General features: G+C 43.9%; 7 protein-coding genes, 1 long non-coding RNA gene and 1 pseudogene across 13 annotated transcripts; 7 read left to right on the forward strand and 2 right to left on the reverse strand.

Moving 5' to 3' along the window:
* Window positions 1-12,267: 12,267 nt before the first annotated feature.
* On the reverse strand, window positions 12,268-21,139 carry LOC115192565 (vesicle-trafficking protein SEC22b-B). 2 transcript variants are annotated; one of them, XM_029751212.1, is made up of 6 exons: window positions 20,869-21,139; window positions 15,503-15,514; window positions 15,200-15,309; window positions 14,843-15,003; window positions 14,125-14,271; window positions 12,268-13,201 (listed from the first exon to the last, which is right to left on the reverse strand). In XM_029751212.1, the coding sequence occupies exons 1-6, from the start codon at window positions 20,941-20,943 to the stop codon at window positions 13,047-13,049; spliced, it is 660 nt and encodes a 219-aa protein (XP_029607072.1). In that variant the 5' UTR covers window positions 20,944-21,139; the 3' UTR covers window positions 12,268-13,046. The 2 variants fall into 2 exon arrangements, with proteins under 2 accessions (XP_029607072.1, XP_029607073.1); XM_029751213.1 differs by lacking the exon at window positions 15,503-15,514.
* Window positions 21,140-43,970: 22,831 nt separating this feature from the next.
* LOC115192566 (ER degradation-enhancing alpha-mannosidase-like protein 3) lies at window positions 43,971-68,625 on the forward strand. 4 transcript variants are annotated; one of them, XM_029751217.1, is made up of 21 exons: window positions 43,971-44,156; window positions 47,666-47,711; window positions 57,491-57,591; window positions 57,743-57,782; window positions 57,887-57,999; window positions 59,268-59,421; window positions 59,684-59,818; window positions 59,963-60,068; window positions 60,281-60,378; window positions 60,522-60,647; window positions 60,770-60,853; window positions 60,939-61,022; window positions 62,834-62,958; window positions 63,159-63,381; window positions 63,494-63,639; window positions 65,310-65,454; window positions 65,622-65,813; window positions 65,966-66,131; window positions 66,588-66,773; window positions 67,140-67,187; window positions 67,574-68,625. In XM_029751217.1, the coding sequence occupies exons 2-21, from the start codon at window positions 47,682-47,684 to the stop codon at window positions 67,861-67,863; spliced, it is 2,592 nt and encodes an 863-aa protein (XP_029607077.1). In that variant the 5' UTR covers window positions 43,971-44,156; window positions 47,666-47,681; the 3' UTR covers window positions 67,864-68,625. The 4 variants fall into 4 exon arrangements, with proteins under 4 accessions (XP_029607077.1, XP_029607074.1, XP_029607076.1 ...); XM_029751214.1 differs by lacking the exon at window positions 43,971-44,156 and adding an exon at window positions 46,727-47,561; XM_029751216.1 differs by lacking the exon at window positions 43,971-44,156 and adding an exon at window positions 46,727-47,561 and having other exon boundaries at window positions 63,159-63,330.
* Window positions 68,626-73,573: 4,948 nt separating this feature from the next.
* On the forward strand, window positions 73,574-89,571 carry zgc:92140 (DUF4612 domain-containing protein). The gene is made up of 6 exons (XM_029751218.1): window positions 73,574-73,684; window positions 80,362-80,491; window positions 85,439-85,524; window positions 87,035-87,105; window positions 87,654-87,714; window positions 87,991-89,571. Exons 2-6 carry the CDS (start codon window positions 80,401-80,403, stop codon window positions 88,036-88,038), a joined length of 357 nt encoding a protein of 118 aa, XP_029607078.1. The 5' UTR covers window positions 73,574-73,684; window positions 80,362-80,400; the 3' UTR covers window positions 88,039-89,571.
* A 5,125-nt stretch (window positions 89,572-94,696) lies between these two features.
* Window positions 94,697-123,496, forward strand: LOC115192568 (procollagen galactosyltransferase 2). The gene is made up of 12 exons (XM_029751220.1): window positions 94,697-94,991; window positions 107,796-107,906; window positions 108,186-108,303; window positions 108,495-108,629; window positions 109,060-109,264; window positions 114,055-114,174; window positions 114,632-114,705; window positions 114,928-115,034; window positions 115,192-115,324; window positions 116,810-116,937; window positions 117,065-117,271; window positions 122,242-123,496. The coding sequence occupies exons 1-12, from the start codon at window positions 94,741-94,743 to the stop codon at window positions 122,519-122,521; spliced, it is 1,869 nt and encodes a 622-aa protein (XP_029607080.1). The 5' UTR covers window positions 94,697-94,740; the 3' UTR covers window positions 122,522-123,496.
* A 6,474-nt stretch (window positions 123,497-129,970) lies between these two features.
* Window positions 129,971-138,926, forward strand: LOC115192570 (Krueppel-like factor 9). The gene is made up of 2 exons (XM_029751223.1): window positions 129,971-130,340; window positions 136,901-138,926. Exons 1-2 carry the CDS (start codon window positions 129,998-130,000, stop codon window positions 137,122-137,124), a joined length of 567 nt encoding a protein of 188 aa, XP_029607083.1. The 5' UTR covers window positions 129,971-129,997; the 3' UTR covers window positions 137,125-138,926.
* A 1,687-nt stretch (window positions 138,927-140,613) lies between these two features.
* Window positions 140,614-171,686, reverse strand: LOC115192569 (ral guanine nucleotide dissociation stimulator-like 1). Of its 2 annotated transcripts, XM_029751221.1 has the most exons (17): window positions 171,448-171,686; window positions 165,974-166,084; window positions 160,889-161,097; window positions 160,321-160,395; window positions 159,952-160,145; window positions 158,495-158,628; window positions 158,048-158,367; window positions 154,678-154,762; window positions 154,479-154,568; window positions 154,238-154,324; window positions 149,642-149,674; window positions 149,402-149,523; window positions 147,111-147,200; window positions 146,705-146,888; window positions 146,229-146,477; window positions 145,998-146,112; window positions 140,614-145,919 (listed from the first exon to the last, which is right to left on the reverse strand). In XM_029751221.1, exons 1-17 carry the CDS (start codon window positions 171,472-171,474, stop codon window positions 145,732-145,734), a joined length of 2,313 nt encoding a protein of 770 aa, XP_029607081.1. In that variant the 5' UTR covers window positions 171,475-171,686; the 3' UTR covers window positions 140,614-145,731. The 2 variants fall into 2 exon arrangements, with proteins under 2 accessions (XP_029607081.1, XP_029607082.1); XM_029751222.1 differs by lacking the exon at window positions 165,974-166,084.
* Window positions 171,687-211,765: 40,079 nt separating this feature from the next.
* On the forward strand, window positions 211,766-221,593 carry LOC115193045 (ral guanine nucleotide dissociation stimulator-like 1; annotated as a pseudogene).
* On the forward strand, window positions 220,862-223,668 carry LOC115192571 (ral guanine nucleotide dissociation stimulator-like 1). Its single transcript, XM_029751224.1, has 6 exons — window positions 220,862-220,904; window positions 221,345-221,419; window positions 221,594-221,787; window positions 221,941-222,074; window positions 223,023-223,527; window positions 223,658-223,668. Exons 3-5 carry the CDS (start codon window positions 221,598-221,600, stop codon window positions 223,359-223,361), a joined length of 663 nt encoding a protein of 220 aa, XP_029607084.1. The 5' UTR covers window positions 220,862-220,904; window positions 221,345-221,419; window positions 221,594-221,597; the 3' UTR covers window positions 223,362-223,527; window positions 223,658-223,668.
* Window positions 223,669-225,423: 1,755 nt separating this feature from the next.
* LOC115192572 (uncharacterized) lies at window positions 225,424-226,724 on the forward strand. Its single transcript, XR_003877957.1, has 3 exons — window positions 225,424-225,967; window positions 226,122-226,154; window positions 226,468-226,724. It is a non-coding gene; the product is annotated as an uncharacterized LOC115192572 (long non-coding RNA).
* The last annotated feature ends 29,654 nt before the right edge of the window (window positions 226,725-256,378 follow it).

Here is a 256,378-nt window from a genome sequence, read left to right on the forward strand (position 1 = left end):
ACCAGATGCGCTGCGCAGGCATCCTCCTACCAGGCTGGATGCCCGCTCTAGCACGGCACCTGCGAGGGGCTGGAATAATGCGCACCGGACTGTGCGTGCGTATGGGTGAGATAGTGCGCTCTTCAGCGAAACCTGGCGCCCTCCACCTCATACGCTCCTCCATATAACCACGGGTAGTTGGCTTCTGGCTCTTCCTTGGCCTAGCCAAACTACCCGTGTGCCCCCCCCAAAAAAAATTATTGGGGGTGCCTCTCGTGCTTCAACGTCAGTCGTGTTCCTCGGAAACGTTCCCGGTCCATACCAGCCTTTCGCCTTCCCTCCCTCTCTCTTACCACCTGTCCCCATGGAAGGCGATCCTTTCCTGCTTGGATCTCCTCCCAAGTGTAGGAGCCTTCTCCCCCCAAGATCTCCTCCCAAGTCCATCTCTCACCATAGTCCAACTCAAATTCCCTCTGCTCCTTCCTCTGCTGCTTGGTCCTGGTTTGGTGGGAGATTCTGTCACGCTTGTCGTAGTGATGAGACCAAAACGCAGCAGGTATGTGTATACTCATCTTCTTTATTATATGGAAAGAAGGCAAACCCAAAATAAACACGTATACAAAAAGAAACACACCGACAATAAACAGTCCTGTAAGGCTTGACGCAATACACGGAACAATCTCCCCCAAATCACAAACACACCCTAATATATGGGACTCTCAATCAAAGGCAAATAGACAACACCTGCCTTCAACTGAGAGTCCCAACCCCAATTAACCAAACATAGAAACAGGCACACTAGACTAAACATAGAATACATGAAAATCAAACAGTGCCCAAACACCCCGGAATACTTAAATCAAATGCCCCTTCCACAAACACACCACCACGAACCACATAAAACGAATACCTTCTGCCAAGTCCTGGCCAAACTACAATAACAATTAACCCTTATACTGGCCAGGACGTGACAGACTATGTATTTATTCCTCGTGTTATTATTTTTAATATATTATTTTATATTTTTTTCTCTCTGCAATGTTGGGAAGGGCCCGTAAGTAAGCATTTCACTGTTGATCTACAACTGTTGTTTATGAAGCATGTGATAAAAAAATATATATTTTAATCTTTCAATACCACAAGGATGACGCAAGTGAAGTTTGGTCTAGTGCTATAGGTTGGTTATATTTGAATGCAGCAGGTAATCATTCTTAAACTCATTACAGTGCATTCGGAAAGTATTCAGACCCCTTGACTTTTTCCTACATTTTGTTACGTTACAGCCTTATTGTAAAATTGATTCAATCGTTTTTTTTTTTTACTTATCAATCTAAACACAATACTACATAATGACAAAGTAAAAACAGGTTTTTAGAAATTTTTGCAAATTTATAAAAAATCTAAAAGGAAATATCAAATGTACATAAGTTTTCAGATCCAGATACTTTGTTGAAGCACCTTTGGCAGCGATTACAGCCTCAAGTCTTCTTGGGTATGACCCGACAAGCTTGGCACACCTGTATTTGGGGAGTTTCTCCCATTGTTCCTTGCAGATCCTCTCAAGCTCTGTCAGGTTGGATGGGGAGCATCGCTGCACAGCTATTTTCAGGTCTCTCCAGAAATGTTCGGAGAGTGGCTGGGCAACTCAAGGACATTCAGAGACTTGTCCCAAAGCCACTCCTGCATTGTCTTGGCTGTGTGCTTAGGGTCGTTGTCCTGTTGGAAGGGGAACCTTCGCCCCAGTCTGAGGTCCTGAGCGCTCTGGAGCAGATTTTCATCAAAGATCTCTCTGTACTTTGCTCCGTTCATCTTTCCCTGATCTTGACTAGTCTCCCAGTCCCTGCCGCTGAAAAACATCTCCACAGCATGATGCTGCCACCACCATGCTTCACCCTAGGGATCATGCCTGGTTTCATCCAGATGTGACACTTGGCGTTCAGGCCAGAGTTCAATCTTGTTTCTCATGGTCTGAGAGTCCTTTAGATGCCTTTTGGCAAACTCCAAGCGGGCTATCATGTGCCTTTTACTGAGGAGTGGCTTCTGTCTGGCCACTCTACCATTAAGGCCTGATTGGTGGAGTGCTGCAGAGATGGTTGTCCTTCTGGAAGGTTCTCCCATCTCCACAGAGGAACTCTGGAGCTCTGTCAGAGTGACCATCGGGTTCTTGGTCACCTCCCTGACCAAGGCCCTTCTCCCCCAATTGCTCAGCTTGGCCAGACGGCTAGCTCTAGGAAGTATTGGTGGTTCCAAAATTCTTCCATTTAAGAATGATGGAGGCCACTGTGTTCTTCGGGATGACTGCTTATAACAGTGCGACGTATAGGCCAATACATGTAGTTATTTTTGACCAAGTTACTCAAGGCCTCCTAGTTTCTGTGTGCCAAATTAGAAAAAAAGTTACCAATCTATGCTTGAGTTATTTGACCATGCCAAGGTTGAAAAAAATCCAAGAATAACAGTGTCTACAATGGAGCAAGTGGACCACGCCTGAGCTGGTTTCACTGGCTTAATCAAAGGGAATGTGGAACCACGCCGCAAACAGGTAGACCTAGGCCTACTGAACGTAAAGAGGCACTGCTTTACTGATCTTAATTGCTACAGATAGGCTATAGAAGGCCCACTGCTGTGATATTTACAGATGTTTATCATTTAAATCCCATCTTAAAACATGTTTATATGGTGGTCAAATGGCTCCACCATTTGAGAGTTGTTATGCTACACTTCTCCAGGCGCACCCCTCAGCTTTAAGTCTATAACCAAGTGGCGGGGCTACCGTTTAAATGTATTTTTAATTCAAGAGTTGACCTATAAAATGTGATCAACTAGGTAAGCCTTACATGGAGTGGATTGGCTATTTGATGGGAGCCATGCAGTGCTGTGCGTGTCACTTTTTGCACGTGGAGATGACGAGAATGAGGTTGATGCATAAGAGCAGGAGGAGAGTGCCTGATATTAACAAGCACAAAACTGGACATGTTCAAATTTAGTAGGATCAGGCTCTCAAAATCAAAGACTTGTGTTCTGATGACATTGACAATGCGTCTAGACATATTTTAATTGTGACGTCGTGTGTAGTTATGTTAAGGATAATGACAGCTCAGTTCATTGAGTCTGGGGACAGTTCACGGACGTGTTTTTAACAGAGCTATTAGTACTACCACAATTAGCAGGTGGGTAAATTGCCTTATGCCGTCCAGTGCTATCAAGTCAGTGCAAGTGAAGGAAATAAGGCGAAGAGAGAAAGTTAAGATTTCAACACCGGTGTTGCTTCGAGGACCGGAGGTCTATCATTGAGCAGCTGGAGAAGGAGGCTCAGAGGACTATAATGCCTTCTCTTAATATAGAGAAAGGCTGTGCTCCAGTCCTCCTCAACTTCCTGAGAAGTCTACCTGATGACTACATCCCCTGTCTTTCACTCTGCTTGCTCATTCATCTTCTGCACATCTATCACTCCAGTGTTTAATTGCTAAATTGTAATTATTTCGCCACTACGGCCTATTTATTGCCATAACTCCCTAATCTTACCTCATTTGCACACACTGTATATATACTTCCTCTATTGTATTATTAACTGTATGTTTGTTTATTCCATGTGTAACTCTGTGTTGTTGTTTGTGTCGCACTGCTTTGCTTTATCTTGGCCAGGTCGCAGTTGTAAATGAGAACTTGTTCTTAACTGGCCTACCTGGTTGAATAAAGATGAAATAAAAAAATATATATAAAAAAAACTCACATAAAACAACAACAGTCACTACACACAACCTTAACCCTCACTTTAACTGTACCCCTAACTCTAACCATAAGCCAACAACAAATGCATCATCTGCCACAAAAAAGGACTTAGGAAAATTGCAATTGGCTTGAACAGGGCAGCACGGCTGGCCATTGGATGTACACAGAGAGCTAATATTAATAATATGCATGTCAATCTCTCCTGGCTGAAAGTGGAGTAGAGATTGTCTTCATCACTACTTTTATTTATGAGAGGTATTGACATGTTGAATGCACCGAGCTGTCTGTCTAAACTACTGGCACACAGCTCAGACACCCATGTATACCCCACAAGACATGCCACAAGAGGTCTCTTCACAGTCCCCAAGTTCAGAACAGACTATGGGAGGCACACAGTACTACATAGAGCCATGACTACATAGAGCTCTATTCCACATCAAGTAACTGACGCAAGCAGTAAAATTAGATTTAAAAAACTGATAAAAAAACACCTTATGGAACAGCGAGGACTGTGAAGCAAACATTGGCACACACACACACACACACACACACACACACACACACACACACACACACACACACACACACACACACACACACACGATAACATACGCACTATACATACACATGGATTTAGTACTGTAGATATGTGGTAGTGGTGGAGTAGGGGCCTGAGGGCACACAGTGTGTTGTGAAATCTGTGAATGTATTGTAATGTTTTAAAATTGTATAAACTGCCTTAATTTTGCTGGATCCCAGGAAGAGTAGCCAAAGCAGCAGCCTTTGTTCTACCTAATGGCTATCTGGTGACTCCGTAACTTCTTTAACAGCAGTGAACACAAACTAAAATATGTTTATTTTCTTATCCAGCCAATGAAGAGTGATCCAGCATGTCATGAATAATAATATGTCTCTTCATTTAGGGTTCTGGTCAAAAGTAGTGCATTATATGGGGAAAAGGGTTTAATCAGAGAGACTAGACTTATTTGAGCTATTGACAAAACACTATAATGTTTGTTGGCGACAGCTCTCCATAATGTGCCTGAAGATAATTAAGATTGTGACTCAGACGGTCCTCAAGATTCTGCTGCCAGCACTGGCTTGTATCCTTGGGCTGAACCTGAGGAGTGAGGTGACCTCCCCAGAGTCCCACCTCACCTAATAGGTATGTTCACAGTAATGTTTATACATCACATCACCTTATTTTTCGAGCCTAGCATCCATTACCCATAGACCTACTTCATCAATCCAATGCACTCTGTAATTTCAATTTCTGCTGACAAACGCTGCCCCTGAGGTTGTGGGTCTTGGTGAAATCTTTAACTGGGTAATCCACAAACATAGAAAACATATACACTACCATTCAAAAGTTTGAGTTCACTTAGAAATGTCCCTGTTTTGAAAGAAAAGCACATTTTTTGTCCATTAAAATAACATAACACATCACATCAGAAATACAGTGTAGACATTGCTAATGTTGTAAATGACAATTGTTGCTGGGAACGGCTGATTTTTAATGGAATATCTATCTACATAGGCGTACAGTGGCCCATTATCAGCAACCATCACTCCTGTGTTCCAATGGCACGTTGTGTTAGCTAATCCAAGTTTATCCTTTTAAAAGGCTAATTGATCATTAGAAAACCATTTTGCACTTATGTTAGCACAGCTGAAAACTGTTGTGCTTATTAAAGAAGCAATAAAACTGTCCTTCTTTAGACTAGTTGTGTCACACCCTGATGTGTTTCACCTGTCCTTGTGATTGTCTCCAGCCCCCTCGAAGTGTCGCCCATCTTCCCCATTATCCCCTGTGTATTTATACCTGTGTTCTCTGTTTGTCTGTTGCCAGTTCATCTTGTTTGTTCAAGTCAACTAGCGTTTTGTGTATCAGCTCCTGCTTTTTCCAGTCTCTCTTTTCTCGCCCTCCTGGTTTTGACCCTTGCCTGTCCTGATTCCGAGCCTGCCTGACCACTCTGCCTACCCCTGACCTTGAGCTTTCCTGCCGACCTGTACCTTTGCTCCCCTCTGGATTACCGACCTCTGCCTTACCCTGACCCTGAGCCTGCCTGCCACCCGATACCTTTGCCCCACCTCTGGTTTACTGACCCCTGCCTGCCTTGACCTGTCTATTGCCTGCCCCTGTTGGAATATTAAACTGTTGTTTATTTGACGTGGTCTGCATCTGGGTCTTACCTTCATACCTGATAGTACGAACTGGTCATGACTGACCCAGCAGACCCGGACCAGCTGAGCAACACCATCTCCTCCCAAGGAGCCTCCATTGGTAGGCACGATGAATTGCTTTGTGTGTTGATGGAGGGGGTCCAATTGTTGGCTGAGCGCCATGACCAGGCGTTGGACATGCTGCTGGAGCAATTCCGCAAGTCATCTGGGAGGCAGCCTGCCACGGTGGTAACCCCACTGCCCCTCAGCAACTCGGCGGTTAGCAGCGCCGCCCAACCGGCCATTCCACCTTCCCGGGAGCCCTGGTTACCTCCTCCGGAACACTTTAATGGAGAGCCGAGCACCTGTCGGGCGTTTTTTAGCTCAGTGTGCCCTCATTTTTGAGCTTCAGCCCTCCTCCTTTCCCTCGGATCACTCTAAAATAGCCTACCTCATCACGCTGATGTCTGGAAGGGCTTTGACCTGGGCTACTGCCGTATGGGAACAGCAGCTGGCCATATGCGCGAGCCTGGAGGGGTTCGTGGGAGAGGTGAGGAAGGTCTTTGATGCCCCGATCTCCGGGAGAGAAGATGCCCGCACTGTGGCTGACTATGCGGTGGATTTCCGTACGTTGGCAGTGGAGAGTGTGTGACTCGCCTCCGAGTCATTCCGGAAGTCCCCAATGGTCCCATGGCCGAGAGCACCCGAGATTTCCCAACCTTCCTCAAGAGTCACCGAGGAGGGCCAAGACACTGTTTCCCGAGCCCATGCAACTAGGCAGGGCTGGGCTGTTGCCAGCAGAACGGCAACACTGGATCAGCACAAGGAGCTGTCTCTATTGCGGGACTTTCGTTCATTTTGTGTCCTCGTGGCCGGTAAAAGCTTCCCTTACTCGCATCCCTTTTCATGTCATTCTGTTTTGGGGAAACCAGTCCAAATCTCTCTGGGTCCTCATTGACTCTGGGGCCGAATAGAGCTTTTTGGACGCCACACTGGCTTCCAAGCTGAACATCCCCATTCCCGTGGATGTTAGAGGGTTGGACGGGCGCTCTATAGGTTGTGTTACCCATAACACCACTCCCATCAACCTACAGGTGTCAGGGAATCACAGTGAGACCGTTCAGTTCCTGCTCATCAAGTCCCCCCAGATCCCCTTGGTTTTGGGAGTCTACTGGTTCCGGTGACACAACCCACTCAACAACTGGTCTACAGGTGCCATCATGGACTGGAGTCTGTCCTGCTACGCCCATTGTCTGAAGTCGGTGCAACCTGCCCCGGGACATCTTCCTGGATCCTCGGAGGTGGTTCTCTCTCCGCCATTCCCGCGGAATACCAGGATCTCTGGGAGGTGTTCAGCAAGTCCCGGGCCACTTCCCTTCCGCCGCACTGTCCCTATGACTGTGGGATTGACCTTCTCTCTAGCACCACGCCGCCCCAGGGGCGTCTGTACTAGCTGTCGGGAGCTGAAACCATGGCTATGGAGGACTACATTTGGGACTCCCTAGCTACTGGATTTATCCGTCCCTCTTACTCTCCCGCTGGCGCAGGGTCCTTCTTCGTGGAAAAGAAGGACAAGACCCTGCGCCTGTGCATTGACTACCGGGGACTCAATGGTATCACTGTTAAGAACCGTTATCCACTACCACTCATTTCCTCGGCCATCGAGCCGCTCCAGGGGGCAACTGTGTTCTCCAAGCTGAATCTACGTAACGCCTACCACTTGGTGCGGATACGAGAGGGGGACGAGTGGAAGACCGCCTTCAACACAGCCAGCGGCCACTATGAATATCTGGTCATGCCCTTTGGCTTCACCAACGCCCCTGTTGTGTTCCGGGCTCTGGTAAATGACGTTCTCCGCGACATGCTGAACCGGTTCGTCTTCATCTACATTGATGATATCCTTGTCTTCTCCCAGTCCGAAGACCTTCCTGAAGACTAGTATGGCTATCCTGCATAATAAGGAAATTACTCGATGTCATAAGCACTTTACTAATAGCCTCTTTTGCCTGGAATTTCTTGCTAGAGGAATTTGATTGCTCTGACACAGACTAGCCGATGACTGTGTGAATATTACACTCTCTCCTGAGCTCAGCTCAGAAAATTGAAGACTCAAGTCCTGAAAGGTTGAGGGGGACTGGGAAACAGTGACAACACCATCCACAAACCAACCAAGGGAACTTGCTACTGCTGAAGATTTGCTCTCCACTTTTGAGACCTCTGTCTTAAAGATGTTCACAAGGCTGCTGTGCACCTCTTGATGTCTGTTGTCTAGATCAGGAAGACAGATAGCTGGTAAAGGTTGGCTCTCACTGGGAACTCTACTGAGTTGGGTGGTGGGTAATTGTTCCTCACCAGTGGAAACGTCCTTTTGCAGAGTGTCTGAAAACTCCTGAAGAGGAGCATCTTTAGCCATGCCTTGGTCTGGAGCAAAAAGTGTAAGGAAGTCCATACGGCCATAGACTCTGTGGGCTGCAGAGAAGACACTCCTCTGTGAAAACTCTGTCTCTTGGTTATTGAGAGAAGCTGGCTCATCACATGCTTCACATGACTGTGCTATGGCCTCCACGTCTCCCATAAATGTATTAATAATCCCTTTGGTTGTGGAGGTTACAGGCATTAGAACTATGGGAGCAACACAAGAATGCCTTCAGGAAATAAGCACACCAGAAGAGCTGCTGACCTTCCTCATAAGTATGGTGCTCACCGCTGCAAGGGCGTTAGACTGGAAGTCAGGGCTAGAGAGATTCTGAAGATTCTGGACACCGCACTGGTATAGGATCCAGAGTCTTTGAGAGAGTGCGTGGGCTCTTCTTTTCCAGGTGAAACATCAAGTTCAGGTTGAAGTTTAGATAGAAAATGAGACCCCAAGATTTTAATCTTCTTGGTTAAATCCAAAAGAACATTGAAGTTCTCTGCCATTATGTCCATACTCTCCACAATGACATTAAGGAACTCATTGGTCAAAGGGTCCATTAGAGGCTTAATCATGTTCACACACTACCTTGGCTCAGCCTTTCCATCAAAGCTGTGCATTAGTGTCTGTAGCTGGACCGAGACCACATGTACCATCTCCCTGCCTGCTGCTAATCCACCAGCATCATCACCATCTAACATTATGGGGGAGAATCTACCCGAGCTGGCCTGCATTGCCACTGAGAGGCCAGCCTTGAGCTGGTTGACCAACTCCCCAACCATAGCACAGGTGAGCTGGAATGAGTTAGTGTAGGCAGGGTTTAAGTGAGCCTCACCTAGGAACAGTAGGAATCTCACCTCCGTTATACCAAAGAGATCCTTCAGTAGTCACACTCTGCATAAACGTCTGGGATCTTGAACATACAATAAATGCACAAACTTGAGATTGGAGACCAAAATTAGCACACTGATGGTTTACTTATGTCAGTGTAGTTCACCAAACGACCTCCACTACATACGTGGGCACTATTCTTCTTCTAGAATCCCTAAACCAAATAACATGGTTTTGGGGCTGAGTTTGATGTCCATACGACATCACAATTAGATTTGTTTTACTCAGAATGTCACAGTAGCTTCATTCAGCGATCTACAAACACATAGCCTATTAGCTATATGATTAGCTGCTACACATTAACTCACCCCCGGGATTAAAAACTATCATTTAAAACATACATAGGGATCTGTTAGCAGAATAAGTATTTTATTAACAAAAGGTCCGTTTTAAAGCTAATTTCCCTTCACATTTTGCCATGACTCATGCCATGTTAATATGATATATGAGTAAGAGTGAGGTCAGGGCCCCTGGGCACCAGGGCTGGAGCCAATTAGAATTGAAGGCAGTCAATCAGGAAGTGATTCTAATTTTTTTTTTAATTAAAAAAATGTTTTAAATAAATAGCTTCTACTCCTCAGTTTATTGAGAAGCCATTGAAAATAAAAGCAGTTTTTGCAAATTTTGAATTGTTATTTAAGTTTATTTCCTGAATTTGAGCACATGCCCTCCGTGCACTGTCGGTAATTCAGCCATGATTACTACAAGTTTAGATAGCTGGCTAGACTAACTAGAATAATTTACCAATCAACATTTTTTTTACTGACATGGGCTAATTGAGTGACTATCAGTAAGTCACATACAGTACCGTGAAAAAGTATTTGCCCCCTTTCTGATTTTCTCTATTTTTGCATATTTTTGATAGTGAATGTTATCAGATCTTCAACCAAAACCTAATATCAGATAAAGGGAACCTGTGTTTACAAATAACAAACAAAACGTATACTTATTTTATTTACTTAATTAACAAAGTCATGCAACACCCAATTCCCGTGTGAAAAAGTAATTGCCCCCTTACACTCAATAACTGTGCCACTTTAAGTTGCAATGACTGCAGCCAAATGCTTCCTGTAGTTGTTAGTCAGACTCTCACATCGCTGTGGAGGAATCTTGACCCAGTCTTGCATGCAGAACTGCTTTAACTCAGCGACATTTGTGGGTTTCAAGTCCTGCCACAACATCTCAATTGGGATTAGGTCTGGACTTTGACTCGGCCATTCCAAAACTTCAAATTTGTTGCTTTTTAGCCATTTTCATGTAGACTTGATTGTGTGTTTTGGATCATTGTCTTACTACATGACCCAGCTGCACTTCAGCTTCAGCTCACAGACAGATGGCCTGACATTCTCTTGTAGAATTCTCTGATAGAGCAGAGTTCATGGTTCCTTCTATTAAGGCAAGTCGTCCAGGTCTTGAGGCAGCAAAGCATCCCCAAACCATCACACTACCACCACCATGCTTGACCGATGGTATGAGATTCTTACTGTGAAAGTGGACTTTTTTTTGGATGACATGGGACCCATTATGCCTGGGTCGAAAACCAAACAATGCATTAATTTACTCTCTCAAGTGCTCATATGAAGCATATGGGCTGATCCCAGCAATGTAACACAGACTAGAATAATGATTACTATAGTGATGACTGCAGGCTGTGTGTTATCAATTTGAGTCCATTAAGTAACATCAGCATCATTTGGCTCCCGTGTGGCGCAGTGGTCTAAGGCACTGCAACTCAGTGCTAGAGGCGTCACTACAGACCCTGGTTCGATTTGAGGCTGTATCACAACTGGCCGTGATTGGGAGTCCCATAGAGCGGTGCACAATTGGCCCAGCATCGACCAGGTTAGGGTTTGGCTGGGGTAGGCCGTCATTGTAAATAATTTGTTCTTAAATCACTCGCCTAGTTAAATAAATAAAAATATCTGACATGTCCTTCCTGTGAAGACTCTTGGATATGATAAGAGCTAGTTTGTCACTACAAGGTTAGTCACACACACTTCCCTTGAAGATGTGTATCCCTTGAAGATGAGAGGTGAAAAGGTTAGGCTGTGCCCTGTGGTTAGCTCTGCACGCTATTGATGCCAGAGACGGAGAAGAAAGCGAGGCATCACACTCACTCCTTTATTCTGGTTCATATACAGTCAATGAACTAAGCAGACCAGACCCAGCTGCTAATGCATTGGTGCCTATGGGAGAGCCACCCTTTAAGCAGACCGGAACTGTGAGCATTTTTGTCAGTGGTAAACGGCTTGAGTGGGACATCTTAATTTATCCAAAACCATCTTAGTTGACGCTACCCTCTGCTGCTTCTCATTTCTGCTATGCCCACTTCCTGTTCAAACTATGTCAGCAGAAACAGGCTGCAGTACTTTCTAAATGTATGTAGTGCATTTAGTGTTTTTTTTGTTCTACCCCAGAAGCAGCAGTATATATTTTCCAGCCATTACTACCCTTTGATTTTTTGCAGCAAACGTCTTTGCCGCAACAGTGTTTCAAGCTGCAAGAGTTTGCCATTTTCAGTTGCAAGATTATCATAAGCAAAGGACACCAGCTGCTGGCTGGGATAGGCATAGCTTGAAGAGCTGATGTATGAACCAGGAGGCCTTCCAGTAGTTGGTCCTTTTAAACAAACATAACGATTTGAATGCATCACCTCACTATAGGTCCCTTATTTAGAAAACTGAGCTGTTGACACATCTTCCTCTTATGCATTTAGAGGTCTGACTTTGACCTGGTGGTAAGTAAGGACCACTACTGGCTATGTGTCCAAAGTTCATGAACAAGTACAGCACCGGGCAGGAACACAACAGTTTCTATTAGTACTGTATAATATGTACATCAGTGGAGGCTGCTGAGGGGAGGACAGCAATATAATGTCTGGAATGGAGTGGTATCAACCACATGGAAACCATGTCTTTGATGTGTATGATACCATTCCATTTTTATTTATTTAACTAGGCAAGTAATTTAAGAACAAATTGACTCCATTCCAGCCATTATTATGAGCCGTCCTCCCCTCAGCAGCCTCCACTGATCTTTATTGATCCTGATTTGGGAGCAACTTTGTATTCTCTAGTAGAAATCAAATACTTTTGTGCAAATCACTTTATTCATAGCAAATGAAACAGTTAAGTTGAAATTCATTAACCCTGCCACAATTAGCATAAGCCAGCTACATAGCATGTGCTAGCTTACGTTCTCATCTAGATAAAACATGTTTTTACATGGAGCCTTCAACTTGTGTAAACTTTTTCCAAAATAAAATAAATTAACCCTTTAGACATCAACCGATGAATATGTCTGGTGTTAAACTGTTCCACTCAGTGTGGAGATGAAGGTGAATGAGAAATATTATTTCTGCAGCCAATACCACAGGTAATGTGATTGATCACCCCAGTAAAGCTGGTTAACATTTAAGAAATCTCCACCAAACCAACATCATAACAGTAGTGTTATTAACGCCAAAGCCCTTATGATGTCCTCTGGGTAAATAGAATGATGTAGATTGTTTCTGTACTGCTACACAGTATACACGATTAAATCGATAAGAGAAGAATTGTTATCATACAGGTTTTGGTAACACCCACACAGGAAAATAAAATGTCCTCTGTCACAAACTCACACGCAATACAAGCACTCAACTCCAACGCATAACCACTACAGGATGACTGTGTAATTGTTAATAAAACATAACATTTGTAATTACATGATAGATCTATGGACAGACAGTTGGAAAAATAACGTGCAGTGTCTGTCTTTACTTCAACAGTCTTGTGTTAAAAGGAGGGATCCCATATTGGATGGAATGTAAGACCACAGCTAAACTCCTATCAGCTCTTCTCCAACTCCTCCTGTCTCCTCTCCTCTCTCAGAGCCACCAGAAGCGGACGTAGATGATGAGCATGATGAAGAAGACCCCTCCGGCAGCCAGCTTAGCATAGGTGGAGCGAGTGTTCAGGTACTTGGCATCACTTCTGTACTTCTTCGACAGGCTGGACAGATTACTGGCCTTGGAGTCCAGAGCTGGATGTGATGCGAGTGGATCCAGGTGAGCAAAGAGAGGGAACAGAAACCAGAACAAATCCTCATTTAACACAAGTGAGAATGGCATCTGCTTCCTCTTGTGACTTAAACACTATTCTTTGTCACAACTTGACAAACAGTATGTAGCTGTGAATTCTACCCAACATCATTTACATTTTAACAATGTGTTTTGCTGCAATGATGTGCATTCATGATAATGGAATAAGCCCTGCCCAAGTTAGACATCAGAGAATCATAGATAAAGGTTTGTGTAATAGAGGTGTTTCAGTTATACATCGAGGACCTACATCAGCCATGCTCAACTGGCGGACCGTGGTCCGGATCCGGACACAGAAAGGTGGTCAAAACAGACCTTGGGCCCCCTCCCCCAAGGTGCAATTTGAAATTTGATAGTGTATGGGCAGTTTTCCTCTTGTTATGTCATTCACTGACAGACCTTAGATAGTAGGGTTGGGCAGTATTCAGATGTTCATACCTTCATTCCATTCCTGTACCAGACTGCGGTATATGGTATTACCAGCAGTGCACACAAGGGGTGCTATTTCTTTCCACATAAAAATGTAACTTAATAATAATAATTGACAAACAAAACACATTTAGGCAACAGGGAACTTGATCCAGGGGTAGACTGATTGTCTCTGCTGTAACCAAGAAGCTTGATCTTGGAAGTTAGCAAACTTCAGTTGTCTTCGCCAACAAGAGGGGTGTGAACATTTTGAACAGTTTTGAGTCGGATGGGTTGCGCGGTGGGGATTGTTCCTATGCCGATAAATGACCATATCCATCCGGACCTTTGCCACTGAGGACATTTGTGTGACCAGACCTTCTCAAATAGTAGTTCAGTACCCCTGACCTAGATTATTGCTGTAAATCTATAAGAAGGACAAGTAAACAGACATTACCAGACAAGGCCTCCCCTCGTTGCAACACTTCCTCAATGTTGGCCACCATGATCCTCTGGACATCCTGCAGCTCTGTGTTGATGCTGCCCAGGTTCCTGCGGGCTCGGCTGTCTATGTACGACTTCTTGGTCTTCTGAATGTAGGTGTCTGTCGACAGAGAGGAAAGCGTTGCAGGAATTTATGGCATATTTTTTCATAATTCATGCTAGGGTTTCCTTTAAAGGTTCATCGCAGTCAAAAATATGATTTTCCTATGTTTTATATATCTCCACACTACGAGGTTGGAATACTACTGTACAATTCAGAAAATTAATTTAATGCCATTTTAGTGTAAGAGCTGTTTGAAAAGACTGCGTTTAATGTTAGCCTGTTGTGGTGGGATGGAGTTTTGGCCTGCCTGGTGACGTCACCAGGCGGTAAATTAGTTAATAGACCAATAAGAAAGAGAGTTCCAAACCTGTCTGCCAATAACAGCTAGTTTAGATTTTTTCCCTCCCCACTCAGACCACCTCCAGACAGTGGTAGCAAAATTCTTGCTTGGGAAATTGCTATTTGCTAAGAAGCTATTTTTGACAATTTTAATTGAAAACAGAGTAAGGTCGTTAATTGTTACCCAGAAATAATTTAATATTGAGATAAGAATGGCTGCATTGGACCTTTAATCAACGTTGGGTTGTTAGTAGGGATTCTAATGATGATATATTTAATTGAATCTCACCAAACTCAATGAAGGAGTACGGTCGGGACACAGTGGGGACTTTCTTCCCGTGCTGTTCATGGAACTCTGCCTGCAGGTCTTCCAGGTAAGCAAAGGCAAGTTTTTTGTGAAAGCTTGCTTCAGACAGCACTAGGTAGACTACTCCTTTTTCTATGACGTAGCTGTTGGGAAAAGCATAAAGGGAAGCATGAGAGTGGAGTGTCTGAGAAGCATAAAAGTCAGTGGATACCTGCTTATTACTGCATGGTATAAGTATGTTAATGGTATGTTAATGGTATGTTAATTGTAATGAGTGTTTTGCCAAGAGAGAGTGTGTGAGTGTCTGTGGCGTCTTTCCTCTAACTGGTTTGAACTCACTGGAAGGACATGGAGCCAGCCTCTAATGTGCAACGTGTGGGACTCTGGTCGTTGAGTTTCCTAAACAGCTGTTTAGCCTGGCTCTGGTACTGTTGCAGGTCCCGACCCAACTAAACCCAGAGGACAGAGCAAGATTATGCAACCAAGCATATTTAAGAGGACACTGAACCAATGATTGGGATCAATATAAATGTTAAATCGACAAAGAAGCGGGTGGTATGGGTATGGTAAACACAGAAACACATCACAGGAACAATATGTATGATGTCCAAACATTGGTTACAGTGCAGAGAAAAGACCAACCTTCTCACTTCCCTTTGGGAGAGCAGATAGGAAAGCAAGGGAAACGTGTTAAAGTTCTTCAAGCAGGTGGCAAGACTCATATGTAGCCTACTGCAACTCAGAAATACTACACGTCCTAGAAATACATGGCTGCCTGATTTGCTACAACTACAAGAAAGTAACAAGGATGAATGAAGTAGACCATCACAAATGGCAAATTAACTAAAGGGAGCAGAATTTACTCAATGGACTTAGCGATTTGATTAACCAGAGGAGATACACTATCACAACATCATTCAGCAGAGTATACAAAATGCTGTTCTGCATTGAGCATTGATCTTTGACTCACTACCTACACGATCACAAGTATGTGGACACCTGCTCGTTGAACATCTCATTCCAAAATCATGGGCATTAATATAGTGTTGGTCCCCCCTTTGCCGCTATAACAGCCTCCACTTTTCTGGGAAGGCTTCCACTAGCTGTTGGAACATTGCTGCGGGGACTTGCTTCCATTCTGCCACAAGAGCATTCATTAGTGAGGTTGGGCGATTAGGCTGGGCACGCAGTTGGCATTCCAATTCAACCCAAAGGTGTTCGTGGGGTTGAGGTCAGGGCTATGTGCAGGCCAGTCAAGTTCTTCCACACAGATCACAACAAACCATTTCTGTATGGACCTCGCTTTGTGAACGGGGGCATTGTAATGCTGAAACAGGAAATGGCCTTCCCCAAACTGTTGCCTCAAATTTGGAAGCACAGAATCATCTAGAATGTAATTGTATGCTGCAGCGTTAAGAAGTCCCTTCACTGGAATTAAGGAGCCTAACCATGAAAAACAGACCCAGACCATTATTCCTCCTCCACCAAACTTTAAAGTTGGCACTATGCATTGGGGCAGGTAGCATTCTCCACAGGCATCCGCCAAACCCATATTCGTCCGCCGGACTGCCAGATGGTGAACTGTGATTCATCACTCCAGAGAATGTACTTCCATTGCTCCAGAGTCCAATGGTGGCAAGCTTTACACCACTCCAGCCGACGCTTGGCATTGCGGATGGTGATCTTAGGCTTGTGTGCGGCTGCTCAGCCATGGAAACCCATTTCATGAAGCTCCTGACAAACAGTTATTGTGCCGACGTTGCTTCCAGAGGCAGTTTGGAACTCGGTACTAAGTGTTGCAATCGAGGACAGACGATTTTTACGCACTTCAACACTTGACAGTCCCGTTCTGTGGTCTTGTGTGGCCTACCATTTTGCGGCTGAGCCGTTGTTGTTCCTAGACGTTTCCACTTTACAATAACAGTGCTTACAGTTGACCGGGGCAGCTCTAGCAGGGCAGAAATTTTACTAACTGATTTGTTGTAAAGGTGACATCCTATGAAGGTGCCACGTTGAAAGTCACTGACCTCTTCGGTAATGCCATTTTACTGCCAATGTTTGTCTATGGAGATTGCATGTCTGTGTGCTCGATTTTATGCACCTGTCAGCAATGGGTGGCTGAAATTCACTAATTTGAAGGAGTGTCCACATACTTTGTGTGTGTGTGTATATATATATATATATACACAGTTGAAGTCAGAAGTTAACATACACCTTAGCCAAATACATTTAAATTCAGTTTTTCACAATTCCTGACATTTAATCCTCGTAAAAATTCCCTGTCTTAGGTCAGTTAGGATCACCACTTTATTTTAATGTGAAATGTCAGAATAATGGTAGAGAGAATGATTTATTTCAGCTTTCATTTTTTTCATCACATTCCCAGTGGGTCAGAAGTTTACATATGTAACCGATGTGAAATGGCTAGTTAGTTAGCGGTGGTGCGCGCTAATAGCGTTTCAAATCGGTGACGTCACTCGCTCTGAGACCTGAAGTGGTTGTTCTCCTTGCGTTGCAAGGGCCGCGGCTTTTGTGGCGCGATGGGTAACGATGCTTCGTGGGGTGTCAGTTGTTGATGCGTGCAAGGGTCCCTGGTTCGAGCCCGGGTTGGGGCGAAGAGAGGGACGGAACCTACACTGTTACACGTGTGTCCGTCATCGCGCACATGTTGATTTTGTCCAACCACACCAGACGCGATCAGGTTGAAATACCAAAACAAACTCTGAACCAACTATATTAATTTGGGTCACGTCGAAATGCATGAAATATTCAGGGCCGTTTAGATATCTAGATTGCTGTTGCTAGCTAATTAGTTTTTTTATTTTACCTGAAATGCACAAGGTCCTCTACTCTAATAATGAATCCACAGATAAAAGGGTCAACCTAGTTAGTTTCTAGTGATCTCTCCCCCTTCAGTCATCTTCTGACTTTTTATATGGCGGTTGGCAACCAGCTTTAAGGTGTATTACCACCACTAACTGGACTGGAGTGTGGACCGCAGTACAGCTTTCTATCACCCATGTGGGTATATGTTCCTAAAAACCAATGAAGAGATGGGAGTGTGGACATGCAGCACATCAAGTGTAAACATTTTTTACAATTTATTTTAGCACCAGGGTATGCAGCCGCGCGTGAGCAGTTTGGGTGAAATGCTTGAATAACATGTACACTACCGGTCAAAAGTTCTAGAACACCTACTCATTCAAGGGTTTTTCTTCATTTTTACTATTTTGTACATTCTAGAATAATAGTGAGGACATCAAAACTATGAAATAAAACATGGAATCATGTAGTAACCAAAAACGTGTTAAACAAATCAAAATGTATTTTATATTTCAGATTCTTTAAATAGCCACCCATTGCCTTGATGACAGCTTTGCACACTCTTGGCATTCTCTAAACCAGCTTCACCTGGAATGCTTTTCTAACAGTCTTGAAGGAGTTCCCACATATGCTGAGCACTTGTTGGCTGCTTTTCCTTCACTCTGCGGTTCGACTCATCCCAAACCATCTCAATTTGGTTGAGGTCGGGGGATTGTGGAGGCCAGGTCATCTGATGCAGCACTCCATCACTCTTCTTCTTTGTCAAATAGCCCTTACACTGCCTGGAGGTGTGTTGGGTAATTGTCCTGTTGAAAAACTAATTATAGTCTCACGCCATCCCATCTGGTTTGGGCTGAGTATCGCTGCAGAATGCTGTGGTAGCCATGCTGGTTAAGTGTGCCTTGAATTCTAAATAAATCACAGACCGTATCACCAGCAAAGCACCCCCACACCATCACACCTCCTCCTCCATGCTTTACGGTGGGAAACCACATGCAGAGTTCCTCCGTTCACCCACACCGCGTCTCACAAAGACCTGAAGTGGTTGTGAGACCTGAAGTGGATGTTCCCATTGCGTTGCAAGGGCCGCGGCTTTTGTGGCGCGATGGGTAACGATGCTTCGTGGGTATCAGTTGTTGATGTGTGCAAGGGTCCCTGGTTCGAGCCCTGGTTCGAGCCCAGGTTGGGGCGAAGAAAGGGACGGAACCTAGACTGTTACACATACACACAATTATTATTTGGTACCATTGCCTTTAAATTGTTTAACTTGGGTCAAGCGTGTCGGGTAGCCTTCCACAAGCTTCCCACAATAAGATGGGTGAATTTTGGCCCATTCCTCCTGACAGGGCTGGTGTAACCGAGTCAGGTTTTATAGGCCTCCTTGCTCACACACGCTTTTTCAGTTCTGCCCACAAATTTTCTGTAAGATTCAGGTCAGGGCTTTGTGATGGCCACTTCAATAGCTTGATTTTGTTGTCCTTAAGCCATTTTGCCACAACTTTGGAAGTATGCTTGGGGTCATTGTCCATTTAGAAGACCCATTTGCGACCAAGCTTTAACTTCCTGACTGATGTCTTGAGATGTTGCTTCAATATATCCACATCATTTTCCAGCCTCATAATGCCATCTATTTTGTGAAGTGCACCAGTCCATCCTGCAGCAAAGCACCCCTACAACATGATGATGCCACCCCCGTGCTTCACGGTTGGGATGGAGGTCTTCGGCTTGCAAGCCTCCCCATTTTTCCTCCAAACATAACGATGGTCATTATGGCTAAACAGTTCTATTTTTGTTTCATCAGACCAGAGGACATTTCTCCAAAAAGTATGATCTTTGTCCCCATGTGCAGTTGCACACCATAGTATGGCATTTTTATGGAGGTTTTGGAGCAGTGGCTTCTTCCTTGCTGAGCGGCCTTTCAGGTTATATCGATATAGGACTCATTTTACTGTGGATATAGATACTTTTGTAACTGTTTCCTACAGCATCTTCACAAGGTCTTTTGCTGTTGTTCTGGGATTGATTTGCACTTTTCACACCAAAGTACGTTCATCTCTAGGAGACAGAATGCATCTCCTTCCTGAGCGGTATGACGGCTGTGTGGTCCCATGGTGTTTATACTTGCGTACTATTGTTTGTACAGATGAACGTGGTACCTTCAGGCGTTTGGAAATTGCTCCCAAGGATGAACCAGACTTGTGGAGGTCTACAATTTTTTCTCTGAGGTCTTGGCTGATTTCTTTAGATTTTCTGATGATGTCAAGCGAAGAGGCACTGAGTTTGAAGGTAGTCCTTGAAATACATCCACAGGTACACCTCCAATTTACTCAAATGATGTCAATTAGCCTATCAGATGCTTCTAAAGTCATGACATCATTTTCTGGAATTTTCCAAGCTGTTTAAAGGCAACTTAGTGTATGTAAACTTCTGACCCACTGGAATTGGGATACCCTGAATTATAAGTGAAATAATCTGTCTGTAAACAACTGTTGGAAAAATTACTTGTGTCATGCACTATGTAGATGTCCTAACCAACTTGCCAAAACTATAGTTTGTTAACAAGAAATTTGTGGAGTGGTTGAAAAATGATTTTTAATGACTCCAACATAAGTGTATGTACATTTCCGACTTCAACTGTATATATCCTTTATTTAACTAGGCAAGTCAGTTAAGAACAAATTCTTATTTACAATGACAGCCTACACCAGGCCAATTGTGCGCCGCCCTATGGGACTCCCAATCACGGCCGGTTGTGATACAGGCTAGATTCGAACCAGGGTGTCTGTAGTGACGCCTCAAACTCTGCCTTAGACCACTGTGCAGTGCCTTAGATCACTGCGCCACTCGGAAGCCCAAATATAGTTAATCTCTTCCTCTAACTACATCACATAAACTGACTAAATCTGTCCATTATGTTTGGCTGCTTGTTACTCTGACAGCTGGAATAAATCCATCTGGACACAATCAAACAACTAGCTAATAATATGGTTTTATTATGAAGTAGGCCTGCATAGATAGACACCGAATAGATTATAAAATACATATTGCACACGTAGCTAGCTAGCAAGCTATCTGACAAGCTATTTTCCAATAGTTCGATAGCTACATTGAATTGCTAGTGTTAGCTAACTAGCTAAAATAGCTTATGTTATCTGACATTGACAGGGAAAACCATCAATAATAACCTGTTCGTCCTCTTGCATTGATGCGGCCAGCGGCAGTCCATCCGCCAACCGAGCGATCATTGTCAGCAGCACCATTTTGGGATTGAAATGTTTTATTCTCAACCAGGGTTGTTAGCCACAGTGTGAAAGCTATTATAATGACAGACAGCAGCTAGGGGTGTGTTCGTAAATTCAATCTGGAGAGCCAGAGTGCGCTCTTGGCGTTAGTAAATTCAGAGCGTTGTCAGATTGCCTGTTCGTAAATTCAGTGTTTCGCTCTCGGAGCGTTCAGACCGCACACTGGACGTGGAGTAGGGTTGATCCGAGCGTTCTGACCTCACAACTGCCAAACTAACTAAAGTTAGCTAGCTAGCTACTTTTGGACAAAAAATGAGAGAACACCTCACTCTCACCATATTACTCGCACTAGCAGAACTGGTTAGTCTGTTTTCATGTTATCTAGAGCGTTGGTGACTAACTGTGCTGCTGGCAACAATTTTAATACGCTTTTTTTGTACTGACACCGGCCATATTCAACGCGTATTGAGCGTTCGTCAATTATTCTGCGCTCTGGCATGCTGAAACGAGAGCGCTCTGAAGTCGGAGTAGATAGCCACAGAGAGTTTACGAAGGCACCCTAGATTGACAAAGGTCTGTTTTCCGGGATCTTTATAACGTCCCTACAATGAAGATTACGTTTAAAATGGTTATGGTTAGGTAGGGTTTGAGATTAGGTTTAGGGTATGGACGTCCCAAGGGTTCCTTATTGCACTAACAGATTGACAACCCAACATTACGGACGGGTTGTCACTAGTTACCACATGAAAACAAAAATGAGCTTTTTGGTCTTAAAGTTAAGGGTTAGGCATGAAGTTAGCAGTGTGGTTATGTTTAAAATCAGATTTTAAGAAGATCAATTGTAGAAATAGGCGGAGTTTAGCCATATTTATAATTTTGTGGCTGTGGTAACTAGTGACAACCCCCCGGACGCGTTGAACTGGCCGGAAATGTTCTTTGGGTATGTCACTCAAATCTCTGACCGTCCATCCCAGACAGCAGTGTCTCAAAAGTTCCGCGTTACTCGAAGCGAGAGGGAGAATGGGGACAAAAATCTGTCTTCTCCGCCAGGTGGCAGCGTTTGATTTCTTTCGCTCACCAACCGGAGTTTTTGTATGTGTCGAATTTGGTCAACAAAAATGTAATATATTTTTCCCTACGTAAGGCTTATTTGATTGAATAAAAGTTCGTAGTGCTTACTGTTATGAGTTTACTGTGATAAGGACACGTGACATCCCGGCAACTTTGAGAAAAAATACTTTCTATCGGAGTTATCTCGAGATGGCTACGCATATTCATGACATGAGGCTAGCAGCGTAGTGTAGTAGAGTGATGTTGTTCCCCTAGATTATGCACCAAGTTGCACACAAAGACAGTTTAAATAGGCCAGGTCAAGAGGGGATGTTAATAAATTAATAACAATAATAATAATTCAATGTGTTTTCTTTATTTAATTACAGCTGCATAGTTAATGTTATTTTTTGGTGTACAAACATTTTTTTGATATCTATATTGTAAATACACCTAATTGTAAAAGTTTTGTATATTTTGGTTTGGTCCATCGCGGGTTATCTGTACTTACATACCCTCTTATTGTTCTCTTTTGCCTGACCTTCAACTAGCAAGGTGCCCGAGAGCTGTGACTGCACCAAGGGCTAACATATTGTGTGTTGTCTCTTCGTGAGCAGGTCGAATAAAAATGATTCAACCATCAGAATTCCAGTTGTGGCAGTGTCCTAAATAAAAGTACACAACGCAGAACGAACCACGCTACAGTAGCATATCTCTTAATTGAATACAGGCGGATGATGTCAATACTAATCGAATATTCAAAACTATATTAAAATAACGAGACGTATCCACCAATCCAAAGCGTATTGAAGTCAAACGTCCAGGCTGCTTTGCAGATACTATGGAGGCTCTAGTACTCAGCATTTTTAAACTGTCGAAATGGTTAAATTAGTGAGAAATATAGCATTTTTGTAATCGTTTTTTAGTGGGCAACAAACTATCATGTTAAATTATTTTTACATATTCATTATTTTATATTGCACTAATTTCCCAGTTTGTTACTGCCTTACACAAGCTTGCATTTTCACCCCATAAAATTTAGTGCAATTACACATCCTTTGTACCCCAGATTGGTTATGTTAGTATAAAAGTTTATAGTCAACACGATGACAAGATCAATTGCCTAAAACAGATCAATATCTTTGGTTTTGTACAGTTGATTTTGTCACGCGCTGTGGTTGTGCAGGAACGCCGAGTTCCTGCACAATTGTCTCATGATCTTATGATCACAACATAACAGAAGTTGTTTTGTCGAGATGAAGAGATAATCAAAAGTACCACTCATCATCAGTGGTGGAACTAGAGTTTTATACATGGGGTGGCCAAAGCTACTTCAGGGGGTCCATAGATCATGACAGAAAATGTGTGTGTAACCCTAACCTGGCATCTAAGGAGCATGAATGAATCCTATGATTGCTGATTAGAAGTGATAATTCACTTAACCCGGAGTTCTATAATGTGGCAGATAGTGTTGTCCAAAAGGGTTACTTCACTAGAATTCTTTAACATACTATGAATAGTCATACTATGAATTCCTCGGAACTGCAGCTCACTTTCTTTTTCTCTCTCTAACTCTCTCGCACGCATGCACACACACACACACACACACACTGTACTGTACTCACATACTGGAGAGACTTGGGTCACTCTGTTTTCATGAATATATAATCTGGGTCTATGTGTTGAACATCCAAAGTGTTAAACATCCAAAATGTTGAACATCCAAAATATTTTCAGAAAATACATCTCAAGCACCAAGGAGATAAGATAGCATGTGTGATACATAAATTGCATAGTTTATTTACAAAAAAAGTAAATGTACAAAAAAAACACACTGCAATTTGACATACCAGGTAGCAAGCAGAAATTGACTTTAAAAAAATTATATATTTTGGTGCCTATCAATATTACAAACTTACAGTAATTATTTGTATTATTTTTTATTTATTTCACCTTTATTTAACCAGGTAGGCTAGTTGAGAACAAGTTCTCATTTGCAACTGCGACCTGGCCAAGATAAAGCAAAGCAGTTCGACAAACAACAACAGAGTTACACATGGAATAAACAAGCATACAGTCAATAATATAGTAGAAAAAGTCTATATACAGCATGTGCAAATGAGGTAGGATAAGGGAGGTAAGGCAATAAATAGGCCATGGTGGCGAAGTAATTACAATATAGCAATTAAACACTGGAATGGTAGATGTGCAGAACATGAATGTGCAAGTAGAGATACTGGGGTGCAAAGGAGCAAGATAAATAAATAAATACAGTATGGGGATGAGGTAGTTGGATGGGCTATTTACAGTTGGGCTATATACAGGTGCAGTGATCTGTGAGCTGCTCTGACAGCTGGTGCTTAAAGCTAGTGAGGGAGATATGAGTCTCCAGGTTCAGTGATTTTTGCAGTTCGTTCCAGTCATTAGCAGCAGAGAACTGGAAGGAGAGGTGACCAAAGGAGGAATTGGCTTTGGGGGTGACCAGTGAGATATACCTGCTGGAGCGTGCTACGGGTGGGTGCTGCTATGGTGACCAGTGAGCTGAGATAAGGCGGGGCTTTACCTAGCAGAGACGTGTAGATGAGCTGGAACCAGTGGGTTTGGCGACAAGTATGAAGCGAGGGCCAGCCTACGAGAGCGTACAGGTCGCAGTGGTGGGTAGTATATGGGGCTTTGGTGACAAAACGGATGGCACTGTGATAGACTGTATCCAATTTGTTGAGTAGAGTGTTGGAGGCTATTTTGTAAATTACATCGCTGAAGCCAAGGATCGGAAGGATGGTCAGTTTTACGAGGGTATGTTTGGCAGCATGAGTGAAGGATGCCTTGTTGCGAAATAGGAAGCCGATTCTAGATTTAATTTTGAATTGGAGATGCTTAATGTGAGTCTGGAAGGAGAGTTTACAGTCTAACCAGACACCTAGGTATTTGTAGTTGTCCACATATTCTAAGTCAGAGCCGTCCAGAGTAGTGATGCCGGATGGGCGGGCAGGTGCGGGCAGCGATCAGCTGAAGAGCATGCATTTGGTTTTACTTGCATTTAAGAGCAGTTGGAGGCCACGGAAGGAGAGTTGTAGGCATTGAACCTCGCCTGGAGGGTAGTTAACACAGTGTCCAAAGAAGGTCCAGAAGTATACAGAATGGTGTCGTCTGCGTAGAGGTGGATCAGAGATTCACCAGCAGCAAGAGCGACATCATTGATGTATTTAGAGAAAAGAGTCGGCCCAATAATTGAACCCTAAGGCACCCCCATAGAGACTGCCAGAGGTCTGGACAACAGGCCCTCCGATTTGACGCACTGAACTCTATCAGAGAAGTAGTTGGTGCACCAGGCGAGGCAATCGTTTGAGAAACCAAGGCTGCTGAGTCTGCCGATAAGAATGTGGTGATTGACAGAGTCGAAAGCCTTGGCCAGGTCTATGAATGCGGCTGCACAGTAATGTCTCTTATCGATGGCGGTTATGATATCGACTAGGACCTTGAGCGTGGCTGAGGTGCACCCATGACCAGCTCTGAAACCAGATTGCATAGCGGAGAAGGTACGGTGGGATGCGAAATGGTCGGTAATCTGTTTGTTAACTTGGCTTTCGAAGACCTTAGAAAGGCAGGGTAGGATAGATATAGGTCTGTAGCAGTTAGGGTCTAGAGCAGTGGTTCTTAACCTTGTTGGAGGTACTGACCCCCACCAGTTTCATATGCGCATTCACCGAACCCTTCTTAATTGGAAAAATAAAATTCAAAACATAGGTATATATTTTACTGGTGCACAAAATGAACCGTGCATCAACATCAGTGTTCAAAGAACAAAACCATTAAAACATGATTTTCACACAAAAACAAAAACATAATAATGAATATTTACTGCAAATCAGTGTGACTTCTGCTGTTGCCTTTCAGAGACCAGTTCAGAAATGCGCGGCTTCACCTTGGCAAGTGCCACTCTCATGTCATTTTCGCAACAAAGTCTGTTCCTTTTCTTCGTTTTTATGTCCAGCATCCTCGAAAAGGATTGCTCGCAAAGATATGTTGTAACAAACGGTATGAAAATCTCCAGAGCTTTCTTAGCAATAACAGGGTACGTTACCATTTGTTGACACCAAAACGTTGAGAGCGTTGTTGTTCTGAAGAGTTGCTGTTGAACCTGGCTCTGCTGAATTTCAATGATTTCATCGAGGTATTCATCATTGACATCTGTTGTCTCAACACTAAACGTGAACGGCTGTCTCACCCATGCTGGATATGACTCTCTTGTAGGGAAGTATCCGTCGAGAGACTTTGCAAGCTCATCTAAGTGCGTGGCAATTGCTTGCTTCAGTTCCGCGGGTACAGAAATGTCTCCGATTCCAGATACATCTTCGATCTTACTTACACAGTCGTCCAGCAGGGGAAAGTTTGCGAAGTTATTGTTCTCTGTTCGTCGTTTCCATAACGGTAGCTTTTTTTGAAAAGCCTTCAGGTTTTCTTCCGCTTCGATGATGTTGACTCCACCGCCCTGCATCTGTTGATTGAGATGATTGAGAGCTGCGAAGATATCAGCCATGTACGCTAAAATGAGAATGAACTCAGAATTTTTTAAGCAATCTGCATGACGATGTTGGTGCTCTTGCAAAAACAGGGCTAATTCCACACGCACGGCAAAAACACGATTCAGCACCTGTCCCCAGGATAACCACCGAACGTTAGAATGGTACAGAAGTACCTCGAATTCAGAGCCCATTTCTTTACACAGCTCACTGAAGATGCGGTGCCTCAGAGCACTATTTCGCACATAGTTCACGCATTCCACTACAATTTTTAATACTTCTGCCAGTTTTGGAGGCAAGGTTTTTGTTGCCAACGCATGCCTGTGCAGAATACAATGCGTAACAATGATGTGTGGTGCATCGGCTTTCACTAGCACACCAAAACCAGACTTTCTTCCCAGCATGACTGGAGCTCCGTCCGAACAAACTGCAGAAACCATATCCCACGAAAGATTGTTGTCTTTGAAGAAGTCATCCACAAGTTTCTTCACATCGGCTGCCTTAGTTGTTGTCGTAAGAGGCTTACAAAATAAAAAATCTTCCTTTATCACGTCGTTTTTCACATAGCGCACAAATACAGCAAGCTGGCTTAGATTGGAAACGTCTGTGGTCTCGTCGAGTTGAAGGCTGAATTTTGCCGGGCTTGAAATCAGATCTGCAACTACTTGAGCCAAGATGTCTTTGCTCATGTCCTCTATTCTGTCGCTAATGGTGTCATTTGAAAGAGGAATTTGGAATAACTTAACTTCAGCCGCTTTTCCCAGCATGATATTCGCCATCTTCAACACAGCTGGTTTTATGAGTGTTTCACCAATGGTGTGTGGTTTGCCCTGCTTTGCGATCAGGTAAGCAACTTCATACGATGCTGTGAGGATCGGTTTGTTGATGGGTACAAAGCCGAGAACAGGCAGAGTAGCCTTTTCATCGAATCTGGCTCTCTTCACCTTGAATTCAGCGAGCGTTGTGTTCTTGTATTGTCCATCTCCATGCAGCTTAAAAGGAAGTGTTCTCTTAGTTTTGCCAGTGCTAGACTAGAATTGCTCAACTTGGCATTGCAAATCATGCAGTTAGGACGCTGACTCTCATCACGTTCCGTTATACATGTGAATCCATATTGTACATATTCGTCCGACCACTTTCTTTTTTTGCTCGACATAGTTAGTATGAAGGGATTAAAATATTAAGAAAGAAATCACACGACGTACCATCACGACAGTCACAATTCGACTACTGAGCGCGCCAAATTCCCTGCAGCACAGATAGGCCAAGCGATGTTGCGTGATCACCTGCAGCCAATGATGGCCAAGCGGGGCGTGTCATCACGAATCATATGAGTCGGGTGTGTGTCTTGACCTCCGCCGAACCCCTGAGACTGACTCACCGAACCCCTGGGGTTCGATCGAACCCAGGTTAAGAACCACTGGTCTAGAGTGTCTCCCCCTTTAAAGAGGGGGATGGTGCAGAACGCCACAGGATGTTTTTGTGCTGATCAAGGGCAGTCAGGTCTGGGGAGAACCAAGGGCTATATCTGTTCCTGGTTCTACATTTTTTGAATGGGGCATGCTTATTTAAGATGGTGAGGAAGGCACTTTTAAAGAATAACCAGGCATCCTCTATTGACGGGATGAGGTCAAAATCCTTCCAGGATACCCGGGCCAGGTCGATTAGAAAGGCCTGCTCGCTGAAGTGTTTTAGGGAGCGTTTGACAGTGATGATGGGTGGTCATTTGACCGCAGACCCATTACGGATGCAGGCAATGAGGCAGTGATCGCTGAGATCTTGGTTGAAAACAGCAGAGGTGTATTTGGAAGGCAAGTTGGTTAGGATGATATCTATGAGGGTGCCCGTGTTTACGGATTTGGGAAGGTACCTGGTGGGTTCATTGATAATTTGTGTGAGATTGAGGGCATCAAGCTTAGATTGTAGGATGGTCGGGGTGTTAAGCATGTCCCAGTTTAGGTCACCTAGCAGCACGAGCTCTGAAGATAGATGGGGGCAATCAATTCACATATGGTGTCCAGGGCACAGCTGGGGACAGAGGGTGGTCTATAGCAAGCGGCAATGGTGAGAGACTTGTTTCTGGAAAGGTGGATTTTTAAAAGTAGAAGCTTGAATTGTTTGGGTACAGACCTGGATAGTAAGACAGAACTCTGCAGGCTATCTCTGCAGTAGATTGCAACACCGCCCCCTTTGGCAGTTCTATTTTTTCGGAAAATTGTATATTTAGGGATGGAAATTTCAGGGATTTTGGTGGTCTTCCTAAGCCAGGATTCAGACATGGCTAGGACATCCAGGTTGGCAGAGTGTGCTAGAGCAGTGAATAAAAAAAACTTAGAGAGGAGGCTTCTAATGTTAACATGTGTGAAACCAAGGTTTTTATGTTTACAGAAGTCAACAAATGAGAAAATCTGGGGAGTAGAAGTGGAGCTAGGCACTGCAGGGCCTGGATTAACCTCTACATCACCAGAGGAACAGAGGAGGATACGGCTAAAGGCTATCAGAACCGGTCGCCTAGTGCGTTCGGAACAGAGAGTAAAAGGAGCAGGTTTCTGGACGCGATAGAATAGATTCAAGGCGTAATGTACAGACAGAGGTATGGTAGGATGTGAGTACATTGGAGGTAAACCTAGGCATTGAGTAATGATGAGAGAGATCATAGAGACGTTTAAACCAGGTGATGTCACCGCATATGTGGGAGGTGGAACTAAATAGTTGGTTAAGGCATATTGAGCAGGGCTAGAGGCTCTACAGTGAAATAAAACAATAATCACTAACCAGGACAGTAATGGACAAGGCATATTGATATTCGGGAGAGCCATGCTTAGCCGGGTGATCATAGGGGTCCAGCGAGTGGATGGGCTGGCTGGAGACACGGCGATTCAGACAGCTAGCAGGCTGGGGCTAGCAAGCTAGCAGAAGGGCCTTAGAGGGACGTCTCGATGGAGGAAAGTCTGTTTTAGCCTCCGCGTGGTATTAGATCTGCTTTCACACTTTTGGGAAAGGGCTTGTGAAGAAAAATCTTATTGCAAGAACTGGGAGCTCGTTAAATTTGAGGCGTCCAAATACCTTAGAAAATGTGGTAGTAATCTTGCTAAGACCAGAAGAGCTGAGGAGGAAAAGGTGATCATTAGCCAGCTTCTCGGGGGAGGGGAAGATGGAACTGATTGAGTTACAAAATAAACTGGATAATATATATAGATTAAAAGCAGAAGGAGCCTTTATTAGATCTAGGAAAAAATGAATTGAGGAGGGAGAACAGAATTCATCCTATTTCTTTAGACTTGAGAAATTTCACTCTACAAATAACACTATCCATAAGTTAAACATTGATGGTGTTATTACAGGTGACCAAAAATTCATCACTAAATACTGTAGCAATTTTTACAGAAAATTGTATAGCTCTACGTACTGTCAGGAATCCACAGATATGTTTTTTGACTCACTGAATAATGTTCACTCTATCAGTGATATAGAATCTAAACAGTGTAATGAACACATCAAAGTTGAAGAGATTATAGAGCCTATCAAACATCTAAAGAACAATAAATCACCAGGTCTTGATGGAATTACATCAGAATTTTACAAATTATTTTCTGAACAAGTAGCTCCCTTCCTATTTGAAGTCTTTTTTAGAGAGTATAAAAAACAATGTTCTCCCTCCTACAATGAGTCAGCGGTTAATAACACTGATACCTAAGCCTAAAAAAGAAGTGCTGCTCATCGATAACTGGCGTCCAACTTGTCTTCTTAATAATGACTATAAGATATTAGCCTTACTACTTGCAAAAATAATTAAAGAAGTCCTGGATGCAATCACTGATGAAACACAGTCTGGCTTTATAAGGAACAGACATATTTCTAACAATATCAGACTAGTATTAGACATACTTGACTACTCAGACCTAATAACCGAGGATAGCTTCATATTATTTTTATCAAGCTTTTGACTCAGTAGAGCATCAGTTCCTCTTCCACTCCCTTGAGAGACTTGGCTTTAGGGATTTTTTCTGTGAGGCTATTAAGACTCTCTATACAAATGGTAACAGCTCTATCAAATTGAAATATGGCACCTCACCTAGATTTGAGTTAAAGAAAGGAATTAGGCAAGGTTGTCCTATCTCTCCGTACCGGTTTTTATTAATCACCCAACTTCTTACAAATTCTTTAAATAATAGTCCTGTACAAGGTATTTCCATAGCTAGTAAAGAAATTATTATAAGCCAGCTGGCTGACGATACTACACTTTTTCTGAAAGATGCTAACCAAATTCCCATATCGATCAGTGTGATACAATCCTTTTCCAAAGCGTCTGGTCTATATCTTAACATTAATAAATGTGAACTCATGCCTGTCAAAGATTGTGTGACACTTTCATATTAAGGTATTCCAGTAAAAGAAGAACTTACATATTTAGGCATAACCATTACAAAGGATCAGAAGTCTAGAGGCTTACTAAATTTTAACCCTCTTATTAAAAACACCCAGAACAAGCCAAATCAATGGCTACAGAAGGACGTTTCTTTAAAAGGAAGAGTCCTAATAACCAAGGCTGAAGGTCTCTCTAGACTAACATGGCGCTCTATCTTTATATCTTGACAGTAAAATCAGCAAGGAGATAGACCAGATGCTTTTCAACTTTCTGTGGAGAAACCGTACCCATTACATTAGGAAAACGGTTGTAATGAACACTTATGAGAATGGTGGGCTGAATTTTCTGGACTTTACTACCTTAAATAATACTTTTAAGATCAATTGGATAAAACAATTCCTAAGAAGACCCACTTCTATGTGGAATTTTATTCCTCATCATGTCTTCTCTACTTTTGGTGGCCTTCATGTTCGTTTGCAATTATAATATTGACAAAGTTCCAGTGTAACTTTCTGCTTTTCATCGGCAGGTTTTCATGTCATGGTCCTTAATTTATAAGCATAATTTTTCTCCACACAGATATTATATATGGAATAATCGGGATATATTGTATAAAAATACTTCTTGGTTTTTAGAATATTGGTTCCAAAATAATATCCCATTGGTGAGCCAACTGGTAAATGCAGAGGGTCTTTTACTCAGTTATAAGGTTCCTTTAACACCTAAATATTTTGCAATTGTCTTAGATGCCATTCCCTCAGGTGTTGCTTTATTATTCAGGAATGTATCAAGACCTGACCCTCAGTGTCACGTCCTGACCATAGAGTGCTCTTATTTTCTATGATAGAGTAGGTCAGGGCGTGACTGGGGGGTTTTATCTAGTTTATTTTTTCTATGTTGTGTTCTAGTTTCTTTTTTCTATGTCAGGGTTTTTGTATGATTCCCAATTAGAGGCAGCTGGTCATCTTTGTCTCTAATTGGGGATCATATTTAAGTAGTTGTTTTTCCCACTTGGTTTTGTGTAAGATTATTTTGAGTTAGTGCATGTTGCACCTCTTTCGTCATGGTTTGTGTTTTGTTTGTAGTTTATTGTTTGTTTTGCAAAGTTTCACATTCAAATAAATGATGTGGAACGATACCCACGCTGCACTTTGGTCTCCTTCCAACGACGAACGTGACACTCAGAGCCTACCTTCCGTTGACCCTGTTGACACATCAATAGGAAAGATTTGTTTCTCTTTTGGTCCATGCAACAACAGAGCGATACAAACCTTGTTTCAGCAGGATGTTGTATCTATACCTTATGTCATGCCTTATTGGAATGGATATATTGATAATATCTGTTGGAAAAAAGTTTGGATGTTGCCACACACATGCCTACTTGTTAACAAAATTAAGGAAGTTTAAAATTATACATAAATATTATGCTGCCAACCACTATATGAAGAAGATTAAGGAAAACATCAACTCAAATTGCTCATTTTGTAATGACCACCCAGAAACAGTGTTGCATCTTTTTTGGCATTGTATTCATGTAAGAAAACTGTGGTAAGACATCAGTAGATTTATAATTGAACACATTTATGAAGATCTTACACTATTTTCGAGAGATGTTGGAGAGAGATTTTGGAGAGACTGCTTGGATTCTTTACCTAATATAGAAATAAGCTGAAACATTTTTATGTAATTCATTTCATTATTCTTTTGGCCAAATTTCATATTCACAAATGTTTATTTACAAACAAAACACCACATTTTCTTACCTTACAAAAAGAAATTGAACTGTATTTTAAGACAATTAAATACTCTACTAACAAAAAATCTGTTACAATAATAAGTTTATGTACGTGCTTGTTGCACCCTCGACAACTACTATGATTATTATTATTTGACCATGCTGGTCATTTATGAACATTTTAACATCTTGACCATGTTCTGTTACAATATCCACCCGGCACAGCCAGAAGAGGACTGGCCACCCCTCATAGCCTGGTTCCTCTCTAGGTTTCTTCCTAGGTTTTTGCCTTTCTAGGGAGTTTTTCCTAGGGAGTTTTTCCTAGCCACCGTGCTTCTTTCACATGCATTGCTTGCTGTTTGAGGTTTTAGGCTGGGTTTCTGTACAGCACTTTGAGATTTCAGCTGATGTACGAAGGGCTATATAAATAAATTTGATTTGATTTTGATTTGATGTATGTCCCTTAAGGTCCTTGTGTAATGTGATATTGTACCCCCTAGCCCCGCCCCCAGCCACGCCCCTAGCCCAATTGTCCTTTGTATATTATTTATATATACTTGTGTTCCCACATGTACTTCCCGTATTGATTTGTTGTTAATAAAAAAATATAAAAAAATAAAAGGTGACATGAGTCAGCATCAAACTGCCAGTAGCAAATTACATTTTGGGGTGGCACCCGGGGTGGCCAATCAGATATCAGGGGTGTCCAGTGTCACCCCGGACACCCCTCTGGCTCCACCCCTGCTCATCATCCATTAATTTGTTTGTTTAGGTGCAAGATAACCACCTCATCAAGGAGCCCTGTGTCTGCGCACTCGTGGGGAATTTAAGCCCTGAACGATGCCTGTCTCCCAGGCTGTCAGCAGCCCCCAAGACCACAGCCAATTGCATGCAAGGAACAACACAGCTAACTTGGTTAGACTTGTGAGCTGGCAACTTAGCTTGTTATCAATGCTGGTTGTCAGCTTGCATAACTGATATGTGTATAATTACAAGGGACACTTCATGTTTTATGGATAACATTTACATTTATAGGGGCTGAGCTCCATTCCTGACAGACTAATCAGATTCAATAGCAGCCTCAGAGGCTCATAAATTAGGATGCTGCCTTGTAGGATGTTTTATAGGTAAGGCTCCTTGCAAGCATATTAGCTTTCCAATTTTTTTATAGGCAGATGCATATCTGATCCAGGGGGTGAGCTCTATTACTAGCAGACGGATCAGATTCAATTTCAGTCTCAGACGCTGATATCAGGATGTTGCCTTGTAGGCTGTTTCATAGGTAAAGCTCCTTGCAGGCAGATTAGCAATCAGCGCTTTATAGTCTGATGTAGGGCGTGGCGATATGGCCTAAAAATCTATCATATTTTTTGCAATAATCACTGATCTGGCTTTCAAGTCTGTCTATGAAAATGCCCTTTTTTGTTACAAATGTAGCTAGATCCATGCGTAATGCACACTCATTAATAATGACTAACTTCTTGTAGCAGTCTTTAGGCTAATATCTCAAGCCTACATGCTAGAGATTAGAGCTAATCTTTATATTTCAAATTCAACCAACTTCAATCCATTTGCTAGCTAACAAGGTTGAACAGTTTAATTGTTATGAACACACCCATCTGTTTGTCTCCAACTGTTTAAAAAGCATGTTAGCCTGTCCACTTTGTTCAGATGTTGAAATCAAGTGGCCTACCTTATTTCTCAGAATGAGAACGAGTTGCCAATTCCTTTACAATTGTGTTTTATGCTTATTGCACATTTATAAAGCACAGACTAGACAGCTAGTATAAGTCATTGGCTAAAATGCTGCTAGTGGTATGTGACACCCCAATGCCGTGTGCGAAAAACTGAGCATACATTTTGTAGAATCAATGTTCATTGATACTCTCGTTTTAGTAGTGTCTGCTCTGCATGCAATTTGAGTAGTTGAGACATAAAAAGGGTATCGGTAGAAAAGTTAACTTCTCCTCTGTTACAGTAAAATAATGTCACAGTGTGTTTTGGTGTTGAAATGACTGATTCTGTTGGACCAAACCTCAAATAGCGAGTTGAAACTGCTTGTCAGAGGAAGATGTTGGCGTGACAGGCAGTGGAAGGGGCTTGGTGTGTGTGTAAACCATAGAGATGTCACGCCTGCTCCCGCTCCCTCTCCCGGGCACTCAAAGGCACCAGGCTCCCCAGCATTGCGCACTCCTGCCACCATCATTACGTGCTTCAGCGAATTATTGGACTCACCTGGACTCAATAACCTGTTTTCTTACCTCCCGTATATTTGTCAGTTCTCCAGCTCTGTTCCCCGCTGCTGCATTAATGTTTGTATGTCGTTATGTTACCCGGTGCTGACGCTGTTCCTGTCCTATTTAATGTCCGTGCTATAATAAATGTTCAACTCCCCGTACCTGCTTCTCAGCTCCAGCATCGGTCCTTACAAGAGGAAGAGGCGAAGTGAGAAGTTTCACTTTTGCTAAAATCTGTTCAAAATAAGCCCAATGAGTTTCATGGGCTTATTTTGGACTTAAGCTTCTCGCCTGCCTTCCCGCCTTTGGAACAACGATTGTTAGGGCGGAGACGTGCATCTCATCATTATATACAGATCTCTGGTGTAAATTGGGAGGTGCACACAGCACAGAAGGAGCAAAAGAGATGAGACCAAAAATACAACATGAGAACAAGCGGACATAAACGCTCATAAAAATGAACAATTACAAAACCTAGAATCTTGTGATACAGGCATTTGGAATATCGCACAAAAACATAAATCAGGATGCTGCCTTGTATTCTATTTCATATGTAAGACTCCTTACAGACAGCATACAAGGCAGCATCCTGATTTATCAGCCTCTGAGGCTACTATTGAATCTGATCAAGCTCTGAGGCTCAAATACTTATTTCCCTCATTAAAATGCAAATCAATGTATAATATTTTTGACATGCGTTTTCCTGGATTTTTTTGTTGTTAGTCTGTCTCTCACTGTTCAAATAAACCTACCATTAAAATTATAGACTGATAATTTCTTTGTCAGTGGGCAAACGTACAAAATCAGCAGGGGATCAAATACTTTTTTCCCTCACTGTATTTATAGAGTTTATATTGTGATTTTGACAGAACTACTTTTGTCATGTCCTAATCATGAGATAACAGAGGAAATGTTGTTATTAATATGTTCTCTCTGGACTTCTGTACCCCCCCCCCCCCCCCCTCACGCAATTGATTTCAATGTAATAATTGAAATGAGTGATTAACAAAACAGTGTTGCATTCCTCTTTCTGTTTTGGTGACCCCCATATCAAAATGCAACATTACAAAATGTGTATGTGTTCTGCAGGTTTTCCTCTAACCCAGGATTTCCCAAACTCGGTCCTGGGGCCCCCCCATGGATGCACGTTTTGGTTTTTGCCCTAGAACTACACAGCTGATTCAAATAACGAACTCATCATCAAGCTTGGATTATCTGAATCAGCTGTGTAGTGCTAGGGCAAAAACCAAAACGTGCAGGACCGAGTTTGGGAAACCCTGTTCTAACCAGTGATTTAAAATATCTCCAGTGTTTTAGTTGTGGTAGGTTCAACGGTGCATAACCCCCCCAATTCATACAAAACGTTTCTTTGGTGGGTGTGCAGTTTATAAAGTGCTTGTTTAAAAAAAATACAAGTAATATAATTAGTATTGCACATTTATGTGTATAGTACATTTTATGTTGTTTTCAATATATCACGACCAGTTTCTCCATATTGGTTATTGATTTGGACACTTTAAAACTGTTTTGAGACATTGGGTTATTTATCAAAATGTCTTGTCAACAGGAAGCAGCAACAGCATCTGTTTTAGGAATATAAATGTAACTTTCCACATTAATTTCCAATTGTATTGTAACTAATCATGTATTGTAACTAGACATAGATTTCTCCAAATCTCTGTTATATCCAAATCTCTGTTATAATCGAATAACGTAACTGGAATGAAATAAGTGTACCAATACACAATAGTCCTGTGTAGCTCAGTTGGCAGGGTTATGGGTTTCATTCCCACGGGGAGTACAAAAAAAACATGAACATTTTTTATCTCACCACTGTAAGACACTCTAGATAAGAGCTTCTAGTAAAATATAAGTCACGAATCATGTCTAAGAAATTAAACAGAAACGATGAACTGGGATCAGTTGTTTCCTTTATTGTGAAAATATGCACTGAAATACAGGATATCGAGTTATCTACTACTGGCTGGCACAGTAGTCCTCCCAAACCATTAACAACTATGTATTGGAATTTGGTTCAATGGTTTTAGATACATTTAGGCTACGTTGCTCAAAAAAAGCAATTGCTGACATGGTTCCAGAAATAAAAACTAGTCTTAGTGTGTGAGTTAAAATGCATATACAATTGCCCATGGAGTCCATCCGCTATTAACCAGTGGAGTCCAGCTTTGTGTCAGGTCCTGGCACTTCCCTTTTCTCTGTCCACCCCTTCTCTTTTCTTTCTCTCCCTTTGCTGCCTAAGCAGTGCCTAACCCTGCACACACTGGTACCGGTGGCAACAAGTCCCTGGACTACCATCCCTGCTGTCCACATCGTGGACTTGCTGGCCAGGAGGACACGTCTGGGTGCCAAGGGGGCATTTCTCAAAGTTGCATGTGCAGATAGCTGGCACCAGAGGGCAGCATTGGTCAGGAGGAATGTAGGGCTCAGTCGGGAAGAAATAAGCAGGACATGAAGGAACTGGGACCTCAGAACAGTTCACATTGCTGCAGCATGCTCTCTCAGACAGACACATGGAGAGAAAAGAGATTAATGTACAGACATTCATGTTTAGTTTTTGAATACCTTTGTAAAATGTAGTTCCACTCTACTGTGTTTCAACAGTTGGTTATGATCTTTTGTGGTGAAACTCACATAAAATATTTTCACAGGTGTCTTCAGAGAGTTCCCCTTCATCTCACTCCAGAGCTCATCCCTGGAAAAAAAAGACAGCCAAGTTTCAATCACATTCCTAAAACCCCAAAGGCACATACAGCTAGCTGGTGCTTATTCTACAAAGCATTGAAAAGCTACAGTACTTCCTAACTATATCAGTGTGTTTCTGTGTGTGCATGCATCATGCGTGTGTGTATGTGGGTGCCCCGTATACATGTGTGCCAAAGTCTATACAACTCACCTCTCATTGTTTTGAGACATTGGTCCAGACTGTGGTAAGAGAAGGCAGTGTGGCAAGTCTTAGGGAGTAGCAGTCACAGGCCCCAGCCCTGAAGTTGCAATCCCACAACCAGGGGCACAATGGCTGTGTCCGGTAAACAGGGAGGTCTCTGTCACAGTAACCTTTCTCCCAGTGGAATGTGTAGTATAGTCAATAGAGGATATGGGTGGGGGCAGGCGAGTAGTGAGGGATGGAGCAGATAAGAACACAGAGGTCACAGACACCACAGCCAAGAGGAACTGACAGGGACAAAGCACTTCTCCGTCTAACTGAGAGGTGTGTGTGCACATACACACACAGTCAAAAGGACCAAACCTCTGATGAGATCATTCTGCCATTTGATATACAAATACGTGAGTTCTGAAACTGAAGTCACACCCTGGGGAGCCTCTTTCTATTAACAGAGAAAGATATATTAAACTTGGGAGAATAACTGGAGAACATCTTTATTGGATAAAATTATATAACAAGTAATTTATATTTTTATTCATAAACATTTGCAATGTCTTTAAGAGTGTTTACAAAAATTATTCAAGTTGCATATATTTATTTCCCTTTCACTCCCATTCAAGTTCAGTAAAACATTTTAAATCAATGGCTAGTTTAAAAATAATATCAAGGCCACAATGCTGGAAAGAGTGCAGTTCACACTTGAGATTACAGGCAATTCAATTTACAGTTATTGTCACTTGCTGACCATAGAAAGCTTTTATTTTCTATGGTAGAGTAGGTCAGGGCGTGACTGGGGGGTTGTTCTAGTTTATATTTTCTATGTGGGGTTCTAGGTTTATTTTCTATGTTTGTGATTTGTGTGATTCCCAATTAGAGGCAGCTGGTTATCGTTGTTTCTAATTGGGGATCATACTTAAGTAGCATTTTTTCCACCTGTGGGTTATGGGATATTGTTTGTTTTGAGTTAGTGCACGTAGCATCTCTGTAGTCATGGTTTGTTTATTCATTTATTGTTTGTTTTGTATTTTGCTAAGTTTCACTTTCTAATAAAAGATGTGGAACGCTACTCACACTGCACATTGGTTCGACCATCATTATTCCAACGAACGTGACAGAATACCCCATCAAACCAGGACCAAGCAGCGGGTTCACCAGATGAAGGATTTATGGACATGGGAAGGAGATAATGGAGGACAGCGACGACGACAGGGTTCGCGGCTACAGAAAGCCCAAGCACAATGGAGCTGGTGACTGAGCAGAGGAAGGAGCCAGAGACTGTCAGGGAGGCAATGGCGAAGTTGGGAGAGAGTGAGATGAGAGAGATGTTGTGCAAGTGTGTTCTGCTCAACATCCGACCAGAGGATCCGGTTAGCAGTCTGGTGCAACCTGTGCCGGTTCCACGTTTCTGGCCTCAAGGGCGCCTCTCCAGTCCGATACGTCATGTGCCTGCTCCTCGCACTCTCCCTCAAGTGCGCCTATCCAGTCCGGTGCGTCCTGTGCCTGCTCCTCGCACTCTCCCTCAAGTGCGCCTATCCAGTCCGGTGCGTCCTGTGCCTGCTCCTCGCACTCTCCCTCAAGTGCGCCTTCCCAGTCTGGTGCGTCCTGTGCCTGTTCCTCGCACTCTCCCTCAAGTGCGCCTTCCCAGTCTGGTGCGTCCTGTGCCTGTTCCTCGCACTTTCCCTCAAGTGCGCCTCCACAGCCCAGTACGTCCTGTGCCTGCTCCTCTCACTCTCCCTCATGTGCGCCTTCCCAGTCAGGTACGTCCTGTGCCTGCTCCTCGCACTCTCCCTGAAGTGCGTGTTCCCAGTCAGGTACGTCCTGTACCTGCTCCCCGCACTCGCCCTGAAGTGCGTGTCACCAGTCTGGCGCCACCTGTGCCGGCTATACGCACCAGGTCTCCAGTGCGCCTTCACAGCCCAGTACGTCCTGTGCTAGCTCCCCGCACTTGCCGTGCAAAGGTGGTCCTCTGTCCAGGACACGTTGTACCAGCTCTACGCACCAGGTCGCCAGTGCGCCTTCACAGCCCAGTGCGTCCTGTTCCAGCTCCACGCACCAGGCCTCCAGTGCACCTTTACAGTCCAGAGCTTCTGGCGACGGTTCCCGATCCGGAGCTTCCGGCGACGGTTCCCGGTCCGGAACCTCCGGAGACGGCCCACGGTCTGGAACCTCCAGCTTCAAGTCCAGAGTCTTCTTCTGTGTTGGTGCACAGTCACAGCATCCAGTCCCACTCCATGGCCGGAGCCTTCCCCTGCACCAATGCCCAGTCTAAGCATGGCGTCCAGTCCAGCTCCAAGGCCAGAGTCTTCTTCTGCGTTGGTGCCCAGTTCAGGCACAGTGTTCAGCCTGGGTCCATGGCTGGACCCGCAGGATGAGCAGGTTTTTCGGCCCGCATCAGAGCCGCCACCAAAGCTGGCGGATCCGTGGGATGAGCGGGTTTTTCGTCCCTCACCAGAGCCGCCACCGATGCTGGCGGATCCGCGGGATGAGAGGGTTCTTCGTCCTGCACCAGAGCCACCACCAACACTGGACACCCCCCCTAACCCTCCCTTTTTGTTTCAGGTTTTGCGGTTGGAGTCCGCACCTTTGGGGGGGTACTGTCACATCCTGACCATAGAAAGCTTTTATTTTCTATGGTAGAGTAGGTCAGGGCGTGACTGGGGGGTTGTTCTAGTTTATATTTTCTATGTGGGGTTCTAGGTTTAGTTTCTATGTTGGTGATTTGTATGATTCCCAATTAGAGGCAGCTGGTTATCGTTGTCTCTAATTGGGGATCATACTTAAGTAGAATTTACGTGATGCACCTCTGGCATGAGTAATGGGGTCTTTTGGGCTGCTGGCAATAGAATGTTTATTTTCATTTGAATACGTGTGCAGGCAATAGTCAGTTAAATTAAACGTTACCCTTATGGAAAAACTACATGAAATGTTCCCAAAACACATGTTTTCATGTGATCTCATGATCTTGAAGTTAATGTGACAACATGTAAAGCAACATATGATCACATATGAAGTGTTCCAAAAACACTTTTTCCACATGTGAAATCATGTGGTTTTTCCTGTAAGAGTTGGCATTGAGGAGTACACCACATCAGTCACTGGCTTTATCAATAAGGACGTCGTCCCCACAGTGACTGTACGTACATACCAGAAGCCATGGATTACAGGCAACATTCGCACTGAGCTAAAGGGTAGAGCTGCCGCTTTCAAGGTGCGGGACTCTAACCCGGAAGCTTACAAGAAATCCTGCTATGCCCTGCGACGAACTATCAAACAGGCAAAGCGTCAATACAGGGCTAAGACGCTCGTCTTATGTGGCAGGGCTTGCAAACTATTACAGACTACAAAGGGAAGCACAGCCGCGAGCTGCCCAGTGACACGAGCCTACCAGACGAGCTAAATCACTTCTATGCTCGCTTCGAGGCAAGCAACACTGAGGCATGTATGAGAGCATCAGCTGTTCCAGGCGACTGTTCGATCACGCTCTCCGTAGTCGACGTGAGTAAGACCTTTAAACAGGTCAACATACACAAGGCTGCGGGGCCAGACGGATTACCAGGACGTGTGCTCTGGGCATGAGCTGACCAACTGGCAGGTGTCTTCACTGACATTTTCAACATGTTCCTGATTAAGTCTGTAATACCAACATGTTTCAAGCAGACCACCATAGTCCCTGTGCCCAAGAACATAAAGGCAACCTGCCTAAATGACTACAGACCCGTAGCGCTCACGTCTCTAGCATGAAGTGCTTTGAAAGGTTGGTAATGGCTCACATCAACACCATTATCCCAGAAACCCTAGACCCACTCCAATTTGCATACCGCCCAAACAGATCCACAGATGATGCATTCTCTATTGCACTCCACACTGCCCTTTCCCACCTGGACAAAAGGAACACTTACGTGAGAATGCTATTCATTGACTACTGCTCAGCGTTCAACACCATAGTAGCCTCAAAGCTCATCACTAAGCTAAGGATCCTGGGACTAAACACCTCCCTCTGCAACTGGATCCTGGACTTCCTGATGGGCTGCCCCAAGGTGGTGAGGGTAGGTAGCAACACATCTGCCACGCTGATCCTCAACACTGGAGCTCCCCAGGGGTGTATTCTCAGTCCCCTCCTGTACTCCCTGTTCACCCACAACTGCATGGCCAGGCACGACTCCAACACCATCATTAAGTTTGCAGACAACACAACAGTGGTAGGCCTGATCACCGACAACAACGAGACAGCCTATAGGGAGGAAGTCAGAGACCTGGCCTGGTGGTGCCAGAACAATAACCCATCCCTCAACGTAACCAAGACTAAGGAGATTATTGTGGACTACAGGAAAAGGAGGGCCGAGCATGCCCCCATTTTCATCGACAGGGCTGTAGTGGAGCTGGTTGAGAGCTTCAAGTTCCTTGGTGTCCACATCACCAACAAACTGTCATGGTCCAAACACACCAAGACAGTCGTGAAGAGGGCATGACAACGCCTATTCCCCCTTAGGAGACTGAAAAGATTTGTCATAGGCCCCCAGATCCTCAGAATTCTACAGCTGCACCATCGAGAGCATCCTGACTGGTTGTATCACCTCCTGGTATGGCAACTGCTCGGCCTCCGACCAGAAGGCACTACAGAGGGTAGTGCGTACGGCCCAGTACATCACTGGGGCCAAGCTTCCTGCCATCCAGGAACTCTCTATCAGGCCGTGTCAGAGGAAGACCCTAAAAATTGCTAAATACTGCAGCCACTCTAATCATAGACTGTTCTCTCTGCTACCGAACGTCAAGCAGTACCAGAGCGCCAAGTCTAAGTCTAGGCTTCTTATCAGCTTCTACCCCCAAGCCATAAGACTCCTGAACAGCTAACCAAATGGTTACCCAGACTATTTGCATTGACCCCCCCCCCCCCATTTTTATACTGGTGCTACTCTCTGTTTATTATCTTTTTATAGTCACTTTACCTCTACCTACATGTACATATTACCTCAATTACCTCGACTAACTTGTGCCCCCACACATTGACTCTGTACCGGTACAGCCTCGTTACTGTTATTTTATTGTTGCTCTTTAATTATTTGTTTTTCTTCTGTTTTCTTATTTTTTTCATTTTTATTTATTGTTTACTTCAGTTTATTTAGTAAATACTTTCTTAACACTTATTTTTTCTTAACTGCATTGTTGGTTAAGGGCTTGTAAGCAAGCATCTCACTGTAATTGTTGTATTTGGCGCATGTGACAAATACAACTTGATTTGTTAAAAATTCTAATTTGTTGTCTAATGTTAGCTAAGTGGCTAGGTGGCTAACATTAGCTAGCTATAGGGTTCAGGTTAGGGTTAGTTAAAAGGGTTAGGGGAAGCTAACACGCTAAGTAGTTGCAAAGTAGCTAACATGTAGTAGCTAAGTAGTTCATAATTAGCTAAAGTGCTAAAGTTTTCCTTGATGAGATTAGAACATGCAGCCTTTGGGTTGCTAGACCAACCAGCCTCCTTTTGTTTTTTGCCTTACGCCTCGATCACATCAATAGTGCCATTGCATTTTGGTACCCCAGAAGCAGTGGCGACCCATCATTCAGGGCAGGTGGGGCTGTTTTGAGCACCACACTTTTAGGTAAAAAATATTTTTTGGGGGGGCTTGGAAGTTTTGCTTCTTATTTTGGCATTAATACGTGTCACATATCAGTTTGCAAACAATGTAAAAAAAAAAAGTATTTTATTTAATCAAGCCGCATACAAACATGATATCTTTTTTGCTTTTTTGAGTAAGGCAGCTCCAAAATGCAGGTGTTTCAGCCTAGCTCAGTGCTTTCTGTGGTGGTGGGGCTAGCCAGCAGAAATATAGAGTGTTGTGCCTGATTGGCTCAGTTTTCTGTCATGATTGGCTCAGTTTTCTGTCTCTCATCAACCCCAATTCTAAGGTTAGAGCTCGAAAATGTTAGCCCCTTGGGTTCTGCCATAGAGTTATATTAGAAGTGTCCATCCAAGAAGGCTCAAGGTCATTGGCCACAGATAGAATGACATCAAATCACGTTATATCTACAATAGCTTTGATTGGACTGATCATGTCAATATCTTACTTTCAAAGTCTTAGCTAGCAGTCTCATCAAATCGACAATCTACTGGCAAATCCTTTTTAATCCTTGTCAATGAAGATAAATAATTAAGAGAAATTATAGATAAAACATATCGGTGCTCATCGGCCATTGTACTTAAAGATTACACAACAAGTTGGAAATCGCAAATTCGACAATGAGCCGTTTGGAAGGAATCAGTGGCTAACTGCAAGCGTTGCAAAGAAACCACTAACGTTGGCCTGCTGTTCAATGGAGTGGCTGTTTTTTTTTCCAGAGTTCCCACCATAAATACAGAGAATGCCAGACTTTGATAACACAATTTGCTAGCAAAGGACCACTGCGCCACCTTCACAAGGTGGGTCCAAAAATGTATTGTATGCTGCTGCATAAATGTTGTAACGTAAACTCACCCCATTCCGTACAAAACTGAGTGAGTTTACGTTAATATGCAAGGGAGAAATGTATACTGTAGCCAATAAAATAATACTTAGTGTATGTTGTGTAGTAAGCTGTTAGTAGCCCATGTGCCTCACCCTAATAATTTGGTATATTTTCACCAACGCGCTATTATAAACACATCGTTCGTGGTCCAGTGTGTGCTTGTTTGGATACTTTTTTTGTACAGCTTTGACAGTGCTACTGATAGTAGTTATGGTGCTTGGCTTGCACATGCAAATTCAGCACACACAACATTCTATAATATAATTGTGTTATTTAACTGTCAAATTAAAGCTAATTTAACGCGTCAAATAGTGTTATATGACGTGTATATTTTTTGACATGCAAAGACCCACATGGCATTCAACGTGCTGAACAAATAATTATATTGACTACGTCCGTTGTCGCTTGCTCATTAATGTATTCATCGAAATTACGGATTGCGTCTTTCCGCTTGTCGTCCCCTTATGCCATAGTTTGTACATCTCAATTGTCAGTAGAAACCACATTTGTTTAAGCGAGTCAGCCATTTCAGCTATGTTTTTATGTGTAGTGGCTTTGCTGGCATGCACCCCACTTTTTTGTTTTGTGTGCCCCACCAAGATTTACGTGCTAAAATCGCCACTGTCCAAAGTACATTCATTTCCAATGGAACGCTGGGTTTGCCTTGCAGCATTGCGTTGCAGAGGCAGTTGCAGTGTGGTCTGTATGGTGCATATGTTGGATTTTTCTAATTTATGCATCAAACTGTATGAGTAGAGAGCTTGACAGAAATGGTAGCATTAGGTGAATGTTGAACTTTTGTTGCACTCATATCCAGATGATGCTGCATACCATTTTGCGCAATGTTGCTGTCAGTGTGATTGAACCATTAAGTTGCTCCCAAGTGGCGCAGCGGTCTAAGGCACTGCATCTCAGTGCTTGTGGCGTCACTACAGACACCCTGGTTCGAATCCAGCCTATATCACAACTGGCCGTGATTGGGAGTCTGGTAGGGCGGCAGCATCGTCTGGGTTTGGCAGGTGTAATTTGTTCTTCTCTGCCAAACGTAACATATTATACGAATTGTATTTCTCGGACTCACGTTTACTATGTTACGTCTAGTCTATGAGACCAGTCTGGTTCGCTAGGCTAGATGGGAAATTTAGTGAATATCAAAAATGGTGGAAGATTCACTCGGATGTCTGCCAAATATTCAAGGAACTAACAAATGTCAACCGTTATGTATATTGCCATCTAATTTTATAAAGAATATTCTCCCCAAATGTATAACGACTGAAGTAATGTAGGTACAATAATACTGCATAACAAAACTACATTTAGGTGTTGGGCGGGGTAGAGGGGTGGATACCAAAACCTAACCGGATGCGGATGTTGACATTTATCTTCTAAACAGCACTACTCGCTTTTCTTTGACGGCCAGCTGGCGGCTAAAGGTCCATCATTAAAGCAACATAAAACTCAAAATATTTTCCTGCATAACAAGAAGAACAAAATACACTAACTCAACGGCCGAAAGCGACCCGGCGCCTTTCCTTCTTCGCTTGTTTTCGGACTGTCCTTTACCGGCCAAGCTGGCTAGCTAGCTACTGTAGCTGGCTATGCGCCCCAACAACTGGCTAACGAAAGAAGAGAGCTGTCAAGGGAGGGGGATTTAACAACAGTCTATATTGCTTCATGGATATAATCCTAATTGTTCCAGGAAAAGACCGATAGCTAGCGCCATTAGCTAGCTAGCTCTTCTCTGCGGGGCTACTGTTTGTCGATAGCAACTGTAACGTTAAAGGTTATAGCCAGTTAACGTTACTGTTGTGATAATATATAGGAATTAACTAAATATATATAATGATTTAGCTAAGTATTTGTTAGTCTAATCAGAAAACCTTTCCTGGCAGTAGGCTTTTATGGTGTCTGCTTACTCAAAAAGTCACGGGTGTCAAGAAACGTTAATAAGGAAGGACCGTTTGTTTTGATTGGCTTGAGGAATAACGTTATTCTGTCAGTATTGAGTAATGTGATTGCCGGTTAGTTAGGAAACGTTAGACAGCGGGGATTAGCTGTATGTGAATGATGTTTTGTGTTGACTGAAGCTTTGCCAACGTGTTACACGCTGCTGTAGGTCCCGGTGCCGTGTGTGTCAGAGGGTGTGACCAGCAGGTGAACATGGTTCTAAGGAACTGGACACTCAGTCAAGGAAGGCACATGTGTTAACGGCTTGGCAGAACTTTGCTGTCGTGGAAAAAGTACCCAATTGTCATACTTGAGTAAAGTAAGGATACCTTCATAGAAAATGACTCAGTAAAAGTTAGTCACCCAGCAAAATACTACTTCAGTAAAAGTCTCAATTTGGTTTTAAATATACTTAAGAGTCAAAAGTTAAAATATAAATCATTTCACATTCCTTATAATAAACAAACCAGACAGCACGATTTTATAGTTTTAATTTACGGATAGCCAGGGGCACACTAAAACACTCCGACATAATTTACAAACAGAATTTGTGTTTAGTGAGTCTGCCAGATCAGAGGCAGTAGGGATGGCCAGGGATGTTCTCTTGATAAGTGTGTGAATTGGACAATTTTCCAGTCCTTTTGTGTGTCAGTGAAAATCTATGGAGTAAAAAGTACATTATTGTCTTTAGGAATGTAGTGAAGTAAAATTTGTAAGAAGTATTAATAGTAAAGTACAGATACCCTCAAAAAAGACTTAAGTACTTTACACCACTGGAACATTGTCTTCGATTATGAGATGTATCCTATGACAGATCACTATCAGTTTACATAATAGCTACAGCATTCCTGCAAACGGTCAAATATATAGATTGCTTGTCACGTTAGCCTGACTTTGGATTTTAGATACAGTTGTTTGTCCAACCCCTTGTCACACATCTACCATAACCTGGATTTGTACTGTATGACTTTGGAGAGGACGAGTGAGTCATAGATGGTGTCTAAATTGGCATCAACAAGCTGATTAGTAACAGTATTGTAGGCATTACAAACAGCACTGCCTCAATGTGGTATTGGGATGCATTCATTAACCATTGGACCAGACAGTAACTGGGCCTCAAGTGTCCCCTGGTTCTGAATATGTGCACATGAGATCTGAGTGTGTTTGTGTTTATCAGAGACTGTTGGTGTCTAGGCCTATATTCGTGTGATGATAGGTTACAGTTGTACTTGACAGAGAGCTAGATTGTAGCAATGTGGACGGTGCTGTGGTTTCGCCCTGCAACAATGTCAACCCTATTGTTGCTGCTATTGCTGAGCAATTTATGCAGGCTGGGACAGTCTATGTCACGAGAGGAGAAGCTCAAGCTGAGGTGAGTGAGAAAGATGTCTGGTCCTGGGCTAGATGTGTGGCAAGTTCAGGCTGATAAAATAGATTGAGCTAAACTGACTTGTTCTTTCTTTGTTTCCCCTCAAGGAACCAAGTGGTCGAGATGTTTGACCATGCTTATTCCAATTATATGGTAAGTCTCGTCACCACCTGCCCCCTTCACATAACTGAGAGAGTGGTTTAGCAGCAATCTAATAATGCAAAACATTTTAGATGTTCTGTTGAGATGTACTGGTACTCATTTAAAAAAAATTTATTTCACCTTTATTTAACCAGGTAGGCTAGTTGAGAACAAGTTCTCATTTGCAACTGCGATCTGGCCAAGATAAAGCATAGCAGTTCGACATATAGAACAACACAGAGTTACACATGGAATAAACAAACATACAGGAAAAAAAGTCTATATACAGTGAGTGTAAATGAGGTAAGATAAGGGACTTAAGGCAATAAATAGGCCATGGTGGCGAAGTAATTACAATATAGCAATTAAACACTGGAATGGCAGATGTGCAGAAGATGAATGTGCAAGTAGAGATACTGGGGTGCAAAGGAGCAAGAAAAATAAATACAGTATGGGGATGAGGTAGTTGGATGGGCTGTTTACACATTGGCTATGTACAGGTGCAGTGATCTGTGAGCTGCTCTGACAGCTGGTGCTTAAAGCTAGTGAGGGAGATATGAGTCTCCAGCTTCAGTGATTTTTGCAGTTCGTTCCAGTCATTAGCAGCAGAGAACTGGCAGGAAAGTCAGACAAAGGATGAATTGGCTTTGGGGTGACCAGTGAGATATACCTGCTGGGGCGTGTGCTACGAGTGGGTGCTGCTATGGTGACCAGTGAGCTGAGGTAAGGCGGGGCTTTACCTAGCAGAGACTTGTAGATGACCTGGAGCCAGTGGGTTTGGCGGCGAGAGTGAAGCGAGGGCCAGCCAACGAGAGCGTACAGGTCGCAGTGGTGGGTAGTATATGGGGCTTTGGTGACAAAACGGATGGCACTGTGATAGACTGCATCCAATTTGTTGAGTAGAATGTTGGAGGCTATTTTGTAAATGACGTCGAGGAGCGGTAGGATGGTCAGTTTTACGAGGGTATGTTTGGCAGCATGAGTGAAGGATGCTTTGTTGCGAAATAGGAAGCCGATTCTAGATTTAATTTTGGATTGGAGATGCTTAATGTGACTCTGGAAGGAGAGTTTACAGTCTAACCAGACACCTCGGCATTTGTAGTTGTCCACATATTCTAAGTCAGAGCTGTCCAGAGGCGTGATGCCGGATGGGCGGGCAGTGATCGGTTGAAGAGCATGCATTTAGTTTTGCTTGCATTTAAGAGCAGTTGGAGGCCACGAAGGAGAGTTGTATGGCATTGGAGCTCGTCTGGAGGTTAGTTAACACAGTGTCCAACGAAGGGCCAGAAGTATACAGAATGGTGTCGTCTGCGTAGAGGTGGATCAAGAGAATCATCAGCAGCAAGAGCGACATCATTGATGTGTACAGAGAAGAGAGTCGGCCCGAGAATTGAACCCTGTGGCACCCCCATAGAGACTGCCAGAGGTCCGGACACACTGAACTCTATCAGAGAAGTAGTTGGTAAACCAGGCGAGGTAATCATTTGAGAAACCAAGGCTGTTGAGTCTGCCAATAAGAATGTGGTGATTGACAGAGTCGAAAGCTTTGGCCAGGTCTATGAATACGGCTGCACAGTAATGTCTCTTATCGATGGTGGTTATGATATCATTTAGGACCTTGAGCGTGGCTGAGGTGCACCAATGACCAGCTTTGAAACCAGATTGCGTAGCGGAGAAGGTACGGTGGGATTCGAAATGGTCGGTAATCTGTTTGTTAACTTGGCTTTCGAAGACCTTAGAAAGGTAAGGTAGGATAGATATAGGTCTGTAGCAGTTTGGGTCTGGAGTGTCTCCCCCTTTGAAGAGGGGGATGACCGCGGCAGCTTTCCAATCTTTAGGAATCTCAGACGATACGAAAGAGAGGTTGAACAGGCTAGTGATAGGGGTTGCAACAATTTTGGCCGATCATTTTAGAAAGCGAGGGTATTGTCTAGCCCGGCTGATTTGTAGGGGTCCAGATTTTGCAGCTCTTTCAGAACATCAGCTATCTGGATTTGGGTGAAGGAGAAATCGGGGAGGCTTGGGCGAGTTGCTGTGGGGTGTGCAGGGCTGTTGATCGTGGTAGGGGTAGCCAGGTGGAAAACATGGCCAGCTGTAGAAAAATGCTTATTGAAATTCTCAATTATAGTGGCTTTATCGGTGGTGACAGTGTTTCCTAGCCTCAGTGCAGTGGGCAGCTGGGAAGAGGTGCTCTTATTCTCCATGGACTTTACAGTGTCCCAGAACTTTTTTGAGTTTGTGCTACAGGATGCAAATTTCTGCTTGAAAAAGCTAGCATTAGCTTTCCTAACTGCCTGTGTATATTGGTTCCTAACTTCCCTGAAAAGTTGCATATCACGGGGGATATTCGATGCTAATGCAGAACGCCACAGGATGTTTTTGTGCTTGTCAAGGGCAGTCAGGTCTGGAGAGAACCAAGGGCTATATCTGTTTCTGGTTCTACAGTTTTTGAAAGGGGCATGCTTATTTAAGATGGTGAGGAAGGCACTTTTAAAGAATGACCAGGCATCCTCTACTGACGGGATGAGGTCAATATCCTTCCAGGATGCCAGGTCGATTAGAAAGGCCTGCTCGCTGATGTTTTAGGGAGCGTTTCACAGTGATGAGGGGTGGTCGTTTGACCGCGGAACCATTACGGATGCAGGCAATGAGGCAGTGAACGCTGAGATCTTAGTTGAAAACAGCAGAGGTGTATTTGGAGGGCAAGTTGGTTAGGATGATATCTATGAGGGTGCCCGTGTTTATAGATTTGGGGTTGTACCTGGTAGGTTCATTGATAATTTGTGTGAGATTGAGGGCATTAAACTTAGATTGTAGGATGGCCGGGGTGTTAAGCATGTCCCAGTTTAGGTCACCTAGCAGCACAAGCTCTGAAGATAGATGGGGGGCAATCAGTTTTCATATGGTGTCCAGGGCACAGCTGGGTTTGTTGTAATAGGCTAAATGCACTGCTTTGCTCCCACTCTTTTTATTCGCTTCAGATACAATAAACATCTAGGTCTCTTTAGGCCTAATTTGAGGACAGTGGGTCTAGTTTGGTAGCTAGACTTATGCCTGTTTGCTTCTTTCCCCTCTCTGTTTTCCTGTTACCGTGGACTTATGTGGCTTTGAGCTGGGTTACTGATATATTGACACTAGCTGTTCATCAAAACACTGACACTTGGCCTAGTGCTTTTTTGTTCCTAAATCAAATGATTAGGCCTGGCCTAGAAGTATTTTTTTACCTCAGCCATTAGTCAAACAAGCACACAGACCCAAGGTTCATGTCCTCATATCATAAATGTCCTCATTTGCCTTCTGGTTGGACTGTTTTGTACAGGGTCAAGTGCTGTCACAGGCCCCAGGATGACTAACGCTGTAGCTTCTGTTCAGGTTGCTGTTGTGGGATTATTGTAATCAAAAGGAGAGAGACTTTTAGATTTATTCAAAAACAATTGCACTTTATTAATTAATGCAGTAATGGAGCTTGTCAACGAACCCCCCCCTCCGGTGATTTGTTGAGAGCCCAACGACAACAGATACCATGGCCTTTTTATAGCAAAGATAGTCAAAAATTTGTTTTATTTAACCAGGAAAAACCCATTGAGACCCAGTGTCTTTTTCAAGGGAGACATGACCAAGAAGGCAGCAACAATCAATATATTACAGTATTAAAACAAACAACAATACAATACAACAGGATCCAGCCTAAAAAAATAACATTTACACTTCTCCGTAACAGAGTCTCCCATCAATATTTTAAATTCCTTCAGTGGCACTAACATATTTAGATGAAGCATGGATTATAGACTATTCCATGCCTCTGGTGCACAAGAAGAGAAGGCAGTCTTGCCTAATACTGTGAATGTTCTGGGGACTTTAAGTAGCAACCACCTAGCAGACTGAGTATGGTAACTGCTGGTGGTGAAGGAGACAAGACTACAGAGATAAAGAAGGAGTTTACCCAAAATGGTTTTGTACATGAACACATACTTTAAATGCACAGAAAGATGCATTTGTGAGGTCCAACCCACCATTTGGTACAAGGTGCAATGGTGGGTGAGTGACTTGGCATTTGTAATAAAGCGCATTATTAACAGAGTCCAGTCTCTGTAAAATGAAGGTTGCATGCATAAACAACAAGTCACCATAATCGATTACTGAGAGAAAAGCTTCTTTCTAGCCATAAGCAGGAAGCAAGCCTTACTACGAAAATTAAAACCCAATTTCAATTGAAGCTTTGTCACAAGATTATCCACATGAACTTTAAAGGACAACTTGTCATCCAATCAAATACCTAGGTACTTTTTCAATGGATAAGCCACCAGATGTGAAAATGCTAACCTTCTCTGGCAGAGTTCTAGCTCTGGTAAAGGTCATGAATTTAGTTTTTTGTACATTCAAGACCAGTTTGAGACCATAAAGGGAGGCCTGCAGTGACTGAAAAGCAGTCTGGAGCTCTTCAACAGCCTGTACCAGAGAAGGAACACATTAATATATGACTGTATCATCTGCATATAGATGTAACTTTGCTGGTTGCATCCCATTTCCCAAATCATTAATAAAAATTGAGAACAACACAGGAGCTAAAATGGAACCCTGGGGCACACCTCTATTAATCTCAGGAAAGCTAGACTTGTGATTGTCAGTGTATATACACATTGTGTTCTGTCAAAGATGGTTCCTAAACCAATTTACTGCCCCTTCACTGAGACCAATGTTTCTGAGTCTAGCTATCAACTATTCATGGTCAACTGAATCAAAGGCCTTTGATAAATCCACAACAAATGTTGCTTTTTGTTAAGTGCATTAATGATGTCATTTGCCACTGCCATAGCTGCAGTTGTGGTGCTGTGCCTCGATCTAAAGCCAGACTGAACCCCGCTCAGTATGTTATTTTCAATTAAGAAGTTTTTTAACAGAGTTCACTAGGGATTCATAGACTTTGGTCAGGATAGGGAGTTTAGAGAGAGGATGATAGTTATTAGCATCTGAGGGATCTCCACCATTTAGCAGTGAGAGGACATAAGCTGATTTCCAAATGTTGGGTATGGAATTGGTCAAGAGACTCAAGTAAAAAATGTGACACAGGTTCAGTAATAATACCAGCTGCTATCTTTAAGAGGTAGGGGTCCAGGTTGTCTGGACCTACAGACTTTTTGTCTGTTGCCTTTAGTGCTTTATAAACCTCAGTATAAGAAACAGGCTCAAAGTTTAAATGGTTCACATGAGGGCCTATATCATAGTTGACTGTAACAGCGCAACCTTGACTTTGCTGTCCTTAAGCAATTTTGCCACAACCTTGGAAGTATGCTTGGGGGTCATTGTCCATTTGAAGACCCATTTGCGACGAAGCATTAATTTCCTGACTGATGTCTTGAGATGTTGCTTCAATATATCCACATAATTTTCCTGCCTCATGATGCCATCTATTTTGTGAAGTGCACCAGTCCTTCCTGCAGCAAAGCACCATGCATAACTGCTGGAAGTTTAAGAATAATCCTGACTAATTTGTTCTGAGATGTCTTCAATTTTTTTTTTAATATATATCTTGGGGACACTATTGTACCAGGAAGAGCATGCACAGTCAAAGTGGCACTGAACCAGAGCCCCTGCCAATGTCCCCATTGCATTCTTATCCAGATATTTGGAGGTTCTAGCCAGGAACCAAATTTTATGGTTCACTTTGGCAATAACATTTTGTGCCATGCCATGCCCCTGTCAGATGGTTATCTAGCACACATCCACGATACTTAGCAGAGTCTTTTGCTGCAACTACTGTCACCTACTACCATCTTAAAATCTGGGGATAATGAACATGACCCAAGACAAGCATCATGTTTCCACTATTTATAAGGCAATGCCTATAGATCAAAAGGATTAGGAGCAGAGTTCACCCTCTCCATTCACCAGGGCATGCTGAGAATAGTGTCAACATCTTTAGTTTACAACAGCAATCAAAACAATCAATCCATAATGGGGCGGCGGACAATGTATTTTTGTAAGTAACAGCTGGTGCACGATATCTAAGGAAGTCTTGAGCTATTGCTCGCCTGAGGTAGTGTGGTCTACAGCTTATCATAAGATACTTTATCTACCTAGAGAGTTTCTGTTTTTTCGTGGCTGTTTACATACCACCACAGTCAGAGGCTGGCACTAAGACAACATTGAATGAGCTGTATTCCGCCATAAGCAAACAAGAAAACGCTCACCCAGAGGCGGCGCTCCTAGTAGCCGGGGACTTTAATGCAGGGAAACTTAAATCCGTTTTACCAAATTTCTATCAGCATGTTAAATGTGAAACCAGAGGGGGAAAAAACCTATGGAGCACCTTTACGCCACACACAGAGACGCATACAAAGCTCTCCCTCGCCCACCATTTGGCAAATCTGACCATAATTCTATCCTGATTCCTGCTTACAAGCAAAAAAAGCAGGAAGCACCAGTGACTCTGTCAATAAAGAAGTGGTCAGATGAAGCCAATGCTAAGCTACAGGACTGTTTTGCTAGCACAGACTGGAATATGTTCCGGGATTCCTCCGATGGCATTGAGGAGTACACCAGAACAGTCATTGGCTTCATCTATAACTGCATTGATGACTTCCTCCCCACAGTGACTGTAAGTACATACCCCAACCAGAAGCAATGGATTACAGGTAACGTCCGCTCTGAGCTAAAGTCTAGAGCTGCCACTTTCAAGGAGCGGGACTCAAACCCGGAAGCTTATAAGAAATCCCGCTATGCCCTCTGACGAACCATCAAACAGGCAAAGCATCAATACAGGACTAAGATCGAATCATACTACACCGGCTTTGAAGCTCGTCGGATGTGGCAGGGCTTTCAAACCATTACAGGTTACAAAGGGAAGCACAGCTGAGAGCTGTCCAGTGACACGAGCCTACCAGACAAGCTAAACATCTTCTATGCTCGCTTCGAGGCAAATAACACAGAACTATCATGAGAGCACCAACTGTCCCGGAAGACTGTGTGATCACCCTCTCCGCAGCCGATGTGAGTAAGACCTTTAAACAGGTCAACATTCACAAGGACGCAGGGCCAGACGGATGACCAAGACTTGTACTCCGAGCATGTGCTGACCAACTGGCAAGTGTCTTCACTGACCTTTTCAACCTCTCCCTGTCCGAGTCTGTAATACCAACATGTTTTAAGCAGACCACCATAGTGCCTGTGCCCAAGACCACTAAGGTAACCTGCCTCAATGACTACCATTTACATTTACATTTAAGTCATTTAGCAGACGCTCTTATCCAGAGCGACTTACAAATTGGTGCATTCACTACCGACCCGTAGCACTCACGTCTGTAGCCATGAAGTGCTTTGAAAGGCTGGTCATGGCTCACATCAACACCATTATCCCAGAAACCCTAGACTCACTCCAGTTTGCATACTGCCCCAACAGATCCACATATGATGCAGTCTCTATTGCACTCCACACTGCCCTTTCCCACCTGGACAAAAGGAACACCTATGTGAGAATGCTGTTCATTGACTACAGCTCAGTGTTCAACACCATAGTACCCTTAAAGCTCATCACTGAGCTAACACCTCCCTCTGCAACTGGATCCTGGACTTCCTGACGGGCCGCCCCCAGGTAGTAAGGGTAGGTAACAACACATTCGCCACGCTGATCCTCAACACGGGGGCCCCTCAGGGGTGCGTGCTCAGCCCCCTCCTGTACTCCCTGCTCACTCGGGACTGCACGGCCAGGCGAGACTCCAACACCATCATTAAGTTTGCCGATGACAACAGTGGTAGGGCTGATCACCAACGAGACAGCCTATAGGAAGGAGGTCAGACACCTGGCCTTGTGGTGCCAGGACAGCAACCTCTCCCTCAGCGTGATCAAGACAAAGGAGATTGTGGACGACAGGAAAAAGAGGACCGAGCACGCCCCCATTCTCATCGACAGGGCTGTAGTGGAGCAGGTTGAGAGGTTCAAGATCCTTGGTGTCCACATCACCAACAAACTAACATGGTCCAAGCACACCAAGACAGTCTTGAAGACGGCACGACAACGCCTATTCCCCCTTAGGAGACTGAAAAGATTTGTCATAGGTCCTCAGATCCTCAAAAGGTTCTACAGCTGCACCATCAAGAGCATCCTGACTAGAGGTCGACCGATTGTGATTTTTCAACGCCGATACCGATTTATTGGAGGACCAAAAAAAGCCAATACCGATTTTAAAAAATATATTTATTTATTTATTTTAAATTTATTTATTTATATTAAAGGACAATTACAACAATACTGAATGAACACTTATTTTAACTTAATATTATACATAAATAAAATCAATGTAGTCTCAAATAAATAATGAAACATGTTCAATTTGGTTTATATAATGCAAAAACACAGTGTTGGAGAATAAGGTAAAAGTGCAATATGTGCCATGTAAAAAAGCTCAAGTTTAAGTTCCTTGCTCAGAACTTGAGAACATGAAAGCTGGTGGTTCCTTTAAACATTAGTCTTCAATATTCCCAGTTAAGAAGTTTTAGGTTGTAGTTATTATAGGACTATTTCTCTTTATACCATTTGTATTTCATATACCTTTGACTATGGATGTTCTTATAGGCACTATAGTATTGCCAGCCTAATCTCGGGAGTTGATAGACTTGAAGTCATAAACAGTGCTGTGCATCAAGCATTGCGAAAAGCTGTTGGCAAACGGAGGAAAGTGTGGTTTGAATGAATGCATACGAGCGTGCTGCTGCCTACCACTGCTCAGTCAGACTGCTTTATCAAATCATAGACTTAATTATAACATAATAAACACACAGAAATATGAGCCTTGGGTCATTAATATGGTCAAATCCAGAAACTATCATTTCGAAAACAAAACGTTTATTCTTTCAGTGAAATACAGAACCGTTATGTGTTTTATCTAACGGGTAGCATCCCTAAATCTAAATATTGCTGTTACATTGCACAACCTTCAATGTTATGTCATAATTACGTAAAATTCTGGCAAATTAATTACGGTCTTTATTAGGAAGAAAGGGTCTTCACACAGTTCGCAACGAGCCAGGCGGCCCAAACTGCTGCATGTACCCCGACTCTGCTTGCACAGAAAGCATGAGAAGTGACACAATTTCCCTAGTTAATATTGCCCGCTAACATAAATTTCTTTTAACTAAATATGCAGGTTTAAAAAAGATATACTTGTGTATTGATTTTAAAGGCATTGATGTTTATGGTTAGGTACATTGGTGCAACGACAGTGCTTTTTTTTGCTAATGCGCTTGTTAAATCATCACCCTTTTGGCGAAGTAGGCTGTGATTCGATGATAAATTAACAGGCACCGCATTGATTATTTGCAACGCAGGACAAGTTGTTAAACTAGTAATATCATCAACCATGTGTAGTTAACTAGTGATTTATGTTAAGATTGATTGTTTTTTATAAGTTTAATGCTAGCTAGCAACTTACCTTGGTTCCTTGCTGTACTCGCGTAACATGTGGTCAGCCTGCCACGCATTCTCCTCGTGGAGTGCAATGTAATCAGTGTCCAAAAATGCAAATTACCGGTTGTTATGAAAACTTGAAATCTACCCTAATTAAATCGGCCATGCCGATTTAATCGGTCGACCTCTAGTAGTGTGTAAACATGTCATATAGAATTTCACATCTTATTGACTTACAGTAGGTCTAAATAAGGTTCAACTATCAACAACAAAAAACACAGGCAGTAAAAAGTAGGCAGTAAAATAAGAAATTGTTCTTAACTGACTTGCCTAGTTAAATAAAGGTTCAATATTTAAAAATGTATATATTATTGGTTGCGTTCTCCAGGACCATGCGTACCCAGCAGATGAGCTGATGCCTCTGACGTGTCGGGGGAGGGTGCGTGGGCTGGAGCCCAGTCGGGGAGACGTGGACGACGCACTGGGGAAGTGAGTGCTTGTCTGCCTGCAGGCCTGAGTCGGATGTGGGAACAGGAGACACAGTCCTGCTGTCATTTGAATACTCTAACTCTCTGTTGATATCTTCTAGCCATAAGGGACTATAACTGATGCTGATTGATTTGTCTTTGTGTGTTTTAAGGTTCTCTCTCACCCTCATCGACACCTTGGACACTCTAGTGGTAGGTTTCATCTTTAGTTTGTTTTACCAACCTCCTTAGTTGGATTTGTTGAACCTCTGGGTAGACAATGATTTTCATATCTATAATTCTGTATTTACGTACAGCTCTTAAACAAGACGACAGAGTTTGAAGAAGCAGTGAGGAGAGTGTTGACAGATGTGCGACTGGACAATGACATCGTGGTGTCTGTCTTTGAGACCAACATCCGTGTGCTGGGGTAAGGAAAAACATAAAGCCAGTTATTGAGGGGATGGTAATGTTTTAATTTTTTATTTAACCAGGTAAGTCAATGGAGAAGAACATTCTTATTTACAATAGCCTGGCAAGAAGCTTCCTGTGGGGATGGGGACTGGGATAAAAAATAAAACGATGTAAGACAAAACAGATCTCACAGACAGAAGACACTGGCTACAGCACAAATATAACAGCAAACAAACTGTGTATGTGTGATGGAACATTGCTGCAGGTACTTGCTTTCATTCAGCCACGAGCATTCGTGAGGACGGGCACTGATGTTGGGCGATTAGGCCTGGCTCGCAGTCGGCGTTCCAATTCACCCCAAAGGTGTTCAATGGGGTTGCGGTCAGGGCTCTGTGCAGGCCAGTCAAGTTCTTCCACACTGATCTCGTCAAACCATTTCTGTATGGACCTCGCTTTGTGCACAGGGGTAATGTCATGCTGAAACAGGAAGGGGCCTTCCCCAAACTGTTGCCACTAAAGTTGGAAGCACAGAATTATCTACAATGTAATTGTATGCTGTAGCGTTAAATCTTAACTTCACTTGAACTAAGGGGCCTAGACCGAACCATGAAAAACAGCCCCAGACCATTATTCCTCCTCCACCAAACGTTACAGTTGGCACTATGCAATCGGGCAGGTAGCGTGCTCCTGGCATCCGCCAAAACCAGATTCGTCCGTCAGACTGTCAGTTGATAAAGGTTGATTCATCACTCCAGAGAACGCGTTTCCACTGCTCCAGAGTCCAATGACTGCAAGCTTTACACCACTCCAGCCGACCCTTGGCATTGCACATGGTGATCTTAGCCCTGTGTGCGGCTGCTCGGCCATGGAAGCCCATTTCATGAAGCTCCTGATGAACAGTTCTTGTGCTGAAGTTGCTTCCAGAGGCAGTTTGGAACTCGGTAGTGAGTGTTGCAACCGAGGACAGGCGATTTCGCAGCTGGGCCGTTGTTGCTCCTAGACATTTCCACTTCAGAATAGCAGCACTTACAGTTGACTAGGGCAGCTCTAGTAGGGCAGAAATTTGTTGGAAAGGTGACATCCTATGACAGTGCCACGTTGAAAGTCAGTGAGCTCTTCAGTAAGGACATTCTACTGCCAATGTTTGTCACTGGAAATTGCATGGCTGTGTGCTCTTTTATACACTTGTCAGCAACGGGTGTGGTTGAAATAGGCGAATCCACTAATTTGAAGGGTTGTCCACATACTATTGTGTGACCGTTGTGACTTTCCTCATGTTTCCAGAGGGCTGCTAGGGGGCCACTCCATGGCGGTGATGCTGAAGGATGCAGGGCATCACATGCAGTGGTACCAGGATGAGCTGCTCCACATGGCCAAAGACGTGGGTCTCAGACTCCTGCCTGCCTTCAACACCAGCAGTGGCCTGCCTTACCCCAGGGTGAGCCCTCAAACTATACATAAGGCCACGGCTGTTGGGATATGTCCTGACCATACACACGTATGTGTACACACACACACAGTCCTCTCCGATTATGACTGCATAATTGTATTATCTGCTTCAGTGCTCTGCATACAGCTGCTACAGTTTTCCGCAGCCTGGTTTTCTATGGCTGTATAGTTCACCTGAACAATGTCTTCGGACACAGCCGTGGAGTTGAGTCTATGACCAATATATTGAGCCTTTTTATTCCACTCAACAGGTAAACTTGAAGCATGGCATCAGGGGTCCTGAGAGTCGGACGGGCACAGAGACGGACACCTGCACAGCTTGTGCTGGCACAATTATCCTGGAGTTCGCTGCCTTGAGTCGCTTTACTGGGGACCCTGTGTTTGAGGTAAAAATAGACAATCATCTCTCTTTCTTTAAACCTTGTTCAGATCAGGACTAATACTAGTAGATGGCACTACCAGACCTTCATTGTTGATTATCATAGATGCCAGTGTGTCTTAATGATATTGATTCATTGTATTCTACACAGGTCCATGCACGGAGAGCCCTCGACTTCCTGTGGGAGAAGAGGCAGAGGAATAGCAACCTGGTGGGAACAACCATCAACATCCACTCAGGAGAGTGGGTCCGCAGGGGTGAGAGAGGGAACCAGTCCCAGGCCATAACTGGTATCTACTGTATTATAAAGGAGGATTTCCTTCGATTTATCCAGAGACGGACAATGTATTGGGTGTGGTAGAAGTTAGCGGGCAAGGCGGTAGGCACTGATGTTCTGTACTTGTAGAAATAAGACATGAGTGTGTTTCTGCGGTATGAAACGGTACACTGTTGTGTTGTATTGTTCCAGACAGCGGAGTGGGAGCAGGGATTGACTCGTATTATGAGTACCTGCTGAAGGCCTATATTCTCCTGGGAGATGACCTGTTTCTGCAGCGCTTCAACATTGTGAGTGACCTCACACACTGTAACCTTACTCTGGCTTGGATAATGGAATGCTTTTATGCCCTTATTGTTCAATCCACACAAAGTGTGCTGTTAAAGATTCTCATCCTTAGCTTGTCAAATGTTCTCATTATTTGTGTTTCCAGCACTATGCGTCTATAATGAAGTACATCAGCCAGCCTCCTCTCCTGCTGGACGTTCACATCCACAAGCCTCTGCTGCCTGCTCGCACCTGGATGGACTCCCTCCTGGCCTTCTTCCCTGGGCTGCAGGTGACTGGCGTCACTAACAGACCAGCTGCCTAATCAGGGGTTTTGGTACATAGACCTGGTGCTGAGATTAGGGAGACAAATTAAGACTTTTACTCTCCTAACATTGTTAATGAATCCCCCAGGTGTTGAAGGGAGATATCCGGCCGGCCATTGAGACCCATGAGATGCTGTATCAAGTCACCAAGAAACACAACTTCCTCCCAGAGGTAAGCTCTCTTTTATGCTCCCTCTCCACCTCTTTCTTTGTTCTCACTCAGGCTGTAACCTTTAACACCCCTCTGTCTTCCTCAGGCATTCACCACTGATTTCAGGGTACATTGGGCTCAGCATCCACTAAGACCTGAGTTTGCAGAGAGCACCTATTTCCTGTACAAGGTAAGGACTGTGGAGACATGCAGTCTAGAAGTTGACTTAACGATACATACTTCACTTTTTCCACATTTTGGTACGTTACAACCTTATTCTAAAAATGATTAAATTAAATGTTTTCTTCATCAATTTACACACAATACCCCATAATGACAATGCGAAAACAGGTTGTTTGAAATTGTTGATAATTTATAAAAAACAGATACCTTATTTACTATTTGCTATGAGACTCAAAATTGTCCTGTTTCCATTGATCATCCTTGAGATGTTTCTACAACTTGATTGGAGTCCACCTGTGGTAAATTCAATTGATTGGACGTGATTTGGAAAGGCACACACATGTCTATATAAGGTCCCACAGTTGGCAGTACATTTCAGATCAAAAACCAAGCCATGAGGTCGAAGGAATTGGCCGTAGAGCTCTGAGACAGGAATGTGTCGAGGCAGATCTGGGGAAGGGTACCAAAAATGTCTGCAGCATTGAAGGTTCCCAAGAACACAGTGGCCTACACCATTCTTAAATGGAAGAAGTTTTAGAACCACCAAGACTCTTCCTAGAGCTGGCTGCCTGCCCAAACTGAGCAATCGGGGGAGAAAGGTCTTGGTCAAGGAGGTGCCCAAGAACCCGAATGGTCACTCTGAAAGAGCTCCAGAGTTACTCTGTGGAGATGGAACCTTCCAGAAGGACAACCAACTCTGCATCACTCCACCAATCAGGCCTTTATGGTAGCGTGGCCAGATGGAAACCACTCCTCAGTAAAAGGCACATAAAGACTCTCAGACGATGAGAAACAAGATTTTCTGGTCTGATGAAACCAAACTTGAAATCATTGGCCTGAATGCCAAGCGTCACGTCTGGAGGAAACCTGGCACCATCCCTACGGTGAAGCATGGTAGATGTATCATGCTGTGGGGATGTTTTTCAGGGACCTGGAGACTAGTCGGGATCGAGGGAAAGATGAACGGATCAAAGTACAGAGAGGACCATGATGGAAACCTGTTCCAGAGCACTCAGAACATCAGACTGGGGTGAAGGTTCACCTTCCAACAGGACAACGACCCTAAGCACACAGCCAAGACAACGCAGGAGTGGCTTCGGGACAAGTCTCTGAATGTCCTTGAGTGGCCTTGAACCCGATTGAGCATCTCTGGAGAGACCTGAAAATAGCTGTGTAGTGACGCTCCCCATCCAACCTAACAGAGCTTGAGAGAATCTGCAGAGAAGAATGGGAGAAACTCCCCAAATACAGTTGTGCCAGGCTTGTAGTGTCATACCCGGGGCTCCCGAGTGGCGCAGTGGTCTAAGGCACTGCATCTCAGTGCTTGAGGCGTCACTACAGACACTCTAGTTCAAATCCAGGCTGTATCACAACCAGCCGTGATTGGGAGTCCCATAGGGAGGCGCACAATTGGCCCAGCCGTAGGCCGTCATTGTAAATAAGAATTTGTTCTTTACTGACTTGCCTAGTTAAATAAATAAAATGTTTTTTTTATTATTTTTTAAATACCCAAGACTCGAGGCTATATTCGCTGCCAAAGGTGCTTCAACAAACTACTGAGTAAAGGGTCTGAATACTTCTGTAAATGTGGTATTTCCAGTTTTTAGAAAACTGTTTTTTTACTTTGTCAACAGGGTATTGTGTGTAGACTGAGGGGGGAGAAACAATTTAATCCATTTTAGAATAAGGCTGTAACCTAACAAAATGTGGAAAAAGTTGAGGGGTCTGAATACTTTCCGAATGCACTGTACATTTGATCTTAGTGGGCTTCCTTATTGCCTAATTCAGTAGTAGTGTCTAACCCTGGTCCCCCTCTAGGCTACCAAAGACCCCTACTACTTGGAGGTAGGCCGCACGGTGCTGGACAACCTGAACCGATTTGCCCGGGTCCCCTGTGGCTTTGCTGCCATGAAGGACGTTCGCACCGGGAGCCACGAGGACCGGTGAGGGCCCAGACCCAGGGGAATACACCGGGGACGGGGAGGGATTTAATGATGGGCGGTTAAGAGGTGGATGGTTTTAGTGGCTGAGGAACAGTGTGCCAGTCATGTAGTTCAATCAAAATAGTTTATGTGGTGTCTGCTCTGTTGGCCTGCTGCCCCAAATATCACTCATCCTCTCTTCCGCTCTCCTCCCCTCTCAGAATGGACTCCTTCTTCTTGGCAGAGATGTTCAAGTACCTGTTCCTGCTGTTTGCGGAAGAGGAAGATCTGACGTTTAATGTTGAGGACTATATCTTCACCACCGAGGCACACCTTCTGCCCCTGTCCCTGTCCACTGCCCCTCACACCCCCTCTCCTCCGGCCAACACCACGGTACAGGCTCCATCTCTGCCTCATCTCTCCGCCTATGTCAAATCTCTTTGGGTGGGTGTAGTAAGATCACCTGCTGTGATCAGCTAGAATTCTAATGATAGTACGTCTAATAATATTCAGATGATATAGTTAGTCATGTTTGTTCTCTCCCCCTCTGTCTTAGTCAGAGGAGGAGTTGGATGACTCTAACTTTGATTGGACCTGCCCCAACACACGCCTCCTTTTCCCCGACCCCGCCTTCCCACGGAACCTCCGAGATCCAATCAGGAGTGCTGTGGACAAGAGTTGTCCCCGTCCTGCCATTCACCGGTAAGGGACATTAATACATACACCCCCCTATGTATTTATTTGGACAGTGAAGCTAAAACTACAATTAAGCTCTATACTACAGCATTTTGGATTTGAGATCAAATGTTTTATGAGGCGGCAGTACTGAATGTAATGTTTTATTCGTTTTTGTTCTTCTTACATATCTGTTTTACTGTTTAGAAATGAATGCACTTTATGTACACTATATATACAAAAGTATGTAGAAACCCCTTTCAACTTAGTGGATTCGGCTATTTCAACCACACCCGTTGTTGACGTGTATAAAATTGATCACATAGCCATGCAATTTCCATAGACAAACATTGACAGTAGAATGACCTTACTGAAGAGCTCAGTGACTTTCAACTGTCATAGGATGCCACCTTTCCAACAAGTCAGTTCATCAAATTTCTGCCCTGCTCGAGCTGCCCCGGTCAACTGTAAGTGCTGTTATTGTGAAGTGGAAACTTCTAGGAGCAACAACGGCTCAGCCGCGAAGTGCTAGGCCACACAAGCTCACAGAACGGGGAGCGCCGAGTGCTGAAGCGCGTAGCCTCTGGAAGCAACGTCAGCACAAGAACGGTTCATCGGGAGCTTCATAAAATGGGTTTCCATGGCCGAGCAGCCGCACACAAGCCTAAAATCACCATGCACAATGCCAAGCTGGAGTCGTGTGAATCTTGCCGTCATTGGACTCTGGAGCAGTGGAAACATGTTCTCTTTGGGCTTGGCCCCTTAGTTCCAGTGAAGGGAAATCTTAACGCTATAGCATACAATGACATTCTAGACGATTATGTGCTTCCAACTTTGTGGCAACAGTTTGGGGAAGGCCCTTTCCTGTTTCAGCATGACAATGCCCTTGTGCACAAAGCAAGGTCCGTACAGAAATCGGTGTGGAAGAACTGGCTGCACAGAGCCCTGACCTCAACCCCATTGAACACCTTTGGGCTGAATTGGAACACCGACTGCGAGCCAGGCCTAATCGCCCAACATCAGTGCCCAACCTCACTAATGCTCTGATGGCTGAATGAAAGCAAGTCCCTGCAGCAATGTTCCAACATCTAGTGGAAAGCCTTCCCAGAAGAGTAGAGGCTGTTATAGCAGCAAATGGGGGACCAACTCCATATTAATGCACATGATTTTGGAATGAGATGTTTGACGAGCAGGTGTCCAAATACCTTTGGTCATGTAGTGTGTCTAGTCTCCCCATTTTGAAGGTGTCATAAGAATTTGGACAAATTCACTTATAGTGTATTACATTTAGTCAAAAGTGTAGTATTTGGTCCCATATTCTTAGCATGCAGTGACTATATCAAGCGTGTGACTCTACAAACTTGTTGGATGCATTTGCTGTGTTTTCATTTTGGAGTCACTAGCATTTTTGGGGGATTTGATATTTATGCCTCTAACTTTCTCACTTATCATTATTCACGATTCATTCATGGTTATCCGGAATCATGGTACTACCCACATGAATGTAGAAGTGTTCAGAAACATATTCTATTAGAATAAATGCTGGAGTATAGAGCCAAATTACATTTTAGCTTCACTGTCCAAATATATACATAGGGGAGTATGTGTCTAATGTGAGGAATCATGTTAAACAGAATATTGTTCCTGTCACAACCATACTGAATGTGAACTTTGATGCCCTCCACCCTCTCATCCAGTGAGCCGGGGATGGGTCGTCCCCCTCTGAGGGCTCAGGACTTCATGGCCAACAACCCCGATCACCTGGAGCTGCTGAGGAGGATGGGAGTCAGCCTTATACACCTTAAAGACGGCAGAGTGCAGCTGGTCCAACACGCTACACAGGTAAATGATTAATTCACAGTACAAGCCGGGAGAGTTTGAATGATATCATAAGACCACTGCTAACCCTCCATATGAGTTACTCAGTCTCTTGCCCTACTCTATCTACTGCCCTCTCTTCTCTTTCTCCATCTCCTTTCCTCTCTCCCCTTCCCTCGATCTCTCTCTAGGCGGTCAGTGCTGTGGCAGCAGAGGACGGCATGCGCTTCATGCAGGAGATGATGGAGCTGTCAAGCCAGCAGCAGAAGGAGCAGCTCCCTCCGAGGGCTGTGCAGATCGTCTCCCACCCCTTCTTCGGTAGAGTGGTGCTGACCTCTGGCCCAGCTCAGTTTGGCACGGACCTTTCCAAGAGCATCACAGGGGTGAGTGTTTCTTCAGTGTGCCAATTTCCAATGCATGGACACCTTTGCTTGTTGGTTTTTCCTGTCTTGTCCCTAGGTGCCAGACGTTCTCTATTTTCGGCGTTCTGAGTGATGTTTGAACATGCCCCCCCCTTCTCTCCGTCTGTCTGTAGGTTCGTGGGTTTGTGACAGTGGCTGAACCCTACAGTGGCTGTGCGGAACTGAGCAACGCTGCCTTTGTACAGGGCCGCATTGCTCTGCTGCAGCGGGGCCAGTGTATGTTTGCTGAGAAGGCCAGACACATCATGAAGGCTGGGGCCATCGGAGGCATCGTCATCGGTGAGGAGGACCAACTGACACAAGATCTCAATTTGAATGAATCTACTTCAAGAAGCCTGCACTAACTATAATCATACTTCTAACCTTTATAAATGTTCATAACACTTTCATAATGTTTTATATAACCTTTAATAAACTGATGCATTACTATTTATAAACTGGGTGGTTCGAGCCCTGAATGCTGATTGACTGACAGCCGTGGTATATCAGACCTTATACCACGGGAATGACAAAACATTTATTTTTACAACTCTAATTACACTGGTAACCAGTTTATAATAGCAATAAGGCACCTTGGAGGTTTGTGGTATATGGCCAATATACCATGGCTAAGGGCGTGCCTAAGAACAGCCCTTAACCGTGGTATATTGGCCATATACCACAAACCTCCAAGGTGCCTCATTGCTTAATTATAGTATCCTCTTGAACCTTGCTAATTATCCCCCTCCTCCACAGATGACAACGAGGGTAGCAGCAGTGACACTGCTCCCCTCTTCCAGATGGCCGGCGACGGCCGCAACACAGATGACGTCACTTTGCCCCTCCTCTTCCTCTTCTACAAGGAAGGCAACATCCTGTTGGAGGCTCTCAAGGAGTACAGAGAGGTGGAGGTGCTGCTGAGCGACAAGGCCAGAGACCGAGGTTAGATCCACTGGAGATGGCAGTTGGACATTAGTGACTAGACAAAGACAGGACAGTATCTTTCCAGCATATGGATAGTTTTGTGGGATTTCAGCCGATTTTAGGGACTATACTTGATTCTGTAAAGATATCAAAATGGCCAGTATTTCAGGGTTCAGTGGTGAACCAAAATAGTGGGCCTGTGGCCACTACAGTACTAGCCTTAGTGGAGGTAGGGGATGGTAAGCACCCAGTTTGATGTGTGATACAGGAAACGGCTCCCTTCTTTCCATTTTCCTCCCTCCTCTTCTCCTTCCCTGTGGTGGACTGTAACAGTGTAACTTTCCTCTTCTCTCTTTCTTTTCCCTTCACCCTTTGGTTTAGCAGCCTCTATATTCAAAGGTAAACCTCTCCCTGGCATCCTGCTGGAAAGCAGTAAGTATCGCCCTCATCTCTCGTCCATTATTCTGTGTGTGGTAGAGCAGCTCAGTGCAGGTTAGTCTTGTGTATATAGCTGGCCATGTCAGAACCCCTCAGAAGAATATTACTGTTGGTCTGTTCTGCACATGACTCATCAGTACCATTCTGTTTGTTGTTCGCTGCCTCTTGTAAACCGCAACACTACCTTGTTTCTGTCTGGGAATGACTGATAGGTGCTTGTGTTAGATGTACATACATGGTGAGTAGGAAACGGTGTATGGCTGTGTATGTGTTGTCGGATACTAGGAAATTATATGGATGACTGTGCAGGACACGGCTCATATATTGTGGTGGAAAGTGGTCTGAAAATGGACTGAGCTCACCCCTCTGTCCTTCCTCAGGGAGGGATGTTCAGGAGGAGGAGGAAGACTGTTCAACAGACCAAACTTCACCTGTCCCTGCCGCAACTCTCGACCAGTCACAGGTGAGGACTGTGAAGCAGGACGAATCAGCTCCCCACAATGAGGACGTGACTCCTGAGGATGATGTGGGACCTGCCATTAAGAGGAACCCTGAGCCAGAGGAGGAGCCTGAGGTTGACATGGACTCTAGCAGAAAATCAGTGGAAGCCATGATGGCTGATTGGCGAGAGGACTTAGAAGCGTTTCAGCAGATGGAGGATGAGCTTTGACAACTTCAACAGTTCCCCCTCCTTCGGTCTGTCCCAGCCACCGTACAGGCCTGGGGTCAGTGGACTGTGCCTCATAAAGGATACAGTTTTAGTGGGGAGATGTTTTGATAAGGAACGGTTACCAGGGTGGAATACAGTGACTTCTACAGCCCAGATATCTACTGTCTGGCAGTATGGTCCTCTGATTAACTCTCACTATTTTCTGGTCTTGTCTTATTTTCATATATTGTCTTCCTCCAAATGCATTTCTAGGTCACTGAGATGTGGGAGCAGTTTCCAAATGCTGGTTGAATTATAATCCACTGGTTGATTGGTTTATTTAACTGTAATGATTAACTGATAGGTTTTTGGAACATTTACTATTTTATTTTGTGGGCCTAATTTGTGGGGTCAATATTAAACTACCTGACTGTGAGGGACTGCAGTGGCAAGCAGTCTATAAAAGGCTGGTGCTGAGAATCACTTAGCACTGGCACTCTCCAGGAAGAGACAATGTTATATGTTACTGTAAATATTTATTTGTCAGTTATTTCCACGATGGTTTGAAATAGTGCTGCTTTGCTCAGGTTCTGGTCGGTATGAGAGATACTGGGTACTTGGGTACTGGCTACCCAAGAGGGCAGACAGTACCACCAGCTGGCCAGCAGAGGGGATCCTTGTTTGAGATGTCTGACTGGAACTTGATGACATACTGGAGGACCAAGGAAACAAAAAAGCCAACAACATAATGAACTTTAATTAAATTGATAAGGAAATTGAAAAGTGTGTTGTCATCTGTCTCAAAAACATCATGTGTTTGTTTTATAGGCGGTAGGATAATTAGACTAGAGGTTTCTCTTGGTTTTAGACTATTAGGCTACATGGCTGGACATTAGTGGAACCATACAGTCCACTCTCTTTTTGTTGATATTCAGAGCAGTATTACCATAGTCTGGTAATAACCTCTCCTTCAGTTGTCTGGTAAATAACCTTAAATAACCTCTCCTTCAGTTGTCTGGTAATAACCTTAAATAACCTATCCTTCAGTTGTCTGGTAATAACCTTAAATAACCTCTCCTTCAGTTGTCTGGTAATAACCTTAAATAACCTCTCCTTCAGTTGTCTGGTAAATAACCTTAAATAACCTCTCCTTCAGTTGTCTGGTAATAACCTTAAATAACCTATCCTTCAGTTGTCTGGTAATAACCTTAAATAACCTCTCCTTCAGTTGTCTGGTAATAACCTTAAATAACCTATCCTTCAGTTGTCTGGTAATAACCTTAAATAACTTCTCCTTCAGTTGTCTGGTAAATAACCTTAAATAACCTCTCCTTCAGTTGTCTGGTAAATAACCTTAAATAACCTCTCCTTCAGTTGTCTGGTAATAACCTTAAATAACCTCTCCTTCAGTTGTCTGGTAATAACCTTAAATAACCTCTCCTTCAGTTGTCTGGTAAAAACCTTAAATAACCTCTCCTTCAGTTGTCTGGTAAAAACCTTAAATAACCTCTCCTTCAGTTGTCTGGTAAAAACCTTAAATAACCTCTCCTTCAGTTGTCTGGTAATAACCTTAAATAACCTCTCCTTCAGTTGTCTGGTAAAAACCTTAAATAACCTCTCCTTCAGTTGTCTGGTAAAAACCTTAAATAACCTCTCCTTCAGTTGTCTGGTAAAAACCTTAAATAACCTCTCCTTCAGTTGTCTGGTAAATAACCTTAAATAAATAACCTCTCCTTCAGTTGTCTGGTAAATAACCTTAAATAACCTCTCCTTCAGTTGTCTGGTAAATAACCTTAAATAACCTCTCCTTCAGTTGTCTGGTAAATAACCTTAAATAACCTCTCCTTCAGGTTGAGATTTAAAAGGGAATAGAGACATTAAATCAAATTTTATTTCACATGCGCTGAATACAACTGGTGTAGACTTTACAGTGAAATGCTTGCTTACAAACCTTTCCCAACGATGCAGAGTTTAAAAAAATGTAATGGTAACTAACACGAGGAATAAAATACACAAGATTGGAGATATGTACAGGGAGTACCAGTACCAGATCAATGTGGAGCTATATACAGGGAGTACCAGTACCAGATCAATGTGGAGCTATATACAGGGAGTACCTGTACCAGATCAATGTGGAGCTATATACAGGGAGTACCTGTACCAGATCAATGTGGAGCTATATACAGGGAGTACCTGTACCAGATCAATGTGGAGCTATATACAGGGAGTACCTGTACCAGATCAATGTGGAGCTATATACAGGGAGTACCAGTACCAGATCAATGTGGAGCTATATACAGGGAGTACCAGTACCAGATCAATGTGGAGCTATATACAGGGAGTACCAGATCAATGTGGAGCTATATACAGGTAGTACCTGTACCAGATCAATGTGGAGCTATATACAGGGAGTACCAGTACCAGATCAATGTGGAGCTATATACAGGGAGTACCAGTACCAGATCAATGTGGAGCTATATACAGGGAGTACCAGTACCAGATCAATGTGGAGCTATATACAGGGAGTACCAGATCAATGTGGAGCTATATATTGGGAATACCAGATCAATGTGCAGAGAGGTACTTGAGGTAGGTACTGTATGTTCATGAAGGCAGGGTAAAGTGACTAGGCATCCAGATTGATGATGATAATAATAATAGGAGTAAAATAAAGAACAGAGTAGCGGTAGCAAATGAGTGTAAAAGTGTGTGTCGTGTCGGTATGCATGTTTGTGTGTGTGCATATGTATTGTTTGAATTTGTGTGGGAGTGTCAATGTAGTGTGTGTGAGTGAGCATGTACATGGTGTGTGTGTGTATATAAAGTCTAGTGAGTGTGTGTGTGTAGGGTCAGTGCAGGTAGTTTGAGTACCATTGATTGACTATTTAGCAGTCTGGCTATTTCAGAGTCTTATGGCTTTGGGGTAGAAGCTGTCTCGGAGCCTGTTGGTCCAAGAGTCAATGCTCCGGTACCGTTTTCCGGACGGTAGCAGAGTGAACAGTCTGTGGCTGGAATCTGGCAATTTTTCAGGCCTTCCTCTGACACCACCTGATATAGAGGTCATGGATGGCAGGGAGCTCGGCCCCAGTGATGTATTGGGCTGTCCGCACCACCCTTTGTAGCTCTCCCACCTTTGTGGCTCTTGGCGGTCAAGATGCCCTTGATGATGCAGCTGTATAACTTTTTGAGGATCTGCGGGCTCATGCCAAATCTTTTCAGCATCCTGAAGGGAAAGGGCGCTGCCGTGCCCTCTTCAACTGTGCAGGTGTGTGTGGACCATGTTAAGTCCTTGGTGATGTGGACGCCAAGGAACTTAGCTCTCAACCCAATCCACAACAGCCCTATCGATTGTAGATGGGGGTGTGCTTCCCCCTCTTTCTCCTGTAGTCCACTATCAGCTCCTTGGTCTTACTGACATTGAGGGAGAGGTTGTTGTCCTGGTACCACACTGCTAAGTCTGACCATCTCACCGTCGCATTGTCAGCAAACTTAATGATGGTGTTGGAGTCATGCGCGGCCATGCGGTCGTGGGTGAACAGGGAGTACAGTAGTGGACTAAAGCACACACACCTGAGGGGCCCCTGTGTTGAGGGTCGACGTGGCTGAGGTGTTGTTGCCTAGCCTCAACACCTGGGGCCGACCCGTCAGCAAGTCCAGGATCCAGTTGCAGAGGGAGGGGTTCCGTCCCAGGGTCCCTAGCTTGGACAACTGTGATGTTGAATGCTGAGCTGTAGTCTATGAACAGCATTCTCACAGTTATTTTTCCTCTTGTCCAGGTGGGATAGGGCAGTGTAAAGTGAAATTGAGATTGTGTCATCTGTGGATCCTGACAGAGCTGGTGTAACTGAGTCAGGTTTGTAGGCCTTGTTCGCACATGCATTTTCAGTTCTGCACACACATTTTCTATGGGATTGAGGTCAGAGCTTTGTGATTACCACTCCAATAACTTGATTTTGTTGTCTTAAAGCCATTTAGCCACAACTTTGAAAGTATGCTTGGGGTCATTGTCCATTTGGAAGACCCATTTGCGACCAAGCTTTAACTTCCTGACTGATGTCTTGAGATGTTGCTTCAATATATCCACATAATTATCCAGCCTCATGATGCCATCTATTTTGTGAAGTGCACCAGTCCTTCCTGCACCAAAGCAGCACTACAACATGATGCTGCCACCCATGTGCTTCACGGTTGGGATGGTGTTCTTTGGCTTGCAAGCGGTAGCAAACATAACAATGGTCATTATGGCCAAACAGTTCTATTTTTGTTTCATCAGACCAGAGGACATTTCTCCAAAAAGTACGATGTTTGTCCCCATGTGTAGTTGCAAACCGTAGTCTGGATTTTTTATGGCGGGTTTGGAGCAGTGGCTTCTTCCTTGCTGAGCGGCCTTTCAAGTTATGTCGATATAGGACTTGTTTTACTGTGGCTATAGATACTTTTGTACCTGTTTCCTCCAGCATCTTCACAAGGTCCTTTGCTGTTGTTCTGGGATTGATTTGCACTTTTCGCACCAATGTACGTTCATCTCTAAAAGACAGAATGCGTCTCCTTCCTGAGCGGTATGACGGCTGCGTGGTCCCATGGTGTTTATACTTGCGTACTATTGTTTGTACAGATGAACGTGGTACCTTCAGGCGTTTAGAAATTGCTCCCAAGGATGAATCAGACTTGTGGAGGTCTCCAATTTTATTTCTGAGGTCTTTCTTTTGATTTTCCCATGATGTCAAGCAAAGAGGCACTGAGTTTGAAGGTAGGCCTTGGAATACATCCACAGGTACACCTCTAATTGACTCAGGCTAATTGACATCATTTATCAGAAGCTTCTAAAGCCATTACATAATTTTCTGGAATTTTCCAAGCTGTTGAAAGGCACAGTCAACTTAGAGTATGTAAACTTCTGACACACTGGAATTGTGATACAGTGAATTAAAAGTGAAATAATCTGTAAACAATTGTTGGAAAAATTACTTGTCATGCAGAAAGTAGATGTCCTACCCGACTTGCCAAAACTATAGTTTGTTAACAATAAATTTGTGGAGTGGTTGAAAAACGTGTTTTAAACACTCCAACCTAAGTGTATGTAAACTTCTGACTTCAATTGTATGTTATGTTTTTAATATTATACAATATTTATGAATCATTTCTGAGGCTCAATCTGCATGGATCATGCTGTGTAACCCTATTATCACATTTAATAGAATGTCTCTGTCTTTCTGCCAGTGAGGGGGGATAACATTTCTTAGGGCTGCCACTGTATTGAAATGGGGCCCCTATGGGTCTATTGATTTTATACTGTGCTAGAATCAATGGCTTACATTTTCTCAGAGCTTCCACTTTTCTCTCTAGAGAACAACTACTGAGCTTGTATGGTTGAGCTATAACTCTCCATCCATGATCTTGGTCAATTTTGAGAAACAAATGTCATGCATTTTTTTAAGCACTTTTAATTTGGACACAGTACTACATAAAAACATTTACATGTCAATCTGTCATTTCCTAGAAAAGTAGCCCCTCTCACATGCCACTGATTGCTTCTGTTGTAAAAGTAATGTTTTTTTGTTGTTGCCACGAATAAATATTATTTTGAGTTCCAAAAAATATCTGCTGTATTTTTATTGCCAACAAGTAACCCGGATATTTACATTACAGTAAAGTCCTCAGCAAGATGGCTGCATTACTGCGCGAAATAGTGGCATCCTGGTAAAATGACGCAAGCCAGAGTTTACGTTCAGTGTGGTGGTCATACAGTTCCCAGCCACACTCAACAGCGTCAGCTCCCGCCAGACTGTCCGCGTGAAGCTCGGCGAATCTAAAGTGGACCGAGCGGAACCGGTTCAGTAAAGTAAGTATCTAGCTACATTAAAAAAAATACTCGCTATTAGTTTTAACACGTTATTAGCTGCGTATAATTTACATATTATGTATTTCTGTCGTAGTCTTCTCTTTTGTTGTTGTTTCCTGAGTCGGGCTGTGATTGCCCGGCGCTTTCCTTCCTGTGTCTTGGGCTCGGCTCTCGGACATGTCTGTGTTTACTACATGCGTCAGGAGTGGACTCAAGGAGAAAAGAGTGAACATGGAGTAGTAGCCGTGTTTTGGTTACGGTTAAGCATGCCGTTCGATCTCAATGCTTCTACCAAAATGTCATGTTTTTAATCCTCGAGGCGCTGCCCCTCTTGCCCCGTCGCTTTCTCTTTCTCTCCTCCCTCTCGTTTGTTAGGCCGTCTGTTTCTGGACTAAAAGCAACAAAAACAGAACACCTGGGCTGGCATAAAGACCGACACGTTTGTGTAGAAACTATTCTAGTATGTGTATTTGTGTGGACACACGTAGAGCCGCTACTCTCCCTTTCTCTGCGGGAAACAATGCGCCCAGTGTCTCTCTGCAGCGCAGCTGGACACAGCTGTGTTCAGAATAGCAGCAACTATGCTTCGGACAGGCTAGACCTCGGTCGCCCGCTCTGCTGTCATTTGGTTCGTTCTTAATTCACACACATTAACACACACGACTTGTATCGAGATCTTACGGTTCTTCTGAGAGACTGAAAGTTGACTAAATAAGGTGAATTGGGGGTTATTGTTCATGTCCACTTCTGTCTGTGGCTACATGACAGTGGCTATCATATCTCGTCCTCGAGCTACAGCTCAATATTATCTGGCCACTGATTTGCTTGTATTGGGCAACGTAGGATACCTTTCAGTGTTTACGTTACATCAACATCTCCATAAGAATATAGTCTTCTGTTTAACAATAACATAACAGTAGTCTGTGCACCTGTTATACTGATTTGCTGGTCAATCGCCAGATTCAATCTCCTGCTGCTTGTCCACTGCAATAGCTGGATCAATGCACATGCATAAATATGGGTGTATTTGAGTGATTGCTTAGCCACTATATCTGGCTAGTAGAACTCTTATACATTGGGTAATATACTCCTTGAACTCTGTTGTGGTTGGATGATCAGCCTGCCCTCTTCCCTCCTCCATTCTACATTTCTGTCTGGCTTTATCTTTCTGTCTGGCTTTCTCTCCTCCTCCTCTATTCTACATTTCTGTCTGGCTTTATCTGCCTGCCTCTCACCCCATCTCCCTCTATCCTCCATAAATGCGATGTGTATTATTTGCAGCTCGCTTATGGCTTTAGATCCGGTGGTGAATTAAGACAGAGCACAGCTTGCTCTGAAGTTAGCGTCTCCCAGGCAGCGTGTGAAAGAGGGATCAATCTATTATTAGCCGTCCAGTCCTTGCTCATCTGCCCATCTCTCTGCCTCTCAATCTCTCCATTTGTGCTCTCTCACTCCATGTTCTCACTGTCTCTGGCTCTCAGGTTGTGATTTTGGCCTGTATTTGGCAGAGGGGGAGTGCAACCCTAATTAAGATTGATATGATGCAATGTCAACGTGACATCACTCTGAGGAGGAGGCTGGGTTTCCATAGTTACTGCGAGGCCTGTGTGTGTGTGTGTGTGTGTGTGTGTGTGTGTGTGTGTGTGTGTGTGTGTGATGGTGGGGGGGACTGTGTTATTATTGGGGTTGTGTGTGTGTGATGGTGGGGGGACTGTGTTATTATTGGGGTTGTGTGTGTGTGTGTGTCCTGACTGGGTGTGTGTTAGTACCTTTGCACATGCTGAGTGTGGTGGTCGGTCCCTGCACATTGGCATTGCTGAGTGGCATTAGGTGTCAGGTGCAGTGTATAAAGCACAAGGCCAGCACAACCTGATCCCTCTAGGTACTGACTCACAAAGCTCACACATTGCAGGCTGTGTGATTCACATTGCTGTGTGTGTGTTTCTCTCCCCAACTCTGAGTCAGTGTGTACATAGTGTGTACTGTATACGGAGTCCAGTGGTACATATGGACAGACCAGGGTATGTTACTTTGTTTTGGACAGAGGGACTTGGCACATGTTGCTGAAGCAGGAGACTAGCAGTGCATAGAGTGGTGCTAGAGGCGATGCATTGGGTTCCCAGAACAGCAGATGGGTGTTGCTCTGTTGAAGGCCAGATAACCTGGACCACACTCAAAGATATGGATCTCAGAGTACAACCAGATAAGAGAACACAGAACACAGCACTGTACAGTGAGAGGTGGAAAAAGTCTGTACTCGTTTGCAGTGCAAGGCAGTGAAAAGATTTTCTTGCCGAATGAATTATGACCTGGAATTTGCTTGTTTGCACTCATGTTCCAACTCTGTTCCATTATTCAGGGTTTTTACTCTGCAAATTAGGTCCAATACAATACAAACCAACCCTGGTCAGTCACACACAGGAAAGTGCATCACCAATTATCCTACTGCAGAGACGCAATTAGATTCTGATTTTAAATATATCTGGTGCAGTGGTAATGATTGCTAATGAATATTCATGGCAATACTATATTTGTCCGCTAAGCAGAGAGAGAGAAGGGGGAACAACAGGCATGGTTGACCTGAGCTCTGCTGTTTGTTGAGCTGGGAGGGCATGTCTGAGAGGGAGCAGGGAGTAGGTCTAGAGAAGGTGATAACATGGTGAATGAGTAAAGACACACAGAGATACTACTGATACAGTCTGACACACAGGCCAGGCCACTGTGAGTGTTACCCTGACCATGTGACATGAGGAGGGGAAAAACCCTGGGTCCCTACTATAAAACTCCTGGCCATAATCCTAAACACTGCCCTGTGTGAACATCTGTAGAATAGTTGAGGCTGAAGCAACTACCAATGCTGTATGGTTTTCTCTGTCATTGTGGTTGTCCTAGTTTTCCCTTTTATGAACCTCTGTCTTAGGAAAATGTCCAAAGTCCTATTTCGTATGGCTCCCTGGGGCTGTGGCTGAACAATAGGTTAAATTAATCTACACTTTAAAGGGATACTTGGGGATTTTGGCAATGAGGCCCTTTATCTACTTCCCCAGAGTCTGTTGAAATCATGGATACCATTTTTATGTCTCTTGAGTCCAGTATGAAGGAAGTCAGAGGTAGTTTTGCGAGCCAATGCTAACTAGAGTTAGCGCAATGACTGGAAGTCTATTGGTATCTGCTAACCATGTTATCCACGAGTTCATCTGACTCTGGGCAGATAAAGGGCATCATTGCAAAAAAATTCCGAAGTATCCATTTAACTCAACATTCGGGTTCAATTACTCTTCTGATTATTTAAAGTAACAGTGACCCTCTCTACCCATTCACACTTCCCTCTCTGGCTCTTTCTTTCCTTCTTTCTCTCATTCCTTCTCTCTCCCTCTCTGTCTTGCCCTAAGCCACAGAGGAGAGACAGAACAGGAAATCTAGTGAGCCATGCAGACATCTAATTTCCAACTCAGTTGGCTTAATTGGCCTGACAAAAAACATAGTCCTGTCTTGGTGCCAATGTAACAACATGTCTTGAATCTTCTCTCTCGTCTCACTCCCTCCCTGCCTGTCTGTATCTGCCTCACTCTGACTCACTCTGACTATCTCTATGCCTCAGTGTCTCTCTCTGCCCATCTCATTGTCACATGACAGAGTTCTCCCAAACAGAGGAGCTGTTATTTGTACATCCTCCTCCTTCCCCCCAGCCACTCGTGCCCACTACAACGGAGGGAGAGTAGAAAGAGGTACTCACAGCAGAACACAAGAGAGTGGAGACATGCACAAGGAACAGTAACACCACACTCAGAACAGGTCTTCCTTGTCGGAGTTTACAAGGCTACAAGCGCACGCGTGTGTGTGTGTGTTGGCACGGCTTGCCGGCTTGTCAGGCTGATGTAGTGTTTAAACTGGGACAAGGAAGAGCGAAGAGGTACAGGGGTTGCTGCTGGCTAGTGTAAATATTATGGTGCTTTGGCTGAGTGTCCTGTTATGTCAGAGAGAGACACAATGCAGGGTCTATCAGTCTCAGCCCTTGTCCAATTCCTGGCTCTGTCACTGTCATGGCTGACGATGGGTCTCAGAGACCTGGCCTTTGAACCCGACTCTGAGTCCCTGGAAGGCTCGGCTAGCCCTTCCTCTTTTTCTTCTTTCTGCTTCGCTCCCTCCTTCTCTCCTTCCCTTTCCAGGATAGGCGGGCCCACAGCCAGTTTTTCAGGCTCTGCGGTGGCTCAGATAGCTTCTGGCACAGCAGTGTTTGAGAAGGTTCACACTACTGAGCCTGTGTGTGTCTTAGAACGTAGTGGACACACTACGGAGCTTGTTTACGCATGTGTTTACGCAAGCACACTTGTGCATGTACACATATCCCCTCAGTGTTATCTGAGTTCAACTACTCAGACCTGCAGGTAGTGTGTGTGTGGTAAACTGTTGAAACGTGGCTTACAGCCTTTTGCTGATCCTTGAGTAAATAAGTATCTATGATGTAAGCAATCTAATAGTATTTTCTTACTGTACAGTAGCTGTAGACTTTTGTGCTAACGGCAGAATATTTAGAGTGGGTTTGCAACTTGCATGTTTGTTTGTTTGTTAGTTAGGCATATCTCTGCCCATGCACCTTGGCATAGATTCTACAAGTGTCTGGAACTCTATTGGAGGGATGCAACACAATTCTTCCACGAGAAATACCATCATTTGGTGTATTGTTGATGGAAAACGCTGTCTCAGGCACCACTACAGTGTTAAGTGTTCAATTGGGTTGAGACCTGGTGACTCAGACACACACCCTTTAAATCCCCTATGCTCCTTTGAGACCCCTCTTTCAAAGTCCCTGAGATTTCTTCTAGCCATGCTAGCCAAAATACTTTTTGTACATGACCCTAAGCATGATGGGATGTTCATTGTTTAATTAACTCATTAACCACACCTGTGTGGAAGCACCTGCTTTCAATACACTTAGTATCCCTCAATTACTCAAGTGTTTCCTTTATTTTGGCAGTTACCTGTATCTGTGTATTGATATCATCGGATGAGAGTGTGTGTGAGTGCTGGATCCGGCTGGTGTCAGGGTCTTAACTGGTAGCGTAAGCTTGTCCCATTGACACACTTCCACATCTGTTCCTAGCTGACAGGCCTGCATTGTACACATGCCATCTGTGCTAACTCAACGCTCTCCGTTTTTACACACAGCCCAAACACCATTAACACTGACCTGGCTAGGATTCGACACAGAAGACAGAGAGATTCCTAACTCGACATCCATTCATGCAACTGGAATTTTCACATAATTATCCCGTATGATTCAGTCAGGAGGAGAGCTAGAGGTTCTCTCACTCACTCGAGGATCAGCAAGGCTGCAAGCCACGTTTCAGCATTTTTCCCCTCACACACACACCGTCTGCACTCTAAGAGATGTGTCCAGACAGACTCCATGGTCTGAGCCATAAGTGAGTTGCTCCAGCGCTGACACGAACAGGCAGTCCACAGTGCCTAAGCAGCCTGGGCTGCAGGGGAAGGCCTCACCGTCAGGCCACAGATAACTCTGTCGGACACCGACCCATCCTCTGTAGTCAGGCAGAATTGGGCTGTTCTGGCCTGATCTGTCTGAGCTCCTGCCAATGAGATAGCCGTGTGTCTGTGTGTGCGCATAGCCAGCCCCCCCAGAAGCCAGCCCCCCTTCACACTCGCTGTACCTTTAAGAAAGACCCGTGTAAGCTCACATCAGGAGATTCATGTTATTTAGCCAAGAAAGCTGTGAAAGACACACACACACATCAAAACTACACACACACATTTCACAAACCGCTTATACACACGCAAACAGAACAGACACCACAGTGCACACACGCTCCCACTCAAAATTCAGGTTACACACAGACACGCACTCCTCTCTGCACACCTGTTGCTTTGTGCAGTGGAAAGGCAGCTCATAGGGAGGCTGGGTCTGAAGTGGACACTGACCTCCTGTCAACTTCAAACGAGGGGAGGAAAATAGAGGAGGGAGGAGGAGTGTCGGCAGCCTGTTGATGCTCTGGAACATTTCTCTCTACTCATCTATTCTCTGCCCTCTCATTGTTCTCTCTCTCTCTCTTTTACTCTACCTCTCCTTCAACCTGTTTCTCTCTGTTTCTTCCTCTCTCTGTCTCAACGACAGGGCTCAGGGCCTCTATTATTGGACTGCCAGTGGCTTGTTCTGAGGTGTGGGTGGTGTCTGATGCTGCCTTGTTCTGAGGTGTGGGTGGTGTCTGATGCTGCCTTGTTCTGAGGTGTGGGTGGTGTCTGATGCTGCCTTGTTCTGAGGTGTGGGTGGTGTCTGATGCTGCCTTGTTCTGAAGTGTCGGTGGTGTCTGATGCTGCCTTGCTGTGTCTGTTATAGTCTATTGCGGGTGTAACGCTGACAGTCTGCCAATCTGCCTGTGACAGTGTTTTCCTTTGTGCCTGTGACAACAATACTGTGTGTGACTGACAGTCTGTGCTTGTGACAGTGTATTGCCTGTGACACTGTGTGCGTGACTGACAGTCCTGCTCCACAGTGACAGGCTCAGAGGCTGCGATATTGTTGCTTTGTCCCAGTCCTCACTAAAATTCAATGCCTGTGTTAACCAATGTAGTTATCTCTCAATAGCTGCTATGGACTTTAACCATATCTCTCTCTCTCTCTCTCACCTCCCTCTCTCTACCTCTCTTTTTATCTCCAGGTGAGAGTGCCATGAGGAGAGGAGCCAGAGAGTGAGGCGATGGGCTGCACCTCGGCTAAGCAGGTGTCGGCCGTGCCCAGCGATGAGGAAGGCCGCGGCAAGGCCTACAGCAACGGAGACCTCTTCTCCGGTCAGTACGCACTATACACACACCTATATTCTCGCTCTCTTCTAACCCTGGCTGCTTTCAACTGTAAAACATCCTCCCAACCTGAAGGCTATTCTATGGAAATATAGTGACATGCTATAGGATATCCTTCCTGTCTACTCCACACACACTGGCCCGCTGGCTATATTACCTGTTATACCTCTCCTCTAGTCTCACTCTATACCCAGTCTCTAGTCTACAAGTACATTATAATTAGCTGTACATTTTATTAATCAATGCCAAGTTGCCAACCCGGGCTGAGGAGATTTTAGGGAATATTTGTATCATGTTTCCCATTCTATTCCTCCTACCCTGTGTGAATACTACTTAGTGCAGTAGCCTCTAGGATAGCGGAGTGGTTTTGGTGTTGTGTGTCCTCTTAGTACTTCATGTTTTAGAGCTTGGACATGGAGAGGGTTGAGAAAGTGTATCTAGTTAACAGCATCAATTATAGCAGCCTGCTGGACAGGCTGGGAGAGAGAGAGGATGAGGGATTAGCGACAGATTTAAGAATTAGGAGCAGCACGCTGGAATAACCACACAGGAAATGGCAGATGACGAGCCACAGGAGGCCTCGTTCTGTTCTCCCTCTGCTGCCTCTCACTCTTCCTCCCTCCGTGTCTCTCTCTCTTTAACCCTCTCTCACCGGCTTTCAGACCCATGCCGTCATGAGTCTGGCCTTATTTGTGCGACTCCCTCTGTCTGTCCCTCTGTCTGTCTCGCCTTCTGACCCTCCCACTCTCCCTCCCTCTCACTCCTTCCCTCCCTCCCTCTATCACTCCCTCCCTGGCGGGGAGAGGGAATGTCCCTTGAGAGAGGAGGATGACATGGGTTGAAGATTCAAGCTTTCCCCCCTCCTTTTTTCATCTCCTCCTCCCTTTCCCTTCCAAGGCCTCACTTTCTTGCCTGCCTTTCTCTCTCTCCGTATTAGACCATCTCTCCTTCCTTTCCACATCCTTCCCAGCCACTTCGATGTCTCTCTCCCTTCCACTCCCCATCCCTTTTCCCCTCCCTCTCATCACAGCATTCGGTCACGGCCTTGTCCTCCACCCCCACCTTCCTCCATCGCTCTTTCTCAGTGTGTTATGTGAATGGTTGGTGACAGATCATCTGCTAGACTGCAGCCTGCCTCCCACTAGAAGATGGTGGTAGATGTTAAATGGGGCTGTGCTCTCTCTGCAGCACTAGTGGGCAGGGCATGGAGGGCGCTGGACTGATGATTCTATCAACTGTCTGTTTGACATTGATGGTCACAGAGAGGGAGGAAGAGATCTGTTGACCTGGATACTGTCTGTGGATTACAGCCGCCCGCCCGGCCACAGCATGTTGATTCTCTCCGCCGCTCGTTTCTTTTTCTCTCCCACGTCCTTCTGCTCAGCATCCCTTCTTCCCAGTTCAGCTCATTGGGCTCCTATTGATAGAACAGGAGGCTTTGTGTGTCTGGTAAAATGAGCAGCACTCCTATCAATCACTGATCTGATCCAACAGATTGTGTGCCAGTCAAAATGTGTGTGTGTGTGTGTGTGTGTGTGTGTGTGTGTCGCAGTTAGGAGTGTTGAGGTGACGGCAGTCTCCTGCTTATGCTCCTTTACTCCCTCGCACAATAACAGGAAAGGCTGAGCTGCCTTACCCAAACACCAGGGGAGAAGACAGAAAATAGCAACACTTTCTGATTGCAGCCTGTTTGAAGTTGGTTTATAATCAGAGTAGTAGTGGATTGTGTTACCTTGTTTGTTGTAGCACGTCAGTTGTTGTCTTGTTGCAGTTTTGCGATTTGATTTGTAGTTGGCCAGACTGTTGTGAGTGGGTGTATTGGTTGTATTGTAGTGTAAATATAGTTGCTATGTTGCTATTGTTGTATCGACATTCAGAACTCCAACGGAAATATGAGGCCTCACTACACTATGTATTTCAGAACTTATCTAACTGATTTTAGATTACATGTGAATAAAAAACAATCTTTAGACTTGAGCTGTAATGTAATATGAGTCTAATAATCTTTCCTGCTATGAGATTAAATGAAGCCCCTTTACTTTCTAAACTGCTACGAAAGTAGTGGCATAGTCCTAATGAGTCGGTGGACCAGGCCAGGCAGGCTGAGGGCAGGCCAGAGATAATGACTTCTGGTCTGACATTAGTATATTGTTATTTCACCAACCCAGGCAGGCTGAGGGCAGGGCAGAGCAGGGCAGTGATAATGACTTCTGGTCTGACATTAGTATATTGTTATTTCACCAACCCAGGCAGGGCAGGGCAGAGATAATGACTTCTGGTCTGACATTAGTATATTGTTATTTCACCAACCCAGGCAGGGCAGGGCAGAGATAATGACTTCTGGTCTGACATTAGTATATTGTTATTTCACCAACCCAGGCAGGCTGAGGGCAGAGCAGAGCAGGGCAGTGATAATGACTTCTGGTCTGACATTAGTATATTGTTATTTCACCAACCCAGGCAGGCTGAGGACAGGGCAGAGATAATGACTTCTGGTCTGACATTAGTATATTGTTATTTCACCAACCCAGGCAGGGCAGGGCAGAGATAATGACTTCTGGTCTGACATTAGTATATTGTTATTTCACCAACCCAGGCAGGCTGAGAGCAGAGCAGGGCAGGGCAGAGCAGAGCAGGGCAGGGCAGGGCAGTGGCAATGTAAATGTCATATCTGCTGAGGCCTTTGGAGACAGTCAGGGCTGGAAGGGAGCCAGGCAGGAGGCTCTGACTGACAGACTGCAGGAAGGGGAGAATGGCACAGACTGCCCTGGCCACTCCACTCAGCCTGACTGTGCATGGAGTGCACTCAAATGGACACACACTCATGCTCAAATTGACTCAGACACACACAATACTTTCAACTGACAGAGAGCGAGGATTTTCACAGAGATCTCCTAAAGGTCGACACAGGGTCCCGGCTCCTAATGATAAAGATGTCCACATCAGAGAGACTTTTTTTCTCAAAAGAATCTCTCTAAAATGTCCCTTGCCCCAAAATCATCATGATGAAGCAAGCAGCCCTGTCGCCACAGTGGAAATGAGTATCTCTTTTTCACCCCATCATCTGTCAGTCAGTGCCAATGGAGACACACACTTATCTTCTCCAGTATGGCCAAATGTATCCTGGTCCCAGATCTGTATGTGCTTTAGCCAGCTGACTGTCATTATTGTCATGCCATACAAGCACATACCTGTACAGATCTGGCACCAGGCTATCACAGATAGATCCATTTTTGTATCCATGAAATATTGTCATTTTTCTTTTTCCTTTTATAGGCTCATCTTCAGTGTGTTTACGTGCCTTTGATGTCTGCTCAGTGTTAGTCGTTTTTTCTCCTCTGTTACCTGTCTCTGTTACTAAGCCACAGTGACTGATGGTTTGCTTAATTCAATGTGTGTTGCTCTAGGTGTGTGTGTGTCGGCGTGTGCAGACAGGCTGCTTTGCTCTGACATGTTTGCATTCCCCAGGCAGGCATCTGTAGAGAACATCCCTCTCTCTCTATCTCTCCTCCCCCTCTCTGTGGCAGGCCTTGCAAACTATCACAGATTACAAAGCGAAACCCAGCCGCGATCTGCCCAGTGACGCGAGCCTACCAGATGAGCTAAATGCATTCTATGCTCGCCTCGAGGCAAGCAACACTGAACCATGCATGAGAGCACCAGCTGTTCCGGACAACTGTCTGGTCACGCTCTCCGTAACCGATGTGAGTAAGACCTTTAAACAGGTTAACATTGTGGTAGGCCTGATCACCGACAACGATGAGACGGCCTATTGGGAGTAGGTCAGAGACCTGGCAGTGTGGTGCCAGGACAACAGCCTCTCCCTCAGTGTTAGCAAGACAAAGGAGCTGATTGTGGACGACAGGAAATGGAGGGCCGAGCACGCCCCCATTGACGGTGCTGAAGTGGAGCGGGTCGAGTGCTTCAAGTTCCTCGGTGTTCACATCAATAAGGATTTCTCATGGTCCAAACACACGAACACAGTCGTGAAGAAGGCACGACAACAACTCTTCCCCCTCAGGAGGCTAAAATGATTCACTATGGGATCTCAGATCCTTGAAAGTTTCTACAGCTGCTCTATTGAGAGCATCCTGACTGGCTGCATCACCGCTTGGTATGGCAACTGCTTGGTATGTGACTGCAAGGCGCTAAACAGGGTAAGGCGTACGACCCAGTACATCACTGAGGCCGAGCTCTCTGCCATGCAGGACCTCTATACCAGGCGGTGTCAGAGAAAGGCCCTAAAAATTGTCAGACTCCAGCCACCCAAGTCATAGACTGTTCTCTCTGCTACCGCACGGCAAGTGGTACCGATGCACCAAGTCTGGAACCAACAGGACCCTGATAATCTTCTACCCCCAAGACTACTAAATAGTTAGTCCGGTTAGTCCATTGACCCTTTTTGCACTAACTTTTTTTGGGTGCAAAAAAGGAGGAATGGAGTGAGTAGGACAGTGAGAGGAAGAGGAGTGAGTGGGACAGTGAGAGGAAGAGGAGTGAGTGGGACAGTGAGAGGAAGAGGAGTGAGTGGGACAGTGAGAGGAAGAGGAGTGAGTGGGACAGTGAGAGGAAGAGTAGAACAGTATACCGGTTGCAGATGATACATTTCAGATAGACTGATTGCACATGGCAGGTGCCTTCCCTCCCTCCTACTGTTTCACTCTCAGTCTATGAGTATTTCAGAGAAAGGGTGAAATACACAGAATGGAGCAGATAAGTACAGTGTGTGTTTTATTAGCGGTGTGTGTCAGTGTTGGTGGGTGTGTGCTGCTTTGTCAGAAAAACCTAGGCAGCTACTCAGAAAATAAAGTTACCTGTTATGTTCTGTCCACTGTTGGGTGGGGTTCTCTCTCTGTGTGTCTTTTCAGTGCCACTGATATGCAGGAGTAGTTCTTTATTTGTCTAACTGTACTCTGTTATTCTCTCTCCGTACAGACGAGTACAAGATGAAGGGAGTGGAGGAGGTGAAGTACATGCGTGGAGAGGAGGACCGGGTGAACGCACGTAACCAGGAGAACCTGGTGAGAGAGGAGCCACGCACACACACACGCACACACACACACGTACATCTCTCAGACTGTCCATCAACATGCAACAAACAGTTCTCTTTGACAGTCCATCAACACATACAAACAGACAGTGTTTGTGCTCAATGCACACCTCCACATAAGCCCCCACCCCACACACACACACAGATGCACACGCTACACAAATGCAAACACACACACAGCCGTGGTGCCTCCCGAGCAGGTAGAGACAGCGTGTTGGCGTGTATGGAATGTGGGAGTTTCATAAGGTTGTTTTGACCCCTTCCTTCATGGTCCAATATCTAGGATTTAGTCTTTCCTACAAATACTGTAAAATAACCTGAAAAGTGCACACCCTTTTGGATGAGGTAACAATTGAAGTACATTTTACATTTACATTTTAGTCATTTAGCAGACACTCTTATCCAGAGCGACTTACAGTAGTGAATACATACATTTCATTTCATGCATTTTTTTGTACTGGCCCCCCGTGGGAATCGAACCCACAACCCTGGCGTTGCACACACCATGCTGGCGTTGCAAACACCATGCTCTACCAACTGAGCTACAGGGAAGGCCTTCCCTGTAGCTCAGTTGGTAGAGCATGGTGTTTGCAACACCAGGGTTGTGGGTTCGATTCCCACGGGGGGCCACCACAGAAAAATAATGTATGAAATGTATGCATTCACTACTGTAAGTCGCTCTGGATAAGAGCGTCTGCTAAATGACTAAAATGTAAATGTAAAATGTAAAAGAAAGGAATCAAAACTCCAAAGAGAAATGAAAGTCTTACCCTACTATTGATGGTCATTGCATTGTCTCTTTATTCCACCATTGTTGTGACTGTGCTGCCGTCGTCATAGTGGCATTAGTTTCGACATATGCCACAGTTGGCTTAAAACATGCAGCAGAATAAATAACCTCATTTTCAGAGGTGACCTTTAAAACATTTTGACAGATTAACAAAAAGTACTCACAGGGAACCGTTTCTCACAGACACACATTTAATCCTGCAGAGTCAAAGTGCGCACACACACACGCACACACACACACAGATTTACGTGTGATGCTGCATATCCATGAAATGCCTGTAGTTAGCATGCACAGTAGCAGAGAGATCTAAAGGCTGAGAGGACAGCTCATAGTTTAAAACGTTCTAAGCCCTTGGCATGTCCTGTTCCTCCAGAGCACAGCCAGCACCTCTGATCCAGCCCAGTGAGGTCAGTCCCCCTGGCCAACCAGTCTCCTAGCTTCCCTACCAGCATGTACAGGGCCTAACTCTACATGACTCAGTCACAGGCAGCGTCTATCTTCCCAGCTCCAAGTCACCAGCAGCAGGGGTAGGCAGCCTCTCTATCCCCAGCCTTAGGGCCACAGCTGGGCCAGGCTATTCTTCCTTAGGGCCCAGGCTGGCAGGGGGCAGGTAGCTATATTCTCTCCCGAGGCTCTCTCTGTGTATCTCAGGGGGGTAGGAACTGTGAGCTGATGTGTGTTTTTTTCTTAGGAGAAAAGCTCTGTACAGTACAGGGGCAAACAGCAGAAAGAAGGCTCTGGAGCCAACGCCAACAGGACAAAGTGAGTCATAATGTGTGTGTGGCAGATTGTGTGTGTGATAACGCTGTATGCGTGCACACATTATCACATAGTCATCGTGTTACTTAACAATCACTGCAGTGGTTTTATACAGCATGTATTCATAAATGCTATCAAGCAGTGTGATTTATTATCATTGTAGTGTTGCTGGTAGCTGAGTGGTTAGTGTCTCTTGTTTCCAGATGTGTAATGGGGCTCTCTCTCCTGTTTGGTGACATTGTGTGTGGACATATTGGGTGCTGTATCAGTATTTAGTTTGTCTTTGGATTATAGACTCCTGGGTGAGCACTCAATATACTGATTATTCAAATTCCTCCACAACCACAAAGGCTCTCGCCGAAGCAGGGGTTTAGAACTGTGTGTGTGTGTTTGTGTGTGTGTGTCTCCAGTGTGGGGGGTGTTATGGAAAATTCTAGTGTTGTGTTTGTTGCCTCCTGTTTCCTCCCCCTCTAACTTCCTCTTTCTTTCTCTCGCTCTTTCTCGTTCTCACTCTCTCGCGCTCGTTCTCACTCTCCCCCTTTCCTTCACAGCATCCACACGTCAGAGAGCCAGCAGGAGTTCTTCAGGATGCTGGATGAGAAGATTGAGAAGGTGGGGGGAAGGGGAGGGACTGGGCAGCAGGGCCTGAACATTTAAAGAGACAGTCTCCTGTGGGATTGGGGGCTGCTATAGGCTGGATCTGACTAGCAGGAAATACTTCAACTTGAGCTACATCCAGATTGCGCCTTTAAAAGACACTACATTATTCCTATCCACTTCACCCCTGTCTTATCTCTCCTCTCCATCTCTTCTACGGTGATGCTATCTGTCCTCCCTCTATCATCTCTCTTCTCTTGGTCTCATCTCTCATCTGTGGTGTGTCCACAGGGACAGGACTACTGTTCGGAGGAGGAAGAGGCGGAGGACGGGACATAGCACACAGGCCCCCGACTCAACCCTCTACAGAGAGCCTCCCAGAGTGTGTATGGGTGCATGTGAGAGAATCCGTGTGTGTGTGTGTTTGACTGCCTTGTGATTCTGTATGTGTTGATGTGAGCTTGTGTTTTTTGCGTGCGTGCGTGTGTGTGTGTGTGTGAGAGAGAGAGAATGCTATCCTCAAAGACTGTTGCCTCCCTCTTGGCCCTCGTCACATTGGGTCCCTTAGTGGATTGCTGGAGGGAGAGACGAAATGTGGACTCACTACAGCCAGGCCAGTGTTCCTGCTCCCCTGCAGGACTATGGGGAGATACTACCCCACCCCTCTACCCCAACTACCACCCCAGTGAACTGTACTGTGGTCCCTGGTCCAACTCTGTGTATACCACCCCCCCATGACTCGTCGCCGGCATCGCGGTCTCGGGAGACCATAGATTTCTTGTGCCTGATGGTTAGGTCATAGCGCAGTGTCTGCTGTGGCTGTGAAGTCCAATCCGTCTGGGAGACACCCTCCTGGTTTCCACCCTCCATGGCTCTGGCTGTTGTGCTTCGCCTGCGAGGAGCAGAGATGTGGATGGAGATGGGGGGAGGGGGGCCACACTTCCATAACCCCCACCAGCCCTCGTCACAGAACTGAGGCTCGCTGCTGGAGTGAGTCAGACGGAGGATGGGAGGATGGGAGGGAGGGAAAAGAGAGAAACCCTGATATTTTAATAAGAGAAAGAAGAGTGAGTGGGTTCTTTTGGAGCTCTGAACTTCTGCCCTTTGAAGGACCTTTTTTTTTATTCTGTTCATCCGGTTAAGTTTTTTTAATTTAATTTTAATGTTGTTTTTTTATATGCTTTCTATCATAATGCATCACCTCCTGCAGGCTACAGCTCTATAGGCCAGAGCTCCTGGGTCTCTACACAACCTGTCCTCTTAAATATACCCTCAACACTACTACACCAGACCCTGGCTTTGTGAGACTAAACACATACTGCACACATCTCCACACACACTCAACCTCATATTCATAGATGCACTCATATATTCACACACACACACATAAGTACAGACCAAAGCAGCTCGACACAAACACACAGAGATGCCATTGTATTCCTGTCATTTTGTTAGCCCAGTGTTATGTAAGTATGTTAATAGGCTGTGTTGTTGATGGGTTTGGGTGAATGTAGGAACCAGCAGCCGTGGATTGTTTGGTTCCTGCTGCTGGACTTATTCATGTGCACCTGCAGTGTTCATTACTCTTTCCTCCGCATTGGGAGCTCAGTCGCCGCTTCTCTTCAACTCAGTAGTATTGAAGCTTACTGGCAGAGTGGAGTCACCCTCTGTTGACACACACACACACACACACACACACACACACAGCCTTTCATGGACTGAGAAGTGGGTTGAAAGGAAAATAGCTATGGTTGCCTGGGAGACACAGCCCTGATCATGCTTATGTCATCATCATTAATGGATCCTTTCTTTTTCATTTGATTTTTCAATACTTTTTGTTTTTCTATTAAAATTAGAAACACAGGACCTGTTCATCTTCTGTGTGTGTCTCTCTGTGTGTCTCTCTGTGTGACTCAGAGGTGGTGTGTTGTTAAGTTTCAGTAAGGAAAGTCCTGTCATGCTTACATCACCGTTGGATTGAAAAGTGGTAATGGTCCCAATGCCATGTTTCAGTTTCTACAAATGGTGACGGACCACTTCAGGTCAAGACTGATGCTTTGCGCAGTCTGGTGGGAGAATATCAGAACTGCACCTGAGGCGTCATGAATTACAAACAGCCAGATGGACATAGTGGATATATGTTAAAGGACATACAGGAGAAAGTTTCACATTATGAAATGCATTCTCACAACTATTGAAAGCTAATATGTTAAACATCTGAGATCTCTGTTTGCTTTGAGTCATTGGTGTGGTCACAGGGATGGATGTGGACTTCTATTTAGAAACCAGTACATAGTGTTGGTTTATAGTGCTACTGTACCTCACAAGGGGCTGGAGCGGAACACACATACACACACACATAGTCTCTCTGTCTCACAGGGACACATGAGGTTATAATCAGCAGCCACTGTACAGCAGCACAGGGAGAGAGGAAAAAGTCCCAGTGGGCCTACTTCTCACAGCTAGCCAATCTCTCCCACTGAGAGAGAGAGAGAGAGAGAGAGATGGATGTTGCCCGTTAACCTCAGACAGGAATATGGGCAAGACAATGTTCTTTCCACTATGATGTAAGGGCCCAATAAACCCCTCCCTCCCCTTGTGAGTGCACTCATTATGGTACAGCATGTTCTAGCAGTCTGGCTCAGAGAGGTTTAAGGCCCACTTTGCAGTGTGTTGCACACCTCACACATACACACACACAGTTCCTGGAGGTTTATCACCTGGAACTGTGTGTATGACCAGTGTGTGTGAACATGGGGCTACTGCCTGTGTGTGTGTCACAGTGAGATCCCAGTGGAAGTGAGTGATAGAGCAGTGCCTGGAGAGGGGAGGTGATCAGTGATGATTGACAGGCTCTAGCTCTGCCCTTATTGGCTGGTGGTCTTTCTGGGAGACTCTAGCTCTCTGCCAGCATGATTTCACTTAGCTATTAATGTTAACTCAATCCAGCAACTTCTAGCTCTCTGCCTCTCCATCTCTCTCCTATTACCCAGCTAATACACCCGCCAGGCAGCTCTTAGTACCTGGCTTTAGCTCCACTGCAGTAGCTGCCTCTCCAACTGTCTCCCTATTTCTATATACAGCCCTGAGATGCTGATCCATATGCACTGGATTACTCAGGCAGACAACCTTCAGATCAGAGGAGCCACAGTTATTGATACACTAATGGATTGAAATGCATTCATGGAGCGCCTCCAAGTGCTTTACATGGGAATTCAGAGAACTCCAGGATGTATCCATAGAATTCTACTGGGAATAGTGCCTGTCACATACTGCATCTACTTCACATGATAAGGGAGGGAGCAGTAACATCCGGTTGGGTATAGTACATGTAGGCCCAACTGTATGTATCACAGGTTGGTAGCACCTTAATTGGGGAGAACGGGCTCGTGGTAATGAGTGGAATGGTATCAAATACATCAAACACATGGTTTCCATGTGTTCCAAGACACTCTCCTCTACCCTTTGACCCCATGGAGTGTTTTGTTCCCCCATCTGTGGCTGAGAGCCCTGGAAGAATTAAAGGATGGGACTTCAGACCCACCCCATCCACCCTGACTTCCTCCCTCCCTCGCTGAGTGTGTTGGCCACAGTGAGGGCTCCTTCTGCTGGGCAGCCTGCTCCAGAAATGTTTCATAAAACACACCTTTGGAAGCAGCAAACCGAGAGAAGACATTGTTTCTGTAGCCATATTTTTCCATCAAGCTTGTGAGCGAATGTTGGGTGCTCTACAGGGTTCCACAGCAGTGTTTCCCAACTCCAGTCCAGTTCCCCCAACAGCACACGTTTTTGTTGTAGCCCGGAACATACATACCTCATTCAACTCATTTAGGGCTTGATGATTTGTTGGCAATTTGGGACCAATACATTTTCAAACTACGAGGATCTACCCTACTATTTTGAGTGGCTCTGAAATTGTGGTTCCTTGCAGTTAGGGAATGTGTTGGATGACAGTTTAGAACAGCATAAGCTTGGCAGTAGTCATCATAAAGCATGTAGTACTGGTGATTTAGAAATTGTTTCCCTTCCAGACAAAATGGAACCGTGCATTTAACCCTAACAGAAGTGGAATATCAGCCGTTCATTGAGTTCTGCATTACACAAAGGTTGAAAAGGACAAAGGACTGCATGTGAAGTACAGTACCAATCAATAGTTTGGACACACCTACTCATTCAAGGGTTTTTCTTTATTTGAAGACATCAAAACTATGAAATAACACATGTGGAATCATGGAGTAACCAAAAAAGTGTTAAACAAATCAAAATATATTTTAGATTCTTCAAAGTAGCCAACTTTGTCTTCATGACAGCTTTGCACACTCTTGGCATTCTCTCAACCAGCTTCACATGGAATGCTTTTCCAACCATCTTGAAGGAGTTCCCACATATGCTGAGGACTTGTTGTCAGCTTTTCCTTCACTCTGTGATCCAACTCATCCCAAAACATCTCTATTGGGTTGATGTCGGGTGATTGTGGAGGCCAGGTCATCTGATGCAGCACTCCATCACTCTTCTTCTTTGTCAAATAGCCCTTACACAGCCTAGAGGTGTGTTGGGTCATTGTTCTGTTGAAAAACAAATGATAGTCCCACTAAGCGCAACCCAGAAGGGATGGCGTATCATTGTAGAATGCTGCTGGTAGCCATGCTGGTTAAGTGTGCCTTGAATTCTAAATAAATCACTGACAGTGTCACCAGAAAAGCACCCCCACACCTTCACCTCCATGCTTAACGGTGGGAACCACACATGCGGAGATCATCCGCTCACCTACTCTGCGTCTCACAAAGACACAGGATTTGAACCAAAATTCTCATATTTGGACTCATCATACCAAAGGACAGATTTCCACCGGTCTAGTGTCAATTGCTCGTGTTTCTTGGCCCAAGCAAGTCTCTTCTTCTTATTGGTGTCCTTTAGTAGTGTTTTTTTGTTGTTGCAGCAATTTGACAATGAAGGCCTGATTCACACAGTCTCCTATGAACAGTTGTTGTTGAGATGTCTGTTTCTTGAACTCTGTGAAGCATTTATTTGGGCTGCAAATTCTGAGGCTGGTAACTCTAATGAACGTATCCTCTGCAGCAGATGTAACTCTGGGTTTTCCTTTCCTGTGGTGGTCCTTATGAGAGCCAGTTTCATCATAGCGCTTGATGGATTTTGCGACTGCACTTGAAGAAATTTTCAAAGTTCTTGACATTTTCCTCATTGACTGACCTTCATGTCTTAAAGCAATGATGGACTGTCATTTCTCTTTCCTTATTTGAGCTGTTCTTGCCATGATATGGACTTGGTATTTTACCAAATAGGGCTATCCTCTGTATACCACACCTACCTTGTCACAACACAACTGATTGGCTCAAACGTTTTTTAGAAGGAAAGAAATTCCACATATTAACTTTTAACAAAGCCCACCGGTTAATTGAAATGCATTCCAGGTGACTACCTCATGAAGCTGGTTGAGAGAATGCCAAGAGTGTGCAAAGTTGTCATCAAGGCATAGGGTGGCTACTTTAAATAATCTCAAATATAACATATTTTGATTTGTTTAACACTTTTATGGTTACTACATGATTCCATATGTGCTATGTCATAGTTTTGATGTCTTCACTATTACTCTACAATGTAGAAAATAGTAAAAATAAATAAAAACCCTTGAATGAGTAGATATGTCCAAACTTTTGACTGGTACTGTATGTAGCGACAATTGTAAAGCAAAGGCTTTGGGATAAAACGGAGGACATATGGTAAAACATTTCAGAGTAGGAGGTGTATAGACATTACAAGGAAAAACTCTGCATTATATGCAAGTGCATAGATACAATTGTATCAAAATGTAACTAAGGGCATATCACAAACAACATACTGTAAGTCTGGTTCTGGAAATCTGAATTCAGGAACATTGACTACTATTGACTAATGTTGTCTTTCGGATTATTACTTTATAAAGCTTCATAATCATTACTGTTTAAAGGAACGTTGATGGATCCCAACTGCCGCTACTGTATTGGGGCACTAGGGGGAGCTAATTGGATCGCTTGGACCCTGCTTCAACACAATGGACAGATAGACATGTCTACTTAGTACTCCTGCCCAGACATCTCTCATCAGGAACATCCATCCAACTACAGGGTTAATGGTAATGAACACTCATTAGACCATTTCAATCAAGAATGGAAACATCAACAGGTGGCTTCACTATTGGGTAAATAAACAGTGTTTGTCAGTCTGTCTGGGTCTGTCCTTCTGCCTGTCTGTCTGCAGCTGGGACTGATGTCACTCATGGTACTCTGAGAACCCTGCTGCTGCAACTGCACCACCCAAGAAACAGTCAGTCAGAGAGGAGGGAAGGAAAAAGAAAGGGGAAATACAGAGGGATGGAGAGAATAAGGAAGTGGGGAAAGGAGGCATGCAGACAGGGGATTGTGAAGAGGAATTATGTACTTACCATACATGTAAGGAAAGGAGGAGAGTTATAGAAACAGCAGAGGGAGGGAGGACAATGTAGCCATGCCCAAGCAGTCAAACCACATGCTGTTAAAAATAATCAGACTTTACAACCACAAACAACCTATGTTAGTCACACATTTATACACATATTCCCTCTAGAATAGCATACAGTTTATACAATGCACATGCATAGACTTGAACTGACAAATACAGCAATTGTGTCTAGGCTATCAGTTCTACAGCGCAGTAAAGTGCTGGATTTGAGTCAGAATTGTTATGTGTTACTTAGTGAAATGAAGTTATTCTTGGACATGTGCACATTTGTCACAGATTCCCTACTCTGTAATCAGCCCCTGTAATGTCCATGTATTCTCCCATAGAGAGAGCGAGAGAGAAGGGGAATTGGGAAAGCTGTAGGAACGCTATAGGAAAGTTTGGGGGAGGAGATAGACTCTAGAGGTAACCCCTCTCCCTCCGTCATACACTCCACTCCACCCCCTCCCCCTTCCGACCTTATTTGCTCACTCCTACCATCGCTAACGCTCACTCTCATATTCAGTCGCGGCGGAGCTCAGGTCGGAATAACGGTGGGGGCGAATGATGCTGGGAATGATGCCTGCGGTTGGAGCCGTGGGAGTCGGGCTGTTCTTCGCTCTACTTGTCTTCCTCATGCCCGGTGGCATGTCAGACATAGCGACTCTGGTGCAGGACCCGGTCCGACCCGAATCGTCCCTGCTGAAGCCAAAAGTCATGATCGCCATTCTGGCTCGCAACGCGGCGCACAGCCTGCCGCACTACCTGGGCTGCATCGACAGGCTAGACTACCCGAAGGAGCGGATCGCTATATGGTGAGAAACGCAACTAACTTTCTAATAACTTTCTTTTGGCCAAATTGTCTTCAATACAGCACCACGTGACGTATAGATCCGCGCACCCGCTACTATTCCGGATTTGCACTTTATTAGGCTACAAAGAAGTACACACATAGAAGTAGCCCAACATAAAGCTGTTATTGTTTTCGGGTAGTATAATAAGAACCTCATGTCCACGTAAATAACAGAGATGCTGCTGTCAGCGTGAACGAGACCTGTTGCCGCGTTTTACAACGCGCTCTCCTCGCGTGTCTCCCGGGATCCTAATTGCATGTTAGGATAAGATGAAAGGGTAGAGCATGTTAATGATGGTGCTATTTTTCTTTACGCACACACTGCGGAAATCAGGGGTCCTAAAACAGCTTCCGGGGACGGGGGGCCCTACATTTTCCATAGGCAGTTAAAGTTTAAGGATCATGATTGCAGTAATAAGGCCTGGCCAACAGGCAGCCTGCCTGGAGATGCGAGAGAGTACGTAGACACCAGACACTGAGCGCCTCTGACAGCGGCACAGAAGGTGGGAGCTCAGCTAACACACTAAGGAAGTCATGCGTAAAGTGCAGTGGAGAGAATCACAGGAGAAATGGAGCGATCTGGATGACTAGTCTACAGGGATGAAACAAGTCAGTACAGAAGCATGTGGAGACTGCCCAGATACATCTTCTGTTTCACATGTCATCGATACTTTTCGAGAGACTTGATATTTTATTAATGCATTTTCTCTGTTTCTCCCAGAATTGCTGTCATGCCCTGTGGGATGCTTTTGTATTTTGTGTTCCGCTAATCCTTTCAAACGGTTGCTTTTGTTTGCAGCTTTATGTCTTTCTGCTTCTCAATGAGACCATGCACCACCCAACACACACACACACACACACACACACACACACACACACACACACACACACACACACACTAGGTCTAGACCCACTAGGACCCTTCCGCAAGAGTAAACGGCCAAATCACTGAGCCAACATGTTTACGTGGAGCCCTTTAACTAACAAAGAAGGGGCCTAGACCCATCAATCCCACTTGTGGCATCCAGCACACAGTCACACACTGGATAGAGACAGTAGAATCAGACACTATGGAGTCTGTGGTTCTGTTTGGAGCAGGGCTCTGCTCAGTTGAGCCTGAAATGTTGTCTTATGCATCTGCCCCAGATTTAATCCTATAGAGGCATTTTGATTTTCCACAGGAAAGTAAAAGTTCGGATTCAGTACTTTTTACTGATAGTGTACTGTACCTGACTTATAAACATCCACAGTGTAGTTCATCCGACTTTACATCTACCATGACCTCATAAAGCAGATTCTCTCATATTACCACTGTACACCCTCTTTTCTACCTCTCTCTTTATCTCTCTTCTCCCCTCCGTAGCCTTCCTGAGAGTCAAAACAGTTTGAGTTTGACTCAGCACTAAGCAAAGTAATTTAGGGAGGGATGAAAAGTCCCAGCGTAGCCTGAGGGTGGAACCAGCTGTGGAACATCATGTCCACATAGCACAGCCAGATGTATAGAAGCAGCAGACCATATACCAGGGTTCCCCAACTGGCGGCTCGCGGGCTGAATTTGGCCAGAGGGTGGTTTGATTTGGTCCCCCAAGTCTTCTGAGCAAAAATGTTCATTGTTGGACACAAAAGACTGTAAAAACACCAGGAAATCAGCTCCAAGTGATTTTAATTTTGGAAATCTGTTCCCAAGAATTCTAACGCATAGTAGAGAGACACGTGATCATATACAAATGTAAGCAAGGTTTGAAATGATTATGTTTTAGTCAAATATCATATCTGTTTGGGCTTCTTGCAGTCAATTTGCAGTCTAGCGGCTGAATGTAGTTGATGATCCCTGCTGTATAGGACCGGTCTGCTGCTGCACTCTACTGTCTGTCTGGAAGCTTCCTCTGAGTCAGAACCGATAAGGTCTCAGTACAGCTCTGCAAGCTCTCAATACTGACTGCCAATGAGAAGTGTTTGGCATAGAGACATTTATTGGGTGGCTGAGCAGCCTACAGTAGAAGTTCAGTGTTGATAATGACTATACCATAAAGAAGAGTTTTGTAAGTATGACAATCTGCCAGCGCTAGACTAGAAAATGAGTCATAATGTTTCTCCCAAGCTTGCCTCAAATCTCACTGTTTCTAGGTGGTGTATTTCACTTGGTTCTTATATAAGAGAGGAAAATCCATGCTCACTGTTGCTGTGATCATTGAATTGTTTTGTAATGAGCCAACAGCCTCCTCCCATCCTTCTATGACAGTATTGGAAACGTCATACAACACACAACAAATGTCAAATGTTGTCATTCCGTTTTACAAACTAGTGGAACCAGGTCCCCATGAGAATGTGTTTTCAAATGTTGAAATACATATGCATTGTATAAACAGCTGTAGTTATACAACTTCTATAAAGAGAGAGGTAGTGAAAAGCAACAGATGTGGTAGAATTACGGTTTGTGGCCAGCAGATTAAATTCTGCTGGCCACAGACCTGGTGCCAGTGGCTGATTAATGTGTGTGCGTGCTGGCATGTGTGTGTGTGTTTGTTCTGGGGCTGAAGGGTAGAGCTTGGACACTGCTCATCTTTCAATTCCCCCTGCTCTCCCCTGGGACAAGGAGGCTGTCACTGTTCAAGTGAAGAAAAAAAGTGTGTGTGCGTTTGTGTGTGTATTTAGGGGCATATGCAAGTTTCTTCTCTGTGATGGCTGGAGGAAGAGCAGTCTGCGTGTATGATAGAGAAAGAGTGGTTGGGATAACACTCTCCCCATAGAAGGCTTCAGTAGTCTGAAAATCAAATGGAGGTATCTGAGTCTGACAGAGAAGACTAAGAGAGAGGTGAGAGAGTCTCTCACTGTGCTGTGAAAGAATGCAGGGAATTAGGGGGCAAAGGGAGACGGGACGGAGGCAGGCTGGTCGGTAGGCTTGTGTTGAGAATTACCCTGTGGCACTGAGCAGGTTAGTGAGTGAAGCCACATTCCAGCCATGCTCAAACAGTGTACCCTCCTCTCTCTCCCCCCACCTCCTTCCCCTGCCCTCAGGACAACACTAAGCTGGCCGCAGGCTAACGATTGGACATGGGCCAGAACCCAGGCTCGTGATTGGTTGATAGAATGTGACTCAGCCCTGTGATTGGTCTCCAGAGGTCACGACCCTGTGTTGTGACTGGAGTAGAAGGTTGAGCTCATCATTGGGGCAGTGTTCAGGAGTAACTCCGTAGCCTGGAGCTGAGTCTGTGGGCTGTTTATGGGAAGTGCTTTTCCAGGTGGTGAAAGTGAACTGAAGAGAGATGATTTGTTGCTGTGTTTCGACTGTGACAACAGAATCTGTTCTCTGAACTTTGTGTGAAATAGCCTAATAAATAGATTCCATTGTCGTTTCTATACTCTCCATATTACATCTTTGATGATGATAATGTGATGCACAAACCACGAAATCTGAACCACAACAGAAAATTCTGAACCACAACCATAATTTTTCAATGATACTGTATATGACTGAGAACACCATCTAAACCATGTGTGCCTCAGCTATTATTACAAGCATCGTCAAGGACTCCAGTCACCCGAGCCACAGACTGTTCACTCTGTTACCATCTGGTCCTGGACCAAAAGGCTCTGAGAGAGCTTCTACCACCAGGCCATCAGACTGCTGATAAGCTAAACCTAGCTGTCTCCCTGCACTTTAGAGACTATTTACACCAGATAACCAATACATTATTACCGTAGAAATTATTTGTACTGACTACCCACACATCCAACCCTTACACACACACACACACACACACACACACACTCTAAGAGCTCACATACACTCACACACAAAGTCAACTCTGCTGTTCTAATATATACTATTGATTCCACTGCCCACATTATATTTGTAAATCCAGTCCATTATTACTATGCTCACTACCTCTTCTATTACTTCTAATACTTGCTATTATTGATTTTTGATGAATGTGCTGCATTGTTGTGCTAGCTAGCACATACGCATTTCACGGGACCTTTTATACCTGCTGTAAACTGTGTGACAAATATGTTTGATTAGATGTATATAATGTCGCCATCACAGAGAAATTCCAGTGGTTGCCAACAACATTCTAAACTTTAAAGGAAATGATGAGAGATGTGTCTGTATCTTATAGCTCTCACTGTCAGTGTTGATGGTGTGTTACTGCTGCAGATCTGCTCTTTACGAGGCTGGGATCTCCAGCTCTATTCCATATGTCCCAGTCCCATCCTTTGGTGGGGAGATAGGTAGCAGATCCACCTGTTACCAGGTGGATGTTCTTCAGAAGTTGAATGTTTTCAAAGAGTATAATGCCATTATAGTAAAAGATAAACCAGGAGCGTTTTTGAAGTGCTGCCTGCTCCAACATGACCCTTGCTTCCAAAAATCTCCCTTTCTACCGGATAACAATATTGGATCCAGCATTCCAACCACCAACTATTTCCCAATGGATGTCTTTTTAATCATGTCAGGAGGGGAGCCTTTGACATTTTTGGTGGTATTTGTTTCAAAGAAAGGACAAGAGAAGATTTTGTGGGATTTGAAGCAGCCAATTTGGGCCCAGATTTCTCTCTCTCTTTCTCGTTTTCCTTCTCTTGGTCTCTCTCTTTCTCTTCGTGGATTAGATCATATCGCTGGCACATGGCTGGTATGTGAGTGTGTGTTTGATTATCCTTAGTGCTCTGGCCCAGTTTCAGTCTGTTGGGGTCTGCATGTGGTGGTGGTGCGGTGTGTATCTGTGTATTTCTACTAGCCTTGGGCCAGACTTGTGCTTAGTGAAGGCAGTAACTCAGTGACACAGGAACTCCATCACTCATACAACAGAGACAGTACCACCTCCTAACTCACACAACAGAACACACACTTGATTCATTCAACACGTACCATTTTCACATGAGGAGTGTTAATACTCAGCCAGTGGTTTCTTCATAAAACCTGATCAGAGATGAGACTATGCCCAGACCTGTGTCTGCCAGCAGAGAGAACAGCTCCATGTCCCCTGCCAGGAGTTGTGGCTATACTCAGAACAGCCCTGGCCATGTGTCAGTGTCATCGAATCCCCAGAGGAGAACTGAAACATATTACACCTAGATCCTCACATAGATCCTCACATAGATCCTCACATAGATCCTCACATAGATAGGCCTGTTGGCATGAAAGTGATTGTCTCTTGACCAGTAGTTCCAAAGGTGGAGTTGGATAAAATTGTGAATTCTTCTCCCTGCTGCCCATCTATTCCAGCACATACTAGCCGGCCAACAATGGATCTGGCTAATGCTGAAACAGACTGGCATCCAGACAGGCAAAGCATTCCATTTCTCTTCAGAAAGACAGGAAAAGACTGAGAGAGAAAGAGAGGTGGGGAGGTGTGTTTTAGTTTAAGTGTTTTAAGGGGTGTTTTGTGTGTGTGTGTGTGTGTGTGTGTGAGAGAGGGAGGGAGAGGGAGGTGGGGAAGCTGTGTGTAAACTGTTTTGAGGGATGTTACAAATTATTTATTCAGCAGCGGCCGGAAGGACTTCATGTTGTCACAGAGGAACTATAATTTTAGCCAAGTCAGTCTGTCTGTGTGTGTCATCACCCTGGCTTAACCACAGAGACACACTGTGCTACCTCTGTTCACGTTCTCTTACTCTCTTTCCCTCCCTTTCTCATTTTCCCTTACAAACTAAATTATTGCGATTGTATGTTTTTCTATTACTTTGCATTTATCTAGACATCACCGAGTAGGAAATATTTGTTTTGCTGTCTGTGTATTTCATGTGAGTGAAAATGACGTGTGAATTTGAACGGGATTTGCAGGTAGCATAGTGGTTAAGAGCATTGCTGGTTAGAATCCCTGAGCCGACTAGTTGAAAAATCTGTCAATGTGCTCTTGAGCAAGGCACTTAACCCTAGTTCCTCCTGTAAGACACTGTATAAGAGCTTCTGCTAAATGACTAACATTTATATTTTTGTTAAGGACGTATGTGGGGTAGGACAGAGGGCAAGAACACAGAGATTTTCTGACTGATTATATTTGGAAGTTGTGTGGCCTGATTGAGAGTGTGTATGGATAAGTCATGGTAGGTCATGGTGTGGGAGGATGAGGTAAGATGGGGTGTTATATAGGCTCTTTTCTCAATCACCCCCTCACCCTCCCTCCCTGACAGGCCAGCATGTATTGCTGCAGCCACGTCAGCCTGGGGGAAGGGGAGTTACTGCAGAATGCACACACACACATACAGTTGAAGTCGGAAGTTTACATACACCTTAGCCAAATACATTTAAATTCAGTTTTTCACAATTCCTGACATTTAATCCTAGTAAAAATGTCCTGTCTTAGGTCAGTTAGGATCACCACTTTATTTTAAGAATGTGAAATGTCAGAATAATAGTAGAGAGAATGATTTATTTCATCTTTTCTTTCTTTCATCACATTCCCAGTGGGTCAGAAGTTTACATACACTCAATTCATCTTTGGTAGCATTGTCTTTAAATTGTTTAACTTGGGTCAAACGTTTCGGGTAGCCTTCCACAAGCTTCCCACAATAAGTTGGTTGAATTTTGGGCCATTCCTCCTGACAGAGCTGGCGTAACTGAGTCAGGTTTGTAGGGCTCCTTGCTCGCACACGCTTTTTCAGTTCTGCCCACACATTTTCTATGGGATTGAGGTCAGGGCTTTGTGATGGCCACTCCAATATCTTGACTTTGTTGTCCATAAGCCATTTTGCCACAACTTTGGAAGTATGCTTGGGGTCATTGTCCATTTGGAAGACCCATTTGCGACCAAGCTTTAACTTCCTGACTGATGTCTTGAGATGTTGCTTCAATATGCTTCAATATATCCACATCATTTTCTTTCCTCATGATGCCATCTATTTTGTGAAGTGCACCACCACAACATGATGCTGCCACCCCTGTGCTTCACGGCTGGGATGGTGTTCTTTGGCTTGCAAGCCTCCCCCTTTTCCCTCCAAACATAACGATGGTCATAATGGCCAAACAGTTCTATTTTTGTTTCATCAGACCAGAGGACATTTCTCCAAGAATTATGATCTTTGTCCCCATGTGCAAACCGTAGTCTGGCTTTTTTATGGTGATTTTGGAGCAGTGGCTTCTCCCTTGCTGAGCAGCCTTTCAGTTTTTTTTTTTTTTCTTAATTTAACTAGGCAAGTCAGTTAAGAACAAATTCTTATTTTCAATGACGGCCTAGGAACAGTGGGTTAACTGCCTTGTTCAGGGGCAGAACGACAGATTTTTACCTTGTCAGCTCGGGGATTCGATCTTGCAACCTTTCGGTTACTAGTCCAACACTCTTACCACAACACTCTAACCTGCCGCCCCAGGTCATGTTGATATAAGACTTGTTTTACTGTGGATATAGATACTTTTGTACCTGTTTCCTCCAGCATCTTCACAAGATCCTTTGCTGTTGTTCTGGGATTGATTTGCACTTTTCGCACCAAAGTACGTTCATCTCTAGGAGACAGAACGCGTCTCCTTCCTGAGCGGTATAACGGCTGCGTGGTCCCATGGTGTTTATACTTGCGTACTATTGCTTGTACATATGAACGTGTTACCTTCAGGCATTTTGGAAATTGCTCCCAAGGATGAACCAGACTTGTATAGTTTTCTTTCTGAGGTCTTGGCTGATTTCTTTTGATTTTCCGATGATGTCAAGCAAAGAGGCACTGAGTTTGAAGGTAGGCCTTGAAATACATCCACAGGTACACCTCCAATTGACTCAAATTATGTCAATTAGCCTATCAGAAGCTTCTCAAGCCATGACATAATTTTCTGGAATTTTCCAAGCTGTTTAAAGGCACAGTCAACTTAGTGTATGTAAACATCTGACCCACTGGAATTGTGATACAGTGAATTATAAGTGAAATAATCTGTCTGTAAACAATTGTTGGAAAAATTACTTGTGTCATGCACAAGGTAGATGTCCTAACCGACTTGCCAAAACTATCGTTTGTTAACAAGAAATTTGTGGAGTGGTTGAAAAACGAATTTTAATGACTCCAACCTAAGTGTATGTAAACTTCCGACTTCAACTGTAGGTAAAGTGATTTAAGTCTGTTAACACTAGCTACGGGAAAAGGGCATATCCAATGCAGATACGATGGAAGGATTTTAGGCCTCGTAACTTTCACTTGAGTGTTTGTTCAGTGTTTTTGGGCCAGGTGTAACCCTTCCGTCCCCTGCACCCTTCCATTGATCTTTCTCAATGTCAGCTCATCACACCCCCTCCTCGCTGATGAAAGGCACAGCCAGGCCAGGTGGGACTGATAGATCGAGGAGAGAGGGATAGAGAGAGAAAGAGATGGTAAGAGTGTGTAGGTGAAACCTAATAGCATGTGGTGTCCAGATGAGGATCATAAAGAGAGAAAGTAGAGCTGTAGCGCTCCAGGGCTGAAAATAATAAGCCAGAGAGTTACTGTAAACCTCAAAGAGGGCAGAGCGGAGGAACAAAGTGACGGATGAGTGAAAAGAGGGAGGGAGGAAGACTGGATGAGTGTCCAGTCCAACCCCCCAGAGCCTGGATTGTCAAACACCTTCAAAATGAGCTGAAATTCTAACACGCGCTCTCACACATACAGAACACAAACACACATGAACAGAAGTGCTAAAACACACGTTATGATGCTATGTGCACTTATGAGTGTACAAAAAAAAAAAAGATATACAGTATCCCACAAGCACATTTTTCCGTTCACACATCATTGGCATTGAATTTCAGGCTTGGCTGCAGTGAGTGTGAGTGTGGTTAGGGGGATGTGGGGATGACCAGGGACTCAAGCTGCTGCTCTGTACCCTCCTTGGCTGATTCAGCCCTGGGGAGAGGAAATTGAGAAGCCTGGAAAGGATAGATCCTGCCGGAAACAGGACATGCATGTGTGGAATAGGAGATGGAATGATGAAGATTCACCTAAATAAATGAAAGAAGAGACACAAAGGTGAAAGATAGAAAACCCAGCCTGTGTGCCTGCCTGTCCTCTGCCTGTACAGGCCCATAGAATCCACACACTGTGTGCCTGCCTGTCCTCTGCCTGTACAGGCCCATAGAATCCACACACACGCACACACACCATACATCACACACACACACACCAACTGTTATCTTACATAAGGCAAAATGAGATGCCGCTTCCGTAATAGAAAATATCATAGTGTACCTCTAATACAGAGCTGTGTGTTATGGCTGAAAGGGGCTGATCTAGTGAAGAATGACGTACAGTCAGAAACCTTCAACTGCTAAATGCTTGAATAGGCTCCTTCTGGAATTGTGGGCAGATTAGGAAAAGGTTAGCATTTTAGTGGGGAATGTGGAAACCTAACCATATTGTCATCTGTTTGTTTTGTCTGTGTTCTAATGAGCATGGTGAGACATTTACTAAATAGGTTTTCGTTAGTATGAGATACAATCCATCTAACATATTTGTCTCTGTGACCTCACTGACTTGTATAAGGATGGCAAGGGCACAAAGGAATGAGATGCTAACGCATGCTCCTGCACACACACACGCACACACACACGTATCTTCATACAGAACGTATGGAGATTCTTCTGTTTCTGAGCTTCTCACAGATCCACCCCATTCAAATCCTAGCCCAGAGCTCATTTGAAAATGACAGGTACCAACACATTTATTTCCCCCAGCAATATGGAATTTCATGGTTGAAAAAGACATGTCAAAGAGTGTGCACATCCATTCATTACCTCCACTAAAGGTGGTTTTACCCAGTGACAAAGACAGAGACCAGCTGTCAGAAGCGGGACTCATCCTTTACCGCACGTGCCAAGCTCATTCCACAGAGAGCCAAGTGTCTGCGGGTTTTCACTCCTCTTGTACTTGATTGATGAATTAAGGTCACTGATTAGCAAATAACTCCCCTCACTTGGTTGTCTAGGTCTTAAAGTTTGACACCCCTGCTTTACAGTTTATGTCCACATACCCAATCATGTGCAAACACACACACTCACTGTTTTAAAATGCCTGACTTTACCATAAAACATGTATGTATTCTCCCTCACACAGGCTCAAACATGAACGAACTCACACACACACACACACACACACACACACACACACACACACACACACACACACACACACACACACACACACACCACTTATTAACCCCAGGGTTACCCCTGTGGTCCGTCAGGCAGGTAGGCCTACATTCTCTCTCCAGCTAGACTGACTATGTCTGTCTGGAGATCTGTTAGTGTCTGGGTGTTAACACCAAGTCAACTGTCTGTCTGGAGATCTGTTGGTGTCTGGGTGTTAACACCAAGCAGGGGCGAAAATCTGATATCAACTTTGGGGGGGACAATTACATGAAATTTTCTCAAGAGCAATTCCTGAGGGGGACACCAAAAGTAGTGCTGTAACACATAGCCTACATTGTAATATGGTAAATGTATATTGAGGAACCAAAGAAATAAGGTGTTTGCCGTACTCCTAACTACCGGTACCCAAAACTACACAACTAATCACAACAGCAATACCATTGCCTTTAACAAATCTTAGTTCAGTCACCAGTTTAAGTTGAGAGTGGGGGTGTCCATGGCATTTTCCAATTATGTTCCTATTTTACAAGTTAAAAAAAATGAGAACCTTTCATAATGTTGCCAAACAAAGACTCAACAAACTTACCTGAGACTCCGTCTCTGCCAGTCTGTCCCTGCATATCTGTCCCCAACTCTGCTGTCTGTGTGTCATCTGTTGCCTGCTCTGCCTAATGACATCATTGTGAAACATTTCCATTAGAATTTCATTTCTTTCTTATGAACATTTTATCAACTAGTCTTTGAGATATTAGGCTACTAGGGTTCTTACTTTGCGTTTTGGTGTACTGAAAAATACTCTGATGTCCGTCTTTTATTTTTCTGCCATTTTTCTACCTGGCTGGCTGGCTACACACACACACAGTGTGTAGGTTATTTACAGTAGGAGATGGGCTTCTATCATCTTATCTTTTATCATTCTATTTGGGCTTCGATCTAAAAGGTAGCTAGCAAATGTGAAACGGATTAAAATGACAAGAGTTGACAGCTGTATGAGTTCACCATTTACACAACATATGCTGCAACCTTTTGTAATTTTAATAGTTTGTTTCATATTGGCTGGCTTCCAACAATAGCTGAATTTGCAAAGCAAGCGAGCACCAATTCAGTTTCAGTGGTGTTTGCTATAATCTTTGCTACCCGGGTTAAATAAAATAAATAAATAAAAGTTCCCTTGCGACAATTTAGCTTTTGCAACGAGACCATTAAATATATTTAAGACAATGGTAGAAGAAGAGTGTAGTTCAGTTTGGACTTCAGTTTATCGCTAACCTTATCACAGGGACTTTGAAGCACTAACTTACATCATCTGCATGCTGATCTCGGAATAAATTGACGATAGCAAAGATTCCATCTTTGACGAGGCCACATAAATGGAATAGGTACTAGCTAGCTTAATAGTTAATATTTGCGCGCTAGCTCTGCATATTCAGCTAGTGTGTGTGTGCGATTGACTGGATTAACTTTACGTCAGTTACGTTCATTGAGTGCCTTTCAGACAGTAGACATGACCCCTCTGTTACCTTGCCAGTGGATCAAACCACTGTGAGGAAAAGCGTGGGGGGTCGCAATCTTTTGAAACTTAAAAACGCGCTATTAAGTGTCTATAATCAGCACAATTGCTTTCATTGCGTATTATTAATATTATTTAAATTACATAGTTATGATTCAGTGATATATTGGGGGGGACAAATCATATTTTTCCCAGGATGGGGGGGTCGTGTCCCCCCCGTCCCCCCCGGGATTTCCGCCCCTGACACCAAGTCAACTGTCTGTCTGGAGATCTGTTAGTGTCTGGGTGTTAACACCAAGTCAACTGTCTGTCTGGAGATCTGTTAGTGTCTGGGTGTTAACACCAAGTCAACTGTCTGTGCTGAAAGATCTCTCTCTGGACAGGGTTTCTGTGTGTCTTACAGGTGTCAATATTGTTATCTCTGAGCTCAGTGTGTGTGATGAATTGTGTCTACAGTGTTATCTCATGGTGAACAGTGTTAGCAGTGGTTTTGTAAAATGGGTGTTTATACACTGCTATCTCTGGTTTGTCTGCACTCTGACGTAGGGTGAGAGTTTGTCTGGAGAGGTTACAGCCAGGAATATTACAGCAAGCAGTGGAAAACTCCAGTTTGTGTGTGTGTGTGTGTGTGTTTGCCATCAGTGACACAGCATCCTCTCTACAGACACTGGCCTCTCTCTCTCTATTGACCTTTTCCTCCATTAAGCACATATTAGATGCAGAGAGAGAGAGAGAGTACTGTAGTTATCATCTCAAGGCCTTAGGCTATTACTGTCAGGCTACGACTCTGTAGAAGTGAGAGCGTGATAGCATGGGGTGAGAAAGGAAGGGTGAGTGTGTGACAGAGTTAGGGTAGGTGTGTGTGTGTGTGTGTGTGTGTGAGGACAGGGAACACGGTGTGCAGACAGTGGCAGCAGTGTGTGTGAGGACAGGATAGAGTTGTCCCAGCTGCGGTGCTGTACTGTATGCTCTGGCCTGTTTGTTTGTTGCTGTTTTTACTCTCCTGGCTCACATAGGACACTGCGTGTCTGTGTGTGTTCATGTTTTGAACCTACACACACAGGATCAGCTGCAGCTATGTTTCCGTGTTGCTGTTGCCGTCTCGACACATTATCGTGATACGTTGTGTAGAAAGTTAGTGCTTAAATGTCTTGTTCCTGCATTGCCATGTGCGTTGTGTTGATATAGTGTCCCATGTTATATTGTGTCTCAGGGCAGCGACAGACCACAGTGTGGACAACAGCACAGCCATGCTGAGGGAGTGGCTGAAGCAGGCCCAGGACCAGTACCACTATGTGGAGTGGAGACCCATGGAGGAGCCCAAGTAAGTCTGACCACGCCCCCCAGTGTCTGACTCCCCCCTGCCTCTGACCACGCCCCCCAGTGTCTGACTCCCCCTGCCTCTGACCACGCCCCCCAGTGTCTGACTCCCCCTGCCTCTGACCACGCCCCCCAGTGTCTGACCCTCAGCCTCAGGGAATCTCACCCCGCCCCATCCGTTCAGGTTCACATTCCTTAATTCTTGGAATCTCTGAAGTTCACTGCTCATTAAGGTATGGTGAATATGAGGTACTGATCGTAAAGCTTTTTGTCCTGTCCTCAGGTCCTATACTGATGAGTGGGGGCCCAAGCACTGGCCTCCGTCCCGCTTCAACCATGTGATGAAGCTGAGGCAGGCTGCTCTGAAGGCAGCACGGGAACGCTGGGCAGATTATATACTGGTGAGACAGAGATATTATACCTGTGAGATTACGTGTGACTTTAGTTCGTGGTATAATTGTATGTGAATGATGATACCTGCTTTCTCTCTGTGTCCGGTTGTCTTAGATTGTATACCTGCAAGGCTACAAGTTTGTTAAATTACGTTCTGTGAGATTATACATTATTCTGTTGTCTTTCTCTGTGTGTCTAGTTTGCAGACAGTGATAACCTGCTGACCAACCCCAGGATCCTGAACCTACTCATGGCTGAGAACCTGACTCTGGTGGCTCCCTTGCTGGAGTCTCGCTCTCTCTACTCCAACTTCTGGTGTGGCATCACTCCCCAGGTAAATAACCTGCATTAGCCATGTAGCCCCACATAGACTTCACTCCTCTATGTGCCCTCTCTCTCCGTCAGCAAGCAAGTGAATGTTATGACCATTTGGTCTCTGTTCTTCACAAAGCTTCCACACCTCTTAAAGTGATGCTCTAGCAATGTGTATAATTTCAGCCAGTTGTTTTGAAAGTGCTGCTCACGAGCCAAAACAGGTCCCCATTTTTTTGTGCACTATGTCATCCAATTGTGTACTACGTCATTCATATCGTGGGATATTTTTTTGCAATTCGTATGTTACGAATCTAATTCGTACAATATTTTACGAATTTGTGCTTAAGATCCCGGACTGCATCTTTAAGACCAATTCTCTATCTATATTTCCCGTCCCCCTCTCCCACCCTTTCTTCTTTCAACCCTGTCTCTCCATCTCTGTCTTCCAGGGTTACTATAAGCGTACTCCAGACTACCAGCCAATCAGGGAGTGGAAGCGTCTAGGTTGCTTCGCCGTACCCATGGTGCACTCTACCTTCCTGTTAGACCTGAGGCGTGACGCCAGTCGGGACCTGGCCTTCTACCCCCCTCACCCTGACTACAGCTGGGCCTTCGATGACATCATGGTATTCTCCTTCTCCGCCCGACAGGCAGGTCAGAGTTTAACTCCCTCCCACCCCCCGCCATGATCCTGTCCAGACACAACACCCTAGTTCATGATGGATGTGTTGTAAAAACATAGCCCTGAGTACAAGACACCAAGCTACCCCACCCACATACCAACTGTGTATACAGTCATACAGCCTGGTTCAGAAACAACCCCTAGTCCCAACCACCAACACAGTGAAAGCAAAGTCCTTATGGCTCCACCCAGCCTTCCATTCAGGCCCAGGGGGTCATTTATTTGATTTAACTAGGCAAGTCAGTTAAGAACAAATTCTTATTTACAATGACAGCCTACCAGGGAACATTGGGTTACAGTTTTTTTCCAACTGCTTACACATACACGTTTTCAAAACTCTACACACAATTCCCAAAACTGCACACACAAAATGCAAAATGCCTCACATCTCCTTCAAAATGTAACCCTGCATTCAAAATGCCATAAACACATGTCAGAATGAAGCATTTGCATCAAATGGCAAACACTGCTTTCATAATAGTACATTTTTGGATATACCATGTAAACACCGTTCTAAAGCTCTTTCATAGGCTTATATCTACATTTCAATACAATGTTCTACAGTGAAGGTAATCTGCTGAGAGGGGTAACAAGTACACTGTAAACACCAATGCAATGTACAAACAGAAAATATTTATTAGGCCAAACATTACTGTTGTATACAGTAGCATACAACAAAACCATAAACATATGTAAACCAAAAGTATATTCTTTAGAATACAGTAAAGAACACAATTATGTGTGTGTGGGGTCCCGGGGGGGGGGCAGTCCAGGAATTGGTAGGGGGGGCAGTCACCAGTGCTAAGCTACACTTCATCTCTTCTCCGGGCTGGGTCTGGCCACAATACTTCGTCCACATCACAAGATACGTTTCCTCTTGCCAAACATCGAGGGAAGTATCTCCTAGCATGGCGTATCCAACCTTGGACAGAGGCAACCGCAATGTCCCCACATGCGTCCTCCATTGCCTGGAGAAGCGGCATGCGGGCATAGGGTTGGCGATCATACACTTTCCAGCGCGAGGCTGAGAAGAATTCCTCTATGAGATTTAGAAAAGGTGAATATAGGGGTAGGTACAAAACTACAAATTGTGGATGGGTGGCAAACCAGTTTTGGACCAGAACAGCCCGGTGAAAACTAACATTGTCCCATAAAACCACCAAACTAGCAGGCTCCTGATCAGGGACAAGCATTGTGTAAATTGCATCCAGAAAAGTGAGCATATGGCCGGTGTTGTACGGACCCAGTGTGGCATTGTGATGGAGGACCCCGTTTTGAGTGATGGCAGCACACATAGTTATATTACCCCCACGCTGTCCAGGGACATTGGTAATTGCCCTCTGTCCTATTACATTTCTTCCGCGGCACCTGGTTTTGGTGAGGTTGAAGCCAACCTCATCCACATAAATAAATTCATGGAGAATTACATGGGCATCCAGCTCCAATACTCTCTGTAAAGACAAAAGGATATACAGATGAGTAAATATGGTATGTCTGAAGTACTGGAAGTCATGTTGCATATTCTTGACTCTGTCAGAGTTTCTCTGAAATGGCACCTTGTAAAGTTGTTTCATCGTCACTTGGTGCCGTTGGAGGATGCGTTGTATGGTCGACAGGCTTACAGCATTGATGTTGTTAAATATGGTGTCATTATTCAAGATATGCTCTCTTATCTCTCGAATCCTAATTGCATATGTTGGCCAAAATCATATTTATAATTCCAGTCTCTTGTACATCTGTAAACAAGCGTCCTCCATGATGTCTTTGCCTTTCCACTCTGTACAGAATTCAAACACAGTATGTGTTCAGCATAGGAACTGTAAACAATGTACAAAAAAAGGTAGTACAGCATGATAACCAACCTCATTCATTCAATGCAGTGCAGTAAATAGATGGCTTAGAGTTACAAATGTTTATGCAATACTATGCAGTCATACGTATTTTACAGTACATTACTGTAATGCTAAAATAGTCATTAGATAGTTGCATACCTGTTCTCATTTCTGAAGGTTTGAATTATGGACGCCACTGTAAATCGACTCAAGTTGGGCTGGACTCTCAGTCCAGCCTCTCTCATGGTCAAACCGTGGTTGATCACATGATCAACAAGTGTTGCCCTAATCTCATCAGAGATGGCTCTCCTTCCTTCTCTTCTTTGCCCTCTTCTTCCTCTTCCTCCAACTCTTCGTCTTTGAATTTGTCCTCGTTGTTGTCCCCTGCCTCTCCCTCCTACTCCTCTTGCTCTCTGTCCATTGTTGGCATCCATTGTTCAAAACAGGTAATCTGACCTTTGACCTATTTATAGGCCTATACTACAGTAAAGCAGTGATTGGTTAGTGATCAGTTAAGCAATTAGTGTTTGCACATGTGAGGAGTGTGTGTGACCTGGTGAATAAGTGTAGCATTTTGATTGGTTGTGTTTGGAAAAGGAAAGTAAGTCACTTCCTGTTAGATTTTTGTGTTTTAGGTAGAGAATTGTGTGTAGTGTTTTGAAAAAAGTGTTTTATGTAATTGACAACTGAGTCAAAGGCTGAGAAATAGCTTCTGGTTTTGGATATTTGGTGTGTAGTTTTGCACTTTGAGTGAGAGGTTTCAAAAATCGTGTGACATGAAAAGATTTTGTGTGTAAGCAGTTGGAAAAAACTGTAACTGCCTTGTTCAGGGGCAGAACAACAGATGTTTACATTGTCAGCTCAGGGATTTGACCCAGCAACCTTTCGGTTACTGGACCAACACTCTAACCACTAGGCTACCTGCCGTCCCAAATGTAAGAAGCTTATGCCATATTATTTTACACCTATCCGATTGCTTCAGATCTGCAAATACTAAAGGGAAAGGGGCTAAGGGGAGAGCAAGGGTAGTTCTCTGTGTTTTAATAGTTCTGAGGGTACTTCTGTGTCTTGTGTTGAAGAGATGTTTTACAATAGAACCCATCATGTGTTTAATGGAGGGATACAAGGCAGGCTGGGTAATTGACACCAGATTTGTGACTTTCGGACTACCCTGATTGTGTGGGATTATTGGATGTGGCTTGTGATCGGTAGGGTACAAACAGAACTAGTAAACACATAACTATTAAATACATAACACGAATGCACAAACACTTACATACACACAATAATACACACAGCCATTTTCCTCAGCGATCTACACACAATACCACATAATGACAAAACGAAAACAGGGTTTTAGAATTGTTTTTGCAATGTTATTAAAAATAAAAAAACAAAAATACCTTATTTACATAAGTATTCAGACCCTTTGCTATGAGACTCAAAATTGAGCTCAGGTGCATCCTGTTTCCATTGATAATCCTTGAGTTGTTTCTACAACTTGATTGGAGTCCACCTGTGGTAAATTCAATTGATTGGACATGATTTGGAAAGGCACACACCTATCTATACAAGGTCCCACAATTGACAGTGCATGTCATAGCAAAAACCAAGCCAGGAGGTTGAAGGAATTGTCCGTAGAGCTCTGAGACAGGATTGTATAGAGGCACAGATCTGGGGAAGGGTACCAAAAAATGTCTGCTGCATTAAAGGTCCCCAAGAACACATTAGCCTCCATCATTCTTAAATGGAAGGAGTTTGGAACCACCAAGACTCTTCCTAGAGCTGACCATCTGGCCAAACTGAGCAATCGGTGGAGAAGGTCTTTGGTCAGGGAGGTGACCAAGAACCCGATGGTCACTCTGACAGAGCTCTAGAGTTCCTCTGTGGAGAAGGGAGAACCTTCCAAAAGGACAACCATCTCTGCAGCACTCCACCAATCAGGCCTTTATGGTAGAGTGGCAAGACGGAAGCCAGTCCTCAGTAAAAGGCACATGACAGCCTGCTTGGAGTTTGCCAAAAGGCGCCTAAAGACTCTCAGACCATGAGAAACAAGATTTTCTGGTCTGATGAAACCAAGATTGAACTATTTGACCTGAATGCCAAGCGTCACGACTGGAGGAAACCTGTCACCATCCCTACGGTGAAGCATGGTGGTGGCAGCATCTTGCTGTGGGGATGTTTTTCAGCGGCAGGGACTGGGAGACTAGTCAGGATCGAGGCAAAGATGAACGGAGCAAAGTACAGAGAGATCCTTGATGAAAACCTGCTCCAGAGTGCTCAGGACCTCAGACTGGGGTGAAGGTTCACGTTCCAACAGGACAATGACCCTAAGCACACAGCCAAGACAACGCAGGAGTGGCTTCGGAACAAGTTTCTCAATGTCCTTGAGTGGCTCAGCCAGATCCCAGACTTGAACCAGATCAAACATCTCTGGAGAGACCTGAAAATAGCTGTGCAGCGACACTAGCCATCCAACCTGACAGAGCTTGAGAGGATTTGCAGAGAAGAATGGGAGAAACTCCCCAAATACAGGTGTGCGAAGCTTGTAGCATCACACCAAAGAAGACTCGAGGCTGTAATCGCTGCCAAAGGTGCTTCAACAAAGTACTGTCTCAAGGGTTTGAATCCTTATGTAAATGTAATTTTTCAGTTTTTTCAGTTTAATAAATTAGCAAAAATGTCTAAACCTGTTTTCGCTTTGTCATTATGGAGTATTGTGTGTAGATTAATGAGGGGAAAAAAGGATTTCATATATTTTAGAATAAAGCTGTTATGTAACAAAATGTGGAAAATGTCAAGGGTTCTGAATACTTTCCGAAGGCACTGTACAATCATGTTAGTGTTTTTGGGTGTAGTAGTGTTTCTTTGCAGATATCCAAATGTGTCAGTGTGTTTTTGATTTACTCCGTGTGACTGTGTGTTGACAGATGTGCAGATGTATGTGTGTAACAGAGAACACTATGGCTTCCTGCCGGTTCCTCTGAAGGCCTCACAGAATGTTGACGAGGAGAAGGAGAGCTTCACACACACTATCGCTGAGGCCATGAGTAAGCACACACACACACACACACACGCATACACTACTTTCTAAATCAAAATAAACGCCTCTTTTACTTTGTCAGATTTCTACCTCTCCTTCAAAAGGATCCTTCATCTCTGTTATCTCCCATTTTAATTTAGCCTCTTATCTGACAACACACAAAACCTATCCTTAACCCTGAACTTATCCCTTACCCTAAGGCCTGCTGCAGTGCCTTACTAATTCTCTATGTCTCTGTCTTTTTCCTTCCTCCTCCTCATGGGAAATGGGAAATAAACCGGTGTGGCCCTAGAGGAAATACTCTCTCTGATTCCATGCTGCTGTATTAACTCTGACTCCTCTGTCTGTATTAACTCTGTATTAACTCTAGCTCTGACACCCTCTGTCTGTATTAACTGTGTATTAACTCTAACTCTGACACCCTCTGTCTGTATTAACTCTGACTCCTTTTTATGTGTTAACAGTTGACCACAACATAGCGCCCTCAGAGTACCTGTACAATCCCCAGATGCCGCAGGACAAGATGGGCTTTGATGAGGTACAGTAAGACACTGGCCCAGACTGTTTAGAGGAATTGGTTTATATTGAGAGTTCATCCGTCTTTCTTTGATGTGACATTCATTTCTTCCCTTTCCTGCTCTTCCTTACATCTGTTTCCTTCCTCCACTACTCCCATGTCTCTCCCCCTACTTCCTACTCTGCCTTCCTACTGATTGCTCCCTTCCTCTCTCTGCCCCCTCCCTCCCTCCCTTCGTCTCAGATCTTCCTGATCAATCTGAAACGTCGTCTGGACAGGAGACAGAGAATGTTGAGCACCATGACCTCTCTGGGTCTGCAGGCCACCCTTACTGACGCAGTGGATGGCAAGTAGGTCTCACCCATACACATACACAGGACTGCACAGCTGCATGGGACACTATGGTTTATATTAGTTCTCTGTTCATCAATCCCAATCCCTCTCTTCCTCTCTCTCTCTCTCTCTCTCTCTCTCTCTCTCTTTTTTCCTTCCCTCTCTCTCTCTCAGGGCTCTGAACACTTCTCAGCTGCAGGCGTTGGGTATAGAAATGATTCCAGGTTATAAGGACCCGTACTCTGGCCGTGTTCTAACCAGAGGAGAGATAGGCTGCTTCCTCAGCCACCACTCCACCTGGGTACAGGTGCGCTCAACTAACCTCACTTAATCAAATCAAATATTATTACTCATATACACAGTTTATAGCAGGTATAAAAGGTGTGCCAGCTCCCTCAACATTGTAGTACAATAATCAATATCCATAATAGACATATAAAAAATATCAAATAGTAGTAGCCTGATATGTACACAAGAGGATCTGCAGTGTAGATAATGAATGTGTCAAGTATGACTGTATTTACAAGTAGAAAGTGGGTAGTGTGTTGGTCGCACAGTTGAACAAATTATATATAATAGAACAGCTGCATTGATTGTGTGTGTGTGGGAGTCTGTGTTCTTGTGTGTTTGTTTATGGGTGGTTGTGTGTGTGCTTGTGTATAAGGGTTGGATGTGTGGAGAATCAGAGAAAATAGTCTCTAAGGTGCAGGCCTGTGCAGGGAGACAGCTACACTACCGTTCAAAAGTTTTGGGTCACTTAGAAACTTCCTTGTTTCTAAGTGACCACATGTAATAGCCTTCATTTCTTAGAACAAGAATACACTGACAAGTTTCAGAAGAAAGGTCTTTGTTTCTTGACATTTTGAACCTGTAATTGAACCCACAAATGCTGATGCTTCAGATACTCAACTAGTCTAAACAAGGCCAGTTTTATTGCTTCTTTAATCAGGACAACAGTTTTCAGCTGTGCTATCATAATTGCAAAAGGGTTTTCTAATGATCATTAGCCTTTTAAAATGATGGACTTGGATTAACTAACACAACGTGCCATTGGAACACAGGAGTGATGGTTGCTGATAATGGGCCTCTGTATGCCTATGTAGATATTCCATAAAAAATCTGCCGTTTCCAGCTAGAATAGTCATTTACAACATAAAAAATGTCTACACTGTATTTCTGATCAGCTTGATGTTATTTTAATGGACAAAAAATGTGCTTTTCTTTCAAAAACAAGGACATTTCTGAGTGACCCCAAACTTTTGAACAGTAGTATAGATTTAGCTGTTCAGCAGTCTGATGGCCTGGTGGTAGAAGCTGTCTCGGAGTCTTTAGGACCGAGACCCAATGCTCCGATACCGCTTGCCAGATGGTAACAGAGTGAACAGTCCATGGCTCGGGACTGGAGTCCTTGGCGATCTTACGAGCCTTCCTCAAACGCTGCCTGGTGTAGATGTCCTGGAGGGCTGGGAGCTCGCCCCCAGTGATGTATTGGCCCGTCCGCACCACCCTCTGTAGAGCCTTGCGGTTGAGGGCAGAGCAGTTATCAAACCAGGCAGCGATGCAGCCGGTGAAGATGCTCTCGATGGTGCAGCTGTAGAACTTGAGAATTGAGGGCCCATGAGGCGCAGTTGCGTCTTCTTCACCACAGTGTCGATGTGATTGGTCTGTCAGGTCTTCTGTGAAGAGGAACTTGAAGCTTTTGACCCTATCCATTGCAGCCTGTCGATGCCAATAGTGGTTGTGTGCTGTTACATATTTGTGACTCCAGGCCTGTTCTCTGTGCTGTTGTCAGTTGGCGGAGCGTGGTCTTTCCAAGGTGCTGGTGTTGGAGGATGACGTGAGGTTTGAGCCCAGATTTAAGAGGCGAATGATGACCATCATGGAGGAAGTAGAGAAGGCCCAGCTGGACTGGGATCTCATGTAAGAATGATGTCTACAAGTAGCATTGTTATGATGTGTAATTATTAATTGGGAGCTTATGTATAATGAATTGAATCACTCTTCCCTCCCTTTCTATCTCTCTCTCCCTCCCTCTGTTCTCATACAGCTATGTGGGGCGTAAGCGTATGCAGGTGCATCAGCCGGAGCGTTCAGTGGAAGGGGTTAATAACCTGGTGGAGGCGGACTACTCTTATTGGACGCTGGGCTATGCTCTGTCAGCGCAGGGTGCCAGGAAGCTCCTGGCTGCTCAGGCCTTCAGCAAGATGCTACCTGTTGATGAGTTCCTCCCCGTCATGTTCAACAAACACCCCAAGTAAGGGACTGGCTGGCTGCACTGAGGCTGACACAGACAGGGGGAGGAGAGAAAAATGTGCAGTTTTATTTTGCCTTAGGGTGGAGGCAAATGTTTGCAGTTTTTAATATGATCAATGGGCCACACCCCGGTCGGTAAATCAAACACACTTTCTGCAAGTTTCGATAGTCTAGCAGCCAGCTAACTGACCAATCTTTTCTTTTCTTTTTGCTGACATGGGCTAATTAAGTGGCTGCTGACACACAACCAAATTTAGAAATTGCACCATGTGTATTCTATTATTATTATTATTATTCTAACTCTCAACAGTAAGTTGAGACCTCGATTGAGTTTTTAATTTATATGTTTTTATTTTTGGTCCGCGGGTCCATCCCTGATATAGGCTCTGTGGTATGGTGAGTGGTGTTCCTTATTCGTGATTTAGAGTTACTTTTTTAATATATTTTTTTTATTCCACTGTTATTCCACCAGGTAGGCCAGTTGAGAACAAGTTCTCATTTACAATTGCGACCTGGCCAAGATAAAGCAAAGCAGTGCGACAAAAACAACAACACCGAGTTACACATAAACAAATGTACAGTCAATAACACAATAGAAAAATCTATGTACAGTGTGTGCATAGAAGATTAGGGAGGTAAGGCAATAAATAGGCCATAGAGGTGAAATAATTACAATTTAGCATTAACACTGGAGTGATAGATGTGCAAATGATGATGTGCAAGTAGAGATATTGGGGTGCAAAAGAGCAAGAAGATAAATAACAATATGGGGATGAGGTAGTTGGGTGTGCTATTTACAGATTGGCTGTGTACAGGTACATTGATCGGTAAGCTGCTCTAACAACTGATGATTAAAGTTAGCGAGGGAGATGTAGGTCTCCATCTTCAGTGATTTTTGCAGTTCGTTCCAGTCATTGGCAGCAGAGAACTGGAAGGAAAGGTGGCCAAAGGAAGTGTTGGGTTTGGGGATGACCAGTGAAATATCCCTGCTGGAGCGCGTGCTACGGGTGGGTGTTGCTATGGTGACCAGTGAGCTGAGATAAGGCGGGGCTTTACCTAGCAAAGACTTATAAATGACCTGAAGCCAGTGGGTCTGGCGACGAATATGTAGCAAGGGCCAGCCAACAAGAGCATATAGGTCGCAGTGGTGGGTAGTATATGGGGCTTTGGTGACAAAACAGATGGCACTGTGATAGACTACATCCAGTTTGCTGAGTAGAGTGTTGGAGGCTATTTTGTAAATGACATCGCCGAAGTCAAGGATTGGTAAGATAGTCAGTTTTACAAGGGTATGTTTGGCAGCATGAGTGAAGGAGGCTTTGTTGCAAAATAGGAAGCCGATTCTAGATTTAATTTTGTATTGGAGGTGCTTAATGTGAGTCTGGAAGGAGAGTTTACAGTCTAACCAGACACCTAAGTATTTGTAGTTGTCCACATATTCTAAGTCAGAACCATCCAAAGTAGTGTTGCTAGTCGGGCGGGTGGGCGGGTGCGGGCAGCAATCGGTTGAAGAGCATGCATTTAGTTTTACGAGCATTTAAAAGCAGTTGGAGGCCACGGGAAGGATTGTTGCATGACAGTGAAGCTCGTCTGGAGGTTTGTTAACACAGTGTCCAAAGAAGGGCCAGATGTATACAGAATGGTGTCATCTGTGTAGAGGTGGATCAGAGAATCACCAGCAGCAAGAGCGACATCATTGATATATACAGAGAAAAGAGTCGGCCCGAAAATTGAACCCTGTGGCACCCCCATAGAGACTACCAGAGGTCCGGACAACAGGCCCTCCGATTTGACACACTGAACTCTATCTGAGAAGTAGTTGGTGAACCAGGCGAGGCAGTCATTTGAGAAACCAAGGCTATTGAGTCTGTCGATAAGAATGCGGTGATTGACAGAGTCGAAAGCCTTGGCCAGGTCAATGAATACAGCTGCACAGTATTGGCTTTTGTTGATGGCGGTTATAATATTGTTTAAGACCTTGAGCGTGGCTGAGGTGCACCCATGACCAGCTCTGAAACCAGATTGCATAGTGGAGAAGGTACGGTGGGATTCGAATGGTTGGTGATCTGTTTGTTAACTTGGCTTTCAAAGATTTTATAAAGGCAGGGCAGGATTGATATAGGTCTATAACAGTTTGGGTCTAGAGTGTCTTCCCCTTTGAAGAGGGGGATGACCGCAGCAGCTTTCCAACCTTTGCGGATCTCAGACGAAAAGAGAGGATGAACAAGCTGGGTAATAGGGGTTGCAACAATTTGGCGGATAATTTTAGAGAGGGTCCAGATTGTCTAGCCCAGCTGATTTGTAGTGATCCAGATTTTGCAACTCTTTCAGAACATCAGCTGTCTGGATTTGGGTGAAGGAGAAGCGGATGGCTTGGGCAAGTTGCTGCAGGCGGTGCAGAGCTGTTGGCCGGAGTAGGGGAAACCAGGTGGAAAGCATGGCCAGCCGTAGAAAAATGCTTTTTGAAATGATCGATTATCGTAGATTTATCGGTGGTGACAGTGTTCCCTAGTATCAGTGCAGTGGGCAGCTGGGAGGAGGTGCTCTTATTCTCCCAGGACATTAGTGTCCCAAAACTTTTTGGAATTAGTGCTACAGGATGCAAATTTCTGTTTGAAAAAGCTAGTCTTAGCTTTCCTAACTGACTGTGTATATTGGTTCCTGACTTCCCTGAAAAGTTGCGTATCGCGGTGGCTCTTCGATGCTAATGCAGAACGCCACAGGATGTTTTTGTGCTGGTCAAGGGCAGTCAAGTCTGGGGTGAACCAAGGGCTAAATCTATTCTTAGTTCTACATTTTTGAATGGGGCATGCTTATTTAAGATGGTGAGGGAAGCACTTTTATTTATTTATAGATATATTTTTACCCCTTTTTTCTCCCCAATTTCGTGGTATCCAATTGGTAGTAGTTACAGTCTTGTCTCATCGCTGCAACTCCCGGACGGACTCGGGAGAGGCGAAGGTCGAGAGCCATGCGTCCTCCGAAACACAACCCAACCTAGCCGCACTGCTTCTTGGCACAATGCACATCCTACCCGGAAGCCAGCCGCACCCATGTGTCGGAGGAAACACCATACACCTGGCGACCTGGTCAGCGTGCACTGCGCCCGGCCCGCCACAGGAGTTGCTAGTGCGCGATGAGACAAGGATATCCCTGCCAGCCTAACCCGGACGACGCTGGGCCAATTGTGCGTCGCCCCATGGGCCTGCTGGTCGCGGCCGGCTGCGACAGAGCCTGGGCTCGAACCCAGAATCTCTGGTGGCACGGGTAGACCACTGCGCCACCCGGGAGGCCGAGGGAAGCACTTTTTAAAGAGCAACCAGGCATCCTCTACTGACGGGATGAGGTCAATATCCTTCCAGGATACCCGGGCCAGGTCGATTGGAAAGGCCTGCTCGCTGAAGTGTTTTATGGAGCGTTTGACAGTGATGAGGGGTGGTCGTTTGACCGCAGACTCAAATCTGTCGTTCTGCCCCTGAACAAGGCAGTTAACCCACTGTTCCTAGGCCGTCATTGAAAATAAGAATTTGTTCTTAACTGACTTGCCTAGTTAAATAAAAAATAAAATAAATAAATGGATGCAGGCAATGAGGCAGTGATCGCTGAGATCCTGGTTGAAGACAGCAGAGGTGTATTTAGAGGGAAAGTTGGTCAGGAAGATATCTAAGAGGGTGCCCATGGTTACGGATTTAGGGTTGTACCTGGTGGGTTCCTTGATAATTTACACCTCCCTACTCCCTTTCTTCCTCTTCTTTCTCCCTCACGCATTCTCTTCAACCCATTTCCCTCACTCCATCTCACTCTCTGGCACTCTTCTTTTCTCTCTCTCTCTCTCTCTCTCTCTCTCTCTCTCTCTCTCTTTTTCTCTTCACCTCTGTCTCCCCCCTCTCTCTCCTGTACAGAGTGAGTCCCTGATACACAGGCCAGGGATTGTTCCCAGGGATAAATGGGTACTCTCTGTCTCTGCACCCTGCCCCCTGCCTCTCCCTGCTCCCCTGCCCATTTTCTCTCCCTCCCTCCCTTGCTTTCTCTCTCTCTCATCTCTCTTCCCTACCCCACTCTGCCCCCCCTCTCTCTCCCTCACTCTCCCCTACCCCTCTTTGCCCTTTCCTCTCTGTCCTCCCCTCTCTTCCCTCTCTCTCTCTCACTCCCATTCCCTCGCTCTGCCTCTCGGAGGAATGTGGGTCCGGAATGTCTTTTCCTGCTGCTGGTGAGAGGGACAGGATTCCCATTGATCCAGAGCTCAGTATGAGGGTGGGGTGTGTGTGTGTGTGTGTGTGTGTGTGTGTGTGTGTGTGTGTGAGAGAGAGAGAAGACTAGAGAGAGAGAGAGAAGACTAGAGAGAGAAGACTAGAGAGAGAGAGGGGGAAAGTAGGTTAGGGATGCCCTGCAGTCTCTCCTCTGCCAACTCTGAGAGGATCAAACCCTCAGACTAAGTCCAGCCTCTCAGGGTTCAATTCTCTGGGAAGTAATAAAGGCATCAGGTTACTCTCTTTGCGCTGGCACTGTCTAAACGACTGCAGGGGGGCTGACCTTTACCGGCTGACCTCTGGCTGACAGGGCCTGACTGATTGAAGCTGATGTGTCTCGCTCCTCTCCCCTCTCTGCACCGCTCTACAACTCTCTGGCTCCCTTTGATGGCATGTTAAAGTGTCATGATCAGCGCTCCTTTCTGACAGATGCTGGAGGTCTCTGCCCTGCCACTATGGCAGGGCAGAGTGCTCTCTGAATATGTGTTTCTGACCTCTCTGTGATGCAATCTCTCTCCATGCTTAACTTTGACCAAGTGGTGCTGATTCTGCAGGGCTGAATTACCTTATATGACCCCCCTTTCTGTACACCTCTATCATTTTGAATGGTGCACAAAATGCACTTTGATGACAGTTTACTATGTCCCCCTCTCTCTCTCCCTTAGTGTGTGATTCTCTTTGAGGACGTGTCATGTAACCCTCTTCCCCCTCTCTCCATCAGTTCTGACTTCATGTCTCACTTTGAGCCTCGGGACCTGAAGGCCTTCTCCGTGGAACCCCTCCTCCTCTACCCCACCCACTACACGGGCGAGCCAGGCTACGTCAGCGACACAGAGACCTCCACCATCTGGGACGACGAGGCCACCGCCACCGACTGGGACCGCCAGCACCAGCACGCCAGGAAGACAGAACAGCAAGGCCGCATCCACACCGTGGCCCAGAACAGTGTGACGGGAGACTCACCTCCACCCGCTGCCCGCTCCACACGAGACGAACTCTGAGGAAGAAAAGAGAGACTTGTTTACACACAGACATACACATAGATATACACACACACCTGGACGGACACACACTGCACAGGCATGTGCACTGCACACACACACTCACTCACAGACCCAACCAACTGGATACACACTAAACGGCTCCGCTCGGTGCTCTTTCTCATTGGCTATCTGCTGGCTAATAGCATAACAGCAGGCTGAGATGCGAATCCCATTGGCTGCCTGGTGAGGGGCGGAGTGGTCTGTGCACTGAGGAATAGAAAGTGGGCTTCAGGCCCAGGACTCCAGCTTAATTTATTCCCCATGTACTCTACATGACACACACACACACCTTGGAGAGATGCAGAGAGGGACTGGGGGGGGCTGAAAAGCCACACCATGCTGGGACTATATGAGAGAGACTGGGACAAACCGGGACTCTACAACATGTGGAGTACAGATATTGCTGTTGGCAGTGCAGAGATACAATTCACAAATAAATCATTTTTTATTGTTAAAAAGGATGATTATTGTAATTTATAAATAACAGATGTGGTTTATGGGCAGGAATAAAGTTATTTTGCAGCTGTCTGAAAACGTGTTATGTGTGTGTATGCGTGTGCTTGTGTGCATGCAGGCTGGAGACTGACATACTGTACCCAGGAGTACTGTCAATTTCAATGATGTCACTGTCACTCAAGACACACCACATGCATGTGTATGGATATGTCTGCAGAATGTGTATGTGGTGCAAGGCATGCAAACACACACACACACACACAGTCATAATCATTTGCCATCAGATTCTTTCCAAGAAACAGGACAGGCATGATGGAGGACAGTGTTCCTCTGTGGCCTTGTAGTAGTAGTTAGCAGGCTGGCCCTGTTACACACGGATCAGACTACACTCGTCTGGCTTTACACTTTGCTGAGCCTTTCATCTAACTGGAGAGGTGGTGGGGGAAAGTTTTCAGCCAATAAAACGTCTTGACCAAATGTGTGTTTTTTTTCACTCTGCAGTTTGTTTGTGAGTAGGCCACAAACACCTCAGTTATGGCTACAGTGTTTGAATAGACTATATAGACTAGCCTGTGTATTGCTGTTATTTTAATTGTATCACTAATCTAAGCTTCTACACTATTCCCACGACCTTGGGATGTCAACCTCCCTCTGTGTAGCACAGACACATCTCCGGTCAATGTTAACATTTCAGTCTATAACACAGTTTATGTACTGTGTGTCACATTTAGTGTCACCTGGTCAGAAAGAAATCCTTGTCATAGCCAAGTAAGGTACTGTATGTATGAACAGGTAGACAAGATACTGAGGCATTGAGCTCACTATTCAGCACAGTACATCATCCCAGGGTGTTCACCATGCTCTGGTTGTAGGAGCGTATAGGAAATTCCTCTCTGGGTTTTACTGTTCCTGTCTGAAGAGCTATCAGTCAAGAAGGCTCAGGACTGCAGGGGAAACAGAGAGGAACAGAGAGAGAGAGATAGAAGACAAGAAACTGTCCAGAACAGAGGATTATACAAGACACATGATTTTCATAAAGAGACAGGCAGGGCGGATGTGGAGATATGCTTCTGAGCCCTGAAGACCTATGTTGCTGGACAGGAGGAGGAGGACGAGGCCACAGTAGCCTACAGTACAGGACAGCATTACTGCCCAGTCTGACCATTCACAAACAGCAGCTAGCTATTATGAGGGCCCAATGTGGTGTTTGTTTGCCTTAATGCCTTAACTAACTGCAAAAATACCCGTGAACATGTTTTTATTCTGTCTGTGTTGACAGTGTCTGTGTCTCGTTCAGGAGAAGCAGAAAGAGAGGTCATGTCACCACCTTCTGGTCATGAACAGTGGTTGAATTGGGAACTCAGAGGTGGAGGAGCCCTATTGGGGGGAGGGTTAGGATTAGGGTTGAGCCATGCTCACTGTCATCTGCCATGTCTCTCCACACTTTCTTCATTTCCTATGTCCACACCCTGGCTCAACCCTAACACTGGCCATAACCAGAACACTTAACCTAGCTTCATGTCCACACCCTGGCTCAACCCTAACACTGGCCAGAACCAGAACACTTGACCTAGCTTCATGTCCACACCCTGGCTCAACCCTAACACTGGCCATAACCAGAACACTTAACCTAGCTTCATGTCCACACCTTGGCTCAACCCTAACACTGGCCACAACCAGAACACTTAACCTAGCTTCATGTTCACACCCTGGCTCAACCCTAACACTGGCCACAACCAGAACACTTAACCTAGCTTCATGTCCACACCCTGGCTCAACCCTAACACTGGCCACAACCAGAACACTTAACCTAGCTTCATGTCCACACCCTGGCTCAACTCTAACTCTGGCCATAACTTTAACGCTGGTTTATTGTACCCTTTTCCTACTTTTTATGCCAATGTGCAGGGGCCTGGCTCCAGGTAGCTCTGGCTCAATTTAACCGCTGGTCATGAGTAATACTGCAAGTTATCATTGATTAGAGTTATTGCCTGAATGAGAAGGACAACCAGCCAGGGGATACTGACGGTACTGAAAGTCTGACTAAGGCATAAATTCCATCAGATCAAGCATTAACCGGCGATAGCCGACACCCACATAGCTGATGTTTTGGCAGTGTTGGAGGTGGAACTGCATGGAGCTGTCAAATCAGTGAGCAGCTGCTCTTCAGATTATTGTCACGAAGCCACACCCATCCCACTCGCATTAGAAGTTCAGAACGAGAGAGTGTTGGCTATATTGAAATAATGATGCTCAAATAAAAAATCATTAAACTGCATAATAAGGATTTCTAATGGCCTAATCAAGGTGTAGATTACATCTCACATTCCCGTGTGAAATTTTGTAAACAAGGCTGCATGGGATTTTTCTCACAGCCATATTCACTTTAGGTATAGGGGAGAATGGGGTAAGTTGAGCCAAAGGGGTAAGCTGAGCCCACCTTGTTTCTAGGAAACCATACACAAAATGTATCATTTGACCAAATATTTAGGAAGAGTCACCATTTCCTGAAGTCTGTGAAGGAAGAAACCACATGGAATAAGTGTTAAGTACCAAAAATAGATTTCAACCAAGTCAAATTAATGTATTTTGTAAGAGGTTTCATGATGCTTGTATCTAAACCAAAGTAGATTATTTTAAGATTGTTCTATTCCTCAGTCGGTCTCTATAAGCTTCAATATGAGGTCCTAAACCTAGCATGAAAGTGCATTATTGTAGCTGTGTGGGATAATATAGTCAAAATGATTGCCTTGGGGTAATAAGTTGAGCCAATGGCAATGGGTTAAGTTAAGCTAATTGAAGCGTTTTCGTACCCATTTGCAGGCCTACAGAGCCGTGCACAGAGCTTTGGGGGGGATATTTATTTTCTTTAACAACACAATCACTGATCACATTGTAAGAAAGCTAGTGTCAGTGACTTCTAGGCCTACTAACTAGAGATGATTAAAATCTGGGGGAAGTGTGGCTATCAGCTGATCATAGCGAATGATGATGTAAATCTTCTAGCTAGCTAGATATCTATGCTATCGAAACAAACTCGTTTTTACTGCTCCTGGCATCTAGTTTTACAAAGCCAGCTGATCCCACGAGCTTGATAGCACAGCGTGAATCAGTCTGGTATTTACGTCGCTGACTAAACTCTACTCCATGGTGAAGGAAGTTTCTGGTGAACTGGAGCAGAGACAAAGAGGTGAATATAATGACGCCCTAACAACTAGATTCGTTGTCCACTCCTCCCTATTCCTCTCTCTTTAGATTGGTGGATACATCTCGTTATTTTTATACTTTTTTGAATATTCGATGAGGGGTGTTGACATCAACTACCTGTATTCAATGGAGATGCTATGCAACTAGCCTCATGCCATAAATATGCATAGCCATCTTGAGAAAACTTTCTCAAAGTTTGCCGGGATGCCAAGTGTCCTACTTATATCAGTACACTCTTAACAACCTAAGTAAGTATTACAGAACTTCTATTCCATCAAATAAACCTCATGTAGCAAATAAGCCATAAACATTTTTTTTGACCAAATTCAACACTCTCTCATTGACCTCCATACAAAAACTCCTAGCTTGGTGAGCTCTCATTGACCTCCATACAAAAACTCCTCACTTGATGAGCTCTCATTGACCTTCATACAAAAACCCCTCGTTTAGTGAGCTCTCATTGACCTCCATACAAAAACTCCTTGCTTGGTGAGCTCTCATTGACCTTAATACAAAAACTCATTGCTTGGTGAGCTCTCATTGACCTTCATACAAAAACCCCTCGTTTAGTGAGCTCTCATTGACCTCCATACAAAAACTCCTTGCTTGGTGAGCTCTCATTGACCTTAATACAAAAACTCCTTGCTTGGTGAGCTCTCATTGACCTTAATACAAAAACTCCTTGCTTGATGAGCTCTAATTGACCTCCATACAAAAACCCCTCGTTTGGTGAGCTCTCATTGACCTCCATACAAAAACCCCTCGCTTGATGAGCTCTAATTGACCTCCATACAAAAACCCCTCGTTTGGTGAGCTCTCATTGACCTCCATACAAAAACCCCTCGTTTGGTGAGCTCTCATTGACCTCCATACAAAAACCCCTCGTTTGGTGAGCTCTCATTGACCTCCATACAAAAACCCCTCGTTTGGTGAGCTCTAATTGACCTCCATACAAAAACCCCTCGTTTGGTGAGCTCTAATTGACCTCCATACAAAAACCCCTCGTTTGATGAGCTCTAATTGACCTCCATACAAAAACCCCTCGCTTGATGAGCTCTAATTGACCTTAATACAAAAACCCCTCGTTTGGTGAGCGAAAGAAACGAAGCAATGCCACCTGCTGGAGAAGACAGATTTTTGGCCCAGTTATCCCTCCCACTTAGCCTCTTCCTCTCAAGCATAGACCAGGCTTTGTTGAATTCAGCTCAGACATCGATTCGGCCAAGATCAATACAAGAAAATGATAATGATGCAACGCTTACCTTGTACCTACATTTGTCCTCTAGTTGAGTGCCTTTCTTTGTTTGCTGAAATCCATACTTTTTCCAAAAACATTAATCAAATACAACTACCTTCCTTGTTGAGATTCAAATGGCACACACGTATTTGCTCTGAGTTGCCATCTAAGAGCAACAGCAAGCAGGGGCGGACTGGGACAAAAAATGTTCTCTGGCATTTTAGCCACACCAGCCCACCTCACCACGCACGTGACACATAACATAGGCAGTACACTGTACCAGTGACCAATGAAAAACATAGCCCTCCACCTTTTTTAACCAGCTCATGTAAAAACACAGATACAACTCACCACTATAACTGTGCCTCTGTTACCTCCTTGTTGTGCAGTCTGACTCTGATCTTCTCTGCTGTCACTCGGTCTGTCACTCCTAAGTGTAAATTGCTGTTACATATAAAGCCAACATATTAAGGAACTGGCAGTATATCCGCGTCTCTATGTTTTCTTCCTACCTTCACTCACCACTGAGCTGTCTCTGCTAAGTCTAGCATCCTCTCCCACAGCACAGGTACCAGAAGACCATGACACCCCCCCCCCCCATCCGAAAGGGTTAACTACTATTACATATATAGAGCCAAAATATTAAAACTGTCAAATATTAAAACTCTCGCTCTGTTCTCCCGACCTCCACTGCACTTGACTACTGCAGCAGCAGCAGCTGAGCTGTCTGTGGTGCTAAGCCTAGCATCACTGGGACCAGAAGACCAGGGGGCCACACTGTCTGTGCTGGGCCCAGCTATCTCCAAGAGTAACACTTTATTTAAGGATCCATAATAAACAGGCATTTATAAGGCATTTACAAACCGTTTGCTCATTATTTATTATCATTACTCCCACATTTGTAAATGTTAGTAAGCTGGTTATTCACACATGTATATATATTTACTTAAGCACTCTGGTTTGTGTGCTTATTATTTACCAGTTACTGAAGGAATGTCTACGAATGGCATGTCCATCTTTTTGTGCGAAATTTCACTGGTCACTCAAAACATTTATAAAGTATTTATAACATGTAAATAGCACTCACTTTAGGGAATGCAAAAATACTTTACTAATGATTAGTAAATTGCTTGTTAATGTGTGGGTAATGATTAATAAATGGTGAACACACAATTTATAAATGCCTTATAAATGGTTTATTACGGATCCTTAAAATAAAGTGGTACACATCCTAGTTGAATAAACACATATATTAGACAAAGAAGAAAATCACTGAATAAATGTTATATACACATTGAACAAAAATATAAATGCAACATACAACAATGTTAAAGATTTTACTGAGTTACAGTTCATATAAGGAAATCAGTCAATTGAAAGAAATTCATTAGGCCCTGATCTATGGATTTCACATGACTGGACAGGGGGAGTTTTTTCCCACAAAAGGGCTTTATTACAGACATAAATACTCCTCAGCATCCCTCCAGCCCTCCTCAGACAATCCTGCAGGTGAAGAAGCCGGATGTGGAGGTCCTGGCTGATGTGGTTACACTTGGTCTGCGGTTGTGAGGCCGGTTGGACGTACCGCCAAATTCTCTAAAATGATATTGGAGGTGGCTTATGGTAGAAAAATTAACAGTCAATTCTCTGGCAACAGCTCTGGTGGACATTCATGCAGTCAGCATTCCAATTGCATGTTCACGCAAAACTTGAGATATCTGTGGCATTGTGTTGTGTGACAAAACTGCACATTTTAGAATGGCCTTTTATTGTCCTCAGCACAAGGTGCTGTGTAATGATCATGCTGTTTAATCAGTTTCTTGAAATGCGGTGGATGGATTATCTTGGCAAAAGGAGAAAATACACATTGAGCAATTATTATGCATTAATTCAGTGTTTGTTGTAAAATATGATGACTTGCATTTAATAAAAAGCAGCCCGAAATGTCAGATGGTCTGGTCCATTTTTAGCCCAGCGGGCCTGTCTAACTTGTTTTTTTTGCTCAAAATGATCATTATCTGGCTAATAATGGAGACCTCAAGGAAAAGAATAGGCTGGTGTGTTAGAAATGCCAGGGTTCATTTTTCGTCCCAGTCAGACCCTTCTAGATCCACATTTGGTGCAATGTGTGAGACATTGAGGAAGGTTGACATTGTTGGTTTATTGCACAAGTGATAGATTTTGTATTAGTTTGTCCAGTGCATTAAGAAACTAGACATTAATTGTGAAGGCAGTGAAAAGATTTTGGATCTCCAGGACTTCACGGCCAAAACATTACAGGGGATATTGAATGATGTCTCCCTCTTTCATGCTCCTGAGGCTGTGTAAAGATCTGAGTATACATTTGAATCCGACTGAAAGAGTACATTTTTGTTTACTTGTGTAATATTAGGAGTATGCTTTTCCCCCCTTCCCATATTATTTATGATAAAGTTGCAGTGTTCACCCCATCCAGTAGGTGGCGGCATGCACATCTAACATATGCTTGCGGGAGAAGAAGAAGAAGAAGAAGAAGAAATAGAAGATTCAACATCATGGCGGTTGCCGGTGTTATTGATGAGCATGGAAGGTTTCAGCCTATGTTGGCCTTGCAGGATTATAGTAATTCTTCATTTGGAGGAACTGATACAGACATCAACATCTCATGCGGGGAAAGCGACTACAACACGATGTCCGATTCCACCAATCCAACCCCAAATTCTACACCGAAGCCTGTATCCATACTCGCGCGCATATCGCTCATGCCAGGTGGTGAGCGACACGGATTATCGCACACTCCAATTGTTAAAAAGAAGCGACATGTTTGTACGTTTGATGGCTGTGTCAGGGCCTACGGGAAATTGTCTCACCTGAAGTCGCATATAAGGACACATACAGGTATGCGCGACCTTTATTAAATAATTTCATCCAAACTGCTCGCACGAGTCAATGATCGTCTGTATAGCCAAGCGCTAAAGTACAACTTGGTTCTATTTTAAACGCTTGATGTGCTGCAAGTCCTGTCTCTCCCATTTCATAGTTTTTCAGGAACATATACCCATGTGGGTGATTGAAAGATGAAGGTCCACACTTAGGGTTGCCAACTTTCTCACTACCAAATAAGGGACAAAATGTGTTGTGCCAGTGCACGGTGCCACGGTGGCGTGGGTATGGTGTGGTGTGAATTAATATACTGTGTATATTCTTTTTCAATTGGAAAGGAAAAGCATTTTCATATTCCATTTAGTCTATAACTTTACTAAAACTATCATTATGTAAACTTGTGACTAAACCTCCAAAATAAATGATCAAAGAAATCACAATTTGGACATTTTACAGCAAAAAAAAAACTATTTCAAATGCAAAAGAGGGGCATGAGTCACCCACCAAGTCTTTTTCCATTGATATTTTTTGCTGCTCTTGACTGATTCAAGCAGTCCTTTGGCATTTTGCATAGCCAAAGATGACCCTTACATGACAAGTCACAGTTCAGATATTTGAAGTTAATATTTGATCAGCTCTGTGCTGCATCTGTTTCTTGAGTCTGATCATTTAATGGTCATCAGAGAAAATCCTCTCTACGAAGACATTTGAGCCTGGCACACTGAGGACAAATGAGACAATCCTGAACATGTTGATCAAGTTGTTTTTTCCTAGGTTTTGGAAAACTGCCACCCACTCCTCACTGGTGGATTTTGTGGTATCCTGTCTGGATATCTGGATTTCCTCCCGGCGAGCACAAAACTCTTCATAGAGTTGGTCCATACTGACTGTCTCTGTCATTTTGAGGGCAACCACCAGCTGCTCCAGGTCAGTGAGGGAGAGCTCCTCATAGAGGCCAATCAGTTTCACCATTACATTTTCTGGTGAGAAATCAAACCACTTGTCAATGTATGTAATGACAGTGTCATAGAACTTAAGTCCTGTTGCTACTTGGACATTTGTGCTGACAAATGTTTGTCCATCAGCTGCTTGGTCTGGTATCCCAAAACAATCGTTCCTGTTTCTGCTGAAGCATCTTCATTTTGGACTTCCTCGTAAACATCTGTGATGCAGAGCGTTGTTTCCTCCAGGTTTTTTACGAGTTGGTCAAAAACACCCCACGTTGTGTAAAATGCACAGATAAATCTCAGCAGCTTCTGTTTTTTCTTCATACTTAAAAGTATTCTTCAGTGCCACAGGACAGGTTTCCCCAAGGGACCTGAAGTATGAAGTAAGAGCTGGCCAGCTTTGCAGGAGACGGTTGACAGCTGGATGAAGAGAGCCATCGTGTGCAAACATGTCGCAGAACTTCACGCCACTCAATGTCAACGAAGGCTAAAAATTCACGCAGTTCCTCTCTTCGGGAAGCAGAAACTGAGCTTGATGTATGTAATTTGCAGTTTCATCACTGTCTTCATAAAAGTCAAGTAACTTGCACTGCACTCCATCAGACACAGAAATCTCACGCACACTGGAAACATTTTTCTATTTCCCTTGTTTGATGCATCACTGGCAACAGAAATACACGGGCTCACCTTCGGTTGGGGACAGATCTTCCAAAATATCACACAGTCTTTGGTCCTAAAACATTAATTGTAATCATCTCAGCTTTCGTTCTTCCCAAGTGCATCATCTTCACAACATTTGAGTCATGAAACAAAACAGCATTGAGCTTAACAAGACAGTCGGTGCTGTTGTAGCTGAGTCCATGTTTAACCGAATGGTACACATACGAGGCCACGATTTGTCATTTTCCGCAGTAGACGTCACGAAGAATGCGCCAATATTGCTAGCACATTTAGCTAGCATGGCCTTAACCCACATCTTTTTTGCTTCCCATTGTTTGTTGTAGCTGCACAGTCTCTTCTTTTGCAGGTTTATCCATATTTCTTTGATATGCTAAACTGACCGAACAACAAATTACTTTGCAGGAATTGGCGCATTTACGCTATACTGTGATTGGATGAATATACGGGTCAAGTGAGTCCTTTATGAGAAAAACCAATTTAGCCCACTATAAGGGACATCTCGTCTAATACGGGACAGCTGGCAACCCTATCCACACTCCAGTCCAGTTGGTTGCCAACGGCCATATAAAATCCACAGAAGAAGACTAGAGGAGAGATTACTAAAAACTGACTAGGCTTCCCCTTTTATCTGTTGATTAATTGTCAAAGTAGAGAACACAATTTTGTTTGACTCAAAGTTGGGCAAAATTCTATAAAGATCCATCAAAAAAGAGGAAATTGTACTAGCTAGCTAGCTAAATGTCCATGAATGTTTCATGTGTTTCTACCTGTCCCCAAATTAATATAGTTGGTTCAGAGTTAGTTTTGCTATTTAAACCTACATGTCCTGATCACGTCTGGTGTGGATGGACAGAATCAACATGCGCCCAATTGTGGACGCACGCGCGCCTGGTGTAGTCAGCATGTTGGCCTCCATTGGTCATCTATTAGCCTACAGTCCTGTCGTGTCTTTGGCATCATTAAACTGAAGACATGTTTATCAAATAACTCTAATTATTACGCGATTAAACTGATTCATCGTGTAACTGTAATTAACTAGGAGGTCGGCGCACCAAGGAAAATATTCAGATTAAAGTTATTTTCCTAATAACTTTCAGATATCATAATATCTGATCTATTAGTCTTCTGATTAATGACGTATTCGTTTACCTCGTCAGTCTCATTCCAAACGTCGTAAATTGTTGGTTATCTGCACGAACCCAGTCTTCACTATGAGTAATCCATACATCAATTGTCTTAAAATCATTTATTTACTAACTAAGTAATTCACAGAAATGCATCACAAACAGTAGATATGGTTACAAAGAAATTATGGGAGAATGTGCCCTAGTGGGCTAAACCGGCATGGCGGCTTGTTAGACAAAAGGTTGATAAGAGTTGATAATCATAACAATTGAAATGCTAATCCTTTGCACATGAACACTCACTCATTCGGGAACAATTGCAATCAATATATACTGCTCAAAAAAATAAAGGGAACACAAACAACACATCCTAGATCTGAATGAAAGAAATCATCTTATTAAATACTTTTTTCTTTACATAGTTGAATGTGCTGACAACAAAATCACACAAAAATAATCAATGGAAATCCAGGGCCAACCGCACCAGCATATGGTCTCAAGGGGTCTGAGGATCTCATCTTGGTACCTAATGGCAGTCAGGCTACCTCTGGCGAGCACATGGAGAGCTGTGTGGACCCCCAAAGAAATGCCACCCTACACCATGACTGACCCACCACCAAACCGGTCATGCTGGAGGATGTTGCAGGCAGCAGAACGTTCTCCACGGCGTCTCCAGACTCTGTCACGTCTGTCACGTGCTCAGTGTGAACCTGCTTTCATCTGTGAAGAGCACAGGGCGCCAGTGGCGAATTTGCCAATCTTGGTGTTCTCTGGCAAATGCCAAAAGTCCTGCACAGTGTTGGGCTGTAAGCACAACCCCCACCTGTGGACGTCGGGCCCTCATACCACCCTCATGGAGTCTGTTTCTGACCGTTTGAGCAGACACATGCACATTTGTGGCCTGCTGGAGGTCATTTTGCAGGGCTCTGGCAGTGCTTCTCCTGCTCCTCCTTGCACAAAGGCGGAGGTAGCAGTCCTGCTGCTGGGTTGTTGCCCTCCTACGGCCTCCTCCACGTCTCCTGATGTACTGGCCTGTCTCTTGGTAGCGCCTCCATGCTCTGGACACTACGCTGACAGACACAGCAAACCTTCTTGCCACAGCTCGCATTGATGTGCCATCCTGGATGAGCTGCACTACCTGAGCCACTTGTGTGGGTTGTAGACTCCGTCTCATGCTACCACTAGAGTGAAAGCACCGCCAGCATTCAAAAGTGACCAAAACATCAGCCAGGAAGCATAGGAACTGAGAAGTGGTCTGTGGTCCCCACCTGCAGAACCACTCCTTTATTGGGGGTGTCTTGCTAATTGCCTATAATTTCCACCTGTTGTCTATTCCATTTGCACAACAGCATGTGAAATTTATTGTCAATCAGTGTTGCTTCCTAAGTGGACAGTTTGATTTCACAGAAGTGTGATTGACTTGGAGTTACATTGTGTTGTTTAACCTCTCTGGGCCAGTGGGACGCTTGCGTCCCACCTACTCAACAGCCAGTGTAATCCCGTGGCGCGATATTCAAATACCTTAGAAATGCTATTACTTCAATTTCTCAAACATATGATTATTTTACACCATTTTAAAGACAAGACTCTCGTTAATCTCACCACACTGTCCGATTTCAAAAAGGCTTTACAACGAAAGCAAAACATTAGATTATGTCAGCAGAGTACCCAGCCAGAAATAATCAGACACCCATTTTTCAAGCTAGCATATAATGTCACATAAACCCAAACCGCAGCACTAACCTTTGATGATCTTCATCAGATGACACACCTAGGACATTATGTTATACAATACATGCATGTTTTGTTCAATCAAGTTCATATTTATATCAAAAACCAGCTTTTTACATTAGCATGTGACTAGCATGTGACTAGCATTCCCATCAAACACTTCCGGTGAATTTACTAAATTACTCACGATAAACGTTCACAAAAAACATAATTATTTTAAGAATTATAGATACAGAACTCCTATATGCACTCGCTATGTCCGATTTTTAAAATAGCTTTTCGGTGAAAGCACATTTTGCAATATTCTGAGTAGATAGCCCAGCCATCACAGGCTAGCTATTTTGACACCCACAAAGTGTGGTACTCACCAAACTCCGATTTACTATTAGAAAAGTAATCCATAGTTATATCCAAATAGCGGCGTTTTGTTAGTGCGTTCAAGACACTATCCGAAGGGTAAATAAGGGTGACGCGCCCGACGCGTTTCGTGACAAAAAAAATCTAAATATACCATTACCGTACTTCGAAGCATGTCAACCGCTGTTTAAAATCAATTTTTATGCAATTTTTCTCGTAAAAAAGCGATAATATTCCGACCGGGAGTGGTTGTTTTCGTTCAAAGATAGAGATAGTAAACATGGTGTCAGCTCGGGCACGCGCGCCCCAGTCTCATTGTTCTCAGATCGACCACTTACAAAATGCGCTAATGTTTTTCAGCCAGGGCCTGCAAAGCCACCATTCAGCTTTCTGGTGCCTTCTGAGACCCTATGGGAGCGTTAGAAAATGTCACGTCATGCCAGAGATCCCCTGTTTTGGTTAGAGATGATCAAGAAGGCCATGAAATGGTCAGAGAGAGCGCTTCCTGTTTGGAATCTTCTCAAGTTTTGGCCTGCCAAATGAGTTCTGTTATACTCACAGACACCATTCAAACAGTTTTAGAAACTTTAGGGTGTTTTTTTATCCAAATCAAACAATTATATGCATATTCTAGTTACTGGGCAGGAGTAGTAACCAGATTAAATCGGGTACGTTTTTTATCCGGCTGTGCAAATACTGCCCCCTAGCCCCAACAGGTTGTGTTCCCTTTATTTATTTGAGCAGTGTATATATTTACGCTCAGTGTGTCGTCGGGATCTTTGATGAAGAGTTCGTACTGTTGGAGAGTTTTGTCCTCGCGTTCTCTCTCTCTCTCGGTTAGAATGGATATTTCAGTGTCATTCATTAATGTCGTTATAGGACAGATGTTTCGTCGGTCTTCGCGTTCAATGATACCGAATTCCTAGCTGCAGACTAGTAATTAATATCAAAGACTTGTTATTATTCTCCCGGTATCAATAGTCTAAGAGTTTAACAACGTGGTATGGTTAAAGTTCAGAACGAGGAATGCATGGTCAAACCTTCAGCCAACTCGTAATGGAGGTCAGCTCGGTCTGGTGATAGAAAATCTGGGTGGGGGTTATATCCGGAACATAGAAAAGGCTGTCTCATGACGCCAGGTCCCGTCTGTTCATGGGGGCGTGCCGATGACTTGGTGAAACTTTAAACAGAAATACAATTTTCTCACATTAACATCTTACAAGCATCCCAACATATTCCAAATAGCTTTATCCTTATTCATTCATTTTATACAACCATTAGATGTAAGTCTCACATCTGAGGCTATTATATAAACAGCGCCATGGTAATGTGGCCGTATTGTCTCATGAGTTTCACAAAATTGTACCAAATGGACCAGTTCGTAGCTGGATTCTTCACCGATCTTTTATACCTTCTCCAGAACATAAATGTTGCTCGGTTCTCCAGTCCTGTGAGGTGGAAGAATTCCTGTGTTCTTTCTATGAAACCCACTCTGTCTCAAAACTGTGGCCATGAGGTAGGACATTCTTTTAGGAATTTACGACCGCTCTCACAGAGCCTGGGTAGGGGGAGGTAGGGGGATGGTGCATAGAAAACCCAAAGAGGGCAACGTCATGACAGTCCAATGTAATGGATGACCGAGCAATCGAGGCTATGCTTACCATGTGTGTGCATCACATACAGAGTAGCAAGTATGTTGGTTGTGAATAATAACTGTTTCTTCATCCCATCCCAGGTGAGAAGCCCTACAACTGCTCCTGGCCCGACTGTGACAAGAAGTTCTCCCGTTCTGATGAACAAATCCGCCACCTGCGGACTCACACGGGGGAGAAACAGTTCCAGTGCCCACTGTGTGCCATGCGCTTCATGCGAAGCGACCACCTGCTCAAACATGCCCGTCGCCACCCTGGCTTCGAACCATCCATGATCAGCCACAAGGGTAACCAAATAATGGACTGAAGGAGCTTAACAGTACTCCTTATAGTCCAAGGACATTACATGCTGTTTAAAGGCAAATTGGCTCTGGAAGCCAAAACAGCCTAATACTCAATCTAAACGTGAATTGATTCTCAATTGCGGTACGGTTCTAGAAACATAAATCCCTTTATTTTCATTTCACATCAAAATAATTTCACATACTCACTCACTGTTGACTGTTTTAACTGGTTTAACAGTTGCAGCCGACAGTGTTTTTTTTCAGTGACGACACGTTTGTGGCGTCCTTCCGTTTACACACAGGTGTTCGGAGACAGATTACTAATTGGCACAGGTAGTCCACTCGGTCTTCTGTCTTTTTTCCGTAAACAAGCACTAACATAGAAATAAGGCTGTGTGGAACCCTATAAAAGTGCATATCAATTGAACCATTTTGTTTTTAGAAAATTATTTCTTGCTGATATGAAAAATAGGGTCATAATGCTTCTTAAACTGTACCGCAAGCGATGCATGTTAATGTTAAGACCAAGCTTCGGGGCTCTTTACAAAACTCCCTTGTACAGAAGACGCCTTTGTCCAATGACTCTTGTGTAATGTAATTGAACTGTGAGTCATGATCAAGGGCTACCATAAAGGGGGGAGGTAGGGCCTGGGTGTATTCATTAGTCAGATTTAAAAGAAAAAATGTTTGGTATAGTTTACTCCAAACAGAAAATGTTTTGAAATTAAAAAGAGTTTCTGTTGGACAAATTCAGGTAGGCCCCTCCCTGTTTCGTTCTGTTTGGTTCCTAGAGTAAACGGTAACCGTAGCAAAACGTTTTGCAATTGAATCCGACTAATGAATACACCCCTGGTCAGACCAATGGATCTCCACTGGAAGCAGGTGCGGGATAGGAGAGGAAGAGGTTCTGTAGCCATGCCCTGGTCCCAGATCTGTCTTAAGAAAACTCCTTTGACTATTGTCATGATGCCATACATTCATGTTTGGCTTGACAAGGACCACACGTGGCACAGCAGAGTTGGCTAAATCACACATACAGATGGGACCAGGCCACTGTAGCCTACTTCAGCCTGTCTCAGATAACTCATCTTGTATTTTGTATTATTGATGATCAATACCCACAGGTTAGGTTTCGTTAATGCTAAGATAATGTTTAAGTTTTGTACGTTTTATAGCTTTTGGTATAGTGGCGATAATAGTAAGATTACTGTGGATAGTAATTGTTTATGGAACAGTTGTTATATTTGGTAAACTTACTGCTGGTACTGTACTATAGATATGTTAAACTGTGTGTTAAACTGAGCTCTGAGATCAATAATGGCACTAAGTGTTTTTATGATTTATTTTATCCCTTTGGTGCAATTTTCACAAGTATGTTGTACATTTTCACAACTCTTTGTTCCAAACTCAAAACAGATCATCAAAAAGGCAGTTTCACAACTCTTAGCACATTAGATTGACTAAGTACAACGCAATCATACAGTCCATTTTTCAAACTTAATCAGTTTCATCTAGAAATACATGTTCATATGAAGTAATTGCCTTTCACAATGCAATGCTCACATTACTTTTGATATGATTGTCTTCTCATTTGTTTAAATACGTTTAATTGATAATCACTTAACCATTTGGTAAACCTATATAATGGTTTGTCTGCAACATTTTGAGAATAATGAATGTATGTTTAAGGTATGAACATAAAGTATGATATACTGTAATGTAATATTATGAATGATTTTACTTCAGTAAGTTAAAATAAATCTGATATTAAGATCAGATGTATTGTATGTAATGCATCCCCTATACAGTAAACATGTATCCAAAATGAAGTTGCTGGGGTCTTTGTGTGGTGTTTCAAACTGCTTTCTAATATTGCATTGGCCAACACAGTACTGTAATACCGTAACATACGTAGCAGACGTTTTTAACCAAAGCAACAAGTGAGTCCACACATTATTGTAAGTGACCCCAGTGAGAATTGAACCCACCACTCTGCTGTTGCTAGTGCCATGCTCTTACTACGTAACTGAGCCACACATGACCACTAAAATACATGATTACAATACAGGTGGAAGGAGTATGATCGACATCCCCATGAGAGTATCACCCTCCTCCAGGTCATGAATGAGGCAAGCAATGACGTCAATTGAGACCTATGACAGGCTTGGATTTGCCTCGCCAAAAGGGTTTATCCCCAGGTGCATGAACAACGAGCATGTTACAGAAGCAAATGATGTCGATGAGAACCTATGGCCAAATGCTCAAGACAGACTTGATTCAAACTAGTGCCTGAAAAATGTCATGTTTCTTTCATTTGACAATTATATCTGAAACATTTATTTTAGAAATCAATATTGATTGTGAAAGATGTCTTCAATGATCACACATGGGATAGATTTAACATTGATAGTGCCAGTATTGCTGAATGTGAATTGTAATTTACTGTTCTGTAGAAGATTATTCAAAAGGGCAATTTGTACATTTACAGTGTACAAAACATTAGGAACACCTGCCCTTTTTATGAGACTGGCCAGGTGAAAGCTATGAACCCTTATTGATGTCACTTGTTAAATCCACTTCAATCAGTGTAGATGAAGGGGAGGAGACAGGTTAAAGAAGGGTTTTTAAGCCTTGAGACATGAACAGTGTATGTGTGCCATTCAGGGGGTGAATGGGTAAGACCAGATTTAAGTGCCTTTGAATGTGGTATAGTAGCAGCACCGGTTTGACTGTATCAAGAACTGCAACGCTGCTGGGTTTCACACAACAGTTTCCCGTGTGTATCAAGCAACCCAGTATCACAAATTGCTTATTGGAAATTTGGAAAAGTATTTTTTCGTGTGCAGTACACGATTTTGTATCCAGTGCATTACAATCCCAGATAAAGACAGTCGGTTACTTAAGACAGAAACAATAGGAGGGTGGTTGGTTGAGGAGAACTGGTGGGCGTTAAAGGTTGTGTGTTCGAATCTCATGATTAACTTCACAGGGTGGTGAAAGTGCACGGTGATGAGCTTGATGTGACTTTACAATAAATATCGAGGGTCTTATTCTGGTGACATGATCATCAATGCTGGGCTGCCGTTTGACAAATAAAACTACATCTCATAATCATCTCATGTAGGCTATACTGCACCCTGCTGGCTAGAGTGCACATGCCAATACCACAGTGGGCACATTTTTAGAGAAATTACATGGGAATTTAACCAGAAAAGGTATTTATGTGCACTACATCATCACGCACAGCCTTTTATATGAAACAAGTCAATTTGATGGAATCACATCTCTGGTGGGAAAAAGCACATTTAGTTTTTATGCAGATTTTAGAATATTCACATGAAAATCTGCCGTCCATTGGATGGAAACCTAGCTATTGTATCACTAATTTATGGTAAAGAAATTACTAAATAGATAGTTAAATGGTAATTACATAGTAATAATAATAATTGGAAGTATCGTTCCAACTCCGTAAATCTTATGTTGTTAAAGGGTCGAACAAATAAACGACATCATAGTAATGATCATTTATTTTAGGTAGAGAATTTTGGCAGTGAAGACGCACAGAAACTGAGTTCATGAGAGAAAATTCACAAGTGTTGCATGAGAATCAACCACAGTACATCTTGCCCAGCATTTAGTACTGAATGACCAATAACAGACCAGTACACTGCTCAGTGAGATGGCCAGAATGTCAGTATTAGAGAATGAGCGTTATAGTAATTACCAGTGTGATGGAGAGAATAGGTATGAAACGTAGGAGTGTATATGGTAGGGACTGGTTTCACTGTGGGGGTTAGACAGGTGGGGTGGAGGTGTTAATGCTGGTTAGGCAGTGTGTGGGAGCCGGTATCTGTGGGATTACGTTAAAAGGGGTGTGAGTGTCGGTGTGTAGATGCCTAGACACAGGAGGAACTGAATTCGTCTCAGTGTGGGCTAGTGTGAAAACGTAATTCATATCGTCTGTGACTCAAACTATTGGTGGTGAGTGTTTGGGTGAGGCTCGGTGCACAGGGAGCTGGCTGTTCAGAATGTTATAGATAGAAAAGTCATGTAAGAACAGACATGCCTATTCTGAATGACAGTCTGTTCTGCACAGTACATTTCCAACTGAACATCCTGTAAGAGGCTCGGCACACTTTATAGTTCCTGCAAATGGAGTACAACGCAATACGTGAATGTCATTTTTTGTCACAAAATGGGTGGCTCTGTGTAGTATGTAGGCCTGTCTCGTTGCTACGCAGATGTTCTCCACTCAAAGTTTGAAACGGAACGTATTATTTCTTGCGCCACACTAGTTGAACCAGAAACATAGATTTTGTTCCTCTTTCTCTTTTGGCACAAAGTTCACAAAATAATTAACTTGACATCTATCAAGAAATAAGCACCAGTGCTGCTATAAATCCGTGAAAACAAAAGTGATGAAAGTGGTGAAATGCTGTTTTATAAACTGCACATTCTCTAAGCTCTATGGAAGAATTTGTAACTAGAATTGTAAGAAATGTACTTTAAAATAGCAACATTCCGCTGCCAAGAAGAAGGCTCTAAAATGTTCTTGCTCAGGGCCCCGACCACATTCAGCCACGTCGACAGGCCGAAAGCGCCCACAGCCACATCCACCACCTAATGCCCCCTTTTTTTAATAGATTTCGTAAAAACATTTTTACTACCCCCTTATTCTCCCCAATTTTGATCTTGTCTCATCGCTGCAACTCCCCACCGGGCTCGGGAGAGGCAAAGGTGGAGTCATGTGTCCTCTGAAACATGACCCGCCTAGCCGCACTCCTTAACACCCGCCAGCTTAACCCGGAAGCCAGCCGCACCAATGTGTCGGAGGAAACACCATTCAAATGGCAACCGGGGTCAGCCTGCAGGCCCGCCACAAGGTGCCACTAGGGCGTGATGAGCCATGTAAAGCCCCCCCGGCCAAACCCTCGCTTAACCCAGACGACGCTGGGCCAATTGTGCACCGTCCTATGGGACTACCGGTCCCGGCCAGTTGTGGCACAGCCAGGGAATGAACCCGGATCTGTAGTAATGCATCTAGCACTGCGATGCAGTGCTTTAGACCACTGCACCACTCGGGAGGCCCTAAGCCCCTTTTTGATCCAGAAAAACCCCCTCATTATTTAATTACAAATCGGATTATTTCACATGGGGAAGATGTGGGAAGCTAAAAGGCTAGCTTGCTTGCTGTTTTTAGACAACCAACTAGCAGTCACAAAATGAGGTAATGTAAATATGAACCGAAACTTTCATTACATGTAGCTATTTTTCAAATATGCAGTTTTTATTTTTTCTTATTAACTCAGTGGTGATGTTTTCAACGTGATTCTTCTTTGCTTTACTACAAATGGGAAGACGACAAGACAATATCTGCTATCGCACACTTGTGAATGTTGCTATTCGCGGGTCTAGGAACCCTCGCCGGTGCGAGGGTATCATGTTACCAAAAGGTGCGCGTTGCTCCAGAAAATCTGACTCCACCCAAGAGTACACACACAATAAATGATAGAGTGATCTATGGATAGACCTTAACGCTGCATGTCCTGAATAAGCCCCAGTACTCATGAATGTAATGTGCAAACACTGAGCATTAAGAGTGGGAGAGTCTGTCCCTCTGTCACGATTCCAAATGCATCACAGCAAATCTGGCACTGGCTTTTTTCTGACATCTGAATTCACATATTTAAAAACATTGTCTTCCATTACCCTCTTCAAGTTTTCCTCTTAAAAAAACACATAGAAGAGAAACAAAACAAAACTTAACTTTGTTCAGCGGTGAAAAGGAGAGGAGCAGATGACTGTTTGCAGATGGCAGATGGCTGTTCGCCTACTAATCTCACAGCAACCCCCCCTCCAGGTCTGATCACTACTGTGTTTCCTTTTCTGTCTCCCTCTCCTCCAACCCTACCCACTCATCCCCCTACCCAGATGCTAATGTGCCATCTCGATCTTCACTCTCTCTCCTCTTCTATCCTATAAATTCTCCCTTCTACCCTATTCTCTTCACATCCTATGACTTGCGCTGTCCACTTTTCTCCCGGCCGGCTCGGCCTTCCTCTCCTGCTCCGTGGCTGAGTGACTTATTGCAAGCTTACAGAACGGGGCTGCGGGCAGCTGAGCAAAAATGGAGGACCTATCATCCTTTCACTCCCTCCTCTTCCTCTGTATCCGCTGCTAAAGCCACTTTATATCACTCAAAATGTAAAGTTTCTGCCTCTAACCCTAGGAAACTCCTTTTCCACCTTCTCCCTCAATCCCTCCATTTTTGCGGACGACTTTGTCAAGCACTTTGAAAAGAAGATTGACGACATCCGCTCCTCATTCATTTAGCCACCAGTCCACTGGTCCCACTCACACATAACTACCCTACGCCTTGACCTTTTTCTCCCCTCTCTCTCCAGATGAAATCCTGAGACTAGTGAGGTCCGGCAGTAGGACAATATACCCACTCGTCCCCATCACCACCTCCTTTCTCCAGACAATTTCTATTCCTCACTTCAATCATCAACTCATCCCTGACCACTGGCTGTATTCCCCTCTGACTTCAAAATGGCCAGTCACAACCCTCCTCTAGAAACCAACACTATGTAAAAAATGTTACCAGTATCCCTTCTTTTTTTATTTCTAAAACAATTGAGCGTGCCGTCTCTGACCAACTCTCTCGCTATCTCTCTCAGAACGATCTCATTGAACCAACCAGTCAGGCTTCAAGACTGGTCACGCCACCGAGAATGCTCTCCTCTGTGTCATGGAGGCTTGCCGCACTGCCAACGCTGACTCTCTCAGTTCTCATCCTCCTAGATCTATTCGCTGCCTTAGACACCGTGAAACATCAGATCGTCCTCTCCACCATCTCAAGGCTGGGCATCTCAGGCTCTGCACACAAAGTGCAAAGAACGTTGGCGTGACCCTGGACAACACTCTGTCATTCTCTACAAACATCAAAACAGTGACTTGCTCGTGCAGGTTCAAGCTCTACAACATCCGTAGAGTACGACTATACCTCACACAGGAAGTGGTGCAGGTCCTAATCCAGGCACTTGTCATGTCCCGTCAGAACTACTGCATCTCGCTGTTGGCTGGGATCCCCGCTTGTGCCATCAAACCCCTGCAACTTATCCAGAATGCTGCAGCCCGCCTGATGTTCAACCTTCCCATGTCCGCACGCTCCATTGGCTGCCAGTCAAAGCTCACATCCACTACAAGACCATGATACCTTCCTACGGAGCAGCAAGAGGAACTACCCCTCCCTACCTTCAGGCTCTGCTCAAAACCTACACCCCAATCCAAGCACTCTGTTCTGCCACCTCTGGTCTCTTGGCCCTCCCACCTCTATGGGAGGGCAGCTCCTGCACATTCCAGTCCAAGATCTTCTCTGTCCTGGCACCCCAGTGGTGGAACCAGCTTCCCCCTTAAGCTAGGACAGCAGAGTCCATGCCCATACTCCGAAAGCACCTGAAACCCTACATCTTCAAAGAGTATCTTAAATAATCCCCCTCCCCCACAATATATTACCTTTCATAAACTAACACTCCCCCCCACTTGCTCTGACTTTTCTGATAGCTACTTTATACAGGAAAAATGTACTTACTATGACTGAGATATGTCCCACCTAGCTATCTTAAGATGAATGAACTGTACATTTCTCAGGATAAGAGCATCTACTAAATGACTAAAATGTAAATGTCACTCATTCCACTTACTTCCCACCTCCTGACATCACCTAGCCACTAACAAATGCATTTCTATCAGGACTGCTAATCAATGCATCAGGCAGCGCAATCCGGGCCTCACAGAGTCCCATCTTATGTGTCACTACACCCTAAAGGTGAGATAGGACAGCTAAATAATATCAAAAGGACAAAAACGTGTTAAAACCAAGTAGTAACCTATCAGAATGCCTCTATACTGGCATTCATCATACAGCTAACAATGAGAGGTGCAGTCTTGCGTGGTACACACAGTGCACACTGGGAAATAATGGAATCAAAGAAGACATCACACAGCTCCTGTCAATCAATCACACAGATTAACACTGACACAGGAGCCGATCATTCATCACCATTAAAAAAGGCAACGGGACATCTCAGTCTCGCTCTCTGTCCAGGCTCCCATCTCCCTCTAATAGGAAACATACAGGCTCCACAGGAAAGAAAAGAGTCGATAAAAAAGCTGAATACTGATGGGGGATGGAGTCACTCTTCCTACCTGTGCAAAACCTCTTCATGTGGAGAGGGGGGACGACGACTGTCTCGCTCTACCACAGACATGGCACCACTGTCCCACTACACAACCATAATAGTCCATAGGGGTTTTGGGGGAAGTGCCAGAAAGGGAAGGCCACAGGCTGCTACGGGAAGGGATGCTGGGAGAGGGAGCACTAAGAGATGGGGGTCTGATTAGGGAAAGGAGATGTGGGAATAGGGAATTCAGAGTCTAAACTCATTGACTTCAATTTGTTCCCCCATGTCTGGTCCTTTTCAGTCTCCCACCACCACTCCCAGCCCATCCAGTCGGGTGTCCGAAAATGTATGCACTCACTATTGTAAGTCACTCTGGATAAGAGTGTCTGCTAAATTACAAAAAATAAAATGGGTCCCTCCAGGCATAGTTCCCCTATCCTGGGGTCACAGGGTGACCTTGCTGAGGCGCAGCGACAGGCCGGAGCGCTGCTGGGCGCGGGGGAATGTGGAGGCGTAGCGACTCCTCAGTTGGACCGACCTCCCAGCAGTGCCTCGTACACGCAGCAGGAAGTCAAAGTTGGCTGAGGTGTTCATGGCGTAAAACACATTGGCGGTGTCTGGAATCACCAGCTCTGGAAAAGGAGTAATTACAAATGAGAGTATAAAAGACTGAGTGTGTGATATTTGAGTGACAGGGAGAATACTTGTACCTCTTTCATCAGAGATGACCTGCACCAGCTCGTATCCCTCCCCAGGCTCACTCTCCAGGTTGTGTTTGGCCATGGCTCTAGAGACCACTGCTGGAGTCTTATCCTGACTTGTCAACTTGGGAGGGAACAACACCATGTACCAAATCAAAAACCACTTTAAAGGGTTCCATCCATTTATTCAAAATGTCTTGGCCATCTGAATCAAAGTACTAATCTCCTGCTGAGACGTACCATGATGCTCTTGTAGAGGTTGCCGTTGCCCTGCTCCAGGCTGACTCTGATGATGCAGGTGTCCTGAGCCTGGGTGTTGTAGGCAGGGGGCAGGGGAGAGGAGGGGGACATGGGCGTCGGGGAGTCCACGCGACGGTGCATGCAGGGTGGGCCAGGGAGGAAGGGTGAGGCCGGGGTCACAGGAACACTGGCTGAGGACAAGGTAGTGTCCATGGTGTGGAGAGAAATGCAATAGCAAGACTCTGACACCTGGACACAAACAGATACATTAGTTAGCACACATACAGACTCAATGCTGACATAACTACAACAACTAGTTAATACCTAGAATTATTTACACATGATAGGAAAACTAAATGTGACAATACAGAACAAAGTAAATGAAAAACATGGAGTGTGTAAATCCCTCACCAACTTAGCTAGTAAAACATACTTGAAGTAATATAACAATAGGGGAGTGGGTGTTAGTGCTTTACCTTGTTCTGCTGTGCATCTGAAGTGTGTATAGGTGTCATGCCTAGGCCCTCGCTGTCTGAAGGGCTGGAGTCACTGGATGACACACTGACTGAGTCCATGCTCTCCCCTGAGCTGCCAGTAGGGGGCGACCGAGGTGTTTCCCTCACTGGGTAACAGCCTGCTGAGTCTGCTCCTTGGAACAGTCTGGTGACAGAGGGAAAATGGTCAGATAGATCTAACATCACACTGATATAACTGTTTCCTGTTAAAACATAACAAATATTATGTCAAAGGCTAAGGTTCCAAATCTGATAGTCCTAGGAATTCTACAACAATACAATGTCTATATTTCAGGGTAGATTTCTTGTAAATCTAAATGTAAAGTACAGTATCCTTCATTTTTGAATTCCTCCAGTGTGTACTTACAGGCTGAATCTCTTAACCATGCTCTTGCGAAGTTTGGGTAAGGTTGGACTACTGTCTCCCACTCCTTCAATGTCACAAGACATGGCATGGCTGCAGGAGATGAACAGAGAATAATTGTGACATCACTGCTACCAGTCTATTTAGCCTCAGCATAATGAATCAAACAATCAGAATGAAAGAGAGCAAAGCATAGAGAGAGGGAGAGAGGGCAAAACACCAGTCTCAACGTCAACAGTGAAGAGACGACTCCGGGATACTGGCCTTCTAGGCAGAGTTCCTCTGTCCAGTGTCTGTGTTCTTTTGCCCATCTTAATCTTTTCTTTTTAGCAGCCAGTCTGAGATATGGCTTTTTCTTTGAGACTCTGCCTAGAAGGCCAGCATCTCAGTGTCACCTCTTCACTGTTAACTTTGAGACTGGACTGGTGGCACTTCACAAAATAGATGGCATCATGAGGCTGGAAAATTATGTGGATATATTGAAGAAACATCTCAAGACATCAGTCAAGAAGTTAAAGCTTGGTCGCAAATGGGTCTTCCAAATGGACAATGACCCCAAGCATACTTCCAAAGTTGTGTCAAAATTGCTTAAGGACAACAAAGTCAAGGTATTGGAGTGGCCATCACAAAGCCCTGATCTCAATCCCATAGAAAAATTGTGGGTGAACTGAAAAAGCATGTGCGAGCACGGAGGCCTACAAACCTGACTCAGTTACACCAGCTCTGTCAGGAGGAATGGGCCACAATTCACCCAACGTATTGTGGGAAGCTTGTGGAAGGCTACCCGAAACGTTTGACCCAAATTAAAAAATTTATAGGCAATGCTACCAAATACTAATTGAGTGTATGTAAACTTCTGACCCACTGGGAATGTGATGAAAGAAATAAAAGCTGAAATAAATCAATCATTCTCTCTACTATTATTCTAACATTTCACATTCTTAAAATAAAGTGGTGATCCTAACTGGCCTAAGACAGGGAATTTTTACTAGGATTAAATATCAGGAAGTGTGAAACACACACACACACACATACCCCAAAACATGTTTTTATTTTAGCAAATGTATTTAAAATGAAATGCAGAAATATCTAATTCACATAAGTATTCACACCCCTGAGTCAATTATTTGTAGAAGCACCTTTGGCTGGGATTACAGCTGTGAGTCTTTCTGGGTAAATCTCTAAGAGCTTTCCACACCTGGATTGTGCAATATTTGACTATTATTAGTTTCGGAATTCTTCAAGCTCTGTCAGATTGGTTGTTGATCATTGCTAGACAACCATTGCCAAGGATTTTCAGGTAGATTTAAGTAAAAAACTAACTCGGCCACTCAGGAACATCCAGTGTAGATTTGGCCTTTTGTTTCAGGTTATTGTTATTGGATTTGCCCCAAACATAACTTTTTGTCCTGAAAACAAAGTGTTATTTGCTTCGCCGATCTTTTTTGCAGTATTATTTTAGTGCCTTGTTGAAAACAGGATGCACGTTTTGAAATATTTTTACTCTGTACAGGCTTCCTTTTCACTCTGTCAATTATTTTTGTATTGTAGACTAACTACAATGTTGTTGATCCATCCTATCACAGCCATTAAACTCTGTAAATGTTTGGCCTCATTGTGAAATCCCTGAGTGGTTTCCTTCCTGTACGGCAACTGAGTTAGGAAGGATGCCTGTATCGTTGTAGTGACTGGGTGTATTGATACACCATCCAAAGAGTAATTGATAACGTCACCATGCTCAAAGGGATATTCAATGTCTGCTTATTTGAAAAAGATTTACCATCTACCAATAGGTGCCCTTCTTTGCGAGGCATTGGAAAACCTCCTTGGTCTTTGTGGTTGTATCTGTGTTTGAAATTCACAGTTTGACTGAGGGACCTTACAGATAATTGTATTTTTGGGGGTACAGAGATGAGGTAGTCATTCAAAAATCATGTTAAACACTATTATTGAACACAGAGTGAGTCCATGCAACTTATTATGTGACTTGTTAAGCAAATCTTTACTGCTGAACTTATTTGGGATATCCATAACAAAGGGGTTGAACACTTATTGACTCAAGACACTAAAGGTTTTCATTTTTAATTAATTTGTAAACATTTCTAAAAACATAATTCTACATTGACATTACGGGGTATTGTGTGTAGGTCAGTGACAAAAAAATAAATAATTGCAATTTAATCCATTTTAAATTTAGGCTGTAACAACAAAATGTGGAAAAAGTCAAGGGTTATTAACACTTTCTGAAGACACTGTGTACATATAGCGTGAATGATTGATGATGTTGTTTTTACCTCTCCTCCTCACTGTGTTGGGGCTGGTTCTTGAACCAGCGCAGGAAGGCATCATCAGCACTAAGACAGTAGCTGTTACACGCAGACTGCAGCAGCTTGATCTGAGCTATCACCTCAAACTCCTGAATAAGAGAGTCAGAGAGAGATTAAGGTCAGTCATATCAATAAAGCTGACTACTAACAATGACTTGTCCCCTTTACCTAATTAGTGGTTTAGAACAGGTTCAAAATGAGACTCACCCTTCGCCTCTTCTCAAAGTTGATTAGCCCCCCCTGCAGACAACACAAACGCGACAGTGTGACAGACTGAACGCAGATACACTACAAAGTATGTGGACACCCATTCAAATTTGTGGATTCGGCTATTTCAGCCACACCCATTGCTGACAAGTGTATAAAATCGAGAACACAGCCATGCAATCTCCATAGACAAAAATTGGCAGTAGAATGGCCCGTACTGAAGAGCTCAGTGACTTTCAACAGTCATAGGATGCCACCTTTACAAGTCAGTTTGTAAAATTTCTGCCCTGCTAGAGCTGCCCTGGTCAACTGTAGGTGCTGTTATTGTGAAGTGGAAACATCTTGGAGAAACAACGGCTCAGCCGCAATGTGGTAGGCCACACAAGCTCCCAGAACATGACTGCCGAGTGCTGAAGCGCATAGCGTGTAAAAATGGTCTGTTCTCGGTTGCAACACTCAATACCGAGTTCCAAACTGCCTCTGGAAGCAACGTCAGCACAAGAACTGTTCGCCAGGAGCTTCATGAAATGGGTTTCCATGGCCAAGCAGCCGCAACATAAGCTGAAGAAAACCATGTGCAATGCCAAGTGTCTGCTGGACTCGTGTAAAGCTCGCCGCCATTGGACTCTGGAGCAGCGGAAACACGTTCTCTGGAGTGAGGAATCACACTTCAGCATATGGCAGTCCGACGGACGAATCTGGGTTTGGCGGATACCAGGAGAACGCTACCTGCCCCAATGCATAGTGCCAACTGTAAACTTTGGTGGAGGAAGAATATTGGTCTGAGGCTGTTTTTCATGGTTCGGGCTAGGCCCCTTAGTTCCAGTGAAGGAAAATCTTAATGCTACAAGCATACAATGACATTCTAGACGATTCTGTGCTTCCAACTTGGTGGAAACAGTGAAAGCCCTTTCCTGTTTCAGCATGACAATGCCCCTGTGCACAAAGTGAGGTCCATAAATAAATTGTTTGTTGAGATCGGTGTGGAAGAACTTGACTGGCCTGCACAGAGCCCTGACCTCAACCCCATCTAACACCTTTGGGCTGAATTGGAACGCTGACTGCGAGCCAGGCCTAATCACCCAACATCAGTGCCCGACCTCACTAATGCTCGTGGTTGAATGGAAGCAAGTCCCAGTAGCAATGTTCCAACATCTAGTGGAAAGCCTTCCCAGAAGAGTGGAGGCTGTTGTAGAAGCAAAGAGGGAAACAACTCCATATTAATATCCATGATTTTGGAATGAGATGTTCGACGAGCCATGTAGTTTACCACAGTGCGCAGGCTAAGCAAACAGTGGTGGTGGACTACTCTAAAAACTGCCAAACAAATACTAAAATGCTAATGGGAACTCATGCTCTAGTTGCAAACAGCAGTACCAACACACTAGGGAAGGGCATTTGATATATTTTGACCATTCGAGTGCTGAGTTTCTATTTTTATTAAAAATCTATTTTTAGAACACTAGGGCAAGGTCCGCACTGGAAAAATGTGCGTATTTATGCATATGCGAACAGTGCACAACAATGCCTAACTTATCATAACCATTGGAGATAACTAATCCAAATTGCCTCACATAGAGTGCATTCGGAAAGTATTCAGACCCCTTCACTTTTTCTCCCATTCTTCTCTGCAGATCCTCTCAAGCTCTGTCAGGTTGGATGGTGAGCGTTGCTGCACAGCTATTTTCAGGTCTCTCCAGAGATGTTTGATCTGGTTCAAGTCTGGGATCTGGCTGGGCCACTCAAGGACATTCAGAAACTTGTCCCGAAGCCACTCCTGTGTTGTCTTGGCTGTATGCTTAGGGTCGTTGTCCTGTTGGAAGGTGAACCTTCGCCCCAGTCTGAGGTCCTCAGCACTCTGGAGCAGGTTTTCATCAAGGATCTCTGTACTTTGCTCCATTTATCCTTCCCCTCAATCCTGACTAGTCTCCTAGTCCCTGCCGCTGAAAAACATCCGCACAGCATGATGCTGCTACCACCATGCTTCACCGTAGGGATGGTGCCAGGTTTCCTCCAGACATGACGCTTGGCATTCAGACCAAAGAGTTCAATCTTGGTTTCATCAGACCAGAGAATCTTGTTTCTCATGATCTGAGAGTCTTTAGGTGCCTTTTGGCAAACTCCAAGCGGCTGCCATGTGCCTTTTACTGAGGAGTGGCTTCCGTCTGGCCACTCTTCCATAAAGGCCTGATTATGCTGCAGAGATGTTTGTCCTTCTGGAAGGTTCTCCCTTCTCCACAGAAACTCTCTGGATTTCTGTCAGAGTGGCCATCGGGTTCTCCCTGACCAAGACCCTTCTCTCCCGATTGGTCAGTTTGGCCAGCTCTAGGAAGAGTCTTGGTGGTTCCAAACTTCTTCCATTTAAGAATGATGGAGGCTAATGTGTTCTTGGGGACCTTCAATGCTGCAGACATGTTTTGGTACCCTTCCCCAGATCTGTGCATCAACACAATCCTGTCTCGGAGCTCAACAGACAATTCTTTCGATCTCATGGCTTAGTTTTTGCTCTGATAACTATGGGACCTTATATAGACAGATGTGTGCCTTTCCAAATCATGTCCAATCAATTGAATTTACCACAGATGGACTACAATGAAGTTGTAAACATCTCAAGGAGGATCAATGGAAACAGGATGCACCGGAGCTCCTTTTCAAGTCTCATAGCAAAGGGTCTGAATATGGTATCCGTTTTTTAGTTTTAATAAATTTGTTCACATTTCTGAAAACCTGTTTTCGCTTTGTCATTATGGGGTACTGTGTGTAGATTAATGAGGGAAAAAAATGTAATCTATTTTAGAATAACAAGGCTGTAACGTAACAAAATGTGGAAAAAGTCAAGTGGTCTGAATACTTTCCGAATGCACTGTATATTCAGAATAAAAAGATATTGCCATTTACGACAAATTTATGTAAAGCCTAATATCAACTGGTTATATTGTGGATCACAGTCTTCAAAAAAGGCACAAACCTCAGCAGTGGTTAACTTGAAGAAGCCTATGGCTGTGCAATGACAGACTTGTTTTGTTCATTTAGCAGACAAGACTCTTATTTCCCAAACCCTTATCACAGTCAAGACAATAACAGAATAAAATAGAACAGAATAGTTATACAAATGAAAAAAGTTGCCAGTGCGAAGTGATCTGAAACAGTTATTCTCAAAGAGGGATCATTTGTAACGGGGCTTATTTTGGGGCATTGAAAGAAAAAAAATGTCAGGGTTACAAACCAAAATCTATCTCATTTTCTTCTATATAGGGGAAGCAGGTAGCCTAGTGGTTAGAGCGTTGGGCCAGTAACCGAAAGGTTTCTAGATCAAATCCCCGAGCTGACAAGGTATAAAAATCGCTCGTTCTGCCCCTGAACAAGGCAGTATACCCACTGTTACTAGGCCGTCTTTGTAAATAAGAATTTGTTAACTGACTTGCCTAGTTAAAAAGGTTAAATGTAAAATAAAAATAGGCCGATAGACATATAATTTAGTTTATTCTTCCTGTTCTTTGTAATTTCTAAATGGATGAACAATTCCAAATTGAACTCTGCATGGTGATGAATTACAGCCACAACACCCAGTTGGTGAGTCGGCCTAGTTTTAATGATTCTGCTGAAAATACGCTCTGTCTTTATCAAACTCCCTAGTTTTAATGATTCTGCTGAAAATACGCTCTGTCTTTATCAAACTCCCTAGTTTTAATGATTCTGCTGAAAATACGCTCTGTCTTTATCAAACTCCCTAGTTTTAATGATTCTGCTGAAAATACGCTCTGTCTTTATCAAACTCCCTAGTTTTAATGATTCTGCTGAAAATACGCTCTGTCTTTATCAAACTCCCTAGTTTTAATGATTCTGCTGAAAATACGCTCTGTCTTTATCAAACTCCCTAGTTTTAATGATTCTGCTGAAAATACGCTCTGTCATTATCAAACTAATGTTTTTGCCTATTTTCAGTGTGGAACCTGTCTATGTTTAGGGAGGTTATAGCCTAGGATAACCAATTCTAAAATGGCACTAGCAGTTCTCAAAGTAGCGGAAAACAGACGTGACACAATTATTCCAAAACAGCAGCTCATTGTTGTCCATTTTGAATTTGTGATAAAACTGTCATCATTTGGCAAGGAATGTAGCTTGTGTATCCCATCAGTTAGAGGCCTTTTTCCCACCCACTGTTCCACTGTTATTATAGGCATTTATTACTGTAGGCCTAACAGGAGATTGTGTGGAAACTCAGCATGTGTGTGTATAGGGAGCGGTCTGAATGCAACTGAGGGAGTGAGACACTGAGGGGAATGGGAATTTAGGGAGAAGAACTGTGTGATGCTTGCCTTGGTTTCTTTTTTGTTGTGCCCCGCAAATGCACGTGTACAAATGGACACAAAACAAATTAACGTTGTCTTCAAGACAAAATAGCATTTGTTTTTCTGGGACAAGCCACAAAGCACATTCCACCAAATAGTTTTACAGTATTTGAAGAAAAAAAAGATCTCTGGTTAAAGATCGGGTTTTGACGCCCATTTGAGTACTCATGCCAATCCCTACAACACACAGGAGAAGTCTCTACTAGCAAACAGAATGAGTGAGTAGGATGATAGTAAGGCTCACCTCTACTAGGTCTGACCGGGCAGTATCTAACATGGTCAGGTCTGTCAGGAAGGTGCCCAGGTAAGGTATCGTCCCCTGCATGGCACCCTGGGAGGAGAGACAGAGCAATGATTAAAAACCATACCGGTACATCAGCAGGCACAGCCAAGTTTATCTCACTTTGACTCCCCTCCTTAAAACGTAAACAAACAGGGCCTTGAACACAAACTGCCAGTGGCTTGTAGCTTGCTCCATCTCTCACCATTTCCTTCTGCAGCTGGAGTCGTTTGTGAGTGTGTTTCTGGTGCTCCTTTGCACAGCCTTCCAGATTGGCAAATTTAGATGTGCCCTCCTGTAGGGGAAAAAGTAGATTGATTGTAGTAGTGATTCGACATTCACACAATCACTACACCAACAGCCAAACCTTCTCATATGATGGTATTAACAGAGCAGAGTCTCACCCTCATCAGCAGCTCTCGGCTGGTCAGGTAGTTGTTGTGATCTGAGAAGATGTCTGATAGCTCCTCAAATGTAGACATGCTGTCTCTGGGGAATTACATAGAGAAAGGTTAGAACTAATTAGGAGTTGTGACTAGGGCTGTGACGGTCATGAAATTTTGGTCAGCTGGTTATTGTCATGCAAAAGAGCTCCGGTCTCCAGGCCTCCATACAACCAAGCTGCTCATGCACACCTTTGAAACATCTACGTTTAAAAAAGTAGAATAAATAAATGTTATATACACATCACAATAAATCTATTTATTTTAGGCAGGTCTAAAGAAACATTATGATATGAATAGTAGATTTTTTCAGAAGAACAGAATATTAGTTGGCCTACTGTATGTAATCTGGCTATGCTCCATGATATAGGCTGTAGGCTTGTTCATTTAGCTGACTAGATACTGTATGTAATCTGGCTATGCTCCATGATATAGGCTGTAGGCTTGTTCATTTAGCTGACTAGATACTGTATGTAATCTGGCTATGCTCCATGATATAGGCTGTAGGCTTGTTCATTTAGCTGACTAGATACTGTATGTAATCTGACTATGCTCCATGATATAGGCTGTAGGCTTGTTCATTTAGCTGACAAGATACTGTATGTAATCTGGTTATGCTCCATGATATAGGCTGTAGGCTTGTTCATTTAGCTGACTAGATACTGTATGTAATCTTGCTATGCTCCATGATATAGGCTGTAGGCTTGTTCATTTAGCTGACTAGATACTGTATGTAATCTGGCTATGCTCCATGATATAGACTGTAGGCTTGTTCATTTAGCTGACTAGATACTGTATGTAATCTGGCTATGCTCCATGATATAGGCTGTAGGCTTGTTCATTTAGCTGACTAGATACTGTATGTAATCTGGCTATTCTCCATGATATAGGCTGTAGGCTTGTTCATTTAGCTGACTAGATACTGTATGTAATCTGGCTATGCTCCATGATATAGGCTGTAGGCTTGTTCATTTAGCTGACTAGATACTGTATGTAATCTGGCTATCCTCCATGATATAGGCTGTAGGCTTGTTCATTTAGCTGACTAGATACTGTATGTAATCTGGCTATGCTCCATGATATAGGCTGTAGGCTTGTTCATTTAGCTGACTAGATACTGTATGTAATCTGGCTATGCTCCATGATATAGGCTGTAGGTTTGTTCATTTAGCTGACTAGATACTGTATGTAATCTGGCTATGCTCCATGCCATAGTCTGTAGGCTTGTTCATTTAGCTGACAAGATATGCTTATAAGTCCCGTGACATTATTTGATATGATTTTATAGTAAGAAGAATATAATTGAACGTAGCTGAATAAAAATAGAAAGGATATTTTTCCCACTCCGGTGTGAGTGCGCATATGAAGTGGCTATGTTGAGCGTAAAAGTGATCATTTGAAACAGGTCATATATGCTAGATTTAGAGATATTTGGCAACTTTAGTTGTTAATGATACAAACCTTAGAATGTCTTAAAAATCTAAACTTACATGGGCTGCATGAGGTGACTATAGGCTATTGATGATTTGAGAAAGAAGCAAAAAAAATGATTGCACTCTGTTTGTCTCAGGCTGGACATGCGGTTTTCAAATCAAATTGTATTTGTCACATGCGCCGAATACAACAGGTGTAGGTAGACCTTACCGTGAAATGTTTACTTACAAGCACTTAACCAACAATGCAGTTCAAGAAATAGAGTTAAAATATTTACTAAACAAACTAAAGTTTAAAAAAAATAAAAATACAAAGGAACAAGAAAATGACATAACAAGAACGAGGCTATATACAGGGGTTACCGGTACCGATTCAATGTGCTGGGGTACAGGTTAGTCGAGGTCATTTGTAAAGTGACTATGCATAGATAAACAGTGATAATATGATCACTCTTATCAAGTGATCATATTTTCTCTATTCTAATTTTAATCTTGTCTTTACTAATATGCAAAATTAGGTTTGATTTAGAATGGCCTATTATCAAATGGGCAGGAACAGGGACAGGAACAGGGACAGGAACAGGAACAGGGACAGGAACAGGGACAGGAACAGGGACAGGGACAGGAACAGGGACAGGGACAGGGACAGGGACAGGAACAGGAACAGGGACAGGAACAGGGACAGGGACAGGGACAGGGACAGGGACAGGGACAGGAACAGGGACAGGGACAGGGACAGGGACAGGAACAGGGACAGGAACAGGAACAGGGACAGGGACAGGGACAGGAACAGGGACAGGGACAGGAACAGGGACAGGGACAGGGACAGGAACAGGAACAGGGACAGGAACAGGGACAGGAACAGGAACAGGGACAGGAACAGGGACAGGGACAGGGACAGGGACAGGGACAGGGACAGGAACAGGGACAGGGACAGGGACAGGGACAGGGACAGGGACAGGGACAGGGACAGGGACAGGAACAGGGACAGGAACAGGAACAGGAACAGGGACAGGGAAAAAGAGACATGTCATCCATATGCACTGAAGTAATGAATGGAGGCCGTTTCCCTGCTGGTTTGTTTTTCAGGCTACTCCGGTTATTCCACTCCAAGCATCAACCACTGTTTGAGGAGCATGCAGCCTCTTGCTGTGTGACAGGTGATATTCTGCCCAAACTCTCCAACCCTGTTCCTGCAGCTACCCAGTGCTTAATTTGGGAAACCTAGTGAAATCTGTTTAGAAACATCAATAGTGAAATTTTATCACAACGAAACACATTTCATTAAACTGTTGACAGTCCCTATCTCTTCGCACTGGAGAAAGGAAGGAAGGAGAGAGAGGAGATGGAAACTCCCGGTGGTGAGATATTCTGTAGCTAAAGGTAATGTGTCAACCTATTCATTATGAATGTATAAAATATGCACAATCAATGAACCAACAACATCGCCTATGTGCCAGCAGCACACCACCCTGAATCTCACTGCCTCTGATGCTAAGCAGGGTTGGTTCTGGTCAGTCACTTTTTCCTCTGGTCTAAAACAATTCTATATGATTGGGGACATTACCCTGTGTAGGGTGTGGTTTTCCAGGCGGGATGTTAAATGGGTGGTCTGACTCGGTGGTCACTAAAGATTCCATGACACTTATTGTAAGAGTAGGGGTGTTAACCCCAGTTTCCTGGCTAAATTCCCAATCTGACCATCATGGCCACCTAATCATCCCCAGTTTTCAATCGGTTCATTAATCCCCTGTAACTATTCTTTGCTGTAAATTAGATTACTGTGACTCAACGGTCACATGGAATTTTAATGTGGTCATGATTCATGACTGCCAGTAATACAGTCACTGAAACATAATGACTAATTATTATGCACCCAGGTTGTGAAAGAGACTCACTTGGGCACCCAGGACCAGGCCCTCTTCAGTCTGTAGAGTGGGTTGGACTGCAGTGCAGACACAATGGCACGCAGCGACGAGAAGTTCTTAAGCATGCGACACTCCTGAGCGATGTCTATCCAGCGCTTGATGACCCGTGCCCTGAGGTGTGGGCGGATCTGGCGTCGGTGCAGTATGGTGCTGACCACACACGCTGCCACAGAGTTGAACTGGGTGATGGTGGCACGGATGGTGGGAGCACTGTGCTTGTTCTGTTTCTTATCCCTCTGGGACCAGATGGAGCCCAGGCAGTGGTGAGGAATCACCTTCTTGAACAACAACTGGAAACAGACAAACAATGAGACGATTAGTATTAAAACACATAACTTATATTTATCCTGCATTGTTCAAATCCAACCTGGCAACCCATACTCCCACACAGACTCTCTCCCTCAGCCTTTCTCTTACCGCATCCATATAGGTCAGCTGGTTGGCTACCAAGTCTGCATCAAATGACAGGAAGCCTTCCTGGACCTCAATCTCTACTCCCTCATCCTCAGCCAAGCAGAATGAGCTGTTGCTGTGGAAACCACCAGAAAAACCTATCAGGAGTAGGAGTAATGATCAGATTAATGATCGAAGGCCAAACAGAGATAAAGGTATTTAGAGAGAGAAAGGAAGTAGAGGTAGAGATACACAAAGATAAAGACTAAAAAATTGAGAGAAGATAGCAGAGGTGGGACCAAGTCATTGTTTTACAAGTCACAAGTAAGTCAAGTCTTAGCCTTAGCACTCAAGTCCCAAGTCAAGACAGGCAAGTCCGAGTCAAGTCTCAAGTCAAGACCGACAAGTATCAAGTCAAATCTCAAGTCCTAAACTTTGAGTTTCGAGTCCTAAACAAGTCATAATGTGCTCTTCACCAAATGTAATACCATTTCATATTTTTAACAAGAGTAATAGTTAGTATATTACATTTACGCAAATCATGAATGCTTTTAAAAATATATTATTTATTACTTTCCAAATAAACTTTATATTTCCATGGAAATACAAGGGTAGCCATAAGAAAGAGACCCCCCCCCCAATAGTGATCGACTATCGAGGATCGCAATCGGGTGATGTAGGCTTGTACAGAATCGCCCAACCTTAACACACACACTCTCTGTGTGGTTACAGTAGGCTAACGTATGTCAATGGTTTTAGGAACAGCAGTAACAACAGGCAGAATTTAGGCTACCAACTGCCTAGCCAGTTGTAGCTCAATCTTGGATGCAATGATCACGTTCCCGCACTGACTGACTGTGTGGATGCTCATTGATTTAACGTTACATTAGCCAACATGCAAACACTAGCAAAGTTATGAATGATATAGCTGTCGGCTATATTAGCTACGACTTACCTTTCTTTGCGCAGCTTCAAGTGTCGAACAAAGTCGGAAGTTGTTGCGCCTCCGTCTGTCATTTTCTTCCCCCATGTTTTGCAAGTTGCAATCCATTTTTTTGTTGATACAGCGTCGTCTTTATATCCGAAAATAATAACTTTGGGTATCATCTTTCCAAGGGCTCCATCTGAATTCACCCGCCGACGTTCCTCTGCACTGCCACCGCAACTTTTTCTCAGCTGGCACAATTTGATTGGCTGCTGTCCGATTCAAACTGTAATCCGTTAAATGAAGAGTTGATGCGCTGCACACTTTTTTAATAGCATTGTTTTTAATATTTGGGCTTGGGGAGGGTATCAAGTCAGTTCGAGTCAAAAGGCTCAAGTCCAAGTTAAGTCAAGAGTCATTGGTGTTAAAGTCAAAGTCGAGTTGCAAGTCATCATATTTGTGACTCGAGTCTGACTCGAGTCCAAGTCATGTGACTCGAGTCCACACCTCTGGAGGATAGAGTACTAATTAACTAGATATCTTACTGTTCACCCACCCTCTGAGTCTACATCCAGACTGGCCTCAGCCTTCAGCTGCTCCAGTAGACTCTGGGCTTTACGCATGGGCTCTGATCCAGGCAGGGCCCTCTGTAGGTAGGCCATCACCCTGTGGAGGCAGGGGTAGGATGGAGGCTCCTGGAAGTCCTCTGGACACTGGTCCAGCCAGACTCGCAGGATGGAGGCCAGGGCACTGAGGGGGATGATGGAGGGGGGCAGAGTGTCAGGGAGGGTTGCTGGGAGCAAGCTGCTGCTGGCAGAGAGCAAGGCAGACTGAGGAGCTACAAAGTAACAACAACTGCGCTTGAATCCATATGGAAAGAGACAGAATAAGTAAAAAGCAAGCAGGAGACGTTGAGAAATCTTACGTTCGAACGGCACCTTTGGTTTCAAAGGGTCTACATCGCTCAATCTGTCCTTCTCGATCCTCTGGAATTCCATACCTGAGAGAAAGACAAAAAATATAAAAAAATTCAGCACCACCATCTACCATCAGTCTAAAAGCAGTGAGACCAGTAACATTTTACATTACATTTTAGTCATTTAGCAGACGCTCTTATCCAGAGCGACTTACATTTCATATATTTTTTTTCTGGGCTGGCCCCCCGTGGGAATCGAACCCACAACCCTGGCATTGCAAACACCATGCTCTACCAACTGAGCTACAGGGAAGGCAGTAAGTCTCCTCAGCCTCTCCATATAGAGCAGTAGTGTTCTTCAACCATGTTTCAGGAGAGCCACAGTCTGTACACACTTTGTCCCAGCTCAACACTTACACGTGACTTCATCAAAATCATGTTGATTATTGAACCAGGTGTTATAGCACTATGACTGGGACAAAAGCCTGCACTCACTAGGTCCCACCAGGACCAGCTGTTGTCAGCTCCTGCTATACACTCTAGCCACCATGGGCCCCCAGCCCAGTACCAGACGTACTTGTCTAGCAGCAACTGCAGCACAGAGTGCGTGCTGGCGAAGGCGCGGTATGTGGACAGGAAGATGTTGGTGTAGGTGAGGTCATTGTCCCCAAACGCAGTCAGCAGGGTCTCCACCAGACGCTCCAGCGTTCCCGCCCGGATACTCCGGATCTTATAGGTTTCCAACTGGCTCACAGTGTGGCCGGGAGGCAGCCAGTCCCCCTCCGCCTGCAATGCGACAAGATGGAAAGAACCAGGGATATTAGAACGATGAGAATTGGGGAGAGGGAAATGGAGGGACAGATGGAGAGGTGTTGAGACAAAGGGCACTCTATATTGAATTCCGAAGAAGATGTGTCTGAGTATGGTGTCTGTTGGGAAGAATGAGGGGAGTGAAGGGAGTGAGAGAGAGAAAAGGAAGGGAGAACTTGGTGCCGCTTGCATGCTACAACAGGAAACTCTCCGATCTGTGCCCCTCCTCCACCCCGTCCACTGGCTCAAAGAGGGAAGCAAAGAGGACAGCATTTAGTCAAACTCACCTGCTCTTTACTCTCAGTCAGCACTGCTCTCTAGCAAACATTTAGCCACTGGAAATGTACTGACTGTTGAGTAGCAAAAATATACATGCACATTCACACTATTTGCATTTGTATAACATTTCTTCTGATGGTACCCTATGGGCAATGCCACAACAAACAAAGCACCAGTGTGGCTCACTGTTTACGTTATCTTGCTTTCCCACTAAATAAATGAGGGGATTACAATCATCAACAACCACATAAAGACAACATTTTGCTTTCAGTGGCTTACTCATGTGTGACTCATTTCAGAAAACTAGGTGTATGTCTTGTCACTACTTCACAGGAGAGGTATTTGAATGTAAACATTAATATTTTTTATCAAAATTGCTTTTCTGGGAGAAATGCTCTCTGAAACATGTGAGCTTTAATGTGCCTTAATAACACACTTGTATGCCATCTGTAAATACAAATACAATGGTTAAATTATGAGCCTAGTTGGTTTAGCCTTGAAAAAAGACAGGAATCTTCCCACTAGCCATGATTGGCTGAGATAATGGATGGGCTGGACATGCCGAGAGAGGAGTTCAGATTGGTCTGAAATGTAGCATGCTTCGGTCTTTAACATGAGCTGCTCAGTATGTGTAGATAATCCTTTCTTTTTTCCTCCCCAATTTCGTGGTATCCAATTGGTAGTTATAGTCTTGTCTCATCGCTGCAACTCCCATACGGACTCGGGAGAGGCGAAGGCCGAGAACCGTGCGTCCTCCAAAACACGCCCCAACGAAGCCACACTGCTTCTTGACACAATGCCCGCTTAACCCGGAAGCCAGCCACACCAATGTGTCAGAGGAAACACTGTACACCTGGCGACCGTGTCAGCGTGCACTGCACCCGGCCCGCACAGAAGTCGCTAGAGCACAATGGTGCAAGGACATACCTGCTGGCCAAACCCTCCCCTAACCCGGATGACGCTGGGCAAATTGTGCGCCGCCACATGGGTCACCCGGTCGCGGCCGGCTGCGACAGAGCCTGGACTCGAACCAGGATCTCTAGTGGCACAGCTAGCACTGCGATGCAGTGCCTTAGACCACTGCGTCACTCGGGAGACAGGTAATCCTTTCTATCGTGTCTTTTTTGAAAGATATTACAAAGAACTGCAAAAGTCTTGCTTATGCTCTCCACTTTCTGGAGGACGATTGTGCCATGCTGACTCTCTCGGACTCTGAAAATGAATCAGATGATGAGGAAGTCCAGATTTAGGTAAAAACATTTTCATTGAACCAGACATTGTAAAGTCTTCTGGAACGGCAATCAACAATGTTGTTGTCAAGGAAAACAAGATGACCGAGTTTTGAAATCAGTGGAATGCCCGGTGGAAGCAGAGTATGATAGCTAGCTAGCTACATGTCTAAACAAAAGACTCCACTATGCAAGTGACCATTTCACTGTACCATTTACACCTTATGTATCCTGTGCATGTGACAAACTTTGATTTCATTTGATATGGTGTGTGTTTACCAGAGACAGTATTGTGAAGAACAACATGACCTGCACGGAAGTCAAATTAGGATATAATGTTAGGCCAATGAGACAGTGTCCAAGTTCTAAAATTCTCTGGCAGAATGCCCTGCTTTTATTTTGTCACACTCACAACCGTAAGCTATTTTCTTTAATTAGTTCACCATTAACTTGTAAACAATGATATTGATGTGAGTTTATATTCCTGTAATAATTAATAAACATTTGCTAAAGTTAAGGCGTTGTCAGCTATGATATGGCCATTATTGAGCTGGCAAGCCGGCTAACTTAACTTTAGCTAGCTAGCTAACAAGCTAGAAACAAACCAAAACATTGTTTAGAAAGTTTATTTTAGTTGCATGGTTTTCTAGATTGACATACACTAAATTCATTTCTAAACAGATCGGTTATTGGTGTTAAAATACTCCAGTTATGTTATTTTGGACTCTAGGCTGCGGGTGTCGTGCAGCCTGTCATTTTTGTGTTTATAACAACAAGTTTGATGTTGGACGACAATAGAATGTTTATGATGTCACTGCGACAACTGTCCACAGACATGTCGATAAATGTAGTATAAACCAGCCTTAATCTTGACATCTTTGTTTGTTTAGTACACTACCGTACTGACTTTGTTAAACACATGTCCTCACATGTGAATCCTTAAAGAGATGGGTGGGGCTAAGGCTTAAGAGGGTGTGAACGATGGTGAATGGGTGTAGACAAAAAAGAGCTCTCCAGAAGGTGTACCAAAACATTCAATAGCCATTTTCTCAAAAGTGGGGTTACAAGTTTATCAACTTTCAAAGCAGAATGACTTTCCCATTGTTCCTCAACTGTAGTGTATGATATACACTTTTCTAGCTCTGAGTCTCTACTTTTATCCAATATAAAAAACACAATTAAAAATGTTGCTACATAAGACTGAATCTAGCTGGTAGGTCACATATACAGAACACCCACTTACTCCCACTCACGGCCTGGATAATGCTCCAGTACTCAGAATATGTTCTGTCATGTGTTAATGTAGCATAGTTGTACTCCTCTATATGCCTTGCTTTTACAGGATGCAACATGCAGGGAAAGAAGAATTATGATGGCAGTTGGAACCGGCAAATCAGGAAATCCCGTTTAGCTAAACAGTTGAGTAGGCTACTCATGAAACTGTTGTTTTTTGTATGGCCTGCGCAGGATGAGACACCCTGTGATTGCAAATTGGTATTATTGTATATCTTACAATGAAGCTGACAAGCTCTATCCACAAAACTAATGTCATACACTTTGCACAATGAATTTGCCTATAGACTTACAGTTGAAGTCGGAAGTTTACATACACTTAGGTTGGAGTCATTAAAACTTGTTTTTCAACCACTCCACAAATTTCTTGTTAACAAGCTATAGTTTTGGCAAGTCGGTTAGGACATCTACTTTGTGCATGACACAAGTCATTTTTCCAACAATTGTTTACAGACAGATTATTTCACTGTATCACAATTCCAGTGGGTCAGAAAAAGTGGATCAGGAAAATTCCTGAAAATTAGAAGCTTCAGATAGGCTAATTGACATAATCTGAGTCAATTGGAGGTGTACCTGTGGATATATTTCAAGGCCTACCTTCAAACTCAGTGCCTCTGCTTGTCATCATGGGAAAATCAAAAGAAATCAGCCAAGACCTCAGAAAAACATTGTAGACCTCCACAAGTCTGGTTCATCCTTGGGAGCAATTTCCAAAACGCCTAAAGGTACCACGTTCATCTGTACAAAATAGTATGCAAGTATAAACACCATGGGACCACGCAGCCGTCATACCGCTCAGGAAGGAGACGCGTTCGCGAAAAGTGCAAATCAATCCCAGAACAACAGTAAAGGACCTTGTGAAGATGCTGGAGGAAACAGGCACAAAAGCATCTATATCCACAGTAAAACGAGTCCTATATCAACATAACCTGAAGGGCTGCTCAGCAAGGAAGAAGCCACTGCTCCAAAACCACCATAAAAAAGCCAGACTACGGTTTGCAACTGCAAATCGGGACAAAGATTGTACTTTTTGGAGAAATGTCCTCTGGTCTGATGAAACAAAAATAGAACTGTTTAGCCATAATGACCATCATTATGTTTGGAGGAAAAAGGGGGAGGCTTGCAAGCTGAAGAACACCAACCCAACTGTGAAGCACGGGGGTGGCAGCATCATGTTGTGGGGGTGCTTTGCTGCAGGAGGGACTGGTGCACTTCCCCAAATAGATGGCATCATGAGGAAAGAATATTATGTGGATATATTGAAGCAACATCTCAAGACATCAGTCAGGAAGTTAAAGCTTGGTCTAAAATGGGTCTTCCAGATAGACAATGACCCCAAGCATACTCCCAAGGTTTGGCTAAATGGCTTAAGGACAACAAAGTCAAGGAATTGGAGTGGCCATCACAAAGCCCTGACCTCAATTCTATAGAACATTTCTAGGCAGAACTGAAAAAGCATGTGCGAGCACAGAGGCCTACAAACCTGACTCAATTACACCAGCTCTGTCAGGAGAAATGGGCCAAAATTCACCCAACGTATTGTGGGAAGCTTGTGGAAGGCTACCTGAAACGTTTGACCCAAGTTAAACAATTTAAAGGCAATGCTACCAAATACTAATTGAGTGTATGTAAACTTCTGACCCACTGGGAATGTGATGAAAGAAATAAAAGCTGAAATAAATCATTGTCTACTATTATTCTGACATTTCACATTCTTAAAATAAAGTGGTGATCCTAACTGACCTAAGACAGGGAATTTTGACTAAGATTAAATGTCAGGAATTGTGAAAAACTGAGTTTAAATGTATTTGGCTAAGGTGTATGTAAACTTCCGACTTCAACTGTATATAACTCTGCAAATTAATACAATCTGTCCAATGTTGCCATGTTCAACTGGTGTTTATATCATCAATTCTCCAATGGAAAGATTAAATCTATCTATGGACATAATGCATTCAGCAGGGTTATTGTTTGAGCCTGACAAGGTCTCTCACAAGTTTGCTTGCTTTCAATCAGTGTGTTGTAGTGAAAGAGCAGAGTGGTCCATTCACCCCCAGCCATCTTGCTCCCTTGTTGGCAGCCTGCTGGATCTGGCACCTCTTCAGTGTCACATTGTATATGGCCCCCTCCTCCACTTCCTCCCCCCGGTCCTGCACCGAGCTCTGTGGGAGAGCCATAATGAGCCGTTAACACAAAGACAAACCATCCTCTAGATTAGAACACAGGACCACAAATCAAAGTTTATTGGTCACGTACACAAATGCTATTGCAGGTGCTGCAAAATGCTTGTGTTTCTAGCTACAACAGAGCAGTAATACCTAGCAAAACAATACACACATAATCCAAAAAGAAAAGAAAAATAAAGCTATATAAGTTTAAGTACCAGTCAAAGGTTTGGACAACCCTACTCATTCAAGGGTTTTTCTTTATTTTTACTATTTTCTACATTGTAGAATAATAGTGAAGACATCAAAACTATGACATAACACATGGAATCACATAGTAAGCAGAAAAGTGTTTTATATTTGATATTCTTCAAATAGCCACCCTTTGCCTTGATGACAGCTTTGCACACTCTTGGCGTTCTCTCAAGCAGCATCATGAGGTAGACACCTGGAATGCATTTCAATTAACAGGTGTGCCTTGTTAAAAGTTAATTTGTGGAATTTATTTCCTTGTTATTGCATTTGAGCCAATCAGTTGTGTTGTGACAAGGTAGAGTTGGTATACAGAAGATAGGGCTATAAGTCCATATTATGACAAGAACAGCTCAAATAAGCAAAGAGAAATGACAGTCCATCATTACTTTAAGACATGAAGGTCAGACAATCCGGAAAATGTAATGAACTTTGAAAGATCTTGAAGTGCAGTTGCAAAATCCATCAAGCACTATGAAACTGGCTCTCATGAGGACTGCCACAAGAAAGGAAGACCCAGAGTTAGCACTGCTGCAGAGGATAAGTTCATTAGCCTTAAATGCACCTCAGATATTGCAGCCCAAATAAATGCTTCACAGAGTTCAAGTAACAAACACATGTCAACATCAACTTTTCAGAGGAAACTGAAATCAGGCCTTGATGGTCAAATTGCTGCAAAGCAACCACTACTAAAGGACACCAATAATAAGAAGAGACTTACTTGGTCCAAGAAACTCAAGCAATGGACATTAAATTGGTGGAAATCTGTCCTTTGGTCTGATGAGTCCAAATGTGTGAATATGCGGAGGGAGTTAACCACTCGATTCGTCGAAACTTTAAAATGTGTATTTTTCCATATATAGACATCTTATGTGTTGAAATCAAATCAACTATATGCACTTAGCTTGTCTGATGCTTTAAGCGCACTGTTTGATGAAATAATTAGGACACACAAATGACTAGAGGGAATCCGAACGCAATTGATTTGATTGTGCTCAGACTTGCTGCATTGTGTTAAAAAAAATGACAGTGAGTGACTGTGTGACTAGCACCCATTGTCTCACTCTCTTCCCTGTTGCAGCGACCACCACAGAACTTCAGTGTTTATCACGATGTCCATGTTGCTGAAGCTGCAACATAATTACAGTCATTTCTGACTGAAAAGTTCTGTTACCAAAATCCCTAATTTGTTTAGGAAAAACATTTCCTTTCCCTTGCTCTCTTTATGTGACACATCTATGCATCGCATGCACGTGACCAATAGGGCCTGACCTATAGCTTATCATAACCACAGCAATAAAAATGGTGATAACAAAGTCTGAATACATGTGACAGCAAAATGGATGCAGAGGACATGACAAATCAACTCGAAACGGGGGAATGTTTACTGGTTGCTCATCAAGTTGGAGATCAAGAAAAATAAGGTAAGGAGAAGCGCTGCGTGCATATTATGTTTGCCAAACCGGTGCTGTTAGATTACAATATCATTTTTGACCGTTTGGAACAATGTAAACACTAAATAAAGTATAAGCGTACCAGAGTCTGTTGTAATGTTTTTTTTGTAAAGACTTCATTACAGCAACATTCATTCGTCAATGCAATTTCCGAAATGGAACGGGTTATTTATTGTTTACGCTAACTATTCAAGGGTCGCTTCATTTTATTTTAAAACAAAAATGCTTGATTGCATTTCAAATCATGAATGACTCATATGGTGTGTGATGACATGAACAAATGAATGATTGATACAGTAGCCTATAGAAGTATAGACCTAAGTTAGTTACGGTATTAAGACTAAACAGGATGCGCTCTTTGGCCTACAGCTTGATGGTGGTTATACAAGGCTGCTAGACTAAGCCTACTAATGATAATGAAATTACTTATTACGATAATAATAAGAATAATAAGAGATCAAGAAAAATGAGGGTTATTATTATAAATATAATTTGACAATTTGGAAGCGTGTAAACACGAAACCAATTATAAATAATACCAGACAAGCTGTTCTAACAAAACAAAAGTGTAAAGCCTTTATTACATCAAAGCAAAGATTAATAACAGCCGAATTTGTGAGATTGTTATCCGACATGTGGTCGCGTGAGGCTTGGTGCTCACGGAATTAGTAGGTTATTAAACAAACACTCAAACAGGCAAAGGAACCAGGATCTGTCTTATTTCTGTAGATATATTGATAGTTTATAAAGCCAGGCACATTTAACAGTTAAGCTATTGATTAAAGACCTAATTAAGTTGGGGTGTCCTCTCTCCACACTTTTCATAGACAATAAGACAAGGTCTGTTCTCATCTCCTCATTCTGCTGCTGCCTTGTTCTCAACCCCAATATGTTGTTTAACTTTGCTATTATGCACATAGCAACATGGTCTAGGAAAAAGCGCCAATTCAACAGTGCAGTGATGTTTCAGAAACGCAGACAGCGACCGCTATTCAACTCGTGAGAAAGCGCATTTGTTCTAAAATAAGATCATTTTGATTAGTGTTGCACCATCATTTACGTAATATAACCATATACAATTTCAGTAGCACCTCTTAGTGGTGATGGACTGTGCCATGGACACCTGCTAATCGAACATCTCATTCCAAAATCATGGGCATTAATATAGTGTTGGTCCCCCCTTTGCTGCTCCAACAGCCTCCACTCTTCTGGGAAGGCTTTCCACTAGATGTTGGAACATTGCTGCGGGGACTTGCTTCCATTCAGCCACAAGAGCATTAGTAAGGTCGGGTACTGATGTTGGGCGATTAGGCCTGGCTCGCAGTCGGTGTTCCAATTCATCCCAAAGGTGTATGTATAGGGGAAGGTGACTAGGCATCAGGATATATGATAAACTGCGTAGCAGCAATGTGTATGGTGATTGTATGTGAGTGTGTTTGCGTAGTCAGTACAAATGTGTGCATGTTATGTGTGTGTTGGAGTGTCAGTGTGCGTGTAGAGTCCTGTGAGTGTGCATAGAGACAGTACAAAAATAAAATGGTCAACTCAGTCTGTGCAGCCATTCCTTAAGCTATTTAGCAGTCTCATGGCTTGGGGATAGATGCTGTTCAGGAGCCTGTTGGTGTCCGACTTGATACACCAGTAGTGCTTGCGTGCAGAAGCAGAGAGAACAGTCTATGGCTTGGCTGACTAGAGTCTATAATGATTTTCATGGCCTTCCTTTCACACCGCCTGATATACAGGTCCTGGATGGCAGGGAGCTCAGCCCCAGTGATGTACTGGGCTGTCCGCACCACCCTCTGTAGCGCCATGCGATCGAGGGCGGTGCTGTTGCCATACCAAGCAGTGATGCAGCCAGTCAAGTTGCTCTCAATGGTGCGGCTGTAAAACCTTTAACTTCCTGAGGGAGAAGAGGAACTGTAGCCCCTTTTTCACGACTGTGCACGTGAGTGGACCATTTTAAGTCCTTAGTGATTTGGACACCGAGGAAGTTAAAGCTCTCAACCCGTACTCCTCACGATGCAGTCTCTACTCTCTGGCTCTGAATCCGTATTGGCGACACATCAGTTATGCAGAGCACACAGACACAGAACAGCAGTTTACCCTCTCAAATTCAGAAATCTGCCCAGTCAGGGATGAAGGCAGGCTACAGAGCCACATCCAGTGTGACGGCGACCAGAGCTCATTTTAAACCCATAAAGAGGAGCTGTTTAGATGACAGCGCACTCCAGCCAAGTCCACACTCTCACTTTCCACCAGCATCACAACAGCAGGACAAAGTCCACTCTCTCCCCAAACAGAGTGGTGGCAGCTAGAGTTAAAGGTCACGGCTTGCTGTTAACAGGCTCAATGGCCAGCTCTGAAGGCCAATGGCACTTAGCCCGGGGCGGTTGTGGGTGGCTGTTTGGGTTCTATCAAAAACAAAGCACACAGGGCCAGGCAGGGAACCCACCCCAAACAATCAGCCAGACACTGATAAACAGTGTGTGATGGCAATGGGCTCTGGTGGAAAGAGAAATAGAGAGAGAGAGCAAGAAGGCCACAGAGGAGTAATTGAGTGCAGGAGATAAAAATGGCCCAGCATGTATGCATTTCCCATTAATTTCCCGTACAGTGCTGCCTCTCTGTGAGTTAAATACTTCACTCAGTGAGTTATGTAGTCTAGTCCACTCCAAAACAATATCAGGAGGTCCTTCTGCTCTTTGGCCCAGCCTGCTGAGTCCACAGTATGTGCACAGAGACTGCTTTTTTGTGCCAGGCAGAAATGTTTTCAGACAGGGGTTTAAAAGTCTACCTGCTTTGTAGACCAAGTTGGGGCATATGGTGTACCAAAGGCCCTGGGCGGAGTTGTAAAAAGAGAGATCAAACAAGTTTTGTATAGTTACGTACAGCGTACATTTTAGCCTCTAAAAAGGTCCCATCTAAAAGGCCTATAATACGATTACAAATCTGAGAAAAATACAGTTGTGAATAAGAATGAGTTTAGATACTACAAGGTATATTAAATGGCCCCAAGATATAAACCCACATTTCAGACTTGCTGGACAGGATTCAGTTTGGAAGGATGTTGCAACCCAGTGGAGGTGGGATGCAGACTACAGAAGAGACTATTAAACTCGGGCAAATATAGGAGCAGTATGTATTCAACCCCCTACTGACAACATCACATAACACACACTGGTTTTATTAACTATATGTGAAAATAATACGCTCAAGGTAACAACAACGGTGTCAAGTCTTTGGACTTATCTGGTGTTGGCTTTGTGCTCAGATTGCTCCAGACGCAACTAGGACCGGTAGAGAGATCGCCTCAGGGCTCATTTCACGGCTCAGAGACAAGTGTTTTGTCTTCAGCGAAAAACGAACTATCATATTAGGCCAGAGTAACATTTCTAGAGCGCGTCTTTACGCAAAACGTTTACGCGCAAGAGATTAATGAAGACTATTTAAAGTACACCACGATGGCGTCGAGGGTGAGAAAACAAATACAACTAAATGTTCAAATGTATCCCCCTCGCTGTCCCCTCCTCATTTCCTTCATCCGCTACTTTCCCAAGCCTAATACCCTCTCCCTTCCCAGCCTCTCTAAAAGCTGACTCTCAAACCGCAAAATCAACAAAAGTCTGCAGCACGGAAAACGGAATAACTTTTTACCATTTTATCTTTCCAGGCGAATCTCATTGTCAGCGCTTCTCTAATGATCCGTGGACAGCATCAAAAGATGCTAACAGTCCATCCAGGCAAGAAATGTTTCCAGTTCCCAGCAACATACGGCGCGGTCCTGCTCTGTAAAATATGCTCTCCTCCACTACACACACAATCAGTCACAGCTCTCTTGTTTGTTGCCCCCCCTCGCTTTCGAATCCTCCTCCTGTCTTTCAACACATCCTCTTCCTTCGTCCCGCTGTTGAATAGCTGAGCTCCGCCTACTGCACTCGCGGTCTTCCCCATAACCCCTCCTCATTCCCCTTTCCCCTTAAAATGGTTCATTTTAGAAACAATCTGACAAAATAGAGAAAAAAAGTAAAATAATAATTTAGCGACTACTGAGATTTTCATGAAAATTTTGCATGAATGCTTGTGATTAAATGCCCAACGAAGTAAAAAAAAAAGTGATTGCCTGTGTTTTATATATATTTACACACTGAGTTTGGAATAATACTGTGAAATTGTGAGAATTATGATAATGCCCTTTTAGTGTAATAGCTGTTTGAAACGATCAACCTCAAATTTCAGCCTGTTTTTATGGAATGGAGTTTTGGCCTGCCTGGTGACATCCCCAGGAGGTTCATTAGTTGTTATTTAACCTTTCCTTAACAAGGCGAATAAGAAAGGGAGTTCAAAACCAATAACAGCTAGCGTTCAGTGTTTTCCCTACCCCAGACAGTCCTAGCAAAATTCTTGCTTTAGAAATGTATCTTTGCTAAGAAGCAATTTTTGTTTCTTTGACCATTTTCATTGAAAACAATCACAATAAAGGTAATAAATTGTTACCCAGAAATGATTTGATATTGAGATGAAAACGTCAGCATTGGACCTTTAAGCCAGATTGTCCTAGTTAGAGCAGAGTGAGTGAATGCAAGGAAGGCTGGCGATGCAGTCACTACTGTGTATTGTTTATGTGAATAGTGTATGTGTGGGAGAGTAGTCAACAACTGTTCCGCTGTGTATGTGTTTGCAGACATAGTCAACCACTTATGTGAGTCAGTGGAGAGATTGAAATCAGGAGGTGGTCAAATATTTGGAGAGTTTTATGAAGCTATTAGGATGATCGATAGTAGTATGTCTCTCGTAATAACTTCAGCCACACAATGCACTGAGTGAGCCATGTACTGTACTAATAGGACTAGGCTGCTAGAGGACAATGGGAGCCCTGTGAGGGGTTTCTCTCTGTGGGAGAGTAGGCTGGTCATGCCGTGGCCCATGTCCTCTGACTCTCATACACTGGCCCATGCAACACACGTCACACAGCATCACACCCAACGTCACACACAGTGTCAGTCGGTGCCCACATACGTACAGGCCAGCCATGGTGTCACTGGCCCCCAAACAACTCAGTCCAGGGTGGCTGCAAGTGGGGCCGGAGGCTGCCTCCCTGGAGGGTCAGGGGTCCAGGGAAGCCAGTTCCCAGGCTGGCCTGACCCACCATTCTCATCAGTCTCCATGGGTTTGGGAAGCATCGACAGGCAGTGGGAAAGGTTGTGACTCCTGGCTCTCCCCTGGGGACAGTTGTGTTGCTCTCAGAGGGGAATGATGTCATCCTTCTGCTCACAACACTCCTTCTGTCAAAGTGACAGGCACGGCTCAGATCAACTGGACCGATGAGGACACATCTTCCATTTCACAAGGAGTTCAAATCGAATCAAATCAAATGTTATTTGTCACATACACATGGTTAGCAGATGTTAATGTGAGTGTAGCGAAATGTGTGTGCTTCTAGTTCTGACAGTGCAGCAGTATCTAACAGGTAATATCTAACAAATTCCACAACAACTACCTAATGCACACAAATCTAAAGGGATGGAATAAGAATATGTGCATATAAATGTATGGATGAGCGATGACCGAGCGGCAACGGCAAGATGCAGTAGATGGTATAAAATACAGTATGATAGGGGTAATGTAAGATATGTAAGCATTATTAAAGTGACTAGTGATCGATTTATTAAAGTGGCCAATGATTTTTAAGCCTGTATGTAGGCAGCAGCCTGTCTGTGTTAGTGATGGCTGTTTAACAGTCTGATGGCCTTGAGATAGAAGCTGTTTTTCAGTCTCTCAGTCCCAGCTGTCATGCACCTTTACTGACCTCACCTTCTGGATGGTAGTGGGGTGAACAGGCAGTGGCTCGGTGGTTGTTGTCCTTGATGATCTTGTTGGCCTTCCTGTGACATCGGGTGGTGTAGGTGTCGTGGATGGCAGGTAGTTTGCCCCCGGTGACTGACACGGCTCAGATTAACTGGACCGATGAGGACACATCTTCCATTTCACAAGGAGTTGGTTTGGGATGCAGAGAGAGAGGGATAAGATCTATGGTGCAATGGACGCAGTTTGCTGCTGGGAAATTCCACGGTAACAGAGTAACACTGAGACTCCATTTTCACTTTAAAATCTATGTCAAGAGAATGTTAACAGAAAAACATCACAAACCATCATTCTGTTACCGAACTTCACATCTGCATTGTTCTTCAAGTAAATGTGTTTTTGTAAAATTGTCTGTGGAAATTGTTATAAGTATTCCTTGTGCACAGAGTTGTATGGTTTGTTTAAATTTGAAATCCTTGGTTTTAGTTTGACATACATTTTAAAGTGAAAAATCAGTCTCAGTGTCACTCTGTTGCAGTGGAATTTCCCAGCTGCACTGTTCAGATTAAATAGAGACTGTTTGTACTGTGTCAGCTGCATTGGGATGATAAATAATTTTCATTTACAGTACTAAGATCCTACTGCTGCGCCAACAGATATTATAGTCCAGAGCAAGCCTGTGGAAAAGGAGGTTTGTTTGTCTGAGGGGCCGGAGGAGGGGTGCTGTTCTTCCTGATATGTTAAAGACACAGCACAGACTGGGGGACTGGACAGAGGGGTCAGCTCTCCCCCTGGCTTGACCCCTGGACACCCGGCCTCCAGCCTTCCCTCTTGGGGACCCACATCACTTTCCCCCCATCCTCCCCTCTGTCTCCCTGCCACAGAACCAGGACAGGGATCAGCAGCGTGGAGTGGAGCGGGACAAAAACAGGAGGTGCACGGCACTGCTTTTGCTCCACTGTGGGAAAAAAGACACATTCCAGGAAATCTCCCACTTCCTGCCTACAGCCTCCGGACTCCACAGTGCCTGCTGTTCTCGTACCTGACTGGCTGATCTGGCTGGGCTAGAGACATACAACTCAGGGAGGAAAGGACAAGACTGGACAAGAGATGAAAGGAAATGAACGGAAAGGAGAGGATAGGAATTGAAAGGAGAAGAAAGCAACAGATAGGAAAGGAAATAAGAGGGAGAGGAACCATCAAACTCTACATCAAGGGGAGAGGACTGCAGCAGCAGAAAATAGAACTTACTAACTATAGCCATCTCAGAGCAAAGAGGGTTTTACAGATCAGACATCACCAAACTGAAAAAAATACCTTTAAAACAGATATGTAAAGATTTTTTTTTAGGATACACGTGGAATATTTAAAAACCTATTCCTTTTTAAATATTTATTTGAAAAGAAACATTGAACATCTAATAGTCAAATCATAGTGTAAAAGCAGAGGAGCTGGTTTTTCTGGTGTTTTGTGGTGAAAAACGGAGTAGGTTGAGCGGAACACGTCAGCCTTGTTACCCATAGATAGACAGGCTAGAAATGTTGCACACAACAAGCTTCCATTCCCCCTGTCACAAGGAGATTCATTTCCCAGATCTTTTACCAATCCACTGTAGAGACATATAATACCACTCATTGGAAGCACAAGACCTAGACCTGCACTTTGTAATATTGTGGGCCATTGTACGATGAATAGTATTTTTTTTTATTGATAAAAAATAAGAAAACACAAACAAAAACAGGGGACCAGATTTTTTTCCTTATTTATTAAGCTGAAGAGAGGCACTTACTATAGTCTTTTTTTTACTCTTGAAATTATAACTTATTTTTAAAAAAATGTAACGTGCTCTTTATGACGTAATATTAAAATTTGGTGAAATCAAAAGTACATTTTTTACTCACAATCACAATTTCAATTATACGGAACAAAAATATAAACGCAACATGCAACAATTTCAAAGATTTACTGAGTTACAGTTCATATAAGGAAATCAGTCAATTGAAATAAATTCATTAGGCCCTAATCTATGGATTTCACTTGACTGGGAATACGGATATGCATCTGTTGGTCACAGATACCTTAAAAAAAACAGTCAGTATCTAGTGTGACCACCATTTGCCTCATGCAGCACGACACATCTCCTTCGCATAGAGTTGTTCAGGCTGTTGATTGTGGCCTGTGGAATGTTGTCCCACTCTTCAATGGCTGTGCGAAGTTGCTGGATATTGGCGGGAACTGGAACATGCTGTCGTACATGTCGATCCAGAGCATCCCAAACTTGCTCAATGGGTGACATGTCTGGTGAGTATGCAGGCTGTGAAAGAACAGACATTTTCAGCTTCCAGGATTTGTATACTGTTCCTTGCGACATGGGGCAGCGTATTATAATACTGAAACATGAGGTGATGGCAGCGGATGAATTGCACGACAATGGGCCTCAGGATCTCATCACGGTATCTCTGTGGATTCAAATTGCCATCAATAAAATGCAATTGTGTTCGTTGTCCGTAGTTTATGCCTTCCCATACCATTCCTGCAGTCAACATGCCAATTGTACACTCCTTTAAAACTTGAGACATCTGAAGCATTTTAGAGTGGTCTTTTATTGCCCCCAGCACAAGGTGCACATGTGTAATGATCATGCTGTTTAATCAGCTTCTTGATATGCCACACCTGTCAGGTGGATGGATTATCTTGGCAAAGGAGAAATGCTCACTGACAGGGATGTAAACAAATTTGTGCACAACATTTGAGAAAAATAAGCTTTTTGTTTGAATGGAACATTTCTGAGATCTTTTATTTCAGCTCATGTAACATGGCACCAACACTTTACATGTTGTGTTTCTATATTTTTTCAGTATATATCACTGCCAAAGTTATGGCTTGGTGGCCAAAAAAAAGGATCTTCCATTGATCAATATCTAAAGAGTAATTTAAGAAGCCGAATTAGGAACCACTTTGGCCACCCTGTAGATGTCACAGCCGTGCATTTATGGAATATTGTCAGGCATTACATACATTTGAGCCAAGATGTAGTTTTTTATCCGTATGGGGCCAGACTGTGTGGGATGGTTAGAATCTGCTCTGTTTTAAGTGAAGAGGATCAAGAGGTCAGTGTTAGAGAAAGTCTACTGTACTGTTGGAGAACAGGCCGTTTAGTGGGTGTTATCAGATCTCTCTCGCTCTCTGTGTGTGTGTGTGTGTGTGTGTGTGTGTGTGTGTGTGTGTGTGTGTGTGTGTGTGTGTGTGTGTGTGTGTGTGTGTGTGTGTGTGTGTGTGTGTGTGTGTGTGTGTGTGTGTGTGTGTGTGTGTGTGTGTGTGTGTGTGTGCGTCATAGAGAGTTCACAGTACGGTCAGGAGCTCATAGAGAAGCCCTCTAAGCCAGAAGAGAAGAAGACCAAAACAATGAATCATCAGAAGATTTCTCAGTGCAACTTGGGAAGAATGATTATAATTTGGACTGGATGGAAAGAAGAGCACCGAGTGCCTTCCTTTAGCTTGACATAAGCAAACAAAGAAGATTCATCCTCACGATTAAAGCATTGGCACCAGTTAGAGCCAGCGACTCCAGTGGAAACTCTGTCATTGCATCATTGCATAGCAAGCAGTACTAGGAAGTTCCTCTCAGCATCCAATGTTTGTCTGTCTGCCTGCCTGCCTGAGAGACACAGGGAGGGATCACTTCCCGATGCCTTTACTCCCACTACTACTGTCATTATTGTGACTATGTTTAGTCCGGAACACTTTGTGCTTGTGTGTAGGTGGGCTGTGTGTCCTGTTGTATCTGTCTGTGTGTGAATTATGTGGTCTGCGCATGCAGATTAGTGTGTGTGCATGTTTGTTTGTGTTTTTACCACACTGTCCAGTGTCCAATAGGGGGCAGTGTGTATGTAAAATGGTGAATTTCTCCAGAGTCAGCACTGGGTTTCCCAATGTAATGTGCAGGCGCCATAATGCCGGAGGAGTTGCTTGTTTGTATGACTTTGGGTTATGATCGGCCATAGCTTCATAAAACCTAAGAGCTGAGCAATCAAAGAGCACAAAGTCAGTGCCCACTACAGGCTGAATCTCTGTGACTGTTCAATCATGCAGATTACAGCTTCCCCCCTCTCCCTCCATGTTTCTCCCCTGTTCCACCCCTCTCCCCCTTCTTCCTCATCTGGTACACCCCACTCCACTTTTTTGCATTCCCCATTTCTCCCCCACCTGTTCCTTTCCTCTCTCTTCTTCCTGTACTCCCCCTTACTGCTACATGCTCCTCCATCTCTCATTTCTCCCCTCTATCAGTTTACAGTTTAGTCATTTAGCAGACGCTCTTATCCAGAGCGACTTACAGTAGTGAATACATACATTTCATTTTCATTTCATGCATAAAAAAAAAAAATTGTACTGGCCCCCCGTGGGAATCGAACCCACAACCCTGGTGTTGCACACACCATGCTGGTGTTGCAAACACCATGCTCTACCAACTGAGCCACACTCTTGTCTTCTCCCCTTCCTCCTGTGTTTCTCTCCTCTCTCTTGCCCCTTCTCTCTGCCCCTTCCTCTCCTCTCTCCTGTCTCAGCAGCCCGTCTCAGCCTGGTCTCTGATTTACTGTTCCCAGAGAGGCCCTAAGTGAGGCTCTACCAGTGGCCTCCTGGCCACAGCAGCACAGTGATTCATATAGCCGGCCAGGCTCCAGAGGAATAACATCACCCCTGTCAGTAAACCCCACTAAGACACTCAGAGCCCCTCCCCTCTGGACGACCACCGGTCTGGGGTCGCATTGTCTCACAGTAATCTTGCGGAGCACACAGGCAACGTTACACCATGGCTTATACAGACTGATCCCAGAACTGCCTAGAAGAGTACGATGACAAGGTTCTTACATGCGGAGGTCAGTTTTACATTTCCTCTAACAAAGCTTCTCCTAGATCTGTGTCTAAAGGCAACTTATATCCAAAGCTTTCAGAGAGGTAATATTAAAGGCTGATCCGGAGTGTTCCACGGTGTTCATCTGGGGTCAATAGTCTTGAGCTGACCTCGGCACCCTCGGCACCAAAACAAGGGGAAAAAATCCTCCAAATGTGACTCCAGTCTACATTAAATAGTGCTAAACCATAATACCTTCAAATAGACACACTAAATCTGCAAACACTTTATGGCTGGAGGGTTCTGACTACAAGTGGGTGAGATGCTGACATGCCAGATTGCACTAGTGCTGACCATGCATATTAATAACTGTCCTGTACACCCCCCTGCACTGCCCACCTGGACATCAGCCCCGTCACTCCCCTCCCTGTTTGATTTAAAAAGGTTGGCGTAGTAGTCACCATTATTCCGTACCTTTGGATCAACACAGAAACACATTTCTATGAATGACTATTGAGTGTCAGTTTCCATCCATGGGCTGTAGCTATGGGAGTTTGTTAAATGACAGTGTTTTGACAGACACACTCAGTTCTCCTTTGTGTCATAATGACCCACATCCATTGACACGGCATACTGACACATGCCTGCAGTGCCAAGAAATAAAAAGTGAGCTAGAAAGGAAACATTTTAACCTCACAAGAAAGCGCAAGAAAAGAAGACAAAATGGGAAGGAGGAGTGCTTGGTCAGCTTTTCTGTTTTTCCTTGGAAACCACATCATCATTGTAGATTTACTCTCTTGATCTGCAATTGCTTCAGATAGTTCAACGACCCACTATCGAAAGGCCCGGTGGGTTTGTTACCAGTCATTTGGCTGTGCTGAATATTGCCTGGTTTCTAGGTTATTGACCTGTGTGCTTTATAACCAAACTGCTCTGATTCCACAGGCAGGAGCAGTGTGGGTAAAATCACTGGGGAAGCCCCAAAAAAGCCACATTACAACCTATGTGTTGTGATAATTGCGTTGTTTGCTCTATAACCTGTTCATATGCCTTGCGATCATGATATAATGGACTAAAGGCCAAGAGAATAAGTAGACACAGTGGCAGAACAAATTCAACCACACCTTTGTTTCTTCACAAAACCAGAGAGCAACATCTGTCAGGTGAAGTCCACAAAGCATATTGTATGTAACAGTGTTACAATGTTACAAATAGGAAACCAAATACATTGTATTCATATGAGCTACCAACTCAAAATGTTGACTTACAAAACACCAGTCTTAACGGCAACAGTGAAGAGGCGACTCCGGGATGCTGGCCTTCTAGGCAGAGTTCCTCTGTCCAGTGTCTGTGTTCTTTTGCCCATCTTAATCTTTTCTTTTTATTGGCCAGTCTGAGATATGGCTTTTTCTTTGCAACTCTGCCTAGAAGGCCAGTATCCCGGAGTTGCCTCTTCACTGTTGATGTTGAGACTGGTGTTTTGCTGCTACTATTTAATGACGCTGCCATGTGAAAACGGTTTGAGTTCAATCACTGCTTTATTTTATGGCTCGCCTAGTTTCATAACTGATCTTTAAGAAGGGGAGAGGAGGGTGGGAGAGAGATAGATAATAGGGCACATTACAACACTTCACAAGCCAAGGGAGCAGTACTAGTGGACATAAATGCATAACAGGCATACATGTTATGTAACTGTAGTCTATTGAAATGTTAAATTGGAGCATTTTTTCTCCTGTAACCAATAACAGGAGGAAGAATAGTCACAAACAAAAATGCAATAATACATGTACTCGTGTAATTCGAATAGATAATATAGGTTAAGAGTGTGCCATCTCTGATAAACAATAAAACCAACAGGTTTCAGAGTGCCTCTAACACAAACAGACTCATTGTTTGGTGTGTCAGCGCCAAAACTAGCTTATAATATGCCATTTAGCAGACGCTTTTATCCAAAGCGATTTACAGTCATGTGTGCATATATTTTCCGTATGAGTGGTCCCAGGAATCAAACCCACTACCCTGGCGTGACAAGCGCCATGCTCTACCAACTCAGCTACAAAGGACCACTGAGCTACAAAGCACACACTGTGATTATGTGTACACATGCATACATGTGCAAAATCTGTGTGTGTGCGTGTGTGTGTGTGTGCGTGCGTGTGTGTGTGTGTGTGTGTGTAATTCATTTGTTTGGAATCTGTTTGTGTGAAGTCACAAATCTGTATGTTTTGGAATCTGTATTGTTTGGAAGCTGTATATGTGAGCGTGAGCAGTGGTCAGTGGGAGAGGTCTGCCTTCCGACCTGGCCTTTCTGTCCGGGAGCAATGGGAGGAAACTGTCAAGCTAGTCGGGAAGAGTTGTCACCCAGGATGTCAGAGGACCAGAAGAGGACCATCTCAAAGATACAGAATGTCACACTCTCTATCCACTGAGCACACAGAGACCTCCATTCAGATTCTATTCATATTCACCATATCAACACTATGTACTTTAGGGCAATTCCACAGTAAAATACTGGCACTGAGATTCAGATGTTTCACTTAAAAATGTATGTCAAACAAAAACCAATGATTGCAAAGTTAAACTATACAACTCTATGAACAAGGACTACATTTAACAATTTCCACAGAGCATTTAATCCAAGATGGTGTAGTAGTCAGATGTCTTTGTTTTTGTCCTGTCGTGTCCCTTGTATATATCTTTTTACATCTTTTTCTTCGCATATCTTTTTAAAATATTTTCCTAATCCTCAACTTCTAAATACTCTCCTGCAATCTGCCTCACCCAATGTGGCGTGGATCTGTTTTTTATTCTAAAGTATTTCTATTTACTTCAGATCTGGAATCCCTCAACTGAAGCTAGCCATCTAACTACCTACCAGCTATCAGTCAGCTAACCTTTAGCTCGAAAAGCTCTCGCCAGTTCGAACAACATGATTCAAACCAGAGCGTAACGGACCTATTATTATTATTTTTTTTAAATGTTCCCCATATCCCTGGATTCCTACCGCAAACTCTGAACATTTTCATCTGGATCTTCGCAACTATCTAACCGCAATCCCGGGTGACTACTCCTGGCTAGCGTTTCCATCCCGGAGCAAGCACCAATTAGCCTGAAGCTAGCCCGGCCAGGGCTCCTGTGCTACCACTGAAGCCCACTCCTGGGCTACAATATCCGGACCCCTTCTACTGCCGGTACGGGGCATGGAACCCCGCCGATCCTCTACAACTGGAATGCCGACATAATCTGCCCGAGGATTCCAACAGGCCTCTCATGCGCGACGTCCCATGAAGGCCCATTCTGCTAACCGCGGTCTACAAGCTATCTAGAGCTACATGGAACCCTACTAATTCCACGACTGGTCTATCGACGTCACCAGACGAAGAGGCAAAAACAGACTTACCCCATCGCAACGTCCCCCAAAGGCTAGCTTGCTTGCCCCGGTCTGCTAACTGCTAGCTTGCCTGCCCCGGGTCTGCTAACTGCTAGCCCCGGCCTGCCAACTGCTTGCTTGCTAACCCGGTCTGCTAACTGCTAGCTTGTTTAGCCCCGGCCTACTAACTGTTAGCTTGTTAGCATCAGCCTGCTAACTGTCTGAATCGCCATGTCCCCTCACCATGTCCCCAGTCAGCCCAACCACTCACTGGACCCATATGTTCACTTGGCTACGCATGCCTCTCTCTAATATCAATATGCCTTGTCCATTACTGTCCTGGTTAGTCATTACTGTCTTATTTCACTGTAGAGCCTCTAGCCCTGCTCAATATGCCTTAACCAACCCTGTTGTTCCACCTCCTACATATGCAATGACATCACCTGGCTTAAACATCTCTAGAGACAATATCTCTCTCATCATTACTCAATGCCTAGGTTTACCTCCAATGTACTCACATCCTACCTTAGTCTGTACACTACACCTTGAATCTATGCCATCATGCCCAGAATCTTGCTCCTTTTACTCTCTGTTCCGAACATGCTAGATGGCCAGTTTGTATAGCCTTTAGCCGTACCCTTATCCTACTTCTCCTCTGGTGATATGGAGGTCAATCCAGGTCCTGCAGTGCCTAGCTCCACTCCCACTCCACAGGTGCTCTCATTTGTTTTATTAGAATTTTTTTATTTTACCTTTATTTAACTAGGCAAGTCAGTTAAAAACAAATTCTTATTTTCAATGACGGCCTAGGAACAGTGGGTTAACTGCCTTGTTCAGGGGCAGAACGACAGATATGTACCTTGTCAGCTCAGGGATTCAAACTTGCAACCTTTCAGTTACTAGCCCAACGCTACTAGGTGACCTAAACTGGGACATGCTTAACACCCCGGCCATCCTACAATCTAAGCTTGATGCCCTCAATCTCACACAAATTATCAATGAACCTACCAGGTACAACCCCAAATCCGTAAACACGGGCACCCTCATAGATGTCATCCTAACTAACTCACCCTCCAAATACACCTCTGCTGTTTCCAATCAAGATCTCAGCGATCACTGCCTCATTGCCTGCAACCGTAATGGGTTTGTGACCAAACGACCACCCCTCATCACTGTCAAACGCTCCCTAAAACACTTCTGCGAGCAGGCCTTTCTAATCGACCTGGCCAGGGTATCCTGGAATGACATTGGCCTCATCCCGTCAGTAGATGATGCCTGGCTATTCTTTAAAAGTGCCTTCCTCACCATCTTAAATAAGCATGCCCCACTCAAAAAATGTAGAACTAGGAATAGATATAGTCCTTGGTTCACTCCAGACCTGTCTGCCCTTGACCAGCACAAAAACATCCTGTGGCATTCTGCATTAGCATCGAATAGCTCCCGTGATATGCAACTTTTCAGGTAAGTTAGGAACAAATATACACAGGCAGTTAGAAAAGCTAAGGCTAGCCTTTTCAAACAGAAATGTGCATCCTGTAGTACTAACTCAAAAAAGTTCTGGGACACTGTAAAGTCCATGGAGAATAAGAGCACCTCCTCCCAGCTGCCCACTGTTCTGAGGCTAGGAAACACCACCGATAAATCCACTATAATTGAGAATTTCAATAAGCATTTCTCTACGGCTGGCCATGCTTTCCACCTGGCAACCCTTACCCCGGTCAACTGCCTGGCACCCTCCACAGCGACCCGCCAAAGTCCCCACAATTTCTTCTTCACACAAATCCAGATAGCTGATGTTCAGAAAGAGCTGCAAAATCTGGACCCATACAAATCAGCCAGGCTAGACAATCTGGACCCTCTCTTTCTAAAATGATCTGCCGAAATTGTTGCAACCCCTATTACTAGCCTGTTCAACCTCTCTTTCGTATCGTCTGAGATTCCCAAAGATTGGAAAGCTGCCGCGGTCATCCCCCTCTTCAAAGGGGGTGACACTCTAGACAAAAACTGCTACAGACCTATATCTATCCTACCCTGTCTTTCCAAGGTCTTCGAAAGCCAAGTTAACAAACAGATTACCGACCATTTCGAATCCCACCGTACCTTCTCGGGTATGCAATCTGGTTTCAGAGCTGGTCATGGGTGCACCTCAGACACGCTCAAGGTCCTAAACGACATCATAACCGCCATCGATAAGAGACATTACTGTGCAGCCGTATTCATCGACCTGGCCAAGGCTTTCAACTCTGTCAGTCACCACATTCTTATTGGCAGACTCGACAGCCTTGGTTTCTCAAATAATTGCCTCGCCTGGATTACCAACTACTTCTCTGATAGAGTTCAGTGTGTCAAATCGGAGGGCCTGTTGTCCGGACCTCTGGCAGTCTCTATGGGTGTGCCACAGCATTCAATTCTCGGGCCAACTCTCTTCTCTGTATACATCAGTGATGTTGCTCTTGCTGCTGGCGATTCTCTGATCCACCTCTACGCAGACGACACCATTCTGTATATTTCTGGCCCCTCTTTGGACACTGTGTTAACTAACCTCCAGATGAGCTTCAATGCCATACAACTCTCCTTCCGTGGCCTCCAACTGCTCTTAAACGCAAGTAAAACTAAATGCATGCTATTCAATCGATAACTGCCCGCACCTGCTCGCCCGTCCAGCATCACTACTCTGGACGGCTCTGACTTAGAATATGTGGACAACTACAAATACCTGGGTGTCTGGTTAGACTGTAAACTCTCCTTCCAGACTCATATTAAGCATCTCCAATCCAAAATTAAATCTAGAATCGGCTTCCTATATCGCAACAAAGAATCCTTCACTCATGCTGCCAAACATACCCTCGTAAAACTGACCATCCTACCGATCCTCGACTTCAGTGATGTCATCTATAAAATAGCCTCCAACACTCTACTCAACAAACTGGATGCAGTCTATCACAGTGCCATCCGTTTTGTCACCAAAGCCCCATACACTACCCACCACTGCGACCTGTATGCTCTCGTTGGTTAGCCCTCACGTCATACTCGTCACCAAACCCACTGGCTACAGGTTATCTACAAGTCTCTGCTAGGTAAAGCCCCGCCTTATCTCAGCTCACTGGTCACCATAGCAGCACCCACTCGTAGCACGCGCCCCAGCAGGTATATCTCACTGGTCACCTCCCAAAGCCAATTCCTCCTTTGGTCGTTTCTCCTTCCAGTTCTCTGCTGCCAATGACTGGAACGAACTGCAAAAATCTCTGAAGCTGGAGACTCATATCTCCCTCACTAGCTGTCAGCACCAGCTGTCAGAGCAGTTCACAGATCACTGCACCTGTACATAGCTCATCTGTAAATAGCCCATCCAATCTACCTCATCCCCATACTTTATTTATTTATTTATTTATCTTGCGCCTTTGCACCCCAGTATCTCTACTTGCACATTCATCTTCTGCACATCTACCATTCCAGTGTTTAATTGCTATATTGTAATTACTTCGCCACCGTGGCCTATTTATTGCCTTAACTTACCTCATTTGCACTCACTGTATATAGACTTTGTTTTCTTTTGTTCTACTGTATTATTGACTGTATGTGTTGTTTATTCCATGTGTAACTCTGTGTTGTTGTATGTGTTGAACTGCTTTGCTTTATCTTGGCCAGGTTGCAGTTGCAAATGAGAACTTGTTCTCAACTTGCCTACCTGGTTAAATAAAGGTGAAATAAAATTGACAAAAACACACAGTGCTAATGCAAAGTTTGGTAACAGAATGACGGTTTATGCCGTTTGTGCCGTCATTCTGTGAACAAACTTTGCATTTGCACTGTTCTTCAAGTAAATGTGTTTTTGTAAAAATGTAAGTAATCCTTGTGCAAAGAGTTGTATGGTTTGTTTAACTTTGCAATCATTGATTTTTGTTTGACATACATTTTAAAGTGAAAAATATGAGTCTCCGTATCACTCTGTTATCGTGGAATTTCCCTTTAATACTGAGCCACAGACCTACTAATAGTTGTATTGGTCAAACATACACAGACCTCCCAAAGACCTACAGTTTCCCACACCATATCAACAATGTTTAGGTAAATTCCAAATGAAAAAGATTCAGGGATAAAATAGGTATAGACATCCATGCTTGCATCTCTCATGCAAACAATAAAAGTGACATGGTTAATAAACTGTTATTAGGCTACCTCACTGTAATAAGCACACACTAATAGCACATCACATGTACACACAACCATGGGTCATGTTCCAGCTTCATGGCTGATAAACTGTGAAGCAGTGATGCAGGTTGCCTGAATGCATCTATGTCCACTCAGCAGGTCAGGGGTGGTCAGAGAAAACGACAATGTGTTACCAGCGGTCACTGCTAGCTACATGTGACTGTGCAGCAGAATTGCTGGTGGGAGCAAGAGACGAGGCTTCGATTTCCCGCTCAACAACCCCCTTCCTTATTCTCCCGTTTCCTCAAATTACCACAACCACACAAACAGACATTTGAGGTTTTAACAGAGCTCAGCAGAACTACAGGTCACACTTCCCTGTGAAGGTGGATCTCTCTCTCTGCTTTCCGTCTCTCCTCAACCATCATTACTGTGCACAATCACACTGGACTGTTAATCTTAGTATACTTTGGACATTGAATGGTCTGTCACTGTCTACTTTTCTGTCAATTTCATGATTCCCTTTGTACAGGGTCTCTCACATCTCAGCCCAACAATGAAACTGCCAAAACATATACTCCCCTCTGTATGTATTTGGGGTCATTCCACCTCAAAAATCACAAGAAAGAGTATTACGACACCCACCATAACGGATTGTTCTGAAATAGTTTATGTTGTTAGAAACAGATAAGATTAGCATTCCTGCAACATTATTTTGTGGAAATACTGTATACTTTGATCTGAGAAAATAAGCTAATTGATTGCACCCAAATGGTACATTTTTATTTGTAGGATTCTTATAATATTCAATATTCAAATAAATATAGTACCTAACATTCGATTTGGACCAAACTAGTTCTAACAATGAGTTATATATTAAAAATCAAAAGAAATGGTCAAAAGCCACCTACAGATCCCCCACACACCCCACACCCATCCCACCTCATCCCACCTCAACAACCAGTACATAGTATCAGTTCTCAGTTCTCTATGTTTGACAAGTAGTATGGAGCTGCAGCTCTGAGTACTGTTTCTTCATCTTATGATTTCTCAGTGAATTTGGTCATGTTTTTCCCCCCTGTTCAGAGAAATGTGTATTTTGTTGTTGGTTTTATGTCCCATCCTACATTCTGATTATACCAGGTTCAGACCACCATATGGTGCTTTTCCTGCTACTAGGTACTTTAAAAAAAAATCCCCCCACTGTTAAATAGATAGTTCACCCAAATGACAACATTTCATTTTGGTTTTCTTACCCTGTCAGCAGTCTATGGACCAAGTATGACAAAAACACATGCTTTGGTTTGGTTTACCAGGCCATTGTCTCAAATGCTAACTTTTTTGCATTTTTGTAACAAATCCAATATGGTACCTACAGTTGAAGTCAGAAGTTTACATACACCTTAGCCAAATACAATTCAACTCAGTTTGTCACAATTCCTGACATTTAATCCTAGTAACAATTCCCTGTCTTAGGTCAGTTAGGATCACCACTTTATTTTAAGAATGTGAAATGTCAGAATAATAGTAGAGAGAACGATTTATTTCAGCTTTTATTTCTTTCATCACATTCCCAGTGGGTCAGAAGTTTACATACACTCAATTAGTATTTGGTAGCATTGCCTTTAAATTGTTTAACTTGGGTTAAACGTTTCGGGTAGCCTTCCACAAGCTTCCCACAATAAGTTGGGTGAATTGTGGCCCATTTCTCCTGACAGAGCTGGTGTAACTGAGTCAGGTTTGTAGGCCTCCTTGTTCGCAAACACTTTTTCAGTTCTGCCCACAGATTTTCTATGGGATTGAGGTCAGGGCTTTGTGATGGCCACTCCAATGCCTTGACTTTGTTGTCCTTAAGCCATTTTGCCACAACTTTGGAAGTATGCTTGGGGTCATTGTCCATTTGAAAGACCCATTTGTGACCAATCTTTAACTTCCTGGCTGATGTCTTGAGATGTTGCTTCAATATATCCACAAATTTCCCATCCTCATGATGCCATCTATTTTGTGAAGTGCACCAGTCCCTCCTGCAGCAAAGCACCCCCACAACATGATGCTGCCACTCCCGTGCTTCAAGGTTGGGATGGTGTTCTTTGGCTTGCAAGCGTACCCCTTTTTCCTCCAAACATAACGATGGTCATTATGGCCAAACATAATTTTGGTTTCATCAGACCAGATGACATTTCTCCAAAAAGTACGATCTTTGTCCCCATGTGCAGCTGCAAACCGTTGTCTGGCTTTTTTTATCATGGCGGTTTTGGAGCAGTGGCTTCTTCCTTGCTGAGCGGCCATTCAGGTTATGTTGATATAGGACTTGTTTTACTGTGGATATTGTTGCTTTTGTACCCGTTTCCTCCAGCGTCTTCACAAGGTCCAATGCTGTTTTCTGGGATTGATTTGCACTTTTCGCACCAAAGTACGTTAATCTCTAGGAGACCGAACACGTCTCCTTCCTGAGCGGTATGGCAGCTGTGTGGTCCCATGGTGTTTATACTTGCGTACTATTGTTTCTACAGATGAACGTGGTACCTTCAGGCGTTTGGAAATTGCTCCCAAGGATGAACCAGACTTGTGGAGGTCTCCATTTTTTCTGAGGTCTTGGCTGATTTCTTTTGATTTTCCTATGATGTCAAGTAAAGAGGCACTGAGTTTGAAGGTAGGCCTTGAAATACATCCACAGGTACACCTCCAATTGACTGGAATTTTCCAAGCTGTTAAAAGGCACAGTCAACTTAGTGTATGTAAACTTCTGACCCACTGGAATTGTGATACAGTGAATTATAAGTGAAATAATCTCTCTGTAAACAATTAGATATCCTAACCGACTTGCCAAAACTATAGTTTGTTTACAAGAAATTTGTGGAGTGGTTGAAAAATGAGTTTTAATGACTCCAACCTAAGTGTATGTAAACTTCTGACTTCAACTGTATATTAGCATTTTCACGCTTCAAGTCCAAATCATCTTAAAGTATCTAAAAATGTATTGTGTAAAACTGTATGTTACTTATATGTGATTTGGATATGAAGCGCGAAAATGCTAACATACAATACCAGTCAAAAGTTTGGACACACCTACTCGTTCAAGGTTTTGGAATCATGTAGTAAGCAAAAAAGTGTTAAACAAAACCACAATATAATTTATATTTGAGATACTTCAAAGTAGCCACCCTTTGCCTTGATGACAGATTTGCACACTCTTGGCATTCTCTCAACCAGCTTCATTAGGTAGTCACCTGGAATGCATTTCAATTAACAGGTGTTGTTAAAAGTGGATTTGTGGAATTTCTTTCCTTCTTAATGCGTTTGAGTGAATCAGTTGTATTGTGACAAGGTAGGGGTGGTGTACAGAAGATAGCCCTATTTGGTAAAAGACCAAGTCCATATTATGGCAAGAACAGCTCAAATAAGCAAAGAGAAAGGACAGTCCATCATTACTTTAAGACATGAAGGTCAGTAAATCCGAGAACATTTCAAGAACTTTGAAAGTTTCTTCAAGTGCAGTTACAAAAACCATCAAGCGCTATGATGAAACTGGCTCTCATGAGGACCGCCACAGGAAAGGAAGACCCAAAGTTACCTCTGCTGCAGAGGATAAGTTCATTAGAGTTACCAGCCTCAGAAATTTCAGCCCAAATAAATACTTCAGAGTTCAAGTAACAGACACATCTCAACATCAACTATTCAGAGTAGACTGTGTGAATCAGGCCTTCGTGTTGTGAGAAGGGAGAGAGAGAGAGAGAGAGAGACACAGCTGTATGTGAGCTCTCACAGTTTTCAACATGTTTTTTACAAAAGGATAGATTCGGAATTAGATAAACTTGGATTTTTCGGCAGGGACATATGCAGGATGCTACCGTTCACAGCATGGCCTTCGCTCCAGATCAATACTTCAAACCTACAACCTAATTTTGGACAAAATTACCTGGAGGGATTACTGCTACCAAGGACTCCTTTTTCCAAGCTATACGGAGGGTGCTCTGGAAAACATGCAGCAGAGACCTGAAGAAACCCTCCAACCTGGAACTGAGTGAGTAGTGTTTGGTCTGATGCCATTTTGAAAGCCAAGAAGAAGAAAACAGAAAAAATAAAGTACATTACAATGATATATTTTACTTTATGTGGACTGAATGTATTTACATCTATATTTCTATTTATTTATTTCCTTTTTATATTATGATTTTTCTATTTTGTATTTACTTTTTAAAATTATACATACATATATATATATATATTACCTTCATTTAACTAGTTAAGGCTGCCAGGCTTGCTAGGACAGACCAGATACAACTTCAATTAGCATGGAGGTGTGTAGTGAGAGGTGTCGAGGCCTTTGGGCTCAACAGGAGTCTCTCGCAGCTTGCCCCACCAAAATCCAGAGGTCTTTGAAGCCCCCTCCCGCTGTTCAGAGAAAACCCACTGGCATTTTCTACAAGAAATCTGCCTCCAGAAATAAAATATTTTCCCTGGTGGGTGTGACACCTACTCTTGTTGCCTGTTGCATTACTGCTTGGATTCCACCTGGCGATCTGTTCACCGTCTGCCCTGGCCTGTCTCCCCCTGTCTGGTACAGGTACCCCCACCACTTTCCCCCCTCTCTCTCTCTCTCTCTCTCTCTCTCTCTCTCTCTCTCTCTCTCTCTCTCTCTCTCTCTCTCTCTCTCTCTCTCTCTCTCTCTCTCTCTCTCTCTCTCTCTCTCTCTCTCTCTCTCGAGCTTTCGCTCACCTCCAGCACACACGCACTGTTGGGTCGAGTGACTCTGAACTTACAATGGCTATCCCCAAGTCGTTATATATTAAACATTTTTATTGTGCATTTTGCTATTTGCCTCATGACTCCAGCATGCTTTGTTGACTGTGAACTTTCTTGTTTACCCAACCGTGGGACAGACAATGTTAGTTCCCACACTCAGGACTCTATTGGTTACACAGACTTTTGGCCTCCCATCCCATTCTAACCACCTCTCGCCGGCTTTGTATTAATGTTATCTGATGAAATTGCTGTACAATATGATCTTGTTGCCATCTAATGCACATTCAAATGTCATACATCATCAATGTGCTCTGATATCCGCTTCGCTGATTTCTGCTCTCGTAAAAGCCTGGGTTTTCTGCACGTTAACACTAGAAGCTTATTAACTAAAATGGATCAATTTAAAAGTGTGGGTTCACAGCTACAATCGACGCTTGAACCTTCTTTTTTGATATTTTCAGTGGTATTGTTAACAAACGCCCCCATAAAGAAAATGAGAATTAAAAACAAGTTCAGCCCCTGGTTCGACCGTGATCTTGCATTGTTACTCCACCTCAAGAACTGCATTTGCCGAAAGGCTCGGCACACGCATACTCAGGCTGACTGGCTCTCGTTCAGGCCAATGAGAAATAAGTGCACTCAGGGTATCCGGAAGGCCAAAGTTAGTTACTTTAAGAAGCAGTTCTCTCTCTGTGGGTCTAACCCCAAGAAGTTCTGGAAAACGGTTAAAGACCTGGAGAATTAACCCGCCTCCTCACAGCTGCCCATGTCCCTTAATGTTGAGGATGTGGTGGTTACTGACAAAAAGCACATGGCTGAGCTCATTATTCACCACTTCATAAAGTCAGGATTCCTATTTTACTCAGCCATGCCTCCTTGCCCATCCAACATTTCCTCATCTCCCACCCCTTCTAATGCAACTATCCCCGATGCTCCTCCCTCTTTTTCCCCTGCCCCGCTACAAAGTTTCTCCCTGCAGGCGGTTACTGAGGCTGAGGTGCTTAAACTCGACCCCAAAAAACCATCTGGGTCAGATGGTTCAGACCCTTTCTTCTTTAATTAAGGTTGCTGCCCCTATCATCGCCAAGCCCGTCTCTCCTCTCTGGGGAGGATCCCATTGCTTGGAAGGCAGTCATGGTAAGTCCTTTATTTAAAGGGGGAGATCAAGCTGATCCTAACTGTCATAGGCCTATTTCTATTTTGCCTTGTTTATCAAAAGTGTTGGAAAAACGAGTAAATAATCAACTAACTGGCTTTCTTGATGACTACAGTATTCTCTCTGGTATGCAATCTGGTTTCAGCTCAGGTTATGGATGTGTCCCTGCAACCTTAAAGGTCCTCAATGATGTCACCATTGCCCTTGATTCTAAGCAATGTTGTGCTGCTATTTTTATAGACTTGGCCAAATCTTTTGATACAGTAGACTATTCCACTCTTGTGGGCCAGCTAAGAAGTATTGGTGTCTCTGAGGTATCTTTGGCCTGGTTTGCTAACTACCTCTCTCAAAGAGTGCAGTGTATAAATTCAGAACATCTGCTGTCTCAGCCACTGCCACTGTCACCAAGGGAGTACCCCAAGGCTCGATCCTAGGTGCCACACTCTTCTCAATTTACACCAACAATGTAGCTCAGGCAGTAGGAAGCTCTCTCAGCCATTTATATGCAGATGAAACAGTCTTATACTCAGCTGGCCCCTCCCCGGATCTTGTGTTAAACGCTCTACAACAAAGCTTTCTTAGTGTCCAACAAGCTTTCTCTGCCCTGAACCTTGTTCTGAACACCTCCAAAACAAAGGTCATGTGGTTTGGCAAGAAGAATGCCCCTCTTCCCACAGGTGTTATTACTACCTCTGAGGGTTTAGAGCTTGAGGTAGTCACCTCATACAAGTACTTGGGAGTATGGCTAGACGGTACACTGTCCTTCTCTCAGCACATATCAAAGCTGCAGGCTAAAGTTAAATCTAGACTTGGTTTCCTCTATTGTAATCACTCCTCTTTCACCCCAGCTGACAAACTAACCCTGATTCAGATAACCATCCTACCCATGCTAGATTACGGAGATGTAATTTATAGATTGGCAGGTAAGGCTAGATGTTCTTTACCATTCACTCATCAGATTTGCCACCAATGCTCCTTATTGGACACATCACGGCACTCTATACTCCTCTGTAAACTGGTCATCTCCATATACCCGTCGCAAGACCCACTGGTTGATGCTTATACATAAAACCCTCTTAGGCCTCACTGTCCCCTATCTGAGATATCTACTGCAGCCCTCATCCTCCACATACAACACCCGTTCTGCCAGTCACATTCTGTTAAAGGTCTCCAAAGCACACACATCCCTGGGTCGCTCGTCTTTTCAGTTCGCTATAGCTATCAACTGGAACGAGCTGCAACAAACACTCAAACTGGACAGTTTTATGTCACTCTTCATTCAAAGACTTAATCATGGACAGTCTTACTGACAGTTGTGGCTGCTTTGTGTGATGTATTGTTATCTCTACCTTAATTAATGCCCTTTGTGCTGTTGTCTGTGCCCAATAATGTTTGTACCATGTTTTGTGCTGCTGCCATGTTGTGTTGCTACCATGTTGTTGTCATGTTGTGTTGCTACCATGCTGTGTTGTCATGTGTTGCTGCCTTGCTATGTTGTTGTCTAGGAGTCTCTGTGTTATGTTGTCTCTTGTCGTGATGCGTGTTTTGTCCTATATTTTTAATCCCAGCCCCTTTCCTCGCAGGAGGCCTTTTGCCTTTTGGTAGGCCGTCATTGTAAATAAGAATGTGTTCTAAACTGACTTGCCTAGTTAAATAAAGGTTAAATACATTCAAATAAAAAAATTGCCGCAAAGAAACCACTGCTAAAGGACACCAATAAGAAGAAGAGACTTGCTTGGGCCAAAAAACACGAGCAATGGACATTAGACTGGTGGAAATCTGTCCTTTGGTCTGATGAGGTCAAATTTTAGATTTTTGGTTCCAACCGCCATGTCTTTGTGAGACGCAGAGTAGGTGATCTCCTTATGTGTGGTTCCCACTGTGAAGCATGGAGGAGGAGGTGGAATGGTCTGTAGGTGCCTTGCTGGTGACACTGTCTGTGATTTATTTAGAATTCAAGGCACACTTTACCAGCATGGCTACCACAGTACCACCATCCAATCATGTTTGCGCTTAATGGGACTATCATTTGTTTTTCAACAGGACAATGACTCAACACACCTCCAGGCTGTTTAAGGGCTATTTGACCAAAAAGGAGAGTGATGGATTATTATTATTATATATTTTTAAAATGTATTTTATTTTTATTTCAGCAAGTCAGTTAAAAACAAATTCTTATTTACAATGACAGTCTACTGGGGAACACTTGGTTAAACTGCCTTGTTAAATGGGCAGAATGACAGATGTTTACCTTGTCAGCTCTGGGATTCGGTCCAGTAACCTTTCAGTTACTGGCCCAAAGCTCTAACCACTACGCTACCTGCCGCCCCGAATGTGGAGATGGCCTGGCCTCCACAATCACCCAACCTCAACCCAATTGAAATGGTTTGGGATGAGTTTGACTGCAGAGTGAAGGAAAAGCAGCCAACAAGTGATCAGCATATGTGGGAACTCCTTCATGATTGTTGCAAAAGCATTCCAGGTGAAGCTGGTTGAGAGAATGCCAAGAGTGTGCAAAGGTGTCAAGGCAAAGGGTGGCTACTTTGAACAATCTAAAATATCAAATATATTGTGATTTGTTTAACACTTTTTTGGTTACTACATGATTCCATATTTGTTATTTCATAGCTTTGATGTCTTCACTTTTATTCTACAATGTAGAAAATAGTAAAAATAAAGAAAACCCCTTGAATGAGTAGGAGTGTCCAAACTTTTGACTGGTAGTGTAGGTACTATTGAGTTGCTGTAATGGTATGTGTGAAGGGCTGTAGGAAGTCAGGCGCAGGAGAGCAGATAGTTGGTAGCAAAACGGAGCCTTTTATTTGGCGACCCAAAAGCACACTGCACAAACTAACACAAAATACAAATAAGGGTTTAACATTACCCAGCCAAACACGCTCATACATGAACAGATAAACATCACTCACAAACAAACATGGGGGAACAGAGGGTTAAATAAGGAACAAGTAATTGGGGAATTGAAACCAGGTGTGATAGACAAGGACAAAACAAATGGAAAATGAAAAGTGGATCGGCGATGTCGACCTCCGAACGCCGCCCGAACAAGGAGAGGGACCGACTTCGGTGGAAGTCATGACAGTTGCATTGGATTTGTTACATAAATGCTAGAAAGTAAGCTTTTGAAACAATGGAGGGCCTTTAGCTGAATGTTTCCTTTGCAAGGGTGGGGATTTTGTTTTTGTCGGAACGCTGCGAGGGTGGCCACTTCATTTTTGCCGGAACTCTCAATTCCTAAAAAGTATGAACACAGAAGGTAATCACGCAGCTGACCAAATTACGACGATTCTACTTCTGGGTTCAACGAGATTAAATAATGTTGAATATTGCATTGTGTAATTTTGGAATCACTTTTATTGTAAGTAAGAATAGAATATGTTTCTGAATATATCTACATTAATGTGGATAATCATGAGAAAGTTACAAAGGGACAAAGATCATAGCCATCATAGCCAAGGTATCCAACCTTTCCCTATAAAAACGGCCATATCTTTTTGACAATAAGGGCCAAGTCTTAATGCTATGTATTTTTTTAACAGGTATTTGTAAGTGCTTTAATGCAATTCTAACAAGTAATTGTTGAAATATATCTTTCATGCAGAAAATCTCTAATTAGTGCTTGGTAATGAAGTCACAGACAGTTACATTACATTTACATTTAAGTCATTTTGCAGACGCTCTTATCCAGAGCGACTTACAAATTGGTGCATTCACCTTATGATATCCAGTGGAACAACCACTTTACAATAGTGCATCTAAATCTTTTAAGGGGGGGGGGTAGAAGGATTACTTTATCCTATCCTAGGTATTCCTTAAAGAGGTGGGGTTTCAGGTGTCTCCGGAAGGTGGTGATTGACTCCGCTGTCCTGGCGTCGTGAGGGAGCTTGTTCCACCATTGGGGTGCCAGAGCAGCGAACAGTTTTGACTGGGCTGAGCGGGAACTGTGCTTCCTCAGAGGTAGGGAGGCGAGCAGGCCAGAGGTGGATGAACGCAGTGCCCTTGTTTGGGTGTAGGGCCTGATCAGAGCCTGAAGGTACGGAGGTGCCGTTCCCCTCACAGCTCCGTAGGCAAGCACCATGGTCTTGTAGCGGATGGGAGCTTCAACTGGAAGCCAGTGGAGAGAGCGGAGGAGCGGGGTGACGTGAGAGAGCTTGGGAAGGTTGAACACCAGACGGGCTGCGGCGTTCTGGATGAGTTGTAGGGGTTTGATGGCACAGGCAGGGAGCCCAGCCAACAGCGAGTTGCAGTAATCCAGACAGGAGATGACAAGTGCCTGGATTAGGACCTGCGCCGCTTCCTGTGTGAGGCAGGGTCGTACTCTGCGAATGTTGTAGAGCATGAACCTACAGGGTTGTCCAGGGTCACGCCAAGGTTCTTAGCACTCTGGGAGGAGGACACAAGGGAGTTGTCAACCGTGATGGCGAGATCATGGAACGGGCAGTCCTTCCCCGGGAGGAAGAGCAGCTCCTTCTTGCCGAGGTTCAGCTTGAGGTGGTGATCCATCATCCACACTGATATGTCTGCCAGACATGCAGAGATGCGATTCGCCACCTGGTTATCAGAAGGGGGAAAGGAGAAGATTAATTGTGTGTCGTCTGCATAGCAATGATAGGAGAGACCATGTGAGGATATGACAGAGCCAAGTGACTTGGTGTATAGCGAGAATAGGAGAGGGCCTAGAACAGAGCCCTGGGGGACACCAGTGGTGAGAGCACGTGGTGCGGAGACAGATTCTCGCCACGCCACCTGGTAGGAGCGACCTGTCAGGTAGGACGCAATCCAAGCGTGGGCCGCGCCGGAGATGCCCAACTCGGAGAGGGTGGAGAGGAGGATCTGATGGTTCACAGTATCAAAGGCAGCAGATAGGTTTAGAAGGATGAGAGCAGAGGAGAGAGAGTTAGCTTTAGCAGTGCGGAGAGCCTCCGTGACACAGAGAAGAGCAGTCTCAGTTGAATGACCAGTCTTGAAACCTGACTGATTTGGATCAAGAAGGTCATTCTGAGAGAGATAGCAGGAGAGCTGGCCAAGGACGGCACGTTCAAGAGTTTTGGAGAGAAAAGAAAGAAGGGATACTGGTCTGTAGTTGTTGACATCGGAGGGATCGAGTGTAGGTTTTTTCAGAAGGGGTGCAACTCTCGCTTTCTTGAAGACGGAAGGGACGTAGCCAGCGGTCAAGGATGAGTTGATGAGCGAGGTGAGGTAAGGGAGAAGGTCTCCGGAAATGGTCTGGAGAAGAGAGGAGGGGATAGGGTCAAGCTGGCAGGTTGTTGGGCGGCCGGCCGTCACAAGACGCGAGATTTCATCTGGAGAGAGAGGGGAGAAAGAGGTCAAAGCACAGGGTAGGGCAGTGTGAGCAGGACCAGCGGTGTCGTTTGACTTAGCAAACGAGGATCGGATGTCGTCGACCTTCTTTTCAAAATGGTTGACGAAGTCATCCGCAGAGAGGGAGGAGGGGGGGGGGGGGGGGAGGAGGATTCAGGAGGGAGGAGAAGGTGGCAAAGAGCTTCCTAGGGTTAGAGGCAGATGCTTGGAATTTAGAGTGGTAGAAAGTGGCTTTAGCAGCAGAGACAAAAGAGGAAAATGTAGAGAGGAGGGAGTGAAAGGATGCCAGATCTGCAGGGAGGCGAGTTTTCCTCCATTTCCGCTCGGCTGCCCGGAGCCCTGTTCTGTGAGCTCGCAATGAGTCGTCGAGCCACGGAGCAGGAGGGGAGGACCGAGCCGGCCTGGAGGATAGGGGACATAGAGAATCAAAGGATGCAGAAAGGGAGGAGAGGAGGGTTGAGGAGGCAGAATCAGGAGATAGGTTGGAGAAGGTTTGAGCAGAGGGAAGAGATGATAGGATGGAAGAGGAGAGAGTAGCGGGAGAGAGAGCGCGAAGGTTGGGACGGCGCAATACCATCCGAGTAGGGGCAGAGTGAGAAGTGTTGGATGAGAGCGAGAGGGAAAAGGATACAAGGTAGTGGTCAGAGACTTGGAGGGGAGTTGCAATGAGATTAGTGGAAGAACAGCATCTAGTAAAGATGAGGTCAAGCGTATTGCCTGCCTTGTGAGTAGGGGGGAAGGTGAGAGGGTGAGGTCAAAAGAGGAGAGGAGTGGAAAGAAGCAGGCAGAGAGGAATGAGTCAAAGGTAGACGTGGGGAGGTTAAAGTCACCCAGAACTGTGAGAGGTGAGCCATCCTCAGGAAAGGAACTTATCAAGGCGTCAAGCTCATTGATGAACTCTCCAAGGGAACCTGGAGGGAGATAAATGATAAGGATGTTAAGCTTGAAAGGGCTGGTAACTGTGACAGCGTGGAATTCAAATGAGGAGATAGACAGATGGGTCAGGGGAGAAAGAGAGAATGTCCACTTGGGAGAGATGAGGATTCCAGTGCCACCACCCCGCTGGCCAGATGCTCTCGGGGTATGCGAGAACACGTGGGCAGACGAGGAGAGAGCAGTAGGAGTAGCAGTGTTATCTGTGGTAATCCATGTCTCCGTCAGCGCCAAGAAGTCGAGGGACTGGAGAGTAGCATAGGCTGAGATGAACTCTGCCTTGTTGGCCGCAGACCGGCAGTTCCAGAGGCTGCCGGAGACCTGGAACTCCATGTGGGTCGTGCGCGCTGGGACCACCAGGTTAGAGTGGCAGCGGCCACGCGGTGTGAAGCGTTTGTATGGCCTGTGCAGAGGGGAGAGAACAGGGATAGACAGACACATAGTTGACAGGCTACAGAAGAGGCTACGCTAATGCAAAGGAGATTGGAATGACAAGTGGACTACACGTCTCGAATGTTCAGAAAGTTAAGCTTACGTTGCAAAAATCTTTTTGACTAAAATGACGAAAATGATACAGTACTGCTGGCTGGTGAAGTAGGCTAGCTAGCAGTAGCTGCGTTGTTGACTTTGTTTGAACGTGTAGCTGGCTAGGTAACCTCGATAGTTTCAGTACTACACCTTATCATGATACAAAAGCAACTATGTAGCTAGCTAACATAGCACTAATCAAGACGTTCCTTTGTAATGTATTTAGTTTGTACAATGCTGCTTGTCGGTAATAGATGGCTAGGTTTGGAAAGATGGCGTCGCGGGGGAAGAAAATAGCTCGCTAGCTAACCTCGATAACTACTCTAAACTACACAATTATCAAACTATGACAAAGACAACTATGTAGCTAGCTAACACTGCACTAGTCAAATCGTTCCGTTGTAATGTTCCGTTGTAAGTAACATGCAGGTTCTTTAGTGATAATCCATTTATGTAATATATCATCTGGGAAAGTACTTAGATGACTTTATCAACATCAATTATGGTATCATTTGATGTAATATTTCCTCATGAGAATGCAGATAATCCAAAGAGATGGTTACATAGTAACGGAGTTACAAATGTGCAAAACAGCATATTGCAATAATATTCTCTCTGGATCAGTATTTCTAGGACAATTTCCTGATTGCAAAATTGAATGTGTCATGGAGCAATATGGGAGTCCTAAAACTCAGTGATGTATTGTGATTGCCCCCAAACATAATGCTTTTTATTTAGAACATATAGTTAGTTCACTTCTTTGCCAATTTTTTTTACAGTTTTACCTTATTGCAAACAGGATGCATGTTTTGGAATATTTTTATTCTGTTCAGGCTTATTTCTTTTCACTCTGTCATTTAGGTTAATATTGTGGAGTAACTACAATGTTGTTGATCGATTCTCAGTTTTCTCATATCACAGCCATTGAACTCTAACTGTTTTAAAGTCACCATTGAAATCCCTGAGTGTTTTTTCTCCCTCTCAGGCAACTGAGTTAGGAAGGACGCCTGTATCTTTGTAGTGACTGGGTGTATTGATACACAATCCAAAGTCACCATGCTCAAAGGGATATTCAATGTCTGCTTTTTTTTACCCATCTTCTAATATGTGCTATTCTTTGTGAGGCATTGGTAAACCTCCCTGGTGTTTGTGGTTGAATCTTAGTTTAAAATTCACTGCTCGACAGAGGGACCTTAGAGATACTTGTATATGTGGGGTACAGAGATGAGGTAGTCATTCAAAAATCATGTTAAACACTATTATTGCACACAGAGTGAGTCGATTCAACTTATGTGATTTGTTGAGCACATTTTTACGCTTGAACTTATTTAGGACGGCTCCTATAGCTTTCTTAGACTCAACAACCCTGAAGCAATTATCTGCAGACAAAAAGAATCACTAAAAACAGAGATCACCCCAAAATATATACAGTATTAGATACCGTTAAAACATTTGTGCTGTGAAAAGCACCAGGAGTGGAATTCTATTCAACATTTTGGGACAAAGTAGTGCTCCTATTTACAGAAATGACAACACACATTTCACTAAATTCAGTACTTTGCATCAAACAGGATTTTCAGTTATTTTAAAACCAGGTAAATGTGGAATCTCCCCTACTGATTATAGACCAGTGGAGGCTCCTCAGAGGAGGAAGGGGGGGACCATCCTCCTTGGTGAATTTCATAAAAATAACATAGTGAAACATTTAAAAAGTTAGCCTTTTTAGATAAAACTATACTAAATATATTCACGTCACCAAATAATTGATTAAAATACACCGTTTTGCAATGATGGTCTACAGTAGCCTCAACAGCACTCTGTAGGGTAGCGCCAGGGTGTAGCCAGAGGACAGCTAGCTTTCGTGCTCCTCTAGGTACATTGACTTCAATACAAAACCTAGGTGGCTCTTGGTTCTCACCTCTATCCATAGACTTACACATTAATTATAACAACTTCTGGAAGACGTCCTCCAACCTATCAGAGCTCTTGCAGCATGAACTGACATGTTGTCCACCCAATCAAAGGATCAGAGAATGAATCTAGTACTGAAAGCATAAGCTAGTACTGAAAAGCTCAAATAGAAAATATATTTGAGATTCTTCAAAGTAGCCACCTTTGATGACTGCTTTGCACACTCTTGGCATTCTCTCAACCAGCTTCACCTGGAATGCTTTTCCAACAGTCTTGAAGGAGTTCCCACATATGTTGAGGATTTGTTGGCTGCTTTTCCTTCACTCTGCAGTCCAACTCATCCCAAACCATCTCAATTGGATTGAGGTCAGATGATTGTGGAGGCCAGGTCATCTGATGCAGCACCATCACTCTCCTTCTTGGTCAAATAACCCTTACACAGCCTGGTGATGTGTTTTGTGTCCTGTGGCGGTCCTCATGAGAGCCAGTTTCATCATGGCACTTGATGGTTATTGTTTGAAGATATCTGGGACTTTGTTCTTGCCAGATAGACCTATGGTGGCTGAACCTTATCCACTGGCACCTACAGCTCTCTACTCGTGCCCGTTATTGTCTCCCAGATCAGCCCCTACGTTCTTTTAAACTGATGATTCTGTTACTGTTTTGGGCTTCTTCTCTTCTGCCTTCTTGCTCTTCTCTATGTGCTCCCGACCATGCTGTGAACTCTATGGACACACACACACACACACACACACACACACACACACACACACACACACACACACACACACACACACACACACACACACACACACACACACACACACACACACAGATAGCTCTGATAACACCCACTAAACAACCTGTTCTCCAACAGTACAGTAGACCTCTTAATCTTCTTCACTTAAACAGAGCAGCTTGAAACCATATCACACAGTCTGACTGCCTGATCTGTAAAACCCTCTTGGCTCTGATAAGGCTATAGTTAGATCCCTATAGTGCTGTACTGAGTGTTTCCTTTCTTATCTTCTCTGTGAGTGAGTGAGCTGCTGCTGTTCTGTCCCCTTTATGTAGGGTTTTATGATTCCTCTCCTGTCCTTTCATCTATTGTCCTGTCCCATCCTACCTGAGTTTTTATGTCTCTAGCCCAGCCAGTCAGGTATGAGAACAGCAGGCGCTGTGGAGTCCAGAGGCTGCAGGCAGGAAGTGGAAGATTTCCTGGAATGTGCCTTTTCCCCCACAGTGGAGCAATAACAGCACTGCACTTCTCCTGTTTTTGTCCCGCTCCACTCCACGCTGCTGATCCCTGTCCTGGTTCTGTGGCAGGGAGACAGAGGGGAGGATGGGGGGAGAGTGATGTGGGTCCCCAAGAGGGAAGGCTGGAGGCCGGGTGTCCAGGGGTCAAGCCAGGGGGAGAGCTAACCCCTCTGTCCAGTCCCCCAGTCTGTGCTGTGTCTTTAACATATCAGGAAGAACAGCACCCCTCCTCCGGCCCCTCAGACAAACAAACTTCCTTTTCCACAGACTTGCTCTGGACTATAATATCTGTAGGATTTATTCCTGTCAATCAATCAGATAGATGGCTTTATCATCCTCAAGCAGCAGACGCTGTACAAACAGTCTCTTACTTCATCTGAACACTGCAGCGCCAAACTGCATCGATTGGGCCATTGAACAGCCCTCGCTCTCGCTGCATCCCATACCAACTCTTGTGAAATGGAAGACGTGTTCTCATTGGTCCAGTCACTTTGACAGAAGGAGTGTTGTGAGCAGAAGGATGACATCATTCCCCTCTGAGAGCAACACAACTGTCCCCAGGGGAGAGCCAGGAGTCACAACCTTTCCCACTGCCTGTCGATGCTTCCCAAACCCATGGAGACTGATGAGAATGGTGGGTCAGGCCAGCCTGGGAACTGGCCTCCAGACAGGGTACACAGGGCTTCCCTGGACCCCTGACCCTCCAGGGAGGCAGCCTCCGGCCCCACTTGCAGCCACCCTGGACTGAGTTGTTTGGGGGCCAGTGACACCATGGCTGGCCTGTACGTGTGTGGGCACCGACTGACACTGTGTGTGACGTTGGGTGTGATGCTGTGTGACGTGTGTTGCATGGGCCAGTGTATGAGAGTCAGAGGACATGGGCCACGGCATGACCAGCCTACTCTCCCACAGAGAGAAACCCCTCACAGGGCTCCCATTGTCCTCTAGCAGCCTAGTCCTATTAGTACAGTACATGGCTCACTCAGTGCATTGTGTGGCTGAAGTTATTACATGAGACATACTACTATCGATCATCCTAATAGCTTCATAAAACTCTCCAAATATTTGACCACCTCCTGATTTCAATCTCTCCACTGACTCACATAAGTGGTTGACTATGTCTGCAAACACATACACAGTGGAACAGTTGTTGACTACTCTCCCTCACATACACTATTCACATAAACAATACACAGTAGTGACTGCATCGCCAGCCTTCCTTGCATTCACTCACTCTGCTCTAACTAGGACAATCTGGCTTAAGATTTACGCACAAGCATTCAAGCATCATTTTCACAGAATGCTCGATGGCGCTAAACTATTATCTTACATTTCTCTAAGTACATGTCACATTTACTCCCGCTCCCCGGCGCTCGATGTCGCCAGATGTCTCATCATTACGTACACCTGTCACCATCGTTACGCACACCTGCGCCTCATGACACTCACCTTGACTCCATCACCTTCCTGATTACCTCCCTATATCTGTCACTCCCCTTGGTTCTTTCCTCAGGTGTCATTGACTCTGTTTCATGTCTGTATGCTTTTTGTACTATTTATTATTACATCTGCACTGCCTGTACTTGCTTCCCAGCGTACACGTTATAATATATGTCAGATTGTGTCTTTCATTTTCTCCCTGAAAATGAAACATTTAAAGAAAGTGGAAAGAGGAGGGGTTATGGGGAGGACCCCGACTGCAGCGCACTGGGCAGAGCTCAGCCATTCAACAGCAACACATGAAGAGGCAGAGGGGAGATAAGAGGAGGAAGATTTGAGACTGAGGATTGGTAATGGCAATGCGAGAGAGATGGGGCTGTTTGGGAAGGAGTTCAGCCCCTCTGTGGTTCTTCCTGCTATCCCACCTTGGTTCCTCCCTCAGCTAATGACAGACTTAGGGTTGCTTGAGAGGAAGGAGTAGATCAAGTACATTTTGTAAGTGAACAATTAACACAGTACTATGCTTTCTTGAACATATTCACAGATGGACCTAAGGACCCTAAAACAGGGATGACAGTTGCAGCTTTTAGTGTTCCTGAGTTTAAGGTGGCAGTGACAATAAGAGCAATGGGGTTGCTGGCCATACTCTTGACTGTTGAGTGCAGGAGGTGATGCCAGACAAGGTAGTCATCTGCTCTGACTCCTGTGCAGCACTGATGAGCTTAAATTAATTGTTGTCTAAAAGCAGACAAGATGTATTGTATGAGATTTTGCAGTTCTTGTATAGGGTGGGACAGATGGGTACTAGCTCATGTGGGAGTAGAGTTGAATAAGGAGGTGGATGTTCTCACCGAGCAGGCTCTCAAACATCCTAATGTTGAAATGGAATTATCAATTAGTAAAGCAGAAGCCAAAGGGTTGATAAACAGTGGTTAAAAACAAATGGCAAGAGGTGTGGAACAGGGTGGGAAAGGGAAGACGCCTGTATAATATTCAGAAAAAGGTGGGGGCGGGGAGGTCCTCGGTTCGAGAGAGAGAAGGGAGGAAAGTGTAATCACATGGCTGTGACTGGGCCACACAACACTCAACAGTACATGGAAATTGGTAGGTGGAGACAATGGAACACATTCTATTTCAGTGCCAGCAATATGGGAGGGAAAGGGAGAGATTGTTATTACACTGAAAAAAACGATAAAACACAACATGTAAAGTGTTGGTCCCGTGTTTCATGAGCTGAAATAAAACCCAGAAATGTTCCATATGCACAAAAAGCTTATTTCTCATTCTGTGCACAAATTTGTTTACATCCTTGTTAGTGAGCATTTATTCTTACCAAGATAATCCATCTACCTGACAGGTGTGGCATATCAAGAAGCTTATTAAACAGCATGATCATTACACAGGTGCACCTTGTGCTGGGGACAATAAAAGTACACTCTAAAATGTGCAGTTTTATCACACAACAATGCCACAAATGTCTCAAGTTGGGGGAGTGTGTAATTGGCATGCTGACTGCAGGAATGTCCACCAGATCTGTTGCCAGAGAATTGAAAGTTAATTTCTTTACCGTAAGCTGCCTCCAAAGTCATTTTAGAGAATTTGCCAGTACGTCAAACCAGCCTCACAACCACAGACCACGTGTAACCACGCCAGCCCAGGACTTCCACATCTGGCTTCTTCACCTGTGATATCATCGGAGACCAGCCACCTGGACATTTGATGAAACTGGGTTTGAACAGGAAAAGAATTTGTGCACAAACTGTCAGAAACAGTCTCAGGGAATCTCATCTGCGTAATCTTCGTCCTCACCGGGTCTTGACCTGACTCCAGTTCGGCATCATAACCGACTTCAGTGGGCAAATGCTCACCTTCGATGGCCACTGACCCGTGAAGAACACACTTCTCCAGCATATGAATCCCGGATTCAACTGCACCGGGCAGATGGCAGACAGCATGTAAGCTTTGGTTATGTCAACATTGTGAAGAGTGCCCATGGTGGCGGTCAGGTTATGGTATGGGCAGGCATTAGCTACGGACAATGAACACAATTGCATTTTATCAATGGCAATTTAAATGCACAGAGATGCTGTGACGAGCTCCTGAGGCCTATTGTTGTGGAATTTATCTGCCGCCATTACGTCACATTTCAGCATGATAAATTCACTGCCCATGTCGCAAGGATCAGTACACAATTCCTAGAAGTTGAAAATGTCCTAGTTCTTCCATGGCCTGCATACTCACCAGACATGTCACCCATTGAGCACGTTTGGGATGTTCTGGATCAATGTGTACGACAGCGTGTTCCAGTTCCCGCCAATATCCAGAAACTTCGCACAGCCATTGAAGAGGATTGGACAACATTCCACACGCCACAATCAACAGCCTGATCAACTATGCAAAGGAAATTTGTTGCACTGCATGAGATAAATGGTGGTCACACCAGATACTGACTGGTTTCTGATCCATGCCGCCACCTTTTTTTAAGGTATCTGTGACCAACAGATGCATATCTGTATTCACAGTCATGTGAAATCCATAGACTAGGGCCTAATGAATTTATTTCAATCGACTGATTTCCTAACTGTCTCTGTCAAATTTTGGAAATTGTTGCATGTTGTGTTTATTTTTGTTCAGTGTAGATTTAAGGAATACTGGTGTTGAAGAGCAAAGCTGCTGAGAAAATATTCAGGTGACCTAGTATTTAATTATGTAGGGTGAATTCGGAAATAGTGGGACATATTTTGCATTTCCGTCTTCTGTAACCTCTTCAGACGTCTATCCAACATATTAGCCCAACACATGATACATTTCTGAAGTCCTCAAGATGTTTCCTAACTGCAAAAAAATCATGCCTCATATTCATAGGAGGCATGACACACCCATTTGTGTATATTGAGTCAAAACCATATTTTCAGTTCGCATTTGGTAGACTGGGACACCATTATTATTGTACCCCAATGACAATTGCATTTTGTGTGATTAGGAAACATCTGAGGATTTCAGAAATGTATTATGTGTTGGGCTAATATGTTGGATAGATGTCGGAAGAGGGTTTACAGAAAACAGAAATTCATTCAAATAACAGTACGACAGTACTATAAGAACCAGAGCCCTGCCTAACCTAAGTACAGGGGGTCCCTAATATAAACTGGATCCCTTTCCTCCATAGGAAAATCCTATAAATAAGACTGTCCCACTTTAGCTACTCCATGCTGTCCTACTTTAGCTACTCCATGCTGTCCTACTTTAGCTTTCTATGGTTGGTATAGCAGGACAATAACAAAAAATGACTTGATTACAAAACTGAAAAATATTTGGCAACTTTATGTATTTTAATGCAGTACATACTGTATTATGCACATTTACATCACCATTTGGCACAGTGCATTATTTATGACAGTTCCATAAACTTAACATCAAAACAGAAGCAAAAGAAAATGTCACTATTCTTACCGTGTGCTTCAGGAGAGGTTATATGGCCATGCCTGGTGCCCAAATTGATGTATGTCCCACAGCTGAGAGTCGAGTGGAGACTAATGGATTCAGTTCAGTCAGTCGTCATAAGCCCTTCCCAGCTAGCTACTAGTTTATGCTGGCTATACAGAACTTTGAGATGTCCCTAACCTTAACCATTTTTGTTTCAACTTCTATAGAGCCCCACAGTGGAGGTGTCATAATACCCATAAAATCTAGCGGTCAAACAGAAATGGTTCCAATCGTTTTTCCACCAGGGTAAGCCTACATGAAACACAACCCTTATTTAAATTGTTTCTAAAATTCCCTATGGGAAAAATGAATGGTGGAAAAAACGAGAAACATTTCCCTGTTTGACCGCTAGGTTTTATGGGTATTATGACACCAGCACTGTGGGGCTCTATAGATGTTGAAACAAATGGTTAAGGTACCTATAAGGGTTAAGGTTAGGGATGTCCCAAGGATTCCCTATAGAACTAACTGGCACAACTCCGATATAAAGTGTTTTTTTATCAAAGTTGCTGGGATGTCACTTGTCCTACTTATAAATCGATATACTCATAACAACCTAAGCATTACAAAACTTATATACGACCAAATAAACCTCGTACAAAAACTTCAAGCTTGGTGAGCGAAAAAAAAATGCCACCTGCAGGAGAAGACATTGTTGGCCAAGATATCCCTCCCACTTCCCTTCCTCTCTGACTTCCTTGACAATGGTCCACACTCCAGTCCAGTTGGTGGCGGTAATGCGCCTTAAAGTTGGTTGCCAACCGCCATATAAAAACCACAGAAGAAGAACAAGAAGCTTTGAAACCAAGTGGGGACAATTTTTTATTTATTTATTTATTTATTTATTATTTATTTATTTATTTCACCTTTATTTAACCAGGTAGGCAAGTTGAGAACAAGTTCTCATTTACAATTGCGACCTGGCCAAGATAAAGCAAAGCAGTTCGACAACATACAACAACACAGAGTTACACATGGAGTAAACAACATACAGTCAATAATACAGTAGAAAAAAAAAATAAGACTATATACAATGTGAGCAAATGATGTGAGATAAGGGAGGTAAAGGCAAAAAATGCCATGGTGGCAAAGTAAATAAAGTATAGCAAGAAAAACACTGGAATGGTAGATTTGTAGTTTGAAGAAAGTTCAAAGTTCAAATATAAATAATATGGTGCAAAGGAACAAAATAAATAAAATAAATAAATACAGTAGGGGAAGAGGTAGTAGTTTGGGCTAAATTATAGATGGGCTATGTACAGGTGCAGTGATCTGTGAGCTGCTTTGACAGCTGGTGCTTAAAGCTAGTGAGGGAGATAAGTGTTTCCAGTTTCAGAGATTTTTGTAGTTCGTTCCAGTCATTGGCAGCAGAGAACTGGAAGGAGAGACGACCAAAGGAGGAGTTGGCTTTAGGGGTGACCAGAGAGATATACCTGCTGGAGCGCGTGCTACAGGTGGGTGCTGCTATGGTGACCAGTGAGCGGAGATAAGGGGGGACTTTACCTAGCAGGGTCTTGTAGATGACCTGGAGCCAATGTGTTTGGCGACGATTATGAAGTGAAGGCCAGCCAACGAGAGCATACAGGTCGCAGTGGTGGGTTGTATATGGGGCTTTGGTGACAAAACGTATGGCACTGTGATAGACTGCATCCAGCTTGTTGAGTAGGGTATTGGAGGCTATTTTGTAAATGACATCGCCGAAGTCGAGGATTGGTAGGATGGTCAGTTTTACGAGGGTATGTTTGGCAGCATGAGTGAAGGATGCTTTGTTGCGAAATAGGAAGCCAATTCTAGATTTCACTTTGGATTGGAGATGATTGATGTGAGTCTGGAAGGAGAGTTTACAGTCTAACCAGACACCTAGGTATTTGTAGTTGTCCACAAATTCTAAGTTAGAACCGTCCAGAGAAGTTATGCTGGATGGGCGGGCAGGTGCAGGCAGCGATCGGTTGAAGAGCATGCATTTAGTTTTACTTGTGTTTAGGAGCAGTTGGAGACCACGGAAGGAGAGTTGAATGGCATTGAAGCTCGTCTGGAGGGTTGTTAACACAGTGTCCAAAGAGGGGCCAGAAGTATACAGAATGGTGTCGTCTGCGTAGAGGTGGATCAGAGATTCACCAGCAGCAAGAGCGACATCATTTATGTATACAGAGAAAAGAGTTGGCCCAAGAATTGAACCCTGTGGTACCCCCATAGAGACTGCCAGAGGTCCAGACAGTAGGCCCTCCAATTTGACACACTGAACTCTGTCAGAGAAGTAGTTGGTGAACCAGGCGACGCAATCGTTTGAGAAACCAAGGCTACTAAGTCTGCCGATGAGGATGTGGTGATTAACAGAGTCAAAAGCTTTGGCCAGGTCAATGAATACGGCAGCACAGTATTGTTTCTTATCGATGGCGGTTACGATGTCGTTTAGGACCTTGAGCGTGGCTGAGGTGCACCCATGACCAGCTCTGAAACCAGATTGCATAGCAGAGAGGGTGCGGTGGGATTCGAAATAGTCGGTAATCTGTTTGTTGACTTGCCTTTCGAAGACCTTAGAAAGGCAGGGTAGGATAGATATAGGTCTGTAGCAATTTGGGTCAAGAGTGTCACCTCCTTTGAAGAGGGGGATGACAGCAGCTGCTTTCCAATCTTTGGGAATCTCAGACGACACGAAAGAGGTTGAACAGGCTAGTAATAGGGGTTGCAATAATTTCGGCAGATCATTTTAGAAAGAAAGGGTCCAGATTGTCAAGCCCAGCTGATTTGTAGGGGTCCAGATTTTGCAGCTCTTTCAGAACATCAGCTGAATGGATTTGGGAGAAGGAGAAATGGGGGAGGCTTGGGCGAGTAGCTGTGGGGGGTGCAGTGTTGTTGAATGCAGTAGGGGTAGTTAGGTGGAAAGCATGGCCAGCCGTAGAAAAATGCTTATTGAAATTCTCAATTATAGTGGGCTTATCGGTGGTGACAGAGTTTCCTATCCTCAGTGCAGTGGGCAGTTGGGAGGAGGTGTTCTTATTCTCCATGGACTTTACAATGTCCCAGAACTTTTTAGAGTTGGAGTTGCACGAAGCAAATTTCTGTTTGAAAAAGCTAGCCTTGGCGTTTCTAACTGCCTGTGTGTATTGGTTTCTAACTTCCCTAAAAAGTTGCATATCGCGGGGGCAGTTCGATGCTAATGCAGAACGCCACAGGATATTTTTGTGTTGGTTAAGGGCAGTCAGGTCTGGGGAGAACCAAGGGCTATATCTGTTCCTGGTTCTAAATTTCTTGAAAGGGGCATGCTTATTTAAGATGGAGAGGAAGGCATTTTTAAAAAATAACCAGGCATCCTCTACTGACGGGATGAGGTCAATATCCTTCCAGGATACCAGGGCCAGGTCGATTAGAAAGGCTTGCTCATTGAAATGTTTCAGGGAGCGTTTGACAGTGATGAGTGGAGGTCGTTTGACCGCTGACCCATTACGGGTGCAGGCAATGAGGCAGTGATCGCTGAGATCTTGGTTGAAAACAGCAGAGGTGTAATTAGAGGGCACATTGGTTAGGATGATATCTATGAGGGTGCCAGTGTTTGCGGCTTTGGGGTTGTACCTGGTGGGTTCATTAATAATTTGTGTGAGATTGAGGGCATCAAGCTTGGATTGTAGAATGGCTGGGGTGTTAAGCATGTCCCAGTTTAGGTCGCCTAGTAGCACGAGCTCTGAAGATAGATGGGGGGCAATCAGTTCACATATGGTGTCCAGAGCACAGCTAGGGGCCGAGGGGGGTCTATAGCAGGCGGCAACGGTGAGAGACTTGTTTTTGGAGAGGTGGATTTTTAAAAGTAGAAGTTCAAATTGTTTGGGTACAGACCTGGATAGCAGGACAGAACTCTGCAGGCTATCTCTGCAGTAGATTGCAACACCGCCCCCTTTGGTCGTTCTATCTTGTCTGAAAACGTTGTAGTTAGGGATGAAGATTTCACAGTTTTTGGTGGACTTCCTAAGCCAAGATTCAGACACAGCTAGGACATCCGGGTTGGCAGAGTGTGCTAAAGCAGTGAATAAAACAAACTTAGGGAGGAGGCTTCTAATGTTAACATGCATGAAACCAAGGCTATTACGGTTACAGAAGTCATCAAAAGAGAGCGCCTGGGGAGTAGGAGTGGAGCCAGGCACTGCAGGGCCTGGATTCACCTCTACATCCCCAGAGGAGCAGAGACAGTGCAGACAATGCAGACAGATTTGTGACAGATTGTGTGTAGTGGAGGAGAAAGTAATTTAGAGCGCAGGACCATGTGCCTGGGGACTGGAAACATTTCTGCCCTGGGTAGATTTACCGTGTTCTGAGTCCTCGGATCATAAAGCGCTGGTCATGAGATTCACCTGCCCTGGGTAGATTTACCGTGTTCTGAGTCCTCGGATCATAAAGCGCTGGTCATGAGATTCACCTGCCCTGGGTAGATTTACCGTGTTCTGAGTCCTCGGATCATAAAGCGCTGGTCATGAGATTCACCTGAAAAATGAAGATGGTAAAAAAGTAACTTCTTTCTGTGCTGCAGACTATTTTGCGTTTTAAGAGGCATCTTTAGAGGCTGGAGGAGAGGGGCTATTAGGCTTGGGAATGTAGCAGATAATGGAATAGAGGGGTACATTATAACATTGAGTTAAACTATTTTATTATATTGACAAGCTAGTCGAGTGACTGCTCAAAAAATGAAAATAAATAAATAAATAATCAAAAGATGGAAGGGAGGCGAGATCAATTTGGGCCATTCTAGCCAATTAGTGACCACATACTCATGTGAACTGGCACATCTCCGATAGTCGTTTTTTCAAAGTTGCCAAAATGCTACGTGCGTCCGTATCCGTGCATTCGTAAAACCTAACCATTATTAAACTTCTATTCGATTAAATAAGCCTCACGTAGGTAGAAAATTTGTCAAATTGTTGATCAAATTCGACACTCGTTAATACACCCTCTAGACCAGGGAGGGGCAACTTTGATAGCAGTGGGGACCACAAAAGAATCCGAACTCATGAGGGGCCTGATGTGGGTCTGTGTACCCACATGCGATCAAACATTTACCGGCCCCCCTCGAGACAGTGAAGAGAACAAATTGAAGTTCGTTTTTTTTCCCCTGCAATTCGGCGCTTTTGCCATGGGGCGGGGAGAAATTAGCAGTTTTACAGTTCATTTCCTACAATTCTAAACATATATAATATATATAACTGATTATCATTGGGGCCCACCTTGGTTTGTTTTTTCGACCATACTCACTACAAGTTTAGATAGCTGGCCGCTAGACTAATTTACCGATCTAGAAATGTTTTGCTGACATGGGCTAATTGAGTGACTGCTGTTGCTCAACCAACATTTGAAAGTACACCTTGTCTATTCTACAATAATTCTCAACAGTAAATTGAGACCTCAGCTGAGTTCGCCCAAAAAGGTTTTGTTTATTTGCATTGCTGTGTTATTGTCTTGCAGCTAAATGGAGTTTATGGATGAGAAACTAAACCAGTCTTTTTTCGACATGTAGAATGTTTGCATAGAAAATTGATGCAACAATTGTCTGCTGCGGTGCATTTCCATTGAACTGTAACTGTATATTAACAACAGCTGGATGTAATGATGTCACAGCTACAAATATATGTTTTGCAAAGACCTGGAATGTTGAATAAAAATGTAGGTTGTTGAAGTCTTTCCATTACCCATTTAGGCTAATTGTGCATTTAATAAATTGTCAACAGCCATTATCCCCTCCAACCTATTGGTTTCATGTCTCAGGTAGGCTGGCCAGCATGGCTAGAATGCAAGAATTTACAAGTATTTGCCATATTCTAATAATTCTTGTGCCAATGTATCACCACAATCTGTGCAATGGTGAAACTTGCACTTCTGTAGCTCTGAAATAATTGGATGATGAAACTTTCATCCAGCCAACCACAAGCAAGGCGATGCAATTTGTGCTCAGAACATTGGATCATTATCCAGGTCCTGAGTGGGAGTTGTGTATATGAGTAAGCCAGTGAAAGCAAGACTCTAACCAGGTTTCTGTCCAACCATTTTTTTTTTATGCGAGTAAAGTAAACGTTGGATAAAAAATGTCACGACTGGCCTGATGGAAAAAGCAAATTTGTGAACTTTCCAAGAGTCAAGCAATGATGCGGGGTGTGGTCCTCCCACTACGATGAACTTTACAGGGTGGTGAAAGTGCAAGGTGATGAGCTTGTTGCTCCTTTCCAATAAATATTAAGGGTCTTATTCTGGTGACATGATGATCAATGCTGGGCTGCCGTTTTGACAAATAAAAATGTCCATAATAATCACGTGTAGGCTATACCCATTAACTGCAAGCTGTTGGCTAGTGTGTACCTGCCATGACCAGAGTGGGCACATGACCCAACATTGTTTTTGACAAAACCATCAGTAGAGTTGAAAATGCGATGGAAACCCATTTATCTTGTTATTTTTATGTGCTCTACGTCATCGTTCACAGCTTTTAATCTGCAACAAGTACATTTGACGGAAACATGTCTGGTGGGAAAATGTTTATGTGGATTTTAGAATATTTGCATGAAAGTTGGATGGAAACCTAGCTATTGTCTGTGTGGTGGTTTGTTTTCTGTTGTTGACTTGTAATCTTATTTGTTTAGTGGAAAGCATGATGATGTAAACGGTGAGCCACACTGGTGCTTTGTTTACTGTTGTGGCACTTCTCAGAGTGCCATCCCACTAGAAAGTCTATGCAAATACAGTGTGAATGTGCATGTATATTTTTGGCACTCGAGAGTCAGTACATTTCCAGTGGCTAAATGTTTGCCAGAGAGCAGTGCTGACTGAGAGTAAAGAGCTGGTGAGTTGGACGGAGTCTGCTGTCCTCTTTGCCTCCCTCTTTGAGCCAGAGGACAGGCTCAATGAGGGGTGCTCTGTTCTGTGATTAGAATCAGATTGGAGCGTTTCTTGTTGTAGTAGCAAGTTCTCTCTCCCAAATCGGCTTAAGAATTAAATATAGGGTGTCGTTGTCTCAACACCTATCCCTGGTTCTTTCCATCTTGTCCCGTCGCAGGTGGAGGGTTGTGAAAGAAAGGAAACCAGCTGTAAAGATCCGGGAAGGAACGCTGGAGCGGCTGGTGCAGACCCAACTGATGGCATTCAGGGACAATAAGCTCGCCTACACCAGCATCTTCCTGTCCACATACCGCGCCTTCGCCAGCACGCACACCGTGCTGCAGCTGCTGCTAGACAAGTACGTCTAGTACTGGGCTGGGGGCCCATGGTGGCTAGAGTGTATAGCAGGAGCTGACAACAGCTGGTCCTGGTGGGACCTAGTGAGTGCAGGCTTTTGTCCCAGTCATAGTGCTATAACACCTGGTTCAATAATCAACATGATTTTGATGAAGTCACGTTTAAGTGTTGAGCTGCAACAGTGTGTACAGACTGTGGCTCTCCTGAAACATGGTGGAAGAACACTACTGCTCTATATGGAGAGGCTGAGGAGACTTTTACTGGTGGGATTGGAACAATGCAGGATAAGTATACGTTGTTTTAATACTAATGGTCTCATTGTTTGTCTGTTTCCAGTTGTTGTTCAAGAAGGTGATTCCTCACCACTGCCTGGGCTCCATCTGGTCCCAGAGGGATAAGAAACAGAACAAGCACAGTGCTCCCACCATCCGTGCCACCATCACCCAGTTCAACGCTGTGGCAGCGTGAGTGGTCAGCAACATACTGCACCGACGCCAGATCCGCCCACACCTCAGGGCACGGGTCATCAAGCGCTGGATAGACATCGCTCAGGAGTGTCGCATGCTTAAGAACTTCTCGTTGCTGCGTGCCATTGTGTCTGCACTGCAGTCCAACCCACTCTACAGACTGAAGAGGGCCTGGTCCTGGGTGTCTGAGGGAGTCTCTTTCACAACCTGAATGCATATGAACTGATTAGTCACAACTCATGGGGAGGAGTTCCTATGCATTCCCAATTAGTTCTAACCTTTCTCTATGTAATTCCCCAGAGACAGCATGTCTACGTTTGAGGAGCTATCAGATATTTTCTCAGATCACAACAATTACCTGACCAGCCGAGAGCTGCTGATGAGGGTGAGACTCTGCTCTGTTAATACCATCATATGAGAGGGTTTGGTTTTTGGTGTAGTGATGTGATAGTTACACAATCTACTTTTTCCCCTACAGGAGGGCACCTCTAAGTTTGCCAATCTGGAAGGCTGTGCAAAGGAGCACCAGAAACACACTCACAAACTACTCCAGCTGCAGAAGGAAATGGTGAGAGATGGAGCAAGCTACAAGCCACTGGCAGTTTGTGTTCAAGGCCCTGTTTGTTTATGTTTTAAGGAGGGGAGTCAAAGTGAGATAAACTTGGCTGTGCCTGCTGATGTACCGGTATGGTTTTTAATCATTGCTCTGCCTCTCCTCCCAGGGTGTCATGCAGGGGACGATACCTTACCTGGGCACCTTCCTGACAGACCTGACCATGTTAGATACTGCCCGGTCAGACTTGGTAGAGGTGAGCCTTACTATCATCCTACTCACTCATTCTGTTTGCTAGTAGAGACTTCTCCTGTGTGTTGTGACTGCTGTTTGCATATAGACCCATGAGTATTTGAGGAATTTGTTTGACAGTTTTTAGTCTACCACCACTGTTTTTCTAGTAGCACAGCGTGGTATCATTGTTCAGTCTTTCACACTCATCTTTGTGTCCTCTGCAGGGGGGGTAATCAACTTTGAGAAGAGGCGAAGGGTGAGTCTCATTTTGAACCTGTTCTAAACCACTAATTAGGTAAAGGGGGAAAAGTCATTGTTAGTAGTCAGCTTTATTGATATGACTGACCTTGATCTCTCTCTGACTCTCTTATTCAGGAGTTTGAGGTGATAGCTCAGATCAAGCTGCTGCAGTCTGCGTGTAACAGCTACTGTCTTAGTGCTGATGATGCCTTCCTGCGCTGGTTCAAGAACCAGCCTCAACACAGTGAGGAGGAGAGGTACAAGCGTCAGTAATCATTCACACTGTATCTCTACATCAGCTCTTACTCCCTCTATCCTCTCTGCTCCATCTCTTTCTGATTGTTTTACTCCTACTTAGGATAAGTGGACTGGTAGTAGTGATATCATGATTATTCTCTGTCTGTCTTCTGCAGCCATGCCATGTCTTGTGACATTGAAGGAGTGGGAGCCAGAAGTACGACTTTATGCAAACTTTGCAAGGGCATTGTCAAGACTTAGCCAGTAAGTACACACTGGAGGACTTAACATGTGTACTGTACGTAACATTGAGATTTAAAATAAATCTAACCTGAAATAATATAGACATTATCGAATTCCGTTGACTACAATCAGATTTGGAACCTTAGCCTTATTGGTCTCTATTTCCATCTGACGCTGAGGAGGCTTAAGTGTCAAACTCTTGTTAGTTTGTAATTTTGTGACGTTAATTGGCGCATTGGCATTTTCCAGCTCTAATGGCAGGACTGTCAATTTATCTGTCTAAAATCAGCTCACTTGTGCTGAGGTGGGAGTGGTGGCAATATTGAAGTTGTTTCCTAAAAACAATCCCAAAGTGATAATTTCATGCAGTGCTAATGGGACATTTTAAGACTCACAAAAAGCAGGTTGACGGTAACGCAGTTGATAATGACATTGATTTTGAGAGTGGAAGTGTAGCCTATCCAGCCATGACACACGGTGCCCATGGAAGGAGAGACGTGAATTTTATGCCGGTGAATCTCGTATTTAGAAATGTCCAAAAATTATTCGTTTCCCCTTTTTTTGTTTTTGTTTAATTGCATAAAAAACAAGCATAGCCTACCCTGCCCCCAATCAAGGCTAGTTTGGCAGAATCGCAAAGGTGCGTCTTTTTAACTTGGACATTTAGTCAAAAGTAGCCTATGAATAAATGGGTTGTAAATGGTCTACATAGTGCTTCGAAATATGTTGGAGGTTTTTGCCCTCATGCCTTTTCATTTTCACATACCTGCATTTCGCTTGTTTAGGTAGGCTATCCATCCCCATTTTCAAAGAGCACAGCCGATTACCAAAGACACGCAATTACAATCTCTTCAATCTTCCTGTAATGCCATATCAACATAAGATTTTTTTAAATCTGCTTCGCACATGGGCAACGATACAATTGACAGGAGCCTAGTATATTGTATAGATGTGTGAATGGTATGCGTAAAGCCATTAGGCCTACAGTACGTGTGCACAGTGCCATGGAACGAGAAGCCATTTTATGATATCGTGCTTCTGACCCGATCTTATTTAGAAATATTGTTGTCATGGGTTTATGGCTCGAATGCAATGCAATTACATCTGCTATTTCTGGAAAAGTGCAAATATGATCTGTAAGATGGTTCCATTATGTTTATAAAACATTACATTTGAAAGCAGGATAATGGTGAGTGGACGTTCCCCCTTTTTCTTTATATTGGAGCTTTACCCAGGTAGCACATAATGTTCTGAGAACCAGATGTTTCTTAGAGTTTGGTAAGAGTGTGGTGGTCCTATAATTATTTTGCATACCACCTTCCCACAACCTTCTGGAAAGGGTGCATGATTGTTGTTTGCTTTGGCGTTTTCTCAATACAGGGGAGATGCAGCGATGAGACAAGATCGCAATTGGATATCACAAATCTGGGGAGAAAAAAAAGAGGGTAAAATAAACATGCATTCCGTTCTCAGCATCAACAAAACTCTTAAGTGTCTTCAGGCATATTGGCTGCGCCCACTAATTGGCCACACCTGAACTTACTGAGAGCTTGTTTCCTTTGAAATGGGGTCTGTTTGAATATGGTTGGAACCAAAATTGTTTTCCAGTCGCTTCTTTCTAAACAGAACAGATTCAAAAAAAGACTAATGTTCTTTTCTGTTCCTTTTTTAACCTCTGAAATGTAAATATTTTTTTTACATTTAGTTTGACATTAAATTACTTCACTAATCAGTGCGGATAGAGCAGCTTGCTGTGGCTGATTTTTCTCATCTGTATAGGGAAGTTAAGAGCAAATTGTATTTTGCCGTAACGGCATGGTTTAATCATATTGAAATAAACACACAAACTGTGCTGCCAGTCACAGTGTAGGGCGCGAGATGCAACTGAAATTTTGCAAGAGCGGATGGAGGAAGCTTGCCGCTGGGCATCTTTTATGACATGCATTATCTGAATTCGGCCTACAGAATTATACCTTTTGGAGGAACTTTGAAATGTCTTTGAACTTCAGAGTTTGTTTAAAGTTGGACCAGAGCTAGCTAGCTAACAACCTTGTTTGCAGAGAAGCACTAGAATTTAAAACACGTCTTACCTTTTTTGTAGTTAATTCAATGGGAAACTGCATCCTTTAACTAGCATTGAAAAAGTGAATCCATTCTTTTAAACATCTCTCCCTAATTTCTAGATCATGCTTGTAATGTCATCAGTAGACTACGGTAATGTATGCTTCAAAAGGGAGGGGCAGGTAGCATACACATGCACACTACTGGCAAAGATTTCCAGCTGGGAAAAGTTTGACTGACAGTGAGGGCTTTGCAAAGGCATTTTTGTTGCGATTTTCTGTGGGACTGGAAAAGATCCCCAAATTTAAAATAACGTTTCATTAACTAGTTCCCATGCTTTTCAAATAACGATTCTGTTCCTCAAATTTCCTTTTTTGGTTTTGTTTCCCTGAACCGGTTCCAACCCTTGTTTTGAATAGACTAAAATGAACAGCTTTGTATGCGTAAACAAATATGGCATGCTAGCTCCTTCCTGATGGTGCAGTGGACTAATCTCATGGATAAGAAAATAAGAATACTTTTGTATCTCATTTAAGCTGTGTCACAAAGAAAATGTTTGCATGCATAAGGAAATGACTTTGTGGGTCTTGTCTGTGCTTGGAGTTCAGAAAAGTTAACCCAAAATAAGCTTAGCAGTGTTATTGAAATAATTAAGGAAATTATTAAGCTTCAACCTACAATTTCCGTTCTCAGAATGTTAATAAATCTTTCAGAGAACCATAGTAAAACGTTTTCAGAACCTCCCTGCAACCTAAAAATTAAGTTCTCAGGCGAAATGTTCACTTCCAAGGAACCAAATGTGCTAGGTGGGTATCCAGCTCCTGTGAAGTTTGGATGTGTGTAAAACCCTCGTCTAAGTTGCCTTGTCTGCATTATACACTCACAGGGAGTAATTTTAGTGCCTGGAACTGTATTTAGACAGTCTATTATAAACAGGCAGTTTTGTTTGAAAATATACTATTTTTAGGCCTAATCAATAGTCTAGGAAATGTAATCTTGCTTATTGACTGTTTGCCATGTCCAGACTACAATTTACAGTAGGCCCAGCCCCTATATCAGTGTGAATGCTATAGCCTATGTTTAGCAATGCAATTAGAACAATGTGGACGGCAAACATGTTCAACATATTTAGCAACTATGGGGCAAACTATTTAATGGACTAACAACTCAATACATAGGAGACTGGAAATACACAACTTGAAGCAAGCGCGTATTTACCATGGGGCACATTCTGATTGGCCAGTAAGGGGCCAAGCTTTGACACACCCTAAACTTGTTTATTCATCAAAACCCAGTCCTTTCGTGTCACGGCCAGCTACTGAGGCCATTATTCAGGTTGTGAAAATAGCAAAAATATTTCGTAGACACCCTGAACCTATAACTCTACCGCCAGCACTAATATTTACCATTGCTTTAGCTTTGTTCAAGTAGAGTCCAATATGTATTAACAGGAATCAGTTATATCAGTGTGTTTTATATTAGATTTATCTGACCCATATAGATGGTCCTTTTTTTTAACCTGAACATTTTCCCTCTGTCACCAGGCAGTCGCGGTCCTTAACGCCCATGTCCCCCTCCTCTCCCCTGCCCCCTGCCTACAACACCCAGGCTCAGGACACCTGCATCATCAGAGTCAACCTGGAGCAGGGCAACGGCAACCTCTACAAGAGCATCATGGTACGTCTCAGCAGGAGATTAGTACTTTGATTCAGATGGCCAAGACATTTTGAATAAATGGATGGAACCCTTTAAAGTGGTTTTTGATTTGGTACATGGTGTTGTTCCCTCCCAAGTTGACAAGTCAGGATAAGACTCCAGCAGTGGTCTCTAGAGCCATGGCCAAACACAACCTGGAGAGTGAGCCTGGGGAGGGATACGAGCTGGTGCAGGTCAACTCTGATGAAAGAGGTACAAGTATTCTCCCTGTCACTCAAATATCACACACTCAGTCTTTTATACTCTCATTTGTAATTACTCCTTTTCCAGAGCTGGTGATTCCAGACACCGCCAATGTGTTTTACGCCATGAACACCTCGGCCAACTTTGACTTCCTGCTGCGTGTGTGAGGCACGGCGGAGTGGCCTGTCCAGCTGAGGAGTCGCTATGCCTCCACACTCCCCTGCGCCCAGCAGCGTGCCAGCCTGCCACTCATGCAAGGTCATCTGGAGTAGTTTCCTATTATAGCGCGCTAGCAGCACAAAGGTTTCTCTCTCGCCATCTCCCTTTTCTCTCTCGCCCTCTCCCTTTTCTCTCTCGCCCTCTCCCTTTTCTCTCTCGCCCTCTCCCTTTTCTCTCTCGCCCTTCTCCCTTTTCTCTCTCGCCCCTCTCCCTTTTCTCTCTCGCCCCTCTCCCTTTTCTCTCTCGCCCCTCTCCCTTTTCTCTCTCGCCCCTCTCCCTTTTCTCTCTCGCCCCTCTCCCTTTCTCTCTCGCCCCCTTTTCTCTCTCGCCCCTCTCCCTTTTCTCTCTCGCCCCTCTCCCTTTTCTCTCTCGCCCCTCTCCCTTTTCTCTCTCGCCCCTCTCCCTTTTCTCTCTCGCCCCTCTCCCTTTTCTCTCTCGCCCCTCTCCCTTTTCTCTCTCGCCCCTCTCCCTTTTCTCTCTCGCCCCTCTCCCTTTTCTCTCTCGCCCTCTCCCTTTTCTCTCTCGCCCCTCTCCCTTTTCTCTCTCGCCCCTCTCGCTTTTCTCCCAGCAGACACAATACTCTGACACATCTGCCTAAGAATTTAAATATAGGGTGCCTTTGACTCAACCTCTTTCCCCGTTCTCATTGTTCTAATATCCCTGGTTCTTTCCATCTTGTCTCGTCACAGGCAGCGGGGGACCCGCTGCCATCCGGCCACACGGTGAGCCAGCTAGAAACCTGGAAGATCTGTGCTGGAACTCTGGAGCGGCAGGTAGAGACGCTGCTGACGGGGTTCCGGGGCAATGACCTCGCCTACACCACCATCTTCCTGTCCACATACTTCGCCAGCACTCACACTGTGCTGCAGTTGCTGCTAGACAAGTACGTCTGGTACTGGGCTGGGCTGGGGGCCCATGGTGGCTAGAGTGTATAGCAGGAGCTGACAACAGCTGGTCCTGGTGGGACCTAGTGAGTGCAGGCTTTTGTCCCAGTCATAGTGCTATAACACCTGGTTCAATAATCAACATGATTTTGATGAAGTCACGTGTATGTGTTGAGCTGGGACAAAGTGTGTACAGACTGTGGCTCTCCTGAAACATGGTTGAAGAACACTACTGCTCTATATGGAGAGGCTGAGGAGACTTACTGGTCTCACTGCTTTTAGACTGATGGTAGATGGTGGTGCTGAATTTCTTTTTGTCTTTCTCTCAGGTATGGAATTCCAGAGGGTAGTGAAGGACAGACTGAGCAATGTAGACCCTCTGAAACCAAAGGAGCTGTTCGAATGTAAGATTTCTCAACGTCTCCCGCTTTACTTGGTCTGTCTTTGCTTGATTTCCATATTGATTCAAGCGAAGTTGAGTTGTTACTGTGTAGCTTTCCTGTCTGCCTTGCCCTCTGTTAGCAGCAGCTTACTCCCAGCAGCCCTCCCTGACTCTTGCTGCCCCTCATCCCCCTTAGTGCCATGGCCTCCATCTTGAGAGCCTGGATGGGCCAGTATCGAGAGGACTTCCAGGAGCCTCCATCCTACCCCTGCCTCCACAGGGTGATGGCCTACCTACAGAGGGCCCTGCCTGGATCAGAGCCCATGCGTAAAGCCCAGAGTCTACTGGAGCAGCTGAAGGCTGAGGTCAGTCTGGATGTAGACTCAGAGGGTGGGTGAACAGTAAGATATCTAGTTAATTAGTACTCTATCCTCTCTCAGTTCTTTAGTTTTTTATCTTTGTATCTCTCTCGCTCTCTCTCTAAAAATACCTTTATCTCTATGTTTGGCCTTCCATCATTAATCTGATCATTACTCCTGGTAGGTTTCTCCAGCGGTTTTGACAGCATATGCTCCTTCGGCCTGTGTGAGGATGAGGAAGTGGAGATTGAGGTCCAGGAAGACTTCATGTCATTTGATACAGATTTGGTGGCAGAGCAACTGACCTATATGGATGTGGTAAGAGAAGCTGAGGGAGGGGGTCTGGGTGGGAGTATGGATTCCCAGGTGGGATTTGAACACTGCACGATAAATATATGTTTAAGTGTTTTAATACTATGCCTGTGTTTAGACAGGAAGCCCAATTCTCATATTTCTTTTCACTGTTTGGTCTTTTGACCAATCAGCTCTGAAAAGATCTGATGTGAAAATCTAATGTGATTTGTTCAAAGACCAATTAGTGGACGAAAGATCAGAATTGGGCTGCCTGTATGAATGCAACCTAATAGTCTAAAGCCTTATTCACACTGCAGGCCTTAATGCTAAAATCTGTTTTGTTTTTCAAATCCGTTTTGGACTATGTACTGTCCAAACAGTAAGTTACAAGTGACCAAATCGGATTTGTTTGTTTTCAGACAGCAGCCATTTCCTGACATGGCTACGCTAGTTGTCATAGTAATGACGGGTGTGCGCAGTGGTGTAGGCTGATTTGGTGGTGGTGCTCGTGCATCCTATTACTCAGAGGTTATGTAGAAAGCTAAGGTGACAACAATGCCTGACATTGAATCTTCCCAGTTGCTTTGAATGTTCAAAATGATAGTGTAAGAACACTTTTAAAACCTCAGGATAAGTTGATTCAACTTTCAAAACCATTTACTTTTGGCTAGCCACAGCAATCAACTAGCTAGCTAGGTAGCTGTTTAGCGTTCTAGCACATTCATTAATTTGTTTGTAAACATTTAACCAGCTAGTTAGCTACCACATGTTCTTGTCAAACTGTCAACAGAGTAGCTAGCAAGCAACAAGATATGCTGAATAACAGTCTAAAAAACACTTGAGGGCAAATAATAACATTTGACCGTTCAGACACAAGTCACATGGACAAGGAATCAGATTTCTACCGGACTTCAAACCACCTATGAAATTAAGCCAATGTGAACACGGCTTAATTAGTTTGTCTGTTTCCAGTTGTTCAAGAAGGTGATTCCTCACCACTGCCTGGGCTCCATCTGGTCCCAGAGGGATAAGAAACAGAACAAGCACAGTGCTCCCACCATCCGTGCCACCATCACCCAGTTCAACTCTGTGGCAGCGTGTGTGGTCAGCACCATACTGCACCGACGCCAGATCCGCCCACACCTCAGGGCACGGGTCATCAAGCGCTGGATAGACATCGCTCAGGAGTGTCGCATGCTTAAGAACTTCTCGTCGCTGCGTGCCATTGTGTCTGCACTGCAGTCCAACCCACTCTACAGACTGAAGAGGGCCTGGTCCTGGGTGTCTGAGGGAGTCTCTTTCACAACCTGAATGCATATGAACTGATTACTCACAACTCATGGGGAGGAGTTCCTATGCTTTCCCAATTTAGTTCTAACCTTTATGTAATTCCCCAGAGACAGCATGTCTACGTTTGAGGAGCTCAGACATCTTACATCACAAACTCTACCTGACCAGCGAAGAGCTGCTGATGAGGGTGAGACTCTGCTCTGTTAATACCATCATATGAGAAGGTTTGGCTGTTGGTGTAGTGGTTGATTGATTTATGATTTAATTGATTGTGTAAATATCAAATCACTACAGCGATCTACTTTTTTCCCTTACAGGAGGGCACCTCTAAGTTTGCCAATCTGGAAGGCTGTGCTAAGGAGCACCAGAAACTCACTCACAAACAACTCCAGAGGAAAATAGAAATGGTGAGAGATGGCGCAAGCTACAAGCCACTGGCAGTTTGTGTTCAAGGCCCTGTTTGTGCTTATCTTTTAAGGAGGGAAGTCAAAGTGAGAAGCTTGGCAGTGGCTGCAGATGTATTGGTATGGTTTATCCTATGCTTTTTCTTTTCCCAGGGTGCTTTGCAGGGGACAATACCTTACTTGGGCATAACGCATCAATCTCACTGGAGAAAGCATCCTTGCGAGCGAAACGGAGCCCGTCATAGTATTTTTGGCGAGACAGCACTGGATATATGGGCTACACAGACTGATATGCTGGTGTGCTTGCTCTGAGATTCAGCCTCCTGTGAATTGAAGGAAATTTATGAAACATTTCTGGGGAAAACTTGGCATCCACTAGTAGTAGGCCTAATAACAATCAATGAATGTCATTATGGTGTTTAACAGATTTCCATTCATCAAATGGATGCTGGAATTATTTTTGAGTAGATGAATGTGCACAGCTGCAGGTTGCCGATTTTAAGTGATTTTTTTTCTTTTCTTTTTTTACAATAACCAGGTTTCCATCCAACCTTTTCATGTGAGTAATGTACATGCCAGATAAATGTCATGACAGGCCTGATGGAAACACCTAATTTGTTGGCAAACTTTCCAATTTTGACAAAACAAAACACTCTAGACAAGGTGGATCTTGTCGGTAAAATGAATTATATGAGAATTTATGGTGGAAATTCCATTATGTGCAAATGTTTATATAATAACCATCATATTGAAGTAAACTTGGAGTCATGCGATGCTATGGTCATCCCACCCGGTAAAGCATGCAGTTAATTAGGCTATAGATCAAATGAGTTATGATGAACTTCACAGCGTGGTGAGGCTTTATTGGAAAGGCTTGATCAAATCAAATCAAATTGATTTATATAGCCCTTCGTACATCAGCTGATATCTCAAAGTGCTGTACAGAAACCCAGCCTAAAACCCCAAACAGCAAGCAATGCATGTGAAAGAAGCACGGTGGCTAGGAAAAACTCCCTAGGAAAAACTCCCTAGAAAGGCAAGAAACCTAGAGAGGAACCAGGCTATGAGGGGTGGCCAGTCCTCTTCTGGCTGTGCCGGGTGGATATTATAACAGAACATGGTCAAGATGTTAAAATGTTCATAAATGACCAGCATGGTCAAATAATAATAATCATAGTAGTTGTCGAGGGTGCAACAAGCACGTCCGGTGAACAGGTCAGGGTTCCATAGCCGCAGGCAGAACAGTTGAAACTGGAGCAGCAGCACGGCCAGGTGGACTGGGGACAGCAAGGAGTCATCATGCCAGGTAGTCCTGAGGCATGGTCCTAGGGCTCAGGTCCTCCGAGAGAAAGAGAGAAAGAGAGAATTAGAGAGAGCATATTTAAATTCACACAGGACACCGGATAAGACAAGATAAATACTCCAGATGTAACAGACTGACCCTAGCCCCCCGACACATAAACTACTGCAGCATAAATACTGGAGTCTGAGACAGGAGGGATCAGAAGACACTGTGGCCCCATCCGATGATACCCCCGGACAGGGCCAAACAGGCAGGATATAACCCCGCCCACTTTGCCAAAGCACAGCCCCCACACCACAAGAGGGATGTCTCCAACCACCAACTTACCGTCCTAAGACAAGGCCGAGTATAGCCCACAATACCCCTTTCCAATAAATATCAAGTGTTTTATTCTGGTGACATGATGATCTATGCTTGGCTGCCATAATCTCATGTAGGCTATACCCGCACTGTATCTGTGAGCTGTTGACTAGAGTGGACGTGTGAAGATCTGAGGGCACATTTGCTATATAAAGCAAATAAAATGTCTGCTAAAACCATCAGTTAAAAATAAAATGGGAACCCATTTAACTTTTTTATTCGGTACATGGGAATTTAACTGCAAAATAAAAATTGGTGCCCTGCGTCATCACGCACATTTTATCTGCAACAAGTACATTTGATGGAAACATCTCTGGTGGGAAAATGTGCGTATTGTTTTATGCAGATTTTAGAATATTCGCACAGTAATTGGTCGCCAATTGGCTGAAAACCTAGCTAATCAGATGATCACATCATTACTGTTTGTGTTCATGCCACATTAAAATGTAATACATTTTTACTGTTAAATGACATGTCTTTACAATTACACCCATTTTCTTTTTTCAAGCGCGTGCACCCAATAGAGGCTCCCCCGACTGACGGTTGTAGAGACTTCTCCTGTATGTGTTGTGACTAACCACTGTTTGCATCTAGAACATGCGTTTCCATGAGTATTTTTGGGCAGTTTTTATAGTCCTTCACCGCTGTTTGTCTCACCAGCACAGCGTTTTATCAGCGTTCAGACTTTCACACTGTTATCTTTGTCCCCTGCAGGGTGAGCTCGTCAACTTTGAGAATAGGTGACAGGTGAGTCATTTACAACCTGTTCTTAACCTATTAATTAGTTAAAGTCATTAATGATCTTAGTGTCCACTCGTTTGACCTGACTGACACTGATCTCCCCCTATGGGGTATACTGTAACTAACATTTATTTGAAATAAATCTACCCTGAAATAAACATTGTATTGTAGTCAGAGGAATTCAATCAGATTTGAAAACTTGGTTTTTGACATGTTTTAACAGGAATCAGTTATCAGTGGTTTTTACATTTTTATATTAATGTATCTGACCCGTATAGATGGTCCTTTTTTTACCTAACCATTTCCCCTCTTTCACCAGACTGTTCCAAGGAGTTGGCTCCTCAGCAGCCAGTTCCCCATTGAGTGAAACACAGCCTGGCCCGCCCTGCATGTACAGTCACTTGGTCTTCCTGATGCCCATGTCCCTCATCTAAAACACCCAGGCCTCCTGCATCATCCTAGTAAGCCTGTGTTATGCCATGAACACCTCAGCCAACTTTGACTTCCTGCTGTATGTGCGGGGCAGCCAGTCCAGCTGAGGAGTTGCTGTACCTCCCGGCGCCCAACAGTGCTCCAGACCCCCCCCCCCCCCCGAGATGCTGGGAGACTGAGAAGGACCAAACATGGGGGAATGAGTTGAAGTCAATGAGGTAGACTCTGAATGACCTATTCCCTTGTCCCCAATTGGACCCCCACCTCTGTGCCCCCCTCCCCCACACCAGTAGCAGACTGTGGCCTTCGTGTCCGCTGTGTACCAGTATGCACTGTGTGTACCACGCAGGGCTGCATCTCTCATTGTGAGCTGTACTACTTGTTTTTAACAAGTTATTTCCTTTTTAATATTGTCTAGCTGTCCTATCTCACCTTTAGGGTGTAGTGACACATAGGATGGGACTCTGTGAGGCCCGGATTGCGCTGCCTGATGCATTGATTAGCAGTCCTAATAGAAATGCATTTGTTAGTGTTTGGATGACTTCAGGAGGTGGGAAGTAGATGGAATGAGTGACCTACTCTTGTCTAATCTTAAACGCTGTTCACCTCAGAACAAAATGGAGTATCATTTAGTTTCTCTTTGATTCGTTTTTTTTACAGAGCAGAAAAACGTGTCACACACAATGTACAAATCATTAGGAACACCTCTTTCCATGACACTGACCAGGTGAATCCAGGTGAAGGCTATGATCCCTTATTGATGTCATCTGTTAAATCCACTTCAATCAGTGTCGATGAAGGGGAGGACACAGGTTAAAGAAGGATTTTTAAGCCTCGCAATAATTGAGAGATGGATTAAGTATTTGCCACTCCGAGGGTGAATGGGCAAGACAAAAAGATTTAAGTGCCTTTTGAATGGGCTATGGTAGTAGGTGCCAGGCGCACCGGTTTGAGTGTGTCAAAAAGATCCCTGTGGTACGCTTTTAACACCTTATCGAGTCCATGCCCCAACAAATTGAGACTGGTCTGAGGGCAAAATGGAGTGCAACTAAATATTAGGAAGGTGTAATGTTTTGTACACCAGTGTATGTCAATCGAACTTATGGAGGGTGACTGAGGACAATGTTTTTAAATTGTATGTTAATTTCGATCCTGTTCAGCCTGTCAACGTGGCTGAATGTGGCCCTGGGTAAGAGCATTTTAGAGCCCTCTTCTTGGCGTCACTTTTTCTTTTAAAGTTAATTTCTTGCAATTGTAGCTACATATTTTTCCATGGAGCTTTGAGAAAGTGTTGCGGTTTGAAAGTTTAAATGGCATTTGTACATTCATCACTTTTTTGTTTTCAAGGATTTATACCAGCGCTAGTGCTTGTTTTAATAATATATTTTTTTGCAATTTACAAGTTGATAGTAATTTTGTGAAGAGAAACAACTTTTTGCCGAAACAGGAACTATGTTTCTGGTTTCATTTTAACCAAGCGAGTTCGGCGTGATACAGCCTCATTATCTACACGAGTGCCTCTCATCGTGGGGTAAGGAATAGTACTTTTCATTTCAAGCTTTGAGCAGTGAAAATCTGCGTAGCAGGCAAAAAAAACGCCCATTGTGACATACGGCATTCACGTATTGCGTTGTACTCCGTTTGCAGGAACTATAAAGTGTGCCGAGCCTCTTACAGGATGTTCAGTTGGAAATGTACTGTGCAGAACAGACTGTCATTCAGAATAGGCATGTCTGTTCTTACATGACTTTTCTATCTACAACATTCTGAACAGCCAGCTCCCTGTGCACCGAGCCTCACCCAAACACTCACCACCAATAGTTTGAGTCACAGACGATATGAATTACGTTTTCACACTAGCCCACACTGAGACGAATTCAGTTCCTCCTGTGTCTAGGCATCTACACACCGACACTCACACCCCTTTTAACGGAATCCCACAGATACCGGCTCCCACACACTGCCTAACCAGCATTAACACCTCCACCCCACCTGTCTAACCCCCACAGTCAAACCGGTCCCTACCATATACACTCCTACGTTTCATACCTATTCTCTCCATCACACTGGTAATTACTATAACGCTCATTCTCTAATACTGACATTCTGGCCATCTCACTGAGCAGTGTACTGGTCTGTTATTGGTCATTCAGTACTAAATGCTGGGCAAGATGTACTGTGGTTGATTTTCATGCAACACTTGTGAATTTTCTCTCATGAACTCAGTTTCTGTGCGTCTTCACTGCCAAAATTCTCTACCTAAAATAAATGATCTTCACTATGATGTCGTTTATTTGTTCGACCCTTTAACAACATAAGATTTACGGAGTTGGAACGATACTTCCATGATACTGCAGTACCAAAAAAATAAGAAAATGCATGAAATGAAATGTATGCATTCCCTACTGTAAGTCGCTCTGGATAAGAGCGTCTGCTAAATGACTAAAATGTAAATGTGCTTCCAATTATTATTCTGGAACAAACAAGTAGTGTAACAAATGGGTTATTACAGTGTAATTACCATTTAATGATCTACTTGGTCATTTCTTTACAATAAAATAAAGTTCTACAATGAGAAGTCCTGTAAAGCACCATAGTATTTGTGGACTTTGAGTTAAAGACATTTCTACTGACTTCAATGCAGTCATGACCTCTCGAAGCTACTGCTCAAGTGCAATTTCGTTGGAATTCAGTATCACACCTTTTCTTTTAAGGATTTTACTTTAAATCTTTTACAAAAGCATTTTCAGCAAATCATTTTAACCCTGAGAAATAAACATTTATATTTTTTTTATTTCACCTTTATTTAACCAGATAGGCTAGTTGAGAACAAGTTCTCATTTACAACTGCGACCTGGCCAAGATACAGCAAAGCAGTGCGACAAAAACAACAAAGTTACACATGGGATAAACAAATGTACAGTCAATAACACAATAGAAAATCTATATACAGTTTGTGCAGATGCAGTAAGATTAGGGAGGTAAGGCAATAAATAGGCCAGAGTGGAGAAATAATGACAATTTAGCGTTAACACTGGAGTGATAGATGTGCAGATGATGTGCAAGTAGAGATACTGGGTGGCAAAAAGATAAATAACAATATGGGTATGAGGTAGTTGGGTGTGCAATTTACAGATTGGCTGTGTGCAGGTACATTGATCAGTAAGATGCTCTAACAGCTGATGCTTAAAGTTAGCGAGGGACATGTAGGTCTCCATCTTGTTAAGTGATTCATTTTTTCCCAATTTGTTCAAGTCATTGGCACTAGAGAACTGGAAGGAAAAGCAGCCAAAGTAAGTGTTGGCTTTGGGGATGACCAGTGAAATATACCTGCTGGAGCGCGTGCTATGGTGACCAGTGACCTGAGATTAGGCAGGGCTTTTCCTAGCAAAGACTTATAGATGACCTGGAGCCAGTGGGTTTGGCGACGAATGAATATGTAGCGAGGGCCAGGCAACGAGAGCATACAGGTCGCAGTGGTGGGTAGTGTATGGGGCTTTGGTGACAAAAAGGATGGCACGGTGATAGACTACATCCAGTTTGCTGAGTAGAGTGTTGGAGGCTATTTTGTAAATGACATCGCCGAAGTCAAGGATCGCTAAGATGGTATGTTTGGCAGCATGAGTGAAGGAGGCTTTGTTGCGAAATAGGAAGCTGATTCTAGATTTAAATTTTGATTGGAGATGCTTAATGTGAGTCTGGAAGGAGAGTTTACAGTCTAACCAGTCACCTAGGTATTTGTAGTTGTCCACATATTCTAAGTCAGAACCGTCCAGAGTAGTGATGCTAGTCGGGCGGGCGGGTGCGAGCAGCGATCGGTTGAAGAGCATGCATTTAGTTTTACTTGCATTTAAGAGCAGTTGGATGCCACGGAAGGAGTGTTGTATGGCATTGAAGCTCGTCTGGAGGTTTGTTACAGTGTCCAAAGAAGGGACAGAAGTATACATAATGGTGTCGTCCATGTAGAGGTGGATCAGAGAATCACCAGCAGCAAGAGCGACATCATTGATGTATACAGAGAAAAGAGTCGGCCCGAGAATTGAACCCTGTGGCACCCCAATAGAGACTGCCAGAGGTCCAGACAACAGGCCCTCAGAGTTCAGGGCGTCAAATCGATCAGAGAAGTAGTTGGTGAACCAGGCGAGGCAGTCATTTGAGAAACCAAGGCTATTGAGTCTGCCGATAAGAATGTGGTGATTGACAGAGTCGAAAGCCTTGGCCAGGTCAGTGAAGACGGCTGCACAGTACTGCCTTTTATCGATGGCGGTTATGATATCGTTTAGGACCTTGAGCGTGGCTGAGGTGCACCCATGACCAGCTTGGAAACCAGATTGCATAGTGGAGAAGGTACGGTGGGATTCGAAATGGTTGGTGATCTATTTAACTTGGCTTTCAAAGATTTTATAAAGGCAGGGCAGGATGGATATAGGTCTATAACAGTTTGGGTCTAGAGTGTCTCTCCCTTTGAAGAGGGGGATGACCGCGGCAGCTTTCCAATCTTTGGGGATCTCAGACGATACAAAAGCGGTTGAACAGGCTAGTAATAGGGGTTGCAACAATTTCGGCGGATAATTTTAGAAAGCGAGGGTCCAGATTGTCTAGCCCAGCTGATTTGTAGGGATCCAGATTTTGCAGTTCTTTCAGAACATCATCTGTTTGGATTTGGGTGAAGGAGAGGCGCGGGGGGGGGGGCTTGGGCAAGTTGCTGCAGGGCATGCAGAGATGTTGGCCGGGGTAGCCAGGTGGAGAGCATGGCCAGCCGTAGAAACATGCTTATTGAAATGATCGATTATCGTAGATTTTGCTAGGTCATGCTTATTTAAGATGGCGAGGAAAGCACTTTTTAAAGATCAACCAGGCATCCTCTACTGATGGGATGAGGTCAATATCCTTCCAGGATACCCGGGCCAGGTCGATTAGAGAAGCCTGCTCGCTGAAGTGTTTTCGGGAGCATTTGACAGTGATGAGGGACGGTTGTTTGACTGTGGACCCATTACGGATGCAGGCAATGAGGCAGTGATCGCTGAGATCCTGGTTGAAGACAGCAGAGGTGTATCTAGAGGGCAAGTTGGTCAGGATGATATCTAAGGTGCCCATGGTTATGGATTTAGGGTTGTACCTGGTAGGTTCCTTGATAATTTGTGTGCGATTGAGGTAGGGCAGATTATAGGATGGCCGGGGTGTTAAGCATATCCCAGTTTAGATCACCTAACGATACGAACTCTGAAGATAGATGGGGGGCAATCAATTCACATATGGTGTCCAGGGCACAGATGGGGGATGAGGGGGGTCTATAACACGCAGCAACGGTGAGACTTGTTTCTTGAAAGGTGGATTTTTAAAAGTAGAAGCTCGACTTGTTCGGGCACAGACCTGGATAGTAAGCCTGCAGAGTTCTGTCAATCTCTGCAGTAGATTGCAACTCCGCCCCCTTCGGCAGTTCTAGTCGGAAAATATTGTAGTTGGGGATGGACATTTTCTGGATTTTTGGGGGCCTTCCTAAGCCAGGATTCAGACACGGCTAGGACATCAGGGTTGGCCGAGTGTGCTAAAGCAGTGAATAAAACTAAGTTAGGGAGGAGGCTTCTGTTAACGTGCATGAAACCAAGGCCTTTACGGTTACAGAAGTCAACAAATGAGAGCGCATGGAGAATAGGAGTGGTGCTGGGGGCTGCAGGGCCTGGGTTAACCTCTATCACCAGAGGAGGAGTAGGATAAGGGTACGGCTGAAGGCTATATGAACTGGTCGTCTAGTGCGTTCGGAACAGAGTAAAAGGAGCAGATTTCTTTGGCGTGGTAGAATAGATTCAAGGCATAATGTACAGACAAGGGTATAGTAGGATGTGAGTGCAGTGGAGGTAAACCTAGGCATTGAGTGACGAGAGAGGTTTTGTCTCGAGGCACCAGTTAAGCCAGATGAGGTCACTGCATGTGTGGGGGGTTGGAAAAAAGGGCTATCTAAGGCATATTGGGCAGGGCTGGGGGCTCTACAGTGAAATAAGACAATAACTAACCAAAACAGCAATAGACAAGGCATATTGACATTAGGGAGAGGCATGTGTAGCCGAGTGATCATAGGGTCCAATGAGTAGCAATAGGTGAGTCAGGGAGCCATTCAGCAGTCCCTACTATGTTAGGCGAGCTGGAGACACGGCGATTCAGACAGCTAGCGGGCCGGGGCTAGCAGATGGGCCTTCGGCGACGTCGCAAATTGAAGAGCCTGTTGAAACCACCTCAGACGATTTCGTCGGCAGACCAGTCGTGATGGATAGGCGGGCTCCGTGTCGGCAGTAAAGGGTCCAGGCCAATTGGCAAAGAGGTATTGGTAGCCCAAGAATTAGCTGGCGGACCTCTTCGGCTAGCCGGGAGATGGGCCTAACTCGAGGCTAGCTCAAAGCTAACTGGTGCTTGCTTCGGGACCGAGACGTTAGCCAGGAGTAGCCACTTGGATTGCAGCTAGCTATCTGCAATGATCCGGTGTAAAGGTTCAGAGTTTACGGTAGGAATCTGGAGATGTGGTAGAGAAAAAGCAGTTCGATATGCTCTGGGTTGATATCGCGCTGTGCAGACTGGCAGGTATTGACCGAGCTGAGGCTGGCTGGTGTCCGAGTTAACAGTGAAGACCGCTAGCAGTGGCAAACTGACTAGTAGCTAGTTAGCTGGCTAGCTGCTGATAGGGGTTCCGGTTCTAAAGATATAAAAATAGCAGATCCATACCACATTGGGTGAGGCGGGTTGCAGGAGAGTATATTCAGTCCGTAGATAAAGTGAGATTAAAATGTATACAAAAAAAATGAGAATTGATATTTACACGGGGTAAGACAAAACACAGGTCCGACTGCTATGCCAGCTTGGATTGTTACATCCCAGACCCAAGACAATAATGTGTATACATAGAAATCTATATAATATACCGTATTTTTGTTCAAGACAAGCTAATAATACACCTGAGTGAACATGCATGCCCTGCTAACTTACTCAAAGTCCCACAGGAGAGGAGGGCCAGGCAGCTGGGGGTGCTAATCCTGATGGGGTCCCCCCTTTTCTCCCTCTCCTTCCTTTAACATTAAACAAGTGTCTTAATTTGGTCAAGGGCTCCTTGTTCTCCCATCCCTCCCCTCTCCCTCTTGGTTCCACTCGCATCTGGCCCGGACACTTTTTTTTTCTTCCCCAGCACAATGGTTCTGGCAGTCTCCCCCTCATCCTCCCTCTCTGTGGTCACACACACCCCCACCCGCGTCTTTCAGCTTCAGCTCCAGCTCAATCATCATGGCTCTCCAACTCGATCCCACTGTTCCCCATGCATACAATCACATCTCTCATAGGACCCACACACAGAGATGACTAGTGTTTGGCAAACATCTGGAATTAGATTCATACGTGAAGGATGTTAACCTGACTTGGAATGTAAACATACAGTGATAAAACATGTACAGGTATAACATTATTACCAAATCACCACAAAATATACTGGTTATGTGCAGTGTCGTGGAAAGTTACAATATCTCCTTTGTCTTGATCACGTTGAGGGAGAGATTGTTTTACAGGCACCACACGGCCAGGTCTCTGACCACATCCCAATAGGCTCTCATCGTTGTTGGTGATCAGGCCTACCGCTGTTTTGTTGTCGGGAAACGTAATGATGGTGTTGAAGTCGTGCCTGGCCATGCAGTCATGGGTGAACAGGGAGTACAGGAGGGGACTAAGAACACACCCCTGAGAGGCCCCCGTGTTGAGGATCAGCATGGCAGATGTATTGTTACCTACCCTTTAGCACCTGGGGGTGGCCCATCAGGAAGTCCAGGATCCAGTTCGCAGAGGGAGGTGTTTAGTCCCAGGGTCCTTAGCTTAGTGATGAACTTGTGAGGGAACTATGGTGTTGAACGCTGAGCTGTAGTCAATGAATAGCATTGTCACGTATGTGTTCCTTTTGTCCAGGTGTGGAGTGCAATAGAGATTGCATCATCTGTTGGGGTGGTATGCTGGTATAATGGTGTTGATGTGAGCCATGACCAGCCTTTCAAAGCACTTCATGGCTACTGATGTGAGTGCTACAGGTCGGAAGTCATTTAGGCAGGTTAGCTTGGGCACAGGGACTGTGGTGGTCTGCTTGAAACATGTTGGTATTACAGACTCAGTCAGGGAAAGGCTGAAAATGTCAGTGAAGACTCTTGCCAGTTGGTTAGCGCATGCTCGTCCTGGTAATCCGTCTGGCCCCGCGGCCTTGTGAATGTTGACCTGTTAAAGGTCTTACTCACATCGGCTACGGAGAGCGTGATCAGACAGTCGTCCAGAACAGCTGATGCTCTCATGTATGCTTCAGTGATGTTTGCTTCGACGCGAGCATAGAAGTAATTTAGCTCGTCTGGTAGCCTCGTGTCACTGGGCAACTCGCGGCTGTTCTTCCCTTTGTAATCTGTAATAGTTTGCAAGCCCTGCCACATCCGACGAGTGTCGGAGCCAGTGTAGTACGATTCAATCTTAGTCCTGTATTGACACTTTGCCTGTTTTATGGTTCGTCTGAGTGCATAGCGTGATTCCGCTCCTTGAAAGCGGCAGCTCTACCCTTCAGCTCAGTGCGGCTGTTGCCTGTTATCCATGGCTTGTGGTAGGGAAATGTACGTACGGTCACTGTGGGGACGACGTCATCGATGCACTTATAGATGTAGCCAGTGATTGATTGTGGTGTACTCCTCAATGCCATCGGAATAATTTATTCCAGGCTGTGCTAGCAAAACAGTCCTGTAGCTTAGCATCTGCGTCATCTGACCACTTCTTTATTGACAGTCACTGGTGCTTCCTGCTTTAGTTTTTGCTTGTAAGCAGGAATAAGGAGAATAGAATTATGGTCAGATTTGCCAAATGGAGGGTGAGGGAGTGCTTTGTACACGGCTCTGTGTGTGGAGCATTGGTGGTCTAGAGTTATTTTTATTTTTAAATTCTCTCCTCTGGTTGCACATTTAACATGCTGGCAGAAATTAGGTAAAACAGATTTAAGTTTCCCTATATTAAAGTCCCCGGCCATTAGGAGCGCCGCCTCTGGATGAGCGTTTTCCTGTTTGCTTATGGCCTTATACCACTCATGGAGTGCAGACTTAATGCCAGCATCGGTTTGTGGTGGTAAATAGACAGCTGCGAAAACTATAGATGAAAACTCTCTTGGTAAATTGTGTGGTCTACAGCTTATCATGAGATACTCTACCTCAGGCGAGCAAAACCTCGAGACATACTTAATATTAGATTTCGTGCACCAGCTGTTTACAAATATACACAGACCGCGACCCCATGTCTTACCGCAGGCAGATGTTTTATCTTGCCAATGCAGCGTAAACCACACCAGCTGTATTTTATCCATGTCGTTCAGCCACGACTCGCTGAAACGTAAGATATTAGTTTAATGGCCCGTTGGTAGGATATTTGTGATCGTAGCTCATCTATTTTGTTATCCAATGATTGTATGTTGGCTAAAGGACTGATGGTAGAGGCAGATTACCCACTCACCGTCGGATCCTTACAAGGCATTCCCGACCTACGTCCCCGATATGTCTCATTCGAATGACGGGGATGTTGGCCTTGTTGGGTGTCTGTAAATCCTTTGCGTCCGACTCATTAAAGAAAATAATCTTTGTCCAGTACGAGGTGAGTAATCGCATGTCCTGATATCCAGAAGCTCTTTTCTGTCATAAGAGACGGTGGCAGAAACATTATGTTCAAAATAAGTTACAAATAATGCAAAAAAGCACAATTGGTTGAGAGCCCGTAAAACGGCAGCCATCTCCTCCGGTGTCATTCAAAACATTTTATTGTGCATTCATTTTGTTTGTAGACGTCTTTTAGCGCACAACCATTGATCCAAAATAGATGTTTACTGTGAAATACCATGAGAACATTGATATAATCGCCAAAACACAACATATCTTCTCACTTTAGGGCTCTATTCAATACACATCGCGGAAGTTCAGCGTTATTGGGGGGGGACAAGGACGAGCTACGGCTGGGAAAATACGTTTTGAACTATCATCCAACTTGGAATTGTAAATTGGGAACCCGGGCCTCTTTCTAGAGCTACAACCTGAAAATCACAGATGTCGTCATGATTAAACCCCCCCCCCCCCCGAAGTTCCCAGTTGTCTTGAAAGCACCATAAATCCAGAGAATGACAAAATTTGCCCACGAAGGACTGCCGCGCCACCTTCCTGTTGATGTGAGCACAGCACAACGAGGAGTCCAAAAATATCTGCTGAATAAATTATGTAATATGCTAGGGAGTTATTTATACTGTAGCTAAGAAAGTAATACTAAGTGTATGTTGTGTAGTAAGCTGTTAGTAGCTCATGTGACTCACCCTAATAATTTGGTATATTTCCACCTCTTAATTCCACCTACTGTTCTGACTTAGTGGTGCACATGTAGTCTATAACCTGTTTTTGAGAAATATAATCATTGAATATTGTAAGAGCTTTCATTGTCTGCTTATTTGCCCCCTTTTATTTATCCTATGGTTCTGACTTGGTGTACAGAGAGAACACTGTAAGAATGGCCCATGTACTGAATTCTGCTCAACAAATAGTTACATTGACTACGTCCGTCCTAGCTCGCTCATTGTCAATCGAAATGACGGATTGCCTCTTATCCGCTTGTCATCCCCTTATGCCATAATTTGTACATCTCAATTGTCAGTAGAAACCACATTTGTTTGCAAGTCAGCCATACAAAAAAACAAATGATATTTACACAGGACAAGCCATATCAGCTATGTTTTATTAAAAGTCAGTAATTGAGGCTGAATTGTTTCACTGCCAGAGAAGGCTCCGCTGATAGCCAGGTGTAGCAGTGGTATAGTGCAATTCATGTGTTGTGTAGTGGCTTTGCTGGCATGCATTCCACCTTTTTTTTTTTGTCCCAACAAAATTTACATGCAAAAGTCGCCACTGGTAACAATTAACTCATTAGGATTTGGGGCACCACGAGAACGATTGTTTAAAGAGTTACCATCTCCCGAATTAAACTCTTAAGGTCTTTACCTGTCACATCCATAAAACAGTCAACGTATTAATCATAACCTCGTCTCATATCATTCTGAGTCGTCGTAACCTCCTGCATTTGCAAAAATCCCAGCCTTTCTAAAATCTCATCCATATCTTAACGAAAATATGTTCATATTTCATATACAACATTAAGGATGGAGACTTCATGCATGTAGTGTATATACTTTTCAAGTTACAGTATTTCCTTTTAACACTTTTAATGACATTAGTTTTCTATACCTTACCACTGACTATTCTTATGTTAGAAATATTGTTCCAGTATTCACTTCTTGAGTGGGTTAGTTTCGGCGGGAAAAGTATGTTAACAAAGTACATTCATTCCTTTGGTTAATACTGGAGGGGGGAGAGTCTCTTCTCCTTTAATTTACAACAGGGCGTGCGTGAGCTGTCAACCCGGCAGCAGCTCCCTCCTTCCCTTTTCTGTCGGTGAGAGAATGTCTGGTTACTGTCATCCATTGCCAAGCTGATCTGACCCATTCGGCTCCTCACTGGACAGTCATGCCAGTAATATTCTACTGTAACTTACATTTGCACTATCAAAATTGACCCATCAAATTGTAAATAAAATGTCCATTGTTTCTATCCCATGTGTGATTGAAGACCTCTCATTGATTTCTAAAGTAAATGTGTTGTTCAAATGTAATTACAACATTTTGTGGCATTACAACCTGTAATTAAAATATTTTATTTGGATTTCATGTAACATACACAAAATAGTTCAAATTGGTGGAGTAAAATGAAAAAAACTAACTTGTTTAAAAAAAAAAAAAAATAATAAAAATGGAAAAGCATATGTATTCACCCCCTTTGCTATGAAGCCCCTAAATAAGATCTGGTGCAACCAAATACCTTCAGAAGTCACATAAATAAAGTCCACCTGTGTGCAATCTAATTAAGTGTCACATGATCTGTGTGTGTGTGTATAATCTCTGTTCTGAAAGGCCCCAGAGTCTGCAACACCATTAACCTCTTACATCTAGACGTCACGCTAGCGGAACACCTGCTCCAATATCCAATGATAGTCGTGGCGCGAAATACAAACTTTTCGAAAATCCGAAAACTTCAATTTTTCAAACATATGACTATTTTACACCATTTTAAAGACAAGACTCTCCTTTATCTAACCAGCGAAAGGCTTTCCAGCGAAAGCAAAACATTAGATTATGTCAGCAGAGTACCCAGCCAGAAATAATCAGAAACCCATTTTTCAAGCTAGCATATAATGTCACAAAAAACAAAACCACAGCTAAATGCAGCACTAACCTTTGATGATCTTCATCAGATGACACTCCTAGGACATTATGTTATACAATACATGCATGTTTTGTTCAATCAAGTTCATATTTATATCAAAAACCAGCTTTTTACATTAGCATGTGACGTTCAGAACTAGCATTCCCACCGAACACTTCCGGTGAATTTACTAAATTACTCACGATAAACGTTCACAAAAAACACAATTATTTTAAGAATTATAGATACAGAACTCCTTTATGCAATCGCGGTGTCCGATTTTAAAATAGCTTTTCGGTGAAAGCACATTTTGCAATATTCTGAGTAGATAGCCCGGCCATCATGGCTAGCTATTTTGACACCCACCAAGTTTGGTACTCACCAAACTCAGATTTACTATAAGAAAAATTGGATTACCTTTGCTGTTCTTCGTCAGAATGCACTCCCAGGACTTCTACTTCAATAACAAATGTTGGTTTGGTTCCAAATAATCCATAGTTATATCCAAATAGCGGCATTTTGTTGTGCGTTCAAGACACTATCCGAAGGGTAAAGAAGGGTGATGCGCGTTTCGTGACAAAAAAATTCTAAATATTCCATTACCGTACTTCGAAGCATGTCAAACGCTATTTAAAATCAATTTTTATGCAATTTATCTCGTAAAAAAACGATAATATTCCGACCGGGAAACCCTGTTTCCGTTCAAAGACTGAAAATCAAAACATGGAGTAGTCTTGTGCACGCGCGCACCAGTCTCATTGTTCTCAGATCGACCACTTACCAAATGCGCTAATGTTTTTCAGCCATGGCCTGCAAAGTCATCATTCAACGTTCTGGCGCCTTCTGAGAGCCTATGGGAGCATTAGAAAATGTCACGTTACAGCAGAGATCCCCTGTTTTGGATAGAGATGATCAAGAAGGCCAAGAAATAGTCAGAGAGGGCGCTTCCTGTTTTGAATCTTCTCAGGTTTTGGCCTGCCAAATGAGTTCTGTTATACTCACAGACACCATTCAAACAGTTTTAGAAACTTTGGAGTGCTTTCTATCCAAAGCTAATAATTATATGCATATTCTAGTTTCTGGGCAGGAGTAATAATCAGATTAAATCGGGTACGTTTTTTATCCGGCCGTGAAAATACTGCCCCCTATCCATAACAAGTTAAGCAAGGGGCACCACCAAGCAAGCGGTACCATGAATACTAAGGAGCTCTCCAAACGGGTCAGGGACAAAGTGGGGGAGAAGTACAGTTCAGGGTTGGGGTTATTAAAAATATCTGAAAATTTGAACATCCCACAGAGCACCATTTAAATCCATTATTAAAAAATGGAAAGAATACGGCACGACAACAAACCTGCCAAGAGAAGGCCGCCCACCAAAACTCACAGACCAGGCCAAAGATGACCCTGAAGGAGCTGCAAAGCTCCACAGCAATGATTGGAATATCTGTACCACTTTAAACAATACACTCCACAGAGCTGGGCTTTATGGAAGAGTGGCCAGCAGACATGTTTGGTGTTCGCCAAAAGGCATGTGGGAGACTCCCCAAACATATGGAAGAAGGTACTCTGGCCAGATGAGACTAAAATGTAGCTTTTTGGCCATCAAGGAAAATGCTGTCTGGTGCAAACCCAACACCTCTCATCACCCCGAGAACACCATCCCCACAGTGAAGCATGGTGGTGGCATCATGCTGTGTGGATGTTTTTGATTGGCAGGGACAGGGAAATTGGTCAGAATTGAAGGAATGATGGATGGCGCTAAATAAAGGGAAATTCTTGAGGGAAACCTGTTTGTCTTCCAGAGATTTGAGACTGGGACGGAGGTTCACCTTCCAGCGGGACATTAACCCTAAGAATACTGCTAAAGCAACACACTAGTGGTTTAAGGGGAAACATTTAAATGTCTTGGAATGGCCTAGTCAAAGCCCAGACCTCAATCCAATTGAGAATCTGTGGTATGACTTAAAGATTGCTGTACATCAGCGGAACCCATCCAACTTGAAGGAGCTGGAGCAGTTTTGCCTTGAAGAATGGGCAAAAATCCCAGTGGCTAGATGTGCCAAGCTTATAGAGACATACCCCAAGAGACTTGCAGCTGTAATTGCTGAGAAAGGTGGCTCTACAAAATATTGACTTTGGGGGGGTGAATAGTTATGCATGCTCAAGTTTCCTGTATTAAAAAAAAAAAAAAAGGATTTTGCATCTTCAACGTGGTAGGCATGTTGTGTAAATCAAATGATACAACCCCCCCCCCAAAAAATAAATGTTTTATTCCAGGTCGTAAGGCAACAAAATAGGAAAAATGTCAAGGGGGGTGAATACTTTCGCAAGCCACTGTAGGTGTACTGTAATCAAATGAAATGAAAGAAACATGACATTTAGCGGCATTAGTTTACATGAAGTCTGTCTTGAGCATTTGGCCATAGGTTCTCATTGACATAATTTCAGAGAATCCCTTTTGGCAAGGCGAATCAAAGCCTATCATACTGTAGGTCTGGATTGATGTCATTGCATGCCTCATCCATGGCCTGGAGGAGGGTGGCACGCTCACAGGAATGGCGATCATACACCTTCAACATGTGTTGTGTTGTGTTGTATTGTAGTGGTCCTGTGTGGCTCAGTTATGTAGTAAGAAAATGGCCCTAGCAACACGAGTGGTGGGTTCGATTCCCTCTGGGGTCACTTACAATGTGTGGACTCACTGTCACTTTGGTTTTAAAGGCCTTCTATGTACATGCCATTTTATTAAGGTATTACAGTACTGTGTTGGCCAATGCAATTTTAGCAAAGCAGTGTGAAACACCCCACCAAAATACCATTTTGGATACATGTTTACTGTATAGGGGATGCATTACACATCTTGTTTATCAGATTTTTGTATTTATTTACTGTGAAGTAAAATCATAAGTCATAATAGTACATTATAGTGTGTGTGTATGTATGTATCAAACATTTTCATTGTGTTCTCAATCTGTTAAATCTTAATAGGTTTACCAAATAGTTAAATGATTATCAATTAAGAGCAGTTGGATTAAGTCATAGTTATATGTATTTTAACAAATGAGAAGACAATAATACTAAAAGTAATGAGTATTGCATTGTTAAAAGCTACTACTTAATATGAACATGTATTTCTAGATGAAACACTAAGTTTGGTGAATAACTGATTGTGTGTTGAACCTAGTCAATAGAAAAACCTGCATAGTTTCAAAACGAATGCCTTTTTGATGTTCTGTACAAAGCGTGGGGAAAATGTACCATATACTTGTGAAATGCACCAAAGCGAGAAAAATAAACTGTAATCAGAAAACACCTATTGAGAAAGCGCTATCGTTGGAAAATGGTATGTCTTCGGCCTGGCTTTCAGAGCTCAGATTACCAGTCAAATACCATACCAAATACAAGAGTTGGCTGAGTGAAGTAGGCTACCTGATCCCATCTGTATGTGTGCTTTAGCCAACTCTGCTGTGCCACGTGTGGTCCTTGTCAAGCCAAACATGAATGTATGGCATCATGACAATAGTCAAAGGAGTTTTCTTAAGACAGATCTGGGACCAGGGCATGGCTACAGAACCTCTTCCTATCCTGTACTTCTGCTTCCCCACAGTGGAGATCCATTGGTCTGACCAGGGGTGTATTCATTAGTCGGATTCCGTTGCAAAACGTTTGGTCTTTCACAAAACATTTTGCTACAGAAACCGTTACCGTTTACTCTAGGAACCAAACGTAAGCAAACAGAACCTACCTGAATTTGTCCAATAGAAACTCTTGTTTTCTGTTTGGAGAAATGTTTTTGGACGGAATCTGACTAATGAATAAACCCCAGGCCTTACTCCCCCTAACGACTGATCATGGATGGTTCGAAGCCAGGGTGGCGATGGGCATGTTTGAGCAGGTGGTCGTTTCGCATGAAGCGCATGGCACACAGTGGGCACTGGACCTGTTTCTCCCCCGTGTGAGTCCGCAGGTGGCGGATTTGTTCATCAGAACGGGAGAACTTCTTGTCACAGTCGGGCCAGGAGCAGTTGTAGGGCTTCTCACCTGGGATGGGATGAAGAAACAGTTATTATTCACAACCAACATACTTGCTACTCTGTATGCAACACGCATACCCTCAGTGGTGTAAAGTAACTAAGTAAACATGTATTGAAGTACTACTTCAGTAGTTATCTGTACTTTACTATTTATATTTTTGATAGCTTTTACTCCACTACATTCCTAATGTAATCATGTCATTTTTACATGTTTCCTGCCACCCAAAAGTATTCATTACATTTAAAATGTTTAGAAGGAAGAAAATGGTCCAATTCATACACTTATCAAGAACATGTGGTCATCCCTACTGCCTCTGATCTGGCAGACTCACTAAACAAAAATGCTTTGTTTGTAAATGATGTCTGAGTGCTGGAGTCTGTCAAATAAAAAAATGGTGCAGTCTGGTTGGCTTATTATAAGGAATGTGAAATGATTTATAGCATTTAAGTATAGTTTAGCATTTCCTTTTACATCTGATACTTAAGTATATTAAAAAATATATATACTTTTAGAATTTTACTCAAGTACTATTTTACTGGGTGACTTTAACTTTTACTTAACTTGGCAAGTCAGTTAAGAACAAATTCTTATTTTCAATGACGGCCTAGGAACAGTGGGTTAACTGCCTGTTCAGGGGCAGAACGACAGATTTTTACCTTGTCGGCACGGGATTTGATCTTGCAACCTTTCGGTTACTAGTCCAACAATAACCACTAGGCTACCCTGCCACCCAGGGTATTCTACTTGAGTAGGTTCCTATTAAGTTAACTATACTTTTACTCAAGTATGACAATTGAATACTTTTTCCACCACTGCATCCTTCTAGCGCTCAGACGTCTATTACGTTGGACTGTAGCCAATAGTTGACGAAGCATGGAGGCTAACTGCTAAGCTATGCACATAGGCCTACCTGTCTGTCCTTATATGCCACTTCTGGTGCGACACTTTCCTGCGATCGAACGTAGCCTAAAAACGTCACTTCACATAGCCTCTATTGTTTGGTTGTCCATGACATTGGACTGTGACGTTAGGCTAATAATAGAGTCAGTGCTATCTGGGATCCTTGACCATCCCTACCCTAACCTTAACCCCTACCCTAACCATAAACCTTACCTTAACCATTTTAAATTCATCTTCAATGGGGGTGGGGACGTCCCAGGGATACCATATAGCAAGGACCCTACTAACAGATGACTGAGCATAGAGGAAAAGGCAAAGCGAGAGGTTTTACTCTGCCCAAAATCTGTCCACTAAAATAAACTCACAATGTGAGGTATTTTTGTATGGTGGTCAATAAGGGTTGAATTTGGTCAACAAAAAATGTGCTTGTTAATTTGCTATGTGAGGCTTGTTTGATCGAATAGAAGTTTTGTAACGGTTAGGTTGTTGCGACTGCACTGATATGTGGACGCAAGTGGCATTTCGGCAACTTACCAAAAAACGACTGCCTGAGTTGGTCATCATGGATATAACCAATTTTAGCATGGACATTCCCATAGAGTGGTGAGGTGGAGTCTCCAGTGTCCGGAAGTGACTTCACCATTAATTTTCTATATTCAGGGTTCACTCAAACATTGTTTTAAGCTTTGTTTTACTATTGACAGTTTTATTGCTGATTTCGGGATTGTATATTCTATTCACTCTCCTTAAATATAAGTCATCTGATTTATTTGTTTTACATCTGAATTGTTTAATCAAACTTTACGCTGCCAACTCCTGATATCAGGGCATAAAAACTACAATCTGTTTCCAAGCTTCTAATCCCTGGCTAGACTAGCTGAACTATGCTAGTTTTCGTCCTCATTGCCAAACTTCCTAATTACTGCACCTTCAACATTAAAACAAATTTGCTAGTTATACAATCATGTAACTAAGAAATTTGCTGGAAAGAAACTTTTAATTATTTATTGTTTCGTTGAGTTATCATGACTGGTTCAAGATATCTGTCGTAAAACGACGGTGGCGAAGGATATCATTGCTACTTACCGCGGACCCAAGTTCAATTTTTAGATCCACCGGCGTCATTGGCATAGGGTAAACTGGACATTTCTGATTGGTTTTGTGACAATGAGCAGCCTCTGCTTGGCTCGATGGGATATGTACTGACACAGCCAGATACAAATGAAGTCTGAAGTTTACATACACCTTAGTCAAATACATTTAAACTCAGCTTTTCACAATTCCTGACATTTAATCCAAGTAAAAAAATTCCCTGTTTTAGGTCAGTTAGGATCACCACTTTATTTTAAGAATGTGAAATGTCAGAATAATAGTAGAGAGAAGGATTTATTTCGGCTTTTATTTCTTTCATCACATTCCCAGTGGGTCAGAAGTTTACATACACTCAATTAGTATTTGGTAGCATTGCCTTTAAATTGTTTAACTTGGGTCAAACGTTTCGGGCAGCCTTCCACAAGCTTCCCACAATAAGATGGGTGAATTTTGGCCCATTCCTCCTGACAGGGCTGGTGTAACTGAGTCGGGTTTGTAGGCCTCCTTGCACGCCTTTTCAGTTCTGCCCACAAATTTTCTATAGGATTGAGGTCAGGGCTTTGTGATGGCCACTCCAATACCTTGACTTTGTTGTCCTTAAGCCATTTTGCCACAACTTTGGAAGTATGCTTGGGGTCATTGTCCATTTGGAAGACCCATTTGCGGCCAAGGTTGAACTTCCTGACTGATGTCTTGAGATGTTGCTTCAATATATCCACGTAATTTTCCAAAAAGGATGCCATCTATTTTGTGAAATGCACCAGTCCCTCCTGCAGCAAAGCACCGCCACAACATGATGCTGCCACCCCCGTGCTTCACGGTTGGGATGGTGTTCTTTGGCTTGCAAGCATCCCCCTTTTTCCTCCAAACATAACGATGGTCATAATGGCCAAACAGTTTTATTTTTGTTTCATCAGACCAGACATTTCTCCAAAAAGTACAATCTTTGTCCCCATGTGCAGTTGCAAACCATAGTCTGGCTTTTTTATGGCGGTTTTGGAGCAGTGGCTTCTTCCTTACATTTTACATTTTAGTCATTTTAGCAGACGCTCTTATCCAGAGCGACTTACAGTAGTGAATGCATACATTTCATACATTTTTTCCTGTACTGGTCCCCCGTGGGAATCGAACCCACAACCCTGGTGTTGCAAACACCATGCTCTACCAACTGAGCGGCCTTTCAGGTTGTCAATATAGGACTCATTTTACTGTGGATATAGATACTTTTGTACCTGTTTCCTCCAGCATCGTCACAAGGTCCTTTGCTGTTGTTCTGGGATTGATTTGCACTTTTTGCACCAGAGTACGTTCATCTCTAGGAGACAGAACGCGTCTCCTTCCTGAGCGGTATGACAGCTGCGTGTTTATACTTGCGTACTATTGTTTGTACAGATGAACGTGGTACCTTCAGGCGTTTGGAAATTTCTCCCAAGGATTAACCAGACTTGTGGAGGTCTACATTTTTTTTCTGAGGTCTTGGCTGATTTATTTTGATTTTCCCATGATGTCAAGCAAGTTAAGGTTTGAAGGTAGGCCTTGAAATACATCCACAGGTACTCAAATTATGTCAATTACCCTATCAGAAGCATCTAAAGCCATGACATCATTTTCTGGAATTTCCAAAGCTGTTTAAAGGCACAGTCAACATAGTGTATGTAAACTTCTGACCCACTGGAATTGTGATACAGTGAAATAATCTGTCTGTAAACAATTGTTGGAAAAATGACTTGTGTCATGCACAAAGTAGATGTCCTAACTGACTTGCCAAAACTATAGTTTGTTAACAAGAAATTTGTGGAGTGGTTGAAAAACAAGTTTTAATGACTCCAACCTAAGTGTATGTAAACTTCCGACTTCAACTGTATGTACACAGTCTTGTAACTAACTTTTTTTTTAACTGACTATTGTATTTGTTGATTTTAAATCAGACTTTATTAATAGAATTAGTAAGCACGAGTTAATTGACACAAGAAAACTCAAGAAAATAGCAACTCTACAGAGCACAATGAGTACAATTAATGGCTAAATTACTTCTAGACACGAAGGGTGTGAGGAGCTCTCCCTCACCACTCTATTGAGGGCTTCCACTATTTTAAAGTACTCAACTGGTTGGGGATTCCTATTGGTTGGGAGCAATCAGCAAATGAAGACGAAAACGTGCTACTTTAAAATGGAGATAGCCTTGATGGCACCGCCAATGAGGTCACAGACGCTATAATAATTGCATAGATCCAAAGATTAGTCCTCTATCTGCCCTCTTATTGGCAAGAATTGTCCCACCTGATCTCGCCTTCTCCCATCTTCGAGGACATGTATTTCCATTGTGAGCACGGTCACTGGAATATCTTGTCAATATAATATACTGTACATTCTTTGGGGGATGGTAAGCTAACTGCTAAACTACGAACATACCTGTGCGTGTCCTTATATGCGACTTCAGGTGAGATAATTTACCTAAGACCCTGACACAGCTATCAAATGTCGCTTATTTTTAACAACTGGAGAGTGCGATAGTCCGTGTCACTCACCAGCTGGCATACGCGATATACACGCGAGTATGGATAACGGCGTCGGTGTGGCATTTGGGGTAATGTTAGGCGTTGGGTTGGTGGAATCGAACATCGTGGTGTAGCCGCTTTCCTCGCATGAGATGTTTGTATCAGTTCTTCCAAATGAAGAATTACTATTCTCCTGCAAGACCGACAAAGGCTGAAACTTTCCATGCTCGTCAATAATCGCAGTAACGGCCCATGAAATTGTATCCTTACAGGGTTTCGCGCACTTTCTGTGACCTCGCTCGGCCCTCCGGTCTGAGTATATCGTGGCCAATGGTTAACTTACATCAACCAGGATAACGGATAGTAGCCTATCTACTCCATCCATTTGAGCTGTCAACGTGTGTTGTAAAGTGGTTGTTCCACTGGATATCTTAAGGTGAATGCACCAATTTGTAAGTCGCTCTGGATAAGAGCGTCTGCTAAATGACTTAAATGTAAATGTAAATGTAAATGTGTGTGAGTAAATTCTCAGGTCCACCGACGTACAGTGCGACTCTGGTCGGGTCATTGTGGTGGATTGGGAGACGGTAAAATGCACGCCCACTGTATGGGGTAACATAATTACGCATTTGACATGGGCTGCAAGAACAGAGTGGGATGTTTCTGAATTTCAATTTGAAACCTACTAGCTGCGTGTTTAAATTAACATGGATGCATGGGTGACAGTGGATGTGATCGTGCTGCTACAGTGAGTCACTCTGCTCCAATTTCCTATTGTGCTGTACACTGCAGCCTGACAGAAGGGGAGTGTTGTTGCATCTGCCTTAATCCCAGTGCCAATCCATAAGAGCATTTGTGTGAGAGAGACTGTGCTCATTTATGCAGCCCATTGAGGAAGAGTTGGGAGACACGTGTGTTTGGGGTGGAGGTGGAGCAGGGCTAACGATCCATCTGGCAGTGCTACATCCCCCTACTCATCTTCCTGCTCTATGAAGAGAGGTTGGTGAGACTAACTTTTGTATAATGAAAACAGACCAATCATTTGAATATTTTTGTCATAGATAATAGCTAAGCACATCTGTTGGGCAATTACCATTCCCTCTCTGGTCAAATCAAATCAAATTGTATTTGTCACATGCACGGAATACAACAGGTGTAGACATTACTGTGAAATACTTACTTACAAGCCCTTAACCAACAATGCAGTTCAAGAAAGAGTTAATAAAATATACTGCTCAAAAAAATAAAGGGAACACTAAAATAACACATCCTAGATCTGAATGAATGAAATAATCTTATTAAATACTTTTTTCTTTACATAGTTGAATGTGCTGACAACAAAATCACACAAAAATAATCTATGGAAATCCAATTTATCAACCCATGGAGGTCTGGATTTGGAGTCACACTCAAAATTAAAGTGGAAAACCACACTACAGGCTGATCCAACTTTGATGTAATGTCCTTAAAACAAGTCAAAATGAGGCTCAGTAGTGTGTGTGGCCTCCACGTGCCTGTATGACCTCCCTACAACGCCTGGGCATGCTCCTGATGAGGTGGCGGATGGTCTCCTGAGGGATCTCCTCCCAGACCTGGACTAAAGCATCCGCCAACTCCTGGACAGTCTGTGGTGCAACGTGGCGTTGGTGGATGGAGCGAGACATGATGTCCCAGATGTGCTCAATTGGATTCAGGTCTGGGGAACGGGCGGGCCAGTCCATAGCATCAATGCCTTCCTCTTGCAGGAACTGCTGACACACTCCAGCCACATGAGGTCTAGCATTGTCTTGCATTAGGAGGAACCCAGGGCCAACCGCACCAGCATATGGTCTCACAAGGGGTCTGAGGATCTCATCTCGGTACCTAATGGCAGTCAGGCTACCTCTGGCGAGCACATGGAGGGCTGTGCAGCCCCCCAAAGAAATGCCACCCCACACCATGACTGACCCACCGCCAAACCGGTCATGCTGGAGGATGTTGCAGGCAGCAGAACGTTCTCCATGGCGTCTCCAGACTCTGTCACGTCTGTCACGTGCTCAGTGTGAACCTGCTTTCATCTGGGAAGAGCACAGGGCGCCAGTGGCGAATTTGCCAATCTTGGTGTTCTCTGGCAAATGCCAAACGTCCTGCACGGTGTTGGGCTGTAAGCACAACCCCCACCTGTGGACGCCGGGCCCTCATACCACCCTCATGGAGTCTGTTTCTGACCGTTTGAGCAGACACATGCACATTTGTGGCCTGCTGGAGGTCATTTTGCAGAGCTCTGGCAGTACTCCTCCTGCTCCTCCTTGCACAAAGGAGGAGGTAGCGGTCCTGCTGCTGGGTTGTTGCCCTTCTACGGCCTCCTCCACGTCTCCTGATGTACTGGCCTGTCTCCTGGTAGCGCCTCCATGCTCTGGACACTACGCTGACAGACACAGCAAACCTTGCCACAGCTCGCTTTGATGTGCCATCCTGGATGAGCTGCACTACCTGAGCCACTTGTGTGGGTTGTAGACTCCGTCTCATGCTACCACTAGAGTGAAAGCACCGCCAGCATTCAAAAGTGACCAAAACATCAGCCAGGAAGCATAGGAACTGAGAAGTGGTCTGTGGTCCCCACCTGCAGAACCACTCCTTTATTGGGGGTGTCTTGCTAATTGCCTATAATTTCCACCTGTTGTCTATTCCATTTGCACAACAGCATGTGAAATTTATTGTCAATCAGTGTTGCTTCCTAAGTGGACAGTTTGATTTCACAGAAGTGTGATTGACTTGGAGTTACATTGTGTTGTTTAAGTGTTCCCTTTATTTTTTTGAGCAGTGTATTTACTAAATAAACTAAAGTGGGGAAAAAAAGTTACAAGAAAATTACATAACAATAAAGAGGCTATATAGAGGTGGTACCGGTACCGAGCCAATTTGCGGGGGTACAGGTTCGTCACAGTAATTTGTAAAGTGACTATGTATAGATAATAAACTGCGAGTAGCTGTGGTGTGGGGGGGGGGGGGTCAAATGTAAATAGTCCGGCTGGCCATTTGATTAATTGTTCAGCAGGCTTATGGCTTGGGGTTGAAGCTGTTAAAGAGCCTTTGGTCCTGGACTTGGGGCTCCGGTACCGCTTACCGTGGGGTAGCAAAGAGAACAGTCTATGACTTGGGTGACTTGAGTCTTTGACAATTTTTTGGGCCTTCCTCTGACACCGCCTAGTGATGCAACCGGTCAGGATGCTCTCAATGGTGCAGTTGCATCTTTTTGAGGAGCTGGGGACCCGTGCCAAATCTTTTCAGTCTCCTGAGGGGGAAAGGTGTTGTCGTGCCCTCTTCACAACTGTCTTGGTGTGTTTGGACCATAATAGTTCGTTGGTGATGTGGTCACCAAGGAAATTGTCAATCTCGACCCGCTCCACTTCAGCCCCGTCGATGTTAATGGGGGCCTGTTCGGCCATCCTTTTCCTATAGTCCAGGATCCGCTCCTTTGTCTTGCTCACATTGAGGGAGAGGTTGTTGTCCTGGCACCACACTGCCAGGTCTCTTACCTTCTCCCTATATAGGCTGTCTCATCGTTGTCGGTGATCAGGCCTACCACTGTTATATTGTCAGCAAACTTAATGATGGTGTTGGAGTTGTGCTTGGCCATGCAGTCGTAGTTGAACAGGGAGTACAGGAGGGGACAAAGCACGCACTCCTGAGGGGCCCCAGTGTTGAGGATCAGCGTGGCAGATGTGTTGTTGCTTACTCTTACTACCTGGGGGTGGCCCGTCAGGAAGTCCAGGATCCAGTTGCAGAGGGAGGTGTTTAGTCCCAGGGTCCTTAGCTTAGTGATGAGCTTTGTGGGCACTATGGTGTTGAATGCTGATCTGTGGACAATGAACAGCATTCTCACTAGAGGTCGACCGATTATGATTTTTCGACGCCGATACCGATTATTGGAGGGCCAAAAAACCCCGATACCGATTAATCGGACAATTTTTTTATTTTTTATTTGTAATAATGACAATTACAACAATACTGAATGAACACTTATTTTAACTTAATATAATACATCAATAAAATCAATTTAGCCTCAAATAAATAAGGAAACATGTTCAATTTGATTTAAATAATGCAAAAACAAAGTGTTGGAGAAGAAAGTAAAAGTACAATATGTGCCATGTAAAAAAACCTAACGTTTAAGTTCCTTGCTCAGAACATGAGAACATGTGAAAGTTGGTGGTTCCTCTTAACATGAGTCTTCAATATTCCCAGGTAAGATGTTTTAGGTTGTAGTTATAGGAATTATAGGACTATTTCTCTCTATACGATTTGTATTTCATATACCTTTGACTATTGGATGTTCTTATAGGCACTTTAGTATTGCCAGTGTAACAGTATAGCTTCCGTCCCTCTCCTCGCTCCTACCTGGGCTCGAACCAGGAACACATCGACAACAGCCACCCTCGAAGCAGCGTTACCCATGTAGAGGAAGGGAAAAAACTACTCCAAGTCTCAGAGCGAGTGACGTTTGAAATGCTATTAGCGTGCACCCGGCTAACTAGCTAGCCATTTCACATCGGTTACACCAGCCTCATCTTGGGAGTTGATAGGCTTGAAGTCATAAACAGCGCAATGCATTGCGAAGGGCTGCTGGCAAAACGCACGAAAGTGCTATTTTGAATGAATGCTTACGAGCCTGCTGCTGCCTACCACCGCTCAGTCAGACTGCTCTATCAAATCATAGACTTAATTATAACATAATAACACACAGAAAGACGAGCCTTAGGTCATTAATATGGTCGAATCCGGAAACTATCATCTCGAAAACATAACGTTATTCCTGTTACATTGCACAACCTTCAGTGTTATGTCATAATTATGTAAAATTCTGACAAATTACCCAAAGTGTTGCATATACCCTGACTGCGTGCAATGAACGCAAAATGACACAATTTCACCTGGTTAATATTGCCTGCTAACCTGGATTTCATTTAGCTAAATATGCAGGTTTAAAAATATATACTTCTGTGTATTGATTTTAAGAAAGGCATTGATGTTTATGGTTAGGTACAGTCGTGCAACGATTGTGCTTTTTTCGCAAATGCGCTTTTGTTAAATCATCCCCGTTTGGCGAAGTTGGCTGTCTTTGTTAGGAAGAAATAGTCTTCACAGTTCGCAACGATTTTAAGAAAGGCATTGATGTTTATGGTTGGAGCAACATGTACCTAAGCGATTATATGCAACGCAGGACAGGCTAGATAAACTAGTAATATCATCAACCATGTGTAGTTAACTAGTGATTATGATTGACTGATTGTTTTTTTATAAGATAAGTTTAATGCTAGCTAGCAACTTACCTTAGTTTCTTACTGCATTCGCGTAACCTCCTGGAGTGCAATGTAAAGCAGGTGGTTAGAGCGTTGGACTAGTTAACCGTAAGGTTGCAAGATTGAATCCCTGAGCTGACAAGGTAAAAATCTGTCGTTCTGCCCCTGAACAAGGCAGTTAACCCACCGTTCCTAGGCCATCATTGAAAATGAGAATGTGTTCTTAACTGACTTTCCTAGTTAAATAAAGGTCTAAAAAATAAAATACAAATAAAAATAAAAAAATAAAAAAAATCGGCCAAAAACTTGAAATCGGCCCCAATTAATCGGCCATTCCGATTAATCGGTCGACCTCTAATTCTCACATAGGCGATCCTTTTGTCCAGGTGGGAAAGTGCAGTGTGGAGTGCGATTGAGATTGCGTCATCTCTGGATCTGTTGGAGCGGTATGCGAATTGGAGTGGGTCTAGGGTTTACGGCATGATGGTGTTGATGTGAGCCATGACCAACCTTTCAAAGCACTTCATGGGTACCGAAGTGAGTGCTACGGGGCGGTAATCATTTAGGCAGGTTACCTTCACTTTCTTGGGCACAGGGACTATGGTGGTCTGTTTGAAACATGTAGGTATTACAGACACGGTCAGGGAGAGGTTGAAAATGTTAGTGAAGACACTTGCCAGTTGGTCCGTGCATGCTTTGAGTACACATCCAGGTAATCCGTCTGGCCCAGCGGCTTTGTGAATGTTGACCTGTTTAAAGGCTACGGAGAGCGTGATCGCAGTCGTCCGGAACAGCTGGTGCTCTCATGCATGCTTCAGTGTTGCTTGCCTCGAAGCGAGCATAACAGGTATTTCACTTGTCTGGTAGGCTCGCGGCACTGGGAAGCTCGCGGCTGGGTTTTACTTTGTGGTCCGTAATATTTTTCAAACGCTGCCACATCCGACGAGCGTCAGAGCCGGTGTAGTAGGATTTAATCTTAGTCCTATATTGAAGCTTTGCCTGTTTGATGGTTCGTCTGATGGCATAGCGGGATTTCATATAAGTGTCCGGATTAATGTCCCGCTCTTTGCAGATGTTGCTTGTAATCCATGGCTTCTGTTTGGGAAATGTACATATGGTCACTGTGGGGACGACGTCGTCGATGCACTTATTGATGAAGCCGGTGACTGAGGTGATATAATCCTCAATGCCATTGGATGAATCCAAGGAACATATTCCAGTTGTTGCTAGCAAAACAGTCCTGTAGTGTAGCATCCGCATCATCTGACCACTTCCGTATTGAGCGAGTCACTGGTACTTCCTGCTTTAGTTTTTGCTTGTTAGCAGGAATCAGGAGGATAGAATTATGGTCAGATTTGCAAAATGGAGGGCGAGGGAGGTCTGTGTATGGAGTAAAGGTGGTCTAGGTTTTTTTTATTTCTCTGGTTGCACATGTGACATGCTGGCAGAAATGAGGTTAAAACGGATTTAAGTTTGCCTGCATTAAAGTCCCCGGCCACTAGGAGCGCCGCTTCTGGATGAGCATTTTCTTGTTCGCTAATGGCCTTATACAGCTCGTTGAGTGCGGTCTTAGTGCCAGCATCGGTTTGTGGTGGTAAATAGACGGCTACGAATAATATAGATGAGAACTCTATTGGTAGATAGTGTGGTCTACAGCTTATCATGAGGTATTCTACCTCAAGCGAAGCAATACCACGAGACTTCTTTAATATTAGACATCGCACACCAGCTGTTATTGACAAATAAACACACACCCCCGCCCCTCGTCTTACCAGACGTAGCTGCTCTGTCCTGCTGATGCACGGAGAAGTCAGCCAGCTCTATATTACCTGTGTCGTCGTTTAACCACGTCTCGGTGAAACATTAAACTGTAATATCTAATGTTCCGTTGGTAGGATAGTCTTAATCGTAGATCGTCCAGTTTGTTTCCCAATAATTTTACGTTAGCCAATAATACAGAGGGAAGTGGTGGTTTACCTACTCGTTGGCAAATTCTTACAAGGCACCCAGCCCTCCTCCCCCTTTTCCTCAGTCTTTTCCTCATGCTGATGAGGGGGATTTGGGCCTCGTCTTGACAAAGCAGTATATCCTTCTGTGTCGGAATCATTAAATAAAAAATCTTCGTCCAGTTCAAGGTGAGTAATCGCTGTTCTGATATCCAGAAACTATTTTCGGTCATAAGAGACGGTAGCAGCAACATTAAGTACAAAATAAGTTACAATGTGAAAAAACGAACAAAATAGCACAGTTGGTTAGGAGCCCATAAAACCCACCAGCCGTATAGCAGCTGGTAGACTAGCCCTCTGAGGCCTTTTCCAACACTTATGCTGCTCCTTCTTTATAGCATACCAAAGGTGAATCACAAAGATGAATGGGAACATGGTGAATAGAGTTGACTTAAACATAATTTACAGAAAGCAGTTCTATATCAATGGGAGAAACATAATAGGAATCACAACAGACACAGAAGGTTTATTTTATCAATTCATGATGTTTGTTTTTATCTTTGGAATAAAGATAAAACATTTATATAACGTAATATAACAAAGTTGTAAATAATAAACAATGCATAACTGGATAGAATAACACACCAACCCATCATCACCTTGGATCCAAATACTCACCCAAAAATTACCCATAGAGATAGCACATACAGTGCCTTCCTAAAATATTCAGACCCATTGACTTTTTCCACATTGTTACGTTACAGCCGTATTCTAAAATGGATTAAATAGATAAAAAATCCTCAGCAATCTAAACACAATACACAATGACAAAGCGAAAACAGGTTTTTCTAAATAAAACAGATACCTTATGTAAATAAGTATTCAGACCCTTTGCTATGAGACTCAAAATTGAGCTCTGGTGCATCCTGTTTCCATTGATCCTCCTTGAGATGTTTCTACAACTTGATTGGAGTCCACCTGTGGTAAATTCAATTGATAGGACATGATTTGGAAAGGCACACACCTGTCTATATAAGGTCCCACAGTTGACAGTGCATGTCATAGCAAAAACCAAGCCAGGAGGTCGAAGGAATTGTCTGTGAGCTCCGAGACAGGATTGTGTCGAGGCACAGATCTGGGGAAGGGTACCAAAACATGTCTGCAGCATTGAAGATCCCTAAGAACACAGTGGCCTCCATCATTCTTAAATGGAAGAAGTTTGGAACCACCGAGACTCTTCCTAGAGCTGGCCGCCCGGCCAAACTAAGCAATTGGGGGAGAAGGGCCTTGGTCAGGGAGGTGACCAAGAACCCGATGGTCACACTGACAGAGCTGTAGAGTTCCTCTGTGGAGATGAGAACCTTCCAGAAGGACAACCATCTCTGCAGCACTCCACCAATCAGGCCTTCATGGTTGAGTGGCAAGACGGAAGCCACTCCTCAGTAAAAGGCACATGACAGCTTGGAGTTTGCCATGAGGCACCTAAAGACTCTCAGACCATGAGAAACAAGATTCTCTGGTCTGATGAAACCAAGATTGAACTCTTTGGCCTGAATGCCAAGTGTCACATCTGGAGGAAACCTGGCAGTGAAGCATGGTGGTGGCAGCATCTTGCTGTGTGGATGTTTTTCCAGAGGCAGGGACTGGGAGACTACTCAGGATCGAGGCAAAGATGAACCGAGCAAAGTACAGAGATCCTTGATGAAAACCTGCTCCAGAGCACTCAGGACTTCAGACTGGGGTGAAGGTTCACCTTCCAACAGG

Source organism: Salmo trutta, chromosome 4 (assembly GCF_901001165.1).
Source record: "Salmo trutta chromosome 4, fSalTru1.1, whole genome shotgun sequence".
NCBI classification, from domain to species: domain Eukaryota; kingdom Metazoa; phylum Chordata; class Actinopteri; order Salmoniformes; family Salmonidae; genus Salmo; species Salmo trutta.

Excerpts from the sequence above, each read along its gene's own strand:
- LOC115192565 (XM_029751212.1), bottom strand. The coding sequence starts at position 20,943 with ATGGTGCTGCTGACAATGATCGCTCGGTTGGCGGATGGACTGCCGCTG. Across the intron at positions 14,272-14,842 it reads GTACTCCTTCATTGAGTTTG|ACACCTACATTCAGAAGACC; the intron begins GTGAGATTCAAT and ends CTCTGTCGACAG. Across the intron at positions 13,202-14,124 it reads ACGAGGGGAGGCCTTGTCTG|CTCTGGACTCCAAGGCCAGT; the intron begins GTAATGTCTGTT and ends CATCACATCCAG.
- LOC115192566 (XM_029751214.1), top strand. The coding sequence starts at position 47,443 with ATGTGGACGGTGCTGTGGTTTCGCCCTGCAACAATGTCAACCCTATTG. Across the intron at positions 58,000-59,267 it reads ACCAACATCCGTGTGCTGGG|AGGGCTGCTAGGGGGCCACT; the intron begins GTAAGGAAAAAC and ends TCATGTTTCCAG. Across the intron at positions 66,132-66,587 it reads CATCGGAGGCATCGTCATCG|ATGACAACGAGGGTAGCAGC; the intron begins GTGAGGAGGACC and ends CCTCCTCCACAG.
- zgc:92140 (XM_029751218.1), top strand. The coding sequence starts at position 80,401 with ATGGGCTGCACCTCGGCTAAGCAGGTGTCGGCCGTGCCCAGCGATGAG. Across the intron at positions 80,492-85,438 it reads CAACGGAGACCTCTTCTCCG|ACGAGTACAAGATGAAGGGA; the intron begins GTCAGTACGCAC and ends CTCTCCGTACAG. Across the intron at positions 87,715-87,990 it reads TGGATGAGAAGATTGAGAAG|GGACAGGACTACTGTTCGGA; the intron begins GTGGGGGGAAGG and ends GTGTGTCCACAG.
- LOC115192568 (XM_029751220.1), top strand. The coding sequence starts at position 94,741 with ATGATGCTGGGAATGATGCCTGCGGTTGGAGCCGTGGGAGTCGGGCTG. Across the intron at positions 114,175-114,631 it reads CACTATCGCTGAGGCCATGA|TTGACCACAACATAGCGCCC; the intron begins GTAAGCACACAC and ends ATGTGTTAACAG. Across the intron at positions 116,938-117,064 it reads CAGCTGGACTGGGATCTCAT|CTATGTGGGGCGTAAGCGTA; the intron begins GTAAGAATGATG and ends GTTCTCATACAG.
- LOC115192570 (XM_029751223.1), top strand. The coding sequence starts at position 129,998 with ATGGCGGTTGCCGGTGTTATTGATGAGCATGGAAGGTTTCAGCCTATG. Across the intron at positions 130,341-136,900 it reads GCATATAAGGACACATACAG|GTGAGAAGCCCTACAACTGC; the intron begins GTATGCGCGACC and ends ATCCCATCCCAG.
- LOC115192569 (XM_029751221.1), bottom strand. The coding sequence starts at position 171,474 with ATGAGATTCGCCTGGAAAGATAAAATG. Across the intron at positions 149,675-154,237 it reads CCCGGTCAGACCTAGTAGAG|GGGGGGCTAATCAACTTTGA; the intron begins GTGAGCCTTACT and ends TGTTGTCTGCAG. Across the intron at positions 147,201-149,401 it reads CAACACAGTGAGGAGGAGAG|CCATGCCATGTCTTGTGACA; the intron begins GTAAAAACAACA and ends CATCTCCTGCAG.
- LOC115192571 (XM_029751224.1), top strand. The coding sequence starts at position 221,598 with ATGGCCTCCATCTTGAGAGCCTGGATGGGCCAGTATCGAGAGGACTTC. Across the intron at positions 221,788-221,940 it reads TCTGGATGTAGACTCAGAGG|GTTTCTCCAGCGGTTTTGAC; the intron begins GTGGGTGAACAG and ends TACTCCTGGTAG. Across the intron at positions 222,075-223,022 it reads AACTGACCTATATGGATGTG|TTGTTCAAGAAGGTGATTCC; the intron begins GTAAGAGAAGCT and ends GTCTGTTTCCAG.